This window comes from Carcharodon carcharias, chromosome 3 (genome assembly GCF_017639515.1).
Source record: "Carcharodon carcharias isolate sCarCar2 chromosome 3, sCarCar2.pri, whole genome shotgun sequence".
NCBI classification, from domain to species: Eukaryota; Metazoa; Chordata; class Chondrichthyes; order Lamniformes; family Lamnidae; genus Carcharodon; species Carcharodon carcharias.
The window spans coordinates 124,823,379-125,111,736 of NC_054469.1; the positions used below are offsets into that span (position 1 = coordinate 124,823,379).

The 288,358-nt window shown below is 42.6% G+C and overlaps 2 protein-coding genes across 5 annotated transcripts in view; both read right to left on the reverse strand.

Annotated features, from left to right (window-relative positions):
- Window positions 1-18,011: 18,011 nt before the first annotated feature.
- Window positions 18,012-168,800, reverse strand: etv1 (ETS variant transcription factor 1). Of its 2 annotated transcripts, XM_041184313.1 has the most exons (12): window positions 168,698-168,800; window positions 168,154-168,281; window positions 167,160-167,247; window positions 166,383-166,430; window positions 158,269-158,322; window positions 104,252-104,381; window positions 96,674-96,862; window positions 94,657-94,904; window positions 50,177-50,245; window positions 40,986-41,155; window positions 24,782-24,883; window positions 18,012-18,416 (listed from the first exon to the last, which is right to left on the reverse strand). In XM_041184313.1, the coding sequence occupies exons 2-12, from the start codon at window positions 168,208-168,210 to the stop codon at window positions 18,195-18,197; spliced, it is 1,377 nt and encodes a 458-aa protein (XP_041040247.1). In that variant the 5' UTR covers window positions 168,211-168,281; window positions 168,698-168,800; the 3' UTR covers window positions 18,012-18,194. The 2 variants fall into 2 exon arrangements, with proteins under 2 accessions (XP_041040247.1, XP_041040248.1); XM_041184314.1 differs by lacking the exon at window positions 96,674-96,862.
- Window positions 168,801-247,506: 78,706 nt separating this feature from the next.
- Window positions 247,507-288,358, reverse strand: part of dgkb (diacylglycerol kinase, beta) — a 975,484-nt gene continuing 934,632 nt past the window's right edge. For all 3 annotated transcript variants that reach the window (XM_041184471.1, XM_041184469.1, XM_041184470.1), the window contains one exon: window positions 247,507-247,602. In XM_041184471.1, coding sequence (XP_041040405.1) covers window positions 247,507-247,602 — 96 coding nt within the window. The remainder of the gene's footprint in view (window positions 247,603-288,358) is intronic.

The window sequence follows — 288,358 nt, forward strand, 5'->3', positions numbered from 1 at the left end:
TTAGTCTCTTTATCTGAGGAAGGATGTTCTTGCTATAGAGGGAGTGCAGCGAAGGTTTACCAGACTGATTCCTGGGATGGTGGGACTGACATATGAGGAGAGATTGGGTCAGTTAGGATTATATTCACTGGAGTTCAGAAGAATGAGGGGGGGGATCTCATAGAAACCTTAAAATTCTAACAGGACTAGACAGGGTAGATGCAGAAAGGATGTTCCCGATGGTGGGAGTCCAGAACCAGGGGTCACAGTCTGAGGATATGGGGTAGACCATTTAGGACTGAAATGAGGAGAAATTTCTTCACCCAGAGAATGGTAAGCCTCTGGAATTTGCTACCACAGAAAGTAGTTGAGGCCAAAACATTGTATGTTTTCAAGAAGGAGTTAGATATAGCTCTTGGGGAGAAAGGGATCAAAGGATATGGGGAGAAAGCTGGAGCAGGCTATTGAGTTGGATGATCAGCTATGATCATAATGAATGGCGGAGCAGGCTAGAAGGGCCGAATGGCCTACTCCTGCTCCTATTTTCTATGTTTCTAACTTCTAGAAACTGCACGGATAGCATGAAACAAGTAATTTACTGGATCCACAGGCAAATATTTGATCCAACTGCAAAACAAACTCTGTTTTTGGCAACCGGGACTGATAGGGCTGAATAAGCTAACCATACAGCATCAATTTTATATGGGAGCAGAGCTGTAGAATGAGATTTTGACCTTATGAACATTTTCTAAGGCCTTAATGAGGTGTACAATAGGCAGACAAAACATCACTATCACAGGCTCTTTCCTGTCACATTGGGCAGAATTTTCTGCCTGCCAGGTGGGCAGGCCCGACCCAATCTCTGGCAGGCGGGGAGCCGATCCCCGCTGGAGAAGCGGGCCGTGCCGCCATTTTACGTGGGCGGGCCAATTAAGACCCACCCAGCGTGACGTCCGGTGGGAAGTGCTATGCGCTCCCTGTGCGGGCAGGGGGGGGTTCCCAAAAGTGAGAGTGCGCTCTTTCGCGCATGCACATGAAAGAGCGCACATTTCCCTGAGGATAAGTGCTGCCAATATCATGCTGACAACGTCACATGAGATGGGACATGTTCATAGATTACATAAATTATTAAACTTTTTAAATTCCTACATGAAACCTCAGCATGCTGGTGGATGAGGTTTCATGTTTTTTCTATTGCCCATCAGGGCTCCTGGCCTGCCGCCAATCTTAAGGTTGGACGGGCAGGTCCTTTAATTGTTTTAGTGATCCTGACAATGGCCTCAATTGGCCATTGACAGACTGGTGGCTGGACAGCTGATCTCGCTGTGCCCCCACCTTCCTGAAAATTTAAATGGGGCGGGATGATGTCGGGGGTTCCCCCCAACGTCATCCTGCATTATTTTACATGTTGGCATGCAGGCCCTGCCCCCTACTCGCCGACGGCAAAATTCAGCCCATTATCTTGTGCTTCATGGGAACAGGATATAGCAGATTGTTGGCCTCAGTGCTTAGTTGGTCATTTGTCGTTGATGTACATTTATACCAAAGGTGCTGAGCATTATATCATTGAACCCAATGTGTGGACCCAGAGAGAACTTGCATTTATCATAATTTTTTCATTTCAGCCCAATATTACATTATGCATGTGCATATCAGATATTACTGTACCCTGACACTGAATATGATATCCCAAGTTATTAGAAGATAGAGAAGACATTCAGTTCAGGAAGGAATTCACTGTCAGAGTCAGTAAAACTAAAAAGAAGCTCACTCTAGGCCTCAATATCATATGTACTTAACTGGTATTTTTGATATATCAACCTTTGTGTTCAAGTGTTATCTACAGATTTGGCGAATTATCCTTTCACATCCCGGGTGCATCTGAAACCAAAATATTGGAGATGCTGGAAATTGGAAATAAAAACAGAAAATGTTGAAAATGCTCAGCAAGTCATGCAACATCCATGGAGAGAGAAACAGAGCTTACATGTTGAATTTTACCCTTTACCAGCAGGTTCCACCTCCAGGGCCAAAAGCAGAAGGCGACACCACTTCAGCGGGCAGCAGGATCCAGGATGGCATATTGTCGGCAGTGGCCAATTAAGAGCCTGCTGCCACGGATACCATCCAATTAAAGATGCGGACTGCCCCCAACGACCAGCAGCTCAGCGGCCTCAGCAGTACCACCATTAAAGGTGGCAACTGCTGAGGCTGCAGCTCCACGGAGAGGGCATCTCAATGGCAGGCGCTCTCAAAGACAATTGAGTAAGTTTGTGTGAAACTGGGACATGTGATTCATGGACCACTGATAACACTGTTGCTGCCAGTGCTCCCATTGCTGCCAGGGAGACCCTCTGTGGGCCTTGAAGTTCCCATCAAGGCGCCACCAACACCCCCGCTCCCCCCCCCCGACCCCAGAACCACTGGGAAGCTATAAGGTTTCACATAGTGGTCTTTCCATGCAACAGTGGGACCTCCCGATGTGGCAAAATGCCTGGGGAGACAGAAAGTGGCTGTTAATTGGCCACTTAGCTGGCCTAATTGGCTGCCAAGTGGATGACAGAGCCAGCTCATTTCCCACTGCTGGCAATATGGCATGGTGGCGGGAAGATATTGGGCACTCCTCCCAATGTCTCCCTTGATCATTTTGCTGGTCCTCTCACCTTGCAGCCCATCGTCAATGGGTTAGGAAAATTCAGCCCAACGTTTCAGCTCATAGGCCACTCTGATGAAAGGAGTTGACCTGAAATATTGGGCTGCATCTTAACTTGCAGGAGCATTTGTGTTTGGAAATGGTTGAGAAGTTAAATGTGGGGAAATTGACAGTGCATCAGGAAGCTGGCACCCACCTTGGTTGACTTCACAGTTAACTGCAGCACGTTAGTCTCGGAGAGGCAGGTTGTCAGTTTCAATATGCTAATTGCTCAATTAGAGCACTGTTAACAAAACTTTTTGGAATTTAACCGGGTACATGGGTTTCCCGGGCTTCCTGGAATTGGCCAGTAACAGTTTGGTGAGAACACAGCGGCAATTCAGGAAGCTGGGAGGCTGAAGACATGGCAGACAAATAACCCAATAATTACCGTAATCGCATAACGGCTTTCTTGCTTGCTTGGGTGAGAGGCTTTGTTCACAGTACTTGTGCTATGAAGTTACTTTAACAACTTTGAAGCTTGCTTTCACAACTTTGGAGGTTTGTTTGACAACTTTGGATGTCTATATGTTGGATCTCTGGTGGAGATCTGATCCATCAGATCAGCATAGGTGTTTTACTTTGGGCCCCAGATGAGAACAAAGGTGACCAGTAGCATCAACAGCATGCACAGCGGCAGCACAGCGGCAGCAGCAGCAGCAGGAGCAACAGGATTAGCAACAGCAGGAACAACAGCAGCAGGTGGAGCAACTGCCTCCTGCTTATAGACCTGCTGCTCCACAAGAGAGGGGTGTGAAGTAAAGAGGTGCAGCTTGCCAGAGGCCATACCACAACAAAGGGGCAATAAGCGGAGGATAAGCTTCTTCAATATGTTGGCTCACGAGTATTTCAGGAGGCTCAGGGTGTCATGTTAGGTATTGGCAAGCATTTGCAGCCTTCTGGAACAAGATCTGCTGCCAAGTGGACCTAGTGGCCATACTTTAACTGTTGTCAAAGACATCACTGTCACCTCTTGCTTTGCATCTGGATCCTTCAAGGACTTTTCTGGAGACATTTGCGGGATCTCACCATTGGTGGCCCACAAATGGTTTGTGTATGAGGGCAATTATGTGCACTTATCCAGAACGAGTGGGCTCTCGGGTCTGCAGCTTTAACAGGCTTTCCACAGGTACAGGGCATATTTGACTGCACGCCTGTGACAATTAAGGCACCTCCAGATAACCCAGAAGTCTTCAACAGCTGCAAAGGCTTTCACTGCATCAATGTACAGCTATCGTGCAACCACAAAAAGATGTGGACAAGACTACCAACAACTGCCATGATATTTTTGTCCTGCAGCAGTCCATCCTCCCTGATCTCCTCCCACCTTGAAGCAGGCTTACCAGCTGGCTGCTTGGATACAAAAGGAAATAAATTATACTTCCGTGGCTCAAAATTAGAACAGAAATTTTACAATGCAACATTGCTTAACATGTTCACATATCTATCTTTGTGCATCTACAAACCTTTACTTTTCCTCTTCCTAATGCTTCTACATAGTGCAACCCCTATGGTTTCAACAGAGGTGAAGGCAGGCTGCTCAGACGATTGAGATGATTTTGGCCGATGTCCCCTGGATTTTGGATTGAGCGATGGCTGCGCCAAAGACTGCTCCACCTCCATCAGTATGTAGGAGCAGACTCAACAAATGGACATCCCTCCTCAGTCCCCGCTTATTGCTGACCTTCTATCCAGCTTCACCCGCTCTACCCTCCTTAAACAGTATAAAAACCATCACATTTCTACTTCTCTTTAGCTCTGAAGAAGTCATACGGACTCGAAACGTTAACTCTGTTTCTCTCTCTACAGATGCTATCAGACCTGCTGAGTTTTTCCAGCATTTTCTATTCTTATTTAAGTACAGGTACAACATGATGAACAGTTTTAGATTATGCTACAAGGTCATTAGACAACCGTTGACATTCTGGTCAGATCGCAGCGTCACACTACATTGGAGAGTGTTGAAATCAGTGTGGAACTGCACAGAAAAGTTTTGAAGACACATTGCAGAGGTGGTGTTCAAGTAAAAAGCTCGTAAGCAACTAGATCTCTTGTGGTGAGATTACAGTGCATAGCTTGTCAAGTCGTGAGTGGGACAGTGCATCGAGGGGACCAGCACCAGGTTAGCTCAGTCAGGAAAGGCAAGAGACCAGAGTGTGGGCTGAGTCAATAGCAAATGAGGGAGAGTCAAACAAATAAAAACAAACTAAAACTGTCATAAAAATCAGGCCAGAGAAGGTTGTGATTATAATAGTTGGAGCTTCGGAAAAGCGCGCAAAAGTGGCTACAGCGACACTCATCCCAGGTACTATAGGAGAAGGTAGGTCAAAGGGATATTGTCAAAATGTCCACAAAATTCCTCAGTTTAAATTGGGATGGAGCTGACCAAGTCCAAATATTTAAACAGCGTACAATTATTGTTTCTTGATTCAGATATGTCTGAACCAGACAAGCAAGCCATAAAAATTTACCTAGCAATTGGGAATTAAGGGCTACAAAGGCTGGACACGTCAGAATTATCAGAAGAAGATCTAAATGATCCCCAAAAGATATGAACTACATTGTAAAACTGGTTCAAAATCAGGTTTAACTTCTATATTCGTCGACTAGAGTTCGTGTCTATTCAATAGCAGCCTATGGAATGCGTGGACCACTTCGTCAGCAGATACAGGGAAAAGGGTATGTACTGTGATTTTTCAGACAGAGAGCCAGCAGGCAGAATTAGTGGGTTGGTGATTGTATCCACTCCCATGGAAATATTCCAGAAAGATCAGGTGGACAAGACCAAAACACATATCATCAAAGAGCTACTCAAGGATGGACCTATGACATATGTACGAAGCGATCCTCACAGATCGATAAAGCTTAAGTACAACCCTAATTGTTAACACACTTACTAGAACATGCAAACCTAGCAAGCCATGTGGAAGGTGTGGCCTTCTACACACATCAAGGAAATGCCCGGCTTTCCAGCAGTTCTGCAAGGTATGTGGCAGAACAGGCCATTGGCAGCAGCAGTGCACTAGAACAAAGGCTGATTTAGCTACAAAGAGCCATGCACTGATCCAAACAGACCTTACACAATGGGTTCTTTCAAGTGGTAAGAAGGGTCATCTGCTATTCAATCAGTATTGCATACATGAGCTGATTGACAGACCAGAATATGATGATGATTTGCACAATGAGACAAAGAGTGGTGAACAGATGTTTCACACCATAAATCTTGTGGAAAACATAGATGCCGTCACACCATCTGAGGTGTTTGCCAAGATTAAAATTATTTGTCCTAAGAAGGTTTGTAACTACTCATTATTGGTCAAGATTGGCACAGGGGCTAGTGCTAACTTACTACCGCTGAGAATTCTAAAAGGCATACATCCACAGGCATGGAGAGCCTTGGCAAAACCTACTGCTGTGAGTAGCATGCAACAGTTCACTATTTTCCTGTGCAGGTTCCATCGTTCTGAAGTGCAAGTACAATCACTCCTCCTGGGTGTCACAGATGTTCTATATCAGGGAAACTAAAGGCCCAGCAATTGTAGGTCTACCGACATGCCATGACCTCGCATTAGTGACAATCCATGGAATCACTCAGACCTCATATGGCAGAAAAACCTCAGAAAACCAATCCTATCACCTCAGTTCATGACTTATCGTCAAAATATCCAGAAGGTTTCGACAAAATTGGCAGTTTCAAGGGAGCTGCAACATTATGCTTGTAGGAGAATGCAAGTCCATCAATTGATCTGGTACATTTTGCGCAATGTAAATGCCAGCAGCTACAAGAAGAAATGCTGAAAGATTCTACACTACAATAACATTGACAGATGGCCTGATTCAATTCAGCATGTCCACAAATACTTGAGACCATTTTGGCTTTATCAGGGCAAGCGAGGCATCTCCTCAGAGTTATTTTTAGAGGGAGGCAGGGCATCATATGAGAATCTTTGCAACCTGATATTCTACAACAGCTTCATCCCTCACACATGGTCATAGATCAAATGAGAAGACTCACCAGAAAGATAGTCTATTGGCCAGATATGAACAATGATATTAAAGTCATTGTCAAGAAGTGTGAGATATGTCAAGAGCATATGCCAAGTCAGCACAAAGCACCCATTGATTCCATATGATATCCCTACCCATCCTTGGTCCAAAATGGCATCCGACCACTTTCATGTGCATGACACTGACTTCATCATCATCGTCGACTACTTTACCAAGTGCCCCATTATTCAACAATTGCACAATATGTCAATCACAACTGTCACGCAGGCCCTAAATGATATTTTTGGTTTATATGGAGTGCCTAGGGGATCATTACCGTCCACAATTTACTGGTAAGCCATTTCAGGATATGTTTGAGAAGTGGAATATCATTCATACTACTTCTTCTCCTCATTACCCTAGATCCAATGGCCTAGCTAAACAAGTGATTCACACGGTGAAATCCCTAATTTTCAAATGTATGCAGACCAAGCAAAATCTACTTGTTGCAATGCTACATCTGAGAGCGACACCTTTAAGTGCAACTATTCCATCACCAGCAGAGCTCATGTTTGGCAGAGCAGTGTGTATCAATTTACCTATTCTTACCCATTCTAGTCACTCAGAAAAAAGGGTACAACTTTTAAAACTGCAAGAGAAGATTAGCATTGTGTATAATAAAAATGCACGTCCAGAATTGCTAAGTTTACAGCTGGGCTACCAAGTTCACATCTAGAATCCCACAGAAGGTATGTGGCAATCAGCTGAAGTCACAAGGATCTGTTAGGAGTCAAAGTCCTATTAAGTCATTGCACACTAAGGCACAACGGTCAAGGACAAATCAGTTCCATTCCAGCTCCTCAACCACTGTACAGTTCTATTGCATCTAGGACCAGATCCCAAATGAAACCAGGAACAACATCCAAGAATGACAACCCCACAGATCACTGTGAGCAATTAAAGGCGCCTCCAGTCAAGGTTACCATTACAAGATCTGGGCATATCAATAGATTACCTCTACACTATAGAGACTCATAGATTCGTCTGTTCTATACAACTATGTAATGGCAACTAATCATGAACATATATTGTAAATAGTTAGACATCTTTGGAAGGGCTAAAATCCCTTTGAATAGAAAGAAGGGTGTTATGATATGCCTTTAAGAGATAGCAGCATGACATCACAAGCAAGCAAGTGTGTCATGCAATCCGGTTTTAGTTTCACTTTTGTTTTCAGCAGAGTACACACAAAAAGCCCTGTAGTTCAGATGTCATCAAGCTTTATACCTCTGTATAAGTGTTCCCATATGCCTCATCTCAATAAATGAAGCCACAACGTGTTTACCCAAACCCTTATGAGTGTTTGGTGCTTTGTATGTCATATAATTATAAAAACAATGCAGGTAGGAGGGGGGAAAGTGGTAAACAAGCAAGAAATGGAGCGCTTTGAGCCAAGTCCCCATTTCCATGCTCCCCATTATAATTACCTTCTCATAGCCCATCCAAACTTCCCTGCTAGTTGTAAGCTGGAGAATATCTTACTGCGGATCAATGGGGTAACAAACAGCATTTGATAATCCAATTAGGGAGCCATTCTTTCCATGGATGAATCATCATTGTAAAGGCCTGTGACATCATGTCACTCATGCCTGAGACAGACTCCTTCAATCTCTCTGCAAATGTGCAGTGTGGGTGGAACACCTGCAAGTATATAGTAACTTTTTTGGTGCTGCTCCAGAAATATGCTCTTCATTGACAGCTCCTAAGCTTTAACATCTGCATCTGAGTCTAGTGACGCTCATCCTCAGGGTGAGTGACGTCCTCCAAGGAGTTATCATCATCCTCCTACACCACCATTTGTGGGATGCCAGAGGGCCCTGTTGGAGAATAAAGGCATGAGTTAGAACCATTAAGGTAAGAATGAGTGATCATTATGCACATGATCATAGTTCACTTGCTGCTGAAGTTAAGTCAGCTTGATTAAATGTAGTGTGCTATGTAGCTGTCTGACATTTAATTCTGTCACCAGGTAACTGGAAGTCTTCATCTCTGACAGCCAGGAATGCTGAGGCTGCACTCATGAGAATGAGACCTATGAGTGAGAGTAATAGGATAGGTTGAATGATTGGATGGACATTTGTCGACAGTGACTCCGAGGGAGAGGAATAACATTGCCTAAAGATGAGGCTGTGTGTCAGTGGTGGATGGACAGATGGGGATATGGGAAACTGCGGACAGAGTGGGATGGGTGTATCTGCATAGTAGTTTAGTGTGAGGAGTGACGTACTGGAGTAAGCTTGAGATGGCAGAGTGAGGGGGTGGAATGGTACACATCAGGATGTCAGTGATTGTGCCACAGTTCCTACCTTTCCTGCCCTACTTATGTCGTTAAAGCACTTCGGCATTGAATCCAAGAGCACTCCTGTTGCTGATCTCATGGGCAACCTCCAGCCAGGCCTTCTTCATTTCACCAGCAGGCTTCTTCCTCCCATCAGCAGGAAACAATATCACCCTTGCAGCTCTCAGCATCTCATCTAGGGAGATGTCACTAAAATGAGACACAGCTTTTGAATGTGTGTACTTTATCCTGTCAATTAATTTTACTCTGCTCCCAAGTCTAGAATCCAGCAAATTTCCTGTTTGCCATATCCTTTTAAATACTGAAGTTGAAATCCACTTATGCGGGTTGTCATCACATCCACTCAAGTTAATTTGTCAGGAAATATGATAATGCAGTGGCTGTGTAAAAAAGCCACTGATAGGCATGTTGCACGTACTTCTGGGTTACCCATGCACTACTGCTTCTGCCAGCCAGCTCCAAGTGCATCAGGAGCTTAAAATCCAGCCCATTAACTCTGTTTCTCCACAGATGCTGCTGAGCGTTTCCAGCATGTTGTTTTAATTAAAGAAAAGACTTGCATTTATACAGAAGACTATCAGACATTGCAAAGTATTTTATAGTCAATGAAGTACTTTTTGAAATGTAATCACTGTTGTAATGAGCCAGCCAATTTGCGCAAAGCTAGCTCCTACAAACAGCAATCTGATAATTACCAAATGATCTAGTTTTGTGAAGTAGATTGAGGAATAAATCCAGGATAATGGAGATAACCCCCATGCTCTCCTTCAAAATAGTGCAGTGAGATCTTGTGTGTCTACCTGGCAAGGCATCTTATCCAAATAACAGCACCTCTGAAAATGCAGCAGTACTGCACTGAATTGTCACCCTCAATTTGTGTGCTCAACTCTTAGTGGAATGTGAAATAACAACCTTATGACTCAGACAAGAGTGCTACAACCGAGCCACAGCTGACGCCTTTATTTAGTGCATATTATTACCATTATATATGCACATTTCTCCAATGTCTAAACGTAGATATCATCAATTTACACTTTATAGTGGCTTTAGGTATTTCACAAAGGGATGTGCATAAACATCAAGCAAAGTTAAAAGGCTAAACTAAAATGTTGGCGGGTAGCTTTTGAGGAGCAATACTGTGAGCAGCTTGATTATAGTATTACACTATGTGTGGCAGACAGTCCTCTTTTCTACATGTAACTTGGTTTATTTCTGCACTTGATTGTGTGCAGTCTTAACCATGAAAGGGGGTTTTAACAAAGAGCAAACAATGCAGCAAATCTATTTTTGTCCAATCTAGGTTGACATCACAAATGTAATCTCCTATTGATTTGTCACAATTCTCCAGAACTGCAATATTTGTGACTGAAGACTTTGATAATTCCAAAGCTACATGAAGTAACATCTGTAAGTCCTTTCTTTCTTTATTCCTTGAAGTAGAAAGAACTTCACTCAGCAGCTTCCAGAAATGCCACTGATAATAGACATATGAAGGATGTGGAAGCTGTCCTGCTGTATCCTACAACCTGCTGAACCCGACATCTGGTCAGTTTTAATACCTAATTGACATATTATAATTGCAGAGCGTTAGACCATTCCTTGTAGCTGTATGACATAATGCAGTACACGTGATCCTAAGTTAACTAATGTGTATATCTGAAATAAGAAATGCCACATTTACAAATAATTGATAATAATGAGGTAGTCAATACTGTCAATGAAATTTTGCTATATAAATATAATGGAAAGCTTATTATGCTAATTATTACAGTATGTTATTGATCAATGCAAAATTTATAACCAAGGTCTATTAGCTGCACATCCTGCCAACTGTTCTAATTAACATATCCTAATACATCATATGCTTTAGGTCACAGTAGAAAAATATATGGATCTGCACATAGCCTAAGGCTTAGGCCAAAGAACCAGCTTTATCCAAGTGCAAAAGAGGTATTGGAATAGCTTTTGTGATTATATTAATAAGTTACCAGAACAAGTATCCATTCAGGACAATTTTGACCTTGTGTTATACAGTAGTGTAAAAAGGGTGATATACAATTGGTAGCTGTTTTATATTTCTCCAAAATTTTATTTCCATTGACTTCCCCTGTTTTCTTCAATTACACAAAGTCAACATTACCCCTATTCTATGAAGTAAGTTCAAAAATATTTAACATGTCAACATGGGGACTGGAAGCCCAGTGGGTTAGCACACAAAGGTTGATTGCATACTTCTAATGGGTACTGATGCTTCCTGAGAGCACAGTGTGGGTATGCAGTCCATGATTTTTCCCCATTAAAATTAATCAGCAGTAAATCACAAGTTCTGCACCTGCAATGCACTACACACTTTGGCTGCAGGATCTGCCCTGCAACTTTTCCAACTCTGGAGCCTGGATTCAAATCCAGAAAAAATGTTGAGTCTCAATGCCTGGATTTAGCAGTGTAAACACCAGTTAGTGGTTTATGATTCATGGTCTCCTGGATTCTGACCTAAACCAGCACCTGTATGAAAGCAACTAAGAGAAGACTATTCATCCAATTATATAGGCACTTGGCAAGTTTCCTGATAATAATTCATCTCAGCAGTCTTTCATATAAAAAAGTAAAAGTTTTCAATTGAAGTTCAGTCTAAACTATCTAAATCCAGTCTTCAGATTTAGATCCAAGGGACATGGAGATAGCGTGGGAAAGTGGCATTGAGGTAAATGATCAGCCGTCATCTAATTGAATGGCAGAGCAGGCTTGATGGGCTGATTGGTCTACTCCTGTTCCTATGTTCCTTTGAGATGTTGAACCTGACTTTGCAAGCTTAAAAAAGAACTAGTGATAACATTTTATTGTTAAGCATGATTTGTATCACTTTATTTTGCTTTTGCATCCTGCTCTGTGCATGCTATTCAATTAAAGTATCGGTATTCTTGGAATGTCTCCTTCATCTTGGCAGGAGTGACTTTAGCATCTCAACAACTTGTATTTCTATAGAGTCCCAGGGACACTTCTGAAGGATGAGAGCTGAGCAGGCAGTGTTAAATATTATAGAGGGTCAAAATCGTAATTGAAGAGAGTTGCTCAGGGCCCTTTTCAAGAAATGAAAAGGTTAATAAGGTGACATATTTTAAATAGAATTACAAAGAGCTGGAACACAGGGACTGACAGAAGTTTCTGATGATCAACCAAATGATGAATAGTAACCCATTTTCGAAGTAGCAGAGGTTCAGGCTAGGATATATTGATGGAGAACTCTTCTCTGATGTAGTCGAGTGAAATCACAGAGCCTTTGAACTTGATGACGAGGACTTTAAGTTGATATGCTCAGGATCAAGGGTGGTGAGCAGGCAGAACTTTGCACAAAAGGGGACATGGACAACAAATGTCTGGATTCATTGGTGGCTTTAAAAAATAAAAGTCAACAAGGAGGGTACTTGAGAAGTTAATTCTTGATTTAGGGTTTCTGCTGTGGAGGGACAGAGGTGGGCACAATGGGCAGACAATGTTCCAAAGTTGGTAACTAATCAATATTGTATAGGTCAGCTTCTGATTACATTACCATCATACATTCATCTTATACAAGAGTTCATTAACACTACACATTTTTAATTACTTTACTTTCACATGTGCCTAAGCCTGTAATGTATGTGAATGCATACCGAGGACTGAAATAATGTTGACAAAACAAATGCTGGTGACACTAAGTGATTGCATATACAGTAAAAGCTCTTGTGACATTGCCATGCCTGACTGGGGAAAAAAACACAAAGACTTAAATCAAACCAAGCTAAGATATTTCAGGATAATTGTGGTCAATGCATAAAATAAAGAATGAACCATAAGGAAAAACAAAGGGAACACAGCCAGAAAGTTTTCTTTCAAACTACGTATCTCAGAGTTCCTTAGGAATTAAACAGAGTTTATTATGCTATTACATTTTTCTTCATAAAGCAAAAAAATCATAAAGCAATACAAGAAATCCATGAACCCTCCAAATTGCTCAAAGCCTTAGCTGAGGAAAATTAAACAACAATGAGATATACATTATTAATCCAAATGCTACTTTGTGGCCATATAAAACCAAAAACATACATGATAAATACAAAATTACAAAAATTTAGAAAATTTCTCAGAAACAGCAGAAAAAATACTGTCCATCATTTACAGATGTCCCTCAATATTGTCTCTTTTTTTTTGCTACATTAGATTTCCAGATGGCCATCTTCAGGCAGATGCAGTAATTTGCTTTTGCCTCCATCTTGTTTCGAGGACTCCTCAACACAATACCTGGTTCACCTGGCACAAATCTGGAGATGAAGTGATGACACCACGACATATTGTGTAACAATAGGGAAAAGTTTTAAGATCAATGATCTAATGTCTTAAAGTTATTATTGAATGTGAAATCCGTGCCTTAAAGTATTGCAACAACAACAAAAAAAGTGTTTTGACATATAAGGACTCAAGGCTTGTGCAAATAAATGTAGCAAAGGTTTCACTATCAGGATGTTGTTGGAATTTCTATTATTAGTTCAAGGAATTTTTGGTTATTATTTGGAGACTTTACGAGAAAGGGTTTTGTAATATTTGACCCAGCTATGAAATATGAGAAATCGAATAGGCAGCTTAGGATAAAAGCAACTAAGTGACAGAAGAAAACAACATTTCATGTGCGTGATCATTCTTCATGTGTGAGTGTATGTGGCACAGGGTAGATGTTGATGTGCGTTACACCTAGTTATTAGGTGTAAAATATAACAATTTAGCAAGTGGGGTGACCTGTGCTCAATTTGTGCAGATGTTGGCCCCACAGTTACATTCTTGGGCCCCTTTTTAACTGTTTTGGCCAGACCCTTTATCATGTGATAGCCCCCATGTAAAATGTAGAATGTGCTAAGTTGACTTGACTCGAAAGGCCACTTCCATTGTTCCAAGCAGACTTTGTGTCACAAATGAGCTGGCTCAGACTAATTCCTAAGTCCACATGACACAAGCTATTCTGCTTTGGCAGCTATTACAACCAAATCCAATCTTGTCTTCAGCTGGGCAGCTGTACAACTGTAGCAGCCAGCACTGATGACTAACAGCAAGAAACTCAACAGACCATCTCTCAAACCTGGAAAGCATCTGGTTTGCTGGGTTCTGGTACATTTGTGCAGAACAACTGGCTGGAACCTATAATTCTTTTCAGAACTCATATTATTTTGCTGTGTTTAGCAAGGTGAGGAACACCGATGTTTGGTATCCATTCTCTGAATTGAATACTCCTATATCAACCACAGTGGGTGGAACTTTATGTTGCACTGCGATCCACATCACCTCCATGTAAATGTTGGGGGTGAAACCGCACCTGCTGCACAAGAATTTAACAATTGATGGCCACTGCTAGGGCTGCATCCAGTTCCCAATGGAGAGCATCACAGGAGCCAGATATTGAGGTGAGTTGCTGGGGGTAGTTGTCATTTGGGGAAGTGGTGGGGGGCAGTGAGAAGTATCAGCCTATGGCAGGCCCTGGCAAGGGGATCGAGGAAGCCAGAGGACCAGGATGGACAGGTCAGGGTGGGAGGCTAAATATGTGATGGGGGTTGGGGGGGGGGGGTGGAGGGTGGGGGGGTGTAGGGGTGGTTAGACATGAGGGGATTGTAAAATTCAGCTTAGTATATGTGAACATGCTATGTAAACTCCCTGGGATCAGAAACACAACTCATTTTGTGAAAACCATTCTGAAACAAGCAGCTTGTTTTGCATTTGATTCCACAATATGTCCAATCACAGATCTGAAATAGAATTCACATTGTGGGAAAACTCTGTCACAAGCTTTGTGTAGAAAAAAATAAAGAGGGCCCCTGAAAATACTATTGAAAGACAAGGAAATAATTAGGACTAGTCATCCAAACCTTGAGCCCTCTCAGTACTTGTTCCATGTGAACCAGGCATGTTTGCACTTGTGCGAACTACACGGAATACAATTCAAGAAGAGAATCAGAAAGAGCAAGACAACAGTTCTGTCCATATATTAACATCCCAAAGTCACATCATGGAAATTCAGATTAAAGTTGACCATCGACCCTTTTATATATATTCTATATATGACAAGCATGGATGCAAGTGGTCTGTCAATTACAACATCAAATTAGTGCTATTTCACTTTAGGACGTGTTTCCAGCTATATATTAATGTTGTCCAATCCCAAAATGGAATTGCAATATGATTTACCCAGTAGAAAGGAGGTGAGTAATAAGAAATGTGTTTTCTTTTATACTTAGGTATACTTTCAGCACTGTATGATATCACTTCATGCAAAATTTATGCTCACAGACTCTTCCTCTTGGCAAATTACTCAATGGCAATTTTCAAAAGAGAATTGGATATATACTTGGAAGGGAAAAATGTTCAAGGCTACAGAAGAGCAGGAGAGTGGAGCTTTCAAAAAAGCAGCATAGACAATGATGGACCCGAATGGCCCCTTTCTGTGCTGTATGATTCCTTTTTAATATTTTTTAAACTGACTGCCCAAAAGAAAAAAATGACCAAAACCAAGCAGTGTTCCTGCTGAGGTGCACATTCCAAATCTGTATAGTTGTATAGTTCAGGCTAAAGCCATTATTCCAGACTGCTTTCCAAATATGTGCAGTGATGAAGGGTTTCCAGCCACAATTTTAACTTTTCTTTTCTCTTCTCAGATGCTGATGGCCCTGTTGCCTATTTTGGTTTATGAGTTTTCATATATAAACAGTTTTGTTGATTACTGGAAGCTGCTAGGCGAAAGGGGTTACAGGAACTCACAACTCAAAAACCTAGCAGTCATTGCCAGATTGCACAGAACTATGAAGTCCCAGTAAAGTGACCATTCCCTGCATCTGTCCTCTGAACCCAGGAGAATGATGTCGTGATTGACTGGGGTGAAGTGGTGATAAAGATGAACAAAACAAGAACAATATCATTGTTTACTGGTGAACAGAATAGGAACAGACCTGAAACTTTAAAAAACGTTGTTCATAACCTATTATATTCCTTTTTATTACCCCTGATTATTGTGTATGCACTATTTTACTATGGTGAAGTTCTTACGCTTTGTGTGTAATTGATAATTGTTTACTCCAGAGTAATCCTCAAATACACAGAGGACTTGACAATGTTCAAATCAAAGGCTTATTCATCTGGATGTATCATAGATCCTAAGTATTTTTTTCAAAAGCCCAGAGTACATTTTCAAATTGCAGTAGCCAGGGATTTAAAGCTGCACTAAACTTTGGGTGGGATTTTCCTGCCCTGCCTGCCACTGGGATCATCCAGTTCCACCGAAAGTCAATGAACTTTTGGCTGGGCTGCCGATCCCCCACCGTGGCGGGGCCAGAAAGTCAGGGTCGGGATCGTCCGGTCCCACCGAAAGTCAATGGACTTCTGGCTGGGCCCTCAAATCTCCTGTGGCAGCTCCCACTTTGAGAGGGCCAGAAAATCCCAGCCTTAGTTTCAGTTTCCACATAAACCTATTAACAATTCTGATAGGATACTGAGGTGTAACAAGTGCTAAGAATACACATGCCCTTCAAAGATATTTAGGTTTCTAAAGTAATGCAGAATAATCAGTTTTCTTACGAGAAGAAAATGCAGGTTCCTTCTCACAGACATACTTAGCACCGGTTTACATTACTGACTGAAGAAAACATGAAGCTTTAAGAAAGCAAAGAGAAACTTCTTACGCATCCAGTGATTAGAACAAGAACAGAAATTAATCCTAGGTAAATCTGTAACTTTGCCATTATGTTATCATGCCAGAAATGACATAGAGTGCAAGTTCTGTCAAATTTGGCATGCGTGCTGTCCCTTCACATGGACAAGTTTGGCTGTCTAAATGTACTACCAGTACACCGGTGCAACTTTTAGGTACAGTACGCCAATTGTTAAAGAGAAAAATTGCAATCAGAAAAAGATGCAGTCACACGTGTGAGCTATAATCTTGATTTGATGAAAGGTCATTTGATTTTGAGGAAGCTTTCCACTAGCATGATTACCTACTGAGAACAACATTGAAATTATGCTGAATGATATTACAGTAGGAAAGTTTAATGTGTTCATATCAAAATCTTTCGTATAGATGTTAACCTGTTTAAAATAAATGGGTTTATGTCTCTGTTGAGATAATAGATGTGAATATCCATATGCTAACACTGCTCAGTGTTGCTCATGTGTTCTAAGCACTATCAAAAGGTAATTGTCCTTTTTGCCAGGTTGTCTTGGGTATCATGCCTTGGCTACTTCATTGCCCAGATTTGAAATTTGAAGTGAGTGCAAATAAAATGTTACCATTGACAGGTTACATTAGATAGGCTTCCACTGATCTCAAAGTCTTTCACATAAAATTTTCCTTTAACAAGTTGTAGGTGGATAATCTTTTACCAATTCCTAAAGCGTACAGTTGCTTATAGTATAACTACAGCATAAGCTACATCCTAAGCAGTAAATGTTTCAAGTGGTCTATTCATTGTCCTGAAATACTACCTGGACTTAGAGCAATACTTCAAATTTCTTCAATAAACCCTCTGTTTAAAAGAATTTACAGGAAAGGAGACTGCAGCAGAAGCTTCAGCGTATTCTAGTATTCATATATTTTTAACAAATATGACACAGCAGTAAAATGCTTGACTGTATATTAATGTGTACCCTGACAAAAAAGTACTATGTACCTACTCAGATATAGATTCTTAAAGAGTGCTGGCTGTGTTAACACAGCAATATTAGGTATGCAATTTATTTTATTATTGATATCAGCAGAATTCTTGTAAGTTTGACTTAGTAAGTTTTTAGCTGATATGAAACAAAAATCCATTTGATAGCATCAATCAAACCATTTAAATGTCTGCAATTCCCAACCCGCCCATCCCTCCCTACCCATCAAAAAAAAGCATGTAGGCTAAAATGAAAACCACTCCCCCCATCCCATCCCACTAACCACCCCCCACCCCCCCACCCCACCCTGAAAAAAAACATGTAGAACTCTAATAAGTCTTTTCATAAAGTGCACTGTCCCTGGCGTTGGACCATGGGGTTAATGCGACAGAAACTGCGGACCCACTGCTCGATGTCAGAGATGCTGAAGAGATGAAGTAAATCCTGGGTCACGGTCTACAGAGGAAAATAATAGAGATAAAGGAAACACGGAGTAACTGCCCCAAAATGGCTGTATCAGTACACATAGGCTTCATTGTATGGATGGGAATTGCAACAGCCACTATCTTGTATATAGGCCATGTTCTCATCAAAATGGGAGAGAGGGACAGTGTCCTCTTCGTTGATGTGACGCTCGATATCAGTTTTCAGCACTGGCCTTTGGTTGTCTGGGAACGCCATTGAGAAAAGCGCTTCTGGATCACAGACAAATTTATACACATATCTTTCTCCAGCAACCTGCAAAAAGGAAAGAAACATTTTCCCATAAAGATTAAATCTTCAAAGCAAATCAAAAGCACTACTAGACTGAAATGGCTAAAGGGTAAAATTGCTGGGCAGTCCCAAATATGGGGCAGGATTTTCCCTTGGTCGGGCGCGGGCCCACCCGTGGGACGTGAACTTCTGCCTATAGGATTTGAAACTTTAACATTAAAAGAAGATTAAAAATGAACTCCAAACCCAAGAAAGTTTTATTGATGAGTTTTTTTTCTCTATGAAGTCATTAGAGATTTTCATTAGTCACTATAGGATAGGACAAACCAGATATGTTGATGATCTGGCTCTTTTCTTTATTGTATAACCTGGCTGAAGATCATCTAAACATACAGTGGAGATCAACTCCAAATAACAAATATAATCCTATACATTTATTTAAAGGGGAGGGAAAGTAAGATAGGATCTTTCAATATTAATTATTCTTTTCATTTACATAGTACAAAAATGCTATTTCATTAGAGATACTAACAGGTTCATTGTGATTTTTCTTGTAGTGTTACAATTATGAGATTTATAAGAGTGCTATATTTTGGGATTGTCTTCAAATTTAAGGTAAAATAAAGGGGGTTGTGTGACCTGTTCTTAATAAGCCTGAGTGGTTTGATTGTTAGAGATCAAAGGAAGGCTTAGGTTGTTTTACTGAGAAGAAAGTGTAAGGTAATTAGCTTGGAGACAATGATAACAGCCTGTGTGTTAAGTAGAGACTGCGGCCAGGATTTTTCCTATGGTGGGCGGGCTGAGCAGGAGTGGGCGCTGAGCCAATCACCACCCGCGATCGGCTGCGTGCTGCCATTTTACACAGGCGGGCCAATTAAGGCCCGTCCAGTGTAATGCGCAGCCAGTAGCTCTCAGCACTACCTGTGCAGGCGAAGGGAGAAGGGAGAGTCAGGGTCTGTGCTCTTTCGTGTATGTACGCAAAAGAACGCAACAATCTCCCTGAGGCACAGGCAGAATGGATAATAAAATCATGACAGAAATTATATAAAAATTTATTTAAACATGTCCCCTCATGTGACTGTGTCACATGAGTGGGGACATATTTGTAAATTTATGACAATTTATTTATTTATTTAATAAAAGCTTCAGGAAACCTGAAAAACGCGAAGGCTCTTGGGCTTTTTGCCTGCCTGCCAACCTTAAGGTTGGAGAACAGCATTCTTAACTGCTTTAATTAATTTAATTAATAGGCCGTTGACATTTTGGCAGGTGTGCAGCTGACTCCAACACACGTACGCCTAACGAAATATCGTGATGGCATGTGATTACGTCGGGACGCATGCCTGACGTCATTGTGCATCATTTTACGTTTCAGCATGTCGGGCCGGCTCTGCATGCCAACCGGAAGATGCTGTCCTGCATCTCCAAAGTCTACAAAAACTGTTGAGGGAATGCTGGGTTGTAAGCAGTTATGCTTTAAACTGCCCATTTAGTTCCAAGATGAAAGAGAGTTGGGTTTTCAATGGTAGCTAATTAGCTTTTTTTCTTATATACTAGGCTACTGTGTTTCACGTTGCCAGTGGGAAACATGCAGGGAAAGCCATTTTTGAGATCAGGTTACAGGCTTCCATACAAATCAACAATTTTGAGTGGCTAGCAGAGAGAAGAGACTGTTTTAGCTTTGTTAGCTAACACAGCTGGATGTGGGAGGGAAATGATTTCTACTCAGAGGTGAACCCCATGGCCATCTAAGGATTCCAGCAGATTTGTTTTGGCATGGCCAGGCAGAAGAATAATCATCGGAAAAGGCTTTACCGCTCATGATGGATTTAGGAAGCTCTCCAAAAATTGAGGAAAGTATCTGGAGACAGTCACTTGAAGTTATTTACTTGGTGAAAGAGGGATACAGGAACCCATCGGAAGCTGGGAGCAACTATGGACTGGTTGCTAAAAGGGCATCAATTCCATGAATTGTGCAAGGTGTTATAAGTGTTAAAAGAGGACAGTTCTTCTCTGTATTTTAAAATATAAGTTGCATACAAAAAGCTAAGAGTACTTTTAGGCATTTATTACAGTAAAAGTTTTAAAATGTGAAATCTTGTTGGGTCATTCTTTCAGGTAGTAACTGGAAATTCAAATCTTATTTTTAAAGTTATCAGTCTCTATAGGGATTGTAACGGTTCAGAGATCTCCCTCTTTTCAAGGCAGCTGCCCAGTGGGTGTAACCGCTAGGAGTAACATGGACTGACTCCATGGAAATACCATAGGTTGCTAGTCTTCCACCGCTGGATTCTAATCAGAAAAATTCAAAGTAAATTAATCGATATTTAACTTTCCAAGGATTGGATTTTGGCAGTAGATGCTAACTATCCTTCCATCTTTAAGACTTCAGAGTGAAAGGTTAGAGGTCTTCTTGTTTGCTGTAAAGATCTTAAGTGAAGTAAGTTTGAGTAGTTAATAGTAGGCATAAAATCTCTGTCGATTGACATTAAATTGGGAATTAGCAGTCAACATTACGCAGAGATGCCAGAACAGTTTCTTCAGGATATGAGTATGCTAGAAGGAATTATTGTTCACCGGTTTATACGAAGCCATAATTATAGAGTGCAGCTGAGGAATGGTAAGCTCAAAGTGTAAAAGTTTCCTGTTGACAGCAGTTGCTAAAGTAAAACTGTTCTAGTGCCCAGCATTGACATCTCCCACTTGACAAGCCACAAAATAAATAAAGGTAACAATGAAGCTATTCTTCATTTAAAATCAATACTTCACTTACTGCTTGCTATGGGATCTTATTCTGTTAAGCAGAAGAATGAAGTGCATAGTTTTTCAGTCAATATCTCATTCCCACTATTAGAAAAATCAAAAATTATTGCTCAACAATCTGTTGGAGTCTAACCAGCATAACCATGCTAAAATGAGTACTTTTGAACTTTCCTATTATGGCAAATATGAAAAGGCATTTTCTAAGTAAGTTAAATTAATTATCACACAACAGGCCTGTGGAGTATTTGCAAGTCATTTGTCTTGAATGTGCTGTAGTGCTTCTATGTATATCTGCTTAGGCATAATGGGCAGAATTTCCCCAGTCCCATGGATGCGGGTCTTGAAGACAGGATCAGGGGTGTGGAAATAGGAGGCAGCCAAGTCGTGGTGGCTCCCTGATGCATTCCCATCACCAGGAAGCTTTTGAAGGGATGGCTGGGAATAAAATTGGTTGGTTATTCCATTTGAGCAGGCAGACAATTCGGCTGGTTAAGGTCCCAATTAAGGGAAACTTTGCAGCCTTGCTGGCATTTGGCTCCACCATGTGCAGAGGCCGCCAGCTTAAATGGAGGCAGCCTTCCTCCAGGAGGCTGGTGACACAGGAGCCAGCTCCATACCCTAATGACAGGCTGCAGACAAGGAAGGCAACACTTGCAGCCCAAACGATTTCTCTGCAGGGGATTTCCCTCTACTCCAAGGGGTTTACCAGCTTTGGTTTGTAAGCAGAACTGGGAAGTCAAATTTCGTCTTAAAATCAGTCACTTTAATACTGTATTCACTGCAATAAGTAACGAAGTAAAGGAAGCCATGTTAACATTAACATGTGGCTTCCTGCAGCTATTTAACATTATGTACTTCATATTCTGAATTAACTACATGTATTAATTTTGTATTAGAAGCCTGTCATGAAACAGATTATTATAACATAATGCAAGTTGCCTAAGTTATAATTAGTGAGCTGATTTTAGTAATAAGTATAATTGAAAGACTGGATTTTTATTTTAAACTTTAATGTTTCTAGAAAGTACAGAGTTAGCAGAAACTGTTCAGACAAAGGGATCTTTCTAACTTTTGATAAGCTACAGGGCACCATAGCCTGGCTCAAGAATAAGGCTCATTGTTCACAATCTGATTAGGATTATTAAGTAAGAAAGCTATTGTCTTCCATGGATTTCTTTTTGAACTGAGTTGCTATTGATCAAAGATGTAATTAAAGCCCAATTAAATTAACCTAACAACAGCTAGAACCAATCAATAAGCTAACAGAAGCCTGATCTAACATGGTGTGATGTCCATGAAAAGGATAAAAACGGCATCCTGTAAGGTTTCGTTGCTAGCCAAGATTTGAAAACTCATGAGTACTAATTACTTGTCAATCTCCACAAGTGAATTCAAGATCGAAGACCAGAACCTGAGAGGGAAATGACCAGCACTTCAAGCAAATTGCACAATTGGCTGAAGTTGTAAAAGTCATTGTCCAAAAGTTTGATAAGTATACCTTTTCTGTAACAAATTTTCTGAAATTGCTATCCAAATAGTCCTGCCTTACCTTAGTTAGTTAAGTCATACACAAACAAAAGTAAATTAAAGTGAGTTAATTCAAAGATGATTTACAAGCAGACTTGAAATTTAGAGCAACACAAATTGTTACATTGAAGTCTCATGATTTTTTATTTTGGTCCACACCTCCGAGGGTACCTCCATGTTGAGGCACCCTCGTGTTCCCCAGCTTTCCTCAGCAGCACCCGCCTCTCCCTTAGGGGCTGCCGAGGCTCTAGTGCTGCCAGCCATGTGACTGCTCCCACAGCATTGGGAGCAAACTCGCTGATGGGCAATTATGAAGCCACCTCCCTGAAAATTGTGCCTTCAATCTCTCTACTGCTAAGTATGGGCTCCCCATTTGTTCCCGACACACAGGTCCCAAAATGGTAAAATCCAGCCCTTTGTTAATTTTGATATCCCTTGCAAGTTTCTTCTCATACTTCCTTTTTGTGGATTTTACTTTCTGATTTATCACCGTACACCGTTCTTTGTGTCTCTTCCATTCATCAGGATCTGCGCTATGTTTTGCATTTTTGTACGTGTTTTAGTTATGTTATTTCTTACCTCGTTAAACGTTCATGATTGTCTTTTTTGCCCAGAAGAGCTCTGATCCCTTAGAAATATAAACTGATTCTGTATCACAGCAAGTTATTTTCTGACACCTCCAGCTGATCTTCTTTGATTTACCCATTAGCAGATTTGCGTAGTTTAATGAGGACAATCTCTATCTCTTCTCATGGAAGTCAGCCTTACACAAACCTATCAGTAGCAGTTTTACGTTTCTCCCTTTCAGGCACTGCTTCGAATTCGATCATATTATAATCACTATTAGATTAACGTTCGTGCACCATTACACTGTTAACAAAATCTGGCTCTTATCTTATGACTAAATCTAAGGAGAGCACTGAAGCACCTTTGCACAGGAGATGGTTCAACAGTTTAAAAGCCCCAGCTTACATCTTATTTGACAGATTATAGATAGAAGTTTGCTTTCAAATTATTTCACTTAAAATAGTTGTCTAACAATATGGATATTCTAGAAAAACATAAATATCTATTTTCTACCAAGTGACAGTTCAGACAGCCCTGCTTCAATAAGCATCTTTTTACTTCACTATACAGATCCATTTTAAAGCTTTGCTTTACACTCAACTTTTTCAAAATATGTACAATTTAAATTGAAGCACCAAAGGGGCAACAGCATATATGCGGACATATAAATGGTGCATAAGGATAGTCTTTACAGATCTGTGTTTCTAACATGTCACATTATCTGGCAGGAGCACCCATCAGCAGAAGGGCGACAAATTTTAGGTTGGACACCTAAAAGCTTGTTCTTTTCGTTATTGACTAGCAGTTATCCCACTCATGCTGTGGTAAAGTGCTACAGCAACGTCTCTCATTTTCACTGAGGCAGGTGCCTCAGAAGGGCTGAAAATGGTGAGATTGTTAACCTAAAATGTGCAAATGTACTCTAAGCCAGAATTTCGGAAGGGACTGAACAGAAGCACTATGCCACCCCAGATACAGCAGAAAGATTTTGGGGCTTTACAGTCCAAAGTCAACAGTGTTGGCAGGTTTTTTAACCGTGAGGGGATCACTGTTGACCCTGATCCTGTCCTCATCCGATTTCCAATATGCATGCTTCCAGCAGAAGTAGCCAAATAAAATATCAGGAGGTGAAAATTTGACCAATTTTTTTCTCGTACATCAGTTATCTCAGCAAACATTTAGCAGATCAAACCTTAGACTTATCTGTTCTGTATGCTGCAGCTACTGACTAGTTGAACTATCAGTGAATCCAGAGTGAATGAAAAAGCAATCAGTGCTCAGGTGGGGCATTTACCAGAGGTGTAGGTCCTGAAGAATGAAGCAATGCAAATGTAGAGCTCAAGTTTTTACTCCATGAAAGGCAATGTTCTTTCTATAGAAGTAATGTTATTCTATTATATTGCACTGAAATAAGTTAGGATACAGGGTTTTTTCCTCACTTCAGTGAGCATTATACCTGTATGTGTCATTAGATGTTACTCAGCTAATATTTGAAGAAGTTATTAGTAAGATGACTGAAGTTTGTTGCTTACTTTTTGCATGATGCCCTTCTCATAGTAATAGCGCAGTGAGCGGCTCAGCTTGTCGTAGTTCATAGCAGGACGATTTTTCTGGATTCCCCACCGTCGTGCTACCTGATTCAGAAAACATTGCCATTAATATATCATTAAGATGCATATATTTCAACAAAAGCTCCATGAAATATCAATATTTCAGGCCAATGTCCTCATGTGGTCCAAAATCCATTTTCCAATGAACCTGAGGCTCCAGCATATAATTGTTCACATGCTGGCACTAGTCCAGGAATCTCCTTGAGAAGATGTGAGAAATGTAGTCACTGGCAGAGTATGAGATACCCATATCAGGAATTCAACCACTGTTAAAATAGCTTTCAAAGAAACACTAAACTGAATCTAATCCTATCTATAACGGGTTTGATGCTATCATTAGAGACAAAGAGGAAACAATGGGTGGGAGTATCCCCCCGTTGGGGGGGAAGTTGAAGTGCGGGCACGCCTCCGATTGGCATCCCCAAACGGGGTGGGGGAGGGGGCGCCATTTTACGTGGGCGGGCCAATTAAGGCCTGCCCAGCGGGACGGCCGCATGGAAGCGCTGTGTGCTCCCTGTGTGGGCAGGGTGGAATCCCTCAACCCGAAAGTGCGCTCTTTCGCATGTGCATACGAAAAGAGCACACTCATCTCCCTGAGGCAATCTCCCTGAGGCTAAATGCTGCCTCAGGGAGATCGGCTCTACAGTAAAAAATATTAAAAATAGAAAAAAAAACTGACATGTCCCCTCATGTGACACTGTCACATGAGTTGGGACATGTCCATAAGTTTTTTAAAAACTTTAATTAAATTTTTTAAAACCGACATGAAACCTCATCCCGCCCATGGATAAGGTTTCATGCTTTTATTAATGACCGCCATGGTTCCTGGCCTGCCCACCAACCTTAAGGTTGGACGGGCAGATCCATTAATTACTTCAATTACTCAGTCAATGGCCTCAATTGGCCATTGACAGGTCGGTGGGTGCACAGCTGATTTTGCTGAGTCCTCGCCTTCCTGAAAATTTAAATGGGGTGCAGTGACGTTGGGAGCTCCGCCCGACGTCACAGCGTGTCATTTTACACGTCGGTGAACTGGTCAGCGAGATGAGGCGAAACATCTTTAGCCAAAGAGTGGTGAATCTATAGAATTTCTTGCCACAGAATGCTGTGGAGGCCAGGTCATTGAGTGTATTTAAGACCGAGATAGATAGGTTCTTGATTGGTAAGGGGATCAAAGGTTACGGGGAGACGGTGGGAGAATGGGGTTGAGAAACTTATCAGCCATGATTGAATGGCGGACCAGACCTGATGGGCTTAAGGCCTAATTTCTGCTCCTATGTTTTATGGTCTTATGGTCCCACCCCTGCTCGCTGACGAGGAAATCCCGCCCGATGAGTTTGTCAATACTATTACACTCAACTCAAGGAACATAAATTTTAGAGAAACTGTGAAAAACAGAATATAAATTACATTCTAGATCACCAGTTATATTCAGACTAAGCAAGTTCTTTCAACAATCTTTGCCCCTCCATTGGTGACGTGACTTCAGGTGACGAAACTTCATGCTCTTTATGCCCTCCTATATCCTTCTCCACCTTCAAGATGCTTCTTAATCCACCTCTTTGACCACACTTATAGTCATCCCTAATATCTTCTTCTTTGGCTCAGATTAGCCAAAGACTTTCTCTAATTACACCTCTATATAACACTTTGGGACAGTTTTCTATATTAAAGCTGCAATATGTAGCAAATTGTTGCTTTTTTTACATGCAAACATACAGATTTGAAGCATGAGTATGCCAATCAGCCCCTTGAGCCTGGTCCACCATTCAGTAGGATCATATTGTTCTGATTGTGGCCTCAACTCCACTTTCCTGTCTACCCCCTATATCCGTTAACTCCCTTGTTAGTCAAGAATCTATCTACCTCTGCCTTAAAAATATTAAATAACGCTGCCTCCAACATTGTCTGGGAAAGAAAGTTCCACAGACTCATGACCCTTTGAGAGAAAAAAAATTCACCACATCTCCATCTTAAATGGGAGGGCCCTTATTTTTAAACTGAGCTCCTTAGTTCTTATCTCTCCCATGAGGGGAAACATCCTTTGAGCATCCACCCTGTCAAGTTCCCTCAGGATTTTATATTTTTTATAAGATCACCTCTCATTTTTCTAAACTCCAATGGGTACAGGCCCAACCTTTCCAATCTTTCCTAAGATAAACCCCTCATCCCAGGAATCAACTGTGAACCTTCTCTGAATTGCTTCTAATGCAATTATATCCTTTCTTAAATAAGGAGACCAACACTGTACACTAGATGTTGTCTCAATAAATGCCTGTAAAACTGTGGCAGTACATCCCTATTTTTATATTCCATTCCTCTTGTAACAAATAGCAACATTCTATTTGCTTTCTGGAGTTTTTGAAACTCATGTAAGCATTCATAATGGGCACGGCTATATATACAAACCCTGCAAAATCTAAACAATAGTCTATTAAAACTGAAAAAAAAAACAGAGGGTTTCTGTTTTTCTCTAAGCTACGCCAGATGTGCTGTCAATCAAAGTAGTCCAGGAGCAGGTGGGGACATTTTTTTCTTTAAAGGGAGTTTGAAATTTTTTTTTTCCTTTTAAAGGGACTTCTGGCTTTTAAAACACTTCAGATTATCACACTAGAGATCCCAAGCACTGTTTTCTTCAGTTTTGAATGCATCAGAGCACTTGTCACAATGGGAAAGTATTTTAATGCATCTTAACAGTTACATAATACTGATCAATGTAATGGGCAATTTACCTTTGTAGGTCAGGTATAATCAACCACTGTGGTAAAATACATCCAACTTATAATACTACATCTAACTACTGAGGCTTAAAGAAGCTTAAGGAACAGACTATTTTTTGCATTTCAAAGCCAGTCAATGAAAGTATTCCAAGAACAGGGAGCTTTTTTTTGTTCCCTACTTGGGACTGGGAATCTCCTCTGGTTCAAGATTCCTTTGAGGTGCCTGAAGCACATCTCCTAACAAAATGGGCCTGACTCAATGAAAATTGAGCTGGGTAGCTCATTTGCCTACCCCCTCAATTGAGTAGGCTAGGGCGATATTGCTGAGCGTGGCTCGTGAACCATACCTTTATCTCGAGGTCATAGAAATCCCAAAAATGGGAAGAGGGAGTAGGAGTTCACGGATGAAGACATGAAAATCCAGGCTCTAGTTTTACTTGTGGGTCTGCCCCACAAGTAGAAGCATCTCTAAGTTTAGGAAACTTAGATGTTTAGGAAACATTTCTACGTCTGATTTATATGTCACAGTAGGCTGAAAAGAGCACTCACAAGTAGTAAAGTTGAGTGCAGGCTGTGGTCAGGGCCACAAGTGAGAACATAAATGATATCCACACTCTCCTCATTGAATACTCTTTTTATACACACCTAATTTAAGTAATTAATCCCAAATTTCTTTCACTCTTTATCCTGTATATAAATGCTAAAATATAAAAAACAACTATTTTTTGTTTGATCATTGGATACAGGCATCGCTGGCAAGGTCAGCAGTTATTTCCTATTTTGAATTACCCTCAAGCAGGTAGTGATGAGCCACCATCTTGAACCATGACAAAGTGCATTAAATAGACAATTCCAGGATTTTGACCCAGTGATGATGAAAGAAAGGTATGTATTTCCAAGTCAGGATGGTGTGAAACCTAAAGGGGAACTTGCAGGTGTGGTGGTATTCCCATGTGTTTGCTATCCTTGTCCTTCCATGTGTATAGGTTGTGGGTTTGGAAGGTGTTGCCAAAAAAGCCTTGACAATTTGCTGCAATGCATCTTGTAGATGGTTCACACTGCTGTCACCGTGCATCAATGTGAAGGGAGTGAATGTTTTAGGTGGTAGATGAGGTGCCACTCAAGCCAGCTTCTTCGTCCTAGATGATGTTGAGCTTCATGTGTGTAACTGGAGCAGCTTTCATTCAGGCAAGTGAGGAATATTTCATCATACTCCTGACTTGTTGCCATGTAAATGGTGGACAGGCTTTGGGAAGTTATGAAATGAGCTCTTTGCCACAGAATTCCCAGCCTCTGATCTGCTCTTGTAGCCAAAATATTTATATGGCTGGTCCAGTTGAATTTCTGGTCAATGGTGACCCCCCGAGATGTTGATGGTTAACAGTAATGCCATTGGAAGTGTCAAGAGGTTTGATTCTCTCTTGTTGGAGATAGTCATTGTGTTGCACATGTGCGGCATGAATGTTACATTGCCATTTATCAAGCCAACCTTAGTGCAGCCAAGTCTGACTGCATGTGGGCATGAACTGCTTCATTATTTGATGAGCTGTGAATGGATTTCAACACTGTGCAATCATTTGAGGATATTTCCACTTCTGACCTTATGATGAAGAGAAGGTCATTGATGAAGGAGCTGAAGATGGTTGAGCCTAGGACACTACTCTGAGGAACCCCTGCAGCAACATCCTGGGACTGAGATGAATGGCCAAATATTATTAGAATTCTTCGAGGAGGTAACAAGCAGGATAGGTAAAGAGGAACCAGAAGATGTAATATATTTGGATTTCCAAAAGGCGTTCGATAAGGTACCACACTTAAGGCTACTTACTAAGATAAGAGCCAATGGTGCTTGGGGGTAGTATGTTAGCATGGATAGAGGGCTGGCTAAATAATAGAAGACCCGAGGGTTGGGAAACAGGGGGGAATTTTCAGGATGGCAGCCTGTAACTAGTGGAGTGCCACAGGGATCAGTGCTGGGGTCACAATTGTTTACAATATATATTAACGGCTTGGATGAGGGAAATTAATGTACTATCGCCAAGTTTGCGGATCACACAAAAATAGGTGGGAAGGCAAGTGGTGAGAATGACACAAAGAGTCTACAGAGGGAAATAGACAGGTTAACTGAGGGGGCAAAAATGTGGCAGATGGAATATAACGTGGGACACTATGAGGTTATGCACTTTGGTAGGAAGAATAGAGGAGCTGAATATTACTTAAATGGAGAAAGACTGAAGAAAGCTGCAGCACAGAGGGACTTGGGAGTCCTTGTGCATGAATCCCAAAAAGCTAGCGTACAAGTTCAGTAGGTAATAGGTAAGGCAAATGGAATGTTAGCCTTTATTTCAAAGGGAATGGTGCATAAAAATAGGGAAGTCTTGCTAAAGCTATACAAGGTACTAGTTAGACCACACCTAGAATACTGTGAACAGTTCTGGTCCCCTTATCCAAGGAGAGATTACTAGCATTGGAGGCAGTCCAGAGAAGGTTCACTAGGTTGATCCCAGGTATGGAGGGATTTTCTTATTACGAGAGGTTGAGCAGATTGGGCCTGTACTCATTGGAGTTTAGAAGAATGAGAGACAATCTTATTGAAACATCTAAGATTCTTAGGGGGCTTGACAGGGTAGATGCTGAGATGTTGTTTCCCCTTGTGGGAGAGTCTAGGACCAGAGGGCATAATCTCAGAGTGCGGGGTTGCCCATTTAAAACAGATATGAGGAGGAATTTCTTCTCTCAGAGGATTGTTAATCTATGGAATTCTTTATCACAGGGGGCTATAAAGGCTGAGTCATTAAATATATTCAAGGCTGAGATTTGAGACAAATTTTTAATCAGTAAGGGATTCAAGGGTTATGGGGAAAAGGCAAAAGTGGAGTTGAAGATTATCAGATCAGCCATGGTCTCATTGAATGGCGGAGCAGACACAATGGTCCAAATGGGCCACTTCTGCTCCTAAGTCTTATGGTCTTATGGCCTCCAACAAACATCTTCCTTCATGCTAGGTATGACTCTAACCAATGGAGAGTTTTCCCCCTTTTTTCCAGTGATTTCAATTTTGCAAGGACTCCTTGATGCCACACTCAGTCAAATGCTGCCTTGATGTCAAAGGCAGTTACCCTCACTTCACGTTTACAATTCAGCTTTTTTATCCATGTTTGGACCAATGCTGTCTCAAGCCGAGTGGTCCTGGTGGAACCCAAGCTGAGCATCAATGAACAGGTTATTGGTGAGTAAGTGCTATTTGATAAAACTATCGACAACAGCTTCCATCACTTTGCTGCTGAATGAGATCAGGCTGGTGGGGCAGTAATTGGCCAGATTGGATTTGTCCTGCTTTTTGTGGACAGGGCATATCTGGGCAATCTTCCACATTGAGAAGGAGCAGTAGTCAAGGGGTTACAAAATGGTTTTAGGGATGAGAGAGTTTAGCTACAAGGTTAGGCTGGAGAAGCTGAGGTTGCAATCCTTGAAGCAAAGGAGATTAAATAGAGATAAAAGCAAAATATGTACATCCGAAATAAAAACAAAAATAGCTGGAAAAACTCAGCTTGGTCTGACAGCATCTGTGGAGAGGAAGACAGAGTTAACGTTTTGAGTCTGTATGACTCTTCATCAGAACTAATGAACTGCTTCTGAAGAAGAGTCATACGGATTCGAAACGTTAACTCTGTCTTCCTCTCCACAGATGCTGTCAGACCTGCTGAATTTTTCCAGCTATTTTTGAGATTAAATGGAGATTTGATAGAGGTGTACAAGATTTTAGCATTTTCATATAAGGTAGACGAACAAAAGTTTCACACACTAGCTGATGGTACAAGGTCTAGAGGACACAGATTTAAGCTTTTGGGCAAACAATGCAGGGGGGAAGTGAGGGACAATTTTTTTACGCAGCAAGTGACAATGACCTAGAACACTCTGCCCACAAGGGCAGTCGAAGCAGAGATGATCAATGATTTGAAGAGGAAAGTAGATGGGCTCTTGAGGAAAATAATCTTTTAGGACCACAGGGATCAAGTGGCGGAATGGGACTGACTGGGCTCATCTACAGACTCAATGGACTGAATGGCTTCCTTCTGTTCCATAAAAATCATAATGATTTTAGACATCAGTGTTGCAGATGTATTAGAACAGCTTGGCTGGAGGTGTGGCTAATTCTGCAACACAAATCTTCAATATTAGAGCTGGAATGTTGTTGGGGTCCAAAGCCTTTGCTGTATTCAATGTGCTCACCCATTTTTTGATGTCATGTGGAGTGAAATGAATTGGCTGAAGACTGGCATCTGTAATGGTGGGAGCCTCAGGAGGAGCCCGAGATGGATCATGTACTCAGCCACCCCATACTCTGGCTGAAGATGATTTTAAACATTTCAGTCTCATCTTTTGCACTCATGTCATAGGGCTCCACCAATGTTGAAGATGGGGATGTTCATGAAGCCTCCTCCTCATGTTAGGTGTTTCATTGTCCACTGCCATTCATAATTAGATATGGCAGGATTTCAGAGTTTTGATCTGATCCATTGGTTGTTGGATCACTGAATGCTGCTTCTGCTGTTTAGCATGCATTTAGTCCTATGTTGTAGCATCATCAGGTTGGCACCTCATTTTAAGGTATGCCTGTTACTGCTCCAGGCATGCTTTCCTGTACTCCTCATTGAACCAAGGTTGATGCCCTGGCTTGATGTTAAAGGTAGAGTGAAGGGTATGCTAGGGCATGTGGTTAGGGATTGTGGTGGAATACAATTCTGCTAGATGTGGAAGTCTTGTGGTGCAGTGGGTAGCATTCCTCTCGTTGAGCCATAAGCTCCGTGTTCAAATCTCACCATAGGACTTGATGGCCAAGAAAGGTGTGTTCGTAATGCAGCTAAACAGGTTGATACCCAACCTGCAAATCCTTCCAAAACACCAATGGCTGGTGGTAAGGCTGACAGAGATTCCTGGTCAGCCATATGATGGAAAGGGAGCTGCAGCTTCTCCCATCACTATTAAAAAGATTGGATGCAAGGATTCATATAAAAGTGCATGTTGCCACAGCAACTCAGACTCCCTGAGTTAACTGTTACAAACACATACAATTCTGATCCTGCTGATGACAACAGCAGCCCATGCATGGTCAGTTTTGAGTTGCTGGATCTGTTCTGAATCTATCCCAATTTGCATGGTGGTAATGTCAAACAGCTTGATAGAGGGTGTTCTCAGTATGAAGATGAGACTTTGTTTCCACAAGGACTGTGCAGTGATCAATTCTGCCAGTATTATCATGGACAACTGCACCTGCGACAGATAGATTGGTGAGAATGAGCTCAAGTCAGTTTTTCCTTCATGTTGCTTATGTTGCTAACTGCTGCAGGCCCAGTCTGGCAGATATGCCTTTCAGGACTGAAAAGTTTGGTCAACAGTGCAGCTAACAAGGCACTCTTGTTGATAGGCACTGAAGTCCCCCACACAGTGTACATTACATGTCCTTGCTGCCCTTAGTAGTTCTTTCACATGGTACTCAACAGGGATGAGTACTGATTCATCAGTTAAGAGAAGGCAGGAGGTTTCGTTGTCTATGTTTGATCTGATCACACCAGACTTCATGGAGTCTGGAGTCAATGTTGAAAACTCCCTCCCGACTATATTGCATTCTGTTGACACCTCTGGTAGGTCTGTCCTGCTGGTGGTGCAGGACCGTACCAGAGATGGTGATGAAGGAGTCTGGGCTTTGGCTTAGATGTATGATTAGGTGAGTATGGCTATGTCAGGCTGTTGCTTGACCAGTCTTGTGGGACAACTCTCGCAATTTTAGCACAAGACCGCAGATGTTAGTGAGGAGGAATTTGCAGGTTTGGCTGGACAGGGTGTGCCTAAATCATGTCTGGTGCCGAGGTCGATCCAGTTTGATTCCTTCTTTGCCTTTTCTATAGCAGTTTGATACAACTGAATGGCTTGCTTGGCCAATTCCAAGGGCAGCCAAGAGTCAACCACATTGCAGTGGGTCTGGAATCACATGTAGGTCAAGCTTGGAAAGGACAACAGATTTTATTCCCTGAAGGACCTAGAGAAATGGGTAGATTTTTACAATAATCCACTTGGTTCATGGTCATATGGCTGATACTGGCTTTTTATTCCAGATTTATTTAATTAATTGAATTTAAATTCTCCAGCTACCACAGTGGGATTTGAACTCACATCTTCAGATCATTAGATCAGGCTTCTAGATTACTAGCACTAGGAAGTTATAGCCATTCAAACATGTTATGGTTTGAAGTTGAGCTGAGGACAGTTATTGTAGATTTACTTATTCAGTATCTAAGTACTGTTTCTTTTCATGTTATCCGTAGCTGCCTTCTAATCTATTAATAGAACTGAGAATGTTACATGTTGATGTGCGCATTAAACTTCACCATCTTTGTTGTTTAGGTTACACTGGGAAACCAGAGTGGTTCAAGTTCCACTCCAGCTGAACCAGTGAAGTTTTTAACGCACTTCTGTCCAGTTACAATTAGCTTGTTAAAATCTGTGACATTTGTTTTGAAGCATATGTCTAAGCCCTTCATGCAATATGGCAATGCCATATACATTGCTGTGCACTGTCAAAAATAAAACTGTGTAATACAGTACAGACTCCATAGCCTCACCCCTCCCTATCTCAGCAATCTCCTGCAGCCTCACAATCCTCCCAGATATCTGCACTCCTCTAAGTGCCTTCCTTGAACATCCCCGATTTTAATCGCTCCACCATGGCTGGCTGGGCCTTCAATAGTCTAGGCCCTAAGCTCTGGAATTCCCACTCTAAGGCCGGAATTTTCCTGCCCCATCGCAGCAGGGACGTAAAATGTGGCAAACCATTCTAAACTCCACTGACTTCAGTGGGACTGTAAAATCCCGCCGTCATAAAATTCCACCCTAAATCTCTCTGCCTCTCTATCGTTCCTTCTTTAAGACACTTTTTAAAATCTACTGCTTTGTCCAAGCTTTTTTTTCATTTACCCTAATATCTCCTTATATGGCTGACTGTCATATTTTGTTTTATAATGCCCTTGTGAAGCACCTTGGAACATTTTATTAAGTAAGAGGTGGTATATTAGTACAAGTTGTTGTTTTTGCTGCACAAGCTATTGCACAAACTGCCTGATGGTTGCATTACTCCTGGTCTGAATACACAGGATAGAAATCAAAATGCTTGCCTTATTTGTCCCAGGCTGAAATGTTAATACTATACATCAAGGACTACACTGCAGCCTTTTTCAGAGCCACTCCAACCAATAATGTACAGCATAACCAAGGTGTAACATCTTTATTAGCTTTAAACTTGCATTCTGTCCCCTACCATCCTTTCGGCAAACAGTAAGACAACTAATAAATCCATAAATTAACATTTAAAAATAGAGATCATTAAAGAATACTTTCGGCTAAAAATAGATCTCACGCATAAAATGAGTGGCGTTGGGTTGGCTGTAGTTATGCGCAGTGTCCGATATTCAGGACGGAATCATCCCAGATTTGCACTAAGTGCAGTAGCGGGTGGGTAAACAGCCACAATGGTGGATTTCCACGCCAATCCCGCTGCATTACTTAAGCATTCCCGAGAAACACGCCGATTCCATGTTGGGCAGGGTCTCTTTCGCCCACCACACCATCACCTCGCCACTTCGTCATGCTGGGTGCCATATTTTAAAGTCCAGCCATGCATACACATCTCAATACTTCCAGCCCACAACTACTGCAGGAAAGATGTCCATGAAAGGCAAAAAGACTGTAACCTCCAGGTTTAGTGATGCATCACTGGAATGCCATTTGGACATTGTAAAGGCCCACAGTGACGTTCTCTACCCCCACTCTGGCTACAGGATGGGCAGTGGCATCACCAATCCAGCATGGCAGGTGGTAGCAGCAGTGGTCAGTGCTAATGCGGCACAGAAAAGGTTGGCCATCCAATGCAAATAGAGGATGAATGATCTCATCCATGCAGCCAGGATATGGCAACCATCTCATCACTCTAACCTCACACACTCAAGCCCATCACACATTCACCGGCATCTCACTCACTGCCAGCTCAAGGGACATCACCATCCATTCTCACACACACACCCTCACATCTCCATCTTAGGAGACTGCCTCCTCAGCCCTCACCATCTTAAGGCCACTTGAACAGATCAAGATGTGCCCCCACACACACCTTGAGCTACCCTCCTTCCCTAGTACAGCCCTTGCCCTGCAGCCTCTTCTCTTGCCTGAGGCCACTTCTTCCCCTTCCCCAAGCAAAACCTTGCCCTGCAGCCATTGAAAAGCCACCCGCATATGGCTGAGCAGGTAGGTAGAGACCTGCCGTAAGCTCCTCTAAAGGTGATATGGTGCTGTCTGCGAAGTCTGGAGCTGATGACTGCGAGTGCTGACAGCAGCGAGGTAGGCAAACAAACCTTGAAGTCCCGATCAAAGTGCAGCCCACCAGGTGCACGTCGCTTATGTGCTGTTGTGAACCACGTCGGCGAGTCTTCCTGCCGACATGAGCAGACAAGCCGGCAGGCTGGCCTTATAATGATATGCTGAAGTATTACAATGAGGTTCCCGACGTCTGATGGCGGGAAATGCAGCTCGCCATTAGCAGGCTGAGTGGACAATCGTAAACTGGTTTCATACCGTTGTGAAACTGATCGCGCCATATTGGTCTGTTCACGCTATCGAACATACCAGACGCTGGTGGGAATGGAAAATCCCGGCTTCAGTTTCATTACTTGTCAATGGAATTAAGTACCAGCTGCTGCATATTACCATCGTTATTACCCATTTTTCACCACCATTCATGATTAATTTCTTCCCCTTTATATTTGCCAGTGAATTGAAAGCAGTAACCCAATACTATTATTACATTAAAGTGCAAAAGCAATCCAAGATTCACTTTTGTAGCTTGTGAACTCATAGTTGCTAGATTGAATCGCTCCTTTGTATTTTGCTCCAGTCATTGACAAAGCCCATTAACTTCTCACTGTTGCTAACTGCCAATGCTTCTCCTTCAAAGAAAAACAAGGTGATAGAGATGAAGGCATCTCCATAGCTGATATCAGTGCCATTTCAAACTCAGCCAGAGGAGGAGGGAGCAACATTTCTCCAGGCTAGTCTGGACATGTTTCTTTTTCTGCTTACCTCTCAGTTTTCAGCAACTTCCCAACAACTCAGTTCAAAAAATAATTCACGCTGTAAAGGCACTTGGAACAAAAGTTTTGTGTGGGATACAAACTCCCGAGACCAGGGCTCTGTTTAGAGACAGTGCTGTCCAACTACACACTTAGACTGAAAATATTGGAAAAGGTGTAGAAAATATTTCTTTTCATTTTTTGGCTTCATTCTGACTTCAGTAGAATTATTGCTAAGAATAACATGTGAACAAATATTTCATTTACGAGAACAAGTACACAATTATCCCAAATGAAGCCTGCAAATATAAAGGTATTTTCAGATATCAAACATGATAATTTAAAAAGAGCTGTTATTTTCTGCCCCAGTATAGCTCTAACACTAACAGGAACCCATTGTTTAACTCAGAATTAAATTACTTTATCGAACAATCTTCCATGAAACCAACTTTTTGTCAAGTTCTACCTCTATCCCACCAAGGTTCAGTTTAAATTTAAAAGCTTTATAACTTGGACATAGAGCCTTCAAATGATGTAATTAAACCTGATGGAGAATGCTACATCTTTACTGAGTGTTTCCCTGACATGTACAATTATGAGGCCTTTGTCAGTTGTATTGTTTGGTTACAGTGAACAGCTCAGCAGCACAGATAAGCTACCTCAATTTATACATGTGCCTGACTACAAAGTGGAGTTGCATGTTGTAAACAATATAGGTTCCATGATAGGGTCAATACCCATTCAGTGTCAAAGCCATGATTCTGAATGAATAGATCTAAATTTGGAATTGATGCTAATATTGAGACTTATCTCAGGGCAATTTTGCCCTCAGTGCTGAACATTGATGAGCAAAAGTTCACAATTAGAATCTTGTCCTCATCAATGTTCCATCTAAATACTGTTTGCTGTATAGTTGCTGGCTAGTTGCACCTTGTAATCCCTTTAAGATGGTGGTGTGGCTGTGCATGGAATGCTGATTGTGTCTGGCCTTTTGTTCCCTGCACAGCACATTCCCAATTACTGTATGGCTGTGCACCTGTCAAGCTTAAAAGGAACATCGGTCCCCATCCTGTTCATCCACCATCCATGCTGGCTGGTGCTGTTAAAATCAAAATAATAATACATCCCAACGTACTCACACAGATTGGGATTGCTTTTCAAACATCACGGTTCTGGCGAAGAACCTTAACTCCCAATCCAGGCACATGGTGTAGATGATTTTCAAACCATTTTAAATGAATAGTAAGGAAATCATATGCAATGCACCCTCAAATTTCTGGGTATGGAGATTCAATACGATCTTTTCCCAGTCAACAGCAAATCTGGACGTAATGAAATAAAATAGCACAAGAGGTTGCGTAATTATAAACGTACTTGGTTTGCACCCATGAACACTTTATGCTGGAATTTCCACAGTCCTTTATGTTGTTTGAAAAGTCTTTTTGCCACAAGACTGGCCAGACTCCCAGGTGGAAATGGTGAGTTTCTGACAATAGTGCCATTCAGGGGTAGTCATCACATTGTGCCCAAATTCTTGGGTGCAAAGATACCTGGGCACATCATAATCTACTGTTATTACTGAAAATACTGTTTAACTTGTTTATAAATTGATCTGGTCAAATAATGGCTCATTTTTCTGACCATCCCATTCCCCATTGTGCTTCTGGAAAATGTTCTGTTTCCATCTCTAACAGATTAAGATCAATAATGTTGATTCACGGGAGATATCACTCTCGGGTTAAAGCTAACGAATTTGCATGGAAACTTGAGTGTAACTTCACCTCTCAGTGTCCAGCACATTCTTGGCACATTTTTCTGATTGCGCAGCTGCCAGAAATTCCACATCCTGATAACCCTGCTATGTACTTCCGGTAGCCATGGTTCCCTGCCAAAAGTGCAATGTAGTAAAGTTGCTCCTATATGTACATATATTTCGTATTTGATATATTTAATAGATAGTGGTTGTAATGGAGAAGTTTCAAAAAAAATCTGACGACTTCTTTGAAATGCTGAGCCAGAATTCACACGCCAGATCTTAGTGTGTATGTGGTAGGGCTGAAGTGTCATGATCATAATTGGAATTTGCCAATGTGATTCTTTTGTCATCTCTTCAGTTTTCATCAGTTTGTGACTGTAATGGTCATGAGATATAAAGTCCTTCAATATGAAGACTTACCATATCTGTTGGAGTCAAGTAACAAATAGAGTGAATCTACACTGTGTGATACTAGCAATGAATGCATTTATGTAAAAAGAGGCATGTCAAAGCTTTTTGTCTTGCACTCATCAGGGCACTCACAAGAATACCAATCTAAGGGGTAAACAACAATTTATACTATATGTGAAGAGAGGGCTGATTGGTTGACAAGTGGCATTGCCATGGAGAATGCACCAGTGATGTGATTGACTGTTACCTGCCAAGCATTATTTGAGATTTAACCCAGGCAGCTTGACCCTGATTGGTCAAGGCATTGCCCTGAGGAATAAGACAGCGAATTGATGTCACTTGTTTCGTTTAACTGAAACAGGCGTAATGTATGTACATGTTCTTTCTGGCTTCAAAGAACAGGGCCTGTGTATTATTCTATGTAGCTTCCAGCACACGCAAATGTGCCACACTGCGAGCCTGCAGGAGAATGGTGCTAAGTCATAATGCTCATTTGGAGACCCAGTGCAGACATGATGGGCCAAATGGCCTCCTTTTTCGCTGTAACAATTCTGTGGTTATCCAGGACAATGCAATCTGCTTGATTGACCACTGAGTTCAAAATCAACACCCCCCACCACCCTCCCGCCCTCTACCACTAGCCCTCTGTGCTCACAGTATACAATTTCTACAGGAAACACTGCAGCAAATCACAAAGGTTATTTTGACAATACGTCGAAGCCAGTGATTTCTATTACTGAGAAGGCAAGGGCAGCAATATCACGGGAGCACCATCACCTTCAAGTCACCTACCTGATTTAGACATGGGCTGCTATTCCTTCATTGTCACTGGGTTAGTTAGTATTCTGGATTCTCTATGTAACACTACTGTGGGTACACTTTAACCTTAAGGATAGCAGTGGTTCAAGAAGGCCAAAATCGCTACCACAGGGCAACTAGAAATGGGCAATAAATATCACACATATCCTGACAACAAATTTTAAAAACAGACCCTTTGGAAGATAAATTAAATCTGCCACAGAAATGTTAGGGGGGTAACTTATAACAAATGGTTGTGGTGTTTACTCTCCAAACCAACCTGCATTTATATACTGACTTTCACAATGTCAGGATGTCAAGTGTTTCACAAGTAATAACGTACTAAAGTGGAATAACGTTATAATGTAGAAATTGTGGCAGCCAATCTGCACAGCAAGCTCCCACAAACAGCAATAATATAATTAGCCAGATAATGAGCTAAAAATTAAGTTCTACCGGCCCCCTTTCTGTTCTCCTACCTCTTCCCCTCCCTGTTCCGAGGACGTAACTGAAGGCCGCTGCCAGCATTGCAGTCAGCCCAAGTTGGAAAGTCAGTAGCAGGTAGGTTGCCTCTATTAGTGATAGGGATCTGCTACTACTCACAATTATTTTACGATGAAGCCCAAGGCCCAACTTTGGATGAGTCTCAGGCCATGGCTTGTGTTAGGAGCAGACCTAATATTTTGTTCTCGAAAATGGGCTGATAACAATTTCTAGTACTCTTTTTAGTGAACTTACTTGAGGGCTAAATGTTGGTGAAAGAGTACTTTAAGTTCACAAGAGAGGGCAGGCAGGGCATCAGTTTAATTTCTCAGCTGAAAGGTGGCACCTCTAACAGCATAGTACTCCCTCAGAACAAAAACAGAATTACCTGGAAAAACTCAGCAGGTCTGGCAGCATCGGCGGAGAAGAAAAGAGTTGACGTTTCGAGTCCTCATGACCCTTCGACAGCCTGTCGAAGGGTCATGAGGACTCGAAACGTCAACTCTTTTCTTCTCCGCCGATGCTGCCAGACCTGCTGAGTTTTTCCAGGTAATTCTGTTTTTGTTTTGGATTTCCAGCATCCGCAGTTTTTTTGTTTTTATTTAGTACTCCCTCAGTCCTGCTCTGTAGTGCCAACCTAGGTAAAGTGCTCAAGTCTCAATTCCATAATTCAATTTTTTCATTTGTGATTAGAAGTGCAGGGCTAATTTTCTGACTTTGAATTATTATAAACGAGCCTTGACCACCATATTTCAACACTCCCTCAATCCCCAACCTCCCCTTGCTGATTAGGTGCCCTGTTTCTTTTTACTACAGTTATGCTAACAGTGGAGACCCACCTCCTCTGGCTCAATGAGTTTGAACTCCATGCCGCGGCCCGTCCATGCAATAAAGTGCGAGTTTGCTGGATCATCCAGCAGAGCCACTAGAAATTGCCAAAGCTGGAGAGAGCCTCTGCGCTGGTAAGTCGGTCCTTCCCGATATACGCCTGGCTCCTGTTTGATGTCACCTGTGGAAACAGAAGCCACCTTGTTGCATTAACAATATGAACCAGGTAAAGTTTCGTATTTGTCAGAAATCAGCACTGGATCTCAATCTGGATTGAAATTGTCAAACCTAGCTACCCTGGCCAGCCTCCTACCTTGCATGCTCCATACACTTCAACTCATCTAAAACTCTGCAGGATGTGTCCTAACTCACATCAAGAACAGCTCAGCCGTCACTCCTGTGCTTGCTGGCCTTCACTGGCTCTCAGTGCAACAACCCCTCGATTTTAAAATTCTCATTCTTGATTTCAAATCCATCCATGACCTCGTCCTTTCTATCTCTGTAGTCTCCTCCAGCTTAACAACCCTGTGTGATTTCTGCACTCCTCCAATTCTAGCCTCTTGCACATCTGTGACTGTCACCACCCCATTGACCACCATGCCTTCAGCTGTCTAGGCCCTCAGCTCTGGAAGTCCTTCTTTAACACTTTTTGCCTCTCCCCTCCTTTAAAATGCTGCTTAAAATCTACAGTTTTAACCAAGCTTTTGGTCACCTGTCCTACAATGTGGCTTGTTTTCAAATTTTGTTTGTTAATGCTCCTGTGAAGTGTCTTGGAATGGTTTAGTAGGTTAACAGTGCTATGTAAATGCAAGTTGCTGCATAATGTCACTGCTCCTCTTGGCTTTTGGTTTCAAAACTTACGAGGTGAAAGCATCTCTCTAACAGCTGCAGCAATGCTAAGTGAAATGAATTTGGAGGGTCTGAACATCCTGCAGACTTTATATTAGATGCATACGTACACTGTAAAATTGCCCATACTTCTATGCTGGATTAACAATCTGAATTGGAAAAGGCTTATGGTGGCTGACAATAGGGAACAGAAAATGATGGAGTGGGACAGGATTAAAGAGCACTGCAAGAAATATCTAACAAGAGCTTTACTCTGCATCTAACTCCTGTAACACCATCCCTAATTTCAGAATGTTTGATAGCAAAAATGGATTAAAAAGTGACACCAAAAGTAAACATAGAAAGATGTTTGGACACACACACATGCGTGCACATGCACATGCACAATACTAGCCAAAATTCTCAAGGGTTTCAAAATGCCCATTAACCATCAACTTCCAAGAAAAGTCTATTTACCACCATTTATTTCAATGGACATATTCTTGGCGCTGAGAGCAAATCTATCAGGAAGTGGTAGCTAAATATTTGTGACCTCAGCCAGATGATAAAATAGATCATATATATCTTTTTTATGTACAAATCTGCTGACTGCAGCCAGTTGCATCAATATTGTCTGGGACAGTTTGTTGTAAGATCATGGCATCATCACAACCTCAACTCACAAAAAGCAGGATAAATTTAACCAGGCCAATTACAGTCACATCAGTCTACCCTTGATCATCAGTAAAGAGATGAAAGGTGTCGTTGACGGTATGACCAAGTGGCACTTACTCAGCAATAATCTGTTCACCGACACTCAGTTTGGGTTCCGCCAGGGCCATTCAGCTCCTGACCTCAATACAGCCTTGGTTCAAACATGGACAACAGAGCTGAACTCCAGAAGTGAGGTGAGAGTGACTGCCCTTGACATTAAGGCAGCATTTGACCGAGTGTGGAATCAAGGAGCCCTAGCAAAACTGGAATCAATGGGAATCAGGGGGAACACTTTCCACCGGTTGGAGTCATGCCTAGCGCAAAGGAGGACGTTGTGGTTATTGGAGGTCAGTCATCTCAGTTCCAGGACATCACTGCAGGTGTTCCTCAGGATAGTGTCCTCGGCCCAACCGTCTTCAATTGCTTCATCAATGACATGCCCTCAATCATAAAGTCAGAATTGGAGGTGTTTGCTGATGGTTGCAAAATGTTTAGCACCATTTGTGACTCCTCAGACACTGAAGCAGTTTGTGGCCAAATACAGCAATACCTGGATAAAATTCAGCCTTGGGCTGATAAGTGGCAGGTAACATTTGTGCCATACAAATGCCAGGCAATGATCGTCTCTAACAAAAGGGAATCTAACCATCACCTCTTGGCATTCAATGGCATTACAATCGCTGAATCCTCCACTATCAACATCCTGGTGGGGGGGGTTACCATTGACCAGAAACTGAACCTGACCAGCTGCATAAATACTGTGGCTACAAGAGAAGGTCAGAGGCTGGGAATCCTGCAAAGAGTAATTCACCCATGACTTCCCTAAGCTTGTCTACTATCTGTAAGTCTCAAGTCAGGAGCGTGATGGAATAATCTCCATTTGCCCGGATGAGTGCAGCTCCAACAACACAAAACAAGCTCAGTACCATTCAGGACAAAGCAGTCCGCTTGACTGGCACCCCATCCTCTGCCTTCAACAGCCACGCCCTCCTCCACCCACACAAAGTAGCAGCAGAGTGTATCATCTACAGGATGCACTGCAGCAACTCACCAAAGCTCCTTTGAAAGTGTCTTCCAAACCTAAAACCTCTACCACTGAGGAGGATACAGATAGTAGATACAAGGAAACACCAACATCTGCAAGTTCCCCTCCAGACCACACACCATCCTGACTTGGACATATATCGCCATTCCTTCACTGTTGCTGGGTCAAAACCCAGAAACTCCCTCCCGTTCAAGAAGGCAGCTCACCACCACCTGCTCAAAGGCAATTAGGGATGGGCAATAAATGCTGGCCTAACCAGCGATCCCCACATTCCATGAACAAATAAAAAAAAGCCTACAAATTTCATTTTGGAATCACGTTGTTCATTGTACTATAGCCGAAGATTTATTATACCACAGATGGTGCAGGTTTGGGGTATTTTTGCAAGGATTTCTTCCCAATACTGAGTCCCTCTGGTAGCCAGGGCAGTCATGGAGATGGGGCTGGTTCACTATAGCTCCCAAATCCTGATTATGGAGATTCCATGCTGAGAATGGAAGACTGAAAGATAACCCGCAGGTCTGCACGCATTCACAATATTCACAATTTGCCACAATAATGCTTGTTTGTATCAGGCACCACATTTTCGACACAACACTGGAGAGTTTATACAAAAAACAAAGGCATCTTTTGTCACTAAACTGGGGTTTATTCCAAGACCTGAGGCACTGAAGTTAAGCCATGAAATTGTGATATGTAAATGCTTAATTGAAGGCAATCATCTGAAATTTCCCACTCTGCTAAGTTAGCAGATAACTTTTGAGTGCAAAATTAGAGAAAGAGAAATTTCAGCTGATTGCATTAAGTGTTTACGTGTCGCTATCCATGTTGCCCAGGGGCAGAATTTTGCCGTCGACGAGCAGGGAGCAGGACCTGCTCGCCAACGTGTAAAATGACGCGGGATGATGTTGGGAGGAGCCCCCAACATCATCCCTCCCCATTTAAATTTTCAGGAAGGCGGGAGCGCGGTAAAATCATTTGTGGGCCCGCTGACCTGTCAATAGCCAATTGAGGCTATTGACAGGATCATTTAAGCAATTAAAGGACCTGCCCATCCAACCTTAAGATTAGTGGGCAGGTCAGGAGCCCCGGCGGGCAATAGAACAAACATGAAAACTCCATCCATCAGTGGGTTGAGGTTTCATGCAGGGTTTTAAACAGTTTAATAAAGTTTTACTGTAATTTATGAACATGTCCCATCTCATGTGGCCATTGTCACATGAAGGGGAAGTGTAAAGGATCTTTTTTTGTATTTTTAATCTTTTTAAAAGTGTAAGCAATCTCCCTGAGACAGCACTTTGCCTCAGGAAGATGTGCACTCTTTCATGCGCATGCGCGAAAGAGCGCACTCTCGCTTTTGGGGAATCCCCCCCGCCTGCACAGGAAGCGCATAGCGCTTCCCACCGGACGTCACGCTGGGCGGGCCTTAATTGGCCTGCCCACGTAAAATGGCGGGGATCGGCTCCCCGCCCGCCGGAGAGTGGGTCGGGCCCACCCGCCTGACAGGCAGAAAATTTTGCCCCAGTTGTTGAGTGCAAGCTTGCCGTACTTCATTTTAGATCATCATGAGGATACAGAATCAAGTGGGGCTTAGCTCTATACTGCAAAATAGAAGCAAATTTGAATATAGGATGCGAGCATGCTCCCAACAATTTCTACCCATTCTCACTTGAACAGGTAAATTTCCTTGATTGACTCCATAATCCAAACTGTAACCTTATCCATTTCATATCTTGGATATAGTGCACTGCTGGTCAAACATTTCCCCTTTTATTGCAAAATAAAAAGAAAAAACTCTTTGATGTTAGAAAAGATCTTCACTGAGGTAATATAGAAACATGAAAAGGTCTCCTAGTAAGCAGCTTGTAGGTCATTCAATCCAGTTACTCAAGGGCCCTGATAATTGTGGGGAGGGGGACCAGCGAGGCCAAAAGCAGGCAAAAACCTGGCGAGGTCCTGTCAAACTTAATGGCAGGCCCTTGTCTTCTGTTGGTTCCTGCCTGGCTGTCAGGCAATTTGTCAGACTGGTCGATGGGCATGAAAGATCATGGGCAGCAGGAGGCTACAGCCAGAGGGACCTTTGGGGACAATTCCTGGTGATCAGGAGATGGGGAAATGATTACTGATCAGAGCCAGGGGAGTGTGGGAAAAGTTAACAAATGGGACTGGGGACAGTCACTAATTGACAAGTCGTAGGCTGAAGACCTGCTCATCCTGGCCTAAAAGGAATGCCGTAAAAGGCACTTACTCTGTGGAGCTTGCATCTTCCACCTCTACTGAGTTTCCTGAGCCATTGGAAACCTGCACGGCAGTCATGAATTTGAAATTGGGCTCCTAATGGAACTGTGGGAACCTGATTTAAATATGCTAATGAAGTGTCGCACCTTTCCATGGTCGCCTTAGAGTCATAGAGGTCTACAGCATAGAAAAAGGCCCTTCGGCCCATCGAGTCTGCGCCAATCAAACAAGTATCTAAATATTCCAATCTCATTTTCCAGCACTAGGCCCATAGCCTTGTATGCCATGGCATTGCCATGGTATCAAGCATCTTGGGCGTTTGACTATGTTAAAGGCTATATTAATACAAGTTGTTGTTGTTATCAGCAGTGGTTGTGTGAATGGCAGACTGGGGGGGGCTTTCCCTATATTTAAGTACTTAACAGTCTCATGACCCTCTTGAGGCCTTTGTGAGGGGGTTAATATTGAGGCCATTATTTGGTAAAATGCCTCTATTTCATGAAGGACTACATACCCAAAACATCAGTAACCCTTTATTTCTCTTCAGATGCTGCCTGGTCTGATGTGCTGAAGCATATTTTCAACATTTTCTGCATTACTTCCTTCTTATTGTCATTGAATTCTATGCAAGATTTCACCAGGTCTCATGTCAGTTCAGTAGACCTATATATAATCTCATCTATGCTAAAAAGTCATACTGTTAAACAGCTGTATTGACAAAGAGAATTATTTACAGAGGCAAGCCATGTTATTAAACAGTCTGCCGCAATTCTAGATGTATGCAAATGCCTAAATAAGAAAGAAAATCATCATCATCCAAATCACTCCTTTGCACGCTCCCTGAGACTAAGTGCTGTCTCAGGGAGATTACTGACAGCCTAAAATACTTTAAAAATAGAAAAAATAAAAAATTATTAACATGTCCCCCTCATGTGCCAATGTCACACGAGATGGGACATATTAATAAAAAGCACAGAAACTTAATTAAAGTTTTTAAAAACAGACATGAAACCTCATCCCGCCATTGGATGAGGTTTCATGTATTATCAGAAGCCCGCTGGGGCACCTTGTCTGCCCGCCAGCCTCAAGATTGGACGGGCAGGATCTTTAATTATCTTAATTATCCTGTCAATGGCCTCAATGACGTGTGGGTTTCCCAACTCGCCAATGGGAAAATTCTGGCCAAAGATTTGGGGGCTCATTTTCAGCTTAGCTGCCTAGCTGGTAATGTGGCGGAGGGGATCACGCATTCATTATAAAACACATCCAATTTCCATCAGATAAAACAGTTGAGTTTTATAACATGTAAGCAATCTGTTCTGCCCAGATAACAAAGTTGAAATTAATCTCCATGGTGTTTCAGAAGACTTGAGCATTAGGTTGTGAGCTATAACAAAAGTAGTGGAGTACCTATGGTTTGATAGGCTCTTCTATAGGCATTAAAGGACCACCTTCAGGAAAGCTCTTGTTTGCTACAGTAGAGCTAGGTTTAATTTTACTTGTCCCTTTAAATGTCTAACTGACCAGAGCAGAAAGTTGTACCATTATTTCTTCAGGATTTTCAGTCATTTATCTTCATAAATATTGAAGAAGATCCACAGAAATCCCAGAGTGAGAATGGACGAACCCCCAAACAGAGATACAAGTTCTTATTTATGCCTGCTCAATTATTCCCTATGTGGAAGTTCTGTGAATAGACAAATTTTGAGATGCCATGTTTCCTAAAAAGATGCTGCTCATCACTGGTAAGCTTTTGAGATCTGTTGCTGTTTTATGAAGATGATGTTTGAGCCAATTGATTGCAAGTGTCACATATATTTTGCATGTGTGATGCTTTCAATTGGAACTCTTTGAGAAATGCTAGGAGTGAAAGGTGGATGGATTTTTACAATATGTTTCCAGACAGTTTATAATCATATATGGATACCCTGTACATAGTGTCTACATTTATGGAGGACCTGTAAAAGGAGCCAAAAACTCTTGCGCACTATTTTATTCCCAAAACAACATATTTTCAAAAGTATTTCGTGCCAGAATAGGTTTCTACCACAGGGGGAGGATGCCAGGGCAAGATTGTAATTTTGGGAATAGTATTGTAAATAATTCCCTCTCCTCAAGCATCATCCCTTTTCTTTGAAAACTGACAACATCATATATTCCTAAAAAAAAAATCATTATCCCTGTTCTCATTAACTACTGCCAATGTCCAAACTCCCTTTCTACTCTAAGTCTCTCACTGCACTGTTACCTCCCACATCCACACCTAACTTGCCTGCAACTCCAGTTGAATTCCATCAATATGGTTTTCTCCATCCCATAGCACTGAAAGGCTCTTGTCAAAATCCCTTGCTGATTTTCCTCTCCTTTTGCTTTACAGCTGGTAGCTGCATCTTTGGTTATCAAAGCCCCTGCTCTGGAGCCACCTCCCTCCAACACTCTATTGCTCTCTTCTCTTTTAAGTTCATCCTTAAAATCTAGCTGTTAATGCAACCATCTAAATCTTTTGCTGGCTTGACTTCCATTTTTCCTTACGCCTCAAAGATACACCTGGAGGCATTTTATTATGTTAAAAGTGCAATATAATTGGGCTGAGTTTTCCCACAGACATTGGGATGCCAACATTGGGACCATATGCAGGTCCCAAACCTGCACATGGCCTCAATGTGCCCAGTGGAGCAGCTTTATGTAAGGCAGCTTCCTCAATGGCCACCTTTGCATTTGCCAATTAATTAAGGACAGCCAGGGAAGGACCAGGGATTTGGGGGCTCAATGGGATTGCTTGTAGCACTGTTCTGACAGCAGTCCCACTGGGAGACTTGAGTGCTGCTGGTGAAGAGGGAGACCCTTGGGGCATCTCAAAATGGGGGCATTCTAAGAAGCCTCCTGCTTTAATGGTGAAAAAGATGACAAATTATTATGAGGGGCCTCAGGATGAAGGGTTGATCCCTCCAAAAGAGAGTCTGCAGTTGTTCCTGAGCCCTCGTGAGTACTGTGACCCCCTAATGCTGTCAATTATTTCAGCCACCCATGGCCCGCCAACTTTCTGGCAAGGGGCCACCTCCACAGCTTTGCCAGGCTCCTGACACAATGGGGGGAAAGGGGAGGGGGGGGCCGTGAGATGCCAGGAAAGTTGCAGCGCTGGGGGAAAATGGCCTTTGATTGAGGCCTTCATTGGTTTCGGTGCCTGCCCACCTCTGTGGAATGGGCTGCCGATTCCTGTGGCAGCTCACCCCTGGGAAAGTCAACTGGAGGTGGAACAGCATGGGGAGCAGTCCCAATGGATTTTCCCATTGCTTTTCCCGGCACCAGCGCCTCAAACCCATCGACACAGAGCCGGGAAAATTCAACCCATTGTCACTGACAGCTATACTTAGGAGAAAAATATAATCTGGCATTTCTGAATGATAGTACAAATCAAAATTCAACAATTGATGTGTTTTGAGAAAAGTCATCTCTAAGAATGGGAGTTTATCATTGGAACAATTAATTTTTTGCATGATACAGCAGTGGGGATTGAAGAACAAGGAAAGTGGCTGAGCAGACAGTGGCTGTGGACTTCATCAGAAAATAAATTTTCATTTCTTAAAATCATATGATATGTACTGAATTAAACTACTTCAATTGTAATTGCAGATGACAGATTGCTAGACTTCCTCAAGTATTCACAGAGCAAAGCAAGGGTTGTTTATTACTGGAATTTCTCAAAGCTTTCAGAAGGAAATAATTTTTTGTGTCACAGTACCATTTATTAAAATCTTACAAATGCAAGCTTGCAAACTGCTGCTAATAAACTGCCATTATGAAAGTTTCTGTCAACCATTCACTCTCAACAGTATTGTCATTTTCAAAATCCCCTCTGATCACTCTCCTCATACAGAAAGGAATCAGTTCGCTTGTGCATACTGGACCACTGAATAAGCAGACAAAATCTCTGGGAATTTCCTCAGACGAGCATCCTGATTAACAGCCATAATTGCAGTGCAAGATTAGCGGAGACTATCATACATCAACCTGACTTCCCACCAAACTTCCACTACTTGCTCTAAAAAGAAACTTGGGCCATCTTGAGCCAATGGGCAGGATTTTCCGCACCTGCTTGCCACCGCTATCTTCCAGTCCCACCACAAGTCAATGGACTTCTAGCCGGAGCACCGCCTCACCTGCAGCGGGTCCCACCTGCGACGGGGCTGGAAAATCCCGGCCAATATGTCTTGCAATGTGACAGGCTCTCTGAGTACTTGAATAGACCCCAATTTTCCTAGGTTTTTGAATTTTGTCCCAATGCAGACCAATTTGACTCAAGAGTCTGTGCTCATCCCAAGCTCTAAATCCTATTTATAACATAGTAGAGTAAAAAAAAAAAAGAAATTCACTTACTGTCAAACTTTTCAGGAACTACACAGGTGTCATCATAAAAATGTCTGGGACCTTTCTCATACATGCAACCTGTAGGAACAGAAAAAAAAAAGGAGAATTACTACAGGCTAATTTCCCTGCAGTGACAAATCATTTCTAGTTTAAAAGAGACATCAGGGTAGATTCCTCCCCTCAACAGTATCTGGGTGGTAATCGAGATGAAACATCCCCCTGGGAGCCTCTCTGGAAGGCCTTGTCTGTTACAATGGCCTCATCCGCACCGGCTGCAACTGGAAGCGTACAACCTGGGGCAGTCTGTTGACAATAACCGCTGACCTAGCTACCCTCTCGCTGGGTTTCTCGTAGAGGGGCCCAAATTGCAAGGCGTGCGGATGAGGCAGGGTGGAAGCTGGAGTGGAATCATCCTTGTCTGGGTTAGTGGAACTTGGCAGAATACACTCCCCAACGTTCCTCCTTCTTCCACAAATACAGGGATTATGGCCTGTTGCACAGTAAAAGCATTCTAGAGTCAGATAAAATACTGTGGATGCTGGAAATCTATAACAAAAACAGAAAATGCTGGAAAAACTAGCAGGTCTGACAACATCTGTGGTGAGAGAATCAGAGTTGACGTTTCGAGTCCGTGTGACTCTTCTTCAGGGCAGGCAGCAGAGCAGCCTGATTATATAAACCTGATATATAATCAGGCTGACCAGCAAGAAACCACACAAGCTGGGAAATCAGTTTGCTATCATAATCCATACAATATCAAGTGCTGTGGACCTGCAAGCATTGCTCCTTGCTAGGAATGCCTAATGACAAAATAAGTCTTCACAGGTCCACAATTATGCAGTCATTTTTCTAAAGTCATTGAACAGATTGCAAACTCTGGGTTCATATAGCTTATGGTGCTGACTTGAAAAGCCTTGTTGGCCATTTGGGTTCCAACTATAATGCACTGGAATCTTAAGAAGCTTGCCAACTGGTGAAATTTTTGTGTCTTCTCCAGTTGGTATTCCACAGGGAAGGAGATGTAGCTGTTTCCTCTGGCAAGCATGACAGGTACAGCAGCCTGGTGGTTAAACGACCAGCCCAGAGGTAATTGAGTTCAAATCTCACCAAAGCAAGTTGAGAATATGAATTTAAAATAATGACCATGAAAGTTACTGGCTTGTCGCAACCCCAACTGGTCCAGCTAAGATCCCTCAGAGAAGGGAACCTGCCACCCGAGTCTAGGCTGGTCACCATGTGATTCTAGTCACACTCCTTATGTGGTTGATTTTTATTGCCCTCCAACTGGGCCACAACTGAAGCCATTTTTTAAAGCATTAAACTTGCTCTTCTCAAGAAATAAGGAGACTGTGCCACAGGTCACGTGCTGTGGCTTAAAAGCATCCCCTTATGCAGAAACTTCCTGCCATAATGATCTTGACAGCAACAGGAAGCACTATCACACACTGTAAAGTCAGACAACAGTAAATGGTATAATTTGGATATGAGTTTACAGTAAGTTGGAAGCAACAAAGAGCCTAAACATGGACCTGATGGGCCAAATAGCCTGCTTCTGTGCTGTAATGAATCTAAGTAATGGTTCCAAGTCACTTTAGTTTCTCCCATTTAGGACTGCTAAGGTCTATTAATACAGATTACACCCTAGGTTAGTGACAGAAGCACATAAAATATGTCAGGCATCTTTGCACCTGTAAGTGATGTTCCAACAGGAAGAGGTCCCCCTCATCCAGATCATAAAACACATTAGAATCTGATACAATAATTTTAATCTTTCCAACCTTCTTAACTGCTACTTGTGTTGTGAATAATTTGCCATTGTAAATGCAAGTGTGGCACAATAAATCGTGCTGCCCAAAAAAAGTCAGGAAAAGAACTTTCAACTTCCCTCCCCAAATTATCCAATCATCTATCAGCAAAATCAGATATGGTGAGAACACACCTATTTTCTGATGCACATCAATTTACCTGCAAGGCCCCATGCTTCCTACTAATTTCTCACAAAATTAGGTCTTATAATTCTTCATAAAATCCTCCACCATATAGCTATAGGTATTGAATCCTGACCTTTCTCGTATGGAAGTTCATGTGTTAACCAATTGTGTCTAGGCACACAGCTTGTCCTTATGATAATCCATATCCAATCCCTCAGAATCACCAACAATTACTTCAGGATGTTTCCTAGATATTTTGGCACTAAGGTGACAGTCTCATTCACAGCATCCTAAATAACTTCATTTGGGGCCTTCCAGTAATAAATATGAATATTCTTTTCAACTTATTGCATCAGCGCCAATCAGTTGTATTATTTAGACTAAGGAAGCTTTTTTTTATTTGTTCATGGGATGTGGGCATTGCTGGCTAGGCCAGCATTTATTGTCCATCCCTAATTGCACCAACTTGTTCAGAGGGCAGTTAAGAGTCAACCACATTGCTGTAGGGCTGGAGCCACATGTAGGCCAGCAGATTTCCTTCCTTCAAGGATATTATTGAACCAGATGGGTTTTTACAACAATCGGCAATAGCTTTGTGGTCATCGTCAGAATTTTAATTCCAGATTTTTATTGAATTCAAATTTCACCATCTGCCATAGTGGGATGCAAACCTGGGTCCCCAGAGCATTTCCCTGGGTCTCTGGGATACTAGTCCAGTGATAATACCAGCATATTACCACCTCCTCTGTGTGTAATATTATCCAGTAAGAGGTAACATTATCCAGTAAGAAAATAAAATGAATATAGACTGATGGTTTTATAGTTGACCACTGTAAGCTTGAACTAGCTATTTTAATTTTAGTCATTTCGTTAAAACAATAACCGCCACATTTTTGGGGATGTTTAGTCTGTTTTTCATTGTGATTTTCTAGCTGTACGTTTTAGTTACTTTGAAAATTAATTAATATTGCGTTCCTTTCAAGTCCAATCAAGGAGAAAAAGCTTCACATAAATCCACACAGGAGAAACCCAAAAATGCACATTGCTTGTTTTTTAACCCAGTTCTACTTATATTTGACCAATTTAAAACAGTTCATAACTTTTCCACAGTAGAATGATGAAGCTGATCAGATGGGATGTCAAATGGTAAATCACAGCACATTTAAATTAAACATATCTATATGCACACCTCAGAAAGTAGAGCAGGGCCATTTAAATTAAATATACCCACCAAACTGCAAACTGAATACTAAATCCTCAACATGCAACATGAGCAGAAGTTGCACAAGCTGCACCTGGCGCTAGAAAATCTACACAACTTACCTCCCTCAAAATACACACCTTTCAAATTAAACACCACAGTTAAACAATAATAAAACATACCAAAACACTAATGTGAAAAAGTTGAAGACAATTTTATGTGACCTCAAAAGTAGAATTTTACTAAATGGTAGCAGTCTACTGAAAGAGAATGCGTACTGTGATTTACTGGGCCCATGCCATTATATAACTCAACACTAACCACATGAGATTCTGGGCATCATATATAGGGGCAATGAATATAATAATAAGGATATGATGTTAAATTTATATAAGATGATGTTTTAGGCCACAATTTGTATATTACATATGCAGGTCTCGTCTTGCTGGTGACACCAGTTTGAAATGTTTTTCCCTTATAAAACCATTAGCTCTTCATTATCCATACCCTGGTAAAGCAAACTGAAAATAGCTCAGTACCATCTAGAGCACATCAAGACTTCCTCCTTGTAAACAGGACATTTAGAAAAAATGATTAGATTGTACAATATTTATTTCATTGTAATGTTTACATTCCAGAAGAGCCTGCATACCTCCTTTTCAAAACATGCATATAACAGCCACAAAAATACAAAGCCCAAAAACATACAGAAGACAGAATAAGACAAAATTAAATCTGTTTTTTGACTCACTCAAGAACTTTAAAATGTGTACAATCATTTCCTTCCAGATAAGCATCAAGTTTAAAGCACAATGTTTTGACGCTATATTTCCTGTTGAAAGCAGATTTCTAGGCCCAAGAAAGGTAAACAATTGTGAAGACAATAATTTGAAGTTGTCAAGTTGATGAAATTTGGTTTTGAGGATATAACTCGTTAGTAATTCTGCTTTCATGTGGATGATTGATTGTTAAATTCCAAGACAAGTAGTTACTCCATTGCATGTCTCATAATGGCAAGAAAATAAGAATACAAATTGTGAAACAGGCTACATTACTGATTATGCCACATGAGACCACCACTAACTAGGAAATATTTTAAAATATATTTCATGGAAATTATATCATAATGAAGAGCTAATGGTTTTATAAGGGAAAAACATTCCAAACTGGTGTCACCAGTAAGATGAGACCTGCATATATAATGTATATGTAATATACAAATTGTGGCCTAAAACATCATCTTATATAAATTTAACATCATATCCTTATTATTATATTCAATGCCCCTATATGTTAAGTCCGGAATCTCATGTGGTCTTTTTATGATTTTATCTATCAGAACCACCACTTTTAAAATAAAACTTTTAACCGTGCCCATTGCTTCTGATGCAGTCATCACACAAACTTTGTGCTGCCTACTTAATGATTGTAGTATGCAGCCCAGTGCTAAGTGTACCATTGAGTAGCTGCATACTTCAGCAGGGGCAGAGTTTGTACAAGGCTAGCATCATTTAAAGAAAGCTAGCCTACACTACTTACAGCCAGGCTGCATCTCTGAAATGGGAGGTGCATTCTGGCTGGAATAGCTGCAAGTGGCTAAGGAAAGCATGTCTGACCTGCAATAGTGCAACAGGGGAAAGAGAATGCACCATGCCTCTGATGCTGCACTGGAGACCCTGGTGCGACAGGTGGAGAGATGGTCTCTATCCACAGACAGACATTGCAAATGCAGTGGGAGCAGATAGCCACTGCAGTCTGTGCAAGCAGTCTAGCCTGAAGAGCTAGATGCAGAGTTGTAGTTCAATGACCTCACACAAGCGATCAAGGTCAGTGAATGCATCCTCAAATGCAACATTCAACCAACTAAACCCCTAGTCCCAGAAACTGCTCAATTCATCACATCCCCATCGCTCACATACCAACAATCTCTGACGCTCATGACTCACGCCTAACATTCATAGTTTCACTCACCATCATACGGCTTAGAACCGCTGCAAGCCTCACATCCACATTTTCACATCTTGTACACAATGTTAGATATTCAATCATGACAACCACATTATCCAAATAAATCACACCACATTCACTGATTAACTTCCCTCTCTTTTGCAGAAGAAGGTGGCCAACATGCAGTGCTGAACCTTCAAAGAAGACGGTATGCTCATCCCTAATCCTCCTTCTCACATCCCACTTTCCCCTTATCCCACAGTCTTTTCTGATTTACAGACTTCAGGTGGTATAAGCATGAACCTCTTAATTTCCATCCTGCTAGCCACCACCCCCCCCACCCAACCAGCCCCCCCACCCTCCTTCACTGTAACACTACCCTTGGACCTCTCCCTTTTGAGATACCCAACTGCAGCTTGGCAGTGGTGATACGAAGGTGCAAGAGCAGGAAGACAGTGATGAAGAATAACTTTCATGTTCGCAGCCATCACTCAGATACTGACATTGTACATATTTTAGAGAGTAGCTTAGAGGTGGGATCTGCCTATGGTGACTCACCAGGCACAAGTGGCCTGCATCTGGGGCAGCGGACAAGTGTAGCGCCAGTAGGTAAGACTGCACACATATTCTCCTGCAGAGGACTCAGATGAGTGGCATATAGAAGAAGTCTGATGTGTATGCATACTGAAATGCTTAGTGCATTAGGAAGCCTGCCAGAAAGCCTGCGTTTAATGTCAAAGAGCATGGAGGAACCCAATACTAACTTGGCACAGGGCTTTGCACAGAGAATGGAGTCCTATCCTCTCCACTATGCAAGTGGTGGTCAATTCCATGAGAGTGCTTGCAGACCCATCCACAGGGGCAGCATCTGATAGCTGAGCAACCTGCTTTGCAGCACAAGCTGAAACCACCCTATGTTTGGAAGCTCATACTGATACCACGCAAACCCAGTTTATTGCTACACATAGATAAGCGTGCAGATGTTGTTGAAGCTCTGCACTCCCAACTTGTGGAACTATCATTCAAGGGGACATGTTAATGTTGTGAACAGAAGGATGGTGGTAATGCAATCACGCATCGTGTCAAGCTCACCATGCCCATGTCTGCTGTCCACCTATCAAGGGCTTGAAACTGCATTTATCAGTTGTCTGACAGCCAACTGGTGGCTATCCTTTCTGGGAGGGAGAGTTAATCAGGTCTCGGGAATTGAGGTGGCTCCAAGATAATGCACTGACACTGGATGCTCAGACTAGTGAACTCTGCATGATGGCTTCTAATCCAGTGCCTGAACCAGGTGGGCCACTGGTACTCCATGGCATTGTTAATAACTAAACAGCCAGCCTGGCTCACGAATGGGACCTGGAGGGGTGGATGGATCACTGAATGGCAGGAGTTTTTTCACTTTGCTCTACTTTCATTTTACTGAAGCTATTTGAATAGTTTTATTACTTCCATATTGGTGCTTATTTCAACAAACCTATTGAGGTCAAGAAGACAGTCATTTCACCAGATTTGGGAATATTGGAAAAAGAATGGGCCTTCCAGCTCCTTGAGCCAGTGTCACTATTCAGGTAGAACATGGTCTATGCCTTAACTTCATTTTTCCATCTTGGTTCCATATCCCTTATTATTTACCTAACAAAAAATCGATTGATTTTGGTTTTGAAATTTTCAATTATCCTTTTATATTCGACTTTTTGATATTTATATTAATGACCTGGACTTGGGTAAGTTGAATAATTTCAAAATTTGCAGATGAGACAATACTCAAGATTTTGGCAAACAGCAAGGTGGAATATTGCTATATTGAATATTTAGGAAGGCATAGACAAACTGGTACAATGAGCTGAGACAGGCAGATGAAACGCAATGCAAAGTGATGTGAAGTGAAATATTTTGGTCAGAAGAATGAGTTGGGGCAATATTAACTGAATGGTACAGTTTTAAAGGTGTGCAGGGAAAGACAAACCTGTGGCTGTACATACACAAGTCATTGAAGACAACGCTAGTTGAGCAGGCTATTCAAAAGAAAAGCATATAATATCCTAAGCGTTACAAAGAGAGGCATAAGTACAAAAGTATGTGAAACCTTTATAAATGAGCAGTTAGGCCCTGGCTGGAGTTTTGTGCCCAATTCTAGTCACAACACCTTTGGAATTATGTAAAGATCTTAAGAGTCAATGCAGAGGACAGCTACTAAAATGGCAACTGGGATGATAGACTTGACGCTAGAGGGAGTTAGGGTTGTTCTCCTTAGAGTAGAAAAATTAAAGGGGGATTTAATAGAGGTATTAAACCTATGAGAGAGTGAATAATGAATCTGTTTCCATGACAGAATAGTCAGTAACCAGAGCACACAGATTTAAGGTAATTGGCAAAAGAACCAGAGGTGAGATGAGAAAAATTTGCTTTTAAAGTGAGCTGTTAAAAATCTGGAATGCGTTGCCTGCAAAGTGGTGAAACCAGGTTCAAAAATAACTTTCAAAGGGATAAATATTTGAAGGGGAAAATATTGCAAGACTATGGGGAAAGGGCAGCGGAAATGGGACAAATTGCTTTAATATTTTAATAGAGCTAAGAAGACACAAGGGGATGAAAGGCCACCTTTTACATTGCATCATTCTAAACTCTAATTACAGCCATTATAGCCGTGGACATCAGTGTGCCCTTATCCTGCTCTAAGGCCATCGTTATAGCTGTAGCATGTGGCAGATTTCAGTGAGCAGCACCTTAGTGAAGTGCAGATGATTGACAAACTGAGCTGAATATTGCAGCAAGACCACAGGTGCGGCATTGAGAGCAGAAGCAGACCCCATATCCGTTTGGGTGGGAGGTGGCCAGCTGTACGCAATCTTCTGGCAGCCGGCCAATTAGCAGCGGAGGGGGGACTAACCATTAACAATGTGAAGGCATGAGAGGCAGCGGAGATTGCATCAGGTGATGCTGCAGCAGGCTGTTGGCATCGTATTTAAAGGACTACCAACCTTGCATTTAAGGAATACTGCCTGTCTGCCTGGAAAGCTGCAAATGTAAAGGAAACCTGCAGTAGAAGGAAGACCTCGGGTGGCCGGACAGTTCAGCGATGCCTACTTGCAGGCTCTCCTCCAGGCTCCAAGGTGGGAGGTTCTCCTCCCAGGGACAGGAGGACAAGAACTGGCAAGCCTGGACAGAGGCCAGCAGCCATGGGGTCACCCCTTGAACTTGGATCCAGTGCCTTATTCAGACTGCCAAGGTGAGGACTTCATACCTCTTTTCCCTTTGGGGCTTGTTATGGCAACACGAGAGGGTGAGTTTAGTGGAGAGGAATGACCACCCAGTTGGTGGCAATGGGGCCAGGATGCAGCATATCATGCCAGAGGCATGGCTGCATCTCAGTGAGAGGTGCCTGGCTGTCATTTGTGACCCACACAAGGACCCCCCAAGAGCGGCCGCATGCAGGAGGCATTCGTGTGCCCCCATCATAAACAAACAGCTGGGCTGCTTGTCTCCCTGGAGAAGCTACCAGTGTTCATCCTTCTGCTTGTAGGAGAAGGCAGGCCATAAAATGAGGGATCAGACCAAGACAGGTGGAGGGGTGCCATTTCTGTCCATCTTGATCCCCATGGAGGAGCAGGCAGCAGGACAGCAGGGTGGCCACTCCACTGCTGATGGCGAAGCAGGAGTGTCAACGCAAAAGGTGAGTGCAGAAGGGACAAGAGTGCATATAGCACAATGAAGCATGGTGGTCATTTGTCCACCACTTGACACACAGGGCTCCACAGCAGGGATAGTTGGAATGACACAATGGGAAGCACATAAGGCTTCAATCTATTTCAAGCAGGTTAGTGTCATGCCGTAAAAGACTCCTGGAGACACAGGGAAGCCAGTGGGCCACCTCTGAGGAGGAGGAGGTAGCCTCAGAGGGTGCACCATTACCTTGTTCCCCCACACCCTCCACCAGCACGGATACTCCCACCTTAGTGTTTATCTGTTTTCACATAGATTCAGGCACGCAACCTGGTGAGCACAGCATAGACCAGGCTGATGTCAGAGAATTGCTCCCTAAACATGAGGGGATGACGTACTGTAGGCCAAGAGGGATGGAAACTACTGCACCCATAATTGCTAATAGGTGGTTGGCACAGAATGCTTGATGTCAGGACAAAGTCCTTCAGAACCTGTAAACAATAGCAGCACAATCATCAAGGCCTTCTAAAAACTGAGCAACAGCCAGTAGAAATCAATCAGGAATTAACCGGAAAGCAGTTGATGGCTCTTTTAAATAGTACTGGTGGAGCATCCTTCTTGCTGCTGAATGCCTGTTCAGTTGTGCAAGATTAAGAGAAGACATTAACTGGAGAGCTGAGCTCCAAAATAGCAGAGCTGGCAGCAAATCAGCATTGCATAGTGATTCATGTCATGATCTGCTTACTCTGCATATCTCTGGTGCATCTCCCTGTATTTACGTTTACTCCCTACCCAAGGTGGCATCCGGTGCAGCCGACATCAGAAATCCAGAACTCTATGCAGGTGTCTTAGACACCACGTTTGAACCAAAGCAGAACTTGTAGCACCAAAGCTACGAGTGCTAGGCAGCTGATTTTTGGGGTCAATGTATCTACAATAATAACAACAAGTGTTGGTATGGCCCCTTTAACATAGTAAAATATTCAAAGGCTGTTCAGAGAAGGGAAGTAAAGAGGCAGAGGGGTTTAAAGAGGGAATTCTAGAGTTTAGGGCCGAAGCAGTTGGAGGCACAGCCACCGATGGTGGAGGGATGGAAGTCAGAAATGCACAAGAGTCAAAATTGGAGGAGCTTAGGTGTTTCAAAGAATTGTAGGGAGGGAGGACGATACAAAGATAAGGGACAAATGAGGACATGGAGAGATTGACCAAAGAGGTAGGTTCTCAGGATTGCATTAAAGGTTCATCTCATGAGACCTCTCTTCTTCCGTTCTCTTAAGACTTGTCGAGAAAACTTCTGGCATAGATTAGCAGAATATGCACAGAAACTCCGGCAAAATGACAGACCAAGTTATGGCAAACAATCTGAGGATCTTCCTTGGAAGTTCATGGCAATTAATGTTTAGTTTACAACTGCATTTCTTGGCCTTTTCCCAAAAATATATTATTTCATGCTTATTTTTACTGAACTGCATCTGCCATTTATATACTTAATTTGTCAGCCTGTCTGATGGCCCATTGCAATCTCCCGCATTCTTCCTGAATTGACCATGCCCCTAATCTGGTATCATCACCAAACTCTGATATTGTTCCTCTGATATTGTTCCAAATCATTATATAAATAGTAAACAAAGGATTCCACAGATTTCTTTGGTACATCACTATGAAGATTCTGCCAATCAATAAATATCTTTTTACCCTACTTGGCTTTCTGAATCCTAGTCTTCTATCTATATATATAACCTTATTACTGCTTCCATTAACATTCTCCTCGGTGGCATCTTATCAAATGTCTTCTGAAAATCCATACATACAACACTGTATTCTTTTTATCTGAACAATTTGAATTAAAGATATATCCATAAATCCATGCTGACTCTGGCTAATTAGTTCAAGCCTTTCCAAGTAATTTGTAACTTATTTCATTAATCTATTATTCTTTGTGACCTCCCTCTTTCTTACTTCTGCCACTGAAGGTGGACAGATGTAATTTTTTCATCCAATTGTTAGTCTATTTGTCTGTAAACAATATACCCCAAAAACAAATGGATGGATTTCAATGAAACTTGGTACACAGATAGAGTATGGCCCAAGGAAGAATTGATTAGTTCTTGGTGAAAAGGCAGAGCTGGATCCAGATCCTGGAACTGTTTAAAGGATCTATCAACATTGGGAAATGGGGTGAATTGACTTTTTTTTGGAATGTTGTAGGTTGTTTTATTCAGAATGTTGTTGATGGTTTTAGAATGTTGTGGGTTGTCTCAACTGCTGTGATAGAATTTGCCAAAGCTGTCAAAATGTGGGCAGAGTTTTCAGAGCAGGTTGTTGGATGTGGATTGGCTTGGAGCTCCTCAGTGAGATGGAAGCTCTGAATAAAATGATGTTTTTTTCCAGCTTTGCAGTTATAGAACATCAACCAGACAGGGAAAAGCTTCAAAGAAGATATGTGTAATTGTAATAACATCAAATTAACACAGCATGGTGAAGATATGTACTCTATTGAATGCCCTCTTCACTAGCTTCTAATTGACTAATATTTAATTTTTGCCCCCTGATATTTGAACCCTTATTCATGGTGAGCAAAGGGACTTTATGAACTTTGCCAATGCTCTTCATAATCTTGAAAGATCTCTTTATTTAGAAACAGCTAATGTAAGTGTAGAATGAAAAAGGGCCACTTGCCATTCTGTGCCTATTCCAACAAATGCAAGAATTGCCAAAGCAAGTGTAGCCTTCGGCAGACTTCAAACATCAGCCTGGGAAGGAAGATGAGTAAGTCTGCCAACCAAACTGAAAGTCTATAGAGTGAAAGTCCTGTCCACTCTGCTCCATGCATGAGACTTGGACTGTGTACCAGCATCATTCCAAGAAGCTCAACCATTTTCACTTGAGCTGCCTTCCGAAACTACTGAAGATCAGATGGCAGGAGAAAATACCAGACACTGAGGGGCTCACCACAAGATGCAGGGGAAAATAAAAGACACTGAAGTGCCAAGCATCCCCACCGTATTGAGGCAGTCACAACTGGTAGCCAGACTGCTGACACTTGATTACCAAAGCTAATCTTTTATGGGGAGCTTGAGTCTGGGCTGCGCTCTCATTGCAGTCAAAAGAAGTGCTACCCTGATGGATAGTCTGAAGGACACTTCACTTAGGAATTTTGATATTGACTTTGAATCCTGGGAGAAGCTCGGCGAGGATCACTGCTCATGGTGCAACTAAACAAAACGTGGTGCAGCCTCCTTCGAAAACAAGAATATAGCAGAGGTAGAGGAAAATGTGAGAGGAAACCCAGCAACTTGCCCAAAACTCAACTGCCTGCAGCATCCTGTCCTTTTTGCAACAGAACTTTCTGGGCTTAGGTTGGCCTTAGCAGTCATCTATGTACTTCCCAGAACCCTACCAAACATCCTAGATGATGAACATGGTCATCTTCACCTCAAAGGACAAGCAAGAAAGATCACAATAGATCCTCATACAACTTAAAATGCAGCAAAATCTTGCCAAAATTGCATTTTCCTGAGAAAGATGAACAAAAGAAGAAAATAGGCCAAATTTCCTTAGACCCAACAGCAGATTCCCAGCAGATGTTGGTCCAATGGAGACTCAATTCTAACAGGATCCCAAAATGCAGAGTTGCTACTGCAGTTTCACTAGATACTGATGTCCAAACCAAATATGAACCATGATCTCAGAGAGGTCAGGACAGCAACAAGGGATTTTCCATGTTGGGAATTTCCTTGGCCCTAGGTCAGCAACACTCAATCGTATGTACGTGTCAGCCCAGGGGTGGAAGTTAGGTTCACCAGTGTCTACAGTTCAGGGTACGGACTTGGAAGGTACTGAAAATTCTTGATTTGTGTGCTTGGATTGGCCTTCCTATTGTGGCAGCCAATCCTTTCTTGAGTAAGGTTTTCACTGAAAAATTGAGATTTATCCCCCCCAACGGAGATTGCTGTTATGAGGACTTTGAAGGGAAGGACCCCGCTGGCTTTTTTAAATTATTCTTAATGGGGTGTGGGTATCGCTGGCTAAGCTAGCATTAATCTCCCATCCCTAACTGCCCTTCAGAGGGTGGTGATGAGCTGATTTCTTGAACTGCTGCATCCATGTGGCGTAGCTATATCCACAGTGCTGTTATGAAGGGAGTGCCAGGATTTTGATCCAGTGACAGTGAAGGAATAGTGATATTGTTCTAGGTCAGGATGGTGTGTGGCTTGGAGGGGAGCCTGCAAATCGGTTGATACCAGTTGACAGTGAAAAATCTGGTAGGGTAATAAACAGATGTCAGGAGACCAATCCACAGGTAAAGTGAAGGCAAAGGTTTTCCAGTTAATATTCCCAAAAAGATAAACCTGTGAAATTTCTTTCTAACTTCCAAGAGTAATCAAGGGATAGTTCCAGAACACCAAACCTAACCAAATGATCTTCATTGCACCCTAGCTTTTTTAATTCCACAGGTAACATGCCAAATTTCCCAACATACCAAAACCATAGGAATGCACAACACATTTCATTATCTCTATCCATATTTTGTATGACTAATCTGACACTTCCCAAACAGTCACTTTTTAAAGAACTTAACTTTTAAAGGCAGTAAAAAATTGTGATGTCAATGTAATTTCTCTATGGAAAATATAAATGTGATTTGCTATCTAATCTTGTTTGGTGTTTGTGAATTTTGTATTCTGTCCTCTAGGCAAAAGGCTTTCAAACTGATGTTCCTGTGTCCCAGAGAGGATGCCAGCTGATGAGAGAGGTAGCAGAAGGGGATCCACAAGGTCATCAGATCACTGTCCACTTGCCATATAATTTCTTAGTTTTCTGAATTTGTTAATTCATTGGTACGTTTTCAGCTGCTTTAACTTTTCATTTGGATAGCTGGCACTTTTTTTTAGTATTTAGTTCAGGGGCATAATTGCAAAGGTTCTTAAGTGTGTCCACTATTGGAAATCACTGTTCTAACCCTGAAATCACAGTTAATGGAACATTTATTAATAGATCTGTATTTATTGCTGTTGGTAAGCCTGCTGCTTTATAATCCGGTAAGGTAATAAATCTATTACCAGAGTTCTTCATGTATGAAAACATTGGACAACTTTGAATAAGAACATTTAAACAATTTAAAAACAATTCTTTAGACATATTTAGTTAAATGCTTATTATTTACCAAGGATGCATTTATTAGAGTATTCAACTGAGTTAAAAGAATCGTATATGCACTGCCACAAGGTCAACGGTAACATGCAACTGTTCTATCTGCAGCATACATAGGCCAGTGGGTTCATTCTTAACCTTAAAAATTGACAAAGATGCAGGAAGCTTGCAACATTTTTACTGGAGTCAGATTCCCTCCCACCTTCAAAACCCTTAAGAACTTTGAATAACAGTGCAGTTTGTCAATCCAAAGTTTATTTGTAATCTTGAACATATTTTTTCAGTCTATTATTTTAAAATGGATTTTATACTGTGGAACAATGGGCCCAAATCTCCAGTCTGCACTCCTGGTGCTAGGAATGTAATTTTCTTATGATTTATTTATATCAACATGGTCTCATACTTGGAAAGACATTTATCAAACATTTTCAAATTAAAGAAATGCCCATAGCTACCTGCCAGGGCAATGAGCATAACTACAGAGTATTTTTCGCTCTTCTTTTTCTCCTTGTTACTTGAAGTTAGTCACTAATGCTTGGCTACCAAAGGTAGTGGAGCCCTTCAATACTTTGCCCACGTGCGTCATTTAGACAATGAGAGGTAACATGCCGTTTGATCATAAAGGGCACCATGACTAAAGCAATCATGCCCGCATCCAGCCTTTATGGTAATCAAGAGCAGCTACCCTGATTGATTTTGTCCTCAGGGGTGTTGTCACCCAACTATCACCTTTGCCTGAGATCAATATCCCAGGCAGATCGAGGGCTGAGGCTGTGACTAACATCTCAGTGCTGCAATAAATGGTGAGGAATTGAGTAAAATAACAAACAGGTCTGATTGAAGAAGACTAAAAAAGTGAAGGCTTATCAGGCCTAATAAGCTTTTGTATTGCTAGTATCTGTGATATTCTATAAACATTTCCATTGATCAGAACTGAATTTTATGATGTACACATTGCATAATAAGCCAAGATGCCCTTATTCGGCTTTGTGCTCATATCTGTGTTATGGGAACATATATAAACAAAATTTGTATGGATAATAATTGGATGGAAAAAGTTAAATAGCTAGAAATGCCCATAGCTCCTGGACCTACATATCGAGGCAGAGTGGAACTATTGTTTGCTCTATTGATGCACCTCTGGCCCAGCTCTAGGTTTCAGGGTCAGGGGCTTTAATATACACTTTGTGGAGAACTGTACCATTTTTAGCATTAGTAGTGGGCTCACCTCACTGAGGAGAGAAGGAAAATTGCTGCACCACATTGTTATTGTGTGGGTCAATTTGCCTGTCAGCCGAAGGTGATGAAAGAAAGAGTATTTAAAACATCTGTGCTTAGAAATTTCTTGGTGCTGAATCCATTTAACAACCCTGGAATGGGTGCCCAAGCGTCCAATAATGTGTACTTAGGGCGTAGCACTCTTGTCTCTGAGTCACAAAATTGGTTTATATGCTCTCCGCTGGCAGGTTTGAAGGTTTGGGAGGGGGGGGGGTTGGGCTCGTAAAATCCAGCGTGTTGCCCTCCCACCGCCTACCTGCCCTCGACCTGTATGAAATTTTACTTGCAGGATGGGGTAGGAGGGCATTGGAGGCCTCTGACAGCCTGCCTACCCTTGGGCCTACTGAGGCCCTGGAGTGGCTAATTAATGGGTTCTTTGGATTCTTAGGTATTCTAGCCTGACGCCTAACAACTTAGTCAACGGCCTCTCAGGCCTGCAACTGTACTCGCACTTCCTGCCCTGTCTACCGACACTCAACCCAACCAGGGGTCAAGCGTGCTCCAGGGTATCCCTGAGCAATGCTAGCAGCCCATTTAGCACCCGGCCCAGATACACACCGAGCTACACCTCTTCACCACCAAGGACTTGCAAAAGCAGCCCCCCAAACTATTAGAAGTAGGTGAAGAATTATTTCCCGGCTGCATACATATTTATCAACTTCTAACTTGTAACATTGATGTCAGAATTTAATTGGAAAATCTCAGAGATCGTGTGATTAAAAAAATGAGCATTTTTGCCAAAAGATATGCTACACCGAAAGGATTGATCTGAAAGCAGCTGAATGAAAGTATCCAGGTAGCAATGTCTCAAGCTGCATTGCCATATGCCTGTTGACGGACATCCTCAAGAGAAATGTTAAAATTAATTTGAAATAGTACAGCAGTTTGCACCAGGAAACAGACTCAAGTCAAATTGAACAGAAAATGATTTTGTAACTGAATTAAATGTTATCTATCATAGTTAGATCAATACACCATACACAATCTACAGGAGAATGCTGTCAAGCTCGTCAAATAATCATTGCTGGAACACAAATTGCATGCAGAACCTTGAGAGGTAGAAGTATTTGATCAGGATGGATGTGGGCTCTTTCCAGTGCAGTAGTGGGACATGGGTCAGTGGCCATTTCAAACCCACATGGTCAGCTTGTAATGAAAGCCGAGGTGTGATTGGAGGGCAAACTGAAAGGAATCATCCCTGCAGGCTGTACTCATGGACCTCCCAGTATTATTTCCTGAAGCCAGGATGTGGCTCACCTACCTGGCTGTCCTCTCAACTGTGGAGTTGAAAGGGGGGAGATAGGGCAGCAACGGGGCTGATTTCCACCCTACAGTAAAAGTGTACCAAACTGTTGCACGATGCTTTAAAAGCAATAAATTTAGAAGAATTAAAACCTCAACTTCAGTGTTGCTGGAGTGAGTGAGGAAACTTTCTTGCATTAAGTACATGGAAAGTCAGTTAGGCACTTCTGGAAAAAGCAGTTGGAGAGCACGAGTGAGAAAGGTGATAGCAGTAAAAACTTTCCAAGATCACCAGGACAGCAAAAAAATGATCACACAAGCCACTGACAACAGCAATACGGAAACACTAGTAATACACAGTAAAAGGTTTGAAGAAGGTGACAAAATTAAGTGGTGGGGGATGGCAGGGAGGGTCATGATGGGGAGCAGCGGCACGCGGCTAATGGGCAGCTTGAAACAGTAAACAGAGACAAAAATACCTATACAAATGTTGGGCTGGATTTTATCTGCCCCTGCCAGGCATGTTTTTGACAGGGGGACACGTAAAATAGGGCAGGTGCCCACCCCACCACCTCTCCATCCACCCCTGAGCTCAGCCCTATAATACGGCAGGTGGGCAGACACTGAAATCAACAGTCCACCCACTATATTTAAATAAATAATCAGGGGTCTATTGAGTTTGTTAACGAGCCAATTGACCCCGATAATACGCTGCCAATGACATAATTCAGTTGGCGTGGGCAGTCAGGCTGGAGGAGGCAGGCCATTTTTGTTAAGAAATTTTAACAAGGCTGGAAGGAATTGTGGGTGCTATCTTTGGGAGGTGCTGTTTGCATATCGAGAGGGTGGGGTGGCAGCCCCCCTAAGATAATACACTCCCCCTTTCTTCCTAACTGCCTGCTCTCCAAAGCCACCACTCCCATTGCCCCCCAACCCACCCTAGGCTGGCCACACCCTCCCCGTCCAATATCCTGGACTTTCCTTACTCCAGGATCCATGGACCTTCTTTCTTGGGACTGGCTGCAGTACCGTCAACGTCCACTAATGAGATCCAATTGGCCGGCAGTTCCTGAGAGTGGGACTGCCCCCGCCCCCCAACACACACACACACAGTGGGGGGGGGAAGTTCCTCTCCCCAACAATTTAGCCCACTCACAGTGTGTTCTGGCTGCAGGGTAGTCTGGTGTGGGGTCAGCTTCTGTCTTTACTTCCGGGGAGTGGGGGTAGGGTGGGGGTTTGGGGGTGTGTAGCCATCCACGCCATCTAACCCCCTGTAATATGCAGCCCATTGTTCTGCATTAATTCAAACACTGACTTCAATATTCACAGGGAGGCAGAGAGGGAGTGGAGGAATGTGTTCGTGGGAGGAATCCCAGAAATTCCAGAAATGTAGAGGTCCTGCTAAATATAATGGCAATGCTATTATAATTATTTTATCCCATCTCCCGACTGGCAGCTGAACAGATTGACTCACTGGTCAACTCTGGTGGGAAAGCCTATGGTAGAAGGAAGCAGCTGGAGACTGCTGGGAACAGCCCAGTCAATCAGGGAACATTGAGGGATGGATGTGAGATGTTGGACCAGTAATCAGAGTGGGAGGGGGGATCAGGGGTTGGAGAGGAGTGTGAGCATATAACCGAACCAAGGGTTTGAGATTATGAGGCTTGTAGGTGCTCAGCCTTTCATGGCACTGAGAAGGGGCTCTCCAAGGGCGAAAAGATTTGCTTGGATGATTGGGGGAAGGGAGGGGGGTTGTGTGGAGAAGCACCCTTGCCCTCCCTGGCCCACCAAAGGTACTGGAAAAGCACTGATCTTCTGTAGCTGGTTGCTCCCATCTCCTTTTCACTGCCAGGTTTCCTGAGCTCTGGGAATCCCAATCGGCAATCGATAAATTCAAATCAGGTTCCCAACTGCATGGTGAGGGCCTGATTTAAATATTATAATGAAGTGTCTCGCATCTCCAAATTGGGATACAGACACGATATGCAACCCCTACCATAAAAATGGCTGCATACGTGTTGGTGGCTGGATGGCACCAATTGTTTCCGCCCTCTATTCTCTCCCGTCCATTGTGGGCGAGGGGGGAGGGGGGCGGTGGGTGGGTCATAATGTCAACTTCATTAACTTTAATACTTTTCCATACAGTTAATAACTAAAATTAGATTAAAACTGGAATTATCTCTGTGACACAGTCTATCTTTGTCTTTTCTTTTAAGACTGCAGGAATGCCATTGAGATTTTTACAATCAACACCAGCTTACACTGTGTCACCCTAACAGAATCTGCCCAACATCCCAATCACCTTCCTAACGCACGCCTGGGGACTATGGGCAATCTGTGACTAGGCTGTTCGGATGCCACTACAATTTCTTCAAGCCATCAGCCTTGATTTCATGAGACAGCTGTGTATATTTTTGACTGAACCCTGTTGGCTTTGCGTTTTACATTCACGTGCCCTGTAATGATACTATGGGGCCTATTTCGCCTCTAAATTTCTTGTTGTGCGTGACTTGTGCATTTCAGTACATGGTGCCTTTAAATCTTTTTGTGTGGCTGTGCATGTGCAGTAGCCTTAAACAGGGCAGCTTGTGAGCATTCCACACGGCACCTTTCAGATTGCTACACAGCCACACGCTCATACAGTCTACAAGGAACATTATGTGGGACACTAGCGAACAAAATCTGAAGCATTTGTCCAAATTCCTTTTTGTACTATTTTAGTGGAGTTACTAGCTTATTTATTTTAACTAGGTTAATGCCTCCACAAAATTCTGGAACTCCCTCCCTAACAGCACAGGGGCTGCAATGGTTCAAGAAGGCAGCTCACCACCTCTCAAGGGCAATTAGGGATGGGCAATAATTGCTGGCCTAGCCAGTGAAGCCCACATCCCATGAATGAATAAAATAAAAGATAGTGGAGGGATGAATTTCGGATGAAGACTTTAAGTATATGTACACAAGTATTCAATTGTTTCATTTCAGGGACTGCTATTTTTAAGACAGACAAAAGACCATCTCTCCCTAAATGGCCCTCTTTCTGAAGCTTGAGAACACTAAGCCCAATGAAATACATCACTATTATAATATTTATACTTTATTTATGACTAGCACAGAGACTGCAAGTACAATTAAATTTTAAAATCCATCTCCACAAATGATTATCCAATAATATAAGTAACATGGTTAATTTGGAACATCAGTGTCATTCTGAACTTCATCAAAGTAATGGCTGACCTAATAACATTACTTTTAATTAAATTGCCTGCCTTCTCCATTTTGACCAGATCTAATAAAAAGCAAACAAATGAGATTTAACATTTACAGTAATAAATTACACTAAATGCTGTAATTGGGCCCCTTTAGTGTGCACAAAAGACCACACCAGCCTTCTCAGAATGACTATACAGTACAAAATTAAATTCCAACTGTGCAACATCCCTTGGTGAACAGCTGCAATTATTGCTGTCAGTATTAACACACAGCAAACATCTCCCTTCTATACAGCTTTGTACAGATTCCACAACAATTTAGTGAGCTTGAACACTGAGGTTGAGATTTGATCATGATCCCAAACCATTGTCACAAGCATACACCTAGCCAGAAAGCCACGAAATTGTGAGTGCACTACCCCTCGATTTTCCATTAATCAACATCAAGGACAAGAATTTAGGAGCAGCGCACCCATCATTTTATGATTCAAGTTGACGGTGTTTGAGGCTCTGGCAGTGGCAGAAGGTTCTGGAAAGTTTACTCCTAACAGCTTGAGTACTGTGTTAAGCTTGAGGACAGCATCCCTTATGGAGTCAAGGGTGGAATGACAGGAAGGGAATTTTTAAATATATATCAATGTAAACACTGGAAAGAAAAGGTGTCCTGTCTACTGAGGGCATGGTATCACTAAAGATCTATTCCAACAGCAATTTGTACGCTCACTTCATGTTTTACAGATGCATGAAAGACCCGAGAAGGAAGTAAGTTAGTCGTTTAGGGTGGTGGCTCAAGGCACAGAAAAATATCTCACTCCTTGTTTTCAGATTCCACCATCAACACATTCTTTCTTTCTATACAAAATTCTGCCAGTATGCATTCTGTATGATATTCACAAGACTGAGGGGTATGTAGGCCGACTGTAGCTTAAGTACAACACCAAGCATGTTACCAAGCTTTCTTGACCCTGAGCTGAGCATTAAGCCCCACATTATCCACCTCATCTTCACCTTCCCAATATCGTCTGCCTAATTCCTCACTTCAAACTGCGTCAATACCACCATCCATGCTTTTGTCACAACCTGGCTTGATTCCTCCAACACTCTCTTTGTCAGCCTCCCCTGTTGTGCATTCCATTTAAGTTAAGTTCCTTCAGAGCTCTGCCATTCATATCACTTTTCACACTAGGTCCCATACTCCTATCGTTTCTAGGCTTGTTAAATTCTTATGCTACTCAATCTCCCAACAGACAGATTTTAAAATTCTTGTCTTATTTCCAATTCTTTCATAGTCTGTTTCTCACCCAATTCTGCTACACACAACCCAATTTATGCTCTTCCAACCTTTTCCAGCTTAACGTCAAAGCTGAAGCCACCCTGTTCAGCTCCTGCCAGAAGCTGTTTGCCTCAGGCACTAATTCCTTCAGGGCACCTGAGGTGTGCAATTCCTCCTGGGAGCTTCTGTCTTGCAAGTATTCTGCTGGAGAAAGTTCTGACTGATCTCTGACATGAGGTCTGGCAAGCAGTCAGAAAGAATGATGGCAATCCTGGGCCAGGATTTTATGGTCCCACCGAAGCCAATGACGTTTAGAATGGCTCACGGCATTTTACAGTCCCATCCCCACTGCGACAGGCCCGTAAAATTCCAGTCCTGGAGTCAAGATTGGTGTGGGAGACCTAAGGTTGGGTGTCATCAGTATTCATACAGAAGCTGGATAATGTCACCCAGGGGCAGCTTTAAATGAGGAACGTGGGAGATATCAACTGAATCTTGGGGCATTTTGATGGCAGCCATATGGGCAATTGATGCTGCCTTAGGAGATGAATAGCTGTTTTGGGACAGATTGGACTATGTTATGGGGAGAGATCACAGTGGAGATGTGGTGGAGAGGGATGGAGTGTTTACTTGTTTTGAAAACTGTATAGAGCTATGGGAAAGGAAGAATGACCAGTGGACCATGGTTGCAGTCAGCTGGAAAGCAATGTTAACGCTGATAATCTCTCAGTGCCATGGGCAGGACAGAAATCAGAATAAACAGAATCAAACAGGAAATGCTAGACATGAACTTCACAAGGCAATTACAGATAAGGAAAGTCATTTGGCTCATCTTAGTTCATCTAACCTGGAATCCTTGCTTTTCAGCATCCAATTGTTTTTATAAATTATTCGCAGGTATTAACTTCCACTACTTCACGAAAGTCCATTCCGGATATTAAATGATCTTTGAATGAAGAAGCACTTCCTGACAACAATCAGAAACTTTTTCCGATTTGAACCTAACTACTCTCATAAATTAGTTATATACCTTTGTAAGATCCCCTCTGGTGCCTCCCCCTCCTCTCAAGGCCAAGAGGCCTGATTTCCCTCAGTCTTTCCTCACAACTCAAACCATTAAAACTAAAAATCAGCCTTGTAGTTTTTCCCTAAATGGCCTCTAGTGTTTGAATGTCTCCCTCTGGCTCAATGATCAGGATTGATATAGTATTTAAGTGCTTAAGGCGTGGTCTGACCTAAGAACTGCAGTCTCATCATGACTGTGCATTCTTTTGGCTTTGTTGATAATGCACATTTTTGAGAACTTGAGAAAGGTGTTTGACATAGAGTGCTAAACAGGGAGGAGAGTGGGCATCAGTAAGCTTTTTGAAAAAATAAGAGGCTTTTGTGGTGGGAATAATGCCTGAGGTAAAAGCCTGAATAAGGGCAGAATTTTGTCCTCGTCAGGCGGGTTTGGCGGGGGTGAGTGGGAGTGGTCAGGAAGCCAACCGCCATCCATGATTGGACCACGACCCTGATTTCATGCTGGCGGGCTAACTAAGGCCCACCCAGCGTGAAACGTGCGCTGCTGCGCTCAGCACTGCCTGTGTGTGGTGGGGAGGACGAGCGCGCAAGCTCACATATATGCACAAGTGTGCGCAATGAAAGCTCCCTGAGGCACAGAGCTGCTTCAGGGAGATGAAGATTTAACAAATGAAAAATGAATAATTTTAAAATGTTAAAAAACATGTCCCCTCATGTGACTCTGTCACAGAAGCAGGGGCATGTCATTAATGAAATGTTAAAATTTTTATCTAATTTCTAATTGCTGTTGGAAACCGCATCCCGCCCATGAATGAGGTTTCCTAAAAAATGCAAAGGCCGCTTGGCCTTTTCGCATGCAAAAAATTTAATTTAATTGGTACTTTAATGGCCTAAATAGCCTGTTAATTGTCGGTGGGCACATTGCCGAGCGCCCGTCGAATGAAATATGGTGCGAGTGCACGATGATGTCGGGACACTTGCCTGACGTCATCGCTCATTCAGGTCAGGAGCGCAACCGCCTGACGAGAGAAAAATTCTGGCTTTTGGATATCAGCTCCCCCATGTACCACCTGGTGTGGCCTTGTCCTGTATAAATCACAAAAGGCTCAGGATTGATCCTTGGCCTGTGCTGAGTTATTTGATATTAGTGCGATGATAGCTCACTGCAGTGGCAGTCATGGGGCAGAATTTTCTGCCTGTCGGGTGGCGGGCCCGACCCAAACTCCAGCGGACGGGGAGCCAATCCCCGCCGGAGAAGCGGGCCCTGTCGCCATTTTAAGTGGGCGGGCCAATTAAGGACGGCCCAGCATGACATCCGCCGGAAAGCGCTATGCTTGGGGGGATTCCCCAAATGCAAGAGTGCGCTCTGTTGCGCATGTGCACAAAAGAGTGCACATCTCCCAGAGACTAAGTGCTTCCTCAGGGAGATTGCTGAAAGTTGTGAAAACATTAAAAATAGAAAAAAAAATCCTTAACATGTCCCCCTCATGTGACAATGTCACACGAGATAGGACATGTTAATAAATTTCACTAGAACTTTATTCAACTTTTTAAATCCCTGCATGAAACCTCATCCTGCCGGTGGATGAGGTTTCATGTTTTTTCTATTCCCCGTCGGGGCTCCTGGCCTGTCTGCCAACCTTAAGGTTGGTCGAGCAGGTCCTTTAATTGTCTTAATGATCCTGTGAATGGCCTCAGTTGGGCATTGACAGGTCGGCGGGCGCACAGCTGATTTGGCTGCGCCCCCACCTTCCTGAAAATTTAAATGGGGCAGAATGACATCAGGGGTTCCCCCGACATCATCCCACGTCATTTTACGTGTCGGGGAGTGGGTCCCACCCCCTGCTCACCGATGGCAAAATTCAGCCCATGATTTCTGAACTTCGAAATGGAAATATTTTCATCAAGAAACAAGATAATGTGCAGGCTGTTGGCAAATTGCAGTTGGTGGAAGACTGAAAAGTGCTGATGAGGGATTAAAAATTAATAAAAGGGTGAATTTATTCACAGTAATGTCATGTGTATGTTTGTGGCCACTGATAGAGCAATCTTAGATTGTCTGCCTCCTCTATCATTCAAGGAATGGTATATGAAGGGATTTAAAGAGCATTTAAGGATTTGGAGACCTAAAGAGGTCGGCAGACAGAAAGGACAGGAGGATCAATGATTTATGAGGATCAATTGTGATTATCATGACAGGGTGAAAAAAAAACACAAATATCACAGAGCAAGGCTTAAAATAAAATATTAATGGGCTGAATTTTGCTGTCGGCGAGCAGGGGTGGAGACCGCTTGCCGACACGCAAAATGATGCGGGATAACATTGGGCGGGACCCCCGACATCATCCCGCCCCATTTAAATTTTGACGAAGGCGGGGCCACAGCCAAATCAGCTGTGTGCCCGCCGACCTGTCAATGGCCAATTGAGGCCATTGACAGGATCATTAAAACAATTAAGAGACTTGCCCATCCAACCTTAACGTTGGCGGGCAGGCCAGGAGCCCTGGCAGGCAACAGAAAAAACGTGAAACCTCCATCCACTGGTGGGATGAGGTTTCATGTAGGGTTTAAAAAAGTGTAATAAAGTTTTAGTGAAATTTATTAACATGTCCCATCTCATGTGACACACATGAGGGGGCATGTTAAGGATTTTTTTTCTCTATTTTTAATGTTTTCGCTAATTTCAGCGATCTCCCTGAGGCAGCACTTAGCCTAAGGGAGATGTGCGCTCTTTCATGTGCATGCACGAGAGAGCGCACTCTCGCATTTGGGGAATTCCTCCCCTGCCCGCATAGGAAGCGCATAGAGCTTCCCATCAGGTGTCACGTTAAGCCCACCCACTTAAAATGGCGGTGGGGCCCACTTCTCTCACGGGGATTGGCTCCCCGCCCGCCAGAGATTGGGTTGGGCCTGCCCGCCCAGCAGGCAGGAGATTCTGCCCATAGTGTCAAACAGAGCTAACAGGTTATAAACTGCACGTTGCCATATCCCAATACTGTACCTTTACTTTGTCATTTGGATTACAAACTTGATTTGTATTCATCATAGTTTTAGTGCTGACCAAAAAACTACACTGGCTGGGTTCAAAGGTTTTAAAAAGACATAGTCCAGGCAATTTGTGATACCTTACCTGCTATGGTTATACCCTCAAAATAATCGGGGTGGATATCATTGAGGAAATGTGTGAGAGGAAGCTTGGTGGACTTGTGTTCCACTCTCACCTCAGCTAAAATTGACTTCAATGTCACATTTTTATTCAGCTCTCCATCAGTGACCAGCAGGCAACCACTTCTGTCTCCCTCCTGTAAGGCACCATTATGTTAATAAATGTTCTCTTTCTCTTTGTATCTATGTTTTCCGAAGAAGAGGAAGCTGGCAACAGGAAGGTGCATCAAGCAGGCCCGTCACATGAGTTCCCATCAAGCATTTCAAACTTCACAAGGATCAGCCCACAAACAATGAATCCCAGGGCAATTGGATACAGGGGTGTCAGGAAGGACCATCCATTAATTAACATGGATGGAAAATAAGCTAGGTCCCTTATGGGCCTGTGTTCCCCCCTGACCATTTTTCCTATATCCACTGCACCAAGGCAAGCTAAAAGGCTCAAATGCAGGAATAGGCAACTTGCCTTCGAACTTATGAAGTTCATTTTGACACGTTGAAAACAGCAGAAAAAATCCAATTGCCCAACATTCTCCAAACCAGCTTCAAGTAATGGAGGGCTGAAACAAATAGCCTGGGGTCCTTGTTGCATCCATTTTAAGCTGGCACTCAGCAAAGCTGAAACAGCATTGCAGAAAACCATAAGGGCCTCATTACATGCCAACTATAATAAACCAGCCTAATTTTTGTAATCTCTGATGAATTTCGCACAAAGTGGAAGGCAGCCTCAAAAACTGCCAAAATTTCTCCTTCTGTGGAACAGGTAATTCAGTGCCAATCGCCGAAGCCTACTCTCCCCCCCCTCCCTACCATCCACCTCCCATACCCTGATTCTGTGGGCCTCACACTGAGCAGGCAAGTGGTCACTCCCCAAGTTTGACATTAGGGAATCATCCCTTAAATATTATTCATAAATCATGCTATTGGAACATTGCTGATCAACAATAAATGTAAGTGAATGTATCAGTAGCATGGAAGTGGTTTGACGAGTATTCCAGAATCCACTCATGCATTTATGATTTGGCTGACTACAATACATTTGGTATCAATAAGGTCATCCATTAGAGACATCGTTGGAGCTAACAGGATCCTGTTACATTTCTAAGCTGAAAAGACTTGCAACCATTATTTTCTGTACAGTTATCCCTCACATTTATATACAAAATAATGCATAGCCGAACACAATTATGTGGGGAATACTTCTTTTGTTTGCTGCTTGTAGCAAAATTGTAAACATTTTGGTGTTGAATTTCCAAGGACATGCTCTTGGTTAGCTGCTTTGACTTTGATAGGAGATTCACAGAAACTCCAAAGAAATGGCATTCAGGGTGTTTACACAATTTCTCTGAGGTTTCTGCAGATTTCATGCAAGAATAATGGCGGATGATCGGAAGAATCCTGCATTCATACAATCACTACATTCATTAAGAACTCATATGATTTCACTACAAATAGCAAATGAAGGGAATTCCCCTGACCCTCTCATGTTTTCATTTATTTGTGGTAGAAACAGAGTCCACATTAGTCTGAAATCCTTTTGCTGCTACAAATCACCAGAATCTAAAGCAGAAACCAGGCCAATGCCACCTTTCTCTTGAGATTTTAAAGCAGACAGAGCAATGGCATCCAGCAAGTTCAATCTTCTGCAAACTACTTACTGCTTTCACCCTACTATCACTGGTTTGCTATCTTGCCTTGGTTTTCTTTAGTTTATTTGCTGACTTTGTTCCTCCAACTAATGCTTTATTATAGTTAAAAACCAAATAACAGCTCAAACCACATGTTCACAAAACATCTTTACACAGCTTTTGTGTTCAATATATGGCTGGTGTATATTTCCTGCTGTTGTTTTTTTTTCCTGCAACTTAATTTGCCGTGATTTGGCAACAAGGATGAACAGAGTAAAAGTAACATCTGAGAGGTTTCTTTTCCCCAGTGCAGACAGCAGAAAGCTACCTCAGAACTGACAAAAACTCACTGCACTCTAGGCAGGCCAGTTGACATGCCAGCCAGCTCTGTAGCTTGCAAGTCCCAAAACTACCAGCAATAGAACCTCCAGTGAATTCTACCGAACATCCAATACCCATTCTGACACATAAACAGGTAAATTGACCAAGACAACGCATTGGACTGTATAGGAAAAGAATACAAATAAGAGAATCGGGACTGGAGGACAGTGTGACCAACTTGTGGCACTCTCAATTTTCGAATCATTAAAATGAACTACTATCAAATGTAACACCAAGGTTGCAAACAGACTTGCTTAATCTCAGACTATGGGCCAGATTTTCACTACCGGGGTAGGGAGCTTGAGTTAGGAAATTTCCTGACTTGGCAAACCCACCTCAGTATAAAGTGCCCCTTTACATGCTATTTGGCTCTGGGGAGGCAGGGGCGTGACAGAATCGGGCCCGCCACCCCTGGAAACAGATTGGAAGTGGCCACAGGGGTGGCCAAGTGCCATGGCAGGCTGGTTAAAATCAAACAAACTTAAGTATTGACTGAGACCCCAGATTCTTATAAAGGGATTATGTGAGTGAGGTTGTTTGCACAGGCACAGAGAAGTGTTGACTATACTTGATTGACATCTCTATCAAGTTATAATGTTACTTCTGTGTGATCTCATTTATCAGTGTTTCAAAGTTTATATGCACAAGGTTAAGAGGTGTCAAGCGCTTAAAGCTTCTGTTATTGATACTTCTGTGAATTGTTGAATTGACACTTTTATAGGGTTGTAGGACCACCATTTTTTTTCAAAAAATTATGAATGGGTGTTTTTTTCTAAGCAGTTTCACACATAATGTTGTTACCATAGGGTTCATTGGTTCTGTATATAGTGTATAGTGGGTAAACGGGCATGGAAGGGCCATAAATTGCCCTGGGGCCAATAAGGGACCTGGGGTGGGTGGGACACATGAGTTAGCAAAGGGGCTATAAGGGGCTATGGGGTGGATGGGGGGCATGAGCTGACATTTGAGTTAGCATGAAAGGGGCATGGGAGGTAAATGGGTAAGATGTTTTAAAGTTACCTTTCAAAAGATTCCCAAATCCAGACTATGGTTCACAACTGCTTGGAGAGGCTGGCCCGATTCCATGAAAATTGCAAGGGGGTAGGAGATGCTTACAATGGAGCCGGCCATGTCGGGACTGCTCTTATCCCGTGCCAGTAAAAATTGAGGGCAACATGAATGGGGATGGCAGTCCTGGAATCGTGTCCCACCTGCCATTTTTAAATGATTCCAGAGTCCTTTTGACTCCGTGAAAATCCGGCCCAATATGTCTAGCCTTGCTGAAAAGAAACTGCAGATCAATGAGCATTTGAAAAAGAGAAGTAGGTTAATATTTTGGGATGTTCTGACTAATTCCAGTGAGAAGTCACATGCATAATGTTAAACTTCCTTTCTATTATTAAAACTAATTCTCAGGGTGTGGGCACCACTGGTAAAGCCTCTACATTTGCTAAGATTAAGGGGACTATCTCTTTAATTTCAAAGTAGAATGACGTAGTGATAAGGAACATTTGACCACCTGCAAGCTCTGCACAACAACAGGCTAGATGATGGTTACCATAGGGACAGGGGGCGTAGATTAAGACTTACTGAACTTTGTGTCATATTTCACACCTCAACAAAAGAAAGGCAGCTGCATTGCCTTATGCAGACTCACAGACTCCCAGACAGTCAGATTAAAAAACCCTGGACACACAGAGAGAGCGAGAGAGAGAGAGACAAGGAACAACAGCCATTGCGGTCTGCAGAGGGAAATAGGCTGTTTCTCTGTTAACTACCAGGCAGAATGCTAGGAAAGCTTTTCCACTGGTCAAAGAGAAGGAACCTGTAATGATTAAATAACACTGAAAGATTTGCCCTGGCAAAGCCAGGAGAAGAAATCACTGGGGTGGGCCTTACTGTTGAAAGTTGGTTCAGGGATTCTCAGAGATCTGAGGGAAAGGACCTTCAAAGGTTGCTGGACGAGGAGAAGTGAACCTGTTGTTAGCTGGGAGTGACTTTAGATTTAAAAATAAAACCAAAAAACTGCGGATGCTGGAAATCCAAAACAAAAACAGAATTACTTGGAAAAACTCAGCAGGTCTGGCAGCATCGGCGGAGAAGAAAAGAGTTGACGTTTTGAGTCCTCTGAAGGGTCATGAGGACTCGAAAAATCAACTCTTTTCTTCTCCGCCGATGCTGCCAGACCTGCTGAGTTTTTCCAGGTGACTTTAGATTGTTGCCTGAAAAGACTGCAATTCTGTGGAAAGCATGATTGAAGTATACAAGCAGTGGTGCTATTAGTTGCATTAAGACATTAATAAAGGAGGCAGTGGCATAGTGGTAATGTAATAGTGGTCTAGTAAACCAGAGGACTAGCCTAATGGTCTGGAGACATGGGTTCAAATCCCACCACGGCAACTGGTGGAATTTAAATTCAGTTTATTAACATAGAATTAAAAAGCTAGTCATGGTAATAGTGGCCATAAAGCTATTATCAATTGTTGTAAAAACCCAACTGGTTCACTAATGTCCTTTAGGGAAGAAAACCTGCTGTCCTTGCCAGGTCTGGCCTTCAAGTGATTCCAACCAACAGACTCTTAACTACCCTCTGAAGTGGCCTAGCAAGCCACTCAATTGTATCAAAATGCTACAAAGGCTACAAAAACAAATGAAACCAGACGGACCGCCCGGCATCAACCTGGGCACCTCAAATGACAACAGCAATCTCAGCCCTGTTGACCCTGCAAAGTCCTCCTTACTAACATCTGGGGGCTTGTGCCAAAATGGGAGAGATATCACACAGACTAGTCAAACAAAATCATGACGTAGTTATACTCACAGAATCATACCTTACAAACAATATCCCAGACACCACCATCACCAGGCCTCACTGACAGGACAGACCCACCAGAGGTGGTGGCACAGTGGTATACAGTCAGGAGGGAATTGCCCTGGGAGCTCTCAACATCGACTCTTGACCCCATGAAGTCTCATGGCATCAGGTCAAACATGGGCAAGAAAACCTCCAGCTGATTATCACCTACCAATTGCACAACCGCCACCCACCCCCCCACACACACACACACACACCCCAACCCCCCTCTCCCCCCCCCACCTCCCACCAGCTGATGAATTATCCTCCATGTTAAATATCACTTGGAGGAAGCAGAGGGTGGCAAGAGCGCAGAATGTACTCTGGGTGGGGGAATTCAATGTCCATGAGTGGCTCGGTGGCACCGTTACTGACTGAGTTGGCTGAGTCCTAAATGTCATAGGTGTTAGACTGGGTCTGCGGCAGGTGGAGAGGGACCATCAAGATGGAAAAACCTGCTTGACTTCATCCTCATCAATCTACCAATCGCAGAGGCATCTGTTCATAACAGTACTGGTAGGAGTGAACACCGCAAAGTCCTGCAGAGACTAAGTCTCATCCTCACATTGAGCATGCCCTCCAGTGAGTTGTGTGGCATGACCGCCATGTGAAATGGGATAGATTTCGATCAGACCTAGCAACTCAAAATTGGACATCCATGAAGTGCTGTGGGCCATCAGCAGCAGCAGAATTATACTCAACCAAAATCAGTAACCTCATGGCCTGGCATATCCTCCACTCTGCCATCATCATCAAACTGGGGAATCAACCCTGGTTCAATGAAGAGTGCAGGAGGGCATGCAAGGAACAGCACCAGGCATACCTAAAAATGGGGTGTCAATCTGATGAAGCTACAACACAGGACGACTTGCATGCCAAAAAGTGAAAGCAGCAAGTCATGGACAGAGCTAAGCAATCCCATAATCAACAGATCAGGTCTAAGCTCTGCAGTCTTGCAATGTGCAGTCATGAATGGTGATTAAATAACTAAGAGGAAGAGGGCGCTCCACAAATAATCCATCCTCAATGATGGAGGAGCCCAGCACATCAGTGCAAAAGATAAAGCAGAAGCATTTGCAACAATTTTCAACCAGAAGCGCTGAGTGGATGATCCATCTTGGCCTCCTCCAGAGGTCCCCAGCATCATAGATGCCAGTATTCAGCCAATCCAATTCACTCCATGTGATATCAAGAAACGGTTGAAGGCACTGGATACTGCAAAGGCAATGGACCCTGACCATATCCTGGCAATAGTACTGAAGGCTTGTGCTCCAGAACTTATTGCGCCCCTACCCAAGCTGTTTCAGTACAGTAACAACACTGGCATCTACCCAGCAATGTGGAAAACTTCCCAGGTATGTCCTGTACACAAAAAGCAGCACAGATCCACCCAGCCAGTTACCACCCCATCAGTCTACTCTCGATCATTAGCAAAGAGATTGAAGGTGTAGTCAACACCTTCTATCAAGTGGCACTTGCTTAGCAATAACCTGCTCACTGATGCTCAATTTGGGTTTCACCAGGACCACTTGCTCCTGACCTCATTGCAGCCTTGGTTCAAACATGGGCAAAAGAGCTGAACTCAAGAGGTGAAGTGAGAGTGACTGCCCTTGACATTAAGGCAGCATTTGACCGAGTGTGGCATCAAGGAGCCCTAGCAAAACTGGAGTCAATGGGAATCAGGAAGAAAACTCTCTGCTGGCTGGAGTCATACCTAGCACAAAGGACGATGGTTGTGGTTGTTGGAGGTCAATCATCTCAGTTCCAGGACATCACTGTAGAAGTTCCTCAGGCTACTGTCCTCAGCCCAACCACCTTCAGTTGCTTCATCAATAACCTTCCTTCCATCATTAGGTCAGAAGTGAGGATGATCGCTGATGATTGCACAATGTTTAGCATCATTCGTGACTCCTCAGATACTGAAGCAGTCCATGACCAAATGCAGCAAGACCTGGACAATATCCAGGCCTGGGCTGACAAATGGCAAGTAACATTCGCGCCACAAGGGCCAGGCAATGACCATCTCCAACAAGAGAGAATCTACCCATCACCCCATGACATTCAATGGCATTACCATCGCTGAATCCCCCACTATCAACATCCTGGTGGGTTACCATTGACCAGAAACTGAACTGGGCTGGCCACATAAATACTATGGCTGCAAGAGCAGGTCAGGGGCTGGGAATTTTGTGCAGAATAACTTCCTTCCTGACTCCCCAAAGCCTGTCCACCATCCACAAGGCACAAGTCAGGAGTGCGTTGGAATACTCTCCATTTGCTTGGATGAGTGCAGCTCCCACAACACTCAAAAAGCTTGACACCACCCAGGATAAAGCAGCCTGCTTGATTGGCACCACTTTCACAAATATTCACTCCCTCCACCATCGTCGCACAGTAGCAGCAGCGTATACCATCCACAAGATGCACTGCAGGAATTCAACAAGGCTCCTTCTTCAGCAACTTCCAAGCCCACGACCACTTCCATCTGGAAGAACAAGGGCAGCAGATGCATGGGAGCACCACCACCCTCAAGTTGCCTCCAAGTCACACACCTTCCTGACTTGGAACTATGTTGTCAATTCTTCACTGTTGCTGGCTTAAAATCCTGGAACTCCCTAACAGCAGTGTGGGTGTGCCTACAACACATCGACAACAGTGGTTCAAGAAAGCAGCTCATTCACCATCTTCATTGAGAATGGACAATAAAAATGGAGGCCTAGCCAGAGATGCCTACTACATAATGTTACTTCAGGGTTGCTTTTAGTTAGTTTGTTACAGTGAAAGTCTTAAAAGCTTGAAATCTTGTTGTGCAATTCCGTCAGCAGTTACTGGGAATTCAAATATCTTTTAAAAGTTATTGGTCTTCACACAGGGTCAAAACGAGTGTTAACTTTTCAGATCCAAAACACTGAGATATTACTTGCTGGGGGGTTTGAAGCCTTTCATCTGCCTACCTGGCCACCTCCAAGCTGTGCATAGTAGGGGGAGCAGGAGAAGCATCAGTTGGCCTGCCCGCCCTTGGGCCTATAGGCCTTCCAGCCCTGCTGGCATTTTACTTGTAATGAGATGAGACCCATGCCATGCAAGTAGCTAACCCAAGGTACCCCATTCTTAACGCTCCCCCAGCCTCTTGAACCAGACCCCCGACCCCAGACTACCTGGGCTTCTCATCATGGTGGGACAGCCTATAGTGCCTGGCTGGCACTACTGGGGCCACAGAGCCTCCAACCATCTGATTGACTGGCAGCTTTTTAAGGCAGGACTTCCTGAGAAAAGGGTGGAAGTCTCACCTTGAAGCAATTAACACTACTCCTAGCATTAAATTGCTGTAGGGCAGCTGTGGGATCATGAGTGGACTCCCTCCCCCAACCTTTTAGCAGTGGCATGCCATAAAATCCAGCCCATAATTAATTATATTTTTCTATTCACAGATGCTGCCTGAACTGCTGAGTATTTCCAGCATTTTCTGTTTTCTGTTCTATTTTCCGATATATCCAATCTGCAAATGAAGCACTATTCCAGCAGTGCACAATCATAAACTTATTTTCCATGGGCTAGATTTTCCAGGGGCCACAGTCCCTACCCCATCATCCCTGACCTTTTAGCTGGGGCAGCGGGGGGGTGGGGAGATGGGGGGCGGGGGAGGCCTGGTTAAAGGAGTGGGAGATGTGCCTCTGATAAGCCCAGGGGACCCACAAAGCAGGGTTCCAGCCTCCCCTCCCCCTGCTCAACACCTGTGTGCACAGGTAAGCCTGCCAGGCTTCCTGGATGGTTTGAGTCTCAAGTTCCAGCAGGTAAAATAGCGGCAGGGGCAGGATGAGGCCCTTAGGTGGCTATTAAATGGCCAATTAATAGCCATTTATGGGTCTCAATAGGCCCAAGGGCAGGCAGGCAGGCCATCCAACGTCTCCCAGCAACATTTCAGGTAGGTCGGGGGTGGGTGGGAAGGCGGCAGGGAGCCATCCACTGGATTTTACGTTTTGCCTTCAATCCCGCTTTCCTGGGAGAGCAGAAAATCCAGCCCCATGATTGCATCATCCTTGTTCAGGAAAGGGGAAGGAGATGACTGGGAAAATTGTGAGCCAGTTGGTCTTAGGTTGGTTGTTGGCACGTTTCTAAGGGGTCATTTTAAGAAACTGCAATCTCAATGCGGAGCACCCCCAACCTGTTTGGATATCAGGAACTTAGGTATCCATTCTCCGTGATTTTCCAATGAACTTAAATGGACAGAAAATTGTGCGGACGCATGGCTGCATTTCTAATATGCAGTCCCAGCGGAAAAGATTCCCCACTGGGACTGCATTTTTGTAAAATTACCCCTTCAGAGTTCATAATCTTCAGGATGAAATTATTAAGCACTTAGAAAGGCATGAGCTAATCAGAGCTAGTCAGCACGGTGCTGTAAAGGGCAGGTCCAAAAACTAATCTGATTGAATATTTTGAGGAAATCACAGAAAGGATAAAGGGACTGTGAAGAATGTTCAAAAACCATTTAAATGGATGCCATTTAAGAGGTTTTTTTTGAAAATTAAGACAAATGCCATTAAAGAAACAGTTGCTGCATGAATATTGAGGCAGAAAATCAAGATTAAAGATAAATGGAAAATGTAGGTAACGGTGTGCTCGGGAGATTTGTGCTGGACCCTCCTTTTAATTTTATTTATTTAATTAAATTGATCATAGAAACAGAAAGATTAATATCAAAATTTGCTAATGATACCAAATTAGAGACGTGGCAAACTGTGAAGGATACAAGAGATAGCAAAAAGACATAGGTCAGATACATAGTGGGATAGTAGCATTTTGAGTTCAATGCAGGGAGATGTGAAATGTTATATTGTGGGAAAATGAACAATATCCTTAACACTAAGGATTTGAAGTCCCAGTCTGGGGTTCAAGACATAAAATGACGATGTTTTGTCGGAAATCGGGAAAAGGGATGGGTCCCAATTCCCCTGGGATTCTCTCCCATTAGGGGTGGAGGTCATGGGTGAATCTCCTGCCCACACTCATCACATGTCAAAACAGCATGTCTGATTTCCTGGGCAACCCTAGAAGTTGCACCAGGGTCCTGGTAGGCCTCAAATGAAATCCTCACCTGCAGAGAGCTGCAACAAAGACTGCTAAGTTTAGACAAAGACTCCAAATGTTTAAAAGGCAAATCTAATTGACCTTAGTGATTTGCTTATCTTGAACAAAAACCCTCCAGTTGTGAAAAGAGTCATATTGGACTCAAAACATTAACTCTGTTTCTCCACAAATGCTACTGTACTGACTGAGTTTTTACAGCATTTGCTGTTTTTATTTCAACCTCTGTTTCCTTTGGGAGCTTAAAAAAATGAACTTGTGCATGAGACTCTTCCAGAGCCTCTCTTCAGTAGAATAACATGGCACCACTCAAACTTTCTAGACCTCTGTGAAGCTAGGTGTCATTGTATCTCCCTTGTAGGGTCCTGTGGCTCTCTCTATTGAAGTGAGGGCTACATTACATTGTTTGTGTGACAAACAGCTCTACATCCTCAAGCTCCAGCCATTGGTTGGGCCATTGTAGATACAACCAGTCTTAACAAATTTCACAAACAGGTCCTAAAATGTGAGCGGGACTTTCATTTCAATATTAACGAGGCCTGTGCTGGTGTGGCTGCCTACAAAAGGCTCTAATGAGCTGTGCAGTGGCCAAATGCATACACAGAACAAACAATAAATTGGCAATTGTTTTGCTAGTTATATAGTCGAATGTTGGCTTTCCTCCTCAATATGTTAAAGGACCTCTTTCTGTGCTGTAATTTCTGTGATTCTATGATTACAGAAAAACTGTGTACAGGTACAAAGCCAAACTGGAATAATTATATCTGCCAGAGGTTTAGAAAAGGTGTTGGACTAAGATCCTCTTGAGTGCCTTACAACAGAAGCAGCTGATTAACCACTTTAGACTTTATGTGATTATGGGATTTACTTGAACTTCTGCAGGGCTAGAAAACTAGCAGTATCAAAATTGGTCACTCATACACCCCATATGATTTTCATTTCCATGGAAACCAATTCTGTCCGTTTCTACCATCACCAAAACTAAAAATTCTCCCCTACATATCAGTTTTTCCCTAAATAAAATAGCTTCACCTCAGTTCAACAATCCAATGTATTATTTCAGCTCTCTGATTCAGACCACTTGTAAAAACTCTCCTGCATTCTTTATCTAGCAAGTTTCTAAATGGCACTGAAAAATGTTCTGCCAACCATACAATTAAGCAATGTCGTGTATGAATTTTAGTGCCGATGCGATATCAGTACGCGTGTAGTACATCCTAATGTTTGGCTGATCAAATCAAATAACATGTTCCTCCGGCTTTTCGTAATAGGCAGAGTACAGACCATACTCAACCAGCCCGTGCTTCCAAAACCCAAAACAAAATGTCTTCTGTTAGATGTGTTTCCATGATTGGGCAGCACTTGCTGAACAATCCTGAGTGTGTTAATAGTCAGTTACAGTAACAACCAACTTAGAATAATCAGTCAAGCTCAAAAAGTGGCTCACTTATACTTGCTAGAAGCAACATGCATTCATATGCAGGGACCTGTTCTCTGCAAACAAAAGGAATATGTTCAAGCCTTGTGCCTTTTTTGAATTACCCAGGAGCTTGGGGAGCCTATTGTTTCCCATTGCTTTCTCCATGGCAATGCCTCGGCCAATCAAAGTCAACTTGCCGACAAATTAGCACCCTTTTCTCCTGTATGTAAATTGTTGTGATCGTGAGAAATTTGGCATTCTACCATTCGCCCTGATGAGTGCAAGACGAGAAGCTTTAGCAATATGTCTCTTTCAACAATATTCAAGTTACTGTACTACCAAGCAACAATTTCCATTCACTTAAACAGTCCATTTATAAATATCACTGTCCTCATTGGTAGATATCACAATGCAGAATAGCTTTAGGCTTCAGGCCTGATCTCTAATCACAGGACTTCAGCAAAATTAAGTTGTACTCCATTAAAATCCTGGCTTTTCTGATGCGATTTTTACACATAACCTATGTTTAAATGGCTTAGAACCAGTTGAGTTGTATTGCTGTTGAACTGAATCAGCTCATTATTGTAGCTATTCAACTGTGACGATGACTGCTGCAGTATTCTCCGGTCTTTACTTGAATTGCATTTAGCATATAAAACATTCGAAATACAATTCAGACAAAATAAAAAATTATCAGAGTTGAATTCAGGCGTAAGTTCCACAATTTTGTTTTTGAGTAAGCGTTTACTAGTTCCATTTCATTTTCACAGAAACATATAGAAGTCAGAACAATGAAACAGGCCACTCTGCCCAATCAGTCAGTGTCAGCATTTATCATCCAAATGCTCAAACTGCTCTAATCTCCTTGTTCTTCTATTCCTTCATCTCTTTTCCCTTCATCCACCTATCCAATATAATGCTGACTGTTATATTTTTGTGCTGTTTCCCTTTCTATTTAGATCTTGAACATGGTCATACCGTGATCACCACTCCCAAGATACTCACCCACAAACAGTTGATCTACTTGCCCAATTTTATTCTCACTTAAGTCTCTGCGCTACAAACCACAAACTGGGCAGCCTACACCCAATCTCTTCCATATGGTGAATCTGTAACTGTAACTGTAACTGAGATTTAAGAACCCACATCCTAGCAATTTGTGGAATAAGTCCTTGGTACATGTAATCCAAATTGTTTGACCCATCACCCCTTTTAGGGCTCCCATCTAAGTAGTTTTAAAATCTATCTTTTAGGAAGAAATTATTTGACGGGGTTGTTCTCCCGCAATATTTGTCAGATACAAAATGATTGAATAAGTAGCAACTACAAATTGACTTTCAATAATTTTGCAACTATATGCAAACCAAGAGGAAAGAGCGAACAGCTTAATTTTTTAAATTTTTGGCTGACAAAATAAAGGAAGAAAGGTGGGCTGGCCAGCTTGATGTGAAGAAGGGAAGCAAAATCAAATGTCAGAAATATAGTTGCTAGCAACGAGGTTGCTAACTACTTCACAGTGACCTTGTAAATGAATTCCCTGCATTACCATGTGGGGCTGCTCTTGTTCCCTTTATGTGGCTTGCGTCTGAAACTTGAAACCTACTCACAATGGTGTGTGGCTGGAAGAAGTATTTGAATGGAATTCAGACTAGCCAGCTCCTGTTATCTCTCCACAATGTGAATGGGACATCCTCATTCGCTGGGCATTAATTGTGCACAAAGGCAGAAGAATGGTGTCAGTTTACATTGGGCATGCCTGTTGCAGTGATGATTGTATCAAATAATCTGGCAAAGGAAGCAGCTGCTAGAATTGTACACCCTGCCCAGTCTAACTGGGAATTCTAGTCTTTCCCTTCACTCCATTTTATGAATGAAACTCAATGCTGTCTAGCTCCATTCATGCCTGAGTTCAGCTTATGTGCAGAGGCCCCAGGGGGATGGACTGAATCAATCACTCTTGAGTAAAGTTGACGTGATCGGTCTAATGTGGCTTCAGCCTTCCATTACTGGCTTAGGAAGACAGCCAGAGTCCATTTGACCTCATAACACTGTAATAGGAGAATAAATCCGGATTATACTGTTGACATGTGTTGAACTCAGAAAGCTGTTGACTGCTGCTGAAATTCTGTGACTTTTGACCACTTAAGCTGACAGTGCAACAAAAAATATATATTCATGTACATCAATCCTGAGGGTACACTTCACATGAATAAATTGACTAATGACAAATAGAAGTATGAAGTACCTTTCCATACTGCAAAAATAAATTCCTGAAGAAATTTAGGTGTTACAAAGGAGGCTGACAGTTAAGTTAATGTCAGATTTGTTTGTCTTCAAAGTCTAATTATTTTAAAACATTGGTCACAAATACATATCGGGCGCTATTTGATTTAGTTTTTCTTCCTGAGTTTATACAATCACAATACCCATGATTACGTTCACTTCCAAATTTGGCCATTGATTTTCTTTTTATGCTAATACAGAGCACACAACTGCAGCCAATACATTTTATGGCATTTGACATTAAAATTCAGTGTCATGAGCTGTGTTGCACCAGAATGGCTTGAGATATTAAGCCAGGCTCCCATCCTTTTATGGAAAGATGTTTGTTCTTCCTATATTCATATTCTGACCAGGATAATCAGATATGGCTTGGGTGTTTGGTTTGTAAGAAAGGTTCACATGGTGGGTAAGGGGAAGATGTAAGCTAGGGTGAAGATGAGCCCGATGCCAGATTAGGGTTGAATCAGCTTTGGGTGTGTAGGTATGTGGTGTCCAAAGGAAAGATATATGTTGGAGTTAAGGTTAAGGTTAACGAGGAGCTCTTATGTGACCTGAGTTGAAAATTGCATGTTGAGAGGTAAGGCTCAAACTTAGACCCTCAGACAAGATATAGCTTAAAGAGCTGTAGGTATGGCTGAGAGCAGAAAGATTGAGTATGCAATTAGCACAGAAGGGCTGCTGCTAATTATGGGAACCAACATAGCTCTAAGATGATAGGTACTGCATTAGCAGTGACCATTGGAAAGACATTAGTAGGGATAAGCAATTAATGGAAAGATGTTACCAGGATCAGTGACAGAAGATTCAGGGATCACAAGGACCAATAAAATTGTGCAACAAAAGAGAAGATATTTATTCATTTATGCATCTGATGACAGACTGTGCCCATTGAAAGTGCATATTTATACAATTGGTCCTTATATATAACCGTTTAAACAAAAGATTCCAAAAATGATATTGATGTAACAAGTCTATGGTCTCTTTTGTCAATGATCAAACGTTTTTCAGAAATAAAGAAGCTGTATATAATTCAAGCTTTGGACCAGTTTTGCAGCAACAGCACATATCAGCTGCATAACAGAAAAATTATTTGCAAATTGAAAAATTGAAAAAACAACCAGTAATGATGTAAATTAATGGTGCAAGCCTCGGCTCAGTGCTAGCACCATCCCCTCTGAATCAGAAGGGAATGGGTTCAAGTCTCAATCAAAGAACTTGGTGAGGTGATTTATACGAATGTCTTATTCAACGTAGTACTGAGTGCCGCACTATCAGAGCTGCTGTCTTTCAGATGATAAGCTTACCAAGACTCAAAGTTCCCCTCAGGAGGGATTAATAGATCTCTGCATTATTGAAGAAGAGCAGTGGTGTTCCCCAGTGTTGTGGCAATATTTATCCAACTCAGACCCCAAAAAGAGATTGTCTTGTCACATCTCCTGGCTGTTTGAGGGATCTTGATGTGCCCATACAATTCCCTAAATTACATCAGCGACTGCACTTCAGTGAAGTTGCTCAATAGTTTTGAAGCACTTTGGGACATCTTATAGTTGTGAAAGGGGCTATATAATTGCAATTTCTTTCTTCTTTTTTTCCCACTACTTAGCTGATTTATGTTTTTTATGGCCACTGTTCCAACTGAGTAAATCCAGGTAATTGTGGTTTCTTATTTCTGCAAGGGTGAATTAATCTCCAACAATAAACAGTCTTTGATTTATAAAGGAGTAAGGTAGCACAGTGGGTATGTTACTGGATTGGTAATCCAGAGACCTGAATTAATGATCCAGAGGTATGAGTTCAAATTCCACCATGGCAGATGGGAAACTTAAATTCAATCTATTAAATAAGAATAAAAAGTTAGTATTACTAATTGTGACCATGAAACTTGCCATATTGTTGTAATAAAAAAAACCCATCTAGCTTATTAATTCCCTTTAGGGATGAAGATTTATTGTTCCTTACCTGGTCTGGCCTATATGCGACTTCAGGCACACAGAGAAATATGGTTCATATAAACATACAAACAAGGAGGAGTAGGGCATTCGGCCCCTCGGGCCAGCTCCACCATCTAATAAGATCATGTATGACCTGGTAGTAACCTCAAATCTGCATCCCGCCTACCCCCGATAGCCTATCACCCCCTTGCTCACCAAGAATCCACCGCCTTTTCAGGAAGAGAGTTCCAAAGACTCATGAACCTCTGAGAGAGAAAGAAATACGCCTCATCTCCGTTTTAAACAGGCGGCCCCTTACTTTTAAACTGTGACCCCTAGTTCTAGATTCTCCCACAAGAGGAAACATCCTATCCACATCCACCCTGCCAAGACCCCTCGGGATCTTATATGTTTCAATCAAATCACCTGTTACTCTTTTAAACTCCAGCGGAAAAAAGCCTGACCTGTCCAGTCTTTCCTCATAAGACAACCAGTCCATTCCAGGTATTAGTCTAGTAGATCTTCTCAGAACTGTTTCCAATGCATTTACATCCTTCCTTAAATAAGGTAACTAATACTGTACATAGTACTCCAGATGTGGTTTCACTAGTACCCTGTATAACTGAAGCATAACCTCCCTACTTTTGTATTCAATTCCCCTTACAATATATATCATTCTACTAGTTTTCCTAATTACTTGCTATACCTGCATTATACCTTTTGTGATTCATGCACTAAGACACCCAGGTCCCTCTGCATCTCAGAGCTCTGCAATCTCTCACCATTTAGATAATATGTTTCTCTTTTATTCTTGCTACCAAAATGGACAATTTCACATTTTCTGACACTTTTTTCCATTTGCCAGATCTTTGCCCACACAATTAAACCACCTATATCTTTTTGTAGCCTCCTTATGTCCTCTTCACAATTTACTTTCCTACCTATCTTTGTGTCATCAGCAAGTTTGGCAACCATCCTGTCCATCTCATCATCCAAGTCATTTATACAAACTGTAAACAGCTGAGGTCCCATCACTGATCCCTGTGGCACACCACTCGTTACATCTCGCCAACCTAAAAAGGATCCATTTATGCTTACTCTCTACTTCCTGTTAGTCCTCTAGAGAGTGAATCTGGAAATTGAAATATGGAAAACAAGGAAATGGTGGAGACATTGAATTTTGTGCCTGTCTTCACTGAAAACTTCCCAAAGATACGTGAAAATCAAGAAGTGAAACCGAGGGAGGAACTTAAAACAACCACCTGTGCCAGAAAAGGAGCTAGGAAGATTATCAGACCTAAAAGCTAACAATTCTCCAGGACCAGATGGCCTGCAAACTAAGGTCTTAAAAGAATTGGCTGTAGAGATAATAGAGGCATTGGTCATAATCTTCCAAAATTCCTTAGATTCCGGAAGGGTCCCAGTGGATTGGAAAATGGCAAATGTAACACATTTATTCAAGAAAGGAGGGAGATAGAAAGGAGGAAATTATTGGGCAGTTAGCCTATCATCTGTCACAGAGAAATTGCTATAATCCATTATTAAGGAAGTTATAGCAGGATATTTAGAAAATCCTAATGTGATCAGGCAGAGTCAACAAGGTTTTGAGAAGGGAACTCATGTTTAACTATTAGTGCTTTTTGAGGAAATACCAAGGAAGGTGGATAGAGGGGAACCTGTAGATATGGTGTACTTGGATTTTAATAAAGGCATTTGATAAGGTGTCACACCAAAGTTTACTACACAAGATAAAAGCTCGTGCTATAGAAGGTAACATATTAACATGGCTAGAGGATTGGTTAGCAAACAGGAAGCAGGGAGTAGGGATAAATGTGTCTCTTTCTGATTGGCAAGCTGCAACTAGTGGAGTGCCACAGGGATCAGTACAGGGCCTCAAATATTTATAATCTACATCAATGGCTTGGAGGTAGGGACCAAATGTATGGTAGCTTGATTTGCTGATTACACCAAGATAGGAAAGTAAGTCATCAAGAGAAAGTAGAAAGCCTGCAAGTGGATAAAGATGGGTTAAGTGGGTGTGCAAAAAATTGGCAGATGGAGGATAATGTGGGAAAATATGAACTTGTCCTCTTTGGCAAGAAGAATAGAAAAGCAGTATACTATTTAAATGGAGAGAGATTGCAGAACTCGGAGGTACAGAGGGATCCAGGTGTCCTGGTATAAGAACTACAGAAAATTAGAATTCACGTACCACAATTGATTAGGAAGACAAGTGGGATGTTGGTGTTTATTGCAAGGAGAATAGAATATAAAAGCAGGGAAGTTTTCCTGTAGCTGTACAGGGCCTTGGTGAGACCATATCTGGAATACTGTATACAGTTCTGGTGTCCTTATTTAAAAAATGATATAATTGCATTAGAAGTAGTTCAGAGAAGGTTCATTTGATTCATTCCTGGGATGAAGGGCTTATCGTATGAAGTTACCCACTGAGTTTGTTTTTTTAATCGTTCTTGGGATGTGGGCATCACTGGCTAGGCCAGCATTTATTGCTCATCCCCAGAGGGCATTTAAGAGTCATTGCTATGGGTCTGGAGTCACATATAGGCCAGGCCAGGCCAGGTAACGATGGCAGATTTCCTTCCCTAAAGAACATTAGTGAGCCAGATGGGTTTTTATGACAATCGACAATGGTTTCATGGTTATCATTAGATGTTTAATTCCAGATTTCTATTGAATTCAAATTCCACCATCTGCTGTGGCAGGATTTGTTCCTGGGTCCGCAGACCATTATCATGGATCTCTGGATTACTAGTCCAGTGACAATACCACTACATCACTGCCTCCCCCTTTAAAGGGATGAGAGGTGATCTTATTGAAACATATAAGATCCAGAGGGGACTTGAGAAAGTGGTTGCCGGCAGGATGTTTCCTCATTTGGGAGGAGACTTGAACCAGGGGACATAGTTCAAAAATAAGGGATTTTACTTTTAAGATGGGGATGAGGGGAATTTTTTTTCTCTCAGAAGATAGTTAGTATGTGGAATTATCTTCCCAAGAAAGCAGTGGAGGCTGGGTCATTGAATTTAGTCAAGGCTGAGTTACATAGGTTTTTGAAAGAGACAGGAGTCAAGGGTGATGAGGGCAGACAGGAGGTGGAGTTGTGACCACAACCAGATCAGCCATGATCTTGTTGAATGGCAGAGCAGGCTCGAGGAGCGAATAGCCTATTCCCACTCCTAAGTTCCCATAAACATGACAGAGAAGTGTTATTCGAGGTGTTGCAGGAACTATTTGATAATGTGCATCATATGCAAGATTTTAATATATGATAGGCAGATTAAGGGGTGGATAGATGCTTTCATGTATATATAAATATACATAGGCTTTGATTAAAATTAAGCAGTCGTGTCAAAAGACACAAGGTTTACACAGTAGCTAAATCTTTTTTGGAATCTTATGTTTTTTTTAGTGAGGTGTTGAACGTCAGTGTTGTCCTTTAAGCAAACACAACTCTTACTGAAGATAAAAGATCTGGAGAAAATAGCAGCACCACAACCCTAGCAAAGTAACCAGTCCTGCTGATGAATGGGTTTATCTTTAATAACTACAATATCTCCGGCCACTTCCACACAAGGAGGGATGGAAATGTGAGCCCAAGGCACTTTTCTAATGCTAGCACACCAGATAATGGATTCACGCTGAGACTCCACTGGGGCTGAAAATGACCGGTAGCAGTCCCTTCAGTGTAATAGTAGAAGCCAGTTATTCAATAAACTACAGCTGAAGGCTTTTCCTCTCATTGATGCTGCTACCTTGGGTCTTATTTTGTGCATTTGTGCTTCAAGATCACTAACCTGAATCATATGCATAATCCCGTGGTTCTTGCTTAATCATCATGGGCTGGGGAAAACTCTGGTTTGTTGGACCACTAATCATGGTGGCATGTTCATAGACTGGATCATGATATTCCTGTTTGAAGCCCTGAGGTGGGAAGGGAATGTTGGGCTCAGACAATTGCCTCTGGTACATCGGACGACCTTCCCTGGGCAGTCCATGAGGAGGTGGGAACGAATGGCATGGCTCGGAGAGCTGGCGCCGGAATCTGCAAGTGATAACAAAGTGGGAAAGTTTAGTGGGAACTGAAATACACTCTATCATAGTCCTTAGCAAACTAGCAATGATATATCTTGTAAAAAGTTGACACCACAGTAAAGATCCTATTACATTTAAGAACACAAGGTGTAAGCTAAAAGTAAAATCAGCGCTTAGTTTGAGACACTGCAACAGAAATAAGATTTTAGCAGTCTTATAATGGGAGAATGTTGCATTTCCTTTCTTAAAAACAAACGAGGTCCTATGGTATTTTATATACATATACCTTTAAATGTATATCTACCAGAGTAGAAGAAAGGTACTATAGCCCTTTATAACATAGCATTCATTCTGCATATCTCCTGCAGAATTTAAGACAAAAATTATTTTTTTAATAGAGAAATTAAATTGTTAGGGAGTACAATGTGGTATTATCCAAATATACAATGCAACAAAGTTGTGAGTAATTTGCTGCTGAAATATTACATGAGGACGTGTGGTGGAAGCTTAATTGACCTATAGCCATTTTACAGAACTCTGAAGTAACTCTGGATGTTTAAAAAAAATGATTTATACGGGTATGAGAAGGGGATTTGAAAGTTATAGAGATTTCATTAGCATTGCTTATTTTTTCAAGTATCTAGGAGAAGGAACATAATGTTCCTTCAAATAAGTACACACCGACGGCTTTAGGGGGAAATACTTAGAGGAAAATAATTGCATGTGGATTTGAAGGGCAAATAGCCTTTTCTCGCTCCAAAATTTGCTATATTCTTAAGTATATGGGTGAAACCAGTCCTCAGTAATAAACAGCAAGTTATGGCATAATAAACTCATCGTAATTACTTCACCTTCATTGATTGCTCAGCGTTAATGCCATCACACATCAATGACACAAGAGCATACATGACAGTGTTGACATTGAGAGCTTCCGCTAGGATACACAAGAATCCAAAGCAGACTGAAGCCAATACAGAGTAGATTTTATGCACACCCACCACGGGGCCTCCCACCCCAGAAGCACTTACTGGGAGGCTGTGAAAGTTATCCTTATATCATATTTAAAAAGTAACAGGTACTATAGAATCATTCAGGGTTGTAATATATTCTTGGGGCTTGAGGTGAGTTAGAACTGCTCCAGTTTTGCCTTCTCAGTTTCTAACATTATCTGAGCTCTTCGACTAGATTATTGCATTGCAATCGCTCCCGCATATCAATTATTCACTCATATTTCAGGGAACAAATAGAATCTAATGTGACGATGTACATGAATGCTAGATATTTTTATAATGAATATGAGACAGTCAGTGAACTTACCAACAATTTGAAAAGGCTGTGGGTAAAACTGGCCATGGGCAGGAGAATAGAACAGACAAGAGTGAGTCAGGAGCTTGCTTTACACCCTGTCTGATCTTGCTTCCCATTGACTTTAGTGGAGAAGAAAACCCTCAGGACATTAAGCAGGCTACCAATTCACCTTCATCCATTTTGTACAACTGCCCCAAAAGCAATTTCACTCCCATTATTTCTATATATATCCACATCAGTTTTGGGTCCATTTATTTTTCTGCTGTCAGCAGCTTTAAACACAGGCAGCAACCACACGATATCATTTTGTGATGATGCTCCTCCAAGAAGGCAATTAACATAGTATCCTATTGGCTGTTTATTTAGGTTTTACTTATCTCCAGCTGAGTTTAGAAGATACTCATGGATGGAATCAGCAAATTCTTATCATATCTAAATCAATATAGGAAATAACTAAGTGTACTTGCTGACCTAGGATCCAATGGATAGGCATTCTCTGGAATGGGCTGGGTAGTAGGCAGATGAGCTGGAAAACTTCTGTCCGGTTTGGGAGTTGCTGCAGGATTAGGTGACCCATGGTGCAAGGGGGAAACTGGTGTGCTGGATGGGGTTGGTGGGTTAGAGGGTTTCAATCCTGCGGGTGGCTTCTGATCGTAGGCACTAGGGAAACATAAACAAGCCCACAAATAAAACAAGAGAGTACAGGACAAAATGTGCTTTCCTCTGTGCCACTTCTGAAGACCAGTAATATCAAAAGATAATTTTATCCTGGTTCGGACTGTGGGTTAAATGTGGGGAGAAGGACCTACCTACATCACTTTCCCCACACACTCAGGCATTAGGAGGTGCCAATCCCTTTACAGGACAGCTCCGAACATGAAATCCCGTGTGCCGGTTCATTTTAAGTATTTCAAAGGAATGAATGCATATCAAGCAAGCCTGCCTAGAAATCTGACACTGAGCTCGCCCTCTGCACCAATAGACTTGTGTTACAGCACTACTATGTAGATAAGCACACCGAATGCCCTAAACACTTTAGTGTGTTGACAAAGTCAGTCAGGGAGTACTGAGTACTAGCATCAGTTGAGAGATCCAGAGAAAGTTTAAATGCCTGTTGATGTCAAATGAAGACATAAAAATGTCTCTATTTATAGCAGCACTATTAATTGTGAGTTATGAGTTCACTACTGAAGTGTGAAAGGCCTATTGAGTGCTTCATTACCTCTCCCCTTGCATCTTCCAAAAGCATGATGGCAACATTCACTCTTTAATAATACTAAAGGATGGTGAAAAAACTTCCAGAATCAATTTAACCAAGGTACTGCACAAGCTTGCATCATCTAAGATTAATTCCGAGCTTAGGTCCTTTACCTGCAGCTATATGGAGGCGAGAACTTGGCAGATTAAGTGCCTTTGCACCTGTCTCCTGGATCCAGGTGCCTGCCTGAGGAGCCTCTAAGAGTGGGCAACCCCCCACTGACTTTCCCTGCTTGGCCTCTGATCCAGCACAAGGTCTTTTACCACCCCTCAGCCTCCTAACTCTGATTCCCCTCCAAGGCATCAAATAAACCCTCCCCAGAACTGTGAACATCCTGTGGTGAAGCCTTTGTCTCTCCCGCCTCCTCAAGCCCTCGACCTCTCTATGGGATCAGCAGGCCACCCGACTGACAATTTCAACCCCCAGGTCAACAACCTGCTTCTACCCTATCTGATCGAACCATCTCCATCACCTCTGATCAAATTCCACTCCTGTGTACATGGGGTTTCGGCCTATTTTAACAGCCTCTCATGACACTCCTACCGTGTGCCTGAAAGCTCGTGGATTTTCAGGGCCCTGAAGTCTTACTGACAATTTGACTTCCTAAGCCTCTTAAAAGTTTGCTCTTTGGGTGACTGATTAAATTAATAAGATTCAGTAAGAATAATAAGATGAACAGGATACCAATAAGGCTGTGAATTCTATCAGTACTACATTAGACAGTCCCCAAAAATGGGCGTGGGTCTCATGATTAACCCACACCAGTTCAATGTGATGAAGACAGCATGCCAACTTTGTGCTGCCTACACATTACAATGATTTGTAGCAGGCAGCCAAAGCTAACTGCACTATTAAGCTGCTGCACGCTTCAGCAAGGGGCCCTAAATCATGAGAGCTAGACAAGGTACGGCTACCTTGAACCTCTTAAAGCATTGTTGTTGCAGCACATGGTGGAAGTTCTTGCGCAAGTCACTCTGATGTGGAAAAAGACTGAATAATGGTACAATGTAGAGAAGGCGTGCACCAAGCTTTTTGGGTGCTGCACTGGAAGCCTTGGTGGAGGTGGTGGACAAGAGATGTCCTGTATCTGCCAGGGGGAAAGCAGGCCCTCCAGAAACACAGTCGAAAGGCAGGGACAGCTGATAGCAATGGCAGAAGTCAATGCCAGGAGTTAACCCTCAGAGCCTGGATACAGTGCCACAAGAAGTTCAATGATCATACGAGTGGTCAAGGTCAGTGAATCAATCTTCAAATGCCGTATCCCACCAACTATGCCACTAGCTTCAGCAACTGCTCAATGTATCACAATTGCATCACTCACCTACACACATTTCCATCAATTAGGATTCTTTACTAACACTCATAGATGCATCACACGCACACACTTAGCATATTCACATCTCAGAACTTGCATGCATTGCCAGTTATTCAACCATGACAGCCACGTCACACAAATAGATTACACTCCACTCACTGACATACATCCCTCTCTCTTGTAGGATAAAATGGTGCATAACCAGAGCAGCGGGAACTAACTGGCGTGGGACAAACACAGCCCATGGAAGAGACAATGCTTGGCCATCATTGCAGCAGCAATGATGGAGGCCATGACCAGTGGTGGTGCAGAGTCCATTGAAGGTGACGATATCCACACACCTCATCCTCCTTCTCACATCCCACTTCATTCTCACTCTGCAATCCCCTCTGATTTACAAGCTGTAGATGGTGTAAGTATGCATCTCTTGCATGGCCACCTCCTCTCACTTTGTGATGTTTTCCTTTCAGATATCCAAGAACTGCCACCCGGTCAGGCAATGGGGGCAGAACAACAGAACACTGACTGTGAAGAAGCACTGTCACTGGACTTAATTCATAACTTAATGTGCAATTTAGGGGATAGCAAGAGAGACAACACCTTAACCTGGTGAAACATTAAGGACAAGTCACCTGCAGCCAGGACAGGGAACGAGGGTAGCACAGTGTCAACAGGGTGGAGGACAAGGTCACACGAGTTCTGCTGCAGAGGACTCAGCTAAGTACTTGGATGCAGTGGGCTACAGAAGAAGGCTGCTGGGTATTTAGAATAAAATGTTTGAAGCAGTGGCAGGCCTGTCAGGAAGCCTGATGTCACTGTCAAGGAGCGTAGAGGAACCCGGCACCAACTTTGCACAGGGCTTTGCACTGGGTTTTGCACAGAGCTTAGAGCCCATCCTTTCCAGCATGAAAGTAGTGAGCAGGTCCACTAACACACATTTAGACCCAACCATGGCGCAGCACCTGTTGGCCAATGTTTCTTCTTCCATTGCAACAGAGGAAAAAATCCACCTAACATCAGAGTGCTGTAGTGGATGCTCACTCTGAAGTCATGCAGTGCAGCAATCTGTCCTCCAACAGATTACTGAGGCACCATCCCAGGGGAATGGCAGTGATTCCACACAGCGCAAACCTGCTGTCCTCCCTCAGGATAATAACTTTTGTTCTCCCACTACTGTCATTCTGCCAGTACCCTTGCTGTTGCCTGTCAGCCAGCCAAACTGCTACTGCCATGGCAAGGTGGTGCAGTGTGAAACCTTGGCCTAGAGCTGCTCAAGGGTTTCCTACAAGGCTACCTGCAGTTTCCCCAAGTCAGCAGCATTCCACCAGCCCGGCTGCAGCCACTGAGGTAGCGCTGTGTAGGAGGACTAGGACAAAAAAAGGCACCTGTAAGACAGGCACTAAGGAAAAGCACTAGGGTGATTAGCTAACTATTATATGGAATATAGCATTCTTTGCTTTATAAATTTGGTTCAGGATGTATATATTTTACGTTGTTTTCTTTTTGTTTTGTGGTCACATGGATACTGTAATAGTTCTAGAGTGAAAGGGAGATATGGGACTGCTGGTAAATGGAGAATTGGACTTATGATTACTGGTTTCACATCTGATGAGTTGTTCACAGACAGTATTATGAGAAAGGGGGGGGCGGAATTGTTCTAGATTTGCACTATGTGCAGTAGCGGGCGGGGAAAATAACATTTTACCTGCCAGCTGCAATGATAGCATTTCACGCCGTATCCTCCCAGTCCCGCCTCATTAATCATGCATTCCCGGGAAACACACCGTTTCGATGGCGAGTGGGCCCTCATTTGCCCAATACGCCGTCACCATGCTGCTTCCTCACACCGGATGCCATATTTAAAGTGCAGCCACATGCACACTTCTCAGTGTTTCCAGCCTAGGACAGCTGCACAGAAGACATGGCCCCAAAAGGCAAGACGACTGTAGCCCACCAACCCCCCCTCACCCCCTGGTTCAGTAACGTGTTCCTGGAACACCAAGGTAAGGCAACCGCCTCATCACTCTAAACTCACTCAGTCACAAGGCCATCACACATTCACTGGCACCTCACTCACTGCCAGCTCAAGGGACATCACCACTCACTGTCTCACACACGTCCTCAAATTTCCATCTGGCCTCATCTCCTCTGGATACAGCCTCCTCAGCCCTCGCCATCTTGAGGCCACTTGCACAGATCAACTTGTGCCCCCGCACACACCCTATGATACCCCCCTTCCCCAGTACAGCTCTCGCCCTACAGCCTCTTCCATTGCCTGAGGCCACTTATCCCCCTTCCCCAAGCAAGCCCTAGCCCTGCAGCCATTGAAAAGACACCCCTTCCTTATGGCTGCTCTGGTAGGTAGAGACCTACTTGTGAGCCCCCCTAAAAGTAATGTGGTGCAGTCTATGAAGCCTGGCACTGATGGCCATGAACACTGCCCAAAGCAAGGTAGGCAAACAAGCCTTGAAGTCCCAAGCGAAGTGCAGCCTGCCAGGTGCACATTGCTTATGCATAGTTGTGAAACACATTGGCATACAATCACTGCAATCATGCCGACCTGGGCAGATGATCCAGTGTGGGGGGATGATTCCGGTGAGCTGGGCTTATAGTGAAATGCAGATGTATTACAATGAAGTTCCCAACGTCCGACAGTGAGAATGCGGCCCGCCATTGACGGGCAGAGCAGATGATCACAAACTGGTTTTGTGATGTCACAAAACCAATTTTTGGCCTTCTCGCCATGTTGTCCATGCCCACCACCAACGGGAATAGAAAATTCCACCCGGAGTTTTCTAAGCTGTCACCTCCCTTCCTCTTCCTCCTCTTTCTTTTGCTGCTCCTCAGTTGTTGCCATTTATCTGCCAGTAAGAATTAAGCCCTCATGATGGTGAGGTTGTGCAGCATGCAGCAGACTACCACGGACCTTGACACCTACTCTGCTGAATACTGCAAAGCTCCTTCAGAGCAGTCCAGGCAGCGAAAGCTTTGTTTAAACACCCAACGATCTGCTCTATCATATTTCATGTGGCATCATGGCTTTTATAGCATGCATACTGCCCATATTTGTGTGCTCATGCATCGGAATCATGAGCTATGTGGTCAGTGGAAAGCACTGGTCATCCTTTGGTCTGCTGTTGTGGCTGAAATGCAGATGGCACAGCAGGCCGGCACAGAATGATGGCTGCTGCCAGGGTCCTGGGCATGATTCGCTTGTATGGTTGTGCACCAGCTAGATGTTGAGGCATGCAGATGCGGCACATTTCAGGGTTGCCATGCAGCACCTGCAAAATGATGTATGTGCAGTCAATGGTATCCTGCACCATGGGGAAGCCTGTAATTCTAGCAAAGCCACAAACCTGTTCTGCCTACTTGTCTCTGGCAAGAGTGAATGAAATGTAATCAGCACTCTTTGAATAGAGTGCCTTAATTACCTCCTTTACACAACTGTTGCAAATATCTCCAACTTCAGCCTGAAAGGAGCCGGACAAATAAAAGTTCATGGCCACAATCACTTCACAGCAGCTGGCAAGGTGATCCTCACCCTGCTCTGAGGTTGCAATTGTGGTTGCAGCTGGTGACAGATTTCAGAAAGGATCTACTTACTGAAGTGCAGACGTTGTACATATTGTTCTTCACCAAAGAAAACTGTTTCCTCAACATCCTGGGTAGATATGGCTTCCTGCTGAGTATCCTCCTCCCCCTCCTCATGCTCACTCTTCCAGCATCTTGTCCTGTCCTGTGTGACTACTTCTCATTCTCCCAGTCATGCTGTATTCCAAGGAGTATATCCATGTTTGTGGGTAATTCGTTTGTGCACAATCCTTGGAGTCAGGACAAAGTCCTTCAGCACCTGTCAAACCACTCCACGTAGGCTTTAGCAACTTCAAAGAACTCTGGAAAGCACTTGTGCAATTGTAGCAACGGTCAGAAGAAATCAATCAGCAACTAACCTGTAAGTAGTTGACGATCCCTTTCAGTAGTGCTGGTGGGGAGTCCTTTCTGCTGCTGAACACACATGCAGCCATGTCCGGCAGGTGCTCACCATCGCCTTCACCAATGTGGTGTTTGATGTGACTCGTACCAGAAGTGTGCACAAGCACAGCACATGCCTCTACGTGCCCAAAGTGAGCACTATGATCTGAATTTTACACACTAAAGCCAGAATATTCTGCTTGTTGGGCAGGCATGTGCCCGACCTGAACGAGCATAGAATGATACGTGATGACATCGGGCGAACGTCCCAACATCATTGCGCACTTACGTGATATTTCAGTCGGCAGGCGCGCAGGAATTGGCAGTATGCCCACTGACAATTAAAAGGCCTATTAAGGCCGTTAAAGTCATAACTGAAAGAAATATTTCACTATCCACCCAACATTACGGTTGGCGGGCAGGCGAAAGGGCAAAGCGGCATTTGGATTTTTTAGGAGACCTCATCCATGGGAGGGTCACATGTGGGGACATGTATTTTTAACATTTTACAATTCTTTATTTTTAATTTCAAAGCTTTTCATCTCCCTGAGGCAGCTCTGTGTTTCGGGGAAGTTTTCCAGTGCACACCTTTGCGCATGCATGCTCACCCTCCTCTCCCCACACAGGCAGCGGTGTGTTGTCGCCCATGTTTCACACTGGGTGGGCCTTAATTGACCAGCCAGCGTGAAATCACAGTCTGGACCCAATTGCGGACAGCAGTAGACTTCCCGATCGCCCCCACCAAGCCTGCCCAACGAGGGCAAAATCCTGGCCTATATTTTAAAACCTCTTACAGATACTCAAATGAGGGGGGTGCATAAATTCTTATCAGGAGCACTTACCAGAAATCCTTTCCCATCATAAACAATTAAATCTTGAGTTATATGTTTGATTTTCTCTTGAAGACAAATTCAGAATATTTTTCTTCAACAAACACAATGCTGCAATCTTTCTAGCAGTTTGTGTGCAATGTTTCATCGTAAGTAGTTAAAAAGACCTTAATGATGTATAGCAGACAAAGAAAAGATTTTCATTTCAGGACAATCGTTAAAACACTTCTAAATCCATGGATGTGACATAAAAACTACAGAACACCTCCAGTTCATGTACTTTGAGTCAATTTAACCTGCTGCATTTGTGCCTAGCTGAATAGGCCAGGACAGTGACATATTTAGTCTATGGTATCAAACTGGCAACATAAACCTTTCTGTACTATGCCTTCTGAATTCAGACTATGACAGTACACAACACGCTCCCATCAAGCCACCTTATAGCAAGCAGAAAGAAGCAATGATGACACTGGGATAAGAATGGAGAGAAAAGGAAAGGGGAGCACACTAACAAAAAAATCTACATTTAAGTGCATAGAGACAAGGAGCAGTTTCTGTTACTGCAGGCAGAGAAGTATATAAGGAAATATCTTAATTTGCAGGAAAAGAAAGTTACATATAACAGCTGGAAACCAGTATATTCACCAGAGATTGCTAATGGACTATCTTACCTGACATTATACAGGCACTTTTCCTCATAACTGAACTTGAAAGGTTGCTCATGGCTGCAGGCAGTGCTCAGCTCAGAACAGGGACTCTGCGGTTCCTTCTTGATTTTTAAAGGGAGGCCATGAAAAGCCACTGAAATGAGAGAAGAAGAGGCAGTGTGAAAAGCAGTGCCCTGTCAGGTCATTACAAGTTTTCAAAGAGATGAGAGAGAGAGAGAGAGGCTTCTTCCCCCTCCATCAGCCATTACCAGTCCTTTGCTATTAGCCACTTTAAAGTAGTGTTGCCATTCACTGTTTGTTTTATTTGGATCCCATTGCCAGTGTTTCAAATAATGACTTCAGTGGACACGGATAAGCCAATGATGATGTACACCAGGCTAATGGCTAAAAATAGTAGCTCACTCATTTGAGGCAGAGCTCCAATGAATAGCTAGGAAATCAAATGATCACAATGATTCAATTTTAAACAGTTACTGTACAAAGCAAAAGAGTTCATTCCGCTCAGATATATATTTCTATGCAAACAACAGCTGCCAAATGTTTCATTGCAAGGTACTTGCAGTGCATTACTTAAATAGTCATATTGTTTTGATCATTATTGCACAATAGGCAAAGTATATGTATTTGGAATTAATAACAGTCCAGTTAAACAGGTGATTTAGCTTGAATATGCCTTTTATCTCTGTTAGATTAAGAAACCACTCACACAAGTCTTTGCAGTTTATGTGATCTCACACATGCAACAATGTAATATAAAGAACTTAATTTATGTCACAGGGTCTGATGTCATTTCTCATGTATACACATTTAAATTACTACATTGTAATTTTATATATAAGGAGCTATTTAATATTGTCAAAGATAGAGGTCATTGCTTTCACATTGAGAATTAAATGACATACAAACACTCACTACAGAAGCCAAATAAACAATTCAGTTAAAATGTACAATGTTCAGGAGTTTGAGTGAGGCAGCATTGGGCTGCCCGGTGGCAATACCCTTCCTCTGGCCCCTCATCAGCAAGGAGTATGTTAACATTTATAACAGCTCCCCCAAAATCTTGGCATGAAGTGAGGTGTGGGGAAAGAAACAGTTATCTGAGATTCAGAATAAGCACTATACGAAAAGGTTTGAGAAGGAAATGTACTTATTTCGAAAGGCACTATTTTTTGTGCCTATCAAGCCCTCCATTGCCTCTGTGCTATTCAACATCCAGGATGAGCCACAATTTTCTCCAGCTAAATATTAGGAATATCAAAGCCACTGTCTACAGCACATATCACAAACTCTATTCTCACCAGTAATTCTGTTGATCGCCTTTGCTACTGTTGCAGGCTGAATTGTTTGATTGCTTGCAACCTCAGTGTGCTATTTGTCCACAGAACCTCTCCATCACAACAACCTCCTTTTCAAACTCAATTACATCACCCACCATCACCCCCACCTCAGTAACATTGCCTGCTTTCACCCCTACCTGAGTAACATTGCCCACTTTCACCCCCACCTCAGTAATATTGCCCACCTTCACTCCTACCTCAGTAAAGTCAGCCATCTTCAACCCCACCTTTGTAATGCTACCCACTTTCACCCACCTTAGTAAAATATGCCATTGAAATTTTTATTTATGCCATTTTAACCTCCAGATTCAATTACTTCAAAGTTCTCCTGGTGAGCCTCCTGTTATCCACCCTCTGTAAGCTTCAGTTCACAGAAAACTCTCCTGTCCCTATTCTATCCTCACCAAATTGCACTAGCTCATCATTCTATCCTCACTGACCTACACTGGTCTCCATCCTCTATCAAATTTAAAATTCCCATCCCTGGTTTAAATTCCTTCACTCTTCACCCCTGTCTATCTCTGAAACCTCTTCCAGCCCAACAAGAACCAACCCCCCCCCTCCCAAACTCTCCATTCTTTAGTCAGCATCCCTTCAATCTTTTGTCTCACCATTGGCAGCCATATTTTTAGCCCACCTTGGCTTCACGCTCTGGGATTCCCTACTGAAAATCTGTCTGCCTCCCAACTTCCCTCTTGTCCTTTAAGATTTAGGTCAAACCCACATATTTGGCCAAGCTCTTGGTAACTCCTTCCAATATCTCCTTCTTCGCTCTGCACCCATTTTTTTTTCTCTTAAACCTCAGTTAAGTATCTTGGGACATATCTTTTACGCAAGAAGCACTATGTAAAAGTATGCTGTTGCTATCTTCTTTCCTCACATGGATATCAATATATTCAGTTGGAAAAGCCCAGAACTCAGTGGGACATTTTAATAACACCATTAACAATGAAAGCAGCAATATGACCTAGAGCTGCCGAGACTGAATGACAGGTAGATAAATATTCTAATCACTGGCAGCCCTCCCTAATGACGCAAGAGCTACTGGATACTGTACATAAAAATACAAAAGTAAACATGTTTGTTGCACCATCCTTTAGGGGTTAAAATAATTGCCTGCTTGGAGGTTACATTAAATAGTACAGTACTGGTAGGCATCACTAACACGCACTAGCACACATGAATGTGGCACATTAATTTATGCAACTTACTTTATCTTCCCGCATATACTCAATGCATGTAAGAGGCTGTTAAGTACTAAATTATTCCTGATCAAATCACAATCATCTGGAGTCACGATCAACACTAATTAAATTACACCTTCTGAACACTGCTAGACTACAACTGTCTGTGCTGCTTTGCAGGTTTCACTCTGCCTATTTCTCATGGGACCCATACTATGGCTTCATCGCTGTTTACAATAAGTCAAAACGAGTGCCAAATTGGAGCTTGGAACTCTGTTTTTCACCACCACTGCACTGCCCCCACTCCAACACACTGCCCTCCCCCAAATACACCACTTAAGATTGAGTTTCATCAGCAACAAGCATTTATGTAGCGCCTTTGACCTAATGCAATGTTCCAAGGTTCCTTCAAGTCTGGATTTTTCTTCATTGTGTATTATAAGCAGCATTGTCAACCGCAAAGAATGAATTGATCCCATTGGACAAATGCAACAGCATATCCAAATATGAGCCAACTTGCCTGTATTTCAGAGCTAGTAGAGTCAGAAGGAAATTGTAGTTCATCAGCAAATGGCACTTTTAAGGTAAGACTGTATAAATGGTTATCAATTCCACTCTATTTCTCACTAAAGAACCTAATAATATAAATAATTTATTTCCATATGTAAAAACATGATCAATTATTTGATAAATTTCAAGGATAAAAATAGAAGATTTCTAGCCATCAATTTCTGTAACTATGGGAAAATGCCTATTACTTTTGCAGGCCTATCGCAAGAAGAACAAAAAAAGGTTATTCAGAAAGATTTGGTAAATATTACAGCCACTCTTCCCCATGAGGCCAATGCAGTGCAATTTACCTTCCTACCAAGGTGGAGATTTTGACCAAAAGTTTTGTCAAAGAAGTAGGTTTCAAGCTGTGTCTTAAAGGGGGAAGGTGAAGAAGGTGGAGAAGTGTAGAGAGGAAACTCCAGACCTAAGGCCTGAGACAACTGAAGGCACAGCTACCAATGCTGGAGTGATTATAATTGGGAATGTTCAAGAGGCCAGAAAATTATTTTTCTCTTTCATGGCAATCAATTGTCATTCTCGTTCCCTGGTCGAAAACTGCTCCATGATTGGGGAGGCAATTTTTACTCACTTCTGGTCAGAATTCAAGAAAAAGCCTGTTGTACAATAAATAACCTCCCTCCCACTTGTAACCATTAATTAATCTATCAATTTATCTTTCAATTGCTCTTAATCAATAAATCTTTCCTCCTCCCTTGTAATAATAGCATAAGAAATAGGAGCAGAAGCAGGTAATTCAGCTCTTTTGAGTTTGCTCTGCCATTCAATAAGATCATAGCTGATCTTCTACCTCACCTCTGTCTTTCTGTATTACCTCCATATCCCTTCATTCCCTTACATTTTTATCTTGAATATACTCAACAACTGAACACAGCCCTTTGGGGTAGGGAATCCCAAAGATTCACAGCCATTTGAGCAAAGAAATTTCTTCTCATCTCAGTCTGAAATGACTGGCCCTTTATTCCAATCTGTAACCTCTAGGTCTAGACTGCCCAGCCAGTGAGAACAAACTCCCAGCATCTACCCTGTCAAGACCATTAAGAATTGTTTCAACGTTTCAGTGAGATCAATTCCCATTCTTCTAAACCCTAGGGAATATAGGCCTAGTTTACTCAATTTCTCCTCATTAGACAATCTGCTCATCCCAGGAATCAGGTAGTGAACCTTCACAGACTCCCTCTAATGGAAGTATGTCCTTCCTCAGGTAAGGAGGCCAAAATGGTCCTTCAGATGTTGTCTCATCAAGGCACTATAGAATTGCAGTAAGACTTTCTTATTCTTATACTCCAATAATGGGGAGACAGTGGCATAGTGGTAATGTTACTGAACTAGTAAGCCAGGGCCCAGGTTCATGCTCTGGGTACATTTCAAAAATCCCTTTGAAATAAAGGGTAACGGACTACTTACTTTCTAATTGTTTGTGATTCATGTACAAGATCACCTAGATCCCTCGGAACATCAACATTTCCTAGTCTTCCATCATTTAAAAAAGATTCGGATGAGCTCAAGTTTTCGGTGCATAATGGGAGTCTAGTTAGGAGTGCTGCGGGATAGTTATCTCTGGAGGTAGAAAGGCTGTGGAGGGGTGTTTTAGCAGCAGATCAACTGAAGTAGGGATGGAGACTGACACTTTTACAGGTGTTGAAGCAGGCAACCCCGGTGTTTGAGCGGACATAGTGCCAGTGGCCCGGTTTAGAGTCAAGTAGATCCCCAAAGTTGCAAACGATCTAATTCAGCCTCAGATATTGGACAGGGAGAAGAATGAAGCTGACTGCCAGGGAGTAGAGCCTGTGGTGGGGAGTGAAGACATAGGACAGGATTTTGCCCTTGGCGGGGGTGCTTGGCGGGGGTGGGAGGGGGCGTTCAGGAAACCAACCGCTGCCCATGACCAGCTCTGCACTGCGATTTCAAGCTGGCGGGCCAATTAAGGCCCGTCCAGCATGGAACATGAGTGGCAGCGCTCAGCACTGCCTGTGTGGGCGGGAAAAGGAGGGTGAGCAGGCCTACTGTAATCTAAGCGCATGTGTGCGCAAGAGCACTTCAAATCCCGAGGCACAGGGCTGCCTCAGGGAGATGAAGCGCTGTTTAAAAAAAAATAAAGGAAGTAAAATTCTGTTACATGAGCTGGGACATGTTTTTAATTTAAAAATAAAATTTTTATTTGATGTTTATTTGCTTTAGGAAAACTCATCCCTCCCGTGGATGATGCTTCCTAAAAAATGTAAAGGCCGCTTGGTTTTTTCACTTGTCCACCAACCGTTAGGTTGGACAGGCAGCATACATTTGAATTTAATTAGCTTCTTAATGGCTTTAATAGACCTTTTAATTGTTGGCGGGCACGCAGCCAACTCCAGCGCGAGCCCACCAAATGAAACATCGCGAGACTGCGTGATGACATCGGGACGCTCGCCCTACGTCATCGCGCATCATTTTACGCTCAGGTGTGTTGGGCGCGTGCCTGCATGCCAAGCATAATATTCTGCCCAATTTGCTTTGTTTGGATTTTATGCCTTAGCTTCAGATTTAACTAAATCACTCTGAAACTCAATATAAAATTCTATCCAACATGGCCACTCTTTCCCAGAGGCTGCTTTGCTACAATGTTATGAATTAACCCTTTCTTGTTGCATAATACTAGATACAAAACAGCCTGTTACCTAGTTTTCTCCAACATATTGACCTGATAAGTGGTATTAAATGCTTTCAATGAACTCATCCTCCACAATATTATTGCAAATTTGGTTTGCCCAGACTGTACAAAGATGTAAATCCTACTGTTAGGATAAAAACAAAAAAACTGCGGATGCTGGAAATCCAAAACAAAAACAGAATTACCTGGAAAAACTCAGCAGGTCTGGCAGCATCGGCGGAGAAGAAAAGAGTTGATGTTTCGAGTCCTCATGACCCTTCGACAGAACTTGTCGAACTTGTCAACAGTTCTGTCGAAGGGTCATGAGGACTCGAAACGTCAACTCTTTTCTTCTCTGCCGATGCTGCCAGACCTGCTGAGTTCCTACTGTTAGGATGCCTATTATGTGCTTTCTACTACCCCTTGCTGTTTCTTAGCTCCACCTAAACTGATTCTACACCTTGATTTTCTGAGCTAAGATCTCCTCACCCTTTATTAGGACATTAATTGCCCCTTAAGGGCCTCAATAGACAGCAACTATTTCAAGTACAAACATGTTTCCATCTGTTCCTATTCAGATGAAGTTACATTGTTTCGCCATTGTGAGATTTGAACTCTTGATCTTGGGGTTACAAACCCAGTACCATAACCACTTGGCTATTTAGGCCAAGCCCTCAATAGACAGCAAGGCGGAAAGGCTGTCTACTGGCCTTAATTAATTGGGGTGGAGGCAGGAAGGTGGCAGAGTCCTCACCTGCCACCATCTCACCTGATTAAATGCTCTTCATGCCACAAAATTCACCATAGGGCAGAGCATAAAATACATCTCTCTAATGGTTATTACATCAAACCTATTAATTTCTATCTGTGCCATTAATTCATCTATTGTTATGAGCATTTCACGTGTTCAGGCAGAGTGCTATGAGCTTTACCTTTTTTCCATTTTTCCCTTATGTCACTTTAGTCAATACTGTCCTATTGACTTTGATGAGCTCTCTGTTCAGTCCTGATTCACTCTGCTAATTATTACTCAATTAATGCTCTGGTCTCCACAGCTGACATTTCTCTTACTGCTTTTGAAGTTATCCTTTCCTGAATCCTCCCAATCCCTCATCCCCCATTCCACCCTTTATTAATTTAAACCTCCACTGCCAACCTTGTTATTCAATTTTCCAGGAAACTGGTCCTAGCCCAGTTTAACAGCAACAGGTATTTATACACCACCTTTAATGTAATAAAATATCCCACGGCACTTCACAGGGCCATTTTAAAACAAGAGGTCTTATGGGTCGATTATCTAGGACTGAGATTACAAGAAATTTCCTTACTCAGAGGGTTGGGATTCTTTAGAATTAAACAGAACAATTGAAATTGGGGATGCTTAAGAGGTCAAAATTAAAGGAGCACAGTTATATCTAAGGGTTGCAGGGCTGATGGAGATTACAGAGTTAGGGAGGGGTGAGGCCCTGGAGGGATCTGAAAACGTGTGTGTGAATTTTAAAATTGAGGGGCATTACTTGGCCAGGAGCCAGTGTAGGTCAGTGGGCACAGAGGTGATGGGTGAACAGGGCTTAGTGCAAATTAAGACATGGGCAGCAGAGTTTTGGATGGTCTCAGGTTTGCAAAGTTAGAACATAGGAGGCTGGCCAAGAGTGGGATAGAATAGTCAAGTCTAGATATACAAAGGCTTGAATGAGTGTTTCAGCAGCAGATGAGCTGAGGCAGATGTGGAGTCATCTGATGTCACGGAGGTTAAATTAGGCAGTCTTAGTGTTGGCGTAGCTATGTGGCTGGATGTTCATATCACAGTCAAATATGACACCAAGATTGCCAATAGTCTGATTCAACCTCAGACATTTGCCAGAATGTTGGAATAAGGATGGCTAGGGAGCAGAGCTTGTATTAGGGGCTGAAAATAACAGTTTTCATCATCCCATTATTTAATTGGAGGAAATTTCTGCTCATTCGGCACTGGTTTAAGTCCTTTATGCTGGTCACAATCAAACACTAAGATATGCGAACAAGGATTGCCTGATATACTACTATTGCAGCGATAAAGATTTTCGTTCATATATAATGATGGTAAAGTGTGGCTGGATGTTTTGCTCCCCGCCGGTGGGTTTGAAGGCGGGAGCAGGTAAAATCCAGCAGCAGCCTTCCTGCTGCCTACCCATGTGCTTCTCCAACCAGACTAGAATTTTATGAGAGTTGGGGAGGCATCAGTTGGCCTGCCCTTGGGCCTATTGATGCCTTTAAGTAGCCAATTAAGTGCCTCAACTACTGCTGGCCCACACCAGTGGGAAATCCTGCAGCTTTAGCTGCACAGGCTGGTGGGGGGGGAAACCTCCTCTGTAGTTCTGCTGGGCCCATCAGAGGCACCCCATTCCTATGTCATCCCATACCTTTAACCCTTCCCCCTTGGCCTCTTGAACCAGGACCCCACCCTCCTGGCTGATATCCTTGTCCCTGGACTTACTTGGGATGTTTGACCATGCGCTTAACCAGCAGTTCTCTAAGGTGGGACTTCCTCCTGAGAAAGGGGCAGAAGTCTCACCTTCAAGAAATTAATGCTGCTCCCAACATTAAATTGCTGAGAGGCAGCTGTTGGGGTCGTGGCCAGGCTCCCCATGGATTTTTTAACCAGGGAGGGGTAGAGACTGCGGTGCCCTATAAAATCCAGCCCACAGAATCAATTAACATTTTTGCCTTGCACAAAACTAGTTCCCAAGCAGACAGGCCCAGGGAAGTCTGGCAGATTTTATTATTAAGTCACCGGACAGGTTGGTAAACATTCAAGATCGGTTCATCATTTTTAGTGCTCATAACTGTTTTTACAGTAATTGTTATGTCATCTGGTTCCCATAAGTTAGAAATGATCACACTTTCGGCTCAAAATGTTGCAGCTTCATCGAGTGTAATTCTTGCATTTCTCCATGTGGCTGGTGGACTGACAGACTGTTGCTCAGCACAAAACTCTAGTGCAGCAGTAAAATGTGGCACCCCAGATGCACATTTTTATTAAATGCCTTTATATCACATAACTGTTCCAATCATTAACTTTTGGTTTCTAAAGAGGATTAACAGTCAACTTTTATAAATAAATTGAACAACTTAAAAATTCTTATTTAGCTTGTTTTCTTTCCTAAAAATTTTATTCACAACATTGCTTAGGTTGTGCCTCCATCTTGTAGATTTGGCATTTATCACTCATAGAGATGAGTTGGCATGCTGCACAGGTGATGTTATGCATGTTGCTCCTGGTGTTGTAGGAGTTGAAATTGATATTGCTAATATTGTGTAAACTGCTGGTGCGTTGTTAATATTGCACTGCTTGTTGGTTATGCTGTTGATGCTATCTCGCTGGTTAGTGATGATCTATTCTGCTCTTCCAGCTCAGGTGTAGGTTGAATATGGACTCTGTTCTCTCTCATTTGCTTATCGGTTTCAGTCTCAATGATGTATGACCTTAGAGTATCAGCTTCACCAACAAGGCTGGGTTCCAGGTTTACATGATTCGATACTGTACGTGTACAGTCTTCTCTTTCAACAACTCAGGCAGGAATTTGGCATGAAAGCGTTGGCCTCCTACAACCTGTGCATCAGTAAGTTGCTGTCTTCCTCCTGGTCATTGGAAGGAGTACCTCGCTTGGCAAAGTTACCTTATGCTTTCTTCCATTCAACAGCTCTGCAGGTGATTTCATGTCAGCATTGAGAGGTGTAGATGGGAGTGACAACAAAGCAAGGTTTGGGACTTCTTTTGTCTCTTAGCATTTCGTGAGGGTTCTCTTTACCCCAGGAGGCATTGGTTTATAGAAAAACATGTCCAGGTGGTCATGTTCAGCAAATTCCTTTCTTAAATTTTGTGAAGGCAGATTGGGTTCTATTGTCACATATTATTCTTTCAGGAATCTCTTGTTCAGTGAACAGAATGTGTGCTTCTGAGATGATTGTTGTAGCCCTCAAATCTTTCACCTTTCAGATAAGAGGGAACTTTGAGTAGCAGTCTGCAGCTTTGTGGCACCATTTATGATGGTGTGTGAATGAATTGGCTCTCACAATGTGCCATGATCTGGGTGGTACTCCAGTAGCTATCATCATCCCTTTCTGCTGTGCATTCTGTACTTCTGGAATACGCTGCATGTAGACACCATTCTTTTGATATCTTTTTAGATGCTTATTGAGTAGACAGCCGATCTGGCTCTGAGCTTACACTTCTCCATTCCTGTGTGGCCTTCATGTAGCTTCTAGACAAGATCTTCCTGCATTTTTTGGGATATGAAAATTCTGTATCCAGCCAGCAGAACAACATCCTCTGGTGGGATGCCATCTCTGATAGACAAATACTGCTGCCTGTGTTGGCTGTATCTTATCAGGCCATCCCTTGATCACTTACTGGTAGGCTCTTCATCTTTGCTGGTCCCGTTTCTAATTTGACTCTGTTTCAGTGCTTTTACGTTCACTATGATGGATCTTTGTACCTAGATCTTTTATCTCATGTCTCTCCTGTGGCAACAAATGAGATAAGGCACCTGCCAGCACCATTTCTCTTCCTGGATTGTACTTCAGAGTGAAATCGTAACTCTGAAGCCTCAAGACTACCCTCTGCAGTCTTGCTGGTGCTCTATACAGATTTTTCTCAGAGATCTGGTCTAGTAGATGATGATCACTCTCCACGATGAACTTTCTCCCATAGGGATATGTATGGAACTTCTCACACCCGTACACGACTGCCAAAAGCTCTCTTTCAATATTAGCATATTGATCTCTGCTAATGTTAGAGCTTTGGATGCCAATGCTATTGGTTTTCCCAATTGTACGAGGGCTGCTCCCAGTTCTTTTGTGGAAGCATCAACTTGCAGAGTGGCAGATTTCTTTCTGTTGTAGTATGACAGACTTGTCTCCTTGATTACTACTTGAGTTTGTTGAAACTCCTCTCGTGTGGCTCTGACCACTGGTACTCAACATCCTCTCTCAGCTGCTCTCATGAGTTTGCTGTATGTTCTAACATGTGAGGTATTAAAGAACTCATATGTTGGATCAAGCCAAGGAAACTTCTCAACTCTCTTGCCTTTTGGAGTTTCCATCTTAGGGTTGGCTGTGACTTTTTCAGGACTCGCCTTGACTCCATCTAGTGTGTAAACCATTTCGAAGAACTGGCATTCTGTCACCTTCACAATGCATTTATCTACATTGAACTTGATCCCAGCTTTGGCGGAGAAGAAAAGAGTTGACGTTTCGAGTACTCATGACCCTTCAGCAGAACTGAGTGAATCTTGGGAAAGGAGTGAAATATAAGCTGGTTTAAGGTGGGGGGGGGGGGGGGGGGGGGGGGGGTGGGGGCTGGGGTGATTGTAGGGACAAGCAAGCAGTGATAGGAGCAGATAATCAAAAGAACAAAAGAACACAGAGGTGTTGATTTTGGTGATATTATCTAAACGAATGTGCTAATTAAGAATGGATGGTAGGGCACTCAAGGTACAGCTCTAGTGCGGGTAGGATGGAAACGATAGCAGGGCATAAAAGATTTAAAAATAATGGAAATAGGTGGGAAAAGAAAAATCTATATAAATTATTGGAAAAAAACAAAAGGAAGGGGGAAGAAACAGAAAGGGGGTGGGGATGGAGGAGGGAGCTCAAGGTCTAAATTCAATATTCAGTCCGGAAGGCTGTAAAGTGCCTAGTCGGAAGATGACGTGCTGTTCCTCCAGTTTGCGTTGGGCTTCACTGGAACAATGCAGCAAGCCAAGGACAGACATGTGGGCAAGGGAGCAGGGTGGAGTGTTAAAATGGCAAGCGACAGGGAGGTTTGGGTCATTCTTGCGGACAGACCGCAGGAGTTCTGCAAAGTGGTCACCCAGTTGACATTTGGTCTCTCCAATGTAGAGGAGACCGCACTGGGAGTAACGATTGCAGTAGACTAAGTTGGGGGAAATGCAAGTGAAATGCTGCTTCACTTGCAAGGAGTTTTTGGGCCCTTGGACGGTGAAGAGAGAGGAAGTGAAGGAGCAGGTGTTGCATCTTTTGCGTGGGCATGGGGAGATGCCATAGGTGGGGGTTGAGGAGTAGAGAGTGATGGCGGAGTGGACCAGGGTGTCCGGGAGGGAACGATCCCTACGGAATGCTGTGGGAGATGGGCCGGACATGGTTGAGGGCCCTGTCAACGACCGTGGGTGGAAAACCTCGGTTAAGGAAGAAGGAGGACATGTCAGAGGAACTGTTTTTCAAGGTACCATCATCAGAACAGATGCAACTGAGCCGAAGGAACTGAGAGAATGGAATGGAGTCCTTACAGGAAGCGGGATGTGAGGAGCTGTAGTCGAGGTAGCTGTGGGAGTCGGTGGGCTTGTAATGGATATTGGTGGACAGTCTATCACCAGAGATTGAGACAGAGAGGTCAAGGAAGGGAAGGGAAGTGTCAGAGATGGACCACGTGAAAATGATGGAGGGGTGGAGATTGGAAGCAAAATTAATAAATTTTTCCAAGTCCCGACGAGAGCAGGAAGCAGCACCGAAGTAATCATCGATGTACCGGAGAAAGAGTTGTGGAAGGGGGCCGGAGTAGGACTGGAACAAGGAATGTTCCACATACCCCATAAAGAGACAGGCATAGCTGGGGCCCATGTGGGTACCCATAGCGACACCTTTTATTTGGAGGAAGTGAGAGGAGTTGAAGGAGAAATTGTTCAGTGTGAGAACAAGTTCAGCCAATCGAAGGAGAGTAGTGGTGGATGGAGATTGTTCGGGCCTCTATTCGAGGAAGAAGCTAAGGGCCCTCAGACCATCCTGGTGGGGGCTGGAGGTGTAGAGGGATTGGACGTTCATGGTGAAGAGGAGGCGGATGGAGCCAGGGAACTGGAAATTGTTGATGTGACGTAAGGTGTCAGAGGAATCCCACGCATCCGCCCTCACGTCTTCTCCTCCCTCCCAGAAACATGATAGGGTCCCCCTTGTCCTCACTTATCACCCACAGGTCTCCACATTCAAAGGATCATCCTCCGCCATTTCCAACAACTCCAGCATGATGCCACCACCAAACACATCATCCCTTCACCCACCCCCGGCAGCATTGCGTAGGGATCATTCCCTCCGGGACATCCTGGTCCACTCCTCCATCACCCCCTATTCCTCAACCCCCACCTATGGCATCTCCCCATGCCCACGCAAAAGATGCAACACCTGCTCCTTCACTTCCTCTCTCCTCACCGTCCAAGGGCCCAAAAACTCCTTGCAAGTGAAGCAGCATTTCACTTGCATTTCCCCCAACTTAGTCTACTGCAATCGTTACACCCAATGCGGTCTCCTCTACATTGGAGAGACCAAATGTCAACTGGGTGACCGCTTTGCAGAACTCCTGCGGTCTGTCCGCAAGAATGACCCAAACCTCCCTGTCGCTTGCCATTTTAACACTCCACCCTGCTCCCTTGCCCACATGTCTGTCCTTGGCTTGCTGCATTGTTCCAGTGAAGCCCAACGCAAACTGGAGGAACAGCACCTCATCTTCCGACTAGGCACTTTACAGCCTTCCGGACTGAATATTGAATTCAACAAATTTAGACCTTGAACTCCCTCCTCCATCCCCAACCCCTTTCTGTTTCTTCCCCCTTCCTTTTGTTTTTTCCAATAATTTATATAGATTTTTCTTTTCCCACCTATTTCCATTATTTTTAAATCTTTTATGCCCTGCTAGCCTTTCCACCCCACCCCCACTAGAGCTGTACCTTGAGTGCCCTACCATCCATTCTTAATTAGCACATTCGTTTAGATAATATCACCAAAATCAACACCTCTGTGTTCTTTTGATTATCTGCTCCTATCATTGCTAGCTTGTCCCTACAACCACCCCAGCCCCCCCAACTTCTCTCCTCCCACCCCACACCCCCACCTTAAACCAGCTTATATTTCACACCTTTCTTAAGATTCACTCAGTTCTGCTGAAGGGTCATGAGGACTCGAAACGTCAACTCTTTTCTTCTCCGCCGATGCTGCCAGACCTGCTGAGTTTTTAGGTAATTCTGTTTTTGTTTTGGATTTCCAGCATCCACAGTTTTTTGTTTTTATCATTTTGATCCCAGCTTTCTTGCTTCTCTCCATGACTTCATGTAGGTGGTGGTCATGATCTTTTTCAATTAGACCATAGATCTGGACATCATCAGCTATACCGTCTGCTCCTTTACGTCCTCAATTTTCTGCTGGAACATATCCTGGCTCACTTTAAGGCCAAAAGGTAGATGTAGGAATTTGTAGCGACCAAAGGGTGTCAACAGCAAAGATTAAGCTTCACATTCCAGTCGCCATTTCTGGCATCAAGCTTGCTGGAAACATTTTTCCCCTGCCAGTGCTAGTGTGATCTCTTCCAGTGTTGGAGTAAGGATTCCTCTTTATTGCTTGATTAAGATCTTTGGGAATTCTGGCAAATTCTTAGCCATCCATTCGGCTTTGCTCACACCACAATGGAATTTACCCAGTCTGTAGGCTCTGTAACTCTGGCAATCACCTTCTTTTCTTCCATCTCTTGGAGCTATTTTTTAAGCTTTCCATTTAGTTCCATTGGTACTTCATGTGTGGGATAAATCACTGGTTTCATCGCTGGGTCAATAGTGATATGGAACTCAAAATCTTCAAAGCATCCAACTATCTCATCAAAGCACTCTGGGTACATTTGTACAGATCTTCCTCACTTCTGATTGGAGAATGCTGGTCAATGGGTGTACTACCTTCAACCCTCAGTTTCGCCTTTGTCATCTCCTGGTTTACTGAGATAAGCTGCAGCTCTTCACAATTGCTCAGCCCCAGGATAGCAGGACCATCTGTTTCAATAACATAGAACATACAGTTAACATCTTTTCCTTTGTGTGTCCCTCTGATTTGGGTTGTCCCTGTGAAACTGTTGAAACTATGTTCATCCGTATGCTGTTAGTATGATGTTGCTCAGTTTCAGAGCGCCTTTCCTTGGATAACGATTGTCTTTTAAATTTTCAGAAAAGACCTTCTGGTTTGGTCTGAGCAGGATGATATTAGTCTTTACTCCGGGATAAGCTTCAGCTTCAGACTTATGTAGGCTTCTTTCTCATCCGCTTCCTGATCTGAATGGTGTGTAAAATTCTTTTCTCTGAGAGCTGCTGCATTCAGCCTTTTCATGCAGTTGTAACGTTCCTATGCCCATTGTGTTCTCAAACTCATTGTCATCTTCTAAAGTATGGATGTTTTTGTTTCTTTTACTTCTCATTCATCATGCTACTCTGTCTATGACAACACGTTTAACATCTTCTCCCTTTGTTCTGCACATCTATTCCCAGTGACCTGATGCCCACAAGCTCTGCTGTTTCATCCATATGCAGGACATTTCCTTCTGTCTGTGAGCTAATGCGGTTGTCCACAGCACCTGCACAGCTTTCTGTCTGGTGAGCATTCTTTTATTGCTGTTTCACTGCATCAACACTGCTGTCTTTCACTTGACTTAACTGAAAACTAGCCATTTGGGTGGTCAGCGTCTTCATCTATCTACTTTGTGGCTTCATGTGCTCTAGTAGCACCTACAGCCTGCGATATTGTGAGCTTATCCCTTATAAAATGCAGCCAGAAAATGTAAATTTAGGGATGCAGATGAAAAGTAATTGGACCAGTTTACTTGGAGCTCTTTTTTACTTCAGGGTGTGCAGAGCTCCAAGTAAACTGGTCCAATTACTTTTCATCTGCATCCCTAAATTTACATTTTCTGGCTGCATTTTTCAATTTCTTTAGGAAATTGTCAACAGGTGATGGCGTAGGGGCATTGTCAATAGACTCGTAATCCAGAGACCAGTGAAATGCTCAGCGGATGGGTTTGAATCCTAGCATGACAGATGATGGAATTTGAATTCAAGACAAGTATCTGTAGTTGAGAGTCTACTCTCAATTGTGTCGACTGTCGTAAAAACCCACTAATGCCCTTTAGGGAAGGAAATCTGCCGTCCTTACCTGGTCTGACCTCCATGTGATTCCAGACCCACAGCAACGTGGTTGACTCTTAAAATGATCTCTGAAACAGCCTAGCAAGCCACTCATTTGTATCAAACCACTAAAAGCAAGTTAATCAGGAATGAAACCGGACGGACCATCTGGCATCAACCTAGGCACCGGAAATGACAATGGCAAACTCAGCCCTGTTGATCCTGCAAAGTCTTCCTTATTAACATCTGGGGGCAAGTGCCAAATTTGGGAGAGCTGTCTCACAGACTAGACAAGCAATAGCCTGACATTGTCATACTCACAAAATGATACCTTATACATAATGTCCCAGACACCACCATCCCTGGGTATGTCCTGTCCCACCGGCAGGACAGACCCAGCAGAGGTGGCGGCACAGTGGTATACAGTCGGGAGGGAGTTGCCCTGGGACTCCTTAACATCGCCTCTGAACCCCATGAAGTCTCATGGCACTATTTCAAACATGGACAAGGAAATCTCCTGCTGATTATCGCTGTCAGCTGTTGAGTCAGTGCTCCTCCATGTTGAGTGCCACTTGGAGGAAGCACTGAGGGTGCCAAGGGCACATAATGTATTCTGGGCAGGGGACTTCAATGTCAATCGCCAAGAGTGGCTCGGTAGTACTGAGCTGGCCGAGTCCTAAAGGACATAGCTGCAAGACTGGGTCTGCTGCAGGTGTGAGAGAATCAACAAGAGGGAAAAACATATTTGACCTCATTCTCACCAACCTACTTGCCCCAAGTACATCTGTCCATGACAGCATTGGTAGGAGTGACCATCGCTCAGTTGTTGTGGGGATGAAATCCAATCTTCAAATGGAGAATACCCTCCATCATGTTGTCTGGCACTACCACCTGGCCAAATGGGATAGATTTTGAATAGATCTGGCAACTCAAGACTGGGCCACCATGAGGCGCAATGGGCCATCAGCAGCAGCAGAATTGTACTCAACCACAATAAGTAACCTCATGGCCTGGCATGTCCCCGACTCTACCATTACCATCAAGCCAAGGGATCAACACTGCTTCAAAGAAGAGTGCAGGAGGGCATGCCAGGAGCAACACCAGGCATACCTAAAAATGAGGTGTCAATCTGGTGAAGTTACAACACAGGGCTACTTGCGTGCCATCCAGTCGTGAATAGAAACATAGAAACTAGGAGCAGGAGTAGGCCATTCAGCCCTTCGAGCCTGCTCCACCATTCAATATGGTCATGGCCGATCCTCTATCTCAAAGCCATGTTCCCGCTTTCTCTCCATACCCCTTGATGCTCCTAATATCCAGAAATTTATCAAATTCTTTCTTGAATATGCTCAGTGACCCAGCCTCCACAGCCTTCTGTGGTAGAGAATTCCACAGGTTGACCACCCTCTGAGTGAAGAAATTTTTCCTCATGTCAGTCTTAAATGGCCTGCCCCATATCCTGAGACTCTGGCCTCTGGTTCTAGGGTCCCCAACCAGGGAAAACATCCTCCCTGCATCTAGCCTGTCTAGCCCAGTTAGAATTTATACATTTCAATCAGATCCCCTCTCATTCTTCTGAACTCAAGTGAATACAGGCCCAGTTGAACCAATCTCTCGACATACGACTGTCCTGCCATCCCCGGTATTAGCCTAGTGAACCTTCGCTGCATTCCTTTTATGGCAAGTAGTAGGGAGACCCAAACTGCATGCAATACCCCAGGTGTGGCCCTGTATAGCTGCAGTAGGACATCCCTACTTCTGAACTCAAATCCTCTTTCAATGAAGGCCAATATACCATTTGCCTTCCTAATTGCTTGCTACAAATGCCTGTTTACTTTCATTGACTGGTGTACAAGGACAGCCAGATCCTTTTGCACATCCACATTTCCCAATATATCACCATTTAAATAATACTCAGCCTTTCTGTTTTTCCACCGAAGCATATAATTTCACAATTATCCACGTTATACTGCACCTACCATGTGATGGCCCACACACACAACTTGTATAAATCACCCTGAAGCCTCCTTGCATCCTCCTCACAACCCCATTCAGTTTTGTGTCATCAGCAAACTTGGAAATATTGCATTTGGTTCCCTTATTCATTTATAAAAGTCATTTATATATATCATGAATAGCTGGGGCCCACGCACTGATCCCTGCGGTACACCACAAGTCACCGCCTGCCATCCAGAAAACGACCCACTTATTCCCACTCCCTGTTTCCGGTCTGTCAATGAATTCTCAATCCATGCCAGTGTATTACCTCCGATCCCAAGCGCTTTAATTTTGTCCACTAGCCTCTTATGTGGGACCTTATCAAAAGCCTTCTTAAAATCCAAATACTCCACATCCACTGGTTCTCCCTTATCTATTCTACTAGTTACAACCTCAAACAACTCCAGTAGACTAGTTAAGCCTGATTTCCCTTTCATAAACTCATGCTGACTTTGTCTAATCATGTTAATGCTTTCCAAGTGTTCCGTTATTACAAATTTTATAATAGAATGGCGGTGGACAATTAAACAATTCACTGGAGGAGGAGGCTCCACAAATATCCACATCCTAATTGATGGGGGAGCCCAGCATGTCAGTGCAAAAGATAAGGCATTTGCTACAATCTTCAGCCGCAAATGCCGAGTGGATGATCCATCTTGGCCTCCTCCAGTGGTCCCCAGCATCACAGATCGCAGCCTTCAGTCAATTCGATTTACTCCACATGATATTATGATATGGCTGAACACAAGGGATACTGCAAATGCAGTGGGCCCTGACAATATTCCGGCAATAGTACTAAAGGCTTGTGCTCCAGAGCTTGCCGAGCCCCTAGCCAAGCTGTCCAGTACAGCTACAACATTGGCATCCACTCGGCAATGTGGAAAATTGCCCAGGTATGTCCTGTACACAAGAAGCAGGATAAATCCACCCAGCCAATTACTACCCCATCAGTCTACGCTCAATTATCTGTAAAGTGATGAAAGGGGTCATTAACAGTGCTATTAAGTGGCACTTGCCTTGCAATAGCCTGCGCAATGATGCTCAGTTTGGGATCCACCAGGGTCACTCAGCTCTCAACCTCATCACAGCCTTGGTTCAAACATGGACAAAATAGCCAAACCTCAGAGGTGAAAGGTCTAGCCTTGACATCAAGGCTGCATTTGACCAAGTGTGGCATCAAGGAGTCCTGGCAAAACTGGAGTCAATGGGACTCAGGGGGAAAACTTTCTACTGGTTGGAGCCTACCTAGCACAAAGGAAGATGGATGACTGGAAGCCAATTATCTCAGTTCCAGGACATCACTGCAGGAGTTCCTCAGGGCATTGCCCTCGGCCCAACCATCTTCAGCTGTTTCATCAATAACCTGCCATCCATCATAAAGTCTGAAGAGGGGATGTTCATTGATGATTATACAATGTTCAGCACCATTCGTGACTCCTCAGATTCTGAAGCAGTCCATGTCCAAATGCAGCATGATCTGGACAATATCCAAGCTTGGGATGACAAGTGGCAAGTAACATTCACACCACACAAGCGCCAGGCAATGACCATTTCCAACAAGAGAGAATCTAACCATTGCCCCTTGATATTCAATAGTATTGCCATTGCTGAATCCCCCATTATCAACATCCTGGAATTACCATTGACCAGAAATTGAACAGGACTAGCCATATAAATCCTGTGGCTACAAAAGCAGGTCAGAGGTTCGGAATCCTGCAGCAAATAACTCATCTCCTGACTCCCCAAAGCCTGTCCACCATCTATGAGGCACAGGTCATGAGTGTGATGGAATTCTCTCTAATTGCCTGGATGAGTGCAGCTCCAATGATACTTAAGAAACTTGACACCATCCAACTTAATTCAGCATTAAATTAATTTAAAATGTCTGTGTTTTTACTCTCAGAAACCACATTGGGCGGAATTTTCGTTCTGGAGGCTGTGTGGTGGTGGAAGTGAAAGTCGGAGTGACTTCTGTTGGAGAGCAGGGTGGCTGAACACGAGATGTTGCACTGTTCAGCTCAATAATCATGCAGACACAAGGAGCACCTCAAGTCTCATGGGGAGGCCGGGCAGAAAGTGACCTGGCCCACCATCATCTCAGAGGCTCCTACATCTGAGCACCACATTTGGACTGCACCCGGACAGTCATTCATTCGTCCACTCTGCTTTTTGATTCCCCCTCCTCCCCAGTCCTGTCTTTGTCTCACCCCTCCCCTGTGCGCAGTTTGGTACATCATGTGTGACAGGCAGCTGATATTTCTCAGTTACACTGTGAAAGGGTGGCAAAAGCAGTATCTACTGAAAGTCCAGGACAAAGTCTACGCCAGGGCAGATCACTACGTATAGTGAAACAGAAAGTTCTAAATTCCTGCTTTTAAAGCGCCATGAAAATTTGGAGAACGTGATTCCAAACTAATTTCCTGATGTCAGGAAAATGATTTTTGGCCTCCTGCCAAATCTTGTTCCCACACCTGCCATGATTCCCACTGCTGGCGGGAATGGAAAATTCCACCCATTTTATGTCTTCAGATTTGCACAAGTTCAAAATAACCACACCTTGGACTCAAAATTTGGAGCTTCATCGAGTGTATTTCTTGCATTCCACCATGTGGCTGGTGGGCTGGTAGACTGATACATTGTTACTTGGTACATGACTGTGGTGCAGCAATGAATGTGGCATCACGGACGTACATTCTCATAACAATTAGCGCCTACTTTTTTACAAATAACGTAATAACCAAATCAGTCTCCAATTCAACTTCTCTTTGTCTAATCAGACATTCAGTTCTGCTTCCTATTTCTGGACACCACAAAACATTGCTTGTTTCACTTCTGTAAACTTGCAAATTTAAAAGTGCAACTTCGGTGAACAATCCCTGAAAATAAGTGAACCAGATTTTGATGATTCTGGTGAGGATGATGGAGCCTCTGCCTGCTTTCAATTGAACTGGTGCAGTTTGAGTCACTCATAACAATCCAATCTCTTCAGCACATCAGCATGTGTTTGATTTGTGCTTCTCATGTTGTTTTAAACATTGCGAAACTTAATTAGCCACACTCTTACTGCTGTAGTAATACTTGACCTGATCTATCCCACCCCCAATGCCAATACAAGAAAAGGCCTTGGCCTATTGCCTGGCCTAGTCTCATTAGTTCTTCTACCAATTCAGGAACTTACTTTCTTCCCAAGGAAGAAAAAGGCTTTGAGACCCCACCTCCCAGAATGAAAAAAACAGTAAAAACTGGGAAATAAGAATACTGGTCCAAATTATTTTTTTCCTTCTGGGCTGCCATCCCTAATTTGGCAGCAAGTGTGCCCTCTGGCCACTAATTAGCCAGAGGGCATCAAGAAGCTCAAACAAAACTGGAATCAGTAGGAATGAGGGAGAAAACTCTTCGTTGGTTGGAGTCATACCTAGCACAAACGATAATGGTTGTGGTTGCTGGAGGTCAATCATGTCAGTCCCAGGACATCCCTGCAGGAGTTCCTCAGGGTAGCATCCTCGGCCCAACCACCTTCAGCTGCTTCATCAATGACCTTCCTTACATCATAAGGTCAGACATGGGGAAGATTGCTGCTGATTGCACAATGTTCAGCACCATTCGCGTCTCCTCAGATGCTGAAGCTGCACATGTCCAAACGCAGCAAGATCCGGACAATATCCAGGCTTGGGCTGACAAGTGGCAAGTAACATTCGCGCCGCACAAGTGCCAGGTAATTACTTTCTCCAGCAAAGGAGAATCTAAACATCGCCCCTTGACATTCAATGGCATTACCATCGCTGAATCCCTCACTATCAACATCCTGGGGGGTTACCATTGATCAAAAACTGAACTGGTCTAGCCACATAAATACTGTGGCTACAAGAGCAAGTCAGAGGCTCAGAATCCTTCGGCGAGGAACTCACTTCCTGACTCCCCAAAGCCTGTCCACCATCTACAAGGCTCATGTCAGGAGTGTAATGGAATACTCCCAACTTGTCTGGATGAGTGCAGATCCCACAACACTTAAGAAGCTTGACACCATCCAGGACAAAGCAGCCTGCTTGACTGGCACCACATCCACAAACATTCACTCCCTCCACCACCGACGCACAGTAGCGGCAGTGTGTACTATCTGCAAAGTGCACTGCCGGACCTCATCAGGGCAGCAGACACATGGAAATACCACACCTGGATTTTCCCCTTCAAGCCACACACTATCCTGACTTGAAAATACATCACCATTCCTTTACTGTTGCTGGGTCAAAATCCTGGAACTCCCTCCTTAACACTCCTGAGGGTGTACCTACACCACATGGACTGCAGTGGTTCAAGAAGGCAGTTCACCACTATCTTCTCAAAGGCAGTTAGGGATGGGGAATAAATGCTCACCGAGCCAGCAATGACCACAACCCATGAATGCATAAAAAAGAGACTAAATCGACATTGGGTGACTGGTCCCAAAACAGTGTGGGCTTGGAACCTGCATTGACTCCGATGTCAGAGTTCTGACCCAAAATGCAAAATCCTGCCCGCTGACCATAGCACGGAGCCAGGAAAATTACCCAAATTATGAATAAATACAAAGAAACGTGTGCTTCAAAATATAAAAATAAAATAACAAGGCAACTTTATTTGAACAAAGTAAGATGTACCCCCCCAAGAAGAACCACTCAGGCCTGCTATTCGCAATGGGACTTACGATAATTTCTTTCCCAACCCCCAATTTTTTCTCACTCTCTCATGGGATATAATATATTTTCCTCTTTTATGAGAAAACCTCTGACGTAGATATTATTGTATTATCAAAATGCTGGTTAATTGTGTGGGTAATTTTCATGAAAGACCAATTTACTAGAAGGATCAAACGGTGGAAAAAAATTCAATCATGTTGTACCTGTGATAATGAATCACCCATCTCAAGCAACTAAATTGGCACTTACAATTGTAACAGGTTAAAACTTTCATAATCCAATTGTGTAGTTTGTAATACCTGTGTGCACAGTAAATGATGAAAATCTTTATTCCCCTCTCAGGCTGGCAGGGTGCCGTAGATTGGGGACCCCTGTCGTGCTGCTGGAGGCATGTATGCCCACCTTTAATATTTAAATTGCACCACTCCTTTGGGAATTGGGACATCAACAGGAAGTGACAGACAGAAGTTGCTGGCACTGTAGCATAATGAAAATTGTACTCTAGAGTTTTCTATCCTCCCTCTGTCAGCTGCTCCCTCCTCTATTTTTCAATTAAGGTTGATTTTGCAAATAGGATCAAATATCACAGAAATGCCAAGCACCTCAAAGCCTCCTGTTGCATCTAGACAGGGACAAATATTTAGCTATACATATCATATTTCATTAAAAATGAAACCTGAGTAGAAATAATTGGGAATATTATTTTGAAATAAAAAGGAAAGCCTAGACTAGCAACAGGGATTATATACTACCACTTTTGTAGTAGTAATAGTAGATATAAAGCTTATAATGGGATGATAGTTTGGCTATTCTTTTGAAGGCCTCCTTAAATGCTGAGTGGAGAAATGAGGGGCCTCCCACAATAGATCTTAGTGAGCAGATTGATGACAACCTGCACATGGATTCCCTGTGTGTGCTAGTTCATCAAGAATTTGCCCATTAATGTCAAGAAGACCACCGAACGTCAGAAGTGGTCCCTTGGTCTGTAAAGCAAACCAAAGGTCACCTTCAGGAGCAACCAACCAAGGTAATTGGTCCACACTCTGCACTATCAACTCAATGTAGCAGGAATTATATAAGTATATTGAGAAAGGCAAATAGAAAACATCAAAAAGATAAAAAGCAAGAAAACCTGACAATTCAATTGACACTGTCTCTTTAAACTAAGGCTAATGCAAGTTCGTCAGCCATTAGTTGTGCTATATGCAAGGCACTGGTCAAATATTTGACTAGTATTCCATCTGCTACCATTTTGTCCATTTCCACACATAAACTAATGGATCAATTGAACAGTGCTTTGTACACAAAATATAGCTCTAGGCTTGCAGCAATTGCCGTATGAATAGGACTCCACTATTGTACCTTTTGTTTGAGAACTAAGGCTGCAAATAAATGTTGCATGCAAATTATAAACTTGTATGATCTTTGTTGAGCTACACGTTTTCTTCCATATTGTGTCGAAGAAAACAATTACAACCTATCCATATATTAAAAGAAACATTAGCCAAATGGTAGTAACTGTTAGTATAGCTGCGGCTGTGTCAATTTTTTATTACACAGGAGAGTCATCAAGGAATCAGTAACGTAATTTATGTTTTGGGAGATTCAGAAAAAATAAGTATTTTTCTTGCATTTATGATAGCAAGATTCACAAAACCTGTTCATATATAGAAAATTTTAATAACTTTTATCTAACATTTTTTCCAAGGCTTTATTTTTTTAGTAGTAATAATGGTTTATTGTGAGCAAGTATCAGACATTTTGTAAAAATTCCTTCACACTCCTGGCTTAAGTTTCATGATAATACAGCTGTATCTTCAAGCTGTGCTACTGCTGATGCAAAGTATAACAGTTTGAATGCAAAGAAGAAAATTGTAGATTCTGCTCCTTTGCATTGTGGTGACATCCAATAAAACTTTCCACTAACTCAAATAAAACAAAATGGCCTAACAGGTCAGAAAATATGTTCAAAACAATGCCATGGGTAAACATGAAATAGTAACACAAACAGAAAGGAGTGGGGCTTGGTGTTTATTTAAAGGTCTTGTAAGGGGAATGTAAGTTCAAAACAACGGATTAACTATTGAAGGATACATGTCTGGACTGGCTGATGAAAAGTCAAGATGAAGTCAGTTCAGAAAAAAAAAGTCAAGATTTCAGTCCCCCTTTATAGTCCTTTGGGACTAAATAATACATAAAGTCCACTATTTGCAACATTGTCAGCCTCATGACAACTGCTAAATCGCTATTTAAAAGTTATATCCCCTTACAAGACTTTAAAATAGATGTCAGCGAACCACCTCAGACTTCGTCAAATTGTTATGGCTCTCTTCACATTGGAAAAGAAGTAATAACTTTGAAATAGTTAGAACCTCCATCACATTTGGTGCAATCAATCTGCTGCATTTAATGACTGACATTATAGCACATTTTTGCTCATTTGTACATTTTCTTCAAACAAAACATAATTTCAATTTACAAAGTGACAAGCGTATGAAAACTGCTCAAAATTTTTGCCACAACATTCATCTTATACATAACATTTTAGAAAACAAGGTTAAATTATCTAGAACATGGCTGCCATATTATTGGATGTCCAATTGCTTTAGTAAACCATGGGGATAGAATTTCCAATGGATGGAATATGGATGCAGGACTGAGAAATTGAGATTGGGATCCATTTCACTGATCATCCAGTGTAAGCACCCTGCATCTGGAGTTGCCAGCCAATCAGAGAGGGCGTGAGGGATGGTTTGCCAACACAGCCAAAGGAAGAATTTGAGTTCATGGGACCCCAGCAGGGCTCAGAAATGATGAACTGTCCATTGGCTCCCAAGGCTTCAGCAATTAAATAATAGGAAAGAAGCCCTGAGAAGGCTGCTCATACCCTTGGCCCAACACTCCACCTCCCTGGGACTCTCCCTCTTCCCTGGAGGTTCTCTTGTGGGACCTGAAGGACTGGAGTGGGGTGTTGTTTGCCAAGATGAGAGGAAGAGGCTAGCCTCTCAGTCGAAGCAGTTGTGGATGCAAGTGGCCAAGGAGGTAGGCAGCAAGAGTGTGGTTCGTTGAACGTGCAGACATAAACTAAGAGGTTCCTGGAGCACAGGAGGACGGGAAAGGTGAGTAACATAACACTTTCAGGTGCAAACATTCTCCTGTACAGCACTCCTCAGAACACACCTTGCAGCTCCGCTCGTTCTTCTCTCTCCAGGTGCTTCCTCAAAACCCAATCTGAACAGCCAACATTCACACTCAGCCTCATCTTAATGCCAAACACCCATGCCTGACAGCGACCCTCCACAAATATGGTCCTTCCGTCCTCTCCACACTTTCCATTTCTTACACTTGCAACGCTTTGATTTCTCTCCTTGCAAGACAGCGTTCAACCCCAGGGGGAGGCAGAGAACCAGGGTGGATGACCCTCCAGTGATAGCCACTTTGATGGCCAATGGTAATGCCTGGCCCGCTGGGAAGGTGGTCTTTGTTCATACTAGTCGACAGAGCAGATCCATTGCCTGTATACCCTGTGTTAGGGGTCTTACCTCCTTTGGGCTTATCTCTATGTCCATCGTTTCTGTCCAGTAGAGCACCATGTGGCTGAGGAGAAGGGAGTTGGTGCTGCCGCTGTTGTTCCTGCTGCTTTTGGTATTGCTGGTGCTGTTCCTCTTGTTGCTCATCAGAGGTGTAAGGTGGAGCTGCATAAACTGCTGTCATGCCATGGTGAGAACTGGCAGCAGTGAAATGCAGCTCAAGGTGAGTACAGTACAAGACAGGTAAAGTGAGTTCCAAGAAGTTGGAAATCATCTGTCAAGCAATAAGAACACTGTCTCAGGGGAAATGCAGTGAGACTCTCAGCTAGGTAGGGCTGCAGCTATTCAATTTCACTGCTTGAAGGCTTCCCAGCCTATCAGTTTCACTAAAGAAGCACACCGCATTGTACTCTCACCTTGTTGACCCTAACAAATTCCACACAGCTCGCGAAAGCCAAGCACTGGGTTAAATCCTGAGATAACTGCCTGTGGGAGTATTTTAATTACTTATCCAATAGCTGCACAAGTACAAACCTGCTCGGGTTAAACCGGGAAGTAGATGGCTTCCTATTGGTTTCCCAACCCAATGCCACTTTTCAGGGCTTTAACTCTTTGCCCTACCCAAACACACCTCTCTTTGGCAGTTAAAATTCTGCTTATCATTTTAATAGTGTTAGAATCATCTTGCTCAAGACTTAAGTTTTCTTTAACAAAATGGAAGGATTTGGCATTGTCTGGACATGTGGATGCTAACCTGGGATTTTTTTTTTAAAAAGGTCATAAGTTCACCTTGGAACAGTCAACAAGCAGGCTTCTTCCAAGAAATCAGCAAACTGATATGGTACTTGAGGAGAAGTTGTTTGTTTGTGTTGAACTGCAATGTTCTTTAATTTATGAAAAGCTGGGAGTCAAAAAGGCAATCACATGGGAGAGAGGAATAAACTAAAGTTGTGAACCTGCTTGTTTTGAAGGCAGTCTTGCTGGAGAACAAGCTGAGAAAGGAAGGCTGTCTTGACTGGCTCCCTCTCTCTCTAACTTGCCTGAAATTGTGTGTGGCTATCAACCTGTAGCCAGAAAACCCTCATCTGAGTGTAACTAGTTTGCATTTGGGCCAGCAAAGCTGAGACCAGTGTTGGGAACTTCCAGGCATCCACCAGGACCAGTGACCCGTCTTCTCACAAGAGATCACTTCATCGACAGCGTCCAGACCCTGTGGACTTTATCCTTTATTTTATAATGCCCATCTTCCAAAGCCCATCTCTGCAGAGAGACTCTATCTGTTTGTCCTTGTCTGTGTGTATGCTGGGGGAATTCTTTAGGAAGGGATAGTTATGCTTTCCAATTACAATTGCTTATTAACCACTACCAATTTGTTAAAAGAAGTTTTGTTTCAAAAACAAATTAATCATTCTGAGCTTTTGAAAGAAGCCTAATCAGAGTCTCTTTTCTTCCGGGTACTAGAGGTATGGAAACACATTTGGCCATTTTGGTGAGAAAATTAAACATTTAAATTAATAGTACGGCCTGCGAAGTAGTGGGGCTTGATAATTCATGCACTCCTCCCATCCCAGTCGTAAGAATAAGTAATTATATTCAAATTTGAATGAGGTCTGGCTCAAAAATACCATTCTTTGTAACAATATCTTTCAATGTCCATATATGCCAAGCATAAAATGTCAGAAATGCCCTTGCCTTCTAGGAAGTGACTTTATAAAGGGAAAGTGAGGTATTTTTGATTGCTTTAACAACATTTCTGTATAGGATATATGTTCCTCTCTGCTTGAATTTCTGGAGACAGAAAAGCTGACAGATGAGCTGCATTAGGTCTTGCTTCTGCATCCCTCCTAAATTAACTCTCTGTCCCCTGTGTTGAATGTAAAATCCCAAATGCATTGCACTTCCATATCTCTGCAACCTCCTGGGGCCTTAAGTACACTCCTGTGCTTAGCTGTCCTCTGACTCTAGCTTTCTGTGTATTTCCACTCCCTTTGCATCATTATTGGGATTAGGCATTCATCTGCCTCAACCCTACAGTACCTCCACCCTTCTACCTCACTTTGCACCTTGAAAAAACTTCCTTAAAATCTATTCAACCAATGCTTTCACGCAACTTATTTAACTCTCCCAATAGGGCTAGGTAGCCTTTCCTTTTAGTTTCCTTCTGTACAGTGCCTTTGGATACTGTTCGTGCTAACAGTACAATATGTAAATAAAGTTATTGCTGGAGAAAGAAGGTATGTTTATCATCGAGGTATGTTTGCACCAGCGGCATTGCTGGCTTCCATCATCACCACGGTAATCATGTGTGGATATTTTGATATATCTAGCTGGGAACATTTAAAGAAAACTGGTTTTGAAGGCTGAGATTCACCAAGGAGACAATGATTGAAATGCACTACCTACTGTAATCGGCCTAGAGACAATCTCTATTACAGGGAAGACATTGCTAGCAATAATCAAGGTCACCCCCACCTTGGATCTTTATACCTCCAGCCCATAGTATCAGTCAATATATAGAGGTGAATCAAGCCTTGTTCTCCACAGCAGGCACATTCATCACTTTCCAAAAGGCAAAACAGTAGAATAAGAATACAATAAAATTCTGCCTTATGGTAGGGTTTACCAAAGTTTAAGGTGCTACTAATAAAGTTTTGTAGCCATCAGGTCTCCTAGGCACAATACCAAAGATGTTCACAAACCTCAAGGGCTTCCACTTCACCTATGTTCAAGTGGTCAGTAACCAATGGAACATGCAGCCTAATGCTTGCTTCCCAGACAGCAGTACAGACTTTTTTGTTATAAATAAGTCTAGTGTGCTTCATTTATTTGAAGGAGGAGGAAAACTTAAAGGTTAGCTCCTTGGAGACCAGAGCTATCCTCTTAGGCTGTGGATAATGGCATCCTTAAGAGAGACGCTGACAAAGGTTGAGCATAAACATATGGGACTGATTTTAACCAATATTTCTTCCTCATTCTGATAGGCATGAGGCTTAAGGTTTTTAAAGGCCCAGGGCTCAAAAGTGAATAATCTGCCCATGGTTCTGCTAAATTTACTGCAACATTTGATTTGCACTTGGAAAGTTTTATTTCACTTCTTTAATTACAACTTGGATTTACTTATTTTCAGACTAAAACTTGAAAATAAAGAACCAAAAATATTAAACATTCATACAGTACTTAAAAGAATTATAATTACTGAATTTATATTCAGTGTAAAATGTATTCACATTATCTCAAGTGAGGAGGGAGCTATACAATATCCTATACAAACATAATCTTCACCTACAATCATTACACTACAGAAACGACGAATATTGCTGAGAGTTGCCATCGATCAGATGAATAATTCACTTTTCTAAACTATTAGCCATAATTGAACTTTGACTCAATCTGTTAGTAATGTTGTTATACGCTTTTAATGAATTTTGCCTCATTTTTTTAAATTCTTTCATAGGATGTAAGGACCCCTGGCAAGGCCAGCATTTGTTGTCCATCCCTAATTGCTCTTGAGAAGGTGGTAGTGAGTCACGTTCTTGAACCACTACAGTCCCTGTGGTCTAAGTATACCCACCATGCTATTAAGGAGGGAGTTCCAGGTTTTTGACTCAACGACAGTGAAGGAATGATGATATATAGCCAGGATTATATGTGCCTTGGTGGGGAGCTTGCAAGTGGTGGTATTCCATGAATCTGCTGCCCTTGCCCTTGTCCTTCCAGGTGTCAAAGCTCGTGGGTTTGGAAGGTGCTGTCGAAGGGGCCTTGCTGAGTTGCTGCATTACATCTTGTATATGGTACTGTAAAAAATGGTAGTTTAAAAATCTTATATAATCAGCAAGCATAGAATCGTGAGCCCCTGAAAAAGGTTGCTCTCCTTCCCTCTATCTCTCTGGACAAAAGCAGTTCTTAGCAGCCTGGGACAGAGGTAGACACAGATAGTAGCCAAGGAGAATAGTGCCCTCGGGGGTCTCATGTTGAAGTCACCTGGTGCACACTTCTATGTTGATATTCCTGAGTCAACAGGGTGGAATCTTGTACCTTCTTATCAAGACGAGTGTCTAGCAGGAGTTAGCAAATGGCACCCAGCATGATATAAACTGAAAGATTACTTTAAGGCAGAGTGATGGACAGGGGGAGGGTTTACCTTGGGTGCCTGCTTTGGTAATTGGTCAGATAGGATCGAACAAGTGATTGACATGGGGTAAGCCACCAGCCTAGAAATAAGGTATATAAACGGGTGTGTGGGAGGGTAGCCAGCAAGAAGGAGACAGAGCAACTTTCTAACTTCAGTTAAAAAGCCGAAGGGACTGAGCCACCAGCCATTGGCTTATGGAGACCAACACTCACTCTGCATCAGCAGGGGAGGTGGTGGCATAGTGATATTGTCACTTAACTGGCAGATGGTAGAATTTGAATTCAATAAAAATCTAGAATTAAAAGTTTGCTGATGACCATGAAACCATTGCCTATTGTTGTAAAAACCCAACTGGTTCATTAGTATCCTTTAGGGAAGGAAATCTGCCAGACTTTAGCTAGCCTGCCCTACATGCAACTCTGGACCCATAGCAATGTGGTTGCTCTGAACAAGGACAATTAGGGATGGGCAATAAATGTTGGCCCAGCCAGCAACACCCACATCCCATGAGTGAATGAAAAAAAAACTATTCATCCTTTGGAACCAATAAACCATGCTCAATATGTATTTTTCTGTCCATTTAGTTTATGCATTATTTTTAAACTGTTGCTTCTTAATAAACCACTTAACAATCACCATGAGCACAACCCTCTTTTTTAGGTAATTTGTAACTCCTGGACTAGAATCTTACAGTGCACACTGCTGCCACTGTGCACCAGTGATGAAGGGAGTGCAAGTTTAAGGTAGTGGATGGGGTTCCAATCGTGCAGGCTGCTTTATTCTGGACTGTGTCGAGCTTCTTGAGTATTGTTGGAGCTGCCCTCATCCTCAGGAATGCAGAAAGTATCCCATCACACTCGTGGGGCTCTGTAGATGGTCCAAGTAAATTTCTGGTCAATGATAACCCCCTGGACATTGATGGGAGGTTAGCGGTGGCGATTCAGAGATGGTAATGTCATTGAATGTCAAGGGGAGACGGTCACTGCCTGGCTTTTGTGTGATGCAAATGTTCCTTATCACTTATCAGTCCAAAGCCTGATAGTTGTCCAGATCTTGCTACATATGGACACAGCTGTGTTACCTCATCTGATGAATTTACTGCCCAAATTAATTTCCATGATAGTGTTTCCATGCTCAGCATGAGTTAGTCAAACATTAGCATTTTCCTGGAGTTCCGTGGTTCTTTGTGTTGGGCCACCCAAACTTCAGTTTACCACTTTGTATAGGGAGATAAAGACAACAGTGGCTGCAGTGGACAATTGGATGCCTGAATGTGTGGAGATCCACTGCAGGCATCAGTTAGATCATTTGCCTATTTGCCAAACGACTAATTCCTTCAATGACTAGATTTTCATTGAACTAATCTGGAGCAGAATTAATTGTTCATCCTTTTATTTTTTGGACTAGCCAGAAGAAACTCAGTTCTGAAGTTTTACAATGGCTCACTGACCACTGACCAGTGGTGGAAAACAGTTCAGTATAATCTATATATCAGATAAAGAAATGTGTCACAATAGTTTTTAAAAGTCAGTTGTTATTAGATATGTATAATACACCTCCATGATCCTGGCCCAGATCGATGCTGTGCGCACTGGCGCTGTCTGGGAAGATTTTGCAACCTGACCTTTTTGCGATTTTTCAGCTGGGACTTCCATCCCCAATTGCTGCAGCAATGGGTCAGCGCAGACAAAGCCTTGAAGACAAACAGGCATAGAAGAAGATGGGGGGCAAAGAGAGAACATGCCCCCTATTTACGACATTAGCTGCTGCATTCAGATAGGTTTTTAAAGGTCTGTGCGTGAGTGAGTGAGTGAGCGAGGAGTCAGGTTAGGTTGGGGGATAGCGGTGGGAAAGAGAGGCGGGTTGGGGGTAGAGGGGTAGTCAGGTTGGGCTGGGGGATAGTCTGGTCAGGCCAGGGCGTGTGGTGGTGGGAGAGAGTTGAGTCAGGTCAAAAGAGGGGGGTGGGGGGTAGTTAATGGGGTCGGTTGTGGTGCTCAGTTCAGTTATGCTGGCTAATTTCTGAATTAGGCCGGGTATTATGCAACATAACGTTTCGAGGGTAATTATGCAAGTGAGTCTTGCACATCTGGGAGCGACTGAGATATGTGCAGAGGGTCCGAGGCAACACAAATCAACCACTGGAAGTTTAAACTTCCCTGAAAATTTCAGTGCATGTGTGTGCTTCAGGACTTCTGCAGGACCCTGACACACATCTCCCAACTTAAGTTATGATTTTGATGATCCAGATACCAGAAGATTTGGGTCCATATTTTTCCTTCATGTACATTTCATATATTCTTAAAAGGATTTTCTGTGTTTTGATTTTTTCCTTAATGTTTCCTTAAAATGACGTTAGTTGATGTCACAGAACAAGTCATTTGCTTCTTTCCACTTTTGATATATCATGTTAGGATCAAGTGCTCAGTGGATATAGTACTTAATCAGACACAGTGCAAAACTCCCTCTGCATTCTTCCACTTCCTATCCAGTGTTTTTGGTTTACCAGCATTGAGAGCAATGCAGGATGAAAACCGTGGGGGAAATTTTAACCCAACAAGGTAGGTGTGTTTGTGAATGGGTAGCAGGTTAAAAAAGTTTACATTGCTGACATGTCGGGAACACGCCAACTTCCGTCTTTAACCTGAGGGTTAAATATGAAGCATTAAATAAGGAAGCATTATCTGCTTCCTAATCCATGCGTTTCGACTTTAACTTCTGCACATGGGTTCCCAGGCTTCCTGGAACTCACCAGGGAAAATAAGGTGAGAGGCCAGCAAAAGCTGAGGGGGTTGAGCAATTGACAGGCAAGAAATGCTTTAAGTACTGAGGCACAAGATTTGCTTCCTTTTCCAGGTAAAAGTCTTTTGCTCACAGGATTTGTTCTGAGAGTGTGCTTTTCCTACTTTGGAGGTGATCTCCAATACTTTGGAGGTCATTTCTACTACTTTGGAGTCTATGTCCATTGAGCTACACTGCCATGTTTGTCAAGGCCCAGACTCAGGTGTACTTCTTCACTGGTGAGGCCAGTCAAAATAAGTGGGCCCTCGGTTTTGCCACTCTGGTTGGCTTCTCATAGGTCGAAGGGAATCATCAACTGCACACACCTGGCAATTAAGTCCGAAATATTTCATCTTGGCAGAACCAATATTGGGAAATGATGCAGTGACTAAATTCTAATCCAAAATGTCTGATGACAATGACATAATGCATGGCCAAGCCTAGGCTTCTTGGAAACAAAATTCTCTGTGGAACAGTGCAAAAGGTCAATACTCGCCATCTGCTGACCAAAATTCCCTGACATCTGTGTGTGGGTGCTTTTACTATTTCAAACGATGGCAATATGCACCAGTTAACTCAGAAAGATCAATAGATAGAAGGAAGGAAAGAAAATACAAGTGGTCTGAGGTTCAGAATCCAACCACAACAACTCCAGTCCTTAACTAGACACCAAAAAAAGCATTTCTCGGTAATGTGAAGGGAAAAATTAAAAGGAATATACATTCCATTGTAAGGATCTGTAGGTACCTTTGTTTCAAGTATTTATGCAAACAAAGATAGCTCTAACAGGGAAAAAAAAATCCCTAGTTACTCAGTCAGTCAATGGACTTCCAAATGTGGAACTGATCTATGAAGACCAAGAAGGTGCCAGCCAAGATGTTGAAGTATTATAAAAGGCCTTTGTGTTCTTAAATTAGGAGGGGACAAAAATCAACTGGAATTACTCCTTGTGTTTGCTATCCAGTGACATTTTTTTGAAAAATACACATGTATGGACACAGAGTACGAGGACAGGATGAGGTTCAGCTCTGATAATTCACCAGTGTCCCACAGACTCTCAGCACTCACTGTCAAGACTTACATGTGAAGAAAAGCTGTCTTAGAGAGCCATCTTGATATGAGGAACTACACCCAGAATGAGTCAGCATATTTCAGGTTGGCAAAACTGGGAGGCAGAAAGCGGAAAATAATTACAAATTCCTACTTGTTCATTGCCTTTCCAATCGGTGGATCATCAGATACTGCTGCCAGTTCAGGGCATCATAAGATATGGCCTGATTTTAGGGCTGGCTTCAGAAATGTGAGGAAGGGGATGGGAGAGGAAAGCCTATGCTTCATGGTATAGCTTAAATATTTACATTTCTAATTATGATTTTACTTTTTTTAGAATTAATCATGGGACAATTTGGCTCGAAAACTCTAGGAATGATGAAGTCATCAATGAACTCTAACCTGGAGTAATACTTTTCCTTTCCACTTTCAAAAGTATTTATTTATATGAATGAGTTTGTGGTCAGGGTTAGCAAGCACCAAAACATAAAAAAAAGGCACCAACTCCATGGCCAAGAAACAAAATGCACGTGGAAGGAAAAGGAATGGAAAATGAATGGGGGAATGTAAACAAAACACATTATTGTCATCATCATATCTGTCTTAGTGATTCTATAGTTAGCACTAATTTCTTTGCGCACAATGCTATGTAAGTAGTAAAAGTGCCTTCAGGACCCTATGTCATTAGCTACCTTTCCCAATTTAATCCATAACTAATTGTCTCTTGACAGTATATTACAGTAAAATAGTGGAGCAAAGTTTTCCCTCCCCTATAAACCTTGCAGGGGGGCATTTTTCAAACCATGAGGCTTTTCAGTGCAAAGAGCTATATTTCTTGGCTTATAGGTCTAAATAAGCAATCAGCTTGGCTTTCTTGAAGATTTTCTTATTCAAAACAGAATAAGAAATAGTAGTTTAAAAAGATGAAATAATCATGGCCTGGAAGGAGGCAGGTTCACGTTGGATTTCTGAACTGGAAAGAATTTAGTGCAGCAAGGAAATTAAAGAGAATATTCAAAGAGTGAGTCAGCTACTTATGATCAGCTTCTAGCAACAACCATGACAAATGATATTGGTCTGTATTGTTCGCTGCTGCTGAGGAACTGGTGCATGGTTTGTGGGAAGGAGAATAAAATAAACTAAATAAAATCATATTTCAAAACCATTTAACAGCCTAGATTCTGAGCAGAATAGTTGCAGGTTCAAAATATAATGTAATCCAGTTCTATGAAAGGCACAAAAACTAAAGTGGGTTTGAACCAGGGTTATATCTAATTAGGCCAGCTCTACCATGGAGATAATGCTGAGAGCAAAGACTGGGTAGGATTTTTGTTAAATCAGGAGTCTGCTAAAGATCTGCTTACACTGGATCAGGTTCACAGATAGCACTAAGTGCATTGTGATGGCATTTATTGATCAATGAAGTATAGAATCATTTCCTTTCTAATCCAAAGACTAATAATACAGATTTATAAAAATAGGAATATTATATTCCAGACATTTACAACAGCTTCAGCAAAGAATCAAGAGATACGTCAAAAATAGAACATTACGAACTGGGCAGAATTTCATTCACAATTTCACTCTGCGCACTGAAGTGTGCATAATGCCAGTGACTGCTTTCCTTTGGTATTTTATTTAACTAATAAACATATAGGCTGAGATTTTCCAGTCCCGCCTGTATCAGAATTGTCGCAGATGGGACAGAAAATTTGACAGACCAGCCAAAAGTCCATTGACCTCGGACAGGAATTTCTGGTCCCGCAGTGGGTGGAATTGGAAGATCCTGGCCGTAGTTGATATTTGCATGAGATATAGGTGCAAAAAACACAATTGTACAATTTGTTTTATTCATTCACAGGATGTAGGCCAGCATTTATTGCCCATCCCTAATTGCCCTTGAAAAGGTGGTGGTGAGCTGCCTTCCTGAACTGCTGCAATCCATGTGGTGTAGATACACCCACAGTGCTGTTAGGAAGGGAGGTCTAGAATTTTAAACCAGCAACAGTGAAGGAATGGCGACATAGTTCCAAGTCCGGATGGTGCATGACTAGGAGGGGAACTTGTAGGTGGTCGTATTCCCATGTACCTACTGTCCTTGTCCTTCTAGGTGATAGAGGTCACAGGTTTCAAAGGTGCTGTCAAAGGAGTCTTGGTGAGGTACTGCAATGCATCTTGTAGATGGTACAAACTGCTGCTACTGTGCATCTGAGGTGGAGAGAGTGAATGTTGAAGATTGTGGATGGTGTGTCAATCAAGCAGGCTGCTTTGTCCTGGATGGTATCAAGCTTCCTGAATGTCATTGCAGCTGCATTCATCCAGGCAAATGGAGAGGATTTCTAGGAATGTGTACAGGAGAACGTTTTAGGTCAAAATGTAGAGGGTCCAACAAGGGATGGTGCAGTGCTGGACCTAATTCTGGGGAATGAAGCCGGACAGGTGGCTGAGGTGGTGGTGAGCGAGCATTTTAGCGAGAGCGACCACAACATGTTTGTTCTTTGTTATGGACAAAGAAATCGACAAGTTGCAAAAAAATGTTTTGAATTGGGATTTTAGTAAAATAAGACAGGATCTGGCCAAGGTAGACTGAGAACAGTTACTTGTGGGGAAATCTACAGAGGAACAGTGGGGGGTGTACAAAAAGGAAATGGGGAGGGTACAGGTGCAATATGTTCCCTCTAGGGTGATAGAAAGGAGCAACAAGCCCAGAGAACCATGGATGACCAGAGATATTCAGGTTATGATGAGAAGGAAAAGAGAGGCTTTTAGCAGGTACAAGGGAAGAAAATTAGCAGAGGCATTGGTGGAGTACAGACAGTGCAGGGTGGAGCTTAAGAAAGCAATTAGGAGAGCAAAGAGGGGATATAAGAAGGCTCTGGCTGATAAAAGTAAGGAAAATCCCAAGATATTCGATAAGTATATCAATGAGAAGAGGATAACCAGGGAAAGAGTAGGGCCCATAAGGGACCAAGGGAGCAATCTATGGGTGGAGCCAAAGGACATCTCTAGAGTGTTGAATGAATACTTCACACCCGTCATCATCCAAGAAAATGAGGATGAAAGTATCAAACTCGGTTCTTAAGCAAATTGATACAGGAAGTGACAAGATTTTGGAGGTGTTGGCAGGCTTAAAAGTGGACAAATCTCCAGGTCTGGATGATTTGTGTCCCAGACTGCTGGGAGGCAAGGGAGGAGATCGCAGGGGCTCTGACCCAAATTTTTAGTTCCTCTCTGGCCGGGGGGGGGGGGGGCAGAGGACTGGAGAACAGCTAATGTGGTTCCAATACTTAAAAAGGGTTGAAGAGATAAGCCAGGGAATTTCAGGCCACTGAGACTCACGTCAGTGGTAGGGAAACTATCAGAAAAAGTTCTGAAGGAGAGTATCTATCTCCACTTGGAGAGGCAAGGTTTGATCAGGGATAGTCAGCATGGCTTTGTCAGAGGGAGGTCATGCCTAACAAATTTGATTGAATTTTTTGAGGAGGTGACCAGGTCTGTAGATGAGGGTAGTGCAGTTGATGTAGTTTATATGGATTTCAGCAAAGCCTTTGACAAGGTCCCACATGGGAGACTTATAAAGAAGGCAAAGGCACATGGGTTACAGGGTAATTTGATAAGGTGGCTTCCAAATTGGCTTAGTTGTAGGAGGCAGAGGGTGATGACAGAAGGATGCTTTAGTGACTGGAAGCCTATGTCCATTGGCATACCACAGGGATCTGTACTCGGTCCCCTATCATTTGTCATTTATATAAACGACATAGATGACTATATAGGGGGGGAGGATTAGTAAGTTTGTGGCTGACACAAGAATTGGCCGGGTGGTTAACAGTGAGGTTGAGTGTCTTGGGATACAGGAAGATATAGACGGGATGATCAAATGGGCAGATAAGTGGCAGATGGAATTCAACCCTGAAAAGTGTGAGGTGATACACTTTGGAAGGAGTAATTTGACAAGGAAGTATTGAATGAACGGCATGACATCAGGAAGTTCTGAGGAATAAAGAGACCTTGGCGTGTGTATCCATAGATCTCTGAAGGCAGAGGGACAGGTTAGTGGGGTGGTGAAAAAGGCAAATGGGACACTTGCCTTTATCAATCGAGGCATAAATTACAAAAGTACGGAGATCATGTTGGAGTTGTATAGAACCTTGGTGAGGCCACAGCTGGAGTACTGTATGCAGTTCTGGTCGCCACATTATCGGAAGGATGTGATTGCACTGGAGGGGGTGCAGAGGAGATTCACCAGGATGTTGCCTGGGATGAAACATTTAAGTTATGAAGAGAGGTTGGATAGACTTGGGTTGTTTTCGTTGGAGCAGAGAAGACTGAGGGGCGACCTGATCGAGGTGTACAAGATTATGAGGGGCATGGATAGGGTGGATAGGGAGCAGCTGTTCCCCTTAGTTGAAGGGTCAGTCACAAGGGGGCATAAGTTCAAGGTGAGGGGCAGGAGGTTTAGGGGAATGTGAGGAAATACCTTTTTACCCAGAGGGTGGTGACAGTCTGGAATGCGCTGCCCGGGAGGGTGGTGGAGGCGGGTTGCCTCACATCCTTTAAAAAGTACCTGGATGGGCACTTGGCATGTCATAACATTCAAGGCTATGGACCAAATGCTGGTAAATGGGATTAGGTAGGTAGGTCAGGTGTTTCTCACGTGTCGGTGCAGACTCAATGGGCCTAAGGGCCTCTTCTGCACTATGATTGTGTGATCACTTTCCTGACTTGTGCCTTGTAGATGGTGGAAAGACTTTGGGGAGGCAGGAGGTGAGTTAATTACTGCAGAATTCCCAGCCTCTGACCTGCAGTTGTAGCCACGGTATTTATATGGCTAGTCCAGTTCAGTTTCTCATCAATAGTAATGCCCAGGATGTTGATAGTGGGGATTCAGCGATGGTAATGCATTTGAGTGTCAAGTGAAGATGGTTATATTCTCTCTGGCTGAACATGGTCATTGACTGGCACTTGTGTGGCATAAATATTACTTGTCGCTTATCAGTTCAAGCCTGAATGTTGTCTAGGTCCTGCTGCATTTGGACATGGATTGCTTCAGTATCTGAGGAGTCGCGAATGGTGCTGAACATTGCGCAATCACCAGAGAACATGCCAACTTCTGACCTCATGCTGGAGAGAAGGTCATTGATGAAGCAGAGGAAGATGGTTGGGCCTATGATACCACCCTGAGGAACTCCTGCAGTGATGTCCTGGTACTGAGATAATAGAACTCCAACAACCACAACCATCCTTTTATGTGCTAGGTATGACTCCAACCAGTGCAGAGATTTCCCCTGATTCCCATTAACTTCAGTTTTGCCAGGGCTCCTTGATGTTGCACTCGGTCAAATACTTCCTTGATGTCAAGGGCAGTCACTCTCACTTCACCTCTTGAGTTCAGCTCTTTTGTCCATGTTTGGACTAATGCTGTAATGAGTTCAAGGAGCTGAGTGGCCCTGGCAGAACCCAAACGTCCTCAGTGAAAAGGTTATTGTTGAGTAAGTGCTGCTTGATAGTACTGTTGACAACCCCTTCCATCACTTTGCTGATGATCGAGAGTAGGCTGATGGGGTAGTAATTGGGCAGGTTAGATTTGTCCTGCTTTTTGTGTACAGGACAAATCTGGGCAATTTTCCACATTGCTGGATAGATGCCAGTGTTGTAGCTATACTAGATAGAACAGCTTACCTAGGGGCGGGGCAAGTTCCTGAGCATAAGTCTTCAATGCTATTGCCAGAATGCTGTCAGGGCCCACAGCCTTTGCAATATCCAGTGCTGTCAGCCATTTCTTGATATCATGTGGAGTGTATTAAATTGGCTGAAGACTGAAATATGTGATGCTGGGGAGCACTGAAGGAGGCCGAGATGGATCATCCACTCGGCATTTCTGGCTGAAGATTGTTGCAAATGTTTCAGCCTTATCTTTTGCACTGATGTGCTGGGCTCCCCTATCATTGAGGATGAAGATATTTGTGGAGCCTCCTCCTCCAGTGAGTTGTTTAATTGTACACTGCCATTCATGACTGGATGTGGCAGGACTGCAGAGCTTAGGTCTGATCCATTGGTTGTGGGGTCACTTAGCTCAGTCAATTGCATGCAACTTCCACTGCTTGGGACGCAAGTAGTCCTGTGTTGTAGCTTCATTCATTTTTTAGGTATGCCTGGTGCTGCTCCTGGCACGTTCCTCTGAACTCTTCATTGAACCAGGGTTAATCACACCAGCTTGATGATAATGGTAGAGTGGGGGATATGCCGGGGCAATGAGGTTACAGATTGTGGCTGAGTACAATTCTGCTGCTGCTGATGGCCCACAGCACCTCATGGATGCCCAGTTTTGAGATGCTAAATCTGTTTGAAATCTATCCCATTTAGCAATGTGCCACACAACACGATGGAGGATATCCTCAATGTGAAGACAGGGCTTTTGTCTCCCCAAGGGCTGTGTGATGGTCATTCTTTCCTATACCATAATGGAAGGATACGCCTGCGACAAGTAGATTGGTGAGGATGAGGTCAAGATTTTCCCCACTGGTTGGTTCCCTCAGCACCTGCCACCAATCCAGTCTAGCAGCTGTTCTTTTACACTTGGCCAGAGGTGGTGCTACTGAGCCACTCTTGGTGATGGACATTGAGTACATTCTGCACCCTTGCCACCCTCAAGTGCTTCCTCCAACATAGAGGAGTGCTGATTCCTCAGGTGAGGGGTGGGGAGAGGTGGTAGATGATAATCAGCAAGTATCCTTGCACTTGGATAAAAGCAAAAAACTGCAGATGCTGGAAATCCAAAACAAAAATAAAAATACCTGGAAAAACTCAGCAGGTCTGGCAGTATCTGCGGATGTGTTTAACTGTGTTCCTCTCCGCAGATGCTGCCACACCTGCTGAGTTTTTCCAGGTATTTTTATTTTTGTTTTGAGTTTCCTTGCACTTGTTTGACTTGATGCCATGAGACATCATAAGTTTTGCAGTCAACGTTGAGAACTCCAGGGCAACTCCCTCTAAGCTGTATACCACTGTGTCACCACCTCTGCTGGTTCTGTCCTATTGGTGGGGCTGGACATACCCATGGATGGTGATGGCGGTGTCTGGGACATTGTCTGTAAGGTATGATTCCGTGCTCATGACTATGTTGGGCTGTTGCTTGACTAGACTGTGAGACGGCTGTCCCAATTTTGGCACAAGCCGCCAGATGTTAGTAAGGAGGGTTGCAGGGTCGACAGGGCTGGGTTTGTCATTGTCATTTCCGGTGCCTAGGTTGATGCTGGGTGATTCATCTGGTTGCATTCCTTTAGACTTCATTGTGGTTTGATATAACTGAGTGGCTTGCTGGACAATTCCAGAGGACAGTTAATGGTCAACCACATTGCTGTGGACCTAGAGTCACATGTTCGGCCCATTAGTGAACCAGATGAGTTTTTACACCAATCAACAATGGTTTTATGGTCACTGTTAATGAGATTATTATTTAATTTCAGATTTTAATTAATTAAATTTAAATTCCGCCAGCTGCTGTGGTGGGATTTGAACCCTTGTCCCCAAAGCATTCGCCTGGGCCTCTGGATTACTAGTTCAGTGACATTGCCACTCAGCTTCTTGCTAAATGGTTTGTAACAAACTCACTGCAACCTTCTTCCACTTTTCTCCGCAAGCGCGCACACACAGATAGGGATGAATTATGAATCTCTATATAACTAACCGAAGACGCAGGTCTGATCGGATGCTGGAGTTACCTTGTGCTACTCAATTTTCCACAGTCAACACTGTGCAGTCGTGCACACAGCACCGCCTTGTAATATATGTTAAAATGATTCTAAGCACCAATGTAAAGTGTGGCACTATAGTCACTGAATTGGTAGGTCAAAGACTCAAACACCCAGTAGCAAATCAGAGATTTAGACTTTGTTAAGCTGTACTCTAAACCTAATCCTCAATAAGTTCCAGAAGCAGAAGTCAGACCCACCCCTAGATAAAGAAAACATATCACAACCTCTTTAAATCCATTTTCCCGGATGAGTACTGCAGTAAGTACTTGAGATACATCACAGCCTCTCAATAGCTCCTTTCCAGTACATTTACCCCAGCTAAGTACTCCCCAAAACCCATTACTAACAGGTCTAATCTCAGCTATCAGCTCGGCAGTCTTTTATGGAGCCATTAAAGCATCTCACTTGTTTACAGTGACTGAAATAGCAATGAATTATATCTGTGACAGTATGGCAGTATCACTTAACTGCAATTAGAACACAACTGAGATGAATTTGAGGACTGTGTCTTTTTGCATGTTCCCCTCATATGCTATTTGTTTTGAGCAATCTCTGTTACAAGGAGTGATTGAAGGACAAATACAATCACCTCTATTCTCATTTGCTTGAACCTTCTGCCATGCATACAGCAACAATCTGCAAGTCAAAGTGAAACAGGTGCCAACACAACAGGGTGTGCCATTACTCTATTCCTACAAATAGGAGACTCACTTCGGATTTTCAGGTCAACATGGCCTGGCCTTCCAGGCTTAAACCCAGATCAGAATCACTGCACTGTTGAGCCTAAGTCAGCATTATTTGTCAGCTCAAAATGTTTCATCAGATGAGCTTCATATTTTGCAACACAGCTATCCATCCTTCTGCTGAAAAGTTAAGCTTTTGACTGGCTTCAGCTTGAAATCCTGTTCAACTCAAGTGCACGTCTCAATTAAAGTAACAAGCAACAGAAAATGACAGAGTCTCTAAACTGAATCAAAAAGACTGACAATTCATCAATGTTTACTAATTGACTAATATTTTAAACTGCCAGAGCTCGGTGACCTACGGAGGTCACTTTAGGAATCCTATCAACAGTGACAGACGTGCCTTTTTTTTAACCAAATGGGAATGATCCACTTTTAGTGCAAATGCCTGAACCGTATCTCTGTGCCTTTTGTACAGAACTCAATGAGTCCATAGGCTTCATATGTTGCTATACCACTAAAAAGATGGACAATTCATAAACTACCCTGTACTACAAAATCACATTTTGAAAAATGTCAAAAGCTATATTACAAAATACAAGCAGCTGAAGAGGCACTTTGGCTGGCCAAACTCAATTTGTCTAGAGTTGTATATACAAAGAATAGAATTATTCTTTTACCATGGGCCAATGGTTCAGCAAATCACACATTCTTCAGCACTAATGGTTAAATGTGGCGCAGGACACTACTGCACCTTGAATAGCATTTTCGTCAGAATAATTGACACAATAGGTTTGCAAGGTAATCGAATTGTATTAAAAAGTACTGGGTAACATATTGACCTTTCATTTCTAGCCTTGATTCCAACTTAGGCTGGGATTTTCCAGCCCCACCGTGGCAGGACCCGCCACAGGTGATGCGGCAGTCCAGCTGTAAGTCCACTGACTTTTGGTGGGACCGGACAATCCCGGCAGTGGGCGGGGCCAGAAAATCTCACCCTTACATCTTCTGGGATGAAAACCTCCTCTCTCTCGTTGCAAGAATTCACTTAAGTAATATGAGACAGTCTCAACCCAATTTCCAGGGCATCTCCATAACACAAAATTGTAAATATTGGCACTATTTAGCAAACTCGGCCAGGCACCATCTGAATGGTCGATACTAAAAATCACGAATGCAGCTGTGAACATTCTTAGCGGTTAAGTGGATTTGTTATGGCAAAGGAAAGGGAGCCCTGTTCCATATCTGCTGTGCGAGTTAACTTGGATATGCTTGAAGTTGACAGGGGTACCAAAATTAGAAAACACATTCTGTTTCCAATACCAGCAGCCTTCCAATAATACCTAAGAAAACCATCGTAGAGATAAAAATAGCAAACAACAGTATAGAGGAGTAGATTGGAGAAGGTGTAAATATAAAACCATTTATAGTTTGTGGCATAGAATTTCCTCTTGTTGTTCCTGGGCTGTTGGAGATATTACCAACAGGAACTGCATTTTCAGGACTATGTGAGTTCTGCTGCAAGCCCCTTAGGATCAGATGTTATGGTGTATGACCTCTCTTTAAATAAATAAGGAGAAGCAAGTTATAGTGCATATAGATCATTAGGAAGGCCTAAACATGGCTACCAACATATTGTGATGTTACATGTAGCCATGAGTTCGATAAATTGTTGATTTTTTTTTGGACACCAAAGGAAGGATGGAGTTCTGAGGAAGGGCTGTACCCTAAACATTAACCTTCACTTTAAGATGTTGATTAATTTGCTGTGCCTTTAAACTAAAGACTGATGCAACATTACACTCGTGCACAAGATGTCATCAGCATATTATAAGAAATGTCATTCCTATGTTCACAAAACACACTAACATCTATGGGTGAACATCATTTTAGCACCAATCTTCTTGTGCCTGCTGTTATGAAACCAGCATCAGACTCTTGCCGATTATATACAGGATTCCAAAGTTAGTTTTGAAAACCAAGAGCTAACAATGTTGCAAACAACAGTTGCGGCTGATTGCAGCTCTTAATAACGATTTGAATTAAAAATTAAAACAAAATAAAACAAAACAGCAAACATAAACAGAGAAGTACTTCAATGTACTAAATGTCGGCAATATAGTTCTACTGATTAATAACTAAAATTTAAGACAAAGATCAGAGTTTAATATCTTGTAGAGCACTCACTTTCCAATGTTAACACACAGGTGACACTTCTGATTTGAGTGGACCAAAAGCCAGCTGCAAAGGCCTTGAACAAAATTCCAATAAAATTGAACTGCTGCTACGATAATAAAGTCAACGGAATTACACTAAAAATGTTTAAAAACTGGCAGTAAACACCTCATTAGCACCAGTCTTTTGAGTAAAGCTGTTTACTATCCTAGAACATTGGAACCACATACTTAGGTGAATTTCTGCCAGTGCATTTTATAATAGTTCTCAAATGTAGTTTATTGATATAGAACCATATTATAGGCAAGGTTATAACACTTATACAAGTTACACAGGTATGAAGACTTCAAGCTTCTAGCTGGAGTGTGTGCTATCAGCACTATGTGAATTCTAGGCCTTTACATTGACATTTTTGCGTGCCAAAACACAAAATTGCACTGTTCCTCGGTTCCAATGGGCGGAATCATCGCAGTATTGCACTAAGGGCAGCAGTGGGCATGAAAAACGATGTTTTACCCACCAACCGCAATGGTGGGTTTTCACATCGTATCGTTTGCTTCTGGCCTCATTAATTATGCAGCCACAGGAAACATGCCACGGCTGGCAGGCAGCCTCTGAATTGCCCACCACGCTATTACCACATTGTTTCCTCACTCCAGGTGCCTTAACTGAATTGCAGCCGCATACACAATTCTCAATGATTGCAGCCCACAACTGCTCCAGTGAAAACATGGCCTTGAATGCCAAGAAGAGTTCAGTGACCTGTCACCGAATACCTTTTGGAGGCCTGCAGCGATGTCCTCCACACCCACTCTGGCCACAGAGGTCCAGTAATCTCACCACTCTGACTTGGGACGCAGTGACAGTGGTGGTCAGTGTCAATGCTGCAAAGAAGAGGTTGGCCACCCAGTGCAGAAAGGGGATGACTGATCTCAACCATGCCGTCAGGGTAAGGCAGCCATCTCATCACTATAAACGCACAAGGCCATCACACATTCACTAGCATCACACTCACTGCCAGCGCAAGGGACATCACCACTCACTCTCTTACATGACACACACACACACACACACACACACACACACACACACACACACACACACACACACACACACACACACACAACGGCTGGTCTGGTAGGTAGAGACCGGTTCATGAGCCCCCACTAAAAGTGATGTGACGCTGCCTGTGAAGTTTGGCACTGATGACTGAGAGTGTTGCCTAAAGCCAAGTCCTGAGCGAAGTGCAGCTCACCAGGAGCACATCACTTATGTAAAGTTGTGAAACACGTTGGAGTGCAATTATTCCAACGTGCCCGGATGATCCAGTGTAGGGGGGGTGATTCCGGCAAGCAGGACTTATAATGAGATGCTCGGGTATTGAAATTAGGTTCCCAACATGCGGCGGCAGGAAATGTGGCCCACCATTGACAGGCGGAGCGGACAATCACAAACTGGTTTCATGACAGCCTAAAACCGATTTTTGGCCTTCCCGCCATATTGTCCACTCACACCGTTGCCAACGGGATTGGAAAATTCCACCCAATGTCTTTCACTTGGTGAAAGAAAAATTCACCCAAACCATTTTTTTTTAAAAGGAACTGCTAATTAGGATAAAAGGTCATTAACCTGAAATGTTAATTCTGTTCCTCTCTCCACAGATGCTGCCAGACATGCTGATTGTTTCCAGCACTTTCTGTTTTATTTCAGATTTCCAGCATCTGCAGTTTTTCCCATGAGTTCTCTTCATATGGCCGCTCAAGTATTTAACTGCTTCAGCTGCACTCTGTGTTGCAAGGTCACAAAGTATAAAATTTTGCAAATTATGTCTCCCTTTAATTATTCAAAGAATTGCATAACTCTTAAACCCTTTCCAAACTGTAAAATGTGGACTCAGTACCTGATACAGTTCATAAGTATAGTACTTGTGGAACAATCAGTGTAGTCATATTTTACAGCTATCTTTACTATGTTGCAGTTTCTGAAGGGCTAAGTAAATTGAAGTATATATGAGATTGTGACGCACTTTGTGGGAATTCACATTAGCTATATTATATGGTTATTTTTCTTTCAAGCTTGTTCAAATAAAACCTATTCAACATCTCAACTGTTTAATTGCTAATATTCAAGTTGTTTTGAGGATTTGGTAGCAGAAGGACTAAGCGAGATGCCATTGAAAAATTTGACTGCCTCACTTGTACATTTGTGTGCGACAGTGAAACAAAGTGCATAAGTGTATGAGTTACACGTGGCTTTAATCATGAGAAGCAACTCGGCCGTAAGCCAGCTGCCACAGCAGCAGGAGCCATCTCTGCTAAGAGTTTAGTAATACTGTAGCTTGAACACTGGGATGTAATTTTCATTTTGTAAGGGCCGTTAAATACATTCTGGGCTTTAAACGTGGTAGAATGTGTTATCAAAAAACAAGGTCTTCACTGAAAACAAATCTAGGTACCAAAAATCATTCTGTTTTGAGCCATTGTTCGTTCAGCAAAATAAAATGCCTCTTATCAATTATTTATTTAATTGAAATTGAATATCTTGTCAAAATTAGTGCCAAGGTTACACAACAGGCAAAGGATGATTTTTATATGACCTCATTTCTTTTAAAGCAGTTTTCCAGCATGCTAGCAGACTGTTATAATCGGATCCTGTAGTTTTAAATAAAAATGAAGCAAAAAAGCTGCTGGAATCGCAATGCTGAGGCTTAAGAGTTCCAGAGAGAAAAACACAGACGTTTAATCTGAGATCAATCCATCAGCTTTTTCACTGGAGGAGGGTTTGGGCTTATTGATTAGCTGCTTCACCTTCTGATGCAATATCAGCCCTGTCGGCTGTAACACAGCAGCACAACTCAACTGATGTCCTGATGATAGCCAGCTGCAGTTGGTATATTCAGAAAGGATAAGTGAATGGAGAGGATCCAGGATGAACAGGCAGCCAAAAAAAGAGCACAGTATTATACTGAAAGACCGTCAACAAAGTATCTGACCACAACACAGCAAGTCAAGGACAATCAGACAGCTCTGTATCAGGGCCTGTGTGCCAACATCTACATGGATAGACAACTGTGACATAAAGGGACTGTTATTCCTGTTTGAATTTTGAAAGATGGTCCAAGTACAAGTAAAAGTTTAATTCAGAAGATAGGAAAGAAAGAAAGGACAACTGCATATTTAAACAGCATCAAGTTAACAGTGCCAACATCCATAGTTGTTTGATCAATGTTCTCTGTTTGCCTATAATAATGTTTATATTTATTATTTGCCTATATTAGTATTATTTATTAAAAGGACACTTTGTTCTATTTTCTTTAGATTTTTGTTCCCTGTGCAATAGTCACTTTATTGCTTGCCACATATTAAAGACTCTGCACAATAATGGGAGACAAAATAGGTGTGTGAAATTATATTAATGCATGTACTTACTCTGCAAGCCTCTAAAAGCAACAAATATCAAACTGCAGTGTTCCAAGCTGATAAAGAAAGCGGGATTTTGGCTATTTGTTTATTTTTAAACTTACTACTACCTGAAATCCACTGAGGACTGTGATTCATTCATGTATCAAAACTAATCAAATAAGATTTTGGAGATAAAGTTTATTCTGAGAAAACTGTGAATTAAAAAATGGTCTTTGATTCAATCCATCTATCTTATCCTAGTTTACAATATTCAATACCTAAAATTTACAGAAAATATTTTTCCACGATGTTACAAAACAAACATTGTACCTATTTTGAAAGGTCTTGAGACCTTTCGGGAGGATTACAGGGGAAGATTAATCAATTAGATGGAAGTCAGTAAATGGGATGATTGGGGACTGAGTGAAGCTCCATCTCTATTATATTGGGGATTTATAGAGTTTAATTGACTGGCTTCAGCTGAGGTTCCTAAGGATGGTTCCGTATCATAGACCTAGCCAAAGACAGGACTCAACTACTGAAAATGCTGTGTCAACATCGAGAGTCCAAGAGAAAATTAGGCTCCATTCCAAGTTGTCTGTTCACATTCTGAAGATATTTCTGACATTTTAATTCTTCATCGTTTCCAAACCCAAACCTGGCATGATCATGGGAGCAAAGTTCAAATGGGGGAGGGAACATTTCACTTTGACAAACTTAATTATAAAGACATCTTACCCTATTAAGACCTTATCAAATAGGTTTATTTTCTCCACAGAGTAACCCTTTCTGTGGTTAAATTATATTCCTCTGGCCATTAATGCCTCCAGATTCCAAACTGATTGCTTTTCTACAGGCCTTACTGCTCTTACAGGCAATTGTACAGGGATAAGGCTATCTAAATTAGTGAAAAGGCTTAATTAGTCAGGGACAATTTTCTGCACTAGGATTATCTTTTTCTTGCTTCTCCCATACAATGCACAAATCCAATTCAATTTAAACGTAACAAGCCTTGGAGGCTACCAATGTCCTTTCAGCACCAAATCTTAAGTGTTTTCCACTAACATACTCTGAATTCAGATCCACTTCAGCAATTGTTCATTTTTCCAAAGTTCTATTTTATAAAATACCTGTGTTTACAGAGGCACAGAAATCCCTTTTAGAAGTACTTTAACAACAGAAATTAAGACTACTTTGTTTCTCTGTGTTCAGGTGGTTAGCTAAATCCACGCAATTCACTTTTTATGTTAATAGCTATAGGTTTCTTAATTGCTAAAATGTAAAAATTATATGTTATCATATATTATGCCAGCTCTAATAATCACTTTCACCTTTTAAAAAATATATATTTTTTTAATATTGCTTCACTAGGGCTGCAGAATATCCTCTCCCAGCAAGGGAGAGTTTAGACCTTTCAATAAGGGCTTCGAATCCCACCACAGGAGTCATACTCCCCTGCAGCAGACTAGAGTCCTGAACTGGTGACCATCTGGATGAGCAGCGGGTGGCCTACTCCTTTGCTGCCTCACCACCAACCTCCAGAGCACTTTTTGACATTAAATCACAAGGTACAGAGAAAATGCTGAGCAATATTTATACGAAACAAATGGCGATGGTTAATGTCAAGAATTAGATCATAGAATTATGAGGTCCCTTATCTACATTTTATGAAGCATTTGCTGTTTGGTATCTGAAATAAATGCAACATTGACTAAATTGTTGATAAAAATGAAAATGATAAAAGACCCATGAATGCATTTTAAAGCAATTCATTGTCTATGAGGAAACTTCCTTATAAACGCTCTTCCTGTTATTGATACTGCTCAGATGTCTTGCTCACACCCCATATTCCTGCTCCTTGAGAAAATGACAGATCCAAGTCTGTGCTGCATTAGCTGATCCTACAGAGTTGCAATGGGCTGCTACAAATGGTCTCCAACTGCCTCGGCTAGAAAGGGAAACATTAGCTAGAATTGCTTTTCCTGATCACTATCCAGTGACTTCTATTTGAATGTGTACATCTAGAGAGTGGGGCAAAGACTTGGGTGTGATGCCCTCCATTTTTGAATGGCTGATTGGCACGCACTGTTTAGGCTCATAAAAATAGCCACCAGATTATTTGGGGAGGAGGGAGCGAGAGGACTTAACAAATGACACAAATAAACTGCATCCCTTCCTTCATCAACTACAGCTCTCTTTAAAAAGCTACAACAGTATTGAAATGTTAACAGGTTTACTGTCAAAGCAGTTTGCCAAACTAGTTTCTCGACATCTGTCACTGTGCATAACAAATCCACATTTTAATGGTGAAGGAAGGGCTGTTGAGAGAAAAAGCAGAAGCTCTTTAAAACAAAACGATGCCAAGATCAGGTTAATCATAAATATTGCATGAACAATTACAAAGATATCAGCAGACTTGGAACTTTATGTCAAGATTTACACATGAATGCTTGAACGAGCCACCGTTTTGAACCGACAACACTCCATAACACAGTTCAGTGTAAAAGGTCAGCCTGATCAGCTTCAAACAATAACTACACTGCATCACTGAATCAATGTGCATACACACTGAAATCAGAGTTGCAAATAAGACACAATAGCAAATTGTCATAACTGGGTTTATATCATAAGATAATTCCACTGTAAAAGGTTCAATCATCCATTCCTGCTGATGCTGAGTTGTCCCATTTGCAATGTAAGACAACACAGGAGATATTGGACATGCACCAGGCTGCTTTTGTGGCATTGCACAGAAATTGTAAACATGCTTCAAAGCAACTGTGGGCATGCAAATCTACTGCAAGCACACTTAGTGAAAAGGTCCATTTGTGACTTTCTGGGTTTCATCACAACGCTTTGCCAATATCAGAGTAAGATCTATATATGCTGGCCATGTTGAATGTGCTTCAATAGTGGACAGCTTGAGCAGAGAGGTCAGCTTACTACAGTCACACTTAAAAGACCAACCAGGTCCTAAGTACCACTGAGGACAACTATTCAGCTCTTTTAAGCAGCCAGAGATTCTCACTGAGGAAACACAGTTAAACTCTTGCTCTAGTAGGGTTTTGCTGCCTTTGACAGCACCGGTGCCAACTTGTTTACATTACAGGCTTGCCTAAACTGACAATAGCATTATTGGAGGCAAACATGTAGTTAAAAATTGGGTGTGGATCAGTGAACTATGATCAATAATAGCTATCAGCAAGGTTAGGCAGCCTTCTGTCAACCAACACCACCAAGCATAGAATAACTAGTTACTTCTCTCATTGATGCTTGTAAGATTTTGCTATATACAAAATGTCTATCTACATGACAACAGTAACAGCACTTCAAAGTAATTCATTGTACGCAAAGCACTTTGAAACATTTCTGAATAGCAGCACTACTTAAATGCAAATCTTTTATCCTAATAAATTATGGCAACTCCAGGGATGGCCTCATAGGACAAAACATCTTTTCTGAGATTTCAATGTTCTTCTACATACAATTGTCTTATGTTTAGTAATATGGGTGTAGTTTTATGGAGCACGCAAGAGTGGGAAACATGGTGTGCGGGGTGGCTGAATTAAGCAGGATGCAAAATTTTCATTTCCCACAGAGGGTTGAGATGCAGGGATAAAGTCAGCGGCGTGCCGGGCCTCATGCCGGCCTGTGGCTTGGTTCACACTAATAATACATTTGCATACTATGAATACTCATTAGTGGTAGACATTTTTAAATAAAGTATTACTCTCAAGATAAAGTCAGCAGCGCATGAGAATCTCATTGCACCTGGTTCACTACTGTTTGAAGGTGGTGTGCACCAATCAGCTTTGTGGCGTTGTGCCGGAGGTCAGCGGTTTTCCTTGTTGAACACTACAGCACAAGAGGGAGGAGCAGGAGAATGGCAAGGAGGCTCAGGACTGTCAAGGGTGAGTCAATGATGAGGGTAAGGGTAACAGGGTGGGGTCGGGGGCATTGGGAGTGGAAGAGGGATCTGGAGAACAGAGGGTGGGGTTTGGGCCTGGTGTCCTGAATGTGGTGGTGATGGGGGCTGCAGGGAAGGACGTTGGGAACAGTCAATCAAGGTAAGAAAATAAGGGGCTTAAAGGATGGTGTCAGTACTATCCACATGTGGGTCCATCTCAAGGTGTTGGTTGGAAGAGTCCTTACAGGGCTTTGAATTCACCTACAACATTTCAATTATCCTCGCTGAGCGTGCTCTCAGACAATGTCCTTTACAACAAATAGAAGGGAGGGCCAACTGAACCTGTATATTTAGCCATGTCCCACAGAGTTGGGAAGAGTGGGGCGTACAACACTGGACACTAACATGAACATTCAATAAAGAGTGAATGCAAAACACAACATTGTTTCTTCCACAGTAAAGAATATGCCCTTAACTCCCCTGTAACCATCAATGAGTCAACCATGAGGTGTGCCAATATATATAGATCTCTGACTAAGCTATTCTCAACAAATAGCGATTTTGCACAAAATAAAGTGAAACCAATCTAATGTGAATTATTTACAAGTGAAATTTAAATTTGACAAAACACCTGTGCCACCTTACTGCTGTCATTAAGTCTTACGTTAATGGCAATAGAGGTGGGTATGGAAGTTTCAGCTGTAATGCATGCAGGGGCGCACACGCACACACACAAAATTTTCTCCTCTCTGGCTGAGGCACAGGAATTAGATAATGCAGAAGAAAAGTTCTGATTGGATTTTCTTCCAGCAGATGTTCTTACATTGACCATCACAGTAGCCACTTGATTGTGCCTTCTCATTGCAAAAATAGATATGTTACTGAGCACTTTGTCAACAATCAAAAAGATACTCACAGTGAACTTATGTAACAGAACCACATTAGTAAGCAGTTCAGCATGGCTGGTAAAGGTCAGCACAGGACCTTGAACACAAAACCTCTCAAACAGCCTGTATAAAATGACAAAGCCACCCAGGCCACTGTGGGCGGAAAACACAGTCAGCTCAAATGCAAGTCTGATTTGATTTTACCATGTTGTCAGTGCAGGTAGCCATGGAATTCACCATTTTAAGTAATGCATGCAGAAATTTCACAATATCTGAAGGCCATTAACATTGGGGCTACAATCGGTGACAGCTTACTAAACTAAAAGTTCTATCAATTGAAATTAAAATTTGCTGAGAGAGGAAAAAAATTTAATAATGAAAGAATGTTGTTGATGAGTAGAAGAGCGAAATCCCAACTTGGTTTTCACATTCAGCCCTCACTTTGGTACAAGTATAGAGCAAGAAATGATAAAAAATAAATAGGCTTTCAAACTAATGCCCTAATGCAAGATATTTTAAATGCTGAACAATTGAAAAATACATTGTCTCCATATGAATAAGGCTAAGATTGTGCTTATTCAATCAAAAAGTGTAAACTGTGAAGTATTCACAGCTATAGCTATTACTATTGATTTGATAAGTATTGCCCTCTAAGGGTTAATGTTATAAGCTTGTACAGTAGAGCACATCTTGCAGTTTAGATACTGGCCCCTCACACCCAAGTTCCTGATATGTACCTATCGTGAGTGAGGCTCTGTGCTGTGAGCATCAGCATTTAAAATTACCCCTATACGGTAAAATAGTAATTTTCAAATGTTTCTGTGTGTTTAGGACCCCCTAAAAATACTGGCATGTTCCCAAGAACGCTGTCCTAACTTCTGAAATATGGTGTCAGCTACTGGAAGGAAAGCATCAATCATTGCAAAAAAATGTTGAAATCTGATGACCTCAGGGGATCCCAGTTTGAAAACCTACACTGCAAAATGGTAATAGCTTGATTTATGTACATTAATCAACACTAACGTCTGTGCATTAAACTGCTGCCCAGCTTTTTCAATAGAGCATGCAATGAATTCATGTTACTGTAACGAGAGTTGGCTTGAGCTGCCAAAGCTGCATGCAATTGGTTCCCCATCTGTCTTCAGTCCAGAGAACATATGAATGACAGATCCCTCTGTGTTTAACACCTTGATCCAGTTGGTATTTCCTAGAGCTGCCTGCAGCCACAACAGCCTCATTCATAACATGGAGCCCAAGTCCCGGCTTTGCTGATGTTATACAGAAAAGGAAAGAAGACCCCACCACCGACACCCCCCCCAAAAGACCATAAACCGTTATATCGTTCAAATTTAAAAACAGATTGATCAAAGAAAATCAGCTCTAAGTCATACTGTACTTACAGTTTTCAGACTGGAAATCTGGCACAAACTGTTCATCATTGTCTGGGACTTGAGCTATTGAAAAGAAAAAGAGGAAAATGTGTGAAAATACTGAATGCTAAACAAAAGCATTTGATTTATTCCAAATTTTCGGCATTTGGTTGAAACCAGCTTTGGTTTTTCAATAATCAGCAGTATATTTGATATGGTGAGAGTCTTTCCTACAAAAGATCAGCAATTAAAACTCCTCCATTAAACAAAAGTCACCTTAGCAAACAAATCTAGCTATTATAGAGTTTACTCTTTTCACTATGATAATCTTATACCATCGTAAGATGAAGCATGGTGAAGGATTCAGCTTGGTGTGATTTCTGACTTATTCTGAGGCATCAACCTACAACAGAAAAACTTGTCAAAAGTAACTTCCACCGCAAAAGGTCTTTCCAGTTGAGATTGTAATGAAGTTGGTTTTGTTTCAATGCTGGATTTTAAAAGCCCACACACTCAGTCTAAGGGACACTGAAGCTATAAACAGGGTGGGTGGAGTACAAAAAGCATGACAAAACAGAAACAGAGAATAACTGCAGGGAATGATTTCCATATTTATAATTCAAATAACAACTTTAAATATTAAGATCCAAATTACAATAAACTATTGTGAACGTACATGAAATTCCCATCCCCAACTTTAAACTTACTCCTTACATTCTTTTGTTATTTTGCACTATGCCAATTAGTTGTGATGTGGAAAATATATCGTTTCATTTTTTCCCCCATTTTCAGGCAACCCATTCAGATTTCAGAAATGAAGCAGCAGTTATAGGGAGGGCTCCAGTTTTTGCTGCTTTTTGAAATATTCAGTTTGAAGACGACAGCATCAAATGATATTATGGTGGTGAGCTGGATTTTTGGTAGTGCCTCATAGATTGTTTGAAATACATTGTTATTGATAATAGCACAGTGAGTAAAGTGGAAATTATATAGCCTTGGCTTTGAACCTGTGTTAACCATGGACCACTCCAGGGTAAAAAGGATTAAAATATCAAGAGTTAGACCATATTCTCTGTAAAAAAGTCAAATGGCAAAATTGTTTTAGTAGCATCAACACAAACTGCACAATCTCTTCAAGGGGGTGGCTTTTGACTTTGTGTGATAATATAAACAAATGAGAGTGAATTGACAGCCCATTTTATAATGTTCCATTAAAAATTGGGAGAGGTAGAACAGGCTACTGATTCACCGCTTACACTATCTCACAAAGTCAACATCTACTCCAAGATGTTGTCATTATCTGCTACTATATTTTGAGCCATCAGATGAGTTTCAGAAAATCTCTCTATCACTGCAATCCTTGTTCATGTTCCTCAGACTTCACACAGCATAACAATCCAGTCTGGTCTTCGTAGTCTCTTACGTGTATAAAGATTAATGCTAATTGACAAACATTTGCTTCATTTTCTTCAGGGTGCAAATAAAGTACAAATGGGAAATGGAAAAATCGGGTCCATCCCTAAAGTTATATTTCTGGAATTTTGCCCACCACAATTTCAGTGGAATCCCAGGGAGATGGCATAATGACTAAAAATGCCATTTGCATTGTCTCCAGAGTTCCTGCCACTTTTTCACCAAAGTTTTGGCGAGTGTCATGGGCAATGCACAGAAATTCGCCAGCACAGTTCTTTTTCTCCTCCTAAAATCTACAAAGGAATCAATAGTGTGTGACATACACAAGTCTTTCAGACTTTCACCCTTTACATTTCTTTTATACCATTTTGGAAACATTACAGACTGTGGCGGGTAACAAAGCAATCATAGAAAAATTTATGATACAGGAAACAATTCGGCTCATCATGACTGTACTGGTTGACGAAGAGCTAGCTAGCCTAATCCCGCCTTCCTGCACTACATCCATGGCCCTGCAGGTCATGGCTCTTCAAGTAATGTATGCTTAGTCCTGCACCAAACATTGCATTTTGTATAAGAAATTCAGTAAGAATTAGTAAAGGGATGCTCTGAGAATGAGGCATAGTTTGGTGCCTTTGAGAAGCCTTATCATAATTTCCCATCTCCCAAATGACCCTTATTTAAATCTCCATTGTGCTCCCATGAATTGTACTAGTTTCAGCTCATCGGAACTGATATCAAAACAAGCAAGTACTGTAAAAACAGTCTGGATAGATCTGTGCATATAATCAGTTTGATTCATACTCATCGCATTTTATCATGATTATGCTTTTAAACAGTTTATAGGTTTAGTTCAACACTAAAATAATGTTCAACAAAGTGTGAAAGTAATACTTCATAATATGAAGATCACACACACACACCCCCCCCCCCCACCCCCCACCCCCCCAACCCCCCGCCCCACCCCACAGTCTTTGCAGAGTTAGCTGGTGAAACGTTAAGGGGAGTTTTATTAGCTCCAGTGAACCAAGTATTCAAATGAAAATCTACTCTTGGGCACTATCCATGAGCTTTGTGGGCATCGGGTCAAGATAAGATTTCACTTGATGATCCCTGTGGTTGAATAGCCGATGGAAATTCACTGCCAAGCTTCATAAATTAATAATAGTCAATTGAGTGAAGCATTGGGGGGTGACTGCCATACATGGAACCACATCCCAGCAAAGAGGCAACAGCTGTGGAAAAGTGGATAAAATTAACGGAGAAAAAGATAAGAAAATAGCTGAAAACTGCAGGCAAGTTTTACCAGCCTGACAATTTACTTCCTACAGTTTATTCTTGAACTTCTGGCTTTGCACTGCAGATGGAGAATCTGGGTGCACACTCTGCATGATTTTCTGACCATTTAAATTAATGTGCAACCATATTTCTGATATGGGCTCCTGGTAAGCTGGCATTATGAAATTGTAAATTAGCCTGCTGATTTTTGCTTTGATAATATTTTTAAATTAAGAGAAAACTTGCGGGTTTTTCTTGTTTTATAACCAGTTCCTAAAACAACCTTTTTATTTCCTTTTTTTCTAAAATAAACTCAATGTGGCTGACCAGATTCTGGTACAATTATAGACCCTCAATGACAACCACAGAGCACATTAAAGTAAATGGTCCAGCTCGCTTTGGTTGATCAGCAATTTTTTAGAACTACCGGTGGGACTTTAAGTTGATGGCACAGGATACATTGTCCTCGCTGAGAATATTAGTAGCATTTCAGCACAAAAAAGAAAATTAGAACATTACAATAAGGGCTGAAATTAACTTTGACCTTAAAATTAAATTTGCTTACCCCTGACATTACTAGACAGAAGGAATTTTGGGCTTCAAAGTTTAAAGACGTAAAAGCTTTCTCCCCTCCGTCGGCAAAACTCCATAACGCAAGGGACTCGAAGTTGGGGGAACTAATGGGATCACAGTCACAAAAATGTAAGTGCATGATGTTCTATTAGACAAAAGGAGCTGGTTTCTGTGATGTAAAAGTGGGGAGCCAACCTCCACATTTATACTCCATTATACAACAAAGCCCAACAGGACTAAGGCAACTGACTTCTGATTCACAGCCCAAAGCCGCTAAGCCTTCTCCCTAAACAGGACCATGGAACAAGCACAAAAATAATGTTCCTTTACCATGGGGTTAAATGATCTAAAGGCTGCACAAAATTCATATACTTTTAAGAAGCAATGGTGCTCAGTTAAAGTCAAACCCATATATATTTAGTCCATGCATTCCATCTGAACTACAACCATGCTTCTACAGTTTATATTCAAATTTGTTGGAGAAAAAATAGAACACTTAGTCAAGAAATCAAAGCCACATTAGACAAAAACCTGTCCAACTGAACCACATTTGCTTTCTCTCTAAACTAATTCATAAAATAATTGTACATGCTAAGTATTTGGAAGCTCAGTTTGAAGAAAGAGATAATTTCAGGCTCTGCAGTTGTGAATGCCCACTATGAGACCAGTTTCCTGGGTCCTTGTTCGATACCGAATGCTGCGGAATGGAGGGCATTTAGAAAATTACAAACATTGGAAAGCAACAAAGAACTGCCTCCGCAACTCAAGCAGGAAAGGGTTAACTGAAGTCACCACCATTGGCCTCTCCATTTAAAATAAAAACATCCAGTGTTATGAAACAGGAAATTTATACGAACAATAACCAACAGACAAATTCAAAAAATAACCTATGAGTCATTCTTGCTGACAGTGAATAAGATAACTGACCAGAACAATTACATAAGACAGCAGTAAAACTAAACCCCACCTTCCTTCAGAAAAACAATCCAGATTCTGGAGTATGTGGTCAGACCACAAGACCAACGTCACACCCTTTAGCCTGTGGAGAGGTGAGAGGCGGGGGAGACAGGGGAGGTGGTTTAAGGGAAACTTGAACTTTCCCTGTAAACACTAATTCACTGTTTTTACTTACATTCAAAAACAAAATGCTGAAATTCATTAGCATATGTAGTACCTTTCGTAGCTTCGGGCTTACAATCATTTTCCATCACACACTTAATAAGCTGATGTTCTGTAGTACTGTTATTTCAATACTACCTGTTAGCAGAGCAGAACCAGGGTAAACTAATTGGAGAAAAATGCAGCAATGCTACCTGTTGGGAGCTATCGTTAACCTGGGCAACAGTATAATTCTCAGAAGTGGTTGTTCTGTTAATGATAGACTGCTCAAGAGCCAAACACATGGCCTAGTTCGCAACTGAAGCCTCAACCATTGTTTGAATTTAGCTACTCTTTACAGGTGTATTTTACCATCTCTTGCCAGGGTATGATTCCCATCTGGCAGAAGAAAAAAACATTTGCTTTAAGTTCACACATTTTGGTACATTTTTTGCGTTGAAGGTGGTCATTATCAATGCTGGCAAGTGGGATGGTATCCAACTTCTGGCATCCAGCATTTGACTATCAAGTCAGGAATAACATCGGTCAGATTAATAGCAAAGCTCTTTCTATGCTCCATCACCATGTGCCTTAACCACAACTTAGAAGAATGCTTCTGTAGCACCAATGCATTTTTTATTTCCATTTTCCGCACTAGCCACATGATGGGGCATGATGAACAATTTAATACCAATCCATGCAAAGTTATAGGAACTTAGTGCCGTGGGCATCTGTTCAACAAGACTTCAATTCCTCTAAATCTCTCAGAGCCAGAATTGCCATTGTGCCAGTCTGGCCTCTATTCAAGTCGAGGTCCTGCAGATGTAAGTCAACTATGTTAGGCAAAGTTTCTAATCAAAAAACACAAATCACAAAAAGAAATCAAGGAAAAGAAAACTTGAGTCGGGTATTAAGTATGTATTCTGGGCAGCTGATCAACTATGGGATAGATCACATGGCAACAAGGTTGGGCACCTCTGATTCAAGAAAAACTGTAGGAAGACAAGGGGCATGGATATCGGGTTTAAAAAACGCACTTAACACAAAAAGTGTTTAGAAGTAACCGAGCCTGCCTCCATTCTCGCTCTGTTACCTGTCAGAAACCAAACAATGGAACGGATAATGTCAAAACTCATGACAGAACCAAAAACATTACCGGATGCTCAGACACAACTAGAACCCTGAGAAGTGGCTCCTTACAGACTGCATAACCTCAACATTCATCTACCTACACAGATATTTCTAATGTGTCCACACTAATACCTTGAAATAACATGCTAATCACTGTACAACAGAACGGAAACAACTGAGATTATTTTCATATATCAAAGTGAAAAAATGTTGCATATGTTTATTTTTTGACCATGTTATTTTAGGACTGTTCAAAATGCCTTGCCCGATCTCAATTTGGTTACTTTCTATCTGTTTTCAGTACACCCAGTCCCCAGTCATCCTTTCAATGTTTACCAACTTCAAATGCAGTGCAAACAATGCAATGGTAACAAAGGCTAACACTGCTGATCACAAGGGCGATATCTAGCACTAGGGCTACTTTGCAAATCTGTTAAGAGGACAACGGAATTGTGAAACATTCGATACTATCAAAATCGGCAATCATCATTTAGATCGGGTTATCGAGGCAAATTGTAACTCGCAAAATAGTTGGCAAAGTGAAAATCAGCGTTACAGCACAGCTTTGTTATGTCAACAAAATCATTTCTGTCTCAACAACCCATGTATTTAATACTACCCACACACACTGAGACGACTGCTGGTAATATGAACTACTTTCTCCCCGAACCTTGATTATTCGCAGTTAAAAAGGCCAATATTATTAGAGTTTAGAATGCAGTTAGTGTTCACCCGACATTGCGCTTAAATCTGGGGCAGAAAAATAAACAGGAAGAATAAAGGCCGTCTCCTTACAATAGCAACACGGTCCATGGTATTCATGAACTTCATTCAACGTTGGAACCATTCAAACTGTTTAACCCCGAATTAATGGCACACTGATATGTGCTTTCGGTCCACAGACAGTAGCAGAAAAATGATTACATACACTATTAATTAACTATTAATATATCCAAGTAGGTGCTTTGTGAACATCTTATTGCATGTTGCATGACTATTATACAATTTTACTTACTGGTACTAAACAGAACATGTTTTCAGTAAACTTTACGCATCTTCCAGCCCATGAACCAAAAGTAACATTTTCCTTTAGATGAAGTTGGCTTTTTAAGTATCTCAGGCACTTTTAAATACCTGGTCATGCCACACAGCCCAATGAAAAGGCTGGAAAATGTCTATTCCTCCTCTCCTTTTGGCGCTCAGTTAAATCAGAGTATTCAAATGTTATTCAACGTCTTAAAAGGTACTCAGAATGCTTGCAGAAGAACTCAGTAAAAATAATGAATTTCCTTTAAGGATATTCTTATTCAAAGTTGACAGGAAACAATTATTTTCCTAATAGGTTCCTAGAGCCACAATAGCCACAACATCTGATGGGAAAAAGATAGGGCTGCAACTCAGCAAAGTAGGTTTTGGAGAGATTAGGAAATGGATGAAGGTAAATATTTCACTTTGTCAAATTGTCAAAACAGGCTTTTTAAAACAAAATTGCTGCCTAATACTAGTTTTCTCCCAGTCACTGCTGCAACTGTTAATCCTTTTCATCCAAATATATTTACAATAATGCCAATGAATTGCATTCCACTTGGTGCCCAGACAGTCAGATTAGGATCAGACTTTAGCAGTTGCAATGATAAAACCAGGATCATTTGGAACTGCAAAAGGTCAACAAAACTGAGGCACGTTTATATAAGCATTTTCTGAGGCTTACTGAAGCATCGTTATTATTTAATACTGATAAATAAAAATTATGATCACAGGACGAGTGCAGTTAAATAGAAATGTGTTCACCTTCTGTCTCATTTGACGTTCTTGTGCATTAACTATTTTAATTCAAAGAATAAAACTCTCAATATAAATACTTCTTTTAACCAATTTCTAAATCGCACTGAAATTATCCTTTAAGCCAACTGATGCAGTTTAAAACTAACAATAATTATTTGAAACACATTTTGGCACTAATTATATAGCTTAGTTACATTAATAAAAGTGGTTTTAAAATATATGGAACTTAAAGTTATAGGTCTCAAAATCACCCAATTATTTAGAAATTTGCCATATCTTTAAGATAAATATGAGATTTAAAATATGCCAGCTACAAACCTAAACTTCTGTGCTGTGAGCAAGCTGGATAAAAGACACTTGCACTCAAATCCTGAAGCATCCCGTCGCGATGAATCGAGGAATATAAACACTTTTTGCCATCAGAAAACAACACCTAAAGAACATCAAAGCTCGTTTTTTGGCACCATCGGAGCTCAGATGTAGCCTAGTGTCTTAATAATTCACGCTTTAAAAAGTCTCCTGCAGCAATGAAGATTGATCAAGTAAAATCATCGCCAGTCAAAACTAAATGGTGCTTTCAAACTTAAGTCTAGCTGTCTGGGCGGCTGCAGATCTTCCCCCAAAAGCAGATGTGATTGTAAACTGGAAGCAATTTCTCCTGGTAATCTGTGATGACACTGGGAAGATCAGCCCCGAGTTCCCCAAGGCAGACTAATCACAGTCTATAATGTATGCATGACACATGAGGTGGCTCTTTTCGAGCTCAATTAATTGGGCTTCACGTTAGGAACGCAACTTTTAGGCGTCGCAATTGTTTTCTTTTCTACATTTTTATTCTCTCTCCCAGGGCTGTGAGAGTTCCTTACCTTCTGCGAGCCAGGTTTCCTGCAGCTGGCTCAAATCCTGAAAAAGTTCTGCAGAGACAGGAGAAAAGAAAAAAAAAATCAAAACATTGTTGCGGCTTGAATAGTGTTTTTTTTCAACCTGAAATCAACAGTTCAGATCAGCCGAAAATGCGTGAAACAGACTTAATTACCTTGCCTTAACATTCAACGTCCTGCAACTGCATGCAGTACTCTGTATACTCGGATGGGAGTTTTAACCAGCAATATTGATCAGATCTAAATCTCATGCAGTGGGTTGTTAAAGTTCCCCCCTTCTAGAACATGCCCTGACACAAAAAGACAGTTTTTTTTTACCGTGATCGTTTCTCTAGCCGAAATCAGCCAGAAAATATTAATTGCTACAACAGCAAATTAAACGGCCAGAGGTCTGTTTGACTAATTCAATTATTTTATACATTATGCACAATCTCTGTAGATTAGAGAGGATTGCCAGTCACAAAAACACGGAGTTATGTGGCAGATTGTATAAATATCTCAAAATTCAGCATACAACAGGAAATGAATGTTAAGCAGGGTTGTGTTTAAGATCTGTGCCCAAAGTTACTGAATATATGAACTGTGCCCTACATTTGATGGTAAGATATGAGACGAATGTACAAACCCTTAACTACAAATACTAGTGGCAGAGGAAACGTCAAAAGGTATTGGAGGCATTTTTAATAAAGAGAAAAACAAACGCTGGGCGAGTGGAAGACAGAGTAGGCGAAATAGAGCATATTTCATTTTGAAGAAAGTTACCTTCCGAATCTTGAGCTAAGTCTGTGTCAATGAATTTTCTTTTTCTTTCACTTGTTGTCCTTTCACTACATTTCCCTCCATGCGGTTTCTACAGAAGACAAAATGTTTGTTAAAATGCGGAGGCGCACAACCTGCTACATGGAAGTATATACATCGCGCATTTCTTAGGGTGAGTCCCTGTTCTCAAAACTCCCTTTACAACTTGCTATCAAATAATTAGGGCCAGTTAGCCAGTGTGTGGACTTTGAGAACTTAACGTATATATTTTTTTTTAAAAGTGAAAAATTGATCCTAGATTATCACCGTGAATTTATTTTACCCCTTTGAACTATTTATGACAAACCTGTGCATTCGTTTGCATTGAGCAATGGTGCGTGCGAGTATGACAAGGATTCCAAAACTATTGGAGATATTAAAATATAAATAGGCAGCAAAGGACGGGATTAGTTGGAAAATTGATGCTTTTGTGGAAATGTGCCATGTTGTAGACAATGAAATAGCATGAGTGGTGAACAAGGGGCAATGTCGCATCTCTGAATTAATCAGGAGTAAAGTACGTTTCCTCTATTCCTAGTATTTGCAACAGGAGCCTGCGTGCACTGTGAGAGGTTGGTCCCTGACTTTTGAGAACCTTCTGCTTACTGAAGCAGTGTTGCATTATTTGTCATAGTGGTGGCATTTTATAGCCTGGTTGAGTTGTGGTATAAGTAAGTTTTGTACTTGACATGTACTTCCCCCAACCCTGTTGGAGGAAAATGCAAAGTCAGGAATATGGTGGGTGGGGGGGGGGGTGAAGTGGGTTACAGTCAAATCAAACATCGCCTTGTTCAAAAAAATCTCAGTTTCCTTTCAGCCCTACTCGTGGTTTTGTTACCAACGTTAAATGAATTGCAGCTGAGTTTATGGCGATGTCGTTCATAAAACAGCAAAATGTTTTTTTTTAAATCGCTTCCGCTCGCCAAGTTCTTACTAATCCACTTGTCAGTTCACTTACAGAAGTTATCATGTAAGGCACTTGCTGATCGTAGTATCCGTCCATTCCGCAGCTCATCGCAAACTCTTAGCTCGTCTTATTCTTCAGCATTTAGATGGAGAGACGGTGCCTTGATGGACTCGATCAGCCTACAACGATAGAAGATGGCCAAAGAAAAATCTTGAATGGACCGCCTGAACTTGCATATCTAATTAGCCTTCAGCGCCCCATTCACAAAAAAAAACTCAAGACGACCGCCCCAACCTGTTCCAGAGAGATAGCGATCAGCCTGCAAACATGCACAAACTGCTGGGGGAAGAGCACAAAACTGATCCTAGCCTTGGTACTTCGGACTTATCAGTGCGTATGCATTCGCATCGATATAAAGGGTGTGTAAACCTGGGAAACACACAGTAAACTGCTAATGGCGATCATCGTGGAATTCCCAAATGTTTTCCTTATATGCAGATAACGGGACTATATGGAGAGCGTTTTATTATTATTATCTCTGTAACGCTGATCACGCAATGCTCTAGAGGCTTGCAAAAGTTGAACAGGGTCTCACCTGAATGGGTGCAGAGCGATCGCCTATAAATATTCCCGTCAGATTTGGTAAATAGCATGAATTAGTTGATGTAGAGTCCTTTCAAGGCAGCCCAGACCTATGATTGTGCTCAATTCACTCGTTTTTCCTTTGCTTCTCCTCCAGGGGCCTCCAGTGTTTTCTAATGGATCTTTCTCATTGGTTGTCTGTCTGTTTCATCGGCTCCAATTTCTAGCTGTCAATCACTCACTCCTCGACTTGATTAAAGATACAGGCTTGCTTTCCCTAGGACTAACGCAGGCTAGAATGCAATTATCCAAACAACCGGGGGAAGAGGGGTTAAATCAGTTAGCACACCGCATCTAATTCTAAACATCACATTTCTGAGAAAGATACGAACCCCCGACATTTAAAACAAGTTTCGGAGACACGTTATAGGCTACCCAGAGCTACCCAACACAAGGTCATTATTATCAAAATGTAATTCAGTGTTAATAATCCAGAGAAACGTGCACTTTCTTTTCAGTCTTGCGAGTCCGGAGCAGATGTAAGACCGAACAAATACTCCTTGCAAAACAATATCGATCAAATTGGCCCTGCCTACCTAAAGCTTGCCGTGCGGTGCGGTGTAATTCAGCACATCTCATGAAGGGCCACATGCGAACCATACATGATTTTTAAAAACTATGTTAATTATGCGGCGAACTAAAATAAAAGACTATAACATTTCTGATCTTTCCAGATCGCGTTTAATGTTTGTAGGAGTCAGGGGAAAAAAAATCCCGGGCAACAGTGACGCATCCTGCAAAAGCTGCAGATGTTTTATTTTTAAATATGTAATTGGGTTTTTTTAGAAAATGCAAAGTTCTCGTGTGTTCAAAACTTGCAGGTGGAAATCTTACAGCAAAAAAAAACAGAATGCTGCTTTAAGAAAGATGTGAGTTAAAAGTTTTGTGGTTGAGCTTTTTTAACTTCCTAAAATGTCCCCGTCTCTTTCCCCACTGTTTCTTTAATATAATCTGTGAAACAGTTTTCAAGCTGTCTAATCAGGCAGGAAGAATGGTTACCGCAGCAACGAGGGGGGGTGGGGGAGTGGGGGAGAGGCGGGGTGGCGCTTTGTGCATGACCAAGCTCAATTTGCATGGCTTTGCTGAGCTAACCAATGGTGCAGACTGCTTTTCAGTTGATTGATGTGTTTATTCATAGAGCAACAGTTTCCCTCCAGGCGAAAGAGTGTGAGAGAAAAAGAGAGAAAGAAATAAGAAACTATTCAAAGTTGAAGGGGAAGGCGAATTTATTTCGCATAAAAAAAGCCAGCACATCTTGACAGCAAAGAGGTCGTGGTGCCGGGACATTCATTCACAAAAAAAGTCTTCAAATGTAGAGCCAAGCGAGGGATAAAGACCGAGAGGGGGGAGGGAGAGTTCATTCACAAAAAAAGGTCAAATTCACAGAGATCAGCGAAAGACCAAGGGGAAGGAGGAGTTCATTCAGAAAACAAATCCCAAAGTTTAACTGGGGGGGGGGGGGGGGGAGGAGGGAGAGTTCATTCACAAAAAAAGTGAAATCCTATCCGGGGACAAAAGAGAGAACAAGCACAAAGCAAAAGTTACAGTCAAAGCTTGTGAGTAAAATGGAAGAAAATAAGAACATATTACAAATATAAAGAGTCAACTCTCAAAAAAATATGGGAATAGGAAATGTGTTTCTACACATTAAAACACAGGTTCACAGAAAGGAAAGTTTGTCAACAAAAATAATAAAACAAACTTATCCAAATGTTTATATTCCATTTGCTCAGCAGAATTTACATACGATGTTTAAATACAGCCGAAATGTAGTTTTTCATTCGCCTCCCCCGCCCCCTCACTTCTACTGTAAACATCATTAGCAACTGCACAGTATTGTCAGCGTTTCCAACCCCCGACTGCACGGCGCATGTGCGAGCAAGGGACCCAGCTGATTTTTGGCTCACGAAAGTTTCCCCATAGGCTCCATTGTTCCCCTCTCCTGTTCGTGCGCATGTTTCAGCACATGTATGGGCGAGGTGAGTCACCGTGGCTGATGGGGTGACTTCAGTGAGCCACATATCAGCTGTTTTCCAGGCTCTGCACCAAGCAGACGGTTGGTATTTCTGGATTGTCATTGCCTGTCTATGAGTCTACGCCTACACAATCACTGGTGCACAGAATCTGCTTACATCTTCAATTTAAATCAAAATCAGTTGTCATGGTTCAATGATTTGCAACCTAATTACATACTTCATTATGGCAATACTTGAAAGAAAATTCTATATGATTATGAAGCAATAGTTCAATACGGACCAACCCCCACTTACCAGAAAGAAAAAAATGGCGCTTCACACGCTCTTTTTGTAGGTCCAAGCTGTTTTCCAAGCTCTTTGGTTACTTATGTTTCTCAGTGTAGTCATTTGTTCATCTTTGCTATATTTTCTGCTTGAAATTTAAAACAGATAGATCAGACCCTCCAGATTAAAAGCAGTTATGATTTGTATATTGGAGGAGGTACCTCATGAAACAACTTGTACTGGCCAGTGTCTAGTCAGTTGGTCAGTAAGTAAATTACACAAGTCAATCTTCCACTTTTCACATTGACAGTCAACTCACATACTGGGCAGGTCCACAGTTCCTTCGCATACGGTTCCAACTTTACTGGCGCAGAGCACCAGCCCAGTCTGCTGTAAGCAGAAACACCTACAGACATTGGTTCCTACCTCCAGGGTACAGATCCAATTAGTGCAGGAAGTACACAAAGAGATAAGAGTGGGACTTGCCTGGTACATTGGCCAATGGACTCTGATATGAGCAGACAGGAGGGAATGGATGCCAAGGTGGGAGGGAAAATGTTTACTAATGTGAGAGGGACACCTTGTAGCAGGGAAAGGAGGGCAGAATGCAAGGATAAAGAGGGAAGGTTGCATAGCAGCGGGAAAATAGACGCAGAAGGAGAGAAAATGGGTGAAAGTGAAAGGAGAGATTGTGGGATGCTGTGCCTCTTTGAATCGGGTCTGCAAGAAGTAAAGTTCCTTTGTGAATTGGGATGATGCAAGTGAGTGTGGGAGAGTGACTGTTGAAAAAGTTTAAAGGTTCACTCGGTGCTTCCTTCCATCATGTTTTTGATTAATTGCTATGTTTGTTCTTCTTAATTTAAATTGCAACAGGATGTCATCCTACTTGGGGGATGCTACAGAAATACAAGTGTTTGTGAAATGAACTTTGCACCAATGCTTTTTGCATTTAAAATATTTTGTTTTATACATCTATTTCAATGATTTTATCATCTTTTGGTAAACCTAGCGATTATTATTATTGTTACTAGGCCATCCACCTATGGCAGCTACACACATTTGGACCTTCTATTGATATTCATTGAGGTTTACCTTCTATGATGCACAAATCAAATGTTAACTGTGATTTGCAACTACTCTGCTGTATACACTAACCAATTAGTTGTAATATATGTAGAACGTTAGAGACTATAGTCACTCTTTTACCTGGCTTTGTCTTTGTATTTCTGTTTCTCTGTCTCTCCTCTTCTGTTTTCTTCACTCTGATTCATTACTCTTTTATTTGCTGTGGAACCACTCTCCTTCCTTTCCAGAGGTGGTAATCCACTGAAGAATGGTATTATTAATCCGCCATGTATACCTTACTGGATCTCTCTGTTCTTATCTTCTTCTCTCTCTTTTCCTCCTTTCTTTTGCATGTAAGCTGGTGCTTGGTATGAAATGATGTTGAGGGAAAAGGTCATCAATCACTGCAGCTGCTTTTGGAATGGAATTTGCTGGGAAAATGTGGCCCTTAGCAATTCCATTTCCATCTCCTTCCCCATCATTCCTGCACCCAATCTTTCTTTGCCTCCTAATATCCCTAACCCTTTCCTACTACCCCTCAGCCCCATGAATATCCCTATCTCTTCCCCACTGAGATATCTGCTCAATCCATATATTCTCTTCTCTCCTTTCTTCACTGTCACTTAGCTTTTTTAAAAAAAACTCATTGGCCCAAATCTTCCAGTTTCCAGATCATCAGAGACTGGATGTATGATGAAAGATGCACATCAGGACCCTTCAGAAGTCCAAACGTGTGGACATATGTAGGAATTGCCTGGGGAATTTAACCTTCCAATGGGCTAACAGCTGCCTGGGACCCTCCACAAATGTCTGACTCTGAGTTAGAGTGAGAGATTTGGGCTAGATGCGCGTGACTTACCCAGATACTTACCCAGGAAATGTTACATAGTTTAGAACTTTGTCCAGCAGATGAATATCTCCACAACTGATAACCGGCCTCCCAAATAACCGACCATCCAATTACCCCCATGACCAGTCAACTACCCCTCAGACCTCCCGATTACTCCCTGACCACCCAACTACACCCCAATCTGACTACCCACTCACCCACCTATCCACTCATTCATCTACTCACCTCACCCACATACCCACCAACCCACTCACCCACCTATTCACTTACCCATCTACCTAGCTACCCCACTTACCCACCTGCCCACTCATCCATTGACCCACTCACCCACTTACTCAACTACTCCTCACCCATTTACCCATCTCACCCACCTACCTATTCATTCACTCACCCATTCACTCATCCATTAACTAATCCACACTCATTCATTAAAAAACTTACCAGAATTTGGCAGCCCGTGCTATGAAAAAGGGGCTTTTCCTCACCTTCCGTGACTCTACCACACTCGCTAGAGCTAGACAGGAGACACTGCTCCGTCTATTCCTGTGTCAGGCAGGGTCAAAATATCAATGCTCCAAGTATTTGGACAATGCCCTACCACCTGTCGCTCATTGAAAAGTTTATGCAGAAAAACACCTTTGACCACAAATCCAAAAGGCAATGATCTGTACATAATGTCCTGTGACAAAAGGAAATGGTAGATCCTGTCGGATGGTTTCCTGAGCAGACTGTCAAAGTCATTTGTCAGACTGCCTCATCAGCAGAACTTTCAAACAAGCACAAAGATGTAGCTTGGCTGGTGGTGACAAAGGCCCTCTCTATCAGATTCTTCCTACATGCCCGGAGTCTCACCCCCTCTGCATGTTACTCTCAAGGTAGCTGTGGTGGGGAGGAGACCATTGTTCACCTCATTCTGGAATGTGTCATTGCAAAGAAGGTCTGGAGAGAGATGCAGTGGTTTTTGTCAAGGATTATCCCAAACAGCTCTGTGACCAGGACTCTGGGATGCACACCAAGTCAAACATCAACTGCAGCCAGAGGATCATCATCTTGGTGAAAGACGCTCTTTGGTCTGCCTGAAACTTGCTGGTCTTCCAGTCAAAAAGTTGCCCTCAATTGAGTGTTGCAGAATGGCACATTCCAAGGTTCAAGACTACATACTGAGGGATGCGCTAAAGCTTGGGGCAGTTGCTGCAGAGGCACAATGGGGAAAGGTTGCTGCTTGAGGCCTTTCAGCCATTGTACACTAAGGGGCTGGGATATTTATAGAAGCCCTCGGGTTGTATGCCTAACATTGAATATGAATACAAAAGAATTGAAATTGTATTGAGGCACTTCAGAGGGGAACACGCTATATGATAGAATGTCGAATTCAATTGCACTTTTTATAATTTTTCAATTTGAAATGTTTTGCCCACAGGCTATATATCTGACATGGAATATATATTGAAAATATCAAAAGAGTTACAACAGTATAGAGGCACTTAGGAGCAAAACACACTATTTGGAGACGAGGCGGGTTTTATGGCATTTTCTGTACTTATCAAGTTGAAATGTTTTGTAATGTGCTTTTACAAATTTTATGAATAAAGTATATTTTTGGAAAAAATGCCAGGATCAGAAGGTCCCAGAAGAAATGGGCAGTAGCGCTAGGTTGGCAAAATCTTCGTGGGCAGCGGGCAGTGCACGCAGCATTTCTGCTGTCCAGAAAAGTTAGGCCATTAAGCGGGGAAAGAAATTGTTATAATCTATTTATTTTCCTTCCTCAGTTTTATAGATGTTAGAAATTCAAATCTCTGTCTCACAGGTTTAAGTGATTAGCATTGACCTTTTCTAATTGTCAACAAAACACAGATGGAGATAATTAGCTGGCTTTAAAGCTTAACTGACTTTTTGATAATTGAATATTAGCATCAGCAAAGGTATACTCTCTTTCACCTGTCAGCTTGATCCTTTTTTCCCTCTCTTACTCTTCTATCACACCCTCTTCCCTTCCTCAACCTCAGAACCCTTTCTCACCTCTAACCTCCCTATTAGCTTAACATATTTTCTCAAATTTATAGAACACATAAAACCTACGACTGTGTCTAATTATTTAATTGCCATCTTTTCATTCACTTCTCAGACCCACATATGAATTATCTTCAATACATTAAATACAAATTTTACCTCAACTATGATTTTGAAATTTGTCCTGTTTTTCAAAATTATTTGAAGAAAATCTGCTGAGCAGAAAGTGCGAGAAGCTGAAAAAATATTGCATCAGTACTGTTGACTAAATGATATTGATGCACCTTGGGAAAATATGTACACTGCGCATGCTCAGACTTCAGAGTTCAAATTCAGCTCCTCGGGTCACGGAGAAGATAAAAATGTCAACTCCATGCCCTGGTCTTTGAAAGAGGCTAAAACTTTAAGGAAGGAATTAAAATACACAAACTACAAATCAATGGATAAAGGTAATCATGTTATTGTGAAGTACATTTTATTTTATTTAAACTCTTATTTTGGACATTCTGTGAAAAATGAGGATATGAAAAGACAGAAAAGACAATTTCAAATGGTAAATCTATTAATGTTATTGTATAATTTTTATATGTAATTCTTTGTGCTTTTATTTTGCTTGAAACCTTACTTGGAGAGAAGGGACTGCAGTTTCCACCCAATTGGTGAGTTAGCATTGAAGCAGCATTTTAGCCTGTCCACATGACTCTAACATTAACCGGTCAAAGTTCCGCATTGAGCCCGAATTATATACACAGGGAAAGTTAGAAGCATTAATGTGGTTCTTCATTGGGTTACCACCCTTGAGAAAGAGGAAAGTGGAATGATGCTGTAGCATATAAAATGCTGCAACTAATTGAAGTGTGGGGGTCTATGTTTTGGGAGAACAGGCACCACAACGACTGAAAAAGCGGTAGTCTTGGTCAAGAGTAGGTTGGGTTCACAGATTCACAGATGTACCCATGGATGTTTTCTAACTGAATTAAGGGCTAGGAAGGAAAGATTGTTGGGCATGAAGGGGAGAAAACAACTGTCCTATTAGGGGATGATTCTACTGAAGGTGGCTGGTGACACTATGAATTCAGTCTCCATCACCCTAAAGCTATCAGGAACAGGCAGAATAACCTCACACTGATGGGTAAGGTAAATTAAAGCACTGCTTTCAATATGCATCCAATACAAATGATAGAGGTTGCACTGACCTCCTTACCTCACAAGTTTTTGTTTTTATTTTTTTGGTGGATGTGGGCATTGCTGGTTAGACTAGCATTTATTGCTCGTTCATAATTGCCCTTGAGAAGGTGGTGGTGAACCACCTTTTTGAATTGCTGCAGTCCATGGTATAGATACATTCACAGTGCTGTTAGGAAGGGAATCCCAGGTTTTTGACCCCACGACAGTGAAGGAACGTTGATATAGATCCAAATCAGGATGGTGTTTAGCTTGGAGGGGAACTTGCAGATGATGATGTTCCCATGCGACTGATGCACTTGTTTTTCTAGGCAGTAGAAGGCGTAAGTTATGAAGGTGCTGTTGGTAGTTGCTGAGTACATCTGCGCTGGTGGTGGAGGGAGTGAATGTTTCAGGTGGTGGACGTAATGCCATCAAGTGGGCGTCTTTTCCTGATTGTTGTTGAGCTTCTTGAGTATTTTTGGAGCTGCACTCTTCCAGGTAAGTGGGAATATTCATTACACTCCTGACTTGTGCCTTGTAGATGGTGGACAGGCTTTGCAGTCAGGAGGATCTTTTTCTTTCATCACCTGGTTGACTGAAAAGCTGACTTTTACAAAGAGGAACAGTGAAACACCATATTAACTCACACAACGCTCTATGCTGTCATAATTTCCTGCCAAAGGGAATTCTGTTAGTCTTGAAGACAGTTAATTTAAAGAGGTAATGGTCAGGATTTTCTGGTCTTGAATTCTCTCCCAAAGCCAATGGACGTTTGGCTGCCTGTCCAAACATTTGCCCAGTCCATGTCTGATTCTGCTGCAGGTGGGCCCAGAAAATCCTGGCCAATATACTTGCAGGACTCATTACCTTAACTCATATGAAGCAAAGAATGTCCACACCACTCACATTCCTTTAACTCTGTGCTCTCCCTGCATGAGTTCCTGCACATAACCATCATCAGAACTAGGGAGGAATATTATTTCTGAAACTCCTGGGTTCACATGATGTGAAAGATCTACAGATAATATGTGGACAACAACAACAGGTGGAATCGTCCCAGATTTGCACTAATTGTGGTAGTGGGCGGGAAAAGGAATGGTTTACCTGCTAGTCACAATGACGACTTTTCAAACTGTATTATCCCAATCCCACCTCATTAATTGGGCTTTCTTGGAATACACGTCGGTTCGATGGTCAGCAGCCTCCGATTCGCCTGCCACGCCATCACCTCGCCGCTTCCTCACACCAGGCGCCATATTAAAAGTGCAGCTGTGTGTACATCTCTCGGTGCTTCCAGCCCAGGACTGCTGCACAGAAGACATGGCCCCAAAAGGCAAGAAGACTGCAGTCCCCCAGTTTAATGACAGGTTGCACAAAACACGGGGAAGAGGCCCTGGACTGAGAAACCTGTCTTTATCTTGTGCAGGGACCAAGGTTTCACATCTGGGTGGCACGAACACTGCTCATCAGAACAAGGATCCATAGACAAGCAGACAGAATCACAGTGCAGAAGAGGGTCTTCGGCCCATTGAGTCTGTACTGACATGTGAGAAACACCTGACCTACCTATCTAATCCCATTTACCAGCATTTGGCCCATAGCCTTGAATGTTATGACGTGCCAAATGCTCATCCAGGTACTTTGTAAAGGATGTGAAGCAACCCACCTCCACCACCGTCCCAGGCAGAGCATTCCAGACCATCACCACCCTCTGGGTAAAAAAGTTTTTCCTCACATCCCCCCTAAACCTCTCGCCCCTCACCTTGAACTTATACCCCTTTGTGACTGACCCTACAACTAAGGGGAACAGCTGTTCCCTATCCACCCTGTCCATGCCCCTCATAATCTTGTACACCTCGATCAGGTCACCCCTCAGTCTTCTCTGCTCCAACGAAAACAACCCAAGTCTATCCAACCTCTCTTCATAAATTAAATGTTTCATCCCAGGCAACATCCTGGTGAATCTCCTCTGCACTCCTCCAGTGCAATCACATCCTTCCTATGATGTGGCGACCAGAACTGCACACAGTACTCCAGCTGTGGCCTCACCAAGGTTCTATACAACTCCAACATGACCTACCTACTGTTGTAATCTATGCCTTGATTGATAAAGGCAAGTGCCCCATATGCCTTTTTCACCACCCCACTAACGTGTCCCTCTGCCTTCAGAGATCTATGGACGCGCACGCCAAGGTCCCTTTGTTCCTCAGAACTTTCTGGTGCCATGCCATTCATTTAATACTTCCTTGTCAAATTACTCCTTCCAATGTGTATCACCTCACACTTTTCAGCGTTAAATTCCATCTGCCAGTTATCTGCCCATTTGACCATCCCGTCTATATCTTTCTGTATCCCAAGACATGCAACCTCACTGTTAACCACCCGGCCAATCTTTGTGTCATCCACAAACTTACTAATCCTCCCCCCCGACATAGTCACCTATGTCGTTTATATAACTGACAAATGATAGGGGACTGAGCACAGATCCCTGTGGTACGCCACTGGACACTGGCTTCCAGTCACTAAAGCATCCTTCTGTCATCACCCTCTGCCTCCTACAACTAAGCCAATTTGGAATCCTCCTTATCAAATTACCCTGTATCCCATGCATTTGCCTTCTTTATAAGTCTCCCATGTGGGACCTTGTCAAAGGCTTTGCTGAAATCCATATAAACTACATTAACTGCACTACCCTCATCTAAAGACCCGGTCACCTCCTCAAAAAATTCAATCAAATTTGTTAGGCATGACCTCCCTCTAACAAAGCCATGCTGACTATCCCTGATCAAAAATCCTCTGTGGGTAGCCCTTGTCCCTAAGGAGCCAACCATGCAGCTCTTGTGGACCCTGCAAGATGTTAGGGATCTGAGACATACTGGGAATGTAGGAGTCATGGACACTCCCTGGGAGCCGTGTAAAGAACTGCAGGATGTGTTTGTGGCAGTCGCACACCAACTGAACACTCAGCGATTGGAAGCCTTTGTGGTTGACATAGTTGACCACTTGTTGCCATGGAGATCCGAGTGCCACATGAGTGCAGTCAATGGCACCCTACACCTGTGGGAAACCTGAGACCTGGACAAATCCTGGCTTTCCTGATACCAGGTAAAAGGCACATGTGCACCTCCATGAAGATAGCATCTGTGACCTCATGGATGCATTTATGGGTGGAGGCTTGTGATATCCATAAGAGGTCATCTGTGGAGCACTGAAAGGAGCCAATGGCATAAAAATTGAGCAACACAGTCATTTTCATGGCCACTGGCACTGGATGCCCTCCATATCCCTTTGGCACCAAATCCTGCAACTTATGAAAAATTTGTCCAACTAGTTCCCTGGACATGCACAGACTTTGGCTACATTGGTTCTCGGTCATCTGCAGAAATAACAAGTGCTATACATAGACCTTAGGTCTAACTAGGCACTGACCATCAACAACTTGATCTGGCTCTTCAGTGGCAAATGCAGGAGCCCCAGCCACCCATTCTTTCTGTGGGTGCAGCTCCTCCCTCTGCACGGCAAGGCATCTCCATCACTCTCTTCTCCTTCGTCTCTGCTCTCTGTAAGCCATGAGGCATACAGCTAGTTCACCAAGCCTCATGCTCCTGATGTACTCCTCCTATAGGATGAAAGAGAGAGATGCATGAGTTAGCTTGGGCATACTAAGAACCTCTCTTAGTTAAGTCTGAAGGCCCCCTATTGCATCTCGGAGAGTGCTGGGAACCACTTGAATGGCCAGAGTATAATGCGCTGCATGGCTGCCCGAAACCCTGCCCCAATCCGTCTGACTGATTGGCAGCAGCTTTGCCCTTTGGCTGCATGCTGTGCTCTCAGCTCAGGCGCAGGCATTCTCCTAACCTGCACTGCAAGGCTGCAGTGCTGGCTTGAACCATGGGGGAGACTAGTCCAAACCGGGATGATGACATTTCGAGGGGCTATGAGTGCCTCTGCCAGTGATTGCTCCATGGCCAGCTTTAGCAAGGAGATTATACAACATGTACAATTGTCCAATTGTTCTGCAGTCCACTAAAAAGCTCAACAGTTTGCAGATTGTGCTCGAGGGATGAAAAGCTCTGGAGCATTTGGTGGCACCTTCAGGCCTCTCCATAGCTTGAGCGGACAGATACGCTAGAGGTCCAACTCCAAGAAGTCAACATGGCTGCACGTGAACTGTTTCAGGTGTGGAGGAATGGCCACTTTGTACAAGGTTTCCCCAATGCGTGGCCGCTTCCCTCCTCACACCCCTGTATACTTGCTAGCGCACCACCAACAACTGCAGGGCAGCCGTGGCCCCGGCACTGCACTATCAACCATCCAGGAAAAAGCAACTTGCCTGTGCCCTCACTTGAATGCGCGGCGCCTCAACCATGAGGTCCCACAGGCGACCCTCGCGAACGCTGCACAATGTTACTGTGCACTCACCTTGACGGCAGCTCACCTGGTACACACCTTATCCATGCAGTTGTGAAACACGTCAGCATGCTCGGATGATCCAGTGCGGGGGGATGATTCCTGCGAGCAGATGTATTACAGTGAAGTTCCCTATGTGCGGCAGTGTGAAATGCGGCCCACCATTGACGAGCAGAGCGGACAATGTTGTGAAACCAATTTTCGGCCTTCCTGTCATATTGTCCGCTCAATCCCGCCATGATGCCCGACACCAGCAGGCACGGAAAATATCATCAAACAACTCATATAGCAGCTTTAATATAAAGAAACTTCCGAAGGTGCTTCACCGGTACATTATAAAACAAAGACACTGAGCTACATAGTGAGATATTAGGTCAGGAGACCAAAAGGTTTTAAGAAGTATCTTAAAGGAAGAAAGTGAGGTAAAGAGCAGGAGAGGTGTAAGGTGAGTATTCCAGAGCTTGGGAAGACTGTGGAGCAATTGTCCACATTCTCAATCAATGAGAATGATTGAGAATGCACAAAAGGCCAGAAGTAGACAAGTGCAGAAATCTCAGAGGGTTGCGAGGCTGGAGGAGATTACAGAGTTCAGAATGGGAGAAGCCATGGATGGATTTGAAAAAAAGGATGAGAATTTTAAAATCAAACATTGCTTGACCAAGAGCCAATGTAGGTCAGCAAGTAGAGGGGTGATCGGGGAACAAGGTTTGCTGTGAGTTAAGACACGAGCAGCAGAAATTTGGATGACCTCAAGGTTACAGAGGGTTGAATGTGGGAAACCAATCAGGAGCACACAGGAATTATCAAGTTCAAAGGTAATTAAGACATGGGTGAGTGTTTCAGCAGCAGATAACCTGAGTCAGGGTGAAGTCAAGCAATGTTATGGATATCGAAAAAGGCGCTCCTAGAGATGGCATGAATATGAGGCCAAAAGCTCAGCTTAGGATCAAAGGTGACACTAGGATTGCAAACAGACTGTTGTCAAGGAGAGGGATGGAGATGAATATTAGGGAATGAGGTTTGGGATGGAGAAGGAAATAAATGGCCTCAGTCTAACTTATAATTATTTGGAGAAAATTTCTGCTCAGACAGACAGCAATGGCAAGGTTAGCAATGATGTGGCAAGAGTAGGTTGGTAAAGGCTGGGCATGGCTCTTTATAGGTAGCTTCTATTCCTGTGCTTTCTCAAAGTATTTCAATATGCTTACAGACATCACTTATTTCTTCAAGAGGAAATGTGCACAGCTAAAGAAATCAGTTTTCAGTTTCATGGGGCTGCCTTGGAGGTAGAGACTGACCATCCTGATGAACACTTCCAGATTCACAACTCCTACCATGTCCAAATCACACTCCATTATGGCATCACATCTACTTAAGCAGCAGGGTAGATTTAGCACGTACGTCAGAAGGGTTTTCATTGGATGAAACACCAAGCACCAGTGAGCAGGAGGACCTGGGAGTGGAAGAATGTCAGTTTGCCATTACTTCACAGAGGGTGGGGAAATGACAGCCAACAGCCAAGGAGTTCAGAGACCTAGATCTTGAGGCCCAGTCTTGAAATCTATTTTGGTCAGTGAGCGTCAATCAAATGTGCAAGCTAGAAACACTCTCCTCTTATGCTGCAGACAGTGGATAAGTTAAAGAAGTCCATGTCCTATATCAGTGACAAATTTCAGGAAATTTCCCATAGCTTACAAGACACTTTGAGGAGAGTGACAGGCAAGAAAATTTAGATTCAGTGACACAGGCATGTAGGGACAACAAGATTCATTTTTTGGGTTGATTTCTGGTACCCCAAATCCAGCTAGCCACTTTCTGACAGCTTTCCCAGGGTTCTTGCTGAGGTTTTATTGCCTTAACCAAGCTAAAAGTCACTAAAGGCCTGCAAGTGAATGCCACACCCCCTGGTCTCCTAAACCTCAGCAAGGTCAGTTGCGTCATACTGCAGCAAGTACAAACCAGGCATGACGGCCAGATTTGTGCCTTGTTGACTTTCTAGGCCATGGAATGTAAACTTGCAGGAAGTGCTTGTAGATGCAAGACTTGCAATTCCCCTGGGTAATTTTCTTGGTGAATAATTGAGTTATTAGTGAGGAGGGTCCTTGGATATGGAAATAATGCAAGAAGCATTCTAGAATCTGTTAGTAATGGGAATGGTTTGCTGGCTTGCTGTTGGTACATTGCTAATTTGTACGGAAGGGTGATGATAGAGAACAAAGTACAATGTTGGAATCTGGAATCCTCCTAGGGAGCAGTCCAGAGATTGAGTGGGATGGACGTCTTAAAATAGAGAAGTATGGGAGGCATATGTGTAGCAGGCTGGGAGGTTGGGAAACTTTTAAAGATCAACAAAGGGTTACTAAAATAAATAGTAAAAAGAACAAAGGTAAATTATGAAAGAAAACTAGTGCAAAATATAAAAACTGATAGCTAAAGCTTCTACAAGTATATAAAAGGCAAGAGAATAGCTAAAGTGAATGTTGGTCCCTTGGATGATGAGACTGGGGAGTTAATAGTGGGGAACGCATAAATGGCAGAGACACTTAGTCAATATTTTGCCTCAGTTTTCACGGTGGAGGACACTAGTACCACCCCAATAGTAACAGGTAGTGCAGAGGGTACAGAGAAAGAGGAACTTAGAACAATCACCATCACTAGAGAAAAAGTACTGAGCAAACTATTGGGATTAAAGGGTGACAAGTCTCCAGGACCTGATGGCATACATTCCAACAGAGATATTGGATGCATTGGCTATAATATCCTAAAATTCCCTGGATTCTTGAAAGGTTCCAGTGGATTGGTAAAATGCTATTTTATAGTTTCTATTTTATACCCTTATTCAAAAAGTGGGGGAGGCAGAAAGTCGGAAACTATAGACCAGTTAGTTTAAAGTCTGTCGTTGGGAAATTGTTGGAATCCATTATTAAGGAAGCAGCAATGGGGCATTTGGAAAGTCAAAATGTAATCCATCAGAGTCAGCAGAGTCTTTATGAAGAGTAAATTGTGTTTGACTAATTTGGTAGAGTTCTTTGAAGATGAGACAAGCAAAGTGGATAATGGGGATCCTGTAAGATGTAATATATCTAGACTTCCAGAGACCTTTGATTAGGTGCCACATAAAAGATTAATTCATAAGATAAGATCACACAGAGTTAGGGGTAATGTATTAGCTTGAATAGAGAATTGGCTAACCAACAGAAAGCAGAGAGTCAGGATAAATGGGTCTTTTTCTGGATGGCAAGCTGTAACTAGTGGGGTGCCACAGTGTTCAGTCCTTGGGCCCCAACTATTTACAATCTATATTAATGACTTGGATTCAGAAATAGAAGGTACTATAGCTAAATTTGCAGATGACACCAAAATAGGTGGGAAAGTAAGTTGCAATGAAGAAATAAGAAATTTACAAATGGATATGGACAGGTTAGGTGAATGGGCCAACATTTGGCAGATGGGGAATTACCTGGAAAAACTCAGCAGGTCTGGCAGCATCAGTGGAGAAGAAAAGAGTTGACGTTTCGAGTCCTCATGACCCTTCTACAGAACTGTTCTGTTGAAGGGTCATGAGGACTCGAAACTTCAACTCTTTTCTTCTCCGCTGATGCTGCCAGACCTGCTGAGTTTTTCCAGGTAATTCTGCTTTTGTTTTGGATTTCCAGCATCCGCAGTTTTTTGTTTTTATATATATTTGGCAGATAGGGTTTAAAGTGCATAAGTGTGAGGTTATCCATTTTGGCCAGAAGAATAAAAAGGCGACTTATTATTTAAATGGAAAGAAGCTTCAGAATGCTTCAATTCAGAGGGATTTGGGTGTCCTCGAGTATGAATCGCTGAAAGCTAGTGTGCAGGTACAGCAGGTAATAAGGAAGGCAAATGGAATTTTGGCATTTATTGCTAAAGGAATAGAGTATAAAAATAATGAAGTGTTGTTGCAACTATACAAAGCGTTGGTGAGACTGCACCTGGAGTACTGTGCACAGTTTTGGTCCCCTTACTTGAGGAAGGATGTAGTTGCATTGGAGGCGGTTCGGAGGAGATTCACTAGATTGATTCCAGAAATGCGAGGCTTGTCTTATGTGGATAGATTGAGCAGTTTAGGCCTATACTCGCTAGAGTTTAAAAGGATGAAAGGAGATCTAATTGAGGCATATAAGAAGCTAAAGGGAATAGACAAAGTAGACATGGAGTGGATGTTTCCCCTTGTGGGGCATTCCAGAATGCGAGGCCATACTTTTAGGCTAAGGGGTGATAGATTTAAATCAGAGATGAGGAGGAATTACATTTCTCAAAAGGTCGTGAATCTGTGAAATTCATTACCTCAGAGTGCAGTGGATGCTGGGTTGCTGAATAAATTTAAGGTGGAGATAGGCAGATTTTTAATTAGTAACAGGTTATGGGGAGAGGGCGGGAAATTTGAGTTGAGGCCGAAATGAGATCAGCCATGATTGTATTGAACGGCAGGGCAGGCTCGAGGGGCTGAACTGCCTACTCCTGCTCCTGGATCTTATGTTCTTATGTTCTTTAAGAAGTGTCTTAAAGGAGGAAGGTGAAGTACCGGGCCAGAGAGGTGTAGGGTGGGAATTCCAGAGCTTGGGACCAAGGCAATTGAAGACAGTGGAGCAATTATGATTGAAAATGCACAAGAGGCCAGAAGTAGAGAAGTACAGAAATCTCAGAGGTTTGCAAGGCTGGAGGAGATTACAAAGTTCATAACGGGTGAAGCCATGGAGGGATTTGAAAAAGGATGGGAATTTTAAAATCAAAACATTGCTTGACCAAGAGCCAATGTAGGTCAGCAAGTAGAGGGGTGATAGGGGAACAAGGTTTGCTGTGAGTTAAGACACGAGCAGCAGAAATTTGGATGACCTCAAGATTACAGAGGGTTGAATGTGGGAAACCAACCGGGAAAAACACAGGAATTGTCAAGTTCAAAGGTAATTAAGACATGGGTGAATATTTCAGCAGCAGATAAGCTGAGTCAGGGTGAAGTCAAGCAATGTTATGGATGTGGAAAAAGGCTCCCTTAGAGATGGTATGAATATGAGGCCAGAAGCTCAGTTTAGGATCAAAAGTGACAAAAATCAATCAAAAAGGATTGCGAACATGCTGTTGTCAGGGAGAGGGGTGGAGACGGATATTAGATAATGAAGTTTGGGATAGAGAAGGAAATAAATGGCCTCAGTCTAACTTAAAATTATTTGGAGAAAATTTCTGTTCAGACAGACAGCACAGATTGCATGTGATGGCAAGGTTAGCAATGATGTGGCAAGAGTAGGTTGGTAAAGGCTGGGCATGGCTCTTTATAGGTAGCTTCTATTCCTGTGCTTTCTCAAAGTATTTCAATATGCTTACAGACATCACTTATTTCTTCAAGAGGAAATGTGCACAGCTAAAGAAATCAGTTTTCAGTTTCATGGGGCTGCCTTGGTGGTAGAGACTGACCATCCTGATGAACACTTCCAGATTCACAACTCCTACCATGTCCAAATCACACTCCATTATGGCATCACATCTACTTAAGCAGCAACCCAAACACCAGGGTAGATTTAGCACGTACGTCAGAAGGGTTTTCATTGGATGAAACACCAAGCACCAGTGAGCAGGAGGACCTGGGAGTGGAAGAATGTCAGTTTGCCATTACTTCACAGAGGGTGGGGAAATGACAGCCAACAGCCAAGGAGTTCAGAGACCTAGATCTTGAGGCCCAGTCTTGAAATCTATTTTGGTCAGTGAGCATCAATCAAATGTGCAAGCAAGAAACACTCTCCTCTTATGCTGCAGACAGTGGATAAGTTAAAGAAGTCCATGTCCTATATCAGTGACAAATTTCAGGAAATTTCCCATAGCTTACAAGACACTTTGAGGAGAATGACAGGCAAGAAAATTTAGATTCCCTGACACAGGCATGTAGAGACAACAAGATTCATCTTTTGGGTTGATTTCTGGTACCCCAAATCCAGCTAGCCACTTTCTGACAGTTTTCCCAGGGTTCTTGCTGAGGCTTTTTTTCCCTGACCATGCTAAAAGTCACTAAAGGCCTGCAAGTGAATGCCACGCCCCCTAACCTTCTAAACCTCAGCAAGGTCAGTTGCATCAGACTGCAACAAGTACAATCCAGGCATGACGGCCAGATTTGTGCCTTGTTGACTTTCTAGGCCATGGAATGTAAACTTGCAGGAAGTGCTTGTAGATGCAAGACTTGCAATTCCCCTGGGTAATTTTCTTGGTGGATAATTGAGTTATTAGTGAGGAGGGTCCTTGGATATGGAAATAATGCCAGAAGCATTCTAGAATCTGTTAGTAATGGGAATGGTTTGCTGGCTTGCTGTCGGTACATTGCTAATTTGTACGGAAGGATGATGATAGAGAACAAAGTACAATGTTGGAATCTGGAATCCTCCTAGGGAGCAGTCCAGAGATTGAATGGGATGGACATCTTAAAATAGAGAAGCATGTGAGGCACATGGCTTCCTTGAATTGGTATTGGTATGGGGAATAGAGCCCAGCACAGTTGAGGGAAGCAAGGGTCTGGCAGGATTGAGGGAAAGGCAGCTGAAGAGAATGGTGCATCTAACAAATTTGTCCTGCTGCAGCATGTATATGCACATGAAACTATGGAAGAGCTACAGTATAAGTTTACCTGCACATTTTGCATATGGCCATAGTCAAGGTGTTGCAACCTAAGACAAATCTCATTGTGACATACTTTGTGTGGTCTTATTTTGGGTTGGCTTGCACACTTAATCCTCATCTGCTCCCAAGCCCTCTGAATGTTGAACACCATGTTTTGACCTTTTTCGCCTCCTTATCCCATGCAGTCCAGGTGATTCTCCTGTGAGAAGTTCACCCTTCATTGTCATAAAGAGAAAACCTCTTTTGGCCAACTTTGTGAAGGGCCGGCACCACAATAGAATGGTGAGACACTGTGCCATTGCTTCACAATGTTAGATTCACTACCTCTGACCGTGTTCCTGCCGATCAAAAAGATAATCATTCCTTCAAATGACAGCTGTATCCTCGTTAGCAAATCTAAGTTTGCTGTTTATCACCTTGGGCAGAATTTTCACTATTGCTTGCATTCCCAAATTCTACATTCCCATGTGTTACTCTTGAGATGTAGCAACTGTGATGTGAAGCCATTGAGTTCTGAGTAGCCCTTTAACATTGTTAATTAAGGCATTGGCTTTCAGTGGGTTTCTTTCCAAGGGGGTCTTCCTCCTTTATGTCTGTACAAACTCCTGTTCACTCTTCCGGCAACAACAAGTTAAAGGGCGACCCCAAAAAAGACCACTTGTGTTTGCCCTTCCCCCTCTCAGCCATTCCACAGCCTTCCCTCCTCTTTTACCCCATCATGTTTGCCATTCCTGCACATAGCCATTCCACAGCCTTCCTTCCTCATTGCTCCCCTTGTGTTCATCAACCCCACCCTCCCCTCACAGCCCACCCCTGGTTGAAGTGCTAGTTTCTGAAAGTGGAGTTCTGCCTGACTACCACTGCACAGTGGTGTCCTTGTGGATAACAGTCTCAGCCACTGGGAGTAGAAACCCCTGCACTCCCCAACGCCGGCTGCAGTACTGGTCACTGTCTGAAAGTGGAGGCCTGCGTGAGTGCCACCACAGCAGTGGTGTCCTTCAGGTCAACGTATGCAAAGAGCAGCAGTAGGCTAACCCTACAGCTCCAGCTGTGTGACACTCATTCCAACAAGATCAGCACAGTGCTATGGCAGGTAGGCTGTGTATGTTACACTTATCTTGAAGTTACGAACGAACTGAGGTCCCACGTGTGCACACCACTCCTTTTCAAATGGGTTTTAGGCTGATGTAATTTCCTTCTGGCATGACGGAAGATTGGAAGGCGCGACAAGATTCTAGTGAGCAGCTGCTTTAATGAGCATTGATGTGACATTAATGAATGCAAATAGCATTGACACCAATAGTCAGCAGGATAACTGATCCGCCATCGGGAGAATTGCAAACCGTTTTTATGCTGGCAGATTTTTGTCTTTTTGTCTGCATCCTGGATGCAGATTGCTGGATTCTCTGCTCTCGCTGCCACAAAATCTGCCATGGGTGGGATGGTAGTATTTTGCCCCCTATTTGTAATATCACAAGTTGAAGTGTTATTACAAATGTGAGAGAATTGTTACCACTATTGATTTATTATGTCAATGGCTAACAACCTTTATTGAGTGACATCACAGTCAATAGAACAGAGACTTCACCACTCAGAATGAGTGCTGTCTCGAGCTGCATTTGAACGCTTCAGTTGGAAATTGGTGCATGAGGGAGTTTTAAGGGTTAATTTAATTTAAGGATTAATTTCTATCTACAGTCTAGTCTTAATTTAATTTAGCAGTTAAGTAAAAGTTGTTCTTTGAGTTGGGAGAAGGTGAGTTTTAGTCCAGTTTTAAAAGAGGGCTTATTCAGGCTCTGCTTGCAGCTAATTTATTGGATAACTGGCTTAAAATGTACACAGAAGTTAGATTCCTGGAGCATAAAACCAGGTCATCTACAGTGCTGCCTTGTCTGCACTGGATTGCTGTCTTGGGCTGCATTTGAGTGCTTCAGTTGGAGTTTGGTGAATGAGGGAGTTTGGTGAAGTAGGAAAGAGGTGATCCTTTCATTTTCTACCTTTCCTCAGAAAGAGTAGCAGTAGCATTGGTAATTGGGACTTGGTGAGTATTTCTACTGTACTTAAAATTCTCTAACCCAGAGAAAGTAAAAGTAAAGTGAGTAATTTAAGGATTAGTCTTGGCAGGGTAGCTTGGTCACATGGAATGCTCTTCCTTTGCAATGTGGGAAGTCAGGGACGCTTCCAGTCTCCATGGTGACCACGTGTACAGGAAGTGTCTTCAGCTGCAGGGACTTGAAATCCATGTTTCGGATCTGGAGCAGTGGCTGGAGTCACTGTGGAGCATCTGCAGGGCTGAGGTCTTCGTGGATAGCGCTTACAATGGGGTGGTTATTCTGCAGATAGAGGGCACACGTGCAGAAAAGGAATGGTGACCACTAGACAGAGTAAGGCACTGGGCAGGTAGTGCAGGAGTCCACTGGGTCAATCTCCCTCTCTAACAGATTTTCCATTTTGGATACTGCTGGGGAACTTGGTTTCTCAGGGGAATACAGTGACAGACAAGTCCATGGCACCGTGGGTGGCTCAGCTGCACGTGGGGTGGTGGGGGGTTGGGGGGGGGTGGGGGGGGGGGGTGGTGGTGGGTGGGGGGTTGCTGGGGGAGAAAAAAGAGTGGGAGAGCAATAATGATAGGGGATTCTATCAGATGTGACACCAGGTTGGTATGCTGCCTCCCCGGTGTCAGGGTCAAGGATGTCACTGAGTGGCTGCAGGGCATTCTGATGGGAGAGGGTGAATAGCCAGAGGTTGTGGTTCATATCGGTACCAACGGCATAGGTTAAAAAGAGAAATGAGGTCCTACAAGCAGAATATAAGGAGCTTGGAAATAAATTAAAAAGCAGGAGCTCAAAGGTAGTAATCTCAGGAATACTCCCTGTGCCATATGCTAGTGAGATCAGGAATAGGAGAATAGACCATTTGAAAGTGTGGCTGGAGAGATGTTGTAGGAGGGAGGGATTTAGATTCCTGAGGCATTGGGACCAACTTTGGGGAAGATGGGACCTGTACAAGCTGGGCGGGTTGCACCCCAGCAGGACCGGGGCCAATGTCCTTACAGGGGTGTTTGCTAGTGCTGTGGGGGAGGGTTTAAACAGAGTTGTTAGTGGATGGGAATCTAAGTGGGGAGACAGAAGAGAGGGAAACAAAGTTAGAAATGAAAGACAGAAAAGTAAAATGCAAAAGTGGAAGGCAGAGGAAGCAGGAGCTAGCAGCAAATAGGGCCATAGTACCAAAAAAATGTGTAAAAAGACAAGTCTAAAGGCACTGTGTCTGAATGCATGGAGCATTCATTATATGGTAGATGAATCAATAGCACAAATAGATGTAAAAGGCTACGATATGATTGTGATTACAGAGACATGACTGCAGGGTGACAAAGGCTGGGAATTGAATGTCAAAAGGTATTCAATATTTAGGAAGGACAGATAAAAAGGAAAAGGAAGTGGCATGGCAATGTTAGTTAAGGGTGAAATCAGTGCAATACCGAGAGAGGATATTGGCTGAGAAAATCTAGACGTAGAATCAGTCTGGGTGGAGCTAAGTAGCAATAAGGGGTGGAAAATAGTGGGCGTTGTCCATAGGCCTCCAAACAGTAGTGATAAGGTAGGGGACAGTATTAAACAGGAAATTAGAGAGGCATCTAACAAGGTGCTACATAATCATGGGAGACTTTAGTACTTTAATCTACACATAGATTGGGCAAACCAAATTAGCAATAATACTGTGGCGGACGAATTCCTGGAGTGTGTACAAGATGTTTTTTTATACCAGTACATTGAAGAACCAACTAGGGAACAGGCTAACTTAGGTTTGGTTTTGTGCAATGAGAAGGGGTTATTTAATAACCTTGTTGTGCGGGGTCCTTTAGGGAACAGTGACCATAACATGATATAATTCTTCCTTAGGTTGGAAAGTGAAGTAGTCCAATCCGAAACTAGGGTCCTAAATCTAAACAAAGGAAACTACGAAGGTATGAGGCATGAGTTGGCTAAGATAGATTGGTGAAATTCCTTAAAAGGCATGACAGTGGTTAGGCAATTGCTAATATTTAAAGAGCAAATGAGTGCATTGCAACAGTTACGTATTCCTTTCTGGCACAAAAACACAACAGGAAATGTGGCGCAATAATGGCTAACAAAAGAAATTAAGGATAGTATTAGATCCAAAGAGGAGTTATATAAAGTTGCTAGAAAAAGTAGCTAGCCTGAGAATTATGAGCATTTTAGATTTCAGCAAAGGAGGACCAAGAGATTGATTAAGAGGGGAAAAATAGATGATGAGAGTAAACATGCAAGGAACATAACAGAGGACTGTAAAAGCTCCTATATGTATGTAAGGAGAAAAAGGCTGCTGAAGACAATTTTAGAGCCCTTATGGTCCAAAACAGGAGAATTTATAATAGAGAACAAGGAAATGGAAAAGCAATTAAACCACTACTTTAGTTCTGTCTTCACGGAGGATGACACAAATAACTTCCCAGAAACACCAGGGAATCAAGGGTCTCGTGAGAAGGAGGAATTGAAGGAAATTAGTATTATTAAAAAAATAGTGCTGGACAAATGAATGGGACTGAAAGTCGATAAATCCCCAGGGCCTAATAATCTACATCCCAGGATACTAAAGGAGGTGGCCATGGAAACAATGGATGCATTGGTTGTCATCTTCCAAAATTCTGTAGATTCTGGAATAGTCCTGACAGATTGGAGGGTGACAAATGTGATCCTACTATTTAAAAAGAGGGGGGGAGAAAACAAGGAATTACAGACTGGTTAGCCTATCATCAATGGTAGGGAAAATGCTGGAATCTATTATAAAGGATGTGATAACAGGACACTTAGAAAATATCAATGGGATTAGACAAAGTCAACATGGATCAATGAAAGGGAAATCATGTTTGACAAACCTACTGGAGTTTTTTCAGGATATAACTAGCAGAATAAATAAGGGAGTACCAGTGGATATTGTGTATTTGGATTTTCAGAAAGCTTTCGATAAAGTCCAACATAAGAGTTTAATGTGTAAAATTAAAGCACATGGGATTGAGGTAATATATTGGCATGGATTGAGAATTGATTAGCTGACAGGAAACAGAGAGTAGGAATAAATGGGTCTTTTTCGGAATGACAGGCAGTGACTAGTGCAGGAGCGCAGGGATTAATGCTTGGGCTCTAGCTATTCACAATATATATCAATGATTTGGATGAGGGAACCAAATTTAATATTTCCAAGTTTGCTGATGACACAAAGCTAGGTGGGAATGTGAGTGGTGAGGAGGATGTTAAGAGGCTTCAAGGTGGTTTAGACAAGTTGAGTGAGCGGGCAAATACATGGCAGATGCAGTATAAGGTGGATAAGTGTGAAGTTATCCACTTTGGTAGGAAAAACAGAATGACAGAGTGTTATTTAAATGGTGATGTATTGGGAAATGTTGATGTAAAAGGGAGCTGGGTGTCCTTGTATTCTATTCACTGAAAACAAGCACGCAGGTGCAGCAAACAGTTAAGGAGGCAAATGGTATATTGGTCTTCATTGCAAGAGGACTTGAGTACAGGAGCAAGGATGTCTTACTTCAGCTATGCAGGGTCTTGGTGAGACTACAGCTGAAGTATTGTGTGAAGTTTTGGTCACCTTACCTAAGAAAGGATATATTTGCCACAGAAGGAATGCAGCAAAGGTTCACCAGACTGATTCCTGGGATGGCAGAATTGTCATATGAGGAGAGATTGGGCAGACTAGGCCTGTATTCACTGGAGTTTGGAAGAATGAGAGGGGATCTCTCTGAAACCAATAAAATTCTAACGGGGCTGGACAGACTGGACGCAGGGATGATGTTTCCTCTGGATGGGGATCTAGAACAAGGAGTCACGATCTCAGGATACAGGGTAGGACATTTAGAACTGAGATGAGGCGGAACTGCTTCACTCAGAAGGTAGTGAACCTGTGGAATTCTCTACCACAGATTGCTGAATATATTTAAGAAGGAAATAGATAGATTTCTAGACTCTAAAGGCATCAAGGGGTATGGGGAGAGAGCGGGAGTATGGCTTTGAGATAGGATCAGCAATGATCATATTGTTGGCGGAGCAGGCTTGAAGGGCCAAATGACCTACTGTAGTTTCTATTTTCTATGTTTTTAACACCAAACTAAACCTGAAATTAGTTGGTGCTTTGCATTTGTTTGAATGGTGTAACATAATAAAAATCTAGAACTTTTAATAAGTTCCACTTCACTTTTTACTGGCAGTTACAACATTAAGTGAAGGTTCAGACATTATCAAACTGTCCAGTCAGTGTTACTGTGCTCCTGTGGAAACTAATGTTCATTGGTAAAATGACAAGGAATAGATGTGAATAGATCAAGGTTAAAGTTCCCACCACCCTCTCCTATTTCACTTAAAGCTTCATATTTCATTAATTTGATTTGAAGTTGTTGGCAGCAAGATAAGGAAAAAAGAATGAGAGAAAGCAAGAAAAATAAGTAAGGAACCTTTACATTTATAGGCATATTTTACAATGTCCCAGCATAATTTACATCTAATGAGGTACTTTTCTGATGTGCAGTTACTATTGTTATGTAAGATTGCATAGGTTGTTGGCTGTGAACAGCAAGTTTAGTATAGATATTAGCAAGTATTTATTTGCACAGCAAGTGATCAATAGTTGGAAAAGGAGTGCCAACAAGAATAATTGGGGTGAGGATGCAGGGCATTAGACCTTATAAAGAGAAGACAGCACAGTTGAAATTCTGGAAGGATTAGATCAAAAGGCTGAATTTACAATATCCTCATGTTCCTGCAGGGAACCTTACTCATCTATAGCAGGTACTGGGAAATTGCAAACAAGCTCAGCTGGATTTTCAATCAACTGTAATTAATGGATAGAAAATCATGCCAAGTATGTCCACAGTTTCAAGATATTCACACTTGGTAAATTACACACCCTGCTGGGAGCATGCATTCCTAAAATTGGCGCTCAAATAGGCAAAGGGGTTTTTGTACCTAAAGTTCTCTTGCAAATTATCCCTTCTTCCTTTCTTTTTTTAGTATTTTAAGTAGATTGATGGGATTATCCTTACTATTCTTAAATGTCAACATTACTGATCAGCGGATTGAAAGGTAGTATAAAATCATAAAATCTTTAAAGTCCCATTTGCTGGAACTCCCTATTTCTAAAGCCTTCTCTAGCCCTACTTAACTTCAAGACTGCTACGCCCCTCCAATTCTAGTTTTTGGGCAAACTTGATTTTAATTTCTCCTCCAATGATGGCTGTGTCTTCAGCTGCCTAGGCCCCATACCAGAATCCCTGAACTCTCTGCCTCTTTACCTCTCTCTCCACCTTAAAACCTACCTTGTTTTCCAAGCTTTTAGTACGAATATTTCCTTTTGTGGCTTGGTGTTTAATTTCTGTCCGTTATACACACCTGTGAAGTACTTTGGGATGGTTTCTATGTGAAGGTGCTATAGAAATGCTGATGGTTATTGTTCCTTTATTTACCAGCTTATATAAATCTGTATTCCCCTGTTCCTAACAGAATTCTCACACTGCTAGTAATGGTGGGAGAGGAGATAAAAATATTCTGCTTGGTTTGTACATTGCCAAACAGCTTAAAGGGGCATGTCATCCTGTGACCTGCATAAGTCACCACTGTCAGTCTTCAATGTATGCTTAAATTTTCAAAGCAGCTGCAGCATAATTCCTTCTTGGTCTGGACAGACTCTGTTTTGATGTTTTTTCCTTTTTCTAACGTGCTCCTTTATCTGTTGTTGCTTGTCTCTATTTTAAGTGTCATCTATTTTCATCGGCATGTGACTGAAAGCCACTTAGCTAGACTATATGATTGCTTTTTTCCCACTTTGCTTTACAGTGTAAGATGCAGCAAATGGAAAGTGCTTTCAGAACTGCAGCACATTCCTTATCTGAAAAGAAAAAATAATTTCACTTACTTTGTGTGTTTAATCTCTAGTCCCAGCACTTCACCTCATGCAACAGCAGTTTAATTTGACAGCATAAACTCTATTTATAATGTCAGGCCTCGATTCTGTAGGTGACATATTGAAGGACTAAGTAAGATCTTAGTCAAGGTCCCTATTCTGATAAGTGACAGATTTTACTTCAATGTACTTATATGTAACAATTTGACTCCTATGTTAATAGAAGAGAAACTGCAACAGAAGCCCAGCAGACACTAACTACCAGCAGTGCACAAGTGAACACAGCATGGCCGCTTCTATTGGATATGTGCTGCAGGCAAATTCAAGTCATTTGTAGTGAGGAGCAATATGGCTCAGCAAAGTTCAGATCAGCATGAAAGAGACTCATTTCGCTCCCTTGAGATCTGACTCAGGAGTAGGCTTAGTGTTGAACTTCTAGGAAATGTGTGAGATCTACTTACTGTGTTCATGAAGAAGAACTGTACCAAGGTCTCCTCAAAACTTGGTGAGTAAGTGCATGACCTAGGGTGCACTCAGTCATGCACAATAATAATATGTCTAATTCTTGGGGACCCAACTTTTGTGGTCCCTGCTGCAGCAACAGGGACTTCTTCCACGCATACCAATGGTGCAAATCCCAACTCAAAATTGCAAGGACATGGTGCTATCATAATCAGGGTGGGAGGTTGTGCAGTTGCTCACCAAGTTGTGAGGGCATTCTAGGTAAAAAAAAAACTGCAAAACTAAAAGCTGAACCTGTGGTGAAGAATTTATTTGGGATAAGGATCAGGACCAAATACTGGAAACAAAGAATGAAATGCTAAATTGTCATTTTAAAACATTTCAAATGTATTTGGAGATGCTATGGAATATGTTGATGCCTCAAAATCATCTAAAGATATTTTTGGCTATTTTTTATTAACATAAAATATTTTCTTGTATTTGGTTTATGATCATTGCTAATACAATTAAAAACTGTATTACAGGGGAAATACTTGGTGAATTGTGCTAACACCATATCCTTTTGAGCTTGAAATTAAAATCCAATCCAAAATTATGGGGTTAAAGTCTTGCAGATATTGGTGCTTTACAAAATTAGTTTGAAAAGCCTGAACAGTTTCTAATTGCCATTTGTCTGCAGCGCAAATTTAGGAAAAATTAGTTCCAAATAGGTAATGACTCTCAAAGAGGCCGTACAGATGTGTCCAAAGGTCAAAACGGTGCTGTAAAGTCACTCTTCAGAGGGGGCCAGGATTGACAGATATTTTTGGTGTTAGAGAAACATTACTGTCTTGCAGCTGTGTTTTATGAGACAGGGAGTGCTTGATGCTGACCTTGATGATAAGTGTGGAAATGTGGAAAAGCCCTCTTTTCACTAACACTGACATTTCTCACCTTTATGCTGAACAAGGAAGAAAGGGTCTAAATGTGCATTAAAAATATAGAGGATCTGCAACAGAATCCAACAATATAGTGCAAAATAAATCATTCAACCTTTTGGATTAACCCTCAAGGTGAAGGGTGAATGAGTTTTCTAGGCTTTCCTAGAGTTAACTTATTTTTCCATTCACTGCCCATTTTTATGTCTCTTCTTTTAACGTTATGTCAGCTGATTTAATGAAATAATTTCAATTATATCGGTGTGCTTCAGGACAATAAATTGGCTTTATTTCATGTGAACTTACGACTTTGAAAAACAGCTGCTTACTTTATGTTGGAGTTTATCTTTTGCACAGCTATGTTGTAATTGGTGAGTTTGGTGTTGAGTTGCGATGTTTTATGCGCACCGAGGTGATATGTTAGAAATACGAGGGCAAAGTCTTATTCTTATTAAAATGACAAGAAATGGATGCTTTAACAAAAATTAATTAACTCTAATGGGTAGAAGATAGTATCAGGGAGGAGTTTAAAAAGTTTGTTTTACTGTTTTGAGGTTATGGCATCATAGCATCATCAAAATCATGGAAGTTGCATTTTCAGAAATTGCCCCTTGATAATGAACTATTTGAGCCATACATGGAGTAAATTGTATTCTTGTAAAATGTATTAATTCATGGTATGTGGGTATTACTGGCAAGGCCAGCATTTATTATCCATCCCTAATTGCCCTTGAGAAGGTGATAGTGAGTCACTTTCTTGAGCTGCTGCAATTGTGTGGTGTAGGTGCACCCATAGGGCTGTTAGGGACGGAGTTGCAGGATTTTGACCCAGCAACAAAGAAGGAACAGTGATATATTTCCAAGTTATGGATGGTATATGATTTGGAGGAGAACTTGGAGTTGGTGTTCACATGTACCTGCTGCCCTTATCCTTCTAGATAGCAGAGCTCACTGATTTGCAAGATGCAGTCAAAGAAGCATTGGGAAGTTGCTGCAGTGCATCTTATGTATGGTACACACTGCTGTCAGGTTATGCTGCTGGTGAAGGGAGTGAGTGTTTGAGGAGGTGGTTGAGGTACCAATCAAGCACTCTTTTGTCCAGGATGCTGTTAAGCTTTCTGAGTGCTGTTGGAGCTGCATTCACCTAGGCAATTGGAGAATATCAAATTTAACTCATGCCTTGTAGGTGGTGAAAAAAGGCTTTGGGGTATCAGAAGATGAGTTACCTACTGCAAATGACTCAACTTCTGATCTACTGTTTTAGCCACAGTATTTAAGTGGCTGGTTCAGTTAAGCTTCTGGTCAGTGGTGACCCACAGTATTTTAACAGTTGGGGATTTGATGATGGTAATATCATAAAATGTCAAGGGGAGGCGGTGTAAGTTTTAAAAGGGGTGTTTGATATTTTAGACTTGTTTTAATTTAGTTGTACTCAGCCTAATACTGGAACCCAAAATGCCCTTTTAAACTGTTTGAGTTTGACAGAGAAATAACCATCAAACAAGGACTCAGATACCAAATCAATAAATAGTATTGAAGTTTATTGATGAAAAGCAATTTTTAGAAACTTACCAACTAAGTAATAGAGGAAGAATATAGGAAAAGCATGTTTATCAATGAAACTTTACCAACTCCACACTTTCAAATGGGTGATCAATCCAAGAAAAGTGGACAACAGCTTCAGCACCTCTCACGGACAGAGAAACTGTCTCTGCCTCCGAGAAGCACTGCACCTTCCTAGGATTTCAACTGGCAGGGAATCCATCACCGAACCAATCCCAGTACTAACTACCCTCAATACTCATCTGCGCTCAAGTTTATTGGAAATGACCTTCGCACTGATAGGAGGATACTCAACGACCCCTAAAATTCTAAACCAGTTCTTCCATACTTAACATACATAAAGGTGGTTCCAACAACCCCTTTTCTTATTCCATAGATGTTGTAACTCTTTTGAGTACAAACCCGTTTCAATCTGTTTCAGATGAAGTTACATTGTTTCATAGTTTGCCATTGTGAGATTTAAACTCTTGATCTTGGGGTTACAAACCCAGTACCATAACCACTTGGCTATTTAGGCCAAGCTCCATAGATGTTGTAAGTCCACCTTAGCCAAGTTGTTGGAAGTGGCTAATTGGCCTATAATTTGTCAATAATGTGATGGGCTAACTCCATTGGTTCTAGCTGATTATTCATGTTGTCTTAAACTTAGAACAATGCCCTCCTTTGAGCTATGTTTCTTATCTTGCTGTCTTTAAAGGAGTCCCATTCATTAAAACAGACTCAGCAATTGAAGACAGTGATAAAAACAATTTATTAATTTTGCTTCCAATCTCCACCCCTCCATCATTTTCACGTGGTCCATCTCTGACACTTCCCTTCCCTTCCTTGACCTCTCTGTCTCAATCTCTGGTGATAGACTGTCCACCAATATCCATTACAAACCCACCGACTCCCACAGCTATCTCGAATACAGCTCCTCACACCCCGCTTCCTGTAAGGACTCCATCCCATTCTCTCAGTTCCTTCGCCTCCGTCGCATCTGTTCCGATGATGCTACATTCAAAAACAGTTCCTCTGACATGTCCTCCTTCTTCCTTAACCGAGATTTTCCACCCACGGTCGTTGACAGGGCCCTCAACCGTGTCCGGCCCATCTCCCGCGCATCCGCCCTCATGCCTTCTCCTTCCTCCCAGAAACATGATAGGGTCCCCCTTGTCCTCACTTATCACCCCACCAGCCTTCGCATTCAAAGGATCATCCTCCGCCATTTCCGCCAACTCCAGCATGATGCCACCACCAAACACATCTTCCCTTCACCCCCCTTATCGGCATTCCATAGGGATCGCTCCCTCCGGGACACCCTGGTCCACTCCTCCATCATCCCCTACTCCTCAACCCCCTCCTATGGCACCACCCCATGCCCACGAAAAAGATGCAACACCTGCCCCTTCACTTCCTCTCTCCTCACCGTCCAAGGACCCAAACACTCCTTTCAAGTGAAGCAGCATTTCACTTGCATTTCCCCCAACTTAGTCTACTGCATTCGTTGCTCCCAATGTGGTCTCCTCTACATTGGAGAGACCAAGCGTAAACTGGGCGACCGCTTTGCAGAACACCTGCGGTCTGTCCGCAAGAATGACCCAAACCTCCCTGTCGCTTGCCATTTTAACACTCCACCCTGCTCTCTTGCCCACATGTCTGTCCTTGGCTTGCTGCATCGTTCCACTGAAGCCCAACGCAAACTGGAGGAACAACACCTCATCTTCCGACTAGGGACTTTACAGCCTTCCGGACTGAATATTGAATTCAACAACTTTAGGTCGTGAGCTCTCTCCCCCATCCCCACCCCCTTTCTGTTTCCCCCTTCCTTTTTTTTTTCCAATAAATTATAAAGATTTTCCTTTTCCCACCTATTTCCATTATTAAAAAAAACCCCACTAGAGCTATACCTTGAGTGCCCTACCATCCATTCTTAATTAGCACATTCGTTTAGATAATATCACCAACTTTAACTTTAACACCTATGTGTTCTATTGTACTATTGTCGTTGACATCTTTTGATGATCTGCTTCTATCACTGCTTGTTTGTCCCTACAACCACACCACCCCCCCTCCACCTCTCTGTCTCTCTATCTCTCCGCCCCCCACACACACACCTTAAACCAGCTTATATTTCAGCTCTTTCCTGGACTCGAACTCAAGTTCTGTCGAAGGGTCATGAGGACTCGAAACGTCAACTCTTTTCTTCTCCGCCGATGCTGCCAGACCTGCTGAGTTTTTCCAGGTAATTCTGTTTTTGAATTGAAGACAGTGTGTGTTCCTGATAGGGAGGGAGTCCAAGTCTTAAGTCATTTCTCTCCCAGCTGTCATAGCACTTTAATTCCCTCACTAGAAAAGCTATGGAGAAATACAGAAACAACATAAACTGGCTTCTAATTAACTACTGATTATTAATTACTTATCATTCAATTACCAGAGTAATTGAGGTACTTCCTTCTAATGAGATCATCTGTTGATGGTCAGTGACTACTTCGTAATACTGTTTTGGGTTAATTTGTTGTAAAATGTTAACAACATCAACATGGCTTCTTTTTCTGTTTATAATGTTCGTATAAGATGGCTGAATTAAGCAAGCATACTAAAGCCTACTAAAATATCATCTAAAACCTGGGCCAGCTTATAGTGTTTATACGCTGTCTTGTTGGGGAGGTCATGGCTTGCCACATGTGTGGCATGAATGTCACTTGCCACTTACCAGCCCAAGTCCATGTCTTGCTGCAGGCAGGCGCAGAGTGCTTCATTATCTGAAGAATTGGGAATGGTACTGAACACTGCAATCATCAGTGAACATCCCCTACTTAATTTATGATGAAGTAGAAGTTGGTTGGGCCGAGGACACTATCCTGAGGAATTCCTGCCACAATGCCCTAGGGCTGAGATTATTGACCTCCAATAATCACAACCTTCTTTCTTTGTACAGGACATGACTGCAGCCAGTGGAGGGAATCCCCCAATCCCCATTGATTTCAGTTTTACGAGGGCTCTTTGGTGCTTTGTTCAATCAAATGCTGCTTCAATGTCAAGGGCAGTCACTCTTGCCTCACCTCTGGAATTCAGCTTTTTTGTTCATGTTCAAATCAAGGCTGTAATGAGGTCTAGAGTTGAGTACCTCTGGTGGAACCCCTTAGTGAGTAAATCATTAGAAAGTGCTGCTTGCTAGCATTGCCAATGACATCCTCCAGCACTTTGCTGATGATTGAGAGTAGGCTAATGGGGTGGCAATTCACCATTTTGGATTTTTCCATTGTGGCCAGGATATACCTAGGCAATTTTCCACATTGTCAATTTATGCCAATCTTCTATTACTGAATTATTTACATATATTTACAAATATTCTATTACATTCTATTACATAAAGCCAACTTATCACCACAATATCTGGAAATGATTCAGCAATAATGGATTATATTTGTTAATGTTTGAGACAACATAAACCACATTTATGTTGAAAGCTACAGCTGTGGCCTTGTTATATTGTGAGCAAAGAATCAATCTTATATGTGTGGTAGTAATGAGCTTCCTGAATAATGTAGTTGACGTTAATAGAGGAGTGGGACACTACTGAGATTCAGGGTGTGGCAGCATTCCAAACACATGATTCCAATTGGAGATTTATTAATCTACAAGGAATTGCACTCTGATCTAAAGATGCAGTTTGCTGTATTGGAGAACATTAGGCAATTGAATTTTTTGGACAATGACGAATGGCTTTCACAAAAAACCTTCCAGGTCATGCTCATACAAACTTTTCAGCATACGTTTTCTGTTCATTTGAATAAATATTAGAAAAACAGACAAAGCATGATGAAATCACTCTACATGGCCTATGGCAGGTATTATTAGGAATAATTTATAGGCACACCTTTATAGAGGTAATAGGTGAGAGATTAGGTACAGAGGTTGGTCTCCATTCTAATTAACTGTTTGTATTTCCATTTCTAAAGAACCAAGACATAGTATGGCAGTGTGGCACAACTCAGTTCCTGTAACTTTCTGTTTTCTCCCCATCTCCAAATGGTTAGAGGCTAAATGAATGCTGCTGAGTGAACCAAGTCTTTCTTTCCCTGGCACTAGGCCTAAATTTTGTGGCTGTTAGTAAAATCCCATCGCAGAGGTCGAAAGCGGGAGCCAGGCCCACTTCGGCTGGCAGTGGGACATTGGGTGGCAGATTGCGGCCCAGTCAGAAGGACAGCAGCTCAGCAGCCTCGGCAGAGCTACTGCTATTGATGGCAATTGCTGAGGCTGCAGCTCCATGGAAAGGGAGTCTCATTAGTATGGCATCCTGGAAGACAAGTGAGTTGTGGTTGGGAAGTGTGATCAAGCAGGAAGGCCCTGGCAAGTTGGGGGCTTGTGGGGGGGTGGAGGGTGGGGTCATGTAGAGTCAGTGGTGCCATTGCCATGTGAGTGGCCATTGCCATTGGGGTCACGGATTGCCCAGAAAGGAAGGTCCTCCTCCCCCGTACCCACTTGGATGGCATCAGCTTTCAGCAGTGGTCTCTGCATTTGGTGGCAAACCATCCCAATGAAGGGAAAATTCCCACTTCCCACATAGACGGGATATGGTCCTTAATTGGCCACTTACATGGCTCAATTAGTCTTCTGGCGAGTGTCCAAGCTGCCAATATTCCTGTTGCTGAAAATATGGCATGGTGATGAGAAGATATGGGGCTCTCCTCCCAATGCCTACCCACACCATTTTGCCAGCCCTCCCACCTCCCAGCCCATTCTGAAAAGGCCTGAAAAAATCAGTCCCAGGACTCAGTCAACAGAACTACACACACCACACTGCAAAATCTTCACCTTTAAGCAAAAAAGCCCTTGTTTCTCATTTCTTACATACCCAGTTGGCAGTCTTTCTTCTGTCCAATTGCATCAGAAAGACATATCAGAAAACTGTGGGCTCACGTCTTTGTTTTGCCAGCACTTGCTTCAATTCAACCTTGCAATTTACCAGTGCCTCATGTGGATGCCATGAGTTCTTAAGAAAGCAAAAAGAATCCTTTGGTTCAGGAACATATATCACCATCCCTCCTTGTTGTTGGATCAGATTCCTAAAACTCCCTACGTAATAGCATTGTAGGAGAACCACCACCTTCACCACACAGAGGAAGGACCAATACTGCCTTCTCAAGGGCAACTAGGGGTGGGGAGCAACATCCATGCCCTATCAATAAATAAAAAAAAGGACACACTGCAATTAGTATTCTTGTCAAAAAGTAGAATATGGTCATAGCCATCCTTCCCTGCAACTGTTTCCCTTTTTGTTATAAATCCACCTCACAGCTTGGTTCTGGGCACAGGAGTCATTCTTCAATTGCATGCCTAGAAATTCTAAGCCTTGAGGTTGAACTGTCTTGTCACACTTCTTAGATGCTGCAGCTGTAACTTGCACTGTGACTTTGCTGTTCCTGCTTCTGGCTTCTAACTTGTGACCCCTTCTGCAAAGTACCTGTGTGTTGACCCTAGGTGAAGATAAGTCAAGTCTGGCTTTGATGCCCCTTGTAGTGCAAATGCATGCCAAACTGTCTATGTTGCCACACAAAAATTATTGACTTGCATGCTAACCCTCATGGAATTGTGTCCAGAATAATTTAGCCCCTTATGAAGAAAAAGAGAAATACACTGGAGAACTGAACATAAATCCAGAAGGTCCCGGGTTTGATCCCTGACCATCCCTGATCCAGTTGGCACCAGTCGGGGCAGCTGTATGGACATTATAGTTGGCCTTAATCTCCTTGGGTTAAGAGTCATAAGATCATAAGAAACAGGAGCAGGAGTAGGCCATTTGGCCCAAGGAGCCTGCTCCACCATTTGATAAGATCATGGTTGATCTGCTTGTGGCCATAACTCCATTTTCCTGCCTGTCCCCCCATAACCCTTGACTCTTTTGTCAGTCAAAAACCTGTTGAATTTAGCCTTGAATGTATTCAAAGACTCAACCATCACTGTCTCTGTGGAAGAGAATTCCACTAATGGTCCTCTGAGAAAGGACATTCCTTCTCATTTTTATTATTCATTTACTGGATGTAGGTGTCACTGGCTAAGCCAGCATTTATTGCCCATCCCTAATTGTCCTGGAGAAGGTGGTGGTGAACTGCCTTCCTAAACTTCTGCAGTCCCTGTGGTTAGGTACACCCACAGTGCTGTTAGGAAGGGAGTTCTAGGATTTTGGCCCAGTGACAGTGAAGGAGCGGCAAGATATTTCCAAGTCAGGATGATGAGTGACTTGGAGGGGGCCTTCCAGGTGGTGGTATTCCCATGTATCTGCTTCCCTTGCCCTAGATGGCAAAGATCATGGGTTTGGAAGGTGCTGCCTCCATCATAAATGGGAGACCCTTTATTTTTAATAATAAATAAAAACAGAAAATGCTGGAAAAACTCAACAAGTCTGGCAGCATCTGTGGAGAAAGAAACAGAGTTAATGTTTCAAGTTCTTATGACTTCTTCAGAGTTAAAGAGAAGTAGAAATGTGGTGGATTTTATTCTGTTTAAGAGGGGGTGGAGCAGGTGGAGAGAGATAGAAGGTCAAGGATAGGTGGGAGCTCAGGAGAGATTGACAAAGATGTCATGGGAACAAGACAAAGGGAGTGTTAATAGTAGTGTTGAAGATAACAAGGGTCAGTGCTCCGTGAAACTTGTTTTTAAACTGGGCTCCCTAGTTCTAGATTCCCCCATGAGAGGAAACATCCAGCATTTACCCTGTCAAGGTCCCTCAGAATCTTATATGTTTCAATAAGATCACCTCTCATTCTTCTGAACTCCAATGAGTTAAGGTCCAACCTGCTCAACCTTTCCTCAGAAGACATCCCAGGAATCAGCCTAGTGAACCTTCTCTGATCTGCTTCAAATGCAAGTGTAACTGTTCTTAAGTAAGGAGACCAAAACCTCCATAGTACCCTAGGACTGGGCTCAACAAAAGTGCTGTGCAGCTGAACCCTTAGCGAGATTTCTCTACTTTTGTATTTTAGGACCTAGTCTAGGACCATTCTGGATGCTATGCTCCTTTAATGCTTGGAGGTTTCTGTCAGTTGAGACTCTAAGCTAGCAATAAGTTCGAGGGAATGGGCTTACCTTGCAAGGCGGGCGGTGGGGATGGGGTGGTAAAGATAGTAGAACCATTAATGTGTCCTTTCTTAAGTAAGGGGACCAAAATCCCCAGAGTACTCTAGGTACGGCCTCACCAATGCTCTGTACAGCTGAACTGTAGCAAGATTTCCCTGTTTCTCTACTCTACCTCCTTTGTAATAAAGGCCACATTTCATTTATCTTCCTAATTACTTGCTGTACCTACATGATAACTTCCATGTTTCATTTGCGTTTCATTTAGAAGGACACCAACTCTCTCTGTGCTGTCATATTCTGCCATCTCTCTCCATTTAAATAATATTCTGAATTTCTATTCTTCCTACCAAAGTAGATATCTCCCATTTTCCCACACTATACTTCATCTGACAAATCTTTGCCCACTCACTTAACCTATCTATATCCCTTTGCAGACTCTTTGTGTCCTTCTCATGATTGCTCTCCTACCTATCTTTGTATCATTGGCAAATTTGGCTACAATACAATCTGTCCCTTCATGCAAGTCATTAATATAGGTTGTAAATAGCTCAGTCTCCAGCAATCCCTGTGGCACTCTACTAATGCCAACCTGAAAATAACCCATTTATCCAGACCCACTGTTTCCTGTTAGTTAGCCAATCCTCTATCTATGCTAATTTATCAGCTCCAACATGATGAACTTATCTTGTGCAGTAACCTTTTATGTGGCACCTTATCAAATGCCTTTTGTAAATCCAAATGCACTGAATCTACTGGTTCCCCTTTATTCAACCTGCTTGTTACATCCTCAAAGAACTGTAGTAGATTTGTCAAATACGGTTTTCCTTTCACAAAACCGTGTTAACTCTGAAGGGGCAAATCAACTTAGTTTTCTGCACCTGACCACAATCTAAGACCTGCCACCTCATGTTTGTACACATGGATATAGACAGGGTTGGCTGTTGTTGGAATAGTTATGGCTTAATAGTATGCTGACATTTACTATTAAGGCTCCTCAAAAATCAATACTTGGGCAAGGTATCAAATGATTCCTATGGAACTCTGCACTCGAAAGAAGTCAACATCATTAGGTCAAGAGGGTCAGGGAAAAAAAGAGAAACTGGGGAAAAAAGAAATAAACACATTCAAAAATATGATGAGACAGCAGTAATTCTTTGATAAATTGATTATGGCTGGTAAATTATGGAAGGTGTATGAATGAAGATATTTCTGCTTTTAGGCTCAGGAAAGTGTTGGCAGCCTCTCCTTACCTCATGTCAACACACTACATACATACAGCAGTTTGTGGCAGACTGAGAATCTCATAACTCTAGTTTGTGGGCAAGAAGCCAACCCCAGCAGAGGTTTAATCCAGCTGCACAACTGTTCTTATCAACAAACCCCACCACTTGCAAAATATCCCATGTTGCCAGTCATAGAAATGAAAAGATAATTGATGTGTTTATTCATAGTCCTCAGTTATGACTCCTTCCTTCAGGCTAGAGAGGGAGAGTTCCATTCACAAATTCTCACCACAAAGCATAACTTGCATGCGACTGAGACAGGGTGGAGGCAGTGTTCTGTGCTGTAAACAATGAGGTAAGCTTTCCGGTGTTCATTCACAAACACCTTTCAGCACTTTCAGGCGATCAAAAAATCGTGGAAGGCAGACGGATGTCCTACAATATTATGAAAAAGAGAAAAAGGCCTGTCTGCAAAGAAAGCTGGGAAAAGAAAATTTATTTGTGAATAATGTATTTTCTATGGAAATCCTAACTTAAATCAATAAGCAACCCAGATTTAACCTTGAACTTCCCAGGAACGTCTTCTCATACATAAATCATAAACAATAAAGACATTTTTTTTCAACTAAATACTTACAGGAAATATTCGCTGAAAAACATCAAACAAATCAGTTCTAAATATTTTTTTCTGCTGCATTGTCGAGGTTTAATTTTCTGCAACATTCTTCAGATTTTGTCTGTACCAATCATGATTAATTTTTTACAGAGGGCAGACTACTCAGTAGCTAGTGGTGGCCCCAACGGCGGGCTAGAAAGCCAGGGTAACCCAGCCTCAGCCAAGGAGGGTACCTCCTCCACATGTGGAGCATGCCCAGTAAAACCTGGGGATCTCCTTCTGGGCTGAGTAGCTGTGGGTGGTGGTGGGTGGGGGTGAGGAGTGGGATTCATATTCCGGCATCTAGTGGTCCACAGAGGGCAACCTCCCTAATGGCAAGGACTGCTCCCAGTGGAAACAACACCCCAGCCCTTACCACCCAAACCCCCTCCACTTGCTGGGGCCTGCCTGACTGGCACCAGTGTTCCCGCCCCTATTTACCTTAGTACCGGGGTTGGGGGGGGGGGGGGGTGTGGGGTGTGTGTGGGGGGGGTGGGGGGGGGTGGTGGGGGGAGGGGGTGGTGGTGTGGAAGGAGGGGTGGGGGGGAGGTGGGGCATATCCATAATGCTGTTCAGGGCCAAGTGCAGTCCCAGCAATGGACATCCCTCCAGCAATGGCCACCCCTCCCAGTGGCACTGTTGAGACTAAAGATCTGCTGGCCCTCCAATTAGCTGGCAGCACTTGGAGGTGGGATATCATCCTTTAAAGGGATAGGAGCCTTGAAAACAGACAGTTAAATGCCTGATGGCTGCAGAATTGGGTCGGAGCTCCTTGGCCATTGCTGCTCAGACAAAATTCAGCCCCTAGTTTCCTACAAGCTCTGATAGACTTAAGACTTCTGGCATATGTTTTCAGACATAGAATTTTCTGACATATAAACCGCAAATATGTGTTAATGTAAACAAAGAAAGGGTTGTAATTTGAGCAAAAGTAATTGTCAGGTAATTGTTTATGGCACGTGTAAATTCTATGACTTAAATATGGGGCACAGCATGCTGTAGCAGGGCAATGAGCAGTGTCCACCCTTGGACTTTCCCTTGCCTGTTTATTCACAATTATATTTTGCACCACAAATTGCTGATAGTAACAGCTGATAATGGCACATCTGGGACCTGAGGGAACAGGGCAAGCAACTGTGCATCTTGCTAACCAATTGCATTGTAGGACTATGAAATTAACAGAGTGAGGATTGAGACTGAAGTGTAAATGAGAGTGGGTGAATTGAACGTCACATTAAGTACAAAAGGAGAAATAGGGAGAGAGAAAGAGAGATTGGATTAAGAGAGATAGAAAAAGAGACAGAAAGGTAAATATGATGAAGTGAGGTACCATGTCCCTTTAAGAGAATGCAGGTGTTCTAAACATGTGACAGCACTGATGAATCATTGTACAGCGCAAGCAACTGGGAACTGTAAGTCTCATCCTGGAGGTTTCTGAGTGCGCATGTATGATCTGGTACTCTGCCCAATGTCTCAATGAACCATCACTGTTTATTTTTTACATCAGTTTCTCTCTGTTATTGATTGCAAGCAGCAATTGAAGAGAACATAGGAAGGCATGCAGTTAGAGTTCAGTTGACCAACCAACTCATTTACCCAAGACACAAAAGTGGCGAAGAGGATAAAAACATTGCAAGACACTGAGTGTAAGTCCACAAGACAGGTGAGCAAAGCATTGGAAAGAGCATCTGTACTTAACTCTTAAAATAGGTGACATCCGGCAATCGGAGCAGAAAGCAGTGCTACAGTTTAAAAATAAGAAAAAAAATTCTGCAGAATCGTGATCATGGGGATCCTGCCAAAACTAAAAAAGAGCACAAAACCCAGCAGAGAAAAGCCGACAGCTGCAGAGACAGAGTTTAAAAAAAAAATCTCTGCTCTTAAAGCGGCAATACATTTAAACTGTTAAATACATGAAAAATGGCTATGGGCAGAAAATTATAGGAGACCCCGGAGAGAGCACAACTCCGTGGTAAGCCAAACACTTAAATTCATCATTAACTGGGAAGCCTATCGGAAGTGCAGTCCTCTTACAGTCGTTCACGATGTCGCAGTTCAGGTGTGTCGATCCATTTGACCCCATTGCAGATGACTGGTTTCAGTATGTCAAATGCCTAGTGTTCTTTTTTACCACTAATTACATTGCAGGGGAGGAGAAGAAGAGGGCAATTCTTTTGTCCTCATGCGGGAGCAAAACGTATGGGCTGATCCATAGCCTTATGTCACCAAACATCTCAGATTCAATGACGTTCGATGAGTTAATATAAATTGTACAGAGCCACCTGAGACCAAAGCCCTCAGTCACTATGCAACACTTCAAGTTCAATTCAAGGAACAGGCTTCTAGAGGAGACAATAGCTGACTATGTGGCCATTTTAAAGGCATTGCAAATTCGGAACATCCATCAGTGATATGTTGAGAGACCAGCTGATATGCGGGATTGGAGATGATACTACCCAAAGGCATTTGCTAGCCGAACCTAGTCTAGACTTAAATAAGGCATTAGAGTTAGCTATCATGATGGAGAGTGCTGTTAAAAATTCGAAAGTTATAAAAGAGACACAAAATGGCGCCATCCATTTGGTCGAGTGGGACAATCCAGCAACAAAAGTCGCAAAAACTTTGCACTCCATGGAAAGGCGGGAAATGCTCTCTAGCTCCAGACCATTGCAAGACAATGATGCTATAATGAAAATCCACAAAATGAATGAGCGAAAAACATCCAGGCCTCCAGTAAGCAAACGACAACTCAGACAAGTCAAGTGCTTTATCTGCCACTGTTATGGCCACAAAAGGTGGCACTGCAGAGAAAGGCTAAAATAACACTATAAAGGCAGAAGGAAAAATTATGAAATATGCCTCATGGAAGAGCCAGGAGAAATAGAATCGGACATTCATTCATTATATAACCTCAAAGTGGGTAGAACAGAGCCAATCCAAGTAGTCATTACAGTTAACGGACAATCCATTAAGATGAAAGTTGATATGGGAGCCTTGATGTCCACCATTGGAGAGCATACATTTAGATATCTGAGTGAAGGAACCCATCCTTTGAAGTTAGAAGTTTTGGACCCAAAGCTGTGGACATACACAGGTGAAGAAATAAATATAAAAGGGGTATGTCAAGTCAATGTGGAGTATGAGGAACAGTCTGCAAAATTACCCCTATTTGTAATGTCAGGCAGGGAACCGAGTCTCCTCGGAAGGAACTGCTGGGAGAGATAAATCTTGAGGGCCTGCTAAGTTCCCAATTCAAAACCAGAAGTGTTGCGACAAGAAAAAAATGAGTACGCAAAGACCCAGTGAGAGAAGCCCATAGAAGTGTTACACCGGGACAGAGACCAAGCTGAAGTTAGCATCCTTCAAAAGGAAATGGAAAATCTATTAAAGGACTTTTGTGCGCTAGAAAATTCAATCAGCTCCCAATTTGTGCCACGAGAAAGATATGAAGAAGAATAGGAAGAGTTACGCCTGCCTCTGGCTGAGTTAAAGAACGAATTAGCTGAGAAGGGGCAACGATATGTGATTCTCCAGGAAACTATTAATGAGAATAGGAAAGAATTGGAAGAGTTGAAGCAGCAGCTGTGCAAAAGTCCTGAAGTTTTAAAGCTCGAAAGCCCTGAATTCTCAGAAAAGCTTTCCGAAAGCGCAACTACTGAGCTCATTCACGTTCAGCTTGAGCCTGAGTCTAATCCAACCAACAGCGAAATTAAAGAGAAGACTGAGAAATGGGCCATTGCTCCCAAGAGGACAAGCAGGAAGAAAAAGAGAAATTATTGACAGCCCTCTGAAAGAAAAACAACAAGAATTTTTTCCTTCCTCTCTCTCCTCACACATCATGTAGCTCGTCACTGTATTACTTTGTGCTTGTTGCCCTTTATCTGGTTCAGCTTGGAGGGGAGGGGCAGGAGGAGTGAATGTGTCTGCACCCAAAAGATGGTGCAATTATCCACTGAGCGACATAGTGGGCAACTGCCCCTGAAAGGGAGGTCTCGGAAACAATAGCCAAGGTTGTTGGGCTACAACACTCAACATGTCAATGAAGGCCTCCTGAAAGACTTGACCTGTAAATAGTTATTGTGCAAATAGTTAATGTGTTTTAAGCTTGTTAGCTGTACTTTTGAATAAAACGGGAGGGATGTGGTAAAGTGAGGTACCCTGTCCCTTTAAGAGAACGCAAGTGTACTGATCATGGCAGCACTGATGAATCATTGTACAGCGTGGGCAACTGGGAACTGTAAGTCTAGCTCTGGAGGTTTCTGAGTGAGCATGTATGATCTGGTACTCTGCCCTGTGTCTCAATAAACCTTCATTGTTTATTCTTATATCAGTCTCTCCCCATTATTGATTGCAAGCAGCAACTGAGAAGAACATAGGAAGGCTTGCAGTTAGGGTTTGATTGACCAATGGACTCATTTACCCAAGGCATAGAAGTAAAGTAAAAAAATGAAGTAAATACTTGCAACAACAATTAAAATCTGAAGGAATACAAGTCCACACTTTTTTAGCGCCAGAGAGATTTTTTTGACTGTATTAATATGTCACACCATTAAAAGGCTACTTAGACTGAAAAAGACAATACTTATATTTTATGTGATGGGCTTAGTTTGTTTTTACCACACCAGAACAGCAACTTCACAGAAATTAATGCATTTCCATGATGAGGCAAACAGCAAGAAGCTGTTTTTGTCAAGCTAACAACAGCGTGGTACATCTCAGACTGTAACTTCTACTTCTGCACTTAACTGCATTTCTGCCCCTTGGCTGGAAGTTCCTGCAGCATCTGCAGATAGAGAATCTTGAAGTCATTAGCCTTATCATTGACAGCATATTTTGGTGAATATCTTTCATAATATGTTAATAAGTGACTAGGCAGTGATGACCTGATTATGGCATTTTATCCTTTATGTACTGAAGGAGATTTACTCTTATTTGTCTTGAGACAGTCAAGAGCATATGATTTTATTTTCTACAATTGTGTCTTCGTGTCATTCAAACCAAGGGAAGGAAGAGTTATAATAAGTACAGGAATGCAAATTAAATTTGGAATTTTAGGAATTTAAGAGGTTCAAGTTCAAAATTCTCCAGTTATTACCATTAGAAGGCCTGACCATAAAAATACTTCAAGTCATCAATAAGATAACAGAAAAACATCATATTGTTCATGAGCTTCCACATTTTCTGAAGGAGATAGTCCCTTTAATTTTACCCAAATGATTGATTTATCAATAATTTTAAATTGAATATTTTTTATAGATTCCACTCCTCTACAAATGATTAATCTGGATGTTTTTCTTCAATGGTGCATTTATTTCCTTAAAAAGCTTGCTTCTGTTAACTTGGCAGTGCAGCAGTGAAATTGTCTTCCCGAAGTCCAGAGATGTCTGCAGCTCTTTTATGGAGAAGTCCAATTCATAATGTTATATATTTCCATAACGTAAGAAGTGACATTTTGCATTCTGTTGGCCTAGTGATTCAAACCTCTTGTATAATTGACTGTTCTTATTTCCTCTGCTTTACCATTTATACACTTCCCTTTGGTGACATCATCTGGAAGCACGGCATCAAGTTCCCCCCATACTGATTCCATAGCTATTGCTTGACTCTCAGGTTTGGATGAGTCAGCATTTGTCCAGCTCAGTGCAGATAAAACGAAAGCCATTCACTTCATATCGCTTCTGATCAGCTCTGAATTGGCTCTGCTCTCAATCACAAAACTTTGTTCACTGTCATCACAGTCTAAATCCTGTGATGTGGAATGTTAGGAATCAGCTTATACCAGACCTGGGCTGCCAAGAGCTGCTGGCCAATCGGAGGCCAGCAGCTCACTTGAATGGCAAAGCCACAGGAGGAATGGTGGGTGGTGGAGGTTGGGGGGGGTGGTGGGGGGGGGCGGGATTGCGAGAAAGAGGTTGTGTGGGAAGTGAGAGGGGAGTCTGCAGCAAGGGAAAGGGCGGCTCCTTCCCGGTGCCAAGTCCCTTGATCAAGTGTTGTGTGCCTTTGAATGAGGGACTTTCCCCACCAAATAAGCCCACAGGCAACCTTATATGGGTTTGCTTGTTGTGCTCCCCACATTAATTGCCCACTCAAGGGCTTCAATTGGTGGTGGGTTGGAAAGGCTGTCCATGGGATTTCCCGCCCTGGTTTTAATCAAGGTGGAGACGGCGAAGGTGGCTGGGTCCCTATCTGCCACTCTCTCATCTGATTAAACGCACCCAGCCACCAAATTCGCCATGGGAGAGGGAAAAAGATTCCACCGTACTTTCTTTCACCTTCAAAATCTCACATGCCTCCATCCTCTCTCTTATTATTGTTGAAAATCTAATCCATGGTGTTATTATCCCAAGACTCAACTTCCTTTATGTTCTCTTAACTACACTCCCTTTTCTACACTTGGTAAATTGCAAGTGATGTACATAACTGCTTGTATCATTATCTGGTGCCACACCTTTTTCTTTCTGGATCTTTCACTGGCTCCCAGCTTCTCTTAAGTTCACTTTTGATGTCCTTATGCTTTGCTTTAAATAGTTCCGTGATTTCACCTCAACAACAGCTTTCAGCTAAACATCCACACTCTTGCCTTTCACTACTCTGAAAGGAGCAAATCCTGACTCCCTGTCTTCATTGCTCCACCATTGGCAGCAGCTCTATCAGGCATTATGCTCTAAACTATTGAAAACTGATTCTCCAGATCCCTGTGCCATGCCTTACTTTAAGAGATTTTTACCTCACTTGCACTTTCAGCTCCATTCTGATTCAATTCTACCTATTGTACAGGGGTAGGGGGTGGGGGTGGGGGGTGAGGTGTCGCTGCGGAAGGAAGGCTGGAAAGCAATTGACATCTGGAATTCAATAGTTAGAGGAACAGACAGGCATTTTGGTGACTGCAGACCTGAATCCAGGTTGGCCTGTTGCCCCTCTGGTGCTAGGGTCAAGGATGCCACTGAGCAGCCGCATAGCACCCTTGAGGAGGGAGGGAGAACAGCCAGTGGTCCTAGATCATAATGGTACCAGCAAAATGGGTAGAAAGAGGGTTGAAGCCTTGCAGCCAGTGTTTTGGGAGCTAGGAAGGAAATTAGCAAGCAGGACCTCAAAGGCAATAATCTAGATTATTCCCAGTACCATGCGCAAGTGAGTAAAGAAGTAGGATAGAGCAGATGAATGTGTGGCTGGAGGGATGGAAGAGGGAGGGCTTTAGATTTGTGGGACCAGTTCTGGTGGAGCTGGGACCTGTACAGGTACAGGGTAGAGCTGGGGCCAGTCCTTGTGGATGCTTAGCACTTTTGGGGAGGGTTTAAACTAACGTGGCAGCGGTGTGGAAACCAGGAGATAATATTCAAGAGGAAAACCAAAATGCACAGAGATTTGGAGAGACAGATAACACTAGAATCGGAACTGGTAAGGCACTAGGTGGGTTCAGAATAAAAGAGAATGTAATAAGGTATAAGTTAGGGTTACTGCATTGATTAAGGAGAGCATTACAGTGCTGGAGAGAGTGGATGTTCCAGAGGGATCAAGGACAGAATTTATTTGGTTAACATTAAGAAACAATAGAGGTACCATTACATTGCTGGGTATTTTCTATAGGCCACCAACTAGTGGGAAAGATATAGGGGAACAAATTTGCAAGGAAATTGCAGAAAAATGTAAGAATGATAGAGTAATTATAATGGTGGACTTTAACTATCCTAATATAGATTGAGATAGCAGTAGTGTAAAGGCAGAGAGGGGGTGAGAGTTTCTACAGTGCATTTAGGAGAATTTTCTATGGCAGTGTGTTTCCAGTCCAAAGAGAAAGGAGGCATTGCTGGATAGGGATCTTGGAAATAAGATGGGACAAGTGGATCTAATGTCAGTAGGGGAGCATTTAGAGGACACTGATTACTGCCTCATAAGGTTTATACTGGCTTTGTAAAAGGACGAGGGGCAATCCAAAGTAAGAATCATTTATTGGGGGAGAGCCAACTTCATGGGTTGAGAACACATCTGGCTCAAGTACATTGGAATACAAGATTGGCAGGCAAACTGTAATTGAACAATGGGCTGCCTTTAAAGAAGAGATAGCTTGGATACAATAAAGGCACTTTCCCATGAAGGGGGAAGGTAGAGCTAACAAATCCAGAGCTCCATGGATGATGAAGGAGATAGAGAATAAGATAAGGTAGGAAAAGGATGCATATGACAGATTTCTGGTGGGTAATGCAATTGAGAATCAGGTTTAATATAGGAAGCTTAGAGGGGATGAAAAGACAAATAAGAGAAGCAAGTCGAGAGTATGAGAAGAGACTGGCAGCTGCTATAAAAGGGAATTGAAAAGTCTTCTATTGGCATATAAATAATAAAAGGGTGGTAAAAGGAGGAGTGGGGTCGTTTAGGGACCTGAAAGGGAGTTAATGCATGGAGCAGGGGGTCATGAGTTACTAACTGAATACTTTGTATCTGTCTTTATCAAGTAAGAAGATACTGCTCAAGTCATGGTGAAAGGTGAGGTAGTTAAGACACTTGATGGGTTAAAAATTGATAAGGAGGAGGTAGTAGATAGGCTGACTGCATTTAAGATTGAGTCACCAGGAATGGATGAGATGCATCCAAGGAAACTGAGGAAAGCAAGGGTGGAAATTGCAGACGTACTGGCCATAATTTTCCAATCCTCAGATACAGGAATAGTGCGAAAGAACTGGAGAATTGGAAGTGTACACCCTTGTTCAAAAGGAGGTTTAAGGATAAGCCCAGCATCTAGAGACCAGTCAGTTTAACCTCAGTAGTGGGGAAGCTTTTAGAAATGATAATTTGTGACAAAATTAACAGTCACTTGTGCACATATGGATTTATTATGGATTTGTTAAGGGCAAATCCTGTTTAACTAACTTGCTTTCAATTTTTTTGATGAGATCACAGAGAAGGTTGATGAGGGTAATGCTGTTGATGTGTACATGGACTTCCAAAAGGCATCTGATAAAGTGCTGTACAACAGACTTGTAAGTTAGAGCTCATGGAATAAAAGGGTCAGCAGCAACATCGATACAAAATTGGCTAAGTGACAGGAAACCAAGGGTAGTAGTGGAAGGTTACTTTTTGACTGAAGGAAGGTTAGTAGTTTTCCCCAGGGAAGGTGTTAGGATCACTGATCTTTTTGACATATTAATGTTATAGACTTTGGTGTACTGGGCACAATTTCAACATTTCTGGATGTCACAAAACTTCGAAGTATTGTGAATTGTGAGGATAGTGTTGAACTACAGAAGGACATTGACAGGTTGTTGGAATGGGGGGGTGGGGGACAAATGGCAGATGAAAACTAATGCAGAGAAGTGTGAAGTGATTCATTTCAGAGGAAGAACAGGAGTATAAAATAAAAGATACAATTCTAAAGAGAGCGTAGGAGCAGAGGAACTTAAGGGTATATGTGCACAAATCATTCAAGGTAGCAGGGCAGGTTGAGAGAGCAATTAGAAACTGGGACATACAGTCCAAAAGCAAGAAAGCTACGATAAACCTGTGTAAAATAGGAGTATTGGGCAGAATTTTTTGTAGGTGATGAAGTTACCCTACATTGCCCCTTATTGGAAAGGCCTATCGCATTAAGTGGCAATCAGACAATTAAATGGACAGTGACAGGCTTCCCAAGGACCAAGGTCCCCAAGGGCAGAGGTCTTGCCTGTTGAGAGCAGCACCATTGGGGAGGTGGTGGCTGCTGCTGGTAATGCATCCACCCAAGGCCCAGGATTGCTGAAGGACCCAGGCCACAGGTGAGTGATACCAAGAGGGGGATTGCGACATGGGTGTTATGGAGGAGGGGGGAGGGCTCAGCAGCAAGGGTAGGGGTCTGGCTCTTAGTGGGACACTCCCCCACTTTCCAATGCAGGGGCACTGTATCAAGCACTGAGTGCCTTTGAACAAGGGACACCCCGCCCCCCCCCCACCTCCTTCCTGTCACCCAGAAGCCCACAAGCAACCCCAACAGGGTTTGCTTTTTAAGCTTCCAGCATGGCCAGTTCCTCCCCACCCTCCTGGTGCTGGGTGAATACCTGTACCAGTGGATGAGGCCCTTAAGTAGGTATTAATTGCCCTCTTAAGGGCCTCAGCTGACAGCTACCAAACTCAATACTAGGAAGGATATTAAATTTTGGCCATTGTGTCCAGTTCTGGGCAAAGCACTTTAAGAAGGATGTGAAGGGATTAGAGAGAGTGCAGAAGAGATGGATGAGAATGTTTTCAGGGATGAGGAACCTCAATTATTTAGATAGATTGGAGAATCTGGGACTGAGAAAAGAATATTAGAGGAGATTTGATAGAGATGTTTGAAATCATGAGGGATCTGGACAGAGTAGATAGAGAGAAATTGTTCTCATTGATGGAAGGATCGAGGACCAGAGGACCCTGGTTTAAGATGATTCACAAAAAAAGCAAAGGCAACATGAGGAAAAATGTTTTTATGCAGTGAGTCGTTAGAATCTGGAATGCACTGCCTGAGAGAAAGGTAGAGGCAGTCAATCGTGGCTTTCAAAAGAGAATTGGATCATTATCTGAAGCAGAAAAATTAACAGGGTTACAGGAGAAAAGCAGGGGGGTGGCACTCGATGAACTGCTTTTGCAACGAGTGGACGCAGACATCACGGGCGAATGGCCTTCTTTTGTGCTGTAACCAATGATTCTGCTCTATTGTTTCCTTCCACTTGATAGCCGTTTTTTCTTTTCTGCTTTATGAAGTGTTCTGAGACATCAGCCTCAAGAATTCTTTATATACATTGTATACAATTACCCCAGTAAAACCTTTTCTCTTGTTCTATTTTCAAATCTGCAGTATGTACACGCAGACTTGTTTTTCCCTGTTTATCTGCAGTAAAAATACACAAATTACCCAGTGATCAAGTTCTAACAGAGTCATTTAAATTGATGGGTGTGGGTGTTTGCTTTTAAATCAGCACAATGCTTTTCTCTTAGCTACTTTTTCAGCACAGTGAGATATAAGGCTACCTCCCCTAGTACTCCTTATAAGAAAAGTCCCACTGATAGTGGTCTGTCCTGGAAAACACTCCTGCGAACAAGGTGGCAATCGATGTCCTCAGGCATGATTCTCGATTGTCCACGTGTGGGGAAAGCCACGCCTAGCCTCTCTCCTGGCTCTTGGACAACCATTAGTGGTGTGGGGAGGACTAATATGGAAATGCTGCTGTCTTAGAAGAGACCACATCATCTTCCCTGGTCATATCTGCCCTGGCCCTCCATGTCACCATGCCTGCTGCCTTGATCAGCTGATCCCTGAAGCTGCTGTGTCTCATATTTCTTAGTATGTCTTACCTAGATCACATTAAGAGTGTTTACCCAGGTTACAAGGAGCTGCAGCATGACCAGCTGTCACTTTGGCATATGCAGGTTAAGGTCACAGGAGAAATTGCAGGTGAGTCATGGCTCAAAAAGGGCGAGGGAACTCGAGAGATGCTTTAAGCGGTAAAACACAGGTAAAAACAGCTTTTAATGGATTTTCCTACAAAAAAATCCTGCTCCATTTATACACTGCTACTGCATTGAAATGGTGAGGCATGTGGGGGTACAGGTGCAGAATGGAGTCGGCCACACCGATCCCAGAAGCAGAGCATATGCGGCTATGGGAGTGGGCAGATGCTGAGTTGGGCAGGTTAGAAGGACCACGTGAGTTCTCTGGGACTTTGTCCCTTGTTGTTTTAGAAGATTTTAGGCCCTCTAGCCCTCACCCCTCACAGCCTTTCACTCCCCGCACCCACTCCCATGGCCCCTCATAGCCCCCTTGCCACCTCAGACCAACTTATGCACACCACCTTGCCCCTCCTACCTCCATGTCAATTCCAGAGCCGTGCAGCCAGAATCAACAATGGGCAGACCTCACGAACCACGTGAATATGAAAAAATAAACTTCTAAACATTTAATACAGTTCTCAGTGTACAGAATTGATAGTAAAAAAATTCCCATTCATGAAAGCATCAATGCTTATAAATCTCCTCAAGTGGTTAATTTCTTATAAAAACAAACAAACCTCTCTTTATGCCCCTTATCTGTTAATAGGCTCTTTAAGCTGTCAATCAAACTGTGAACTCAGAACCTCCTGTGAGATAATTGTAGCTTTTGAAACTCAAACAATCATTCATAATAAATAGCCCTGTGGGAAATGTCAACACGAACTTTATTGAAACTGCTTGAACTGATACTGTACCAGCTGGCCTGTCAATCAAAGCAGTCAAACAGTTTTTTTTCTAACAATCACTGACAGTTGCAGCCAGTTATCTTTTTAGTTTAAAGAGCAGAGGATTTAAGAAACTACAGATCATGACAGATAAACAGGCCTTATCCACCCTTCAACAGCGTTTACATCTGTTCCATAATTTGTGACTCCCACGCTATGGGTTAAGACCCTTGCAATAGTCAAAATAGGGTATGCTTGAACTCAGCACTCAGTTCAAATTTCCCTGCTGAATTCAATTTTCATTCCTGTATGAATCATGCCCCAAATCCTTTCCCCTACTAACAAAAACAAGACCTGTCAGAAATGGGGGTGGGACTTATGCATTCCACCTGCTATTTTTAAAGGTCTGCAAAGTTGGCAAGACTCTGCGAAAATCCACCCCTTTATTGATATAAAAAAAGTTTTGCCCCTCTCATTGCCAATTTCCTCCAGCCTGCTCCTAAGGATATTGACACTTCCCTGCGATTGCTGTTTTTCAGTGGCCATTATTGGCATTTGAGCTGTGAGAGTGAACACTGACTGGCTATTTGGTTGTGGGGGGATTATTGCCAAGGTTAGTCCTGTTCGATATATGTATCCTTGCACAGCAGGCAAATTTGGAATTGTACAGTTGAACTCTGATTTTCTCCCTCTCCTAACTCAGGGGCTCTGAGATCAATTAGGCAACCCCTAATTCATCTCTCTTCCACCATCCCCACACCCACTGCACCCCAGGTGAGATCAGCTATTTCATCACAAACCAAAATCAAACTTTTGTCTTTTGCATAAATTTCAAAGAATGAATCTGATGGGTACAATGATTTATTAAGTCACCATATGCCATTATTTTAAATGGCAGTATACCAACAAGCTACAAAGCAGAAGCATTGCATTTCACGAATTAGAGCATACATCCTTTATTTGATAAGACAGTTATCATCAATAATAGATTGCATGCTGACATACATAGATTATAGACAAACAAACAAAATCAAGTGTTGCAGCTTCAAATCCCAGATGTTCACACTTACAAAAAACACCTTTTAGTTGCAGGAGACTAAGCATCGAACAGAAGCAGTGTTAAATTCAAATATACTCATGTCTGTGAGATTACTTGGCACAATGTACAAAATGCATCAAAATTTACATCCCCATTGGTGACTTCATCGTCACTGGGTTGAACCCCAGAATTTCCTATCAAACACCACTGTGGAAGCAACATCACCACAAGGACAGCAGTGGTTCAGGAAGAAGGCTCACCACCAGATTCTCAGGGCATTTAGGAATGGGTAATAAATCCTTGCAAGTGTCAAAAACAAAAAAAAACCCTGATAATCATTGAACTTATGACCATGGTGCCATTGCAGGCTGAATCCCTGGGCAGATCTCTCTGGCGATGCAATTTTTGTCTTTTTGTTTAACTCATGATATTGTATTTTCCTTAGTTTAGGAAGTATTTTTATCAATGGCCTCTTGCTTCAGCTGATTGATAATGAAGTCCTGTGGCTGTTAAACATAAATATGGGGTAGAATTTTTGGGTCGGCGAGCGGGGGCCGGGGCTCGCTTGACTATGCATAAAATGATGCACGGTGATATCAGGCGGGTGTCCCGATGTCACAACACGTCATTTAGATTTTCAGTTCAGCGGGTGTGCAGCCTGTCAAAGGCCTATTAAGGCCTGTTAAAAACTAATTGAAATAATTAATTGAGGTACCCATCCAACCTTAAGGTTGGTGGGCAGGCGTAGAGCCCAGGCGGCCTTTGCATTTTTCATGGAACCTCATCCACGGGCGGGATGAGGTTTCAGGAAGTGTTAAAAAATTCGATAAAATTTTATAAAAAAATGAATTGACATGTCCCAGCTCATGTGACACTGTCACATGAGGGGACATGTTTTAAAATTTTTTAATTTCTTTATTTGGATGTTTAAAACTTAAACAAGTCTCTCTGAGGCACCTCAGGGAATCTCCCCCCCAACTCCGCCCACACAGGGAGCACTCAACGCTTCTGGACGAGTGTCATGCTGGGTGGACTTTAATTGGCCTGTCCACGTAAGATAGTGGCATGGACCCGATCAGGGGCGCTGATTGGGTTCGTGCCTGCACAACCTCCCCTGACGGTGGGTGGGGGGGCGGAATTCCTGCTCATGATAAATATGCACATATAGATACCAAAGGTTTACAAAGCAGAATCTGCATGGTGAACCAGGGGCAATGCTTTGTAATAAAATTGTCATCCTTGTTGCTGCAACTTTTTTGTATGTTTCTCCGGCATTGTAGAAAGGTTGTGAAACTCCACACTTTCCAATTTGCAATAAGATTCTTTTTACACATGTTGCTTGAAGAAAAAATTACCTTAATATTTACATCATCAGGCAAATGCCAAGTGGGTGTCGTACATGCTATTCAGTCACCAGGAATTCAGAAAATGCAAAAGTTGCAGAAACAGTTATATGCTAAATTGTAAAACTTATTGCAAATTTTCTAAATGTAAACTGAGATAGGGATAATGGGTACAGGATGTTAGGTATTTAAGAATGTCTTAAGTCATCTTATAATGAAGGACAATAATCTTGCAATGCTTTTGTGTGCAAGATTCACTCATAAGGAAAACATCATAGATTGTTCTTTTCCCACCTATTTCCATTATTTTTAAATGTATTTCCATCCATTGTTCTATCTCCACCTTTTAGCCTATTTCGATCCCTTCCCCCCCACCCCACCCCCACTAGGGCTACCTGTACTTTGCCCGTCCTGCTTTCTACCCTTAATGTCACCTATTAGCACATTTCTTAGCTAATATCACCACTGTCAACACCTCTTTGTCCTTTTGTCTATGACATCTTTTGGCAATCTCCACCTATCACTGGCCCTCTATCCAGCTCTATTTGTCCCACTCCTTCTTAAACCAGCTTATATTTCACCTCTCTCCTATTTTTCCTTAGTTCTGTTGAAGAGTCATACAGATTCGAAACATTAACTGTATTCCTCTCCGCAGATGCTGTCAGACCTGCTGAGTTTTTCCAGGTATTTTTATTTTTGTTTTTGTTTTGGATTTCCAGCATCCGCAGTTTTTTGCTTTTGTCATAATTCAAAGGTTGGGCTAGTCACAGCCATTTAAAAATTGAACATTTCATCACATTCCTCCTGCTTCAATACAAGCATGCACATCCTATGGAGCACCAGCTAAAGCATTTGAAAGAAAAAGTTTTGAAATAGCATTACAATTGTACAAAACATGTCCACAAATCCAGCTGTTCAGCAGATGTTCTGGAAAACAATTCTAGGTTTCTGATACCACTAATAAACAGCAGTCACCATACAGGTCATAAATGTTTGTGAACCAAGGTACAACTTCCAAAGTTCAAAGCCTTTCCTTTAGTGCAGAAATGCATCCGCGGATTGCATACTTTCATTGACTGCTTTATTGGCTGTAGCCTAGTGACAAGAATTCTTGATAGAACAATACATAGATTCAAGGCATTCAGAACTGCTGAAATAGTTCATGCTATTACATATTTAAACATGATGAAAGTAAATAACTTCTTCCCTCAAATATAATTCAGTGACATCCTCCAGAGTACGAAAAAATATTTTGTTCAAAGTTGACTGTAGTTGGTACAATTTTAAATTGAAACATCAGTGGGAAGATCTCCTGTGTGTGCAATGTGTGTTAGCAGCTTTTATACTGCTGTATTAGTGCTGCTGGCTCCACATGCAGGCAAGTCTCTTGTGGCTGGTACGACCCCAAAGAAGACTGGTGAGATTTACTAAGGTTGGTTATCCTTAAGCTCATAATGGTGTGACTGGCAACTGCTCAAGGTCTACAGGTCAGTATGGGGTAACACTTAATACTACATCAATATAACAGCAGTTGTTGTACACATAGGAAATTGTACTCCATGTTCAGTAAATATATCACTTTTTTACAGCACGTAGAAGCACTGAAAAGTCATAAAAGAGAAAGAAGAAAGTGCACAAACTAGCTGCATGTTCCAAAGAAGAATTAGCAATGAATAAATTTTATTGTATTGTAGAAAAAGACAATTAGGAACAGAAAGAGGGATAAACTTAATGGAGTGGTTAGCATGCTAGTCCTTTCACCTCTGGGGCTTGGGTTTGAAGTTAGTTCGGAGTGTTGGAATAAAAGAGCTGATTCATTGATCAGGGCACTCCAGGCAAAGAGCTGCACTTGCAGGAAATGCTAGTCAATAATCATAGGCCCCTGCTCCTGATTTTCCATCCATCTAAATTACTGGTGAAAAATCAAGGGCTAAGGGTTCACGATTCCCCAATCAGACACTGCTTCTCATTCAGAGTACCCAATCAAGGAATAATCATTAAAGTCCGGGAAAAATAAAGCAACTTAACGCAATTTGTGAGTGATGACATCCAGAGGCAGCTTATGAACAAAGAGACAGAGAAAAGAACTGGGTCATGTGTTCTCCTAAATTGCTGACTGATTTATTATCTGTATTTCCCCTCGCTGTTTACTTTTATTTCCAATTTCCTTTTTTAATACTCTACTGTATCCCTAAGTCTTTATAACCATGATTAAAATAATCATTCTGTGACACATTAAAGTTTCCAATTCCTCCGACCAGATATTTTTGTAGCCTTTTGGAGGGAAACTGCCAGTCTTTAGGTACTTAATGCTAGAGGTCCACAGTCACTTGATTAAGGCTAACCAAATGTGATGGATGTTTGCAAAAGAGAGAAAATTACAGAGGCAGAAGTCTGGATTTTCATCCTTGCGGCAAGTAGAGGAAGTCAAGACAATTCCTGGTTTGGCCCGCCTGCCTTGGAAGAAAGTTTTTGCAAAGGCGGTATCTTCATTGCTGGAGGCTGAGTGTGGGCTAGAGCCAACCCAAAGAGAAGTGCAGAGGCAGCCACAGGTCTTCCAGGTGTGGAGACAGGCTGTTTATACAGCCTGCCTTGGTGCTGTGGGACTTCATCCCAGTGAAAAAAACACAAAGGCCCTCAAACCCTCACTCTGCCTTCATCCAAACACTCCCCACACTCCATCCATGCCATGTGATACCCCCCACCCACCCCCATGTCTGCTCATGCCCTCTATGCCAAGCTCTGCCCTTCTACCCACCCATAAGCTCTTGAAACCACTTCACTTGTGTCAACAAACATTGTGAAATTGATTGCAGAGATCAGAGAGCCTGAATGGCCAATCAAAAAATGTTTCCTCTGGGGCATTTTATTTATTATAATATCTGTCTGGGCTCTCAGCCAAGCATACATAATGAGAATATGAGAACACCAGCACCGTAGAGGAAACATTGTTTGAGTAACAGCTCAGGCTCTCTGATCTTTGTGGTCAATTTCACAATGCTTGTTGATACAAATTAAGAGGTTTCAAGCATTTATCGTTTGTTGTTTTTGAAACTTCAAAGGGCCTGGATGATTGGCGCTTTTATTAACTTGCAGTCCAGGCTTTTTTCTTCAAGCATAGGAGAAAGTTATCAATGGGTTACTTTTCTTCAAAGCTTTTTTATTTATACATGCCACTATATACAATAGGGTTCATTGGCCCTAGAAAGTCGACAGTGGGTCAATGAGCATGGAATTGGCATAGCTTGGCATAGGGGGCATGAGGGACCATAGGGGGTGTGTAGAGGGGTATGGGGGCATGAAAGGACATAGGGATGGGTGAGAGGGCATAACTTGGTGCAGGGAGCATGAGGGGGACCTTTTGAACTAACCTTTTAAAAGGTCCCCTGATGGACATAGGGTTCATGACTCCTCTGAAGGGCTGTGAACCATGACTCTTTAATAAGCTGGCCTGTCTCCATGAAAATTGCAGAGGAGTAGGAGATACCCATCTCCGCAATGGAGCTGGCCAGATTGGGAGTGCTGGATGCGGGCTTTTGACAGCAACCAACTCACACCCTTTCAAGGCACTCCCAAAAATTAGACAGCCTGGGAATTGGGTCAGGAATCCTGGAATTGGGATCCACCTGTCATTTTTAAAGGGCTCCACCCAGTGAAAATCCAGGCTAGACAGAGAGGAAAAATGAGAAATAGGGAGAGAAAAGGAGAAGGATAGATCTTACCAGGGCAGTTGATTAGTGGAGGAGGTTGTTTGGCTGCTCAATAGTCTTCAAGAGGCTATTTTGAAGGGTTATGGATGCCAATATGGTCCCCTGCTGCAGCTCAGTGCCCTTGGGCTGATGCAATGTCAGGTAACATAAAGGCCAACTTGGCTGGGAGCACATTAGAACTCTGAAGAAAGGAAAACTCAGGGCTGCAAGCAGTATATTTTGCTTTTGCTCCCCACAAAAATAAATTGAACCCTACCATCTTTGGGTGTAGGTTGGAAATGTGAGTGTAACGGTAATGTAACTGGAATAGAAATCCAGAGGCTTTGACCAAATAACTAACAAATGTGAATTTAAATCCAACTATAGTACACTGAAAATTTGAATTCAGTTCATAAAATATCTGAAAATATTTTAAAATGCCATCAATAAAAAGTAACTATGAAGCTGTTGGATTTTTGTAAAACTCTGACATGTTCACTAGGGAAGGAGGATAACCCATCCGTAGCCAGTATGGCATATATATGAACCTGGTACAGCACCATTGTGATTGACCCTTAATTTTCCTTTGAAATGGTTCAGCAAGGAGTTGGTGGGTTCAGAAAATAGAAAGAGAGAAAGAGGCTGCTTGGGTTGGATTTGAACAAGAGTGAAAGAAAATTGTGCCAACCCACTGTATGCAATCCCACAGGTTTCCTTGTTCTCAAAATGATGATCTATCTATACAACTTTTCAGTGTTTACACATCAATTATTTTTGAACCAGTGCAATAATCTGTATTTTGTAAAGTATTATCTGAAACAAAATAATTACGTAGTGACTGCTGATCATGTTAATTCAGAATATCTGCAATGAGAATTTAATCTGTAACTTGTTTACTTGACAAGGATGTTCACCTCACTAATGTTCTGCTTATCCCTAAAAATTGGGTGAGAGCATGCAGAACGTCACATGGAGAATTGCCCTGCACCCCATGGCGCCTCATACCCTCCATACCAACCTTTGTCCCTCAACCCATCCCCATGGCCTCTCGGACCCCTATGCCAACCTATGCCCCTCTACCCAACCCCCATGGTCCCTCCTATCCTCCATGCCTATTTAGTATCAACTTTTGCCAAGCCATGACCACCCCCTCTCATCCCTTGGCCTTTTATAGCCCCATGACAACTTACCATCAACTCATGCCAACCCATGCCCCCACCCACCACCTGTTTCCCTTAAACCCTCCATGCCAGCTCATCCAGTATCCAACATGTGCAAATTGTAGGAGCTATGCTGAGATAAAATAAAGTTCTAACTATCTATTACAGGCTTCACTATCTTAAAAAAAACACTCATTAATAAAAGCCCATTCAATATATTAAAAACCTTCAAGTATTTAGTCCGTTATAAAAACAAACACTTTCATTCTAAGTCTCACATCAAAGACAGCTAATGCCTTTATAATCACTTGGGGCTGTCAATCAAGCTGTGAACTTACAAGCCCCCCATTGTGATAGTGATAGGCTGTGGAAGCAGTCAAGTAGCACTAATATTATAATGATAACCCTTAGGCTTATGTCAGCAAACATTTATTGAAATTGTAAGCACTGATGTTTTTCAACTGCAGGCAGTTTTTTTCTCCAAAATTTATAGAGCATGGGATTTAAATGACTTGACATCTTTACAGTTACACTGGTCTTGTTCATTTTTATGCATGTTCATGCCTGCTGTTAACAATTTCAAATGGGAACCTGACATCTCCAAAAAGATACTTGACTTCTCCAAAGAACTCCAACAGGTTTAGACTTTATCCTTAAATTCATAAATCCCATGAATCACATTTTAGAAACTTCAAAGGCAAAATTTGTTTCTGATTGAGACACCTACACTTTTAAATGTGCCGCTGCCTCTGTGAACCGTGAATGTGTGAAATGGTGAGCACCTGGTTCAGGGGTGGGACTTCTGGAATCGGGGCTCCGGCACCATTTTGGCTAAGGTTCGGAGCCCTTCCGTCTTTGCAAAAATTCAGTCCTAAGTCTTATAGACCAGGAACAGGTTTGATTTCTTTGCAGGACTGTGATCATAAATATCAGCCAGGGAGCTGGTGGGAATGCTAAAAGTGGCCTTAGCAAATGTCAGCTAACAAGAAGGAAAACAAGCATAGTCCAGTGACGCTGTTGAATGTGTGGAGAAGTGCGTCAGGTGAGGCCAGAAATAATCTAGGATGCAAAAGTCACCATGGCAATACAATCTGCTGACATTGACTAGGAAGCAAAATGCTGTGCAGCATGCCTTCTCTGCAGTAGCAAAATATCTTGATATCCTCAGAAAATGAGAATTCCAATGCCCATTGTTATTTTTTTCTGGTGCAGTTTGTGAATGGCACTTTTCCAGTTAACTGGAATCTAACATGCAAGAACTGTGCTAGTTTGAGTTCATACCTTATCAATTTCTAATACACAAGTTAAATAAGAGTTCGATGGTCTCCGGTGAGGTGACACTAGAGATGTTACAATTAATCTTACTATTCACAGGTTAGTGAGGATGATGGAGGTGAGGGGAGAATGTTTGATTGCTATCCAGTAGCCTCATACTGGAAAGTAGATGCTTGACAAGATTAATTTCCATGGGGATGGTCAACAGTTACCCTCCCATTAATTAGTTGCCAACACCTAACTTTTTTCATTTCCTGACTTTCTCAATTTCCAGCATTATTTTGATATTTTAGAGAGCATGCACATCCGTTTGGTTAGAAGTAACACTTTTGCCTGCTCCAATGTATTGCACATAAGAGTACTTCAGAGGATAATTTATGTTTTTGTTCCATATTTCAACTTCTGTAATAATTTCATCTCAATCATTCTTCCCTAGGTTGCAGTAAATCTATTGTATTTAATAACATTTTCTCTTCTAAATTACTAGATAATAGACTTTCAGTGATTTAAATGCACATGAAATTGTGAATTTATTTTTAGTCTATTGAGTACAAGTCTATACTTTCCATAAGTAAATAGAATTTCAATAACAGTTAATGTTGAAAGTAAATTTTGAGAGTTTGGTGGTGAAATTGGTCTATGCCAGTAGCATGAAACAGGCTTGTAGCGAATCTGCAGCCATTTATTTCCTGTGCCTGATCTTCTTTCCACTGACATTCACAGAATGACAGTCCAAACTCTTTTTGGAGACTCATATCCCAGTCTCACAGTCCCTTTCATTTGCTTCAAAATTAAACATTTTTGGCAATATTTTTCAAGTGAGTGGAAAATAAAAACTGGCACGGTGAAATATTGGCTGTCAATTCACTATCAGCCTGTTGTGCACTGCTATTGTGGATAAATTTCATCCTTTTCTTTCCTAGTGGGATTTTCTATGGGGAGAAAGTCATCCTGAGTGATCTGATATTTTTTACGTATCTATTCAAGTAGTTAAGCATGAAACAATTGACATTAGAAATTGAAACCAATTGGAAAATGCCAAAATTTACATTATAATTTGATTCTGAACGATCCATATAAATATACAACTGAGCTGACCATAATAGTCTGTAAAATAGAGAAAGACCATTTAGCCAATCAACCCCAACTACATTCAGTGTATGGGTTTGGGTGTAGGGGTTGAAAGGAGAATGGAGGTATGGTGGGATGAAGATGTCGTGAGGAGGGGTATGGGTTAGCGGGCCTCACGCACATCTTCAGAACTGGGCTGATGTCTCAATGAGCTGAGGCAGGCCTTTTAACCTGGCCACCTCGACATCAGCAGGCACTACTGGTTAGGAGGTGAGGTCACCACATCAGGAAATCTCCCAACTCCTAACTCCATGATGAAAATCCGACCCATTATCTTCCTTCTCGTACCACTCTTGAAAAAATTCAAATAATGCTATTACTATCTCCATAGCCTTTGACCTCCCTTCTCAAATTGTCATCTAGTGTGCTAACAAAAACACAGTTTGTGTCCATCCCCAAATAAATGGACCAACGCTTAGGAACATATCTATATGAGTAGAGCATTTCTTTTCCAAATGAATTTCTCTTCTCATTTGCTGAATGCCGTGACTCATGCTGGATGGTTTTATGGGCATTATTCTCACCTGTTTTTCAGCTCAATAGCCACTTTTCATGTCTGAATCCAGACAGTGCTGGCAAATAATTAATGGGAGGGTTGACCCTCTCAGTGGAAATTAATTTCGTCACTCATAACCTTTCCATTAGGGTGACATTGGATAGCAATCAAGAGTGGCTGTTCTCCACTCACCTCCTCCCTCCTTGCTAGCCTGGGAATAGTGAGGCTTATATTAGCATCTCACACACCCGAGCCTACATAACTCATATTTAACATGTTATGTATTAGAAATTGATAAGGTGTGAATTTAATATGATGAGCAGATGCTTCCAGAGCAGGAATCATACTACACAATATCAAACAAATAATGTGTGGCTGGTATTTGTTATGTTGATGTACATCAGCTCCCTGTATGATCAGGCATGTGGACCGAGGTTCTGCACCTGAGGCCCCTAGCCTCTATCAATGTGACCAGTCAGTAAGTAGCATGCTCGGGGCTTGGGAAAATGGGGCAGAATTTTTTGCTCGATGTGCAGGCACACGCCCGACACGCTCAATCATAAAATAGTGGATCATCGTGCACTCGTGTGATATTTCGGTCGGCAGGTGCACGCCCATCATTAACTAAGAGACCAGTTAAGGCCATTAAAAAGTCAATTGACACCAATTTTTTGTTGCCTGTGCAACTTTGTGTTTGTCGCATGGGCAAAACGGACAGGTGGCCAGCCGGCAATTTCAAAAATCTCATCCACGGGTGGGATAAAGAGGGTCAGCAGCATTGCCAGTGTGAGTAGTGAGAAGTTTGGTAAATAGTTTGCTGCTGGTGAATTATTGATATATGGCAGCTTCATATCTGTTCTAGGCTTCATTGTTAGTATTTCCAGGCTTCATTTCAGGACTTATTGATGTCTCCAAGGACCCTGGAGAATTCAGACCATGTGGACCTTTCCAGGTATCAGTTAGCCTTCTGGTACCCTAGTAATGTGGATGATGGTCTCTGCTGGTGGCACCTCCTCTGAGGAGGAAGAGAGGGGCAGAAGGGCGAGGAGGCCAGGTGTCCCAATGCAGCTTCCAGTGGAGGGACCTGTGGGAGGAGAGACGCAAACACAAGGGGCGCAGGGCCAGCAGATAGTCCAAGGTGGAAGGGGCCGCAGAAGACACCACTATTCTGCTGCCAGGGTTTACAGGCAGCGATACAGCTGCCTCAATATGTCCGAGGTGCAATGCCGAAGGAGACTCCACCTCTCAAGGAAGACAGTGGCCTCCATTTGTCAGATGATTGGGCCTGAGATCAGCTCCGACTGTGTGGGTGGACATTCCATGCCAGTGGCTCTAAAGGTCACAGTGGCCCTCAACTTCTATGCCTCCAGCTCTTTCCAGGGGTCAATGGGGGATCTGTGTGGAGTCTCCCAGTCAGCTGTCCACAGTTGTGTCAAGCTGGTGACAGAAGCTCTGTTCAGATGGGTATTGACTTTCCTTCATTTCCGTACGGACTAGGCCAGCGAGGCTGAGCGAGCCAGAGGCTGAGCGGCGATTGCTGGCTTCCCCTGTGTCCAGGGTGCAATAGACTATATACATGTGGCCATCAAGATACCAGCAGGTGAGCCTGTTGCCTTCGTCAACAGGAAGGGCTTCCACTCCATGAACGTGCAGATAGTGTGCGTTCACAGGATGCAGATTCTGCAAGTCTGTGCAAGGTAACCTGGCAGCTTCCATGATGCTTACATCCTCAGATGTTCCCAGGTGCCAGGGCATTTCAGTGCTCCAGCCTGGCTGGATAGATGGCTGGTGAGGGACAAGGGCTATCCCCTCCAAAAGGTGGCTTATGGATCCTCTCCACCATCCAAGAACAGAGGCAGAGCAGTGTTATGACAGGGGCGATGCCTCCATAAGGGCAGTGATAGAAAGGACCATAGATCTTCTGAAGATTCGCTTCTGATGCTTGGACCATTTGGGGGAGCACTACAATAACCCCAGCGCAGGTGTCACTGATAGTGGTTGCATGCTGCGCTCTACACAATCTGGCACTGGCAAGAGGGGACCCACTGGAGGAAGAGGATGTTGATGCAGCTCCACAGGCCACTGAGGATGAATCCAGTAGTGAGTCGGAAGAGGAGCACGGTGAGGAGAACACTGAGAGCATGGAGGCAGACCTCAGTAATCTCCCGGGAGGCAGGGACACCAGAGATGCCTTGATCCAAACCTCCTTCAGCTAGGATGCCAAATAAGTGCTACCACCTCATGCCAGGGCTGCTGCCACCATCCTGGATGTCTGAAATGACCTTTTCCTTGACCGCAAAGTCCACTCAGTACCTGTGCAATAAAGTTTCGAGCCTCTCACGTCCAACATTATGTTCTGGCGTACCTTGCACCACATTAAATAAATAAGGTGAAGCCATATTCAGGCCATTACAACAAAAGAAAATTTATCGCATTGATAAATTTGACAGTCAAAACAAATCAACAGAATCTTCTTTGGTTTGCAACCCTAGACCAGTTAAAATAAGCAAAACATTACACAACCGAAGATTACCCATGGACTGTCCCTCCTGTGCTCATGGTGCCTTAAACTTATATTTGCAAGTGCTATGTCTTGGTGCCCCCCCCAACACCACCCCCCCAACCCCCTCCCCACCCCCCACTATTGGCACCAGCATTGCAGACAGCCTGCTAACTCTGCTTTTTTGGCCTTGATGACCTTGGTGGTCATCCTCTGGCCAGTGGAGCCTGTGCTGGCCCCACCTGGGAGGGAGCAGCCAGTTCCACAGCTGACATCTCCTCAGTCGCCGCAGCCTTATCAGCTGCCACAGTCACTGGCAGAGGGACGGAGTTGCTGCTGCTGTCTTCCAGAGCACTCTGAGAGGAACCTACAGAGATGAAAGGCAGTTCGTGTGCCAACGTGAGGTCGCTCTGACCTTCCCTTCTTGCCATTGCTGGATGGGCACCTAGCTGGGATACTGGGTGCCCCATCCATCTCCCACACGGGCACTGACCACCTGAGGTCCTTGCCTGAGTGAAGACTTGCAGGTCTGAACGCAACCTCAGGAACCTCTCATTCTGACCCTGGAGCTGCTTCTCCATGAGAGTCACCACTCTCTCAATAGAGAAGGCAAAGCACTCGGCCATGGGGGTCAATGCAGTGTTCATGCACACTCCTCCACAACAGAGACCATGGCACACATACCCTCATGGATCTCTGCCAGATCCTCCCACACATCTCGTTGGACATCCAGCATCTCCCGCCTAATAGACGACTCCAGAGGCTCATCATCTGTCTTCGACTGAGCATTGTCCTGGTTTCCAGCAGTCCTCCGACTGCTGGTGCCCTGGGCACTCTCTACCTCCGCCTATTCCTCAAGCGAGCATGAAGTGCTCTCACTACAGTGCACTGACATTCTTGCCAAAGAACTAATGCTCACCGAGGCGCGGGTATCTGTGCTGGTGTCTGGTTCAGAGACGGTGTGTGACACAGGTGTATGTGGAGCCTGGCAGTCCTCTGGTGTCGGGGTGTGTTCTCAGGGTCCTGTGATTGGGTGCATGGCGGCAAACCTAAGAGAGAACAACGACATGTCATTAGTTTAAATCATTGTCATTGTGCATGCCAGGCAACTTGGTGAGACCATGGAGATCTTCCTCATGCTGTCATTGTCTTTCAATGATCAATGGGGAATCCAGGTTTGAGACTCCCATCAATTATGAGACAACACAAGAATGATTGCACTGTCCGAAACTTTCATCTCTATGTACTAAGCTTTTACCTTCGTCTGACACCCCAGCCTCTCTGCGGCTGGTTGAGGTACGTGGCATCTCTTCTGCTCCAAGAAGAGGAAGTTAACGGGGCCTCTGCCGGTCCGTGACCTTTCAGTGTTGTTATGGGCAGTGTTCTCCTGAACACTGGAGGAGCATTGATTAGTCCACTCTCTACCTGCAGTGGTATTGCAGCCTGGCCAACCCCATCTGAGAAGCACCTTGCAGGGCACACCTGAGTTGTGGCCCTCAGTCCAAGCAGCCAGGGCTCACCCCCTTGGACAGCTTCGGCATCATTGACAGTTGGAACTCAGCCTCTAACATCCCTGAGTTCCATGGGGGGGACAGCCAGCCCATAACACTTCAACACACTGATCCATACCAACACAGTACTCACCTTTCCTGAGCGCAGCAGGTCATTAATCCACTTGTGGCGCTGGACCAGGTGCGCCGCACAACATCATGGCCGCTGACCAGCACTGCCCCCTCCTCCCACACTCTTTTTGTAAGGTATGATGGCCTCCTCCTTCCATCCCTGGGGACAAGGGTGCCTCTCCTGGCAGCCATCTCCTCCAGGAGGACCACGAGGTACTCATCAGAAAACTGGGTGGCCACCCGACCGGCTCTCCCACCTGAAGTCTGCAGGTGCATTTGAATCCATAATTTTTAATCTCCTATTGACAAAACCAAAGATGTTTTAGTCGCCGGTGGTCTTCCAGGGCCTGACTGTGTCGGATTTGAACTGGTCGATGGGTCGCCATTGGGCCCAGCAGCCGACAGGCCCCTGCCCCCGCCCGCCTCTTCTCAACCATTGGGGAGCCACATGAAATCCCGGCCCATTTATTGGCTGCTCCTTGGCCCGCCGCTGAACTCAAACCCTGTCCATGATGTGCCCAAGGTTCATTAAAGTCACATCTATTATTTAAGTGGAATTGCTCACCAAATAGCGTTTATGAAAGCCTGGGCAATATGGGATTTCCTGGCAGCATGTAAAGAATTGATTGTCATCCTTTGAAGAAAGGATCTATAGGGGGGGTTGGAGGAGAGCTCAAAATTGATCTTTTGGCAAACCCAGGCCAGGAAAGCTTGGTTTCCCTATTGGAAGAACAGGAGTACCCAGGTTAAAACAAAAGACTCTGTGAGCTTGTCACTCTCTCAGCATGTTTGGAACAATGTGCTGGGAAGTTAATTGACATATTTAAATATGCTGCCTTTGTTAATAGGGTGAGGTCACCTCAATCAGGCATGGAAGCACAAAAGCACCTGAGTAGTAGTGGCTCTGTGATCACAGCATGGTGATTGTACTAGCTACCTCTGTGTGTTTGCCTCTACTTTTTAAAACACAGATGTGATACTTGCAACACACAACCAAGGTCTCACAGATCTGTAATGATACACCAGGGTATTGTGGATTTTCCTCTGAAACAAATTGAAAACGAGAATATAAATAAAGTTGTCTGTTTGTGACAGCTTCAAAGGGAAATCCGCAGAAAGGAAAGGTTGCTTCTACAAGCAGGTGATGAACCAGATGCCATAAAACAACAGGGAACAAACCTACTGCTTTCACTCCTCTGAAGCTCGTTCGATAAACTGCCATTTATGTTGCTGGAAAGCCTTATCTGCACATCACAACAGAAATGAATTGTGACATGTTCTGATAAAACTTGCTGTGCTGTGAAATGGTGTATATTATTTTGTCTGGTCAATACCAATCATAGAAGGGAAGAATAATTTTTAAAAATGCCATGTGCAGAGCATATAACTATGAATCATGCACTTTTAATGGCAAGCATCTAGCAAACAAATCCATTCCATGCTGGCATTAAAAAAAAACATTTTAAAACCACAGTACTTGATAGTAAAACATTAGAATACAGTCATAACATATCCAGACTGGCATTTTGCATATAATAACATGCAAAAATCATGCACAAAATCTTAATATCAAAATACATTTCAGGAAACATTTTAAACTCTTTGCTATCTTGGGTTAGACTTGCCCTTCTCAAAACAGATGTGATCTTTGCTGTTGTCTTAAGAGTTTTGTAGTGAATACGAGGATATTACAGCACAGAAGAAGGCTACTTGGCCCATCATGCTGGGTTTTGAATGAGCTATCCAATTCGTCCCACTCTGAAACTATAGCCCTATAAATTCTGCCTTTCCTAGTGTAGACAGTAACCAATTACCTTTTAAAAGCTACTATTAAATTTGGATCCACCAACCATTTAGGCACTCCTTAAAAAATAAAAATCCTTATCACCCTTCTCGTTATATTGTCACTAAAAAAAGTCAAAATAAATACATTAGAGGAAAAGGTTTGTCATTATTTTTAGTCATCCTCTCAGAATATTCTGACAATTTTTTGTTGAATAATTGATTGTCCATATGCATTGATAACTATAAAAGGTGGATTATAAGTGGCACTTCTTTGATTGACATTATTCACTTTCAGTGCTGCCTTTTTATGGATACCCCATTCATTAAAAGCTTCATTGTATTGGCTGCTCCCATAGATTGACATGTAAAACAGGTTTGAAGGTGTGATGTTTACTCCACTGTATTATGTCATCTTTATTTAATTTATCCATAAATAGTTATTTTGCACTGTTTATGCACTTTCTGCTCATCAAGTCTTGTGGACTGAAGGAGGGAAGATTTTTGTTGTTTACTATGTGTAGCAACATTGTAAACACTTTCTTTACACATGCTTATGATCCTGCTACAAATAGTGAAGAGTCAAAATCTGCACCTCCCTTCCAAAATGGTAGGATGGGGCTTGTTAGGTTAAGTCAGTTTTTCCCTCAGGGAATGTCACATTTTACAGACGGCTCTCTCCAATATCATGGCTGTGAGCTGTGAAAATTCTGTCCTCTGAGGGAAGCAGATGATGGGACAGAACAATGACCCAGAACTTCTGGCTGGACAACTTTGGACTTCCTTCCAAAAGAATTTTTTAAAGAAACTACATAGCTGAGCTGACTCAACAGATTATCATTTTCAGCTTTGCTGCCTGGACAGTCAGTTGGCAGAATGTCTTCCCTGTCCATTATAGACTTCATTCGATTTTCATTCTGCTGATTTCAATGAAATGAAAATCCATCAGGTTCTTCAAAGCTAAAATTAACTCCCAACATTACACAAAACAGAGGACAAGATCTGTACCTATAACACAGATTTTAATTTTTCTCTATTTGTTCTCAGGATGTAGGTGTCACTGGCTAGGTCAGCATTTATTGTCCATCTCTAATTGTCATTGAGGAGGTGGTGGTGAGCCACCTCTTGAGCCGCTGCCACCCATAGGGCAGAATCGTCTGGCTGATGTGCAGGTGGCGGTGTCCGCATGCCAGCACTTAAAATGTCACGCGTTGACATCAGCATGCGACATCACGAAATTTCAGTTGGTGGGCGCGCTATGCAATGGGACGCGCACCCACCATTAATTAAAGGCCTTGTTAAGGCCGTTAACTCTCCAAATGGCCAGGTATTTGAGGGGCCCCTGCAAACTTCGGCTCAGCGCACAGGCCCAACGGGCAGGCAGGTGAGTGACTTTTGTACAAACCTCATCCAGTGGCGGGATGAGGTTTGATATTGGAATTAAAAAATTGTTATAAAGTTTTTGTGTATTTCATTAACATGTCCCGTCTCGTGTGACATTTTCACATGAGGGGGACATGCTAATGATTTTTTAATTTTTCTATCGTTAAAGTTTCACTGCCTTTCAGAGATCTCCCCGAGGCAGCACTTTGCCTCAGGGAGATGAGCATTCTTTAGCGCGCATGCGTGAAAGAGCGCACTCTGGCAGTTGGGCAATCCCCCCCTCTCCCGCACCCCCCGCCACCGCACAGGAAGTGCATAGCGGTTTCCGTCGGGTGACATGTTGGGTGGGCCTTAACTGGCCTGCCCACTTAAAATGGCGTCAGGGCTTGTTTTGGTGGCGGCGATCAGCTGCCTGCCCACCCATCAAGGGCAAAATTCTGCCCATAGTACTTTTTGGAAGGAAGTTTCAGGATTTTGACCCAACAACATTGAAGGAACAGAGATATAGTTCCAAGTCAGGATGGTGAGTGCCTTGGAGGTGGCTTGCAGGTGGTAATGTTTCCATGCATGATCTACCTTTGTCCTTCTAGGTGGTAGAGCTCACAAGGTTGGAAGATGTTGTCAAAGGAGCCTTGATGAGTTGCTGCAGTGCACCTTGTAGATAGCACACACTGCTGCCACTGTGTATCAGTGGTGGAAGGAGTGATTGTTTAAAGTGGTGGATGAGGTGTTAATCAAGCTGACTGTTTTGTGCTGGATGTTCTTGAGTGTTGTTGGAGCTGCACTCAATCAGGCAAGTGGAGGGTATTTCATCAAATGCCTTATTATGCCTTGTAGATGGTGGACAGGCTTTGGAGGATCAGGAGGTACGTTACTTGCTGCAAAATTCCCAGCTTCTGACCTGCTTTTGTAGTCACATATTTATATATGGCTGGTCCAGTTCAGTTTCTATCAATGGTAACCCCCCCAGGATGTTGATCGTTAGGGATTCAGTGATGTTAATGCCATTGAATGTTAAATTCTCTCTTGTTGAAGATAGTCATTTCCTGGCACTTGTGCAGCTAGATTCTGGAAAGGTTCCATCAGACAGGAAAGTAGCAAATATATTTATTCAATAAGTGGGGGAGGCAGAAAACAAGAAACTATAGGCCAGTTAGCTTGATGTTTATTGTGGGGAAGGTGTTAGAATCGATCACTAAGAGGTTACAGTTGGACACTTAGAAAAACTCAAGGTAATACGGAAGAGTTAGCATGGCTTTGTGAAAGGAAATCATGTTTAACCAATTTATTGGAGCTCTTTGAAGGAGTAACATGCACTGTAGATAAAGGGGAGCCTGTAGATGAACTGTATTTGGATTTTCAAAAGGCATTTGATAAAGGTGCTACATCAAAGGTTATTACAGAAAATAAAAGTTTATGATGTAGGGGGTAACATATTAGCATGGATAGAAGATTGGTTGGCTGGCTGGCATAAAACAGAGTGTATGCAGAAATAAGACCATAAGACATAGGAGCAGAAATTAGGCCATTCGGCCCATTGAGTCTGCATCGCCATTCAATCATGGCTGGTAAGTTTCTCAACCCCATTCTCCCACCTTCTCCCCGTAACCTTTGATCCCCTTACCAATCAAGAATCTATCTATCTCGGTCTTAAATACACTCAATGACCTGGCCTCCACAGCCTTCTGTGGCAATGAATTCCATAGATTCACCACTCTCTGGCTAAAGAAGTTTCTCCTCATCTCTGTTCTAAAAGGTCTTCCCTTTACTCTGAGGCTATGCCCTCGGGTCCTAGTCTCTCCTATTAATGGAAACATCTTCCCCATGTCCACTCTATCCAGGCTTTTCAGTAATCTGTAAATTTCAATCAGATCTCCCCTCATCCTTCTAAACTTCATTGAGTATAGACCCAGAGTCCTCAAACGTTCCTCATATGTTAAGCCTTTCATTCCTGGGATCGTTCTCGTGAACCTCCGCTGGACCCTCTCCAGGGCCAGAACATCCTTCCTGAGATACGGGGTCCAAAATTGCTCACAATATTCTAAATGTGGTCTGACCAGAGCCTTATAAAGCCTCAGCAGCACATCCCTGCTTTTATATTATAGTCCTCTTGAAATAAATGCCAACATTGCATTTGCCTTCCTAACTACCGAATCAACCTGCAAGTTAACCTTAAGAGAATCCTGGACTAGGACTCCCAAGTCCCTTTGCACTCCAGATTTCTGAATTCTCTCTCCATTTAGAAAATAATCTATGCCTCTATTCTTCCTACCAAAGTACATGACATCACACTTCCCTATGTTGTATTCCATCTGCCACTTCTTTGCCCATTCTCCTAACCTGTCCAAATCTTTTTGCAGCCTCCCTGCCACCTCAATAATACCTGTCCCTCCACCTATCTTTGTATCATTACTTAGCCAGGATGCCCTCAGTTCCTTCATCTAGATCATTAATGTATAAAGTGAAAAGTTGTGGCCCCAACACTGACCCCTGCGGAACTCCACTAGTCACCGCCTGCCATCCTGAGAAGGACCCCCTTATCCCCACTCTCTGCCTCCTGCCAGACAGCCAATCTTCTATCCATGCTAGTACCTTGCCTCTAACACCATGGGCTCTTATCTTACTGAGCAGCCTCCTGTGCGGCACCTTGTCAAAGGCCTTTTGGAAGTCCAAAAAGATAACATCCACTGGCTCGCCTTTGTCTAACCTACTTGTTATCTCCTCAAAGAATTCTAACAAATTTGTCAGGCATGACCTTCCCTTGATGAAACCATGCTGACTTTGCCCTATTTTATCAGGCACTTCCAAGTATTCTGAAATCTCATCCTTAATAATGGACTCTAAAATCTTAACAACGACTGAGGTCAGGCTAATTGGTCTGTAATTTCCCGTCTTGTGCCTCACTCCCTTCTTAAACAGGGGGGTTACATTAGCGATTTTCTAGTCCTCTGGGACCCCCCTCCCCGACTCCAGTGATTCCTGAAAGATCACCACTAACGCCTCCACTATCTCTTCAGATATCTCCTTCAGAACTCTGGTGTGTAATCCATCTGGTCCAGGTGATTTATCCACCTTCAGACCTTTCAGTTTTCCTTGCTCCTTCTCCTTGGTAATGGCCACCATACTCACCTCTGCCCCCCCAACTCTGTTGAACTTTGGTGATGTTACTCGTGTCTTCTACCATGAAGACTGACGCAAAGTATCTATTTAGTTCCTCCGCCATTTCTTTGTTCCCCACTACTACTTCTCCAGCATCATTTTCCAGCGGCCCAATGTCCACTTTTGCCTCTCTCTTACCCTTTATGCATCTAAAAAAACTCTTGCAATCTTCTTTTATATTACTGGCTAGTTTATCCTCATATTTAATCTTCTCCCTCCTTATTTCTTTTTTAGTTGTCCTCTGTTCGTCTTTGTAGGCTTCCCAATCCCCTGATTTCTCACTGCTCTTCGTCGCATTGTATGCTTTCTCTTTAGCTTTTATGCTGTCCCTGACTTCCCTTGTCAGCCATCATTGCCTTGTCCTCCCTTTACTATGCTTCTTCTTCCTAGGGATGGACTTTTGCTGCGTCTCCCAAATTACTCCAAAAAACTCCTGCCACTTTCCTGTTAGGCTCATCTCCCAGTCAATTCTTGCCAGCTCCTCCTTCATGCCTCTATAGTTGCCTTTAGACAACTGTAATACCGTTACATCTGATTCCAGCTTTTTCCTCTCAAATTGCAGGGTAAATTCTATCATATTATGGTCACTTCCTCCTAAGGGTTCCTTCACCTTAAGCTCCCTTATCAACTCTGCCTCATTACACATCACTAAATCTAGAATTGCCTGTTCCCTAGTGGGCTCCACCACCAGCTGCTCCAAAAAGCTATCGCGTAGACATTCCACAAATTCCTTTTCTTGGGATCCACTACCAACCTGATTTTCCCAGTCTACCTGCATATTGAAATCCCCCATGATCACTGTAACCTTGCCTTTCATACACGCCTTTTCTATCTCCTGGTGTATCTTGTGCCCCACATCCTGACCACTGTTCAGAGGCCTGTACATAACTCCCATTATGGTTTTTTTACCTTTGCGGTTCCTCAACTCTACCCACACAGATTCTACATTTTCTGACCCTACGTCATTTCTTACTATCGATTTAATTTAATTTCTTACTAACAAAGCAACCCCACCCCCTCTGCCAACCTGCCTATCTTTTCAATAGGATGTATATCCTTGGATATTTAGCTCCCAGTCCTGATCCCCTTGCAGCCATGTCTCCATGATGCCCACCACATCATACCCACCAATTTCAATCTGCGCCACAAGATCATTTACCTTATTTCGTATACTGCGTGCATTCAGATACACCTTCAGTCCTGTATTTCCCGTCCCCTTTCTCATTGTCGTTTCTTTATCTGATGTGCTTGAAGTTAGATTCCTAGCCCTTTCCAAACTCTCTGTCCTATTTTGTGTTCTGGAGACTTTAATAGCCTCTCCTGGGCTCTCCTCTCTTTTCAGTTGCTTTATAATTTTCCACGAAGTTGAATCCACCCCCCAGATGCTAACCTGCTGCTTTGTTTCCCATTAGTCATACTTCTTGGAGTTTTACCCTTCCCACCACCCTCCCCCCAATTTCTAGTTTAAATGGGTATATTTCTGACTGACAGCATGTGATGAGGTGTCTCTGCTGGGGCCTCAACTTTTTACAATTTATATCAATGACTTAGATGAGGGGAGTGAAGGCATGGTAGCTAAATTTGCAAATGACACAAAGATAGGTAGGAAAATATGTTGTGAAGGGGACATAAGGAGACTGCAGATGGAATGAGATAGGTTCAGTGAGTGGGCAAAATTTGGCAGATGGAGTATAATGTCGGAAAATGTGAAGTTGTTCACTTTGGCAGGAAGTATAAAAAAGCAAAAAAAGTAAATGCAGAACGTTTGCAGAATTCCGAGGTGCAGTTTTTCTAGTGCATGAATAACAAAAAGTTAACATGCAGGTAAAGCAAATAATTAAGAAGACTAATGGAATGCTGTCCTTTATTATGAGAGGAATTGAACATAAAAGTAGGGATGTTATACTTCAGTTAAACAAGGCATTGGTGAGACCACATCGTGAATATTGTTTTCAATTTTGGTCTCCTTATTTAATGATGGATATAAATGCATTGCAGACAGTTCAGAGGAGGTGTACTAGACAGATACCTGGAATTTACGGGTTGTCTTAAGAGGAAATGTTAGACGGACTGGGCTTGTTTCCACTGGAGTTTAGAAGGGTGAGGGGTGATTTGATTGAAGTGTATAAGATCCTGAACTGTATTAACAAGGTGGACATGGAAAGTATGTTTCCTCTTGTGGATGAGTCTAGAACTATGGGGCACTGTTTTAAAATTAGGAATTGCCCTTTTAGGACAGAGGTGAAAATTTTTTTCTCTGAGGGTTGTGTGACTTTGGAACTCTCTGCTTCCAAAGGCAGTGGAGGCAGGGTTATTGAATATTTTTAAGGCACAGGTACATAGATTCTTGATAGGCAAGGGGATAAGAGGTTACCAGGGGTAGATGGGAATGTGGAATTCAAAACACAAACAGATCAGCCATGATCTTATTGAATGGTGCAGCAGATTCAAAGGGCCGAATGGCCTACTTCTGCTCCTATTTTGTATGTTCATATCAGTATTTCTGGCTACTTATAAGCCCAAGTCTGAATATTGTCCAGGTCTTGCTGCCTATGGACATGGACTTCTTCAGTATCTGAGGAGGCACGAATGATGCTGAACATTGTGTAACCATCAACGAACATCCCCACTTCTGACCTTATGATAGAAGGAAAGTCATTGATGAAGCAGCTGAAGATGCTTGGGTTTAAGACATTACCCTGTGGAATTCCTGCAGTGCTGTCCTGGAACTGAGATGACTAACCTCCAACAACCATAACCATCTACCTTTGCGCTAGGGATGACTCCAACTAGTGGAGAGCTTTCTGCCTAATTTCCAATGACTTCAGTTCTGCTGGGGCTCCGTGATGCCACACTCAGGCATCTGCTGCCTTGATGTCAAGGGCTGTCACTCTCACCTCACCTCTTGAATTCATCTCTTTTGTCCATGTTTGGACAATGGCTGTATTGAGATCAGGAGCAGAGTGGCCGTGGCAGTGCCCAAACTGAGTGTCAATGAGCAGGTTATTGCTGAGTAAGTGCCGCTTGATAGCACTGTCCACGGCCACTTCATGACTTTACTGATGCTTGAGAGTAGACTGATGGGGCGGTAATTGGCCTGGTTGGATTTCTCCTGCATTTTGTGAACAGGACATACCTAGTCAATTTTCCACATTGTCAGGTAGATGTCCGTGTTGTAGCTGTACTGGAACAGCTTGGCTAGGGGCACGGCAAGTTCTGGTGCGCAAGTCTTCAGTACTATTGTTAGAACATTGTCAGGGCCCATAGCCCTTGCAATTTCCAGTGCCTTCAGGTGTTTCTTGATATCATGTGGAGTGAATCGAATTGGCTGAAGACTGGCATCTGTGATGCTGGGGACCTCCAGAGGGGGCTGAGATGGATCATACACTCGGCATTTCAGGCTGAAGATGGTTGCAAATGCTTCAGCCTTATCTTTTGCACTGCTGTGCTGGGCTCCCCCTTTATTGAGGATGGGATATTTGATGCACCTCCTCCTCCAGTTTGTTGTTAAATTGTCCACCACTATTCACGACTAGATGTGGTCGGGCTGCAGAGCTTCGATCTGATCCGTTGGTTGTGGGATTGCTTAGCTCTGTCTATTGCATGCTGCTTCTGCTATTTCCACATGCAAGCAGTCCTGTGTTTTAGCTTCACCAGGTGGATATCTCATTTTTAGCTGCTGCTGTCTTGTAAATAAAGTTCAATATTCCCACTAAGAAAAGTTGCCTGGAAAAACAACTTTAAAACACAGGCCATGAGGTTACAGATTGCAAGTTTGAGTACAATTTTGCTGCTGCTGATGGCCCACAGTGCCTCATGGATGCTCAGCTTTGAGTTGCTAGATCTATTCGAAATCTATTTCATTTAGCACGGTGTTGTGCCACACAGCATGATGGAAGGTATCCTCAATGTGAAGGAGGGACTTTGTCTCCACAAGGACTGTGCAGTGGTCACTCCTATCAATGCTGTGATAGACACATGCATCTGCGACAGGTAGATTTTTGAGAACGAGGTCAGGTAGTTATTCCCATCTTGTTGGTTCCCCTACAACCTGCTGTAGACCCAGTCTAGCAGCTATGTCCTTTAGGACTAGGTCAGGAGTGGTGCTACCAAGCCACTCCCCCACCCAGAGTACATTCTGCTCTCTTGTCACCCTCAGTGCTTATTCCAATTGGTGTTCAAATGGAAGAGTCCTGATTCAGAAGTTAAGAGGCCAGGAGGTTGGTAATCAGCAGGAGATTTCTTTGCCCATGTTTGACTTGATGCCATGAGACTTGATGGGGTCCTGAGTCAATGTTGAGGACTCCCAGGGCAACTCCCTCAAGATGGTATACCACTGTGCTGCCACCTCTGCTGGGTCTGTCCTGCTGGTAGGACAGGATAGAGATGGTGATGGTGGTGACTGGATATTGTGTAACTAGGTGAGTATGACTATGTTGCTTGACTTGTCTGTGGCAATTGTGGCATAAGCCCCCAGATGTTAGTAAGGAGGACTTTGCAGGGTTGACAGAGTGGGTTTGCTATTGTCGTTTCCGGTGCCTAGGTTGATGCCAAGTAGTCTGTCCAGTTTCATGCCTTTTAGGCTTTGTAGTGGTTTTATACAAGTGAGTGGCTTGCCAGGCCATTTCAGAGGGTATTTACATGTCAACCACCTTGCTTTGGGTCTGGAGTCACATGCAGGTAAAGATGGCAGATTTCCTTCCCTAAAGGACATTAGTGAACCAGGTCAACAATCGACAATGGTTTCATGGTTACTATTACTGGGGATAGCTTTTAATTCCAGATTTTATTAATTAAATTTAAATTCCATCAGCTGCCATGGTGGGATTTGAACCCATGTCCCCAGAGCATTAGCTTGGGCCTCTGGACTGCTAGTCCAGTGACATTACCACTATGCCATTGCCTCCCCCAAATCAATTTATCACTTTTTGTTTGAAACATTCTATCAGTTCTCCTGCTAAATGAAATAGCTAGCAGGAAAAAACGACTTGATTACGTAGGCCAGTGAAATAGCTTTCTAATGCTCATTTCATTTAAACCTTTCCTACCAATGAATGACATTAAAGTCTGACATTCAGACTGGCTCATCCTCTCAAAATCCCTAAAGTAATGGACAATGTGAAAAGCTCTTACAGGAAGCATGTTCCTTATAATGTTGGTTACTGCATACATAGGATCACAGTGAACATTAGCGGGGCTTGACTATCATGAATTGATTTATAGAAGAGAGTTCCAAACTTGTAGAAGCATTTCCTAATTTCACTCCTGAAAGGTCTGCTTCTAATTTTTAGACTACGGCGCCTAGTTCTCAGAGTGAATTTTCCCAGGCCATTAGAGGCAGAATTAGAGGTTGTGGGGGGTGGGAGAGGGGCTGAGAAATAAGTTAGCTTGCCGTCTTGCTCTCAGTGATGGGATATGTGTGTGAATAGCAACCTGCTGATCAGCTATAGGAATAAGCCAAATAAGGTATTTATGAAGGTAATTAGTGGACATTTTGGAAGGCTATGGAATTTTGCTGGTGGTGCAAGGGATTCCTACTATGTCTGCAGCTCATCAGAACAGAGCGGGAGGTCAGAGCTCCATGACAGTCATATGCAATGGTCACTTAAAAGGACAAAATTGGCAATCCCCAGGACATCCACAGGTAAATGCTTACAATTGTGTGCTTGTCATTTGCAGATGGATCCACTGGATAGTGCTGGCTGGAAGAATTGGCTGCTGGTCTCATAATGATGCCTCCACTTTGTGTTGCCCTCTGCTTCCCCAATCACCTCAGCAGCACACAGCATTCACAGTCTGCCGGCCACCCTTCACTACAGGCACTCTGATTGGCTCTCCTGCATCCTTCAGCTGCCCAGTGTGCATAATTGAACAGTGTTCCTTGAGGCACCTTCTTAACTGGCATCCTCCATCAAAATTGTGTTATGTCCTGCCAAGTGAACACCTGGGTTCGCAACCCAGAAATCAGCCCAACGTCGGGCTCACAAATTGAATGTGAAAACTCCATCTGTAGACTCACCAACCAGCAGAAAGTTTCAAACAAAAACAGAAAATGCTGGGAAAACTCAGCAAGTCTGACAGCATCTTAATTTTCTCTCTATCTCTGTTCCCTTTAACATCTTGAAGACTTTGATTAAGTCACCCCTTAACCGTCTAAATTCCAGGCAACACAAGCCTAATTTGAGTAATCTCGCCTTGTAGTTTAACCCGTGGAGTTCAGGTAAATCTACAATGCACTCCCTCCAGTATATCCTTACTAAGATGTGGTGCACAGAACGTATCAATACTCCAAGTGTGGTCTAGTCAAGGTTTTGTATAGCTGAAGCATGGCTTCTACCCACTAGTATTCTCGTCCTCTGGATGTAAAGGCCAGCACTCCAGGATTAATTTTTGTAGCTGTTCATGACACTTTAATGATCTATGTACCTGGCCACCCTAGTCTCTTTGAATTTCTACTGCTTCTAGATTTTCACTATTGAGAAAGTACTCTAGATTTAAAAAGGATGGAACAAAGTGGATGACCTCACATTTGTCTACATTGAAATCTATTTGCCACAGTTTTGCCCATTCACTTCATCTATCAATACCTCTTTCTCTCTAAGTTCTTCTGGGCAATATTATGAATTTGCCCTACTGGTATAGAGCTCCACACACCGGAAGTGCAAATGTTCCAAATGACTCACCTTATTCCTGAACTGCATCTGGTTGCACTATTTCTTTGCTCCCCTCTTTTCATATGAGCCATTCCACTGAACAACATCATGTGCTGAAAAGTTGGAAATATATCATCCCTGGTATCCAGCATTGCTACAGTGCAAATGACAGTAATTATGTTGGATGATGTATTTCAGCAATTTCGGTAGAATATATTCTACTGAGTCCCTGCTATTGCCCATTCATTCCCGCCACCCCCACTACTGTTGGCAGGAAATCCCGGAAGTGGAATGAACAAGCAGAAGGCTGGCAAAGTGACTCAAAAGGAACTGTCCATCATATTTTTTTACAGTTTCATTTTAATAACTTTTATCAGTTGTTAGAAGTTTTTTAAAAATTTGTTTGATGTGGTACTAATAACAGATTCCTTAATGTATCTCTATGTAATTCTTTTATTTTAGTGAAGACATTAGCTAACACTTCAGTTTAAATCTTGGACAAGGAATTTCATATGAGTTTGTTACTAATATAGCATAGTTGCTTTATGTGGCTTTGCTGTACTTTAAAAATTAATGACAGTAATTGCTATCACCTTAGCCCTCCATCCTAACCACAGGAAAGCTTTTATTGAAGTAAACGGCTTTGAGCCAAAAATAATTTCCCAATTATCACCAAAAGATAAAAGCTGGGAATGGAGGCCTGCCCTTAAACCCCAATGCAATTCAAGCAATTTGAACTCATATGCCATAAAAGATAAATGCTTGTCATGCATAAACTGAAGACTAATGCTACATGTGCCTGTTAACCTTCATGATTTAATTCATACATTCGATCACAGTAATAGCAACTGTGCAAATGAATGGTCTGCACTATTTTAATCTGGGGGGTAATTTTTCTGGCTTCTTTGCGATAGTGCCTAATGGAATTTTGGGTGTGTTTTCCAAATAATTTTGACTATTATTGTAAATAGTCAGGAAAACTTGCCCAGTGCATAACTGAATTCCCATTATTCACTCCCGCTGGGCGAGATTCCTGACAGGAAGAGTAAAATTGAAAACTGGCCCTTATAGGGTGCAACTTGTTCTTAATTACAGCTTTAATTCCCATGTTCTCCTTGTTCTCACTTTTAAAGAAAACCGTACTGTTCAACAGGACAGTTTTTTTTCTCCATCTTATCCTTGTATCTTAGCTCCTAGTTCGCTTGATGATTGAGGAAACAAAGCCAGTCTTGGGAGGTGGAGCCTTCAACATTGGAGCCTGGTTCTTGTGACTTATTGTAATCTGAGAGAAACAAAAATATTATGAATAATGAAAAAAATATAATGATAACATTTACTACACTGTAATATAAACAATTCAAACTCACTGCACTTAAAAAAACAATGAGTTTTCAATATTTATTCCACAATGCTTCTTTGCACTAAAGATACCAATAGGGTCGCACCACGCCATTGAATTATGTGCCTCACCTTTTCCGAAACTCCAGCAAGTTATCAGGGAGAGACAGAATTTAGGAGATGCTCACAGTATAAAGAGGAGAGAAATCAGAACATGAGTCATCTTGGATCACTCTCATACATCTCCCAGCTGCGAGTTAGATAGCAGCATGAGCATGGGCCTGGGGAGCAGGCTGTCGGCTTTGGAGCCTGATTCTTGTGAGCTATTTTAATCCAACAGAAACAGAACTATTCAGTGGGGGTAATTTTAACTGTGGCTGATGTTATAGACCAGCCTATGTCAATTCAGCCACCTATTAGACATCTCTCTCGATTTTTATTTCCATTTGCTGCTCCACAGCTGCTATAAAGCAATTTAGGGGGGGAAGGTAAATATTTATCAATTTTCTGCCAGAATTCAGAAACATGGAGGCAGAATTTTACTGACCCGCAGCTTGAGCTGGGAGGCGGGGCAACCAGTAAAATAGCAGGGAGCTGCGTTGGGAAAGCTTCCCAGTGCAATCCTGTCTCCAGAAAGTTTTCCCAGTGGTGGGCTGCGAGGTGGATTGGCTGCCCAGTCCATGGAAGTGGGAAGCCAGTTTGCAAAGCTAAAGCGTTAAGGCATTATTATGGTATTAAGGATCACTTTACAGGGCCGCTGACATCATGCCAGTGGTGGGGGGCAGCCTGCCTGCAGCAGCCTGGGTGGGACCATTGGAGCCTGAGGTTACATGGCCCAAAAGAGGGGTCTGTGGGCAGGAATAGTAGCCTCCATGACACCAGTGACCTGTGCCTGGAGGGGTTCCCCTCCGACCCTTAGGTCTCTGAATTTTTAACTTTTAACCCGCTTGCCTGGAGGTGCCCAGAGGTCTCCTGCCTGCCTCTGCAGTGCCCACCTCTCCCTGTAATGTTGGCAAGGCTTCAGAACTGCTGGCCCACTGACTTGGCTGGCAGTATCAGGAGCTCACCAGCTATCCTTAATTGGGCTGCAGGCCCATAGGTGGGCAATTAGGGGGCAGCCTATGATAAAATCACCGAGCCAATCCTGTTGCCAGTGAGTGCAAGCTTGTGACCCACTTTTTGCCACCAACACTGGAGTCTCGACGCCATGGTAAAATTCAGCCCCATAAGGTCAGAGGTCAGTAACATACATCTGCAAGTGCCCAATTTCTGAAATTAACTTTCACTAAGAAAATAAGAACATCTCCATATTGCTGGAAAGAACAGTTAAAAAAAATTATGTTCTTCAGCCCGTCCATACATGCCAGAAAATGATTCACTTAGAACAAGTGCAAGTGCTGGAAATTTAAACCCGACGTTGTATTCTTACTTAGTTAGACTCATGACACAGGAAAGACATTCCAGATCTAATTTATATATGATAAAAAACTCTGCAAACAAAAGTTATTATTAACCATTGTGAATCTTACTATTATCATGCAATATGAGCTTCTCCCTTGGATTGAAAATAATAAGAAAAGGATGCCTTTTATTTTATTAATCCAAGTACTCCACACAATGATGCCCATTTATCCTTCTCTAGCATTATTTTTCTTACACTTTTGAGCTGAAAAGGCTGAGCAATTGCCAGCATAACACTTCATATGCTATGAAGGCACTTGAAGTTGGAAAAAGTAACCCTGTACATCTCTTATATTCCTCCCACAGTGCTTAATGATTTAAAAAAAAGTAAATAAAAAGCATGAATGAAGAAGCTGAAATTGAATAAGCTTTAAGGGCAGAACTTTATGGGTGGCAGGGTTTCCCTCCCCTAGAAACATTTATTGGCTGGAGATGGGATTTCTGCCCCTCACTCTGATTGGTCAGCAGCTCTTGGGAGCAGTGGCCATGACTGGGGCTACAAGCAGTCCACAGGTTCTAAGTCCTGGAGCCCTGATGGAGGTAAATATGGGGGTCTCATGCAGAGGTCTTTGAGTGGTGGACTGCAGAGGAGGGTTGGGGTCATGACCAGCAAGTGTGGGAGCACCCAGGAGGGCAGACACTGGTGGCTTGTGGTGGGGGTGGGGAGGTGCACCTAATCACAAAAGGGGGCCAAGTATTGAAAGAGTCCCCCCTCCCCCTGACACCTGAGCAAAGGGGTCTGCCAAGCTTCCTCCCCGTACATGTACTCCTCCTGCCGGCTGAAAATTGTGGGCTAGCTGCGAGCAGCCTTAATTGGCCAATAATTTGGCCTAGACCTTGGCCATCACCCATAAAATGACAGGAAGGTTGGGGGGCCAGCGGGAAGACGGCAGAAAGGCCACCAGGAAAATCTTACAAGTTCCCCTACCTGCAAACGTGCCATTTTTGGGTGACCGTAAAAATCTGCCCTAAGAGTCTACAATGGATAAATATTACAGTGCTGGCAAATTGATCACATCATCAGTTGTGCTGCCTCTTGATTGAATCTTTGAAACGATTTGTAAAGAATTATAGCATCACCCTGGATTGATATTTGCATGGAATTAGGTTAAAGGCTATGCTCCCTGAATACGATATGAATGTTTTCCAGCTGAACATCTGTTTTAACACTCGTTCCATTTCAAGTTTAAATTTTCAGAAACAAGGCAAAGTCTCACTTAAGACGCTACAAGCCCAATCCTGCGTGTATAATTTACAAGTCAAATCAACAAAGTATATGACTCTTACACAATGTTCTGAACTTTATTAGATTTGCATATTTCCTTCTTAATTTATTAGGCATCCAATTAAATACATAATTTTCCATGGGCCATATGTATTAACATAGAGGTTAGCCTTCCTTTGCTCTTCATAGGGTCTTTGCACAATCATTGGAACAGTCTGAACAGAAAATGTAGTTTTGATTCTGGACTGTGAGCTTACATAGAAGGATTCTAGATGAGCCTGCACACTAAAAGATGTAATACCCTCAATGTTTAACACATAAAGATACAATGCAGGAACATTTACCATCTACAAGGCACAAGTCAGGAGTGTGATGAAATAATCCCCACTTGCCTGGATGAGTGCAGCTCCCACAACACTCAAAAAGCTTGACACTGTCCAGGACAAAGCAGCCTGCTTGATTGGCAACACATCCACAAACATTCACTCCCTCCACTACCGACGTACAGTAGCAGCAGTGTGTACCATCTGCAGGAATTCACCAAGGCTCCTTCGACAGCACCTTCCAAACCCACAACCACTACCATCTAGGAGGACAAGGGTAGCAGATAGATGGGAATGCCACCACCTGAAAGTTCCTCTCCAAGCCACACACCATCTTGATTTGCAGAAATATTGCCATTCCTTCACTGTCACTGGGTAAAAATCCTGGAACTCCCTCCCAAACAGTACTGTGGGTGTACCTACACCACATGGACTACAGCAGTTCAAGAAGGCAGCTCACTATCACCTTCTCAAGGGCAACTAGGGATGGGCAATAAATGCTGGCCCAGCCGGCGTAGCTCAGATCCCATGAATGAATTAAAAAAACAGATGACAAGACTTGAAACAGATTTTTAAATCCGTTATAGGGGACAGTTTATATTTTCCCAATGTAATTATGTATGCAAATATTGTGAGCACACTTAATGCTGATACCAGTTAGGACATAGAGAATAGAGAGATATAGTCATCTAACATGGATAGATTAATGATAGGCATATATGATACAATAACAGATACGATTGAAATACTTTCAAACTTGATACACTTGCCTCAAAATTTTCTAGAAGAGCAGGTAATTAATTATAAAACACCTTCTTAGATAGTTGTATTTTTGCATTAAAACATTTCCATTGGTGTGACACCACTACTGTACCAACATTGGATTGTAAAGTGTAGCTTTGTATTTGTCTTTGTCTGACCCTCACATTCACATGTCCTCATTGTTCAGGATTTAAAACTCTCCAGGTTCCTGATTGTGCTCCAGCTTGTAGTAGAGAGGCCAATTTTTGGGGGTGTATAGGATGCAGCAACTTAAAAGGCCAGTGCCCCTTCCCCAGCCCAGGATTACATGTTCTGGCAATCTGCTTCAATAGATCACTAATAGTTATCACCAGTGGTTTTCTCCACTCTAAAGGAAGAAGTATAGCAATTGTGGGAAATTAAAAGTAGAAAGGACTCATTTTTTATGTATAACATGTAGGCCCCACTTTTGCCCTGAAGATATTAAGTGTTGTTTCAGACATGTAGTACTGCCCACGAAGGCTGTGAAATGAAGAATTGCTAAACCATATTGCCCATTGAGGTGCCGACACCAACATATAATACTATATGGCAATAATTTAATTTGAAGGTGACATTTATGAAGATGGAATCAGATTAAATGGTGTTTTAAGCAATTTTGAAAAGCAATGAATGACAATTTAGCAAAAAGAAAAAAATGAATTTTTAAAATTCATACCTTAAAGGCAAGCAACAGTTGATTTATTGAAGATTATATAAACAGTATGTGCATATATCAACTTGCCCGGTGACAATCCATCAATGCTTTCCATATACTTGTGATACAAGCAACCTCTAAACTCAGTACCACTTTGTCAAAGTTACCGTCAACCAAGATCCTGTCGCCATTTAATGTTCCAGAAATTCAAACAAAGTAACATACAGAACTACAATACATTAACAACTTCAATGCAATTACCATCTTAATCAGTTAAATTAACTTAGCCTGTGCAAAAAGACCATAATATGGATATGCAATGTTTCATTTTTAATATTTCACTTCACATAGGTCATGCATGAGATAAAATCTTATTTAAGTATATTTGCTCTTTAATAATTGCTTTTCACCAAAATTATCCATATGTCTTTTCTAGTATCTGATACTGTGCTTCACACTTTGTTTCTGCAATTTTCTCAAACATAAAATTAAATCAAACAAGACATTTTTAAGGGCTTGTTATGCTTTAAGCTAATTAAAAGCTGGCATTTTCTCTGTGACCATTGGAACTGTTTTTAGATAATAGATGATTCTCATTATTAAATAAAAAGGTCACATCTTGCCTTAAGCCAATGAAGCAACGAGGGCCTGTTTCAAATACAATTCAACATATTTCTTTGGTGACTGAAGTCAAACAAAAGATATCAATCACACAGTAATCATCAGCCTCCTCTTCACTGTTACTAACTAGAGAAGAAAAGCCAATGCTGATCAGTTCAGTAGTTTCTTAATGTATTCCATTATGTGGAAAATAGACTGTAGCAGTTAAACCAAAACATGATCAAACTTTGAAAGAGCCAGTAATGATCTGTCAGAAACAAACACTCACACAATTTATTTGGCAATTTTCTCCCCTCCATCTCCCTTGAAGACATAGACTCCTAGGGGGTCAGTTAGCTCAGTTAGCTGGATAGCTAGTTTGTGATCAGTGATGCCAATAGCGCCCCGCCTTCTCAACCTCACCCCTCACCTGAGGTGTGGTGGCTCTCAGGTTAAACTCACAACCAGTTGTCTCTCTTTAATGGGAGAGCAAGCCTATGATTCTCTGGGACTACAGTGACTTTCCTTTGAGACTCCTGATGGGGTAAGATCCCACAGGCAATTAACGACCCTTGATATACCACAAATGTGGCTGTACTTAATGTGAATCACTACACACTGAATGTTAACAAGGTATTCAACTATGGAGGCATGAATTTTGATCTGAATCCCACCTTCATTGTTCACACGGATAACAGTCAAGAGTGGGATCCCTAACTGATGTTTCCTTACCTAGCTTTGGGGCACAGAAACCAGTTGCAGCATTCCCTGTCACTCGCCTGAAATAGGGTAACCCATTGCTCAATACGATCTTACAGCCTATACAGTTCAGTTACGTGTTTGTTTTACCAACTGAAGTATTGGGGAGTTGAATTTCTCCTAAAATTCTTTGTGAGGTGACATTCTAGGTTATTAAACGTTTATTTTTCAAGCCTAAAAAGTTGCACAGAAAATTGCTTTCAGCACACTGCAAATCCAAATGTTCCTAGGTTCACATGTACCATCTGGTGTTGTGCCACTTGGCAGAAGAGCAAGCTTCTCTAAGTCTGTTGTCTTTTCATCAAAGTGTAGAAAGAGCTACAGGATAAAAAAGCACAAGAGGTGTGTGCAGTTCTTAAGAGATTATTAATGATCTGTATAGCAAGAATGATCAACCATAACCTTAAGGATCAAGGAAAACAAACTGGATCCACAATTGTCACAACTGTAACCAGCAGCTTTTTACAGCAAATTTGCTTTCATGTTCAGTGTTCAAAATAGAGTTTTTGAAGACTACTGTTGTCTGATGCAATATTACTAAGAGCAATATGGTATATGTGGAGAGTGTACCACAGAGGAAGGATCAAGAACAGATCAGAGACAGAAAGAGAAGCCAGCCTGCATTCCCACAAACAACTGTTCAACTCCTATAAAGCTGGAAAGTTAATTACATCCAGTGAGTGGGAGTTTTTCATAAGCGGAAGTAAGTAGTCTTTTTTTATGGAGGGGCAAATATTTTATTATTAAAGTATTAAATACCATTTAAATAACATTAATTAAAGTATAAAGTAGTAGCGATCAAACCTCTATTTCTGAAGATCTTTGGGTGTTGCACAGGGATTCTTCATGCCTTATGCTCTTTTTCCTTTTTTACTTCTATGACACATGACATACTTGAAATAACAAACCATAGATGCTTTCACCAGCCACTTCTTTTTGTTCACCCTTTACACCACAAGCTAACCCTTAACCTTATTTTTCATTTCAAAACTTCTGTGTGACTTCAGGAAAGGGAGGGCAGCCTTCCTGAACATGCACCATCCCATGATTTGAACCTCGTGAGCACCAAGCCAGAGACTGGCACTACGCCTATCTTAAAACATAGAGTAGAAGTGAGGTCACACCAACACCAAATCCAGAGAAATAAATTACTTAGGCAGCTTTTTCCATTTGTGCACAATAATTAACAGGAATAATTACGAATCATCCTTGAGCAACTTCTTAGTTTCTGCCTTCTACCTATCCTAATGCTCCTATCCCAGTGGCTGCATTGTGGGAGCTGGAAGGCTTCTGACATTACATTAAGGACATTGAAGATGGCTGCGGTGGCACTAACAACAGCACTGGTGTAGTGAGTGGTGGGGGAGCACCTGAGAGAGGATGATGGGTGCATTTCCGATGAAAGGCTATCCAGTACACAGCAGCCCACTTGATCAGGTCCCCATCCTCCACTGTGGTTGCAGTAGGGCAGAAGGAGTTGACTTGGGATTCCAGGATGCTGATTATGGAGAATTGGCTCATTAATGAGCAATTTAGTCATAGCTCAGGAATTGAATAGAGGCTGCACGGCTTTCCTAAGCCCTGGAAACCCTCAGCAAACCCTATTGGGATTTTTTATTGGTATCCCGAGGAGTGTTGGGGGAGGGGAAGCCCTTGCTATCAGGCACTCTGCGCCCAGTCAGGGAATCCGGCATTGGGAAGGGGGGGTGGCTGGTGAAATCTACTCCCAAGCCCTTGCCTCCGACTCCCCTGATAATCTCTCTCCTGTGACCCCCAGCCTGCAATCCCCTTCCCACTCTCACTCACCTGTGGCCAGATGTCACACTGGCAGTGTGAGGAGCTGCCAGACTCTGATTGGCTGGCAGCTCTCAGCAGATAGGACCTCCGCCACTGGGGACTGAAGGAACCTAAGGACCTAAGGATGCAAGGAAGGACTGACATGGCCACTTAAGTGCCTCAAGGCCACTTGATTCCATCAGGCATCCCCAAGGAGCTGATGGGAGTTACTTACTTGTTCTCCAACTGGTGGGCGAGGCTCCCATTGGCCCAATAAAATCCCAGCCATCATCAGCAGAAATGCAATGCATAAATGCACACTTAAGTGAGCCAAATCAAACTTTGAATCCAGCAAGGATTTCAGAGCAACAGGTGGTGTAGCTGTTTTATGAAATGAGAATATCCCATGTTGTGGCAGAAGATCTGGAGTGCTCGGAACAAAAGACACCAATGCCCAAATGACCAGTTTCCAGCCGTTCATCATCAGACAGCCACAAAAACACGAATACCCTTTGTACCACTGCAGCAACGTGGATGAAATGCCCATGAATTTTGATACGTCCAGCAACAAAGCTTTAGAGTGGAAAGGTTTGAAAATAGGTCTAGTGAAAATCACAGGACTTGACACACTTCATGGTGAACCAGCCCGCTTGGCCGATTAAAGCCTATGGTAATTTCAAATGTAAAATCATGCGGAAAACTGTTTTGTACATATCCAGAACATTTTTGGATGGATGAGGATGGAGCTTGGGTTGATAATGTGTGGAATAGGTGTCCCTGTGGTCTATGCAAAGAGTGCAGCTTATGAGTGTGGGACATGCTCAGATCCCCTATAACCAATGAGACCAACCACGAATAAACACTCAAATTGTAGTTATACCGGGGCTGTTATGTCCGTAGTTCAACCTTTAGATATGTGACTCAACAAGCTATTCAAGGACCATGTTCATGCCAAATGGAGTAGGTGGATGAAAAAAACCTTCACAAAGAGCGGAAATTTATGTGCTGCCCCATATGATGTTCTGTGTGGTTTCATCATCAAATCATGGAATGCTATTAGTGCATAAACTGTCATCAGATTGTTCAAAAATGCATAATATCCAATTCAATAGATGGAGGGGAAGATGATTTGTTGTGGTGGAATGATTCTGAAACCAAAGGTGGCAAATCTATCCAAAGAGGGGTCCTTACGATGATTCCATAGCCAAAGTGACCCTGTGCCAGATGCTGAAGACAATGAGTTTGACAGTTTAAAAAATACTTTGATTGTGGTTAAAGATATCCTTCTAGAATTAATTAATTCAATAAAATGTTCACATTGACTTAATTTAAGTTACCTGTTTTCTGTTTTCTTTTACATTTCAAAATGATGACCACTGACACCAACACCATATTTCATACTCGGTGTGTAAGTCGACCCCTGCTTTTGGATGAATTTTTTTGAGGCTTCAAAGGTCAACATATACACTGCAATGTACAGTAGTTTCTTCTTTGCAGAGACAGGCAGAACTAAGAATGAACTAACATCACATTATCAGATCATGGGAAGGGTTACTTCATAATAATGGTATGAATGGATTTACATTTTCATTGAATTTCTTTCAAATGAAATTACTTCAGGAAATTCCTTTCTACTAAAGTTTACATATCCAGTTAACAACAGCCCTTGCTGCAAGTTCACTTTGCAGAGTATTAAGAAAAACATCTGTTACAAACATCATTACAGCAAATCGAGAGGTAAGGGAAAATGCATTCCTACCAAAGGAAAATACACAGCTTTAATTGTTAGATTTTTACAACTTAACTTTCATTCTACTCTTGCTGTACAGAGTATCAACGAGTCAGCTGTGAATCAACTGACAACACTTTCGTCTCAGAGTCAGATGGTTCTGGATTCAAGTCCAACTCCAGAACTTAAACACAAAAATCAAGGCTGACACTCCAATGCTGCACTGTTAGAGGTGTCGTCTTTCAAATGAGATGTTCAAATGTCCTAAACAAAAACAGAATTACCTGGAAGAACTCAGCAGGTCTGGCAGCATCGACGGAGAAGAAAAGAGTTGACGTTTCGAGTCCTCATGACCCTTCTACAGAACTTGAGTTCGAGTCCAAGAAAGAGTTGAAATATAAGCTGGTTTAAGGTGTGTGTGTGTTGTGTTGGGGGGGGGAGAGTGAGAGAGAGAGAGAGAGAGAAGTGGAGGGGGTTGATGTGGTTGTAGGGACAAACAAGCAGTGATAGAAGCAGATCATCAAAAGACGTCACAAACAACCGAACAAAAGAACACATAGGTGTTAAAGTTGGTGATATTATCTAAACGAATGTGCTAATTAAGAATGAACAGTAGGGCACTCAAGGTATAGCTCTGGTGGGGGTGGGGAGAGCATAAAAGATTTAAAAATATTTAAAAATAATGGAAATAGGTGGGAAAAGAAAAATCTATATAATTTATTGGAAAAAAAACAAAAGGAAGGGGGAAACAGAAAGGGGGTGGGGATGGAGGAGGGAGCTCAAGACCTAAAGTTGTTGAATTCAATATTCAGTCCGGAAGGCTGTAAAGTGCCTAGTCGGAAGATGAGGTGTTGTTCCTCCAGTTTGCGTTGGGCTTCACTGGAACAATGCAGCAAGCCAAGGACAGACATGTGGGCAAGAGAGCAGGGTGGAGTGTTAAAATGGCAAGCGATAGGGAGGTTTGGGTCATTCTTGCGGACAGACCGCAGGTGTTCTGCAAAGCGGTCGCCCAGTTTATGTTTTGTCTCTCCAGTGTAGAGGAGACCACATTGGGAGCAACGAATGCAGTAGACTAAGTTGGGGGAAATGCAAGTGAAATGCTGCTTCACTTGAAAGGAGTGGTTGGGCCCTTGGACGGTGAGGAGAGAGGAAGTGAAGGGGCAGGTATCGCATCTTTTGCGTGGGCATGGGGTGGTGCCATAGGAGGGGGTTGAGGAGTAGGGGGTGATGGAGGAGTGGACCAGGGTGTACCGGAGGGAGCGATCCCTACGGAATGCCGACAGGGGGGGTGAAGGGAAGATTTGTTTGGTGGTGGCATCATACTGGAGTTGGTGGAAATGGCGGAGGATGATCCTTTGAATGCGGAGGCTGGTGGGGTGATAAGTGAGGACAAGGGGGACCCTATCATGTTTCTGGGAGGGAGGAGAAGGCGTGAGGGCGGATGCGCGGGAGATGGGCCGGACACGGTTGAGGGCCCTGTCAACGACCGTGGGTGGAAAACCTCGGTTAAGGAAGAAGGAGGACATGTCAGAGGAACTGTTTTTGAAGGTAGCATCATCAGAGCAGATGCGACGGAGGCGAAGGAACTGAGAGAATGGGATGGAGTCCTTACAGGAAGCGGGGTGTGAGGAGCTGTAGTCGAGGTAGCTGTGGGAATCGGTGGGCTTGTAATGGATATTGGTGGACAGTCTATCACCAGGGATTGAGACAGAGAGGTCAAGGAAGGGAAGGGAAGTGTCAGAGATGGACCACGTGAAAATGATGGAGGGGTGGAGATTGGAAGCAAAATTAATAAATTTTTCCAAGTCCCGACAAGAGCATGAAGCAGCACCGAAGTAATCATCGATGTACCGGAGAAAGAGTTGTGGAAGGGGGCCGGAGTAGGACTGGAACAAGGAATGTTCCACATATCCCATAAAGAGACAGGCATAGCTGGGGCCCATGCGGGTACCCATAGCCACACCTTTTATTTGGAGGAAATGAGAGGAGTTGAAGGAGAAATTGTTCAGTGTGAGAACAAGTTCAGCCAGACGGAGGAGAGTAGTGGTGGATGGGGATAGTTCGGGCCTCTGTTTAAGGAAGAAGCTAAGGGCCCTCAGACCATCCTGGTGGGGGATGGAGGTGTAGAGGGATTGGACGTCCATGGTGAAGAGGAAGCGGTTGGGGCCAGGGAACTGGAAATTGTTGATGTGACGTAAGGTGTCAGAGGTATCACGGATGTAGGTGGGAAGGGACTGGACAAGGGGAGAGAGAAGGGAGTCAAGATAACGAGAAATGAGTTCTGTGGGGCAGGAGCAAGCTGAGACGATCGGTCTACCGGGGCAGTTCTGTTTGTGGATTTTTTGTGGATAGAAGCGGGCCGTCTGAGGTTGGGCGACTATCAGGTTGGAAGCTGTGGGTGTCCTGTCTGCTCTCTCAGGTCGACATAAAGATCCCAGGATACTCTTTTGTAGAAGAGATGGGGAGTTAAACCTCAGTGTCCTGGCCAATATTTATCCCTCAATTAATATAACAAAAACACATTGGCCAGGATTTTCCACACTCTCTGGCGGTGTGAGCGGGCAATATGGCGCGATCGGTTTTATGGTGGCGTGAAATCAATTCGCAATCGTCCGCTCAGCCCGCCAATGGCGGGCCGCATTTCCTGCCATCAGACATCAGAAACCTCATTGTAATACATCTGCATAGCATTAGTAAGCCAGCCATGCCGGAATCGTCCGTCCCCCTGCTGGATCATCCATCAATAATGACAATAGAGAACAGTATGTACAAGTGATTAATACCTGTGCCCAGGCTGTGCAATTACATCTTCTTAACTTTCCTAACCCTGCTGTTATGTCCTGTTGCTCCCTGGACATACACGCGGAGGTGGAAACACCCTGCTGACTGCAACACCCAATCTGTGATGACCTTGGCGGGCATCCTCTGGAGAGCCAATACCTGGAGGGCCCCAGCCTGCTTTTGGAGTCGTGCTATGTGGGAGTGACACCCTCCTGGGCCTGTGGAGCTGGAGCTGCTGAGGTCACAGAAAGTGGGAATTCAGATGGGTTGGACACTCCCAGAGTCACCTGGATGGATGGCCCTGGGGTGTGCATCTGCTTATCCTCCTCCCTATGGGTGCCCAAGGGCCTGTGACTAACTCCTTGAGGCGAAGGGGTAGCTGGAGTGAAGTCGAGCTGTCCGGCACCCCTCTCCACCCCTCTCGTGTACACACTGTCGGAGTTCAGTCCGTCCAGCAGTGCAGAACTGATGTCCTGGACCAAGGATTCCCTGGTGGCCGCCATCCTACCAGTATTGACCTTGGTGCGTTGGCATGATGACATTATCACCTCAGCCTGAAGACGGACGGATTCCTCCACCATGCCTTGCAATCTGAGGAGTGTAGTGGACATCCCTTCCTGATGTTCCTGAGCTTGCATTTGCAGGTCCAGCAAAGTGAACGATTCCAGAGGCTCATCATCTGATTTGGACTCAGCAAATTTCTGGACTCCAGCAGTCCTCTGAGTGCCGGACACCAGAGAGGTCCCTGACGTCACCTGCTGTGGATCAGACAGTGCGATGTACTCACCAGATTGTGATCCCGAGGCTATTCTAAAGCTAGGTCCCACCTAGATGTCTCTCTCCGGGCTGGCGGAGGGTGTGGGTGAGCGCTGTGATTCAGGGAGGGTGTCTTCAGATTCCTCTTCAGAGGTTTCTTCAGGGCTTGATTGGACTCCATCGGCTGTTTCCCAGATGTGCCTGTGGAAGCAAGGAGAGGTAATTAGTGCATGGTAGTGGCCTGTGAAACAGGACACATCATTCACAGCATGGTTGTCTGATGGATGTTACACTGCTGGACCCTCATTTGGTAGAGCACTGCTGACCTCACTGTCAGTAGAGGACTGGTCTAGGTCATCGCTGGTCAGCTGGATGGCTCTATTTTCAAAGTACGTGAGGACCTTGATTTCAGGCATTCTTCCACCGGTCTGCGACCTCACCATCTTGTTGTGTGCTAGCTTGTCCTGCATGAATACAGATGGAGAGAGTATAAGCAGGATACCTGCCAGGCCAGATGATAAGTATACCTGAGATGTGTGGGTGGTGAGTGGTCCCATGGATGGGATGAGGATAATGACAGTGAGTGTGAGAGAGTGAATGGTGATGTCCCTTGAACCCGCAGTAATTGAGATCCCTGTGGATGTGTGATGGGTTTGTGAGTGTGTGAGTTGAAGAATGTTGGCACTGACCACTGCTGCCACTGCCTCCCAAGCCTGGTTGGTCATGCCACTGCCCATCCTGTGGCCAGACCAGGAGGAGAGGACATCACAGCGGGCCTCCTCGGCATCCAAAAGACATTCCAGTGACTCATCACTAAACCTGGGGGCTGTAGCCTTTTGTGGACATCTTTCCTGCAGCAGTCATGGGCTGGAAGCACTAAGATGTGGTGCACGTGACTCAACTTTAAATATGGCGCCCGACGTGATGATGCAGCGAGGTGATGGTGGGTGGGTGAATGAGACCCCGCCTTCCACGGAAATGGCGTGTTTCCCACGGATGCATAATAATGCGGTGGGTTTGGGACGATACGGTGTGAAAACCCACTATCGCAGCCAACGGATAAAACATCGTTTTACCTGCACACTACTGCACTTAGTACAAATCTGGGACAATTCCACCCATTATTTGGTCATAATCACACTGGGAGCTTGCTATGCACAAATTTGCTGCCGTGTTTCCTACTTTCCGAAAGTGGCTTTAAAAGTGCTTAGTTTACTGTGAAGCTCTTTGAGTTGTCTAGTGGTCATGAAAAGCACTGCATAAATGCAAGTCTTTCTTTCTTGCTCAAACATCTCATTATCCTGCAATTGCTTGACAAAATGCATGTGCTTTGGTTGGTAATTAAACACAGAATGTGTCCTTATTAACTGCAGATTGAAATCTTCAAAATGACTCTTTGGCTTGTATGTATAGATATGTCAGCTGTGGTTTTGTCGATAAAGGAAATAACCTGGACGGTATCTGCATAAAATCATTTTTAATTAGGAAAAATAAAATGACACATCGTCTAGTTACACCATTGCAGCATGCTGGAATCTTATGAATTTTCACTTGACTTTGTTGCCTGTATAAAATGGCTACTTTTCTGAAAGCACATGAAAGCAAAGACATTAATGTAGCCCTCAAGTGTTTAACCAAGAGAATGAATCATAGATAAGCCATTTCATGATTAATAACTTTCAATATTTAGAAAAAAACCTAAGTTTAATTTTTAACATGCCCAAGTGAGCAAGATTTTTACTCACTGGGCAGGATTTTTCCCTTGTTGGGCGTACCCAGCGGGCAGGCCTGGGAGTAGCTGCGCTACAGTATGCCGCCTGCGATCGGGCCCTGGCCACGATTTCACACTGGCTGTTCAATTAATGGCCAGCCAGCGTGAAATGCGCACTGAGAGGCTCAGTGCTGCCTGGGTTGGGGGGGGAAGGGGGGCAAGCGCTGAAGTCTGTGCAGGCATGGGAGAGCGCACAGTGAAAACTCCCTGAAGGCATAGAGCTGCCTCAGGGAGCTGAAGGATTTTAAATCAATCAATAAAGTTTTTTAAAATCCTGAAAAAATATACACACAGCAGACTCAATCACCCTATCGTGTGGATAGCAAAAATGCTGCACAAACATTTTTATTTTATTTTAAATTGACATCGGAAACCTCATCCCTCCTGTGGATGAGGTTTCCTCAAAAATTGAAAGGCTGCTTGGCCTATTTGCCCGCCCACCAACCATAAGGTTGGATGGGCAGGGAAAAATTCACTTCAATTAATTGACCAATGGGTTTAACAGCCCTCTTAATTGTTGGTGGGCATGCTGCCGACTCTCACGCACGCCTGCTGACTGAAATATCACATAAGCGCACGATGAGGTTGGGATTCTTGCCGAACGTCATCACCCAATATTTTACACTTGTGTGAGTTGGGCGTGCGCTTGCATGCCGAGCTGAAAATCCTGCCCATTATTTCCATAGATTTTTTTTCAGATGGTGCTGCAACATATACATGCATTAAACATTTATTATGATAATTCTTATATTCAGTTATAAGTGAGTCCCCAGTTTTTCAGTTATTCATTTCACATTAATGACCATTTTACTTTTAACTAATTGAAAACAGCTAACACCCACCCCACGGGGATCTTTCAAGAATTGTGTCAACTTCCCAATCATAGTTAAAACCTGAAAATACAGATTAACTACCAAAAATGTATTTCATGATCTCAATCTAACGTTCACAAAGTCCACTTTATCTTTACCAATCAGTGCAAAAAGAAAGAACAATGGATAAGACTGCATATTGATTTTAAATCCAAATTTTCTAAGAATGTATACCTGTAAATACCAAATACATACGTTCAAGTTGTTAACAGTATCTTTAGATGAAAGAAATGGTCACAGTTGAAGAACTTATAGACAAAATGTACCTGTTTGCCATACAGATATCTGGAATTCCATTATCATCAACATAAGGTTGATACAGTAACAATGTTATATATCCTACTCAAGAAAGTCACAAAAAATTATGCATTTAATTTTCCAAGAGACCTAAAATATGGTGTTTCTTCAATGTAGTTGTAACCTTTGGGTGCTGATAGCTATTGTCTCTGTTATTTAGGTCACAATAATAAATGGGGGATGTCTACTGTAACCAGCAAGAGAGAATCTAACCATCGCCCCTTGATGTTTAATGCCATTACCGTCACTGAATCCCCCGCAATCATGATCCTGGGGGTTACCATTGACCAGAACATGAACTGGACTAGTCATATAAATACTGTGACTGCAAGAGCAGGTCAGAGTAACTCACCTCCTGACTTTCCAAAGCCTGTCCACCATCTACAAGGCACATGTCAGGAATGTGATGAAATATTTTTCACTTGCCTGGATGAGTGCAGCTCCAACATTCAAGAAGCTTGACATCATCCAGGACAAAGTAGCCCGCTTGATTGGCACCCCTTCCACAAACATTCACTCCCTCCACCACTGACACACAGTAGCAGCAGTGTATAACATTTACAAGATGCACTGCAGAAACTCACCAAGGCTCCTTAGGCAGCACCTTCCAAAACCACAGCCACTACTATCTAGAAGGACAAGGGCAGCAGATAGGTGGGAACATCACCACCTGGAAGCTCCCTTCCAAGCCACTCACCATCCTGACTTGTAAATATATCGCCGTTCCTTCACTGTCGCTGGGTCAAAATCCTGGAACTCCCTTCCTAACAGCACTGTGGGTGTACCTATATCACAGGGACTGCAGCAGTTCAAGAAGGAAGCTCACCACCACCTTCTCAAGGGCAACTAGGGATGGGCAATAAATACTGGCCTAGCCAGAAATACCCACATCCCATAAATGAATTAAAAAAAACATTTTTGAACACATTCAACCAGTTATACACTGCACTTCTGGCAATTTTTGGGGAAATCAGGATACAAGGTATCATTTATGATCTCAGCATTATTATACGGTATGATACATAATGCACTGTGCTAGGCAGTGAAATAGCACTAACATCCACAATATAAAATTAAATGTTCATTCATCCCCTGAGTTATACTGGAATAAAGAGAGATACTTGCCTCAGTAATTTGGCCACACAATGCCTTGCACAGTCAATGCAGATACAATCAAAATTATACAGGGCACAGATTATTTAAAAAATATGAAGCAATTGTTCTCATAATTCTTAATGCAAAGGGAATCAATTTTTCCCCAAATTGTCTTTTTCAGGATGAACCTAAAATCATTAAGGTTTTTAAATATTTGTAATGATAATCATGTCAGTGCACAGTTTTTGGTGAATTGAATGTTAACTCTTAAAATAGTTAAATACTTATTGTTTCTAATGTGGCTGTAGAGGTTTTGCCGATTGGAGATGGGAATAATTTGTTTCACCAGATGTTCAGCATTGTGATCATATTGGCATTTTCATCCCCATCACCTTAGATGATTGGTTAGCTACAGGTCCTTATCCATTCAGTACATACATTTTTGATGCATACTTCACTTTGCTGCGATTCTATCGTCATGTTTCATCTTCATTGTTATGTTTTTATTCCTTATTGTTATTTTCTTAATTTAAATGAACCCTTCAAGAAAAGGGTCTCGCTTATCCAAATGCATTACACTGAGATCTATCAGAGAAAACTGAATGTTCATTACAAATTTACTTGTGAGTAATTGTCATATTATTATTCCTAGGTAATTTAGAGTAATATGTGTACAATGTTCAATTTAAATATATATTACTTTTGGATTTTTGTACTACTGTAATTACTTTTGGCCTACTGTGCAATAATTAGCTTTAATAACGTCTAGAAGGGTAATGATAATACTAAAAGAAACTAGAAGTGAAATGGTTGATTGTCTTCACTATCACATCGCTTCTGAAGTTAATATTATTATTTTGGATCTGCTGATCTCCACTTTTATATCACCAAATGCAGATGGTGCTTTCTGAAAGAAACATTAGATGATAACTTTAATTTGTTTTCAAGGACAGTTGCATCAAAATGTGCTAAATCTAATCACATTATATCACTGCAATCAGAAGTAATGAACTTCAGACTCTACTTTAATTGCAGTGTTCCAAGTACTCTTTCACACAGTTAGACCAGGGACATTATTGTGTCATTGCAATTCTATAACCTGCTATGAAAATGACAGAAATGCAAAATTAAAATAAATGATTAATGGTATTTTTCCATGTTTTGTACTAATAGGTATCCCTGAGCCTTGAAATTAATAGACCTGTCAAGCTTCAGGTTGTTATAGATGGAGTGCTGAACAAAAATGGAAATTAAATATTCTTCAGACACTGAGACATGACACTTTTGAATATTTTAAACTTAATTACTAGTTTCTGAATTTTTATCTTTTATCACTAATTTAAATGTTACAAATTAATTGGAATTTTGTCACAGTTTTTCTCTTTTATTTTGAAGAATGTTGAACTACTTATCTGCATAATTTGTCCAAAGTGTAAAAGCACATAGTGTAAATTAAACGTCAATTTTTATCACATCAACAAATTTGTATAAATAACTATTAAGGCAATTAATATAATTCATAATGAGACCTGCATAAGGAGAGTAAAGTACAAGGTGGAATCCCTTTCAACGTTTTAATTGATTAAATAATCAATTGGATAATGCAAGGATCACCCGTTAAACATAGTACTAGTTGATCACTGTAAAACTAATTATGCTTTCCTGACCATTGTCTGTCTTTTGCTTCAAACCCTGGAGGGAGCATAAAATCCAGCCCTTTGCATTTACAGACTTGCCATCTTGTAACTCGGGGGACATTTCAGATCAATATAGAGGAGCACAAAAATTGGTAGCTCCAAATGCACTTGCTTTGATATTCCTAATTTGGGAGATCATTTTATCCAGCACTTACCATGCAAATCAGTTGTCCTTATGTGGAAGGGCTTTAATCAAATTTAGATGATCTTCTTCTACATTTTATTATTTCTCATAGTGGGTCCTCATCTTTTCACATCTCAAAGCAAATTAGATGAAAATTCAGAATATCTACCCATGGGTTACCTCCAAGTTCACCCAAAAACAGCACAAATCACTGACAACAAAGTCCAATTGCTGATTTATAGATCAACAAAACAGTTCCTTAACTGTAATTTTAACCTTAGCTCTCCCAAATTGCTTTGCTCCATAAATAATTCAAGAAGTTGTAGTTTTCCAAGAGACACAATGAGCATCAATCCTACCAGAAGAACAAGTAATATTTGTTTAATTTCCACATCCTATTAGGATTTTATTTATAGTCAGACTTCCAGGGCCCACTGATTTTATTTAATCAGACTTTTCCCATATTTGCTCTTATTTTATGAAGGGTTTGTTATCATTTACCTCTTTGTAAATTTAAGTTCATAGTATATTAAAGTTCAAGGATTGGGGAAAAGGGATTCTTTTAATTTTTGTACTGAAACTCCATCAACAAAGTATTTGCAATGGACTGCTATGAAATCCAGACTTTAACTTAGTATGCTCCTATGAGCTAGTGCGACGACCTGATTGTGTATTTCTTGAGTTCATGACAAGGTTATCTGAAGGCACATCGTTAGGTTTCACACGTAAGCTGATGATGCCCAGCTCTGCCTCACCACCATCTCACTCCACACCTCCATCGTTGCTAAACTATCAGACTGTTTATCTGATATCTGGTATCGGATGAGCAGAAATTTCCTCCAATTAAATATTGGGAAGACTGAAGTCATTGTTTTCAGTCCCTGCTCCAAACTCTGTTCTCTAGCTCCTGACTGCATCCCCTCTCTCTGGCAACAATCTGGCATTAAGCCATTCTGTTCGCAACCTTGGTGTCATATTTGATCTCAAGATGAGCTTCCACTACCTTCTAACTTCCTATTCGTGGACAGCCTATTTCCACTTTTGTAACATCACCTGACTTTGCTGCTATATCAGAACACCTGATGCTGAAACCATCATCCACATCATTGTTACCTATTGACTCGACTATTCCAAAGTACTGGTCTCCCACATTCTACCCCCCCTTAAACTTGAGGTCACCCAAATTCTGCTGCCCGTGTCTTAACTCACAGCAAGTTCTGCCCCTCATCACCTCGTGCTCACTGACTTACATTTGCTCCCAGTCAAGTAACATCTTGTTCTCATCCTTGTTTTCAAATTCCTCTGTGGCCTCACCCCTCACTATCTCTGCAAGCTTCTCCAACCCCACAACCCTTCAAGATATCTGCACTCTAATTCTGGCATCTGTGCATCCCCAGTTTTAATTGCACCACCATTGTTGCCTAGCTCTGGAATACCTTCCTTACACCTTTCCACCTCTCTATTTCAAGTTCCTCCTTTAAGACAATCCTTAAAACTTAAAGCTTTAACCAAGCTTTTGGTCACCTGGCCTAATATCTCCTTATTCATCTATAAGATGCACTGCAGGAGCTCACCAAGGCTCCTTAGGCAGCTCCTTTCACGACCCATGGTCGCTACCATCTAGAAGGACAAGGACAGCAGATACACCACCACCTGGAAGTTCCCCTCCAAGCCACACACCACCCTGGCTTGGGAATATGTCAACATGACTTCATTATGGCTGAGTCAAAATTCTGGAACTCCCTCCCTAACAGCACTGTGGATATACCTACACTATATGGACTGCCGCGGTTCAAGAAAGCAGCTCACCATCACCTTCTCAAGGGCAATTAGGGATGGGCAATAAATGTTAGCCTAGCCAGCGATGCCCACATTCCACGAATGAATAAAAAAAGTGGCTCAATGTCATACTTTGTTTCATAATGCTCTTGTGAAACGGCTTGGAACATTTCATTATGTTATAGATGCTTTATGAATATAAGCTTTATTACATCAGTGAAACACTTGTATAGTCGCAGGCTGTCCTTGTTCAGAGCATTTAATTTGCTATTTTCCATTATTTTCTGAAGGATCTGGGCTTGCTGGTAAATTTTCCCAAACTCTGGGGCTGATCCTAATTCCGTCACAATCACTGAAACATCGAAGATTTCTGATGAACTGTCATTGTGAGTGCTTTATTTTCTGCAAAAAAGGATTTACTGTGACAAGAATACTTAAACGTCCTTTTTCTTGTTAGACCTGCTCCTGCTTCTCCCAGATCATAGAATTACGTGAGCCATTTATTTGAGCAACCCCTTTAAGGAAAGCCGCTACGCTGTTCAGCACCGAACAACAAGGCGAAGTATCTATGGTACATGCTCCGCCAATTTGTAACTGAAATTTGCAATCAAAGACTTACAGCAGCATACGACCCAATTTATTTATTTAAGCAACTTAACGCCTATTTCAGGCAAGCAATCAGGTCACTCATTTACAGGTTGCCTGCAATATTGCGCCAGATGACATCGAAGGAGAGGTCAAAGTGTCCCAACCCCGACTAAGTTTGAATTCCTGGCCACACCTTTTCCATGCACCAAATGGGTGGAAGTGCCTTGAACTTCTACCCCATTATCTCAGCGCATTTATATGACAAGAGTCTGACCTGCTTCAGGCCGATCACAGATATTTGTCCTCAACCCACAAGAGATCAGAAAATGTTTCCTTTATTTAATCAGCAGTTTGGACCTGTTCTCCATTATTGTTCATCCTTGTCCCACTCCTATATGGGAGTTGTGCTGCGAAAGGGAGATATTTTTTTTATTGCAGTTTGTCTTGTGCTGTTTTCTCAGTCAATCTGTTGCTACTACAACTTAGCCTGGATAACGAAGCACAGCAAATAGGCAATCTTACAACAAGGGAATATTTAGGAAACGCGATGGGCTGGACTTTTGCGAAGTTGGGGAGACTCTGTGGATATTTAAAAATGGCAGCCGGGATGCGATTCCAGGATTCCCAGCCCCATTCCCGGTGTCCCCAGTTTTCAGCAGCACCAGATAAGAGTTTGGGTTGCGAACCTGCACCCTTGACTTCGTCAACTCCATTGTGGGGATAGAGATCTCATAGCCCTCCACACTTTTCATGGAGTTGGGCCAACTTTTGAAGGGGTTGTGGTTCATAGCTCCTCAGATGTCATGAACCATAGTCTGGATGAACGAACCTATTGAAAGGTAAATTCAAAAGGTTTTACCTATGCCCTCTTGCCATCCAATGCCCCTCCACACACCACCCAAGACCCCTCATGCCTTCTGTACCAACATATGACCTCCATCCACCTCCCCATGGCCTGTCATACCCCCCTTGCCACCTATGCCCCCCAGTGACATCCCATGGCCTCTCATATCCTCCATGCGAACCTATGGCACTTCCATATCCATTCACCCTGTACAGAGCCACTGAACCCTATTGTAACAATAGTATACATGAAAATAGCTTTTAAAAAGTTATTCATTCATTAAAATTGCTTTTACTATAACTCTATAAAAGTGTCACCCAAAGCTTCTTTATCTTGTGTAAATATGAAATTGACAGAATTGATCAGAGAGAAATAGCTGTCAATCAAACAATATTTTCTCTGGGGCTCAGCTGTTTCAACAAAGTAATAGATGTCTGGGCTCTTAGCCAAGTATGTACAATTGCTTCCACAGGGAGTAGTTAAAGTGAATAGTATGGATACATCCAAGCAGAAACTAGGCAAGCATATGATGGAGAAGGAAGTAGAGGGTTATGATGGTAAATCTACATGAGAAAGATGGGAGGAGACTCGAGTAGAGAATAAACACTGGCATGGACTGGTTGAGCTGTATGGTCTGTTTCTGTACCATATATCCTATGTAACCTTGCGTATAGGTTTCCCAGTGGGGAATTTCCCCCGTGATGTGCGTGTTGAAAGAAGAGGAGAAGAGAGGAGACTTGGTTCATATGGGAGGGCCACAGGAAATCCAGACTACCCCACAATTAGCCAATGACCACGGTGTGTAGGCCTGGAAAATCTTATATGAATGTATGACTGGAGTTATGCATAAGGAAGCTGCAGTTCAACCTAAAATTCCCAGAGGAGCTTTTATCCTGCAGGAAGATCTGCAATCTTCCTCAAGATCCAGAAGAGCATTGATAATGATGCAGCAAGTCATCTATGCAGTTAATTTCCTGGTTACTGAGTTGTTCTAAGGGACAACAGGCAACATCTTCCAGCTCACTCAATTTGCTGTCTGTTCATGCATAAGGCAAGTGATTAATGCCAATTGCCTCGGCATCCCAGTTCACAACATTTTATGCAGGATCAACATGAATGAGTGAGCAGCCCATTAATCTTTTTGGATTGCTGGGTTACCATGAGTGCATGGAGCTACAGATTGCAATCATGTAGCCATACAAGTCAATATGGTCAATCCATTATGTCAACCAAAAGAGATTTCATTCCTTTAAAGCCGAATTAGTGTGTGGCCACAGGCATAGGTTCCCACACACCAATATCCAGCATGCAAGGGGCAGCCATGATTAGCTCATCTTTCGGCAGTTCACTTTCCCTGCCTTCTTTCAGAATCAAGAGCAAATTGCTGGTTTGCTTTTTGACGACTAGAGTAACAATGCAACCATGGGTTCTAATATCATGTAGCAGGACCACCAATGTCATTGAGAAATGCTACAGTGAGGCTCCTATTTACACTCAAGTTAAAACTGAGTAGCCCACTGGCATGTCGATGGGAGAATTCAGGTGCTTAGACAGATCTTGGGACTTCCTGCAATGTGCTCCCAATGTTGCCCCATGGATTGTGGTGCCCTACTGTGCCTTCCACTGCTTTGCTGATTAGAAATTCCTAGAAACTGGAAGTCCTGAGGATAAGACAGAGGAATTTTGACATGAGGACAACGTATCAGGGTCACAGACAAATGCTGACAGAGAGCTGGAAGGCAAACAGATCAGAGAGATTTTTAGTAGTGTCTGCTCTTATTGTAGCTACACAACATCTGTAATAACCAAAACGTCTCACATAAATTACATTTTCAATCCTTCAGAACACTTCATTCATCATTAAAAGTAAAAATCCCATGAGGATCCGAAATCCATAAACTTATTTGAGAATCAAAGCATCATTATGTTAAAAAAAATCAAGAACACCCTAAGCATATTTCTGACATCAAAAATCATATTTTATGAACATTATGACTGTGACATCCATTAAACTTACCACCATCTACTCCTGTTGGGGTTTATCAATTTTTCCTCACTCCCACTCTAAATCAGAGCCATCTCTTACTTCTTCAACCACGAATGGGAACTTGATATTGGTTGTAAGACAGTAGGGCCAGGATTTTTCCGCTGGTCAAGTTTCCCTTCCCACTATCCAAGGAGTCAGCGGCAAACACAATTAACACTCCAGCAAGCGTTAATTGGCTGGAGATGGGACTTCCACCCCTCACTTGGAAGGAAGTCCTGCCTTAGAGAGCTGCCAACCAATCTGCTTGGCAGGCTGCTCTCTAGTCTCAACAGTGCCAGAAGCTGCAGTGGACAGGACTGGCATTGCAAGCAGTCCCCAGAGCCTCAGGGCAGAATTTAGCCCTTGGCGTGTGGGACTGACGGGGGCGGTCTGGAAGCCGACCACCGCCCGCGATCCACAGTGCACCGTGATTTCACGCTGGCGGGCCAATTAAGGCATGCCCGCAAAATGAAATATTGCAAGCGTGCAAGAGAGTGCTGAATAATCTCCCAGAGGCACGGAGCTGCCTCAGAAAAAATTAATAAAGCATGTCCCCTCATGTGACTCTGTCACTTGAGCAGGGACATGTTACTAATTAAAAATTATAGTTTTTATTTCATTTCTATCTGCTTTTCGAAACCTCATCCCGCTTGTGGATGAGGTTTGAAAAAAATGCAAAGGTCGTTTTGGCCTTTTCACCTGCCTGTCAACCGTTAGGTTGAACGTGCTGTGAAAAATTCAGGACAATTGATAACTTAATGGCCTTAATAGGCCTTATAATTGTCAGCGGGTACGCTGCTGGCTGCGGTGCATGCCTGCTGACTGAACTATTGCGCGACTGCTTGATGTCGGCATGCTTGGCCGATGTCATCACATGTCATTTCAAGGTAAGTCGGGTCGGGCGACTTCTGGTCTGGGGGTGTGCCTGATCTGCTCGAGCATAAAACAGCAAGTGTCCCGATGTCATCCTGCGCTCGAGCGATATTTCAGTCGATGGGCATGTGCGAAAATCAGAAGCGTGCCTGCTGCTAAAAGGGCAGTTAAACACATTAATTTTCCAAGTCTCCAATTTTTCATGGTCCAACCTTACAGTTGGTGGACAGGCGAAATCTGCCAGGGAGAGTGCATTTTTGACGAAACCTCATTGGTGGATTGGAGGGGTGAGGTTTCTGCTATTAAATAATAAAGAAATAAAAATGTATGGACAGAATTTTCATAATTTATATGTTCAAGTGACTGATTCTGATGTGTGAACACTTTTTCACGGTTTTTAAAATCTTCCTTTATTGCTTTTAAATTCTTCAGGTCCCCGTCGCAGCTCTTGCCTTCAGGGAGCTTTCATTCCGTGCTCTTCCACGCCTGCACTTATGTCAGCACCCGCCCTCCTCCTGCGCCCAGTCTAGCAATACTGAGCCTTTCAGCACGTGTTAGTTGGCCAGCCGGTGTGAAATCGCGGTCGGGCGCCGATCGTTGTTGTTGAAGCATTCCCTGGCCGTTTCCAGACCTGCCGATCGCCGAACTGAAAATTCTGCCCTAAGTCCCGGGAGTCCAGGACCAAGTACATTTTAAGAGCCTCAGAGTGGGGAGGGGAGGTGAGGCCTGGGGCCTGGGACGATGGTGGGGGGGTGCGGGGAGTAGATGGGGATAGGCGTTGCTGGAGAGGCTGGGGTGGGGAGGAGGCCTCGCAGGGCGTTGACTTTTTGGGGGCGCCGCCCAATGTCGGAAGGAGGTTGCTGATGGACGCAACTCTGCCGAAGGCCTGAATGGGGTCAATTTTTGGGCCTGCCTTGCCTCTGAACTCCTCCTGCCAGCCTGAAAATTGAGGCTGGGTGTAAGTGGTTATTAATTGGCAAGGGGGCAGTAGGAGGGCGGGGGGGCGGGCGGTGGGGCGGTGGCCTAGGCCTTGCTTGTCCCATCGTAAAATTGTGCTGCGGTTGGGGCAGGCGAGAGCACAGTGGGAAGGCTATTTGAAGAATTTTATGGCCACCCACCACCAACAAACCCGCTGGCGTGGCTGGCACATCCCGCTAGAAACAACATTGGTGTGGAGCCAACATGCTCCACACCAACCCAACCCACAGCCATAAAGCGCTGCAGGCGGACTAATGAGGGCCAAGTGGGACTTCCACCCCTCATTGAGGAGGAAGTCCCACCCTCTGGAGCTGCCAGCCAATCCAATTGGCCGCAAGCTCCATCAGTCCCGGCAGCACCAGGAGGGCATCAGTATCCACTGTCAGGCTGCAGAAGAAGAAGACAACCAAGGCCCATGGGTCAGATAAGCCTGGGTTCTTGGCCCAGGAGGGTTTGGGTAGGTTAGGGAGAGGGGTGGGGGAAGGGGTGGATTTAAGGGAGGGAGCATGTAGGAAGGAAGGGAAGTTTCGACCTAATGTGGATTGCCCCGCAATTGGCAAAGGGCAACCCCCCAAAGAGCGACCCCCGCTTCTTTCCAACCCTTTAAGCATTTTAGTGAAAAAAATTGAGCTTCCCAAATCCGCCCATCTGCCCATGCCAAACGTTTTATGGCTTGGGCAGCATGTTATCAGGGATAACTGGTTTGGTAACAAGCTTAATTGACCCTTGAGTATTTGTTTAAATGTGGCAGGCAGGCTGCCGATATACTCACATGACAATGTCATGAAGTCTCCTCCCTTCCTGTCACTGTGAGTGACTTCTAGTGTGGCCCTTAGGGTCTGAGTCATGAAAAGACAGCCTCCTAAATCTGTTTCCAAGATTGGCTGGCCTGACTTCAATCTGCACCCACCTCTCGGCAATGAAGCTTCCCACCTCCAGAGCCACTTTTTCCAAGGAGGGCACGCAAAATCAGGAATATTTCTGACTCCTGCTACCCGCCTCAAGGGTGAAAATTGAGCCCTAGGAACAGCACTGATTGTGGTGAGATGTTACTTTTCTTTACTTAGCCATTGCTTAGGGATGGTTTTCCCAAAGTTGCAGCAGGAACCTGAAACAGGTACCTCCACCCCTGCCGATCCCTCTGTCCTCATCCCGTCTTCCAATCCCAGCCCCAGCCGTGTATTCACCATGCCCCCTGACCTTCCCCTCTCTGATGCTGAACATTCAGTGCTCAGCAAAGGACTCAGTTTCATACCCTTACGCTCTCATATCAATGAATTTCGGGCTCGGCACGATGCTGAACTCTTCTTCCGCTGCCTTCGTCTCCATGCTCACTTCTTTGGGCAGCAGTCCTTTTCCCATTCAACGGATCGTTTTACCCACCTCTAATATTCTCCCTCCACCTGGACCCCTCGCTCTGGATTCTCACCTGCTCTTGATCTTTTCATTGAGAACTGTTGGCGTGACATTAGTTGTCTCAATTTCTCTGCTCCTCTCACCGACTCTAACCCGTCTCTCTCTGAATTTGCTGCACTCCGTTCTCTCAGGTCCAACCTGACATTGTCATCAAACCTGCTGACGAGGGTGGTGCTGTTGTTGTCTGGCGCACTGACCTCTACCTTGCAGGGGCTGAGCGTCAACTCGCAGACACTTCCTCCTACCTCCCCCTGGACCATGACCCACCCCACCACTGAACATCAAGCCATTATTTCTAGGACTGTCACTGACCTCATCTCCTCTGGAGATCTTCCCTCCACAGCTTCCAACCTCATAATCTCCCAATCTCAGACGGCCCGCTTCTACTTCCTATCCAAAATCCACAAACAGAACTGTCCCGGCAGACCGATTGTGTCAGCCTGTTCCTGCCCCACGGAACTCATTTCTTGTTATTTTGACTCCATTCTCTCTCCCCTTGTCCAGTCTCTTCCCACCTACATCTGCGATTCCTCTGACACCCTACATCATATCAACAATTTCCAGTTCCCTGGCCCCAATTGCCTCCTCTTCACCATGGATGTCCAATCCCTCTACACCTCCATCCCCCACTGGGATTGTCTGTGGGCTCTCTGCTTCTTCCTCGAACAGAGGCCTGAACAATCCCCACTACTCTCCTCCATCTGGCTGAACTTGTTCTCTCACTGAACAATTTCTCTTTAAACTCCTCTCATTTCCTCCAAATAAAAGTTGTGGCTATGAGTACTTGCATGGGCCTTGTTCCAGTCCTACTCCGGCCCTCGTCCACAACTCTTTCTGTGGTACATCAATGACCACTTCGGTGCTGCTTCATGTTCTCGTCTGGATCTGGAAAAATTTATTAATTTTTGCTTCCAATTTCCACCCCTCCATTATTTTCACATCTCTGTCCATCTCTGACACTTCCCTCCCCTTCCTTGACCCCTCTGTCTCAATTTGTGGTGATAGACCGTCCATCAATATTCATTACAAGCCTACCAACTCCCATAGCTACCTTGACTACAGTTCCTCACACCCCGCTTCCTGTAAGGACTCCATCCCATTCTCTCAGTTCCTTTGCCTCCTTCGCATCTGTTCTGATGATGCCACTTACAAAAACAGTTCCTTCTTCCTTAATCGAGGTTTTCCACCCACGGTGGTTGACAGGGCCCTCAACCGTATCCGGCCTTTCACCTGCGCATCCGCCGTCACACCTTCCTCTCCCTCCCAGAACCATGATAGGGTCCCCCCTTGTCTTCACTTATCACCCACCAGCCTCCACATTCAAAGGATCATCCTCCGCCATTTCCGCCAACTCCAGCATGATGCCAGCACCAAACACATCTTCCCTTCACCCCCTGCAGGCATTCCGCAGGGATCATTCCCTCCGGGATACCATGGTCCACTCCTCCATCACCCCCTACACCCCCTCCCACCGCACCTTCCCATGCAACCATAGAAGGTGCAACACCTGCCGCTTTACTTCCCTCTTCCTCCTCACCATCCAAGGGCCCAAACACTCCTTTCAAGTGAAGCAGCATTTCACTTGCACTTCCCTCAATTTAGTCTACTGCATTTGCTGCTCCCAATGCGGTTTCCTCTACATTAGAGAGACCAAACGTAAACTGGGTGACCGCTTTGCAGAACACCTTCGGTCTGTCCACAAGCATGACCCAGACCTCCCCGTCGCTTGCCATTTCCACACACCACCCTGCTCTCATGCCCACATGTCCGTCCTTGGCCTCTTGCAATGTTCCAGTGAAGCTCAACGCAAACTGGAGGAACAGCACCTCATCTTCTGACTGGGCACTTTACAATCTTACGGACTGAATATTGAGTTCAACAACTTTAGATTATGAACTCTCTCCTCCATCCCCACCCCTTTCCAATCCCCTTTTTCCAATAATTTATATATATTTTTCTTTTCCCACCTATTTCCATTATTTTTAAATGTATTTGCATCCATTGTTTTATCTCTACCTTTTAGCCTATTTTGATCCCTTACCCCCACCCCACCCCCACTAGGGCTATCTGTACCTTGCTCGTCCTGCTTTTTACCCTTAATTAGCACATTCCTTAGCTAATATCATCACCTTCAACACCTCTTTGTCCTTTTGTCTCTGACATCTTTTGACAATCTCCACCTATCACTGGCCCTCTATCCAGCTCTACCTGTCCCACCTCCCCCTTAAACCAGCTTATATTTCACCTCTTTTCTATTTTTCCTTAGTTCTGATAAAGAGTTATTCAGACCCTTAATGTTAACTGTGTTCCTCTCCGCAGACGCTGTCAGACCTGCTGAGTTTTTCCAGGTATTTTTGTTTTTGTTTTGGATTTGGATTTCTAGCATTCGCAGTTTTTTGCTTTTACCTGAAACAGGTGTTAGGCCCTTTATTTACATTTGAAAATAACCTAACATTTGTTTCAGGTCTCTTGTTTGTCATGAGAGTGATATGCTTTTGGTGGGAAGTGTGCACGTGCTTCCTGGTTGCCATTTTGAGCCTTGGGAGGCCTTTGTGGTACCTGAATAGTGAGCATTATGTGGTCCAATTTAAATGCTAACACCTTTTTCAATCAACAGTCACACGTCCTGCCCTGCTGGTGAAACAAGTTACCTGGGCTCTCAGCTTCAATTGTTCAATGTCCTCCTCAGAGTCATCTGTCTCTGAATAATGTACTGCTGCGCCTATTTCTTATCTCCTCAATAATGGCACAGCATTTACCATCAGAAATGGTATTGGAGTCATCATATGAATTTCTAACTCTTGGGAGATCATCAGTTATGAACATATTTTACCTAAAAGCCTACTGCATTATACTCAGAAAACAATTTTTTAGAGAGGTTTGGGTAATGGGGAGGATTAGAACATTGTCTTTTTCCACAGGGACCCAGCTCAAACTAATGGGATGGATGCCTAATCTCTAAGCATTAAGGGGTTCTATGTGAAATAAGTATGGGCAGTCTCAGCCCAATTCTCAACCTGAACAGCTGCACAGTACAAGGTTGTCTACAACGCAAAAGATTAATATGAAATTGCAAATCACATATTTGATTCTATGAGGTCATAGATTGACTTAAACAATTCACTTAAGTCGAGTAGGGATGCTTTTCTATGGTTGGGTGTAATAACTATTTGCTGGGGCAGAATTAGGAAGTTTTACTCTGATCTGACCGGAGGATGCGGGATGCCAATCTGGATGCCAAAATTGCAGAAGGGTTTCATTTTGCAGCATTAGCTCAGCACATTATCATTCTGTCAAATTAAAAACAAGTCTTTCTAATGGGATTGATAAAACACCGTTTTCTAAATGGTATTTTCTATGAGTTATAAAATTCTTTAGAATGCAATCCTGTTACTCATAGCACATCACTCGTGTTTCAACACTGTGTTGAGTCCACATGCATATGTTGTGAAGTAACTGAATCAGGAGCCAGTTATTTGGATTTCTTTCCTCCTCGAAATGTGGAACGTTAGTATCACTCATCATTAAACAGCTGGGAGAAAGGGTACAATGCTTTCTCTGTCAGTTTGTCTTCTCTGTTGTGCACATTCAGTAGTGCTAGCCTTCAAAGATTAATCTATGTTTATTAACATTGCCTGTATTTCTAGGGACATTGAGATATTTTCAAAATCACAGAATCAGACGTGTTACAGTGCAGAAAGAGGCCATTTGTCCCATCGTGTCTGCACCGGCTCTCCAAATAAGCATTATGACTCAGTGCTATTCCCCTGCCTTTTCCCTGCACATTGTTTCTTTGCAAATAATCATGAAATACCCTCCTGAATGCCTTTATTGAACCTGCCTCCACCACACTTCCAGGCAGTGCATTCCAGACCTGAACCACTCATTGTGTGAATTAGTTTTTTCTCACATCACACTTGTTTCTTTTGCAAATCACTTTAAATCTGTGCCCTCTCATTCTCAATCCTTCTACAAGCAGGAACAGTTTCTCCCTACCCACTCTATCTAGCCCCCTCATGATTTTGAACATCTTTATCAAATATCTTCTTAGCCTTCTCCTCTCCAAGGAGAACAGTTCCAGCCTCTCCAATCTATCTTTGTAATTGGAATTTCTCATCCCTGGAACCATTCTTGTAAACCTCTTCTGCACTCTTTCCAATGCAATCACATTCTTCCTATAATGTGGCGCCCAGGACTGTACACAATACTCCAGCTGAGGTCTAACTAGTGTCTTATATAAGCTCAGCATAACCTCCCTGCTCTTGTACTCCTTGCTCTTGTACTCTCTGCTCTTATTAATAAAGCCCAGGATACTTAACTGCTCTCCCCACCTATCCTTTATGGGCTTCTTCTGTGACTTCAGCCCAGGCATTTCAACATCTATACAATATTAATATTGTGAGGGAATCTGTATTTTTGGGTTTGTGCCGTGTGTTTTTATGGCCAAGAATTCCAAATGCCGAGGGTTTCAGCGCAAGTGTCAAGTGCTGCAGGGAAACAGGCATGCATGCTTGGTCACAGGTTACCTTTGATGACTGCTCAGAGGTGGCATGAGAAACCTGACCACAGGCCCTGGGGAGATGGTGCAAAGAGTTACTCAGGTAACCTGGTTATGGGCATAAAAACTATTTGAGAAATGTTTTGGGTGAGCAGCAGCAGTTGATAGCTCCATGCTGCTGGGAAGCTGGGGTTCAGAGAAGCCTGGAAGTAGTAGTTGCTCGGTGCAGCTAAGAAGAGGGTTGGCAGCAGTCATTGGTAGCAGCGCAGTGGGGGGGACTGGAACTGTGCTTGAATATAGACTATGTAGTGCAGCCAGAAGGGTTTCACTTTGCAGCATTAGCTCAGCACATTACCGTTCTTTTAAATTAAAAACAAGTCTTCCTAATGGGATTGATAAAACACCATTTTCTAAATGGTATTTTCTATGAGTTATAAAATTCTTTAGAATGCAATCCCGTTACTCATAGCACAGCCTGGCAAATAGCATGGGATGCGATCTTGGACAATGTGATTGAGTGGCTGGGAGGTGAGCAGTCGTTGGTGCAGTCTGAACTGCAGTCCAGTTGCCTGACAACTCATTTCAGGCAGAAAAGGCAAGAGGGCTTCCAGGTGGAGTTGGAGCTTTTGTTGAGGTAAATCAGAGGCTAAATCCTCGAAGAAGAGGAGCTGAAATCCCTCATGAGGAAGACAGAGTTTATAGAATTTTTGTAACTCACAATAATCACTGACAGTTGGATGTGTTGGTGAGAAAATTCGTGGGATCTGTCCTGGTTATGTCTGCCATTTAATGATCTGGATGTCAGAGTATAAGATAGATAGTATTTACTCTTGGTTTCATTGACTCTTTTACAGTAAAATTTCTTCTGTTTGTTTAAAACTGTAGAATATTATGGCTTTATTCTCTTAGTAAGTAACTTGGATTTCAAATTTAATTTATTTTAGAACAAAAATTACTGGTCCTTAATTAGAACACAACAATATGCATACAAGTCAATGCAAGTATCTTCCCAGGTCTTTTGCAAAAAACATTTTGTGACTAAGGCCTGAGTCTTCTGGTTGGTGTGCAGAGGTGGGCCCCACTCGCCGATGCGTTAAATTACGTGCGGTGACGTTGGATGTGCTTCCCGAAATCACTGCGCATCATTTCGATCCTCAGTTCGGCGGGCGTGCAGCAGAATTGGCTTTGCGCCCACCAAACTGTCAAAGGCCTATTAAGGCCATTAATTAACTAACTAAACAGATTCTCGGAGCTGCCCGTCCAACCTTAAGGTTGGCGGGCAGGCAAAGAGCCCAGGCGGCCTTCGCATTTATCATGAAACCTCATCAATGGGCGGGATGAGGTTTCACGAAGTGTTTATTAATTAATTAAAGTGTACTCTGAAAATGCATAAACATGTCCCAACTCATGTGACAATGTCTGAGTAATTTTTTTTTTTACTTTTTAGCAATGTTTTATTATTGAACTAATCTTCCTGAGGCAGCTCCATGCCTCAGGGAGATTTCTGCGCTCTTTCGCGCGCACGCTTCCAGGTGCGCATCACACTGGGCGGGCCTTAATTGGCCCACCCACGCAAAATGGCGGCGTACAGCCCACTGTGGGCAGCGATCAGATACACGCCCGACCATGCCCGCTCCTGAACTGCCCGCCTGATGGGGAGAAAATTCTCCCCTAAAAGTTTTAATTTACGTTATAGAATGACTTCGTTATAGAATGCTTACGTTGGGGGTAATTTTAATCCCCCCAGGAGGCGTCTGACAATGTGTGGATGGGGTTGAGAAGTGAGTTAAATTGTTGAAGGTAGGAAAGCTAAGCCCAACCCACTCCAAACTCAACCTTTTTGGTTATAGCAACATGGGTTCAAAATGAGACAAGTAATCAACTCCTGAGAGGTGGGTTGCTAATTTTAATATTTAAATTGAAGCTGCCTGCCTCAGATTTTATGATCAATTTGAATTTAGCAGCTGTAAGCACTGCTGTAGGCCAGGAAGAGCAGGAGTGCTTCCCCCAAACCCTCAAACAGCCTTGTTATGCTGTGTCTCCCTCCTCGTGATCTCTCAGACCCCTCTCCCCACGATCTCTCCTTTCCTCTCCACCACCTCTCCCCCCACAAGCCCTGCCTGATCTTCTTGAATTGCTGGGGACTATCCACAGCCCTTCATTTGCCCGGCTGCTGGGTGGGAAGTGGAGTTAAAAATTCTGATGCGCTCTTGCCATTAAATTGTCAAGCAGATGCTCCCCATTTCTGGTATTTCAGAGGTGCACCCGCTCCCTTCCCACCTCCCTGTAAATATCAAGGAAATCATCTTTACAAAGAGTAAAAACTAAGCCATTCTGTTTAACAATAGTTAATGCAGTTAATTTACAGTTGAGAGTTAACATGATCAAAATTGTTCTAACCTGATATTGGATATGTGAAGTTAATATAGTTGTAATTATTGGTCAAAAATACCGGCAATACTGCACTGATAGAACAGTGGTTTAGGACCATTATTTGTAAATATTTACCACCAAAGTCTTAATTATGATTTCACCCAAGTTTAAATTTTGACAGTTGTATAAACTGTGTAATAGTTCATTATCTTGTGACTTCATGGTTACCTATTATTACCATGGTATCATTACATAATTGTGTCATTATTTATGCATTGTTTATGAATCATGCATGGATAAAGCCTAATATAAAGTATCCATGCAGTTAACATGTTATTTGAGCAGCTCCTACAACACTATACTCCAGTTTGCTATCAGTATTTTGCTTTATTACACACTAAAGTATTTCTGGATATAATTTATAATTAACAAGGCAAACTAAAGGTATTTGTATTTATCAAAATATTAAAAGTAAAAGCTTTTGAATTATTCCTGTTTAAGGTGTGCTTTGTGAGTGAAAAATCCTATTGTCCTTATGGTTATTCTCCTAATAAATCTACAAAATTGAATGTCATTGTGTATTGTAACAAAGTTTAATTTAAAATTATAGCTGTTATAATTCTTGTTTCTATGATACTGATATTGTTGTGACACTTAAAACTATGTGTATGTTAATATAGCACTGGAATCACACAATGATACTGACACGTGTACAGTGCTGCAGGCAACCTGTTAAGCAACATAGACAGATCTCTTTGTAGTACTGGAGGGATCATACAAGAAGTAGGCCAGCCCCATCATACGCTTCATGAAAAGGGATTATTCCCCCACGCCTTTGCTATTGATGAGGGAGTCATAAACAATGCACGCATAACTACAGAATAGCTTTCAAGTTCATTCTCCCCTTCCTGACTGATAAACAATTGAGAATAAGAGAGAAATAATAAATTATGTAGATAATTTCAAAGATCACAACCCTTTGAGTGAAGAAATTTCTCCACGTTCCAGTCTTAAATAGCCAACCCCTTGTTCTGAGATTGTGACCCTGACTAGCTCAACTCCCCAAGCAATGGAAACATCCTCCCAGTGCTTATCCTGTCAAGTCTCTTAAGATTTTTATACGTCTCAATGAGATCACCTCTCATTTTCCTAAATTCTAGAGAATATCATCCCAGTCTACTCAATTTTTCTTTATGGGCAATTGTCTCATCCTAGGGATCAATCTAGTGAACCTTTGTTGCACTCCTTTCAAGTCATTAAGTAAGGAGACTGAAACTCCATTTAGTACTCCAGGTATGGTCTCACAATTGTAGTAAGAATTCTTTGCATTAATACTTCCATTCCTTTGTAATGAAGGCTAACATACCATTTCCTTTCTTAATTGCTTGCTGTACCTGCATGTTAACCTTCTGTGATTTATATACAGTACACCAGGTCGTTCTGAATACCAATATTTTCCAGTTTCTCACCATTTAAAAAAATACTCTTTTCTATTTTTCCTTCCAAAGTAGGTAACTTCATACTTCCCCACATTATATTCCATTTACCATGTGTTACGGACAGGGGAAAGATGATAAGGATAGTTCACTCTTTTCCCAATTCTCGACTGACCGAAGACACATGTTTTAAAAGGAAAAGTGTTTAAGCTCCCTGAGTGCTGTAACTGTTAACCACAGACAAATGACAGGTTTTCTCATAAGTTTTAAAAGACAAATGTTTTTTTTTCAACATCCCAATACCTACACAACTGCACCCACTCGCACTCTTACAGAGACACACACAAGAAAAAAATTTAGATTACAAAAGGTAGCATGCATTTAGGTCTTAAAAGTTAAAATATTCTCTGTCACACTTTGTCCTGTGAAGAAACCTTGAAATTTTGCAGACCTGCATTTACTTTCTGGTCCACTGAAGAATGGGGTCTGAAGTTTAAAAAGACAAATTTGCTATGATTTATTGCTTGTGGGAGCAGATTTCTCTTGTTCCACTCCAGTTGAGGTGTAATCAAAGTCCTGTAGTGAAATCTGGTTTGGTTCCCCACATGGAGGAGTCAAGGCCAACCTGATGTCTCTGCCTACTGATGGTTCTTAGGCAGGGTCTGATTCCTTCACCGGTCTGAAAGTCTTTCCTCGGTGCTCCAAAAACGTGCCTTATTAAATGTCTTTATCAGAAACCTAGTTTCTGTCATGTAACCAGTGTATTGTTCTTCTAATGTCCTCACAAATGGTTGCTGGTGTCTAGGCCATTGTCAAACAATGCCATTCACATACCATTGTGATTGAATAGGGTTTTTTCACATCCATTATCTAGATTTTAGTTCTGGGACTGAAAAATCTGCTAGCGGTATTGTAAAAACAATTTCTTTAATTATTTGGAGAAGGGCAGCTATTAAGCACAGGAAAGGTCTTTTGTATTTTACTGACTTATCCAGATATGAAGAGTATCTCAGGGGTCTTGGAGTTCCATGTGTATTAGCAGAAAAGAAAAGGTCACCTGACCTCTCAACTCCATTTTGTCTTAAATTGCCCATTCTCCACTGCACTACCCACACCCACCTTCTCCCTTACTTGATCAAAGAACTCAATCAAGTTAGCCAAACACAATTTGCAGATGGGTAATTTGCTTCTGAAGCTCAGCCGACGTTACCCCTGTGTCATTCAGTAGAACAATGTGCAATGCCTCACTGCCTTCTCCAGCAATATAATCAAGGTCAGGAAGCAGGTGAAAAATTGTGGGGAAGAGTGTATGCTTTAGCAACATGCAGCCACACTAATATATTGAATGATTGGGCAGGTCCATTAAAGGTTATCTTAATAAATTAACCTCAATACATGAAAGTGGTTCATCAACAACCTATAAAGCAGGGACAAAACAAATCTAAGGATGGTAATTAAGACATCGCTTGATAATTAAGGTTTTTTACATAGTTTGGCGAGAATTGTAGCATAAAAATACCAAGGTCGTGAACTTTTCTAACTTTTTGATCTTAGCCTTTTTAAGTGTTTATTGTTGCTATCTTCAGGATGTGGATAGATAAAGATGTAACATTGAAGTGGACAAAATAAGATCTAAACAGAAAGTCACTCAAGTGCTTGGGTCAGAAGTTTAAAAACATTAAACTTATCCAGTGTATAGGATTTTATATGCTGTTGAGACAATATGCACTTAATGTTAGACCAGTCAATACTCTGCTCCCATATAAAAAATAAAGTCATTAACTAGACCAATAATACAAATGACAGGCAGGAAAAAAGAAATAAATCTTCCAATTAAATTGCTGAGGTTTTCTGATGCAACTAACACAACCATTAGAACTGTGTTAAAACTTTAATGTGCTTGCATGTTGTTAAAGGAAATTTAGATGGACAAATATTACAGGCATTGTACAAACGGGAAATGTAAGGATATATTTTCTGCTTCTAGCATAGGCTGAAACAAAACATACTTTGTAACTTTTTAATCGTCAGCTTCAATTCTCTGTCCAGTGCAAGTCACTTTCACTTTAGGCCAGCCTGCCAATTATGGAACAAGTTAGTGCTATAATATTTCCCCAAAGCTGGGCAAGTGTTTTTATATTTTCTCTTATTAGCACAACTTGATCTGTATTTAAGTGATCCAAAATTGGTCTTAACATCTCATAAAGCTAACACACACTGAAAGCACAGAAACACTTGCATGTATAGTATCGTTCACATCCCTAGGTTGTCCCAAAGCATCTTACAGCCAATAAATTACTTTAGAAATTTAGACTGTTGTTAAGTAAACAAAAACAGCAGCCAATTTGCACACAGCTAGATGATAAATAACCTGTTAATCTTTTTTTGTTAGTGTCATTTAAGCTATTAATAGGTAATTGCCTGGGCACTTAGAAATTTCTCTATCTTGTCCAAACAGTGTTATTAGGGGCTACCTGGCAACTCTATGCTCCAGTATTCCATTGATTTGGTGGTACCCACAGAATTTTGTGAGGTCATTTAAATAAGAAAAGCAAAAACCTTTGAACACATGTGTCATTTAGATTTTTCAGTAGAATTAAGGTTTCTTTGGAAAGTAAGCATATATATGATGGTCTTTTTGATAACAAGATTTTCAGTCCATGATCTTTTTAGCTGTTTTTGTGGTGGTCTTTTGCTGTTCAAGGCATACAAATATTTTGTCTAGTAAAATCATAAAGTGCATCTCTGAACGTCAGAGAGAAAGCTTACAAAAGTTAAGATTAAACTCACCAGAAAAGACAGATATAAGCATGCCACATAGATATACAAGCCTCCTCAAGATCAAGGATTTGAGTCAACTCATTCAGTATTAGAGCTACTGATGCAGGAGGTGAGTTTATTGTGGAGCAGGGAACCGAGAAGGAACGCATGGCACATCTACAGAAGAAGGTTCATCACTTTGACATTTCATAGGATTAACACCATTTTCCCAGAGAAGGTGATGCAACCAGATCATCAATGCCAGCTCATTATGGTTTAATAAGTCCTCAAAACATTGCTAACTGCAAACATACATATACTTTATTTTATTTGATTAACTGGCTATTTAATGCTGCTAACTTGTTAGCTCTGTAAGGTGTCCAATTCTAAATTCATTTTATTCATTTCAATGGACAGAATTGCAACTATCAAAGTGGGAGCAGGTTCAGGTGTGCACAAGGGTTTAAAGGGTGTGAGTTTAGGAACCTTACATGATCCTGCCCGTTCTGGGATGAGTTTGCAGGCTAGCGAGAAAATCTCTTGGAGCTGTTGGCTAAGTAATTACAATATTTAAGTCCCCAATTATCTCTGGCTTTAGCTCAGAATTCCCAGAAACATTGGTTTCTCGAATTGTGTGGAACTCAGCAGGGTCACCAAGGTGAGAGCTCCAGAGGGACTGCTTCTTTGCTGAAGCTGATAGGCTAGGAGGCCTTCGAAGTGTGAAACTGACAGCTGCAGGCCTGCCTAGGTGAGAAGGTTAGTACTCGTAACACTTCTTCTGAGAGATTGCTTTCATTGCTTGACAGGTGATTTCCAACCTCTTGGACATCAGTCACCTTGATCTGCATGTCTCTGCCATCAGCCTTCACTATGTATGGGAGCAACTTATGCTTTTCCGTGAGCCTCCGATGAGGAACGAGAGGAGCACCATCAGGACCAGCAGGATCAACACCAGCAGCAAAACACCTACCTTCTTCCCACCACATGCTGTTCCACATGGCAGAGGTGATGGACACAGAGATCCAGCTCAAATATGGTGAGACTCCTATCAAATGGTCTGCAGGCTGGAGATCAGCTCTCTCGACACATGTGAGCACCATCGCCTCAGTTGGCTCAGGTTTTCATGGCAGGTCGTTGCTGACATCTGTAATTTCCTGGAACAAAACCTCCTTCCCAATGGGTCAGGTGGGCATGCACTGCCAGTGGCCTCAAGGTGGCCATAACTGGAGCCCCCTTCCCAACCCCTGCTTTTCTGCCTGTCTCCGGTCTGGTGCCCTTGATATTCCTGTCAGGATAACAATCTTAGTAATGTTTTTCAGGTTTCCCTACTGTCTGCAATCTATAAGCTACTTGAATCCAAGCTTTGTGTTGTCTAATTACTACTTTGGTTTCTCATTAGCTATTTTCAACCTCAGTAAAATCCTTTCCTACAAGCCATGGCATTCAATTTGTTTATTTTTTGATTAAAAGCAAAGTGGCATAAAACTTTTGATAGAAGGCACTTCAAGGAAGATGCCATTTTAATAAAGAATGAGAGGGGCATTCCTCAAAAGAGCATTCAAGATAAGACTATTGATGGGGCTGAAAGTGAAGCATAACAGCAGGACAAACAATGGGAAATTGTAAAGTTCCAAAACACTGCCAATTGTCTTTAACACTTTTTGTACGTTCCCATTATACAAAATTCCTGCTTTAAGTAGCTCAGATGTGTGCAAGAAAAGCCACATTCCTGTAGTGGAATATCATTATGCTATTAGTGTCATTTGTGGATGTCTATCCCAGCTGCAACTAACACAGGGGCCCATAATATCAAACTGTCAAGATGTGCAATGGAGCTGCGATTCATACTGATCTATTGGCCCAAGTTCAACTCTCAGGCTGGCAAATAATGTGCAAGTCAGTAGTTAGGGCATGTGTATGACCAGTTTATTTGAGCTGAAAAACAAAGGATAATATTTCCCCCTTTGTGTAAAGTTAAAGAAAAAATATTTTTACTAAACTAACAGTGGAGTAAAATTTCCCTCCATGTTGATAGATTTCTCCTAAACTTGGAGCAGCATTGCACATGTGCAGCAGTATTGTTCCAAATTTCAGAGGATCCTGGAGTGTTCCATGTGGATGGCTTACATAACCTGGCAGCATGACTAAAGCAACCCTAGTCAATATGCCATGCTCTCAGTAGCAAGTTACATATAATTAGGCCAACAAAACAAAGTACTGACTCAAGCTTAAAGCATATGCTCCCATATGTTAAATATCTCAATGCTCAGTAACTTCCATACAATCAATGCACCACCAAGTTATAGCCAGAGATCAGAGCAGATTTTAGAAATTGAATCACTTTTTGTGAAAAATATTTTATGTTTTCCATTATGTTTGTCAGATTGAACTACCAAATGATTAGTAAATGAACCGTGATACAAAC

What these genes read in the sequence shown, in the direction of transcription:
- etv1 (XM_041184313.1), bottom strand. Translation starts at nt 168,210, where the DNA reads ATGAGCTGCGGAATGGACGGATACTACGATCAGCAAGTGCCTTACATG. An exon ending in GGATTATGCATATGATTCAG is followed by an intron (nt 50,246 to 94,656) that starts GTTAGTGATCTT and finishes CTGTTCCTACAG; the next exon opens with GTTGCATGTATGAGAAAGGT. An exon ending in AACTCATTGAGCCAGAGGAG is followed by an intron (nt 24,884 to 40,985) that starts GTGGGTCTCCAC and finishes TTTCTGAATCAG; the next exon opens with GTAGCACGACGGTGGGGAAT.